The following is a 266,921-nucleotide window of genomic DNA, read 5'->3' on the forward strand; positions in this document are numbered from 1 at the left end:
TCATTTGATACTCTAAGGTCGAAATATCTCTCTTATCTGAAAAATGAAGCACTAAACACTTTCTTATCGCTTTCCAATTTAATGGGGTCCGATAAGACTCCAAAGCCGTGTCGGCCTCACCAACAATTTTATGCCTAACAGTGTGTAGAATTGTGAAGTATTTGGTTGTTCCCCTTTGTGACTCATAAATGTTCATGATCCTATCAACAGCTTTCCTCCACGAACTAAATTCTCCTGGCTTGCCCGAGAATTCCCTTAACGTCTTCACTATGTCTGGTATTCTCTCTCCTTCTGAGATATCCCCAGATCCTTCTATGTCGACATCTTTAGTGGCGGTAACATCCTCCCCCTGTTTGAGAAGGTTTGCCACCGTCTCACTTATTATTCGTTTCACCTCATTAGTCTGACTTTCCGTAAAGGGATTAAACCTTACGGGAGCTGCCCCAGAAGGCGAAGATGTCTGTCCTGAAACACTCATAGCTTCGACCCTTGTTATTAAGTTGTTTAAATCTTCCGGCATTGGCCGCTCGAAAAAAAGGAGAAAAAGAAACACCAAATCCTAGTTCTCGTCACAAATCTATTATCAAAATTTCTTTAAACTTATTTCAGCACGGATATGACTCTTTAAATTTGGATGCCACACTCTATTTTTTTGTTTAACTTAATCTAACATTTCATATTTCTTACATTTGTTAATTTCGCACAAATATGATTTTTTTGTAAATTTAGATGTCACACTTTATTTTTTGTTTTACCTTACTCTAACATTTCTTTCTTCTTACTTTGTTATTTTTGTTAAACGTATTCTAGCACAAATATGATTTTTGTAAATTAGATTTCACACTTTCACTTTCTGTGTTATTCCTTATTTTGTTTAATTTTATTTTAACATTTCTTCTTTTTTACTTTTGTTAAATTTATAATAACTTACTAATAATAATTTGATCATTTTCCTTATATCCCGGTAGTCCGCTAGTTCTTACGTAACATCCTTTTCGTACTCCTACTCAGGAACGGTTCTCGTACCGGCTGTTGGGATGTTTTAATCCTTGTGGTTGTTGGGTTCTAGGATGTGTTGATCCTTGTAGTTGTTGGGCGCCAGTTAATGTTAGAAGTTAAAGTTTATTTCACACTGCTATGGTGTTTCTTTATTTTGTTACTAACATTTATGTTGCGGTGCTATGCACCTCTCTTGTTGGATTTACAATTATGAATTACTTCAACTTAAAACTAATATTATACTGCAGCCTGGTCGTGCTCGTTATTACGCTGAGTCATCACTTGCGGTGCGCTGGTATTAGTGCGCGTGTTTGTGGCGGATGACTGCCCTGGTGTCATATTCCTGTTGATTTGTCGGACTGCTTGCGCAGCATAATGATGGGAATGTTTACTAGTTGGTTTGCATATTTAGTTTGATGTTTATTAGGGTGAGCCGTTAACTTGTATAAGGCGTGGGGACTATCCGTATTGTTGGCAACGTCGAATATCATGACTTTCAAGTCAGGACTCGTCAATTTTTGAAAAACATTTCACAAGGACTTCATAGGCAAGAGTCAGTGTTTTTTAAGGATTTATATGATATCTATTAAGATGATGGATTTTCAAAAACTTTCACTCCGTTTTAAGCACTACGACATATTCGCCCCAAAAGAATATATGGATAATCACCGTCATGGTAAAAACGTGCCTCATCAAATTAACGGTTTTAGACCCTAGATTTTTTTTAACTAAATCCGTTTAACCCTTTCAGTGTTTTTGTCAAATATATTTGACATTTAAAAGTACTCTCTTTCTTTGCCATTTTTTGTTTTTCTTACGAACCGTTATTTTTGATATTTTTTAATAACAGACACGTTCGCTATTTAAAAATATTGCAGTTCTATTCTATTAGTTTCGTTTTCGAATTTCTGAGCACATTTTAGTAAATTAGTACGGAATTTCAGATTTTTATCTCGACAAAAATTTTCATTGACACTGAAAGGGTTAAGGACATTTGGAGTGGATGTAAGGGTGTCCGTCCGTCCGTCCGTCTATCTGTGCAGGGTGAAATGAAAAAACTGCAACCAAATTCAGACTCCTGTCATTTCTAAGCCACTCGTCCGACAGCTATTAAAATTATTCCAGTGACAGCTCATTATATTGTTTACAAGCGAACAAAAGCATTTTGGTGAGAATTTTCCAGAAAAAAAGTTATTCGTGATGGAATTCAAGCGTGATAGTGTAATTTCTTTATATTTGACTGGAAAACCACAAGGGGCTTTCGTTAGAGCACTCCAGCATTTAAATGTGAATAAATCTTTTGTGTCTCATAACATCGCTCGTTACCGGTAGCGTAGCCCGCCCGACGTCAAGGAAGTGGACGGAAGAAAACAGCAACATCAGCAGAAATGGTTTGAAAAGAAAAGAAGCGACTTGATCGAAACTTGCGTCGCAGTGGCCGAAAATGGCTCGTGAGCTGAACATATCGCAATATTCCATTCGGTAAATATTGAAAAATGAGCTTGGGGTAAAGCCATTGAGATTTCAAAAAGTGCAAGAACTTACACCGCATCAGAAAGAAAATAGCCTCAAAAGAGCTAAAGAGTTTCTTCGCTTGGCCGAAAGTGGTGAACTGCCGAATTTGGGTTTCTCCGATGATTAAACATTCGTTGTCCAGTGGTTTGCAAACAAACAAAATGATAGTGTTTACTTGCCAAAGAGGTTGAAAATGTGCACCTTCGGTTGGCCACCAGAACTCAAGCGCCGGCCATGGTGATGGTGTTGACCGCCATTACAATATATGGTTGCTCTCCGCTCGTATTAATCGACATCAGAATAAATGCCGAATATTATCTCGGAAATATTCTGAAGGGTGTATTAAAGATTTGGGCACGCAAACATATTGGCCGCAGACCTTGGACATTCCAACAGGATTCAACACCATCGCACTCAGCACGCGCCACCCAAGAATGTTAACAAAATGAGGATCCTCGCTTCATTTCCAGCGCACAATGACCATCAAAATCTCCGGATACCAATGGTGGCACTAAAAAAATACCAAAGTGTGGATCACCTCAAGCAAGCGCTTCGCCGGGAATGGGTCAAAATTCCGCAGATCAACATTCGGGCAGCGTGTGCTGTTTTTATTGGCCGTTTGAAGGCCATAATTCGTACCAAAGGTGACCAATTCGAACAAATCTAAACTTATTCTAAGATTTGATGCTATTTCCGACATTTTTGCTGTCATTCAATAAAATTTAGAAAAAAATGTAAAAATTATGGTGTTTTTTTGTCTCATCCTGTATATGTTTCATACAATTTGGTGTCTAAATCCCTCAAATTCGTAATATGCAATCTACAAAAATTATATTTGGTACCAGATATTACATAGAGCTCAGAAGTGTCATTGCCAATATTCATAGAGATCGGTTCAGATTTGCCATTGCCAAATTTCATAGAGATCTGTTCAGATTTGAATATATCTGCCAAATACATAGCTATCCGATTTTACGATTACTGTGCACTAAATATGTAATATCTGCCCAAATGGGCAGATTTCAAAATAAGGAATTAGGATCCTGTTTTGTAAGCAGGTGCTGGTGCCACATGTAATAGAGAATCGTTGTTTAGAAATATTTTTAAAGACTGTCTGACCTTGAATGGTGGTTTTTTAATATTTTGTAGGAATCAAGAATTTTTAAAATTATTTTCAATGATTTTCTGGCCGAGAATCGTACATTTTAAAAGTTTCCTAGCTTTTTATATAGTTTCAAGTACTTTCTCGTTGAGAAATTTCAGAGGCTTCCCTTCTTTTATAAATCACTATTTTTGAAATATTTTACAAACACTGCAATGATATACGCAAATTGCGGATTTTTAAAATTATCTTTTCAGGTTTTTGGCAAATTATAATGAATGCTACCTTCAAGCAAATTTACACGTTTTTGATTCCTACACGTTTTCGGTAGTCAAAACTAACATGTAATACGTTCTCCATATAACGATTGTGGGCATACAACTCATATCTTATCTATGGCTTCTTTAAATTTGTGAATTAAAATGAAAAAATGATTATCTATTATTTCTGCGAATTGTTTATTTTTATATTTTTTCCAACAGCAAAAAATTGATGGATAACCTAATAATGTCTGTCTGCTATTTTTGTTTTTAATCTCAAATCATTTAAACTACGCCCACCTATCTGTTCATCTGTGGAATTCACTTTAGCTTCCGAAAGAATTGAAGTGCCTAGAAAAGTCTGAAGTATTGAAAATTCCAGCAAAAATTCTGATTAGCAAATAATGTGCACAAAAGATTCTATTTTTAGAAAATTAGAGTATTTATTATTATTATTTTTACGCATTATTTATAATACTGACGCAGAGATCCATGGTCCAATTTGTGATATAGTTCCCATTGAAGAGTATATCGGTCCACTGTATTTTGACGTTTAAAGCCAAATTTTGTATTGGATTGTTAAAAAAATCATTAATTAGAGATCGAAATGGATACTATCTCCTGTGGCAGAATTTTGTGTAAATATATTTTGCTTTTCCTATAGCCCCCATATCCAATACCTCCGGCTTTTCTATATTTTTAATATATATTTCAACGAAAGTGTTAAAAATTTGACATTTGATGTTCACTGTAGATACTAACCACTTTAGTAGACCGTCTAGCACCCCACATAAGCATACATCCCGATATTCGTCATTTTGATAATTTCTGCCACATTTATCAACGGAATTTATAAAAATTTGGTATTTAGAGTTTATAATCGTTTCTACCTCCCGTGGAATAAGATTATTCATGTTTTCCTGTAGCCTTCAAATAATAGAACATTCGGTATGTTGACCATTTTAAACACATTTTATATCGGATTTATTCAAAATATAAAATGAGATAAAAATACAGCAACAAAGTCAAACGCCATAATTTTTATTTTTTTTTTTTAATTTTATTGAATGAAAGCAAAAAATGTCAGAATTAGCATCAGATTTTAGAATAAGTTTAGATTTGTTCGAATTGGTCACCTTTGGCACAAATTATGGCCAACGAAACCGTCACACGCTACCCGAATGTTGCTCTGCGGTATTTTGGCCCATTCCCGGCCAAGCGCTGCTTGAGGTGATCGACACTTTGATATTTTTATATTTTAGTGCCAACCTTGCTTTCCAAAATACTCCAGACACAATAGTCCAACGGATTGGTAATGGGAGATTTTGGTGGACATTGTGCGCTGGAAATGAAGCGAGGAACCTCACTTTGTAACAATTTTTGGTGGCGCGTGCAGAGTCCTGTTGGAATGTCCAAGGTGTGCGGACAAAATATTTCCATGCCCAAGGGTTTAATACACCCTCCAGAATATTTTCGCCAGGTCTTCGTATAGGCCCCATATATCAGTACCTCCCTATATTCGGTATTTTGACGAGTTTAGGTACAATACTCACCGAAATTGTTTGAGATATCGTATATGACGTTAGTAACGGATGCTATAGCCTGTGATAGAAAATTGTCTATGCTGGTTCAGGTCTTCGCACAGCTCCGATATAACGGTACCTCCCTAAGATATTTTGATGATTTTAGCTACATTATTCACCGTTTATTTCATGTTTCGAATTTGAATATGGTAATGGCTAATGGCAAACCATGCATATGTAGGTCCACGTCGTATAGACCCCAATATAACGGGTATATTCGGTATTTTTAAAATTTGAATAGAATTTTTTAAGGATTTTATTTTTTGAAAATTTCGAAATTCGGCAGTTCACCACTTTCGGCAAAGCGAAGCAACTCTTTAGCTCTTTTGAGTCTATCTTCATTCTGTTGCGGTGTAAATTCTTGCACTTTTTTGGAATTTCAATGACTTTACCCCGAGCTCATTTTTCAATATTTGCCGAATGGAATATTGCGATATGTGCTCTAACGATAGCCACTTGTGGTTTTCCAGCCAAATATAAGGAAATTACACACTATCTTCTCACTGAAATGCTTTTCTACGCTAGTAAACAATATAATGAGCTGTCACTGGAATAATTTTGGAGGCTGTCGGAAGAATGGCTTAGAAATGACAGCAGTCTGAGCAGTCTGGTTGCAGTTTTTTTCATCTCACCCTGTATATTTGTATTGGGTGAAGGGATAATGATAATATTCTCAAATTTGATATTTACATTATTGATGGTATCTGTATTTGAGATATGGCGATGGTTTAGAAGCGTGTCCTATATTTGTAGGAAAAGTACTAAATGGTACTAAATTTGGTATTGGGTGAAAATGATAGGGCTGGAATCCTCAAATTTGATATTCGGGTCTCTGTTTGTATCTGGAATTAAGATATAGAGGTGGGTTTGGAAATGTGTACTATATTTGTACAAAGTACTAAATGGTACTAGTTTTGGAGCACTATTAGTGTCTAGGATGGAGAGATGTGGATTATTTTGGATATGTGTACTACATGTTACTAAATTTGGTATTGGGCAGAGGGCTAGAGCTGAAATTCTGAAATTTTGCTATTGAGGTTGCTTTTGATTTCTAGGGTTTCATAGGGAGACACTGAAATATTTTTGGCTCGACTAGAACATTTTGCCTATTTTTTCTCACCCCCTTTAAAATTCAGGTCACAGAGCCATAAGTAAAATTTTTCAACTTTATATTGAAGTAGTATTGAATCCTTCACTAAGAATGACACCTGTTTTTTCAATTAAGTATTGTTTGATTCCAAAAAGATATGAATCGTTAAAACTTTGTTTTGATTAAATAAATCTGCAATGAAAAATTCCCCACAGAAAATAAAAACAAAAGTTGAAGTGCTTAACATTTTGAATTTCCACCTGCCATCAGACGTCATAAATTTGCTATCCCTCTCTTGGAACACTAACAGTAGTTAAGGCCAAGTTACTTTTGTTGTATAGCCCACAAAAAATAAGTTGGCTTTATTTTGCAATATGGCTATTCCAATTTTAATCATATAAGTGATGAGATTTTCCAATATAATAATAAAATAGATAAAATAGTGAATTTGGTAGGCTTGTCGTGTTGTTGTCTGTTTTGTTTTAATAATAACCAGAAGACGTGTGTCGACTGCCTTTTCTTCACTGATAAGACATTGAAAGAAAAGAGTACTCCGATAAGCCGGTGAGAGTATAAAAGTATGGCCAGCAAAGGGTCATGACAGCAGTTGTATTCGTACAGTAGCAACATGAAATTCTTAATTGTCTTTGCCTTGGCCCTGGCCACCGCCTCCGCTGGCGAAATTTACCAACGCGACCTTGTCGTGCCCGTCATTGAGGGTGAGGGTCGCATTACCAATGGCAACACTGCCTCGGTTGGTCAATTCCCCTATCAAGTTGGTCTTTCCTTGAGAGTTAGTGCCTTGTCCTCGGCCTGGTGTGGTGGTTCCTTGATTGGCAACAACTGGGTTTTGACTGCTGCTCACTGTACCGATGGGTAAGTTATTTAGCCTTAGATAAGTGATTGTATCTACAACCATTTTTCACCCTTGCAGTATCTCCTCCGTCACTGTCTACTTGGGCGCCACCGTCCGTACCTCCGCCGAAGTTACCTACACCGTTTCCAGCAACGACATCATCATCCACTCTGGCTGGAACGCAAACACCTTGAAGAACGACATCTCCTTGATCCGCATCCCTGCCGTTACCTATACCAGCAAGATCCAAGCCGTCAAAATCCCCGCCATTGCCAGCTCTTACTCCACCTATGCCGGTGATTATGCCATCGCTTCCGGTTGGGGCCGTATCTCGGACTCTGCCACCGGTGTTACCAACAACTTGCAATGGGCCCGCATGCAAATCACCACCAACTCTGTGTGTGCCGCCACCTATGGTACCTCCATTGTTACTGCCTCCAATATTTGCGTTACCACCGATGGTGGTGTCTCTACCTGCAACGGTGATTCTGGCGGCCCATTGGTTTTGGAATCCTCCAAGGTCCAAGTTGGTTTGACTTCTTTCGGCGCTGCTGCCGGTTGCGCCTTGGGTTACCCAGCTGCTTTCACCCGTTTGACCAGCTACTTGGATTGGATCAAGGCCAACACTGGCATCGCTTATTAAATAGACACTCGATTCGAAATAAATTAGATCCCTAATATTCTAAAAAAATTATTTTAATATTTGGTGTGGGATAAAGGAAACAAAAAAATATTTATCGAAACTTACCAAATTACAGCCACTACTGTAAAAATTATATTAAGCTTCCAACTTCATCGGAGTCCCAAAAAACCAGGTACAACATGGATACACGCTCTCTCCCTCTCATTGTTCGGAGAATATCAAATCAGTAAAAATAATAGCCGGTAAATAATAATAACAGGATAAAAAATTGCGGGATAAAAAAATTTCGGGCTTCAACAATTAAATATAATTGTATTTATTTTAGCAGATACGCACCTAAAATTTGCTAGGGATAGTTCCATTTAATTATTCTTTACAAACCACTAAGCAAAAACTGTAAACGGAGAGGGAAAAATCTTTAAAGAAATAGGCGAATATAGGACAAGCAATAGAGTGTCAACTTTTGGAATAAAACAAGTAAAAAGGCTGTAAGTTCGGTAGGGCCTAACCTTGAATACCCTCCACCATTTGGAATGAATTTGGTAATTTTCAAAAAAAAAAAATCCGTTAAAAATTCTGTTAAAATCTTAGCCGTTATATTATATGGGGGCTCTAATAAGAAGTGGGCCTGCACAGACAATCCTCTGTTATAGGCTGCAATATCCATTAAGAACTTCAAATACCAAATTTGAAACAATTCCGGTGAATAATGTCGATGAAATCATCAAAGCTCCAAATATAGGGAGGTACCATTATATGTGGGCTATACCAAAACGTTGACATACATGGCCCAATTTTCAATACCAAAAGTCCTGCAGACATACTATACATTTGAGTAAAATTTTATCAACCTACTTCATTTCGTTCGGAAGCTAGAGTGATTTCCACAGACGGACGGACATTGCTAAATCGACACAGAATTTCATGTTGATCAAGAATATATATATATACTCTGTGGGGTCTAAAATGTATATTTCGAGGTGTTACAAACGGAATGACAAACTTAATATACCCTCCGTACTATGGTGGAGGGTATAAAGTCTCAAATCCACTTTTCATAATCGATTTGACAATTATGGGTTTTGGTTAATTTCTCATTTTTTTATCAGCGCCAAAAAGTATGCAACGAATTATGGCTTTCTATATTTCTGCTACACTGTGCGACAAAATTAAATTTTTTTCAATAATCTCAAGAAATCTGTACTAAATTATAAAACTAGAGCTAAATATATAAAACATATGTATCGGCGTTTTGAAAGCTTACATCGCAAAGTAACCAAAATAGAGGGGGTAAGCTCCCTCCATCCTAAACATTTTTTTAAATATTCGAATTAGGATTGCTTCGAATCCTTGCTTTTTAGGAATATAGTGTCTTCAGCAATATTGCTGATAAAATCACGAGCATTATTTTGTGTGGAAATTGTTAACCCTCAAGTGAGCCAACAAAGGGGACTTTTTGGTCCCTTTTCGAAGATATGTTTAAAAACCAGCTTTAAACGGAATCGCAGCAAGTCAAAATATTCTGCAGAATTATTTGTCATAAAATTTTACTATGGGTCCCAGAAGACATCGAAAGTCTAAACTTTATCTAAACACCAGGATATCTAAAAATTCAAAACACATTTTATGGTTAAAGTCTTACGTAATGAGAGTTTAGGGAAAATTCGCATACAAAGCATTAGTTTAGGAGGATGAGGTCAAACACCAAAATATTTTTCATCTAATTTCACGAATTTCAAGTCAAGAAAATAAATCTCTATTTCCATTACATAACTAGAAAATATTTGAATACATATTGCCTAAAAGAAAACATTTTTTTCCTGTCCATTTTTCTTTGACCTTTTTCGAACAGATGCACGAGACAAAATGTGACAAAGGAAGATATATTCTGGATAACATTTCAATATAAATCTCAAAATAAACCATACATCTAGGTGCAATAGTTTTATGGAAGATTATATTCAAAATTTACACAGGGTGAGAAAAAAAACTGCAACAAAGTCAAACGCCATAATTTTTACATTTTTTTTAATTTTATTGAATTAAATCAAAAAATGTCGGAAATACCATAAAGTTTTAGAATTAGTTTAGATTTGTTGGAATTTTTCACTTCTGGCACAAGTTATGGCCAATGAAAACGTCACTCGCTGCCCGAATGTTGCTCTGCGGTATTTTGGCCCATTCCCGGCGAAGCGCTTGCTTGATGTGATCGACACTTTGGTATTTTTAGTGCCAATCTTGCTTTCCAAAATACTCCAGACGCAATAGTCCAACGGATTGATATCCGGAGATTTTGGTGGCGAGGAACCTCATCTGTAACCATTCTTGGGCGGCGCGTGCTGGGTCCTGTTGAAATGTCCAAGATCTGCGGCCAAAATGTTTGCGTGCCCAAGGCTTTAATACACCCTCCAGAATATTTTCGCTATAATATTCAGCATTTATTCTGATGCCACGGTCGATTAATACGAGCAGAGAGCGACAATCGGCTGTTATGGCGGCCCACACCATCACCATGACCTTGATGGAGCTTGAGTTCTGGTGGCCAACCGAAGGTACACATTTTCAGCTGACCTCTTTGGGAAGTAACACGATAATTTTGTTTGTTTACAAACTGCTGGACATGCTGGTGGAATGTTTTTTCATCGGGGGGAAAACCAAATTCGGCGGTTCACTACTTTCGGCCAAGCGAAGCAACTCTTTAGGTCCTTTGAGTCTATTTTCTTTCTGTTGCGGTGTAAGTTGCCGAATGGAATATTGCGATGATATGATGTTCAGCTCACGAGCCATTTTTCGGCCAATGCGTCGCGGTTTTCGATCAAGTCGCTTCTGTACTTTTCGAACCATTTCTGCTGATGTTGCTGTTTTCTTCCGTCCCCTTCTTGACGTCGGGCTACGTTGCCAGTATCATGGAGCGAGACACAAAATATGTATTTAAATGCTGGAGTGCTCTAACGAAAGCCCCTTGTGGTTTTCCAGCCAAATATAAAGAAATTACACTATCACGCTTGGATTCCATCACGAATAACTTTTTTTCTGGAAAATTCTCACTAAAATGCTTTTGTACGCGTGTAAACAATATAATGAGCTGCCACTGGAATAATTTTAACAGCTGTCGGATGAGTGGCTTAGAAATGACAGCAGTCTGAAGTTGGTTGCAGTTTTTTCATCTCATCCTGTATATCAGTCTGAGATCACATACGAATTGGTCAATATTGGCCAACTGCTTCGGAACCTCCCCCATAAAAGTTCAACTGTTGGAATAATCCTAACTCAAGGCTGGGGGTATTCATCAGTCGGCAAAACCGACTGATACTATTTGATTCGTTTATTTAAATTTCCATATCAAATGTGATATGGAATCATGGTACAATAAAAAGGTAAGGTAGAGCTACCAGCTGATTACAATTTTTTCCTGAGTCTGCTCGAATTCTACCAATTCTATTGTTATGAAAAATAAAAACAAAATATTTTCAAAATTAATGATTGGAAGAAACGTGGATTTTGGGGCGCGCTTTGAAGATATTAACCAGTTTAGCCATGGAATTGAAAGATTGGACGCTCTGGATCATATTTTTGAAATAAAATCCAGGCACTTCTTTCGCTTTATTTAAGTCATTTCAAAAATGAGGAAAAGTTTGAAATAAATGAAAACAATTTCTTGCATATAATTTTGAATAACTCTGACAGGAAGCGCCAATAGCCTCAGAGCTGTATTTCTATAGTTTTACGAAGCTGTTCTACCTCTTTATTGTACCATGAAGACTAACGCCCAAATCCATTTCAAATAAAAACATTATTTTCTTATTTTATTTTTTCATTGTTTTTATTTTATTTTTAATCATTTCATACACATTGTCATTCATCAGCATCAGAGGATGATTTTCTTTTCTCTTTTCTTTCATTTTCACATGTTTTTTTTCATTTTATTTTTATATAATAATTGCAGCATTGTGTAAATTGTTCTCGTTCAATTATTTAGTATTATTTAATAATTCTTCTTTTTTCTTTTAAATACAGAATATATTGTTGTTATTTGAATATATAATTATTATTTAATTAATTATTTTTTTATTAATAATATTTATGTAAAAGGATGTGTGGTTATGTGTGTGTGTTTGTCTGTGAATGTGGGCGTTTTTTTTCGGTATCAATTGATGTTGATTATATCTCTGAATTGTAGTTGTTTTTTTTTTTTTTTTTTTTTCAAATTTTGTATATATAAATATTTAGTAATTATTATTTTATTTATTTTTCTCAATTTTTAATGTTTGTGGGTTGTTAGTTCCAGAGAAAGTATATTTTTTTAAATAATTTGAAAATAGAACATAGCAAAATTATTGTTAAAAGAAAAAGTATTACAAATATACAAAATATTTAGTTGTAGATATACATATAGATAATAATAATAAAAGATAGATTTTTTGTTTTATTTATATATAAAGTCATGTGTATATATATAAAAGAATAAAGGCAACATATTTCTGGTTGTTTAATGCTAAGGAAATAAAAATTGCGAAATAATTAAGCTAATTAATAAAACGAAATGCCAGTATCCAGCTAAGCATTGGGAGGGGAATTTTTTTCTCTTCATAATTTTAGTTTTCTTTTTTCTTTCATTTTTTTTGGAAAAGAAATAGTTTTAAAATTAATTTGTTGGCGTTTGTTTTAGATTAAATTTTAAGCATATCAAAATTTAATATATTTTTAGCATTAGCATTAGATATCAAATTATAACTAGAAACTAGTATAAGGTGTTTTGTTGTTATCGATTTTTTTTTCTTATTTTTTTAAAGTCAAACAACAAAGACTAATGGTTTTTTTTGCAAATCAATGACTTAAAACTTAATATATATTTTTGTAATTTTAAACTTAACTACATACATTACACACAAACAAAGGAGGGCTATTTAAAAAAAAAGTTATATCAAAGCAAAGAAAAATATACTTAAAAAACACAACACACGTTTTATACATTTTTGGGAGAAATATATTTGAAATTGTATTAAAGGGGTCTGGTTAAAAATTGAAAATAAAAACATAGAAATCACTACAAAAGCCAATCGTCTTTCAAGAAATAGCAAAGGACTTAGTTTTTGTAATACATGACTTTTTTGAAAATAGCAACTATTGTATTTGGATTTAGTTAAGTGATGGATTTGAACAAATTCTTCACTAGGCATTTGTTCAAAGATCACTTTTTTATCAAACTTCCAAGATATCCTTACTAAATGGAATTGAAATTTGGATGATGAAGTCCATGGCCTTTTTATTAAAAATTTATAAAAATTGTAAGAGTACATTTCCCTTCTTCGGCAAAATATAAAGAACTATATAATAAACAAGTAAAAAAAGCTGTAAGTTCGGCCGGGCCGAACTTTTAACACCCTTCACCATTTGGAACGAATTTGGCAATTCTCAAAAAAAAAAAAAAATAAATAAATAAAAACCGTTAAAAATTCTGTTAAAAACTTAAAAATTCTGAATATATCTATTACATTAGGGTCTAAACGACGACATGGACCTGCATAGGTAACAAATGCGAAACTTAAAAAAAAATCGGTGAATAATGTCGCTTAAATCATCAAAATACCGAATATCAGGAGATACCGTTATATGGCGGCTATACGAAGACCTGGACCTGCATAGACAATTTCTGTCATAGGCTCTAACATCCATTTCGAACATCAAATACCAAATTTGAAAGAACTCCAGTGATTAATGTCGCTAAAATCAACAAAGTACCGAATATCGGGAGGTACCATTATATGGTGGCTATACGAAGGCGTGGACCTACATGGGCCATTTTCTGTCTTAAGCCGTAGCATCTATTACGAACTTTAAGTATTGATTTTGAAACAATTTCGGTAAAAAATGTCGCTAGAAGCATCAAAATACCGCATATCGGGAGGTACCGTTACAAGGGGGCTATATGAAGACGTGGACCTACATGACCCATTTTCAATATCAAAAGTCCTGCAGACATAATATACATTTGAGTAAAATTTACTCAAATCTACTTCAATCTACTTCAATTCGTTCGGAAGCTAGAGTGATTTCCACAGACGGACGGACATCGCTAATTCGACATAGAATTTTATGCTGATCAAGAATATATATATACTGTGTGGGGTCTAAAATGTATATTTCGAGGTGTTACAAACGAAATGACAAACATGATATAACCTCCTTATTATGGTGGAGGGTATAATAATAGATTTTATGGAATTGATTTTTTTAAGGATCAGCTGTTCAGCAATTTACAATATCAAAATGTTTCTAAAAATTTCTGCATGACTGGCAGTGGCTATTGTCAAACTAAAGCCATAAATGTACGCATTTTATATACGCTCTGTTCCAAAACCTGCCGGAATCAAAAAAATTTACTACGATATCCCTTTCTTCCTTCCTTCCTTCCTTATGATATTGAAAAACTTATAAAAACTAGTTGGTTCTTGGAACAGAGCAGGGGTTTAATTTTTGTTCCATGAAAATGTGAAATGAAACCTTTTATTAAGGAAAAAAAAATATCAAATGAAAACTTTGTAATAGCATGTTTCCATTGGAAACCGAACAACGTTGTTCGCTCTCAGAATTATGTACACGAATTAACCCGTTCATACGGCACGATTCGTAATTCATAGTAAAATAATTCCTTTTTTTCAAAATTTTGTTTGTTGATTTTAATGGGAATTTATACTAAAATACATTAAATTCTCACTAATATGGATAGAAGAAATGATTATTTTTCTCCCAAAGATTTATTAAAACATTAATTTTATAATTTTCATTCACGTTTCCAACTTGTTGTGTAAATGTTGACATTTTGAACATATTTTTGTATTTTTCTATTTTTAAATTCTGCTGGAGAGACACTTGTCAAACATTTTTTCTGCCGATACAAATATTTTGAAAATATTACCTCTTTTGTTTCCTGTTTTCTGTGGTAATTTCAACTTGTGGACAAAATGCGTACCTCGGATGAGAGAGAAAACAAAATTTACTTTCGTTTGAATGTACATACGCTATTCTACATTGTAGTTTTCATTCATAAATTTCAGTCTTCCCAAAATTTTTCAAAATTTCATTAAATTTTTCTATTTTCAATTTTTAAATGTCATAATTAATTTTTTCGATAAATGCTCTCATTTGTTAGGGATGGGACATATTTTTTCGTTGTTCTGAGAGTGATTTTATTTGAACAATGTACAAATATGAGTGTTCGCTCAGGAAATTTTGTGTGAAGAATTAAGTAGTTTTTTCATAGTTAAGGGTCAAACAACGAATAGAGTGCGAATCAAGTGCAGTGGAAACGCCACATAAAGGAAATTCACTTCATATTTTCATGGAATCAGAATCCAGTCCCAGTACTGATTTTACAAAATCGATATAAATTTAGGCAAAGAAACAGGAAAAACATAATCTAAAATTTATTACCTTACAGAAGTATGTTTTTGATTCATTTTATATTGTATATTTTAAAAATTTGTGTTACTGTTTATTTTTTTTTTTTTTTCATTATTTCTTTCAATATTATCTTCTTTTAGTTTGATTTGTTTTGGTTAAAGTTCTCTTGTGCACAGTTTTTATTTTGTAAAACGTTTTTTTTTAATTTCTATGTGTGGATTGATTCTATATAGTTTCAGGTCAATATTGATATATGCATTAGTTAGTTAAAGAGAAAGAGAGAGAGAGTGGGTGTAGATTGAAACGTTACATTTTGTTCTTTTCTTTGATGAAAGCTTTTCAGTTTTGCTTTTTATTTCACAAATATTTTCTTCCTGTTTTCTTGTTATTTATGTTTCATAGACAATAGAACTTAGTGTATATGTGAAAAGAAATCAAAAATAAGAAAAGAAAAATAAATAAAAGAGGGAAATAACGAAAAATGAAATATATCGAAAATAAAAATAGAATCCTGTATTAAAGACCAGTGGTTTATGTAAGGGTTTTGAGTAGAAACAAATATGAAATAGAAAGTATTTATATTCAATGAATATATAGACGACGGAATGCTCTTACCGCTTATCCTGGCAAAATTTGGATCGGTAGGAGGGAAAATATTGAAGTCACTCAAATTTAAAAAGTCAAAAATATCAAAAACATTAGGATATTTTTCAGTTGGAACCTAGTCCATAACAAAAAGTAGTCAAATCAATCAAGTCCAATCGCTAAAAAAACGAAAAAATGTGTTTTCGAGGTCGAGTTGGCCCACGGGCTGAATCAGTATATTGACTATGCAAAAACGTGCTGAAAACAAACATTCCTTTCTCTATACATTCTTTAGTCTATGACTGTTGTAGTAACATGCTATCTCATTATCATTAAATTAGGGAATATTCCTCGATACAATTAGGGTTCAAGTCCTTGAAATTGCAACTAAAAGAAAGAGTGATTGAGAAGAGGAAGGGCAAATTAAAAATTCCACATGAATCCGAAGTTCAATTATTTGCATTATTCAGATTTTTTCTCCGCGCTTGGGAGCTCATAACAAGGTGATTCTATAAATGTGGATAAGCTTTCAAACCGGGCAATAATTTTGCCACAATGACAAAATCTGAACCAAATTTAAAAAAAAAACCTAATTCAGGTTCATTTTCTTGAAATTTTAACTAAAAGAATGAATCATTGAGAAGAATCAGTTAAAAGTTCCTCATGAATTCGAAGTTCAATTATTTGCAATAATCTGAGTCTTCTTTTATACGACCTTAGGAGCTTAGAACCATGACGCAATAATAAGGCGATCCTGTAAAATTTTCAAAACAAATTTAATGTCAAAATTTGTTTGCACTTTTTTGACTTTAAATTGAGACAGTTGACCACAAAGACAAAACACGAACCAAAATCAAAAAAAAAAAAAAAAAAACACTTGTTAATCCATCTTCAATTTATCTGCCATTGCAGACTAGAATTTCTACACAAAAAAAAATGGCATAAATCATGGAAAACTAGTCAATTTTATAAATTTTATTAAACCGAAAAATTACTTTAAGAAATTTTTTCTCAAAAATTTTAAAGAATTTACACCTGATCAGCAATGAAAATAAATGAATATCACTAAAGTATTAAATCAAATTAAATGCAATCTTACATATTCTTTTTGAATTAAATCAATTTAAAAAAATGGGAATCGGAATGTTTGCAAAACGGGCAAAAGTTCCAAATAGTGTTCATAATAAAAAATTATGGCTTATAGTTCTTGTGCTTTACAGCATATTCGATGATTCTGGCTTTAAGGTCAAACATTTAAAGATTGCATTTTTGATTTGAAATTTTGTTGAAATGTTGCTTCAAGACAAAGGGTCGTTTCTCTCGATTACACAGGTATTTATCTTTAACTAATATCTTCCATATACTCTCCTATATAGGCATTTTCAAACTTATTTGAGATGACAAATTTATCAGAAATAATTTTCACTTTTTTAAATAGAATCGGCTGCATAAAAATTCGGACTATAAATTATATTTTTCAACGTTTTTTGTTCGAATTTGTCCGAAACGATTATAATTTAGATTAGCATGGAACTTGTCCATGAAAAAAACTTATAAAGCTATGAAATTTTCAGTCATACTTTCTAGACACAAACTTCATACATAAAAACAGGGAAAGTATTTACAAATCCAGGAATCAATTTTTGTATTCGATATCGAAAACATTTCGATTGAAATTAATTTTAGTTCCTTTTTTGTATGAGAATACGAAAGTGAATTCGAAAGAAAAAAAAACAACTCCATGGCCTCAATTCTCGACAAAAAAACAACCTACACAAGGATATATTTTTTTTTTAATTTTAAATTTTATCTAATTAAAAATAATATTCCTGGTGCTGGATTCTTGTTCTATGAAAATGTAAAATATAAAATAATTTTAAATTTTAATTTTATTTAAATTTAAATTTAATTTTAAAAAATTTATAAAGGAAATATTTTTAATTTCATATTTTCATAGAACAAGAATACAGCCCCAGGAATATTACTTTTAATTAAATAAAAATTCAAAATTAAAAAAATACACAAGGAATATATTGTTTTGGCGAGTTCACTTTCGAATCTTCATAAAAAAACAGGAAATTCATATATAAATTCTATTTTAATTAAAAATAAAAAATTCGGCCGAAAGATCTAAATTTCAAATAATGAAGCTAAACATTAGTTGTTTTTTATCAACATTTCAATTTTTGTCAATCTATGATTGGGCATATACAAATTCATTCCGATTAAAATTTTTCTCAATATCACATTCAAGAATTTGGCCCTTGAATTTTCGTTCAATTTTTTTCGATGCAAATCATAGCATTTTTGGGAGCATTATACGCAAATGTTGATGAACGTTTGTTAAGAAGGATATGGGATAATCCCAATATAAAAATTGTCTGGCATTGATCCTAACAGATAAATATATAAAAAAATTCACATCCATTTATGAAAGCGGGAGGATTGATGTTTTTTTATATTTTACTAAAAGGTAGTGAACAATTTTATACTATTCCAGTCCTTTCGAATTGAAAACTGCAAAATATATATTTTGCAAAGGTTTTTAAACTCAACAAAAATACACTTCTGATATTATTTAATAAACCACTGTTTGTTAAATTCATATATGTCGGTTGTTAGGGAGGAGCAAAATTTTAATGCTTTACACAAAAGAAACAATAAATACTGCAAAAATTGCATTTGTTTTAAAGAGAGGAAGAAGATGAACACCGCCAATTTTGGTCATGGAAATTAAGCATATTTTCTTTGCATTTTTTTTTTTTTTTTTTTTTGGAAAACACCAAAAATTAAATTATTTAGAAAAAGAAAAAAAAAAAACAATTTTAAAAATATACAACTTAAGCGCGTAAAAATTATTATTATTTATAGTTCTATTTTTTATGTTTACATCATAGACATGTAAAATAATATTTATATTTATTTATATATTTAAAAAATAAACAAAGTCTATTAATATTGTTTTTTTTTCGTGGTACAAACTATTTCTTTGTAATTAATTAAAATAAAAATAATTATAATAATAATAAAAAAAAAAAAATAACTGCAAAACTAAAAAAAGAATACATTATATGGTTGAATGATAATGATAAAATAAAACGGAAAATTGTTGATTTTTTGTTTCATTTTTTTCTGGCTTTACTCAAATTATAATTTTCATCCGGTTATAGTAAGTTTGTTGTTGAATTTTTTTCTTTTTTTCTTTTATGTTTAATTTGTATATGTATTTATATTTTTTGTCGCATTTAGCAAATTAGTAGTTAATGTTTGTTTTCTTTTGTTTCTTTAGATAGACTGTGTGGTGTGTGGTGGTTGGGGACTTAAGCATATAGTGTACATTCAATATAACTTGTGGGCACGAAACCTTCATCCCAGCCGTTTGTGTTGTTAATGCGACGCACACGCGTCCAACCATCACCCTGATCAATTTCAATCACTTGTAGTTCTTCGCCCTCATTCATGGGTATGCTACCCTCACTTGTGGCTATAGAAGAAATCGCAAATGATTATTTAAGAATTAAAATCAAAAATATAACAAAAGCAACTTTACCTTCGAAGGGATATAAAGCTCGACACGTTCCCAGCGGCTGTAGGGGTTCCATTTCTGTTTCATAATAGGCATCCTCACCAATTGCATTTTCATGGGTACTACCATGACCGGATCCCGGTAACGAGGTGTGTGATGTACCCAATCCACTTTCAGGACTTGCCGAACTGCTAAATTTCATCATGCAAAGAAACAGAATGTGTAGGGAAATCGTTGAAGTATTTTCATGTTTTTTTTTTTATTTGATTAAAGACAAATATGTATTTAAAGAATGTGGAATTAGTATTTATGTGTACTGGTGTTTGAGTAATTTGTTAAAAATTACATGTAAAGTATTTTTGCTAATCTATTCTTCGAATGTAAACAAAAATTTTTAATTCGTACAATTCTATTTGAATTTGGGGGGGAGGGTTCTGAAATTTTCTTCTCTTCATTATTTCCACTGGGAGAAATTGTGGCTTTTTAAAATAATGTTTGAAAATTGTAAGAGGCTTTTAAATCCGAACAAGGACATTGATTTGTAAATTTATAAATTGACAAATTGCAAACGTAGGCTAATGGATCAAAAGACAAGTAAATGCCCTCAAAGAAGACTAAAAGTATGTCGTGAAATTTTGCTTCAATTAGGCCTTAAAATATTTAGCCAAAGAAACCGATTTTTTTTTATTTGGGAATCTGACCTACTGACCGATTACTATCAAATCCCCTTGGAAATTTCCACAACCTAGACTAGTTATTTAAAAGTGAAATTATAAGAAAAAAATGCAGGGAATTTGGAAGAGTGATATTTTTTTATAAATTAAAATAATTGTCATTATTTTACGATTCATTCTAAGTATACAAATTGCTTTTATTCGGATACTCTCAATGAAATTTGATTTAGAATATTTTTTCCTTTGACACTATCCCCCAAAAATGAAGTATTAAGGGAGATATTGACTTAGACTGGAAACGTGTTAAATCGGCAATAAAAAAAAAAAAACTAAAAACATAATTTCTTCTTGTATTCCAAATTCAATTTTCTTAAAAACTATTACACCTAGATATATGATTTATTCTAAGATTCTGAGTGAAATTTTGTGTAGAACACTTCCTTCCTTGACACTTTCCCCACAAAATGAAATATTACGTGAGATTTTGACTCAAAATGGAAACATGTTGAATTTGCAGTAAAAACGTAAATACGTGATTTGTATTGAAAAATTCAAGTTACTAACGAAATTTTCTTAAAAACTATTGTACCTAGATACATGGTTTATTCTGAGATTTATAAAAAAATATGTTTAGAATATTCCGTCTTTTAACTCTTTCTGTCTAAAACGAAATTTTATGATACTTTCATGCATCAACTCGAATAAGGTCCTAAGAAAAAAGTGATCAAAAATTAAGATATATTTTCGCTTTTTTTTGGCAACTTTGGTGCGAATATTTTCTTGTTATATAATGGAAATAGAGATTTCTTTCCTTTAATAATTTATAGTGCAATTTGATGAAGAATATTTTTGTCCTTGACGCGATTCTTCTAAAGTGGTGCTTTGTCGGAGAATTTTGCATAAACTTACATGAAGTACGGCTTTGACCCTAAAAAGTGTTTTTGATATTTATTAGTTCGTAGCATTTAGGTTAGATTTAAACTTTTAATGTTTTGTGGAAGCTGTAATAGAATTTTCTGACATATAAATTTTTAGAATATTTTGACATGCGACGATGCCGTTTAAAGGGAGTTTTTAACGATATTTTTATTTTTACTAGAAATATATGAATACAATGAATTGATGGAATATATTCCCCCAAAATTTAATCCCAATTTGTAAATTAAAAAAAAATATAATCAACTACTACCCGAATTTCAAATAGAATGATAATTCATGAACGATAAACTGATTAAATTCATTTCGATAAGTTCTAAATAATACTCTGTTCCAGGACCTGCAAGAGTTTAAAATTGTTACTACTATAACCAACTTGGCAAAACTTGTACATTCTTGCAGTTTATGGAACAGACTATAAATTTAGCATTTAAAATAAATGGAAAAAATGGCTATATACGAAACAGAAATGATGGAAATGAAATAGTGACAACAAATGAAAAAGGACAACACTACGAAATGTTTAAAATGTGGTTGTTTGTTTTTTTGTTTTGCAATCAAAGAGACTTATGAGTGTACCCGTTATTGTTATTATTATGGCCATTTTGAATTTGCGCCACATTATCCTCAGAATCTGACCTGCTTAAACTACCAGCATCGTCTGGATGGAAATCGCCATCGAAATTGTTGTCCTCGGTGCTACCATTGGAATGCCTGGAAAAAGAAAGGAAAACACATTGGATTATTAAATTTCGTTAATAATAAAAATTTACAGGAATAAACAAGTGGAATAATAAGAGTTGATATTTATATTTTGAAATCTGAAATAATGGAACCTCAGTGAAGGCAATGAAAAGGTAATAAAGAAAAATTTGAAGGAACGGATTAAAATCTGACATACTAATGGGGAGTCCATTGCCTCTGCAGCCATTGGTAGTCGGATTTTAATACAAAAGGTTTTTATCCTTTTAAGACTGAATCGGTTTCAGGATTTATACGAGATTTAAGCCACGGATGATATTGAATTAAAATGTGGATGTATTTTCTTGAGTTGAAAAGCACGAATGTGGCTTCATGGAAGGTTTCATTACAAAGTGGCGATCACCAACAAATGTGGTACGAATGCGTGAACCTACACGGAAAATTCTGTCTGTGGAAATCACTCTAGCTACCGAACGAAAATGTAGTAAGTTGATCAAATTGTACTCAAATGTATATTATGTCTTTGGTATCGAAAATGGGTCATGTAGGTGCACGTTTTGGTATAGCCCCCAATATAATGGTACCATCCTATTTTCGGTATTTTGGCGATTTAAGCGACATTATTCACCGGAATTGTATCAAATTTTGGTATTTGAAGTTCGTAATGGATAACACAGCCTAAGGCGGAAAATTGTTTGTGCAGGTCCACGTCTTCATAGAGCCCCATATAACGGTACCTCCCGATATTCGGTATTGTGGTGATTTAAGCAACATTATTCACGGCAATTGTTCAAAATTTTATATTTGAAGTTCGTAATGGATACTACAGCCTAAGGCGGAAAATTGTTTGTGCAGATCCACGTCTTCGTATAGTCCCCGTATAATGGTACCTTCCGATGTTCGCTATTTTGAGGATTTTAGCGACATTATTCAATGGAATTGTTTCAAATTTGGTATTTCAAGCTCGTAATGGATACTACACCCTAAGACAGAAAATTGTCTGTGCAGGTCCACGTCTTCGTATAGCCCCCATATAATGGCACCTCTCGATAATCGGTATTTTGATGATTTTAGCGACATTATTCAACGGAATTGTTCGAAATTTGGTATTTGGAGTTAGCCTAATAAAGAAAATTTTTTGTGCTGGTCCACGTCTTTGTATAGCCCCCATATAACGGTACCTCCCGCTATTCGGTATTTTGGTGATTTAAGCGACATTATTCACGGCAATTGTTCAAAATTTGGTATTTGAAGTTCGTAATGGATACTACAGCCTATGCCAGAAAATTGTCTGTGCAGGTCCACGTCTTCGTATAGCCTTCACATAACGGTACCTCCCGATATTCGGTATTTTAATGATTTTAGCTACATTATTCACTGATTTTTTTCAAGTTTCGCATTTGAATATTGTAATGGCTTTTGACAAAAGTTGCCTTTGCAGGTTCACGTCGTATAGACCCTAACATAGCGCCTACATTCGGTTTTTTTAAGATCTTATCAGAATTTTTAACGGATTTAATTTTTTTTATTGTCAAATTCGTTTCAAATAGTGGATGGTATTCAAAGGTCGGACCGGCCGAAATTACAGTATTTTGTCTTGTTTATTAAAATTTCACTATTGCTCACATTTTACAACCAAAATACACATTTGGAAAATAATATTGCAATACCTCACAATATTCGGTAATTCGGAGTGTGCTTGAAGGGTTTTATTATACAAAAATTCACCCTTATGAAAAATGTTTAAGTTCGACCCTCGTTATAAGAAAAGCTCCATATAGAAACCTTTACCAATTTAGGGATTCAAAGTTCCTGGTCACATTTTTCAACACTTTTCTAGTATTTGTTGATATATTTTGATTTCAATGAGCAGAGAACGTAGCCAAGATTTTGGAACAGTCCCTTGAAACGGTGGTCTCCACCGTGGCGTGTTTTGGAGATCCTAACCACATTTGTCAACCGAATAAATTGCAATCTATTATTTTCACAGATTTTAAGCCATGATCCCAAATTTTTGAGTATTACAGATCACTGAATTAACATTGGCGAGGGGTTTTAAAGGTTTGTCCGTCTTTTCCTTTTTTATAAAATCGAATTCTATCAATTACTAGAAATATAAATAGCAACTTTAAAAATCCCTTTATCTAGAAGGTAATGGTTAGGGGACGATCTCTATACTTACCTTGACGATCGATGGCCATTGTTCATACTGTGAGTGCGATTGGCTTGCGGGCTATTATTGGCAATGGGTATTTGATTGGCTTTCTCCAAATAACCTTGATATTTTTTCAAATCCATTTTTAGTTTTTCCAATTTATGTTCGGATTCATTGAGCTGGCCCTCAACGGTCATGGGATTGCCCAGCGATGAATTGGCCTCATAGACGACTTTCATTTTCATCAGGCCATCGCGGGCCGCCGTCTCTTGCTGGATCTTCTGTTGCAGTTCGGCAATTTTGGCTTGGAGTTTTTTGCGTCGTTGATTGGGTGGCAGATCACTGAAATCTTCCTTTTGTCCGTCCGCAGTTAGGGAGTTCTAAATGAAATGCGATTGAAGAGAAGATTAGTAATGAAAGGAATTATAAAAAATAATGATAATATGATTTAAAGAGAACACATTTCTTGGTGCATTAGAACAACAAGAATCAGAATTAAAACTGCAAGGCAAAAAAGTAAAGGTTGGGAGGGCCAATGAAGACATTAAATCACCACTTTTAGTAATTTGATAATAGCCATTCATTTTTGACCTCCCATCCTAGGTGGTTACTTGAACAAACAGAAAATCGTCATGCATTGTCATACAATATTGAAAAAGAAAACAAAAAATTGGGATCTGAACTGAAAAAACACAATGATTTGAAATGTTCTTTCAATAATTTGCAAATGATAAACCAATAAACGAACGTGGGGGGTTAAGGTGAAAATTCGAAAACTGTGATCTATCTCTAAAAACTAGTAGTTTTGACAAATGTGACTATGAATATAGCGTGTTAAAAATGGTGTTTTACAGTGTGAATAGTTGAGATACAACAACAAAAAAAAACGATAAACAAAAAATTGGGTTTAGTTTAAGAGCAACAGGCAAACATGGGTATAAAGGAGACAAGTTTTATTAAAAAAAATTATTTAAATTTAATTTAAATTAACGTTAAGACTTTTTATTCCAATTTGATAATTCCCAAAAAAAATCCTTATAACCACGTTTGTCTGCATAAATATATTACTGTTGGATATACTCCTTATCATTCGGTGTTTTTGGTTAAAATATATTTTTCTAAATTAGTTGTTGTTAGTCGTGTCATACCTTCATCGTGATACAGGCTTCAATAATCTTCTGTTGCTGTTACAGAGAGAATTTTTGAATTTGTATCACATTTTTTTTATTTTGATTTTTTTAATTGCAGGTTATAAAATCAAAGCATAAGCAATTTTGGAATTTTGATTTTTTTTTAAGATTGGACATAATTCAAATTTAGTTTGTTAAACAAATCAATTTGTTTGTGTGTTGATTGGTGATGATTGTGTTTTGAAGATGACGTTTAATAGCGTTGATGTTCATGACGGTGATGATGATTTTCGATGAGAGATAGATTTTGGTGTGTATGTTTGTGTAAATGACAAAAAGGGGTGAAAAAAAGCGTTTAAATAACAATTTTTAAGCCAATGAGGGTAGAAAAGCATAACAAACGTTTGTGATTTTGAAAAATAAAAGAAAATAATTTTTAGCAAAAGGAAATTTACATGAAATAATTAAAAAATAAATTGGACAAATAAATAAAATTTAAGCCAAAAAAGATTAAGGTCAAATCAAAGTAAATCCGAAACAAAAAGTGAGATCAGAATAATGAAAGGCACTAAAACAAATTTTTAAAATATTTGCCTATGGAACCATTTAAAGAATTTAAAAAATCCAGATTGAATTTCTTGTAGCCTTTCAAAAATTAAAAAATTCACAATTGAAGTTTAAAAAACACAAAGAAGATTAATAGAAGGTATATACCGAAGGTTTTTAGAAGACATATGGAAGGTATTCTAACTACAGAATATATAATCAGTCTTCTTTCCTTAGAAGGCTTATAGAAGGAATTATGCCTTTAAAAGACCGACTGAAGAAGGTCGCCTAAAGCTGAGGTGTTATGTCACCACGAGCCCATCAGTTTGCAGTCAGGGTACCTATTGTATTTTTACGAAGCTTCGTTGATATTTGATTAATTAGAAAGTTCTTGCCATGGTACGGATGCTAGACATGTTCAACCCTTCAAAATTCGATGACACTTTGAAGATTATTGAATTAATGAATGAATTAATTCCTTGAACATCCCTTGATAGAAGAGGAATGAGTAGGTATTGATACTACGGTTAGCCAGGTCTCGACCTCCAGTCAAGGGTCGATGAAACTGGGTCTGCTGACCTAAAAAAACTCTGTCCCATCTCTACATCAACGGTCAGTACTGATAAGCCCTTGCTCTTTAAGCCAGATACGCCTGAGGCAGAAGGAGAACAGAAAAATTAAGATATCGCTGAATTCTCCGGTGGTCAAAAGTGCCAAAACCAAAGAGACGTAAAATACAGGCGTATGCTGCAGTCATTATGTTGATGGGAATGCGGCAAACTCAATGATAAGGAGAAGCAGAGCTTTAAATGAACCTGAATTTTGTTAGGAAGTTCGAAAAGAACTATCCCGACCCAATTTGGGGGAACCTCCGTTAAGCAGGATCCCAAAAAGGCGACGACTGTGTGGTCAGATCCGGAGATACCACCCGCCAATTCGGAGGAAGGCAAGGCTACGACGAAGTCTTCAGAACCGCAAATCTTGAAAACGTCTGCAAGGCGGAAGACCGAGTCGAAGCCTACCTCTAAATTTTCCAAACAGGTTTTGCGGAGACATGCTGTGATTTCACCATCTCCACATACTACAACGGTGATGAAGGTGAATTCCACAATTTAAGTACGAGTTCGAGTCAAAAACTTAAAAAAATATTTTAAAACAAAAAAGCTGTAAGTTCGACCGGGCCGAACTTTTAATACCCTCCACCAATTGGAACGAATTTAGAAATTTTCAAAAAATAAAATCCTTAAAAAATTCTGTTAAATTTTTTTAAAATACCGAATATAGCCGTTATATTGGGGTTTATACGACGTGGACCTACATTGGCATTATTTGTCATAAGCCATTGCCATATTCAAATTCGAATCTTGAAATAAACGGTGAATAATGTCGCTAAAATCATCAAAATATCGTATATAGGGAGGTACCGTTATATCGGAGTTGTGCAAAGACCTGGACCAGCATAGACATGTTTCTGCCATAGGCTGTAGCATCCATTACGAACTTCAAATACGACATTTCAAACAAATTCGGTGGGTATTGTACCTAAAATCGTCAAAATACCAAATATAGGGAGGTACTGATACATGGGGCCTATACAAAGACCTGGACCTGCACAGACAATTTGCTGTCGTAGGCTGTAGCATCCATTACGAACTTCAAATACCAAATTTGAAACAATTCCGGGAAATAATGTCGCTAAAATCATCAAATTGCCGAATAAAGCGAGGTATCGTTATATGGAGGCTATACGAAGACGTGAGCCTGCACACTAATTTTTTGGCATAGGCTGTAGTAACCATTACAAACTTCGAATGCGAAATTTGAAACAATTCGGGTGAATGATGTCGCTAAAATAATCAAAATATTGAATATCGGGAAATACCGTCATATGAGGGCTATACGAAGAAGTAAACCTGCACAGAAAATGTTCTATCTTAGACTGTAATATCCATTACGAACTTCAAATACCAAATTTGGAAACAATTCCGGTGAATACTGTCGCTAAAATCATCAAAATACCGAATATCGGGAGGTACGTACGTTATATGAGGGCTATACCAAGACGTAAACATGCACGGACAATTTTCTGTCATAGGCTGTAGTACCCACTACGACCTTCAAATACCGAATTTGAAAGAACTCCGCTGAATAATGTCACTAAAATTATCAAAATATCGAAAATAGGGAGGTACCATTATATGGTGCCTATACCAAAACGTGAACCTACATCACCCATTTTTTAATACCAAAAGTCCTGCAGACATAATATACATTTGAGTAAAATTTTATAAACCTAATTAATTTCGTTCGGAAGCTAAAGTGGTTTCCACAGACGGACGGGCATCGCTAAATCGACATAGAATTTTATGCTGATCAAGAATGGGGTTTAAATTTATTTGGGGTCTAAAAAGGAATATTTCGAGGTGTTACAAACGGAATGACAAACTTAACATACCCCCATACTATGGTTGAGGACATAATGACGAAGCTAATATGCTCTCCACAGTTTGATGGAGGGTATAAAATTGCTATTGAAAAGTTATTTAAACCTTCAAAAAATGACAATTCTCAAATTCTAGATTGGAGACCTGTTAAGCCTTTAAGAACTCACGATAGATACCATGTTAAATCTTCAACAATTTTATTTTAAAACCACGATTCGAACCTTAAGTTAGACCCAGAAATAAAAGAAATAGAGCGTCGAAATATGCCAAGTAAGTTAAGTTACTTAGAAAAGGGCAGCTATTGGATTTAAAGTTCACAAAAATATTACAACTCTAGCAAGCCAAGGGAGTCAAGTATAGTTATGGAATAAAACACAAAAAAAGGATCATATGGGACTCCTAAAAATCAAAAATATTTATGCTTTAAATAAGTAGTAGATTTGTATGAATAGATATATATATGAATATGAATGAATGATATATGTTGTTGGATATATATGATTATGTTTTTTATGATATTATATATGATCAAATAATAAATATTAAATTTAAAAGTTAAAACAAAAAAACCATACAATTAAAAATTAATTATTTCATCATGGACTGGATGAGAGGGACAACACATAATTGGTCTTGGGATAAAATAACACACAAAAGAACAAACAACACAGAAACATAGAAAACAAAATTGAAATATTTAATTGACAAATGGAAAATGGCAGCCAATTGCTTGTTATTCGAATTCATGATAAAGGCTCAAAAACCAAAAATTAAATCAAAAATATGGATATGGGTAGTTGGACTCGGATGGAGAGAGAGAGAAAAATGTGAGACAAGTAAGACGAAAAAAAACATAGATATTTTCGTATGAAATTTTACACATTCTTGATAGGTGTTGCAGTTTGTACTTACATTAAATGTAAAGTAAACACAATAAATTCACAATGGATTTACAAAATGAAACGTCGTCCACATTGGCGATTTGATGTAAGAATGCGGAAACGACGACGACGACAGGAAATTGTTGTTATTTTTTTTTTTTTTTGTTTTTGGTATGAGAAGAAAGAAATGCATTTGAGAAGAAATGCAACGATTGATAAATTGGCAAATAAAAACAACGATAAAATAAAAAAACAAAAGCACAACACAAAAAAAAATTACAAATGATATGAAACGAAGACCGAAAAAGAAAGAAATAAATAAAAAAGAAAATAAAGACTTTATAAATATTTGAATTGAACTAAATTATACATTTATCAAAATAACGATATTTTTTCAAAATTTGCACAAACAGTTTGTTTTTAAAAATTAAATTAAAAAGTACATTGAACTAACTACTATGCATTGCAATTATTTATGTATGGTTCCATTGAATTGTATAAATAGTACTTCACACATATTGACTGATGGATCCATGGTCTTTTTATACCCTACACCACAAGGTGGTCAGGGTATTATGTCTTTGTGCATTTGTTTGTAACAGGCAGAAGGAAACGAGATAGACCCATAGTTCCTTTTGATGATCTGCATAGAATCACATTCTGAATCGATTTATGCATGTCCGTCCGTCTGTCCATGTATTTTTGTAAACAAAGTACAGGTCGCATTTATTGCCCGATCCAGTTGAAATTTTACACAGATCTTTTGTTTGACCCAAGGACGAACCCTATTGAAATTGGAGATAATCGGTCAAAATTTAGATATAGCTCCCATATATGTCTTCATCCGATTTGCTTTTTATTGTGCACCAAACTTGTAATATCAGCCCGAATTGTATGGAATTTTGCACATACACCCAAATTAGGCCTGAAAATATGTATGCCAAATTTGATCGAAATCGGTTCAGATATAGCTATAGCTCCCATATATATTGATCATCCGATTTGTTATTTTTGTCCACCGCCGCCGTAATATGCACTCTGCAACAACAATATTTGGGGAAATGTATCAAATACAGCTCAGAAATACATTTGCTAAATTTTATCGAGATCGGTTCAGATTTGGATATAGCTCCCATATATAACTTCGACCGATTTACCTTTTATTGTGCACCAAACGTCTAATATATGTCCAAATGGGATGGAATTTGGCTCTTACGAACGAATTGAGTCTAGAAGCTAGTATGTCAAATTTGGTGAAGATCGGTTCAGATATAGCTATAGCTTTCATATATATTATTCATCCGATTTGTTATATTTGTTACCCACAACCGTAATATGCACTCCGTAACAACGATATTCAGGGAAATATATCAAATACAGCTCAGGAATATCTTTGCCAAATTTTATCGAGATCGGTTCAGATTTGGATATAGCTCCCATATATATCTTTATCCGATTTCAAATTAATTGTGCACCAAATGGGCAATACAATTCCGAATTTAAAAAATACAAATGCTTCGGCATATTTAGTACTTTGAACTTTAAATTATAATTATAATCATAGCGTGTATCAGTAAATTCTCCCATAAAAAATTTTAATTGTTATGTGGAGCTCTACTTAATTAGCAAAGTGGTGTAGGGTATCATAAAGTCGGCCCGCCCGACTTTAAGACTTTCTTTACTGGTTTTAAATATGTAAAAATATATTTATAAGATTACAATTAAAAATATTATATAAAAACTGCAATGGTATTAATGGACGTTAAGCTCGCTAGGTATCTACAATTTTTCCATTTCAAGCTATCCGTTCTTGATAGATGGTAAAATTATGGACCGAAGAGCTGCGGAAATAGAACACGAAGTAGATAAAAATAACTTCATAGAAAAGAACTTCAATGACAAGACTCTTGACCTTGTTGACGAGAGCGTTAAAAGACAGCAACAAACTATCCACCAGATCACTGCGACTGAATCAGGATAGTATCCCTGTAGAATTCTGGAAAACCCCCCAGCCTGGCAAGGAAGAGGACATGGATACCACGGTAGTCCAGGTCTCGACCTCAGTCCCAAAAAAAATCGACCAGAATAGTCCTAGCGGCCCAAATTCGTTGGTAAGTACCGACAAAGCCAAAACTCTTAAGGGAGGAGGCAATCGAGGCAGAAGTAGTACAGAGCGGCGTTTCCATCGATTAAATGGAAGTGTAACTGAGCTCTCCCGACACCAAGAACGCCAAATTCCAGGAGAAAAGGCAAATTTCAGTCGAAATGTCGATGGGGATCCGTCAAAGCTTACTGATGAGGAGTTGCATCAGGATGAACCTGAAGTTTACGAGGAAGTTCAAGGAGATATATCCTAATGCAACACCATAGGAACTCCCGATAAGAATGGTGACATCAGTTGATGCCCCAAAAAACCGAAGACTGCGGGTAGCCTTCAGAAAGAGTCTCTGAGGTGCCAAAGCAAAAGAAGGCAAGGCTGAGGTTAAGTTCACAGACTTTAAAAAGGCAGCAGAGAAGAAAAGGCAATCGAAATTTGCTTAACCTTCGAAACTGGCCCGGCTGTTAATTCATCAAAACAACCCGCTACAATGGCAAATGTGATGTTACAACATGTGGACAGAGCAAAGATGGGAACAACGAAGGCTACAGCGAACGGACATAAGCGGACATCTTGTCTACTAAGTTGCCATTCTCGCTGAAGGAAGCAGCATCGAAGGCGAATAAGTCCCCCTCTCAGCCACTGGCAGATATATGGCAAATTCATGGACCAAGAGTGGGGAAGTAGAATACTATGTACTATCGTCCAACTATGGCGGATGACGCATTAAAAGATTGCATCAAGAAATCCGTCTGATCGTTGCGAATATGGGACTGTTAACGCTAAGTCAGGACAGTATACGACAATAGGCTACTCGGAAAGTCCCCCGTCTGACGAGGAAGCGGACCAGGGTAATCCAGACCTCGACCTCTAGTCAGGCTTTGACTGCCAAGAAAATCTGCATAGTTGCCAATCTCGCTGAAGGAAACAGCACCGAAGGCGATCAGTTCCCTTCTCACCCAAGTGCTGTGAAGTGGATGCGGTCAACTGGGGAGCAGCAACCAGGGCGAAGAAAGTCGCGACGTCGTAGACGGTACAGCAGTCCGTTTCATATGCTTCGGTAGCGGCAAAGAAGGATAGTGGGAAACACACAAATTTGGAAGGTGAAAGCCGGATGGCACCGGATGACCTTAGAGTAGCGAATAATCTGACCTCAAATGGGTACAAGGCTGCTGATTGAAGGGAGATCCGATATATATACCTGTTGGGTGATGTCGAACAGCGGAATGTGCGGATTAGCTGAACTGCAATCTATGGGGAAGCCAGGGTCAGCCAGTGGCTGTAAAGAGGATTGCATCAACTTGGGGAGCATCAACCCAGGGCGAAGAAAGTAGTGACGACTCAGACGGTACAACAGTCCGTTCCATATGCTTCGGTAGCGGCAAAGAAGGATAGTGGGAAGCACACTAATTGGAAGGTGAAAGCCGGATGGCACCGGGTGACTTTAGAGTAGCAAACAATCTGACCTCAAATGGGTACAAGGCTGCTGATTGAAGGGAGATCCGATATATCTACCTGTTGGGTGATGTCGAACAGTGGAATGTGCGCATTAGCTGAGCTGCACTCTATGGGTAAGCCAGGGTCAGCCAGTGGCGGTAAAGAGGATTCCGTCAACTGACAGCAGCAACCCAGGGCGAAGGAAATGGTGACGACGCAGACGGTACAACATTCCGTTCCATATGCTTCGGTAGCGGCAAAGAAGGATAGTGGGAAGCACACTAATTGGAAGGTGAAAGCCGGATGGCACCGGATGACCTTAGAGTAGCGAATAATCTGACCTCAAATGGGTACAAGGCTGCTGATTGAAGGGAGATCCGATATATATACCTGTTGGGTGATGTCGAACAGCGGAATGTGCGGATTAGCTGAGCTGCAGGGTCAGCCAGTGGCGGTAAAGAGGATTGCGTCAACTGACAAGCAGCAACCCAGGGCGAAGGAAATGGTGACGACGCAGACGGTATATCTATTCGTCTCGTATACTTCGGTAGCCGCTAAGATGGATAGCACTCCAATAAGAAGGCAAAAACCGGATGGTACTGTATGACCTTAAAGTTGCGGTTTTTGATGAGGCTAACCCCAAATGGGTACAAGGCTGCTGATCGACGTGAAGATCCGACACTTCTACCTGTCGGATGATGTAGAACAGCAGAATGTACGGATGAGTTGAGCTGAGCACACTATAGGGGAGACGGGGTCATTACCAGCAAAAATAAGGAATTAGGATGATTTCCTAATTTCCGCAGTCAATGGAAGGGAAGACAGCAAAGTCGGCTCGCAGCCTGTCTCGGAGGCCCCATGGCTTCAGTGTCAATCGGTGAGGCCAATTAGCCATCCGTCAGCTAATACTAGCAGTTATCTAAGGTTTGCGTTAAGAAGACTGACAAAGGATTGCAGTTGAAACTTGATTGTTGGGCAGAAGTAAATTCCTCTAAAAGAGAGCCAAGGCAATTTGGCACAATTTGGATATCAGCCCTCACACCGCTAGGACCATTGCTGCGGAGTCAGGCCATTTTTGATCGGGCTTCAACTCCAAATCGATTACGAAAACAATCCTTCCTTTATTTCTTGTTCCTTTTTATTCTTTGAGAATCTGTACTTTTTAGATTTTCCACATATCGATTAGAAGGTATATTTGCTACGTTATCCCTTGTGAATAAGGTTTTCCTTTCAAGACAAAACGAAAACTTTGAGACGGAATAAATTTAATTTACTCCGCTAAGACCATGTCTGCGGAGTCGAGCAATTTTTGATCAGACTACGAAAACAATTTTTCCTTTTATTTTTTCTTTTTTGTTATTGAGAATATGTACCTTTTAGAAATTCCACTTCGCATAAGCGCCGATCATAAGTGGTAGATTTATCTAAAGTAGATTCTCCCTTCAAGACACAAATATTTTTGTATCATCAACAGATTATATGCCTATTTAGATTTTGGTTAGAACTATTAAGAAACAAACATTTGCATCAAAAGTTTCAGTACTTCCAAATATAATCTCGAGTCATTGGAACATTTACTCAATTAAAAAACAATTCAATGGATCTCTAACATAAACAATGCCGTACAAAACAAAACATCAAGAATTCATAAGCAACATAACAAGGACGACGACAAAACAAACTTCAACTTACCTTATTACTGCCAAAGATGTTGAAAATCCCCACACGTTTCTTAATTTTATTAGCACTTATGGTACCCTTAACGGTTAAATGACTGGACTGTACATGATTATAGTGGGACTCTTGGGATGTATCAAGAGTGTCCATTTTGGAAAGATCCTCAAAAGGTATATCGCCTGGTGGTGTGAAACCAGATTGATATCTAAAAAAAAAAAATATATAATGAGGCCAAAAGTAAAAAAAATCAATTAAAATACCTTTCGATAACTTTATATGAATCTTCTTTTTCATTAATTGATTCGCCGGCCTTTACCATGCCCTCAAGACACCGGGCAATGATGGGTGCTACAGAGGACTCTACATCGGCGGCACTAATAATGAATTCTCTAATGCCACGGGTTCTCTTTTCATCCAATTCTTGCAGTCGATTAAATACCTAAGACAATAAATTGGATTAAATGTAATTTATGGTAAATGGAATTCCTCCTACCTCCGGTAATAGTTCATGATAATGCTGTTGCTGCAGATTATTTGATTTCTGTAATTGATTGGCATACTCGTTCTTGGCATCGTCTGACTGTTGTATCTTTGCCGTCATAATATTCTTGTAACGTTCCACCTCGGCTCGACTCAGATTCAAGTCCATATCAGCCTTTTTGTAATTTTCAACGGCCTTTTCCGAATCACGATAAGCTTTCTCATAGTTACGTTTAGCCCGTTCCAATGCCGCCAGTTGTGTGGTGAGGTTTTGATGTAAAATGGTACCGTTGGAAAGACATTTCTAGAAAAAATAGTTGTTAATTAATGACAGTGAAACAAAAAAGGGGGTGTATTTTTTGAGTAAGACTTACTTTTCGTTCTTCCCTTAGGGTTTTGGAGAGCAATGAAATGCCTTGTATGATTTGTAATTGCAGGGATTCAGCCACAACTTCCCGTTGTCCAGCCAAGTCACTGATTTCATTGAGAACTTTGCGGAAAGCTTGCCATGATGTGAATCTAAAGAGGGGAGATAAATTTGATTTCAGTCAAGTAAATGTCGATGTGTGGATAAATTGAAATGTATGTGTAAGTGAGTGTGTTGGTGTGCATATATTAAATTTCAATCGGTTAATGGGTATTTTTTATAACATATGAATAAAATGAAAGTAAGCATGGCCAGGCCCAACTTTTGTAAATCCATGTTAACAAGTGGAATTACAAATCTAGAAGAAGTATGTCATTCTTAGTAAGCCTTTAAAAAATTATCGTTCTTAGTGAGCCTTTAATTTTTGTTGGGGGAAATATCGAGATGTGGACCTATATCAAAGAATGCGACCAATGATGTTGAAGTTTAAAATTCTTTATACCGCGGATCTTTAAGCCATTGCAGGTGGAGATGAAGAACTTCTCCAAAAAAATGGACTAGATGTGGCGCACATCTTCATCTAATCCATTTCTTTTTCTTCTCTAACTATTTCTCGGGATGGGGCCGTTTGACCGCAGGTCTCCAAGTAAATTAGCCATCATTGTTAGTTATAGTAAAGGTTAAGAGCTTGACTTGCCTGGCATGTGATTTCTCACAAGTCGGTGCCACATGTCAAAACAGCTCACGTAACTATGGACTTATTCGGGACCGGTCAATTACCCGCTTAGATTTGACATCTTTGGAATATTTTTTTGGAGCTATGCTGAAGCTCACGTCTATAAAGATGAGACCACTTCAATTGAAGAATAAGAAGACAACATTGAAGCATTTATTCATGCGATTCTGGCCGAAATGTTGGGAAAAGTATGCCAAAATTAGACTATGCGAATAGACCATTTGAGGAGCAGCCACAGGCAAATAAAGATTTCATGAATTTTTCTGAACTTCATGCTTTTTATAACCGATTTTGCAATTATGGATGTTTGGCAAATTTTAATTTTCATAAGCGCCAAAAAATATGCAACGAATTTTGTGCTTTTATACTTCAGTCAATAACACTGTTCCACAAAATTCAATATTTCTCACTAATTACAAGAATACATCGCAAACTAACCTAAATAGAGAGAAAGCTCCCCTCTTCCACACTTTTACAATTTTTCGGATTAATATGCCTTGAAATCCTTACATTTTAGGTATATGGCAATATTGCAGATAAAAACACAAGGATCATTTTCGTTGAAACTTTTTTTTTCAAGGACCAAGAAATGTGGATTTCTTAAAGAATATTTTTCAAGGACTCTCAGACCAATAAATGTGGATTTTTAAAGAATATTTTTAAGGACACCCAGACTAATAAACGTGGATTTTTTAAAGAATATTTTTCAAGGACTCTCGGACCAATCAACGTGGATTTTTTAAAGAATATTTTTCAAGGACTCTCGGACCAATCAACGTGGATTTTTTAAAATATATTTTTCAAGGACTCCCAGACCAACCAACGTGGATTTTTTAAAGAATATTTTTCAAGGACTCTCAGACTAATCAACGTGGATTTTTTAAAAGAATATTTTTCAAGGACTCTCAGACCAATCAACTTGGATTTTTTAAAAAAATATTTTTCAAGGACTCTCAGACCAATCAACGTGGATTTTTTAAAAGAATATTTTTCAAGGACTCTCAGACCAATCAACGTGGATTTTTTAAAAGAATATTTTTCAAGGACTCTCAGACCAATCAACGTGGATTTAATAAATAATATTTTTCAAGGACTCTCTGATTAATAAACGTGGATGTAATAAATAATATTTTTCAAGGACTCTCTGATTAATAAACGTGGATGTAATAAATAATATTTTTCAAGGACTTTCTGATTAATAAACGTGGATTTTTTAAAGAATATCTTTCAAGGACTTTCAGACCAATCAACAAGGATTTTTTCAAGGACTCTAAGACCAATAAACGTGAATTTTTAAAGAATATTTTTCAAGGACTCTCAGACCAATCAACGTGGATTTTTTAAAGAATATTTTTTCAGGGAGATTTTCCAAGAGATTTTTTAAGAATATTTCTTCAAGGAACAACAGAATATTTTTTTAAGAACCAACAGACCAATAATTGTGAATTTTTTAAAGACCAAGATAGGAACGATCGCAAATTTATGTGAATTTCATAAGAATATTTTTTAAAGGACCAAGAGATCAATTATGTCGAATTCGTTAAGAAAAAAAATTTTTTTTCAAGGACCAACAGACCAATAACCGTTGATTTTTGAAGATTTTTATTTCAGGGACCAACAGACCAATAATCATCCTTGTAAAAAAATTGTTCTGAGGAACAATTTTGCAAAAACACACATTAAGTATGATTTTAACCCTAAAATGTGTTTTTTTATGTAAATGAATTCTTGATGTAAGATTTACGCTCTTGACGTCTTCGAGGACCTATAGTAGAATTTTATGACAAATAATTTTTTCTGAATATTTTGACTTGCTACGATCGCCTTTAATGGGACTTCTTAGCCATACTTTAAAAAAGGACCAAAAATACCACTTTTATGAGTCGCTTTAAGGTAAAACATTTCACCAAAAAAATCCTCGTGGTTGTATCTGAAATATTACCAAAGACACTATTTAAGTAATGTTCAGGGATTCAGAAGAATCTTAATCTGAAATTTTCCAAAAATGTGGAAGATGGGTGGGCTTGACCTCTCTATTTTGATTGCTTTTTGCTGTAAACTTTCAAAATGCCGATACACGTGTCTTCTTTTTTTAGCTCCACTTTCATAATCTGCGGTATTTCCCCTGTAACTATTTTTTGTGTTGCACAAGAATATTTCTTCAAGCCCTTTAATAGGGCTATCATTGTTATATTCTCACCTTTTAAAAAAATGTCCAGATCTTCATGGATTATTTAAGAGTATTTTTTTTTGCAGGACTATGACGGCTATATTAGCATTATTTTAATATTTTCAAGGTCTATGGGGACTATAATTTTAACTTTTGTGGATCTTAAACAATGTGTTTTCTAGACCTATGTGGGTAATATTCGTGATATTTTTAGAAATATATTTTCAAAGACTCTCTGAAAAATAATTGTGGTTTAATTTTCTAGAGGATTTTTTTTTTTTTTTTTTTTGAAATTTAGGAATATTTTTTGGGGCTTTTATGTATATTTTTTAAGAATATTTTTCAAGTTCTTCAACAGTATATGCGTGATTTTCTTTTCAGAATACTTTTATTTTTTCATTTTTATTCAATATCTCTTAAGCTTATATTGTCTGATACTACTGCACATCACCCAGGATCAATGGTTCAACGTGGTTCATGGATGGCCTCAAACCCCCATCAATAATGTGGCATCAAAATACTCACTATTTCAACAAGTAAATCCACCGATTGTGGACTTAGTTCTATATATTAAAAATAACAACACACCAACACAGTCACACACACACACATTCTCTCTCTCTTTCAGATTATATTGTTTATTATTTGTAAATGTATATATATTTCAAATCAAACACATGTCTATATATTTTTTATTAATTATATCGTACTTACTCATTATCTTCTTCTTCTTTTTTCTTGGGCTGATAATTTTTCACTAAACGCCTGTAATAGAAATAAAACAACAACAAAGAAAGAGAAATTAATACAAAGTGGAAAAAAAATTGTTTATAACAAAAACTCGCAGCATTTCATGAACGTTTGATAAATTAATTAATAATTTGGGTCATATACAGAAAAAAGAGGCTACAACAACAACAAAAACTTTGCAACATCAAGAAATTTCTTTTCAAAAATTGGCGCCAAGTAAACAACTCCATGGCCGTTTACACGCAACCGTTTAATGCTGTGTGCTTGAGCGTTGAGACTAGAAATCGAAGAAAATTTATGCAAATGTGACTAGCTTCCAAAACATGATTTCGATTTTCCATAACGTAATTGTCGGCTGAAATGCAACGAAATGCCATCGAGAATGAAAGAGACCGTTGGAAAATAACATGCAATGGAGGGAGTAGTTTTGGAAAAACAAATGAAAACATTTCATCAAAATATCCAACTGGAAAAGCTGAAATCAATGATAGGTGTTTGGTGTTCCAATCAAAGGTTTTGATATCGCAATTTTTTGAAAACATTTTTCAAGGACCAACAGATCAATAATCGTGGATTTTTAAGAATATTTTCTTTAAGGACCAAAAGACCGATAATCGGGTTTTTTTTAAAGATTTTTCAAGAACCAAACAGACCAATAATTTTGCATCTTTTAAGGACTTACAGACCAATAATCCTGTTTTGTCCTTTTTTCCTCAAGAACCGAACCAATTAAAGAACATGTCAATAATCGGAAATGTTTAACAGTATTTTCTCAAGTACCAGTGGACCAAAATTTTTTCACAAGGACAATATTTTCTCAAGGACCAATAGACTAATAATTGAAAAAAAGGACTAAGATGTCAATAATCGTGGTTTTTAACGAATATTTTTCCAGAACCAAAAGACCGTTAATCGGGATTTTTTATGAAAATTTTGCAAGGACCAACACAAGGACAAGGATTTTTCAAGGACAAACAGAACAATTGTCGCGGATTTGTTAAGAAAAGTTTTTCAGGATCCAACAGACCGATAACACTGGATTATCCAAGGACTAAAAGAAAAACAATCGTGGATATTTTTAAGAATAATTTTTTCAAGGATCCGCAGACCAATAATCGCGGAATTTTTAAAAATATTTGTTCAAGGACCAAGCGGATTTTAGAAGAACTTTTTAAGGACTAACCGGATTTTTTTAAGAATATTTTTTCAAGGACCAATAATCGTGGATTTTTAAAGAATATTTTTCAAAGACCTAAAGACCAATAATCGCGGATTTTTTAAGAATATTTTTTCATTACAAACGGACCAATTATCAAGGACGTTTTTAAAACATTTTTAAGGACTATCAGACAAATAATCGTGAATTTTTTAAGAATATTTTTTCGAGGACTTACAGAAGAATAATTGTGGATTTTGATTTTTTTTTCAAGGACTAAAAGACCAACAATCGGTTTTTAAGGATATTTGAATATCTACCGATTATTTTTTCGAGCACTACAGACGAATAATCGTGGATTTTTGAAGAATATTTTTTCAAGGACTAACAGAAAAATTATCGTGGATTTTTTAAAAATATTTCTTCAAGGACCAACAGACCAATAATCCTGGATTTCTAAGAATATTTTCTCAAGGACCAAAAGGCTTATAATTGTGGATTTTTTAAGAATATTTTTCCAAGGATTGTTAACAATGTTTTCTCAAGGACCACCAGACAATATTAATCGTGAATTTTTCAAGGACCAAAAGGCTTATAATCTTGGTTTTTTAGAATATTTTTTTCAGGGATTTTTAAGAAAGTTTTTTCAAGGACCAACAGATAAATGATTTTGGATTTTATAAAAATATTTTTTGAAGGACCAACAACTTTTCAAAAATATTTTTTCAAGGACCAACAGAAGAATAATCGTGGTTTCTTGAAGAATATTTTTTTAAGGACCTACAATCTTGGATTTTTAAAAATATTTTTTCAAGGACATCTTGTCAAAGAATATTTTTCAAGAACCAACAGACCAATAATCGTGGATTTTTAAACGGTATTTTTTCAAGGAATACCAGACCAATACTAGTGATTTTTTTTAAGAATAATATTTCAAGGAACAACACACCATTGATCATAGATTTGTTAGGAATATTTTTTCACAGATTTTTAACAAAAAATTTTTTTCAAGGACCAACAGACCAATGATTTTGGATTTTTTAAGAATGTGTTTCCAAGGACCAAGAGACCAATAATGACGGATTTTTGAAGAATGATTTTTCAAGAACCAACCGGATTTTTTAAGAATAATTTTTCAAGGACCATCAGACAAGCAATCGTTGATTTTTTAAGACTTGTTTTCAGGTATGAACTTGTATTTTTTTTTTCATTTTTTCAAGGACTAAAAATCTTGTTTTTTTTTTAAATATTTTTTTAAGAACCAACGAACCAATAATCTTGGATTTTTTCATATTTTTTTATGGACCAACGGACCAATAATCTTGGATTTTTTTTTAAATATTTTTTCAAAGGACCAACAGACCATTAAGCTGTGATTTTTAGGAATATGTTCTTAAGGATCAAAAGACCAACAATCTAGGTTTTTTTTAAGAATATTTTGAATGTTTTATTTTTAGAATGTTTTTTTTTTTTTTCAAGGACCAAGAGGGTTCTTTTTAAGAATATTTTTTCAAGGACCAATAGTCTTGGATTTTCTAACAAAATTTTTCTCAAGGACCAATAGACCCCAAATTTGTTAAAAATCTTTTTTCAAGGACCAACAGAACAATAATCTTGGATTTTTTTAAGAATATTTTTCCAAGAACCAACAGACAAACAATCGTTATTTTTTTTAAGACTAGTTTTTCAGAGACACTTTTGGATTTTTTTTATTTTTTTCAAGGACCAACGGACCAAAAATCGTGAATTTTTTAAAAATATTTTTTTAAGGGCAATTGTATTGATTTTTCTTTTAAATATTTTTTCAAATGACCAACAGACCAATAAGCGGAGATTTTTAAGAATATTTTAAGGATCAATAGACCAATAACTTAAGATTTTTTTAACGAATATTTTGTCAGGGACCAACGGATTAATAATCGTGCATTTTTTAAGAATGTTTTTTTTCAAAGACCAACAGGATTTTTTAATATTTTTTTTTTCAAGGACCAATAGTTTTGGACTTTCTAACAACATTTTTCTCAAGGGCGAACAGACCAATATTCGTGGATTTTTTAAGAATATTTTTAAGGACCAACAGACAGATCGTGGATTTTTAAGAATATCTGTTGAAGGGCCAACAGACCTATTATCGAATAAGAATAATCTTGGATTTTTTAAAAATATTTTTACAAACCGATAACCCTGGATTTTTTAAGAATTTTATTTCGAGGAAAAACAGATCAATATTTTTGATTTTTTTTAAAAATGTGTTTTGAAAGGACCAACGGACCAATAATACCGGATTTTTCAAAAAATATTTTTTTTGTTTATATAATTAAATTCTATAAAATTACCATTTATTAAAATAAAAATAAACTTCTATTCAAACAAAGATAAATTCGTTTTACAAATATCAGCCACTTTTTAATAAGAGATACCAGTGTTGGACTTGATCCAATCCAAGTAGCTGGTGACACGAGTGAAGGCAGCTGGGTAACCCTTGGCGCAACCGGCCGAAGAACCGAAGGAGGTCAAACCAACTTGAACCTTGGAGGATTCCAAAACCAATGGGCCGCCAGAATCACCGTTGCAGGTAGAAACACCACCGGGAGTGGAGACACAAATGTTGGACGAGGTAACAATGGAGGTACCATAGGTGGCAGCACAGACGGTGTTGGTGATGATTTGCATGCGGGCCCATTGCAGGTTGTTGGTAACACCGGTGGCAGAGTCAGAGATACGGCCCCAACCGGAAGCGATGGCATAATCACCGGCATAGGTGGAGTAAGAGTTGGCAATGGCGGGCAATTTAACGGCTTGGATGCGGCTGGTGTAGGACACGGAGGGGATCTTGATCAAGGAGATATCGTTCTTAACAGTCTTGCTATTCCAGCCAGAGTGGATGATGATGTTGCTGCTGGAAACGGTGTGGGTAACTTCAGCGGAGGTGCGTACGGTGGCGCCCAAGTAGACAGTGACGGAGGAGACACTAAAATTTGATTTTTACAAATAAAAATTTAATTCGAATATATTTTGGATTCAAACAAATTGCAGCTTACCCATCGGTACAGTGAGCAGCGGTCAAAACCCATTGGGAACCAATCAAGGAACCACCACACCAGGACGATGAGAGAGCGCTAATTTTCAAGGAAAGACCAACTTGGTAGGGGAATTGACCAACCGAGGCAGTGTTGCCATTGGTAATACGGCCCTCGGTTTCAACGACGGGCATAACGACGCTGCGGGATTCCACATTTTCGGCTCTCAAGTCGAAGGCTGAGGCAGTGGCCAAAGCCAATGCAAAAATAACCAAGAATTTCATGTTGCTGCTGTGATACAACTGATACCGAACCCAAGAACCTTTGCGGTTTTTATACAAATAAAAGAAATGCCGACAATATTTTATTGGTTTTATCAAATGCACTCGATGACAGTTATATAACCCAATTCTCCAATATTATTATCACAGATTACTAGACAGGAGATAAACAAATGAATTTGCAAAAACCTATTTGATTTATATCTGAAATAGTGCAAAAAATTATCAAAGGGCAAACCCAGCCGCAGATAAGATTTAAGAACTGACCAGTATTATTTGCTATTATCACTTTGGGCACACTTCAAACTATCGCCCAGAATTGGCGATAAGAAATTCGGAAATTTCGGCGTATAAAAACCCCAAAACTATGCCAAGGCCTGTATCAGTTGTATCACCGCAGCAACATGAAATTCTTGGTTATTTTTGCCTTGGCTTTGGCCACCGCCTCTGCCTTCGACTTGAGAGCCGAAAATATGGAATCCCGCAGCGTCGTTATGCCCGTCGTTGAAAGCGAGGGTCGCATTACCAACGGCAACACTGCCAGCGTTGGACAATTCCCCTACCAAGTTGGTCTTTCCTTGAAAATTAGCGCTCTCTCATCGTCCTGGTGTGGTGGTTCCTTGATTGGTTCCCAATGGGTTTTGACCGCTGCTCACTGTACCGATGGGTAAGTTTGGATGGACAATTTTAATAATTAAAGGCTCATTTTTAAAAATTGTAAAATTTTAGTATCTCCTCCGTCACCGTCTACTTGGGCGCCACCGTTCGCACCTCCGCTGAAGTCACCCACACCGTCTCCAGCAGCAACATCATCATCCACTCTGGCTGGAACAGCAAGACCTTGAAGAACGATATCTCCTTGATCAAGATCCCCTCTGTCTCCTACACCAGCCGCATCCAAGCCGTTAAATTGCCCGCCATTGCCAGCTCCTACTCCACTTATGCCGGTGATTATGCCATCGCCTCCGGTTGGGGCAAGATTTCCGACTCCGCCACCTCGGTCACCAACAACTTGCAATGGGCCCGTATGCAAATCATCACCAACACCGTCTGTGCTGCCACCTATGGTACCTCCATTGTCACTTCCTCCAACATCTGTGTCTCCACTCCCGGTGGTGTTTCTACCTGCAACGGTGACTCTGGCGGCCCATTGGTTTTGGAATCTTCCAAGGTTCAAGTTGGTTTGACCTCCTTCGGTTCTTCTGCCGGTTGCGCCAAGGGCTACCCAGCTGCCTTCACTCGTGTCACCAGCTACTTGGATTGGATCAAGTCCAACACTGGCATCGCTTATTAGATTACCGGAAAATGTGAACTTGTATTCTTTGGTGCTATAGTACTGTTGATATTATAATAAATTAAGAGGAAAAAAAACAAAAACAAATGTTGTTCTTTTTTTTCAATGTAGATATCCCTGGAATTTTTTGGATTTGGAAGTAGAGGCGAGGAACAATATTTTTGAGAATCCAAATTTGCCTTTCACAATAATAGTAGACATATTATGAGACTGAGAATGACTTTGAGAGCTTTTTTAAAGAAAATACCCCTTATGAGATCCCCTTTTTAAATAAGACGTTTCAACGGAACTTTCTGATATGGAAGATCATTGAATGCTGACCTTTATACGTAGATCTTTATAAGGAAGACTCTTCCCTAGGTTCTGTGTAGACATATGTGGCCTTCTTTAGAATGACAAATGTTCTCCCATGAATGGATGGCATATATAATAAGACGGTAAATTCTGATTTTCGTAATTTTGAAGGCCTTGGCCTATACAAACTTTCAGAATATCATTGATTAGAACCATTCCTTGCAAAAATCTTTCAATATAGGTCTTCTGTTTGGCACATTCTCTATATCTACCTCTATAACGACTCATTCTTGCTTCCGATATTTTATGATTTTACCAACAATTTTTTAAAAGAATTGGTTGTAAATTGAGCCAGCATTGGCCCACAAAAAATGTTCCATTAGTATTTCTGGCACATTTAGGTGTTCCCAAGGTTCTGGCATTATTTTCAGCTGAAGTGGCTAAATATCATATTTTCAAATATCAATAGGTATAACGTATCCTTACGAAGAATATTCAATGTAGGAGACATTTTTGGAATAACTCCATACAATTTTAAGTCCAATTATTAACAGTCCATGGACTACCTCTTAGTATTTTAGACTCGCAGTGGGTAAAGGACTGACTATCTCATAACGGTTGTTTTGTGGTCAATTATTTGATAGATGCCCCATATAGGGACACTTCCTAATTTTTGACAGTGTTGAGGTCTCAGCCGTAGTCTTTAACTGGACTTTTAATCGATTTGGAGTTGTGATTAAATAAAAATAAGGCCTAGAAAAAAATGTTCGATTTGGTTCCAAGTGTTGACATAAATACGGCCTAGAAAAATAATTTAAGTTTGGTCCCGAGTTTTGCCGATTTTAAGTGATTTGAAAATTTTAACTGGATTTTCCAGTCGGAGTTGTTGTAGAAGCTAGAACACATCTCCATCAAAAACGCTTAATGTAGCTCCTAGATACCAGATTTGAGGTCCTAGTCATGTTTTCCTTGGACATGCTTTTCCCATTCACTATGAATTTTTTTTTAAACATTTTTTTTGACACATTTTATATGAAAAATTTCATATTTTGTCTGTTATACAAACATCAGGCCCTGCCTTCCAAATGGTTTTAATTTTTAACTTTTGGACTACATGTCCCTGTCAAGGTAGGACGTGGAGTAAAGGCGTCCTAAAACTTGAAGTTAAGATTGCTTTGATGCCGAGCAAATACTGAGTGAGATGAAAAAACTGCACCTAACTTTAGTTATTCCAGTGACAGCTCATTATATTGTTTACAAGCGTACAAAAGCATTTTCCAGAAAATAAGTTATTAGTGATGGAATTCGAGCGTGATAGTGTGATTTCTTTATATTTGGCTGGAAAACCACAAGTGGCTATCGTAGGAGCACTCCAGAAATTAAATGCGAATAATCTTTTGTGTCTCGTACCATCGCTTGTTACTCTTTACCGTGATACTGGTAGCGTAGCCCACCGTCAAGGACCTGGACGGAAAAAACAACAACATCAGCAGAAATGGTTCGAAAAGTAAAAAAGCGACTTGATCGAAACTCGCGTCGCAGTGGCCGAAAAATGGCTTGTGAGCTGAACATATCGCAAAATTCCATTCGGCAAATATTGAAAAATGAGCTCGGGGTAAAGCCATTGACATTCCAAAAATTGCAATAACTTACAACGCATCAGAAAGAAAATAGACTCAAAAGAGCTAAAGAGTTGCTTCGCTTGACCGAAAGTGGTGAACTGCCGAATTTGGTTTTCTCCGATGAGAAAACATTCGTTGTCCAGCAGTTTGTAAACAAACAAAATGGTCGTGTTTATTTGCCAAAGCGGTCAGCTGAAAATGTGCACCTTCGTTTGACCACCAGAACTCAAGCGCCGGCCATGGTGATGGTGTGGGACGCCATAACAACCCATGACCGCTTTCCGCTCGTATTAATCGACCATGGCATCAGAATAAATGCCGAATATTATCGCGGAAAATATTCGGGAGGGTATATCAAAGCCTTGGGCACGCAAACATTTTGACCCCAGATCTTGGACATTCCAACAGGACCCAGCACCATCGCAATCAGAACGCGCCACCCAAGAATGGTTACAAAATAAGGTTCCTCGCTTCATTTCCAGCGCACAATGGGCACCAAAAAACCAATACCGGATACCTATCCGTTCGACTATTGTGTCTGGAGTATTTTTTAAAGCAAGGTTGGCACTAAAAAATACCAGTGTCGATCAGCTCAAGCAAGCTCTTGTAAATTTGTAAAAATTATGGCGTTTAACTTTGTTGCAGTTTTTTTTTATCTCACCCTGTAAATATTTCAACATTTTCAATACTCTCTTGAAAAACTTGAAAGATACGAAAATGTCAATGAGTAGCCCTTTCAAGGACCAACAGACCAATATCCAACATTTTCAATACTCTCTTGAAAAAATCGATGGATATGGAAATGTCAAAAAGTACCCCTTTCGAGGACAAACAGACCAATAATCATTAGATTTTTTAATGGTCCATAACCTTAAATTTTCTAAAATTGTTTTTACGTAACAAGAGACCAATATTTGAAGATTTTTTAAGGATATTTTTTCAAGGACTAGCAGCCAACAAAATCCAAAATAAGCTGAATAAAGTCCAATAATCAGACCAACAGACCATTATTCGGCAATTTTAAGGATAATTGTTTAAGGATTAGCAGGCAAATCTTGAATTGTTTAGGATATTTTCCAAAGAACAACAGACAAAACGTGGATTTTTTAAGGATATTTTTTCAGACAACATGAAAATAATCGTTGATTTTTAAGGTCTGGGTTGTAGAATATTCAAAGTGGGCTTTATATAATTTTGACTATATACAAAGGAAGATATAGTTCGTAATATTTAGAATAGAGCTTTGCAATTTGATAGAGACCCACAGAATATTTGTCGCATCGGTCCACTTTTAGAAATAGTCCCTTGTAAGAATAATTCAGATCTCAAGCTTTTTCAAAAGTTTGTAGCAAAAATAAACAAGGTTTTGTTAATAAAAAAATTGACGCTACTTTTTATGGTACATATTAAGTTTACAAATTTCTTTTGTTCAGAGACTCACAATGAAATTTAATCTGGAATAATTCTTCCACTGACACTTTCCCCAAAAAAATAAATTACAAAGTGAGATTTTGACTCGGGTTAGATCAGTAAAAAAAAAAAAAAAAAAACAAGCAAATAATTTTAACTTTCATTATATAGATTTTGAATTTTTGTAGAATAGATCTTCTTTTGACATACTTGACCTAAAACGAAATTCTATGTAACATTCAGGCGTCTCTTGCAAGACAAAATTGATATAAAAAAATCATTTTCTTTTTTGAAGATACTGTTGCAATTAAATTTTTGGTATGAAGTGGAAATAGGGATTTCTGTTCTTTGGTGACTCATAGTAAAACTTTATGTTGAATATTTTCACCTTTGACATCATCCTTCTGAAATAGTGCTTGGTAGAAGATTTTTGCACAAACCCACAAAAAGCCTGGTTTTAACCGTAAAATGTGTTTTCAATAAATTTGAATTCCTGGTGTTTAGGTAAAATTTCTACCCTTGACGTCTTTTAGAATCTATAGTAGAATTTCATGTAATTTTGTGGAATATTTTGACTTGCTACGATCCCGCTTGAAGGTAGTTTTTAGTCATATTTTGAAAAAAGAACCAAAAAGACCTATTTGTTGACTTTCTTAAAGGTTGAAAATGTTGACCAAAATATTCTTCATATTTTTATCTATAATATTGCCGAAGACACAATATACCTAGAATGCACGGATTCCGAAGTTTTTTTCCCCCTCATCTCACCGCTAATCATAATCATCATAAAGGAACGCAAATACCAGAACTTTCATAACAACATCATAACCACGAAATTTGTTTACATTCAAATTTTATGTCAAATCATACTTTCATTCTCATTAATTTTATGTCGCGAGTCTCGGCACTTGAAAGTGCCTCACTACATTCATAAATTTTCAAAACGTATTTTACGCTCATTTTCATGTTATCGGTTTTTGAATTTAAGGGAAAATCATAGCCCGTGCTTTTTATTTATTTATTTAGAGCGTTGTATGGTATAATAACACTTTAAAGTTCGAGTGTTCTTCTAATAATAGCCATAAATATGGAAGAGAGAAGTGATTTTTATCACCTAAACGAGGACGTGATTAACCTGTATTGAGTTTCGTTGTTCTTGCGATTCGGAAGAAGGACGGTGACGTTAGAGCAGTACTTAACGATAAATCGATGGATCGATCGAACGATTGATGATTGGGAATTTTTGTTGGGTTCAATAGCAGCAGCAGACAATGATATGGCAATTGTGAAATAAGATAAGATATGACAACCTGCTACCGTTCAAATAAAATTTATAATCTGGGAATTATTGTTATTTGTTGTTTGCCTTTTTGGTTTTTTAATGATGATGGTTCATGTTTTAAAATAAAAATACTAAAAAATACTAAATTTGGTACCATTAAAATTTTGGGTGCACCAGTAGAGGAGTTGGAATCCTGCAATTTGAACATATAGTGCAATAGACCACTATATGATGTAGGTAGTTATGAAAATTTGTATTTGAGTGTATTAAATGGTACTAAATTTGGTAAAATTTGAATTTGGGTGAACCAATAGAGCTGGTATCCTGAAAATTGAAAATAAGATTACTGTCGGAGTATAGGATTGGGATATGTAGGTACTTTTGGAAAATTCTACTTATATGTACTAAATAAAGTACAATTTGTATTTGGGTGAACCAACAGAGCTAGAATCCTAAAATTTGTTATTGAGATCACTCGGGGAGTGTAGGACTGGGGTATGTAGAAAGCTTTGGAAATTCGTATTTATGTGTATTAAATTTGGTACAAATTGGAATCGTAATGAACCGGTGGTGCTGGAATTTAGAAATTTGGAATGATGGTCACGGATGGAGTTCAGGATAGTTGTACACCAAGGGGTTTTTGGAAATTCGAACTTTCAGGCTAGGAAAAGATGGTACTTAACATCTAATTTGGTACCATTTAGTATTATGTGAACGGATAGAGCTAAAAACTTTAAATTTGGATCAAGGTTGGAAAGTAAGTTTGATATACAGGGCGAGATGAAAAAACTGCAACCAACTTCAGACTGCTGTCATTTCTAAGCCACTCGTCCAACAGCTGTTAAAATTATTCCAGTGACAGATCATTATATTGTTTGCAAGCGTACAAAAGCATTTTGGTGAGAATTTTCCAGAAAAAATGTTATTCCTGATGGAATTCAAGCGGAATAGTGTGATTTCTGTTAATATTTGGCTGGAAAATCACAAGTGGCTATCGTTAGGGTAGCCCGACATCAAGGAAGTGGACGGAAGAAAACAGCAACATCAGCAGAAATGGTTCGAAAAGTAAAAAAACGATTTGATCGAAACCCGCGTCGCAATGGCCGAAAAATGGCTCGTGAGCTGAATATATCGCAATATTCCATTCGGCAAATATTGAAAAATGAGCTCGGGGTAAAGCCTTTGAAATTCGAAAAAGTGCAAGAACTTACACCGCAACGGAAAGAAAAAAGACTCAAAAGGCCGAAAGTGGTGAACTGCTGAATTTGATTTTCTCCGTCTCCGATAAGAAAATATTCGTTGTCCAGCAGTTTGTAAACAAACAAAATGATCGCGTTACTCGCCATAGAGGTGAGCTGAAAATGTGCACCTTCGGTTGGCCATCAGAACTCAAGAGCCGGCCATGGTGATGGTGTAGGCCGCCATAAAGACCGATGGTCGCTCTCCGCTCGTATTAATCGACCGTGGCATCAGAATACATGACGAATATTATCGCGAAAATATTCTGGAGGGTATATTAAAGCCTTGGGCACGCAAACATTTTGGCCGTAGACCTTGGACATTCCAACAGGACTCAGCACGTCACGGCCGCTCAAGAATGGTTACAAAATGAGGTTCCTCGCTTCATTTCTAGACTATTCCGTTGGACTATTGTGTCTGGAGTATTTTACTAAACAAGTAAAACAGCTGTAAGTTCGGCCGGGCCGAACTTTGAATTCCCTCCACCATTTGGAACGAATTTGACAAATCACAAAAACAATAAAATCCATTAAAATTCTGTTGAAATCTTAAAAATATCGAATGTAGCAGTTATATTAGGGTCTATACGACGACATGGACCTGCATAGGTAACTTTGGTCATAAGCCATTGCATTGGAAACTTAAAAAAATCGCTAAATAATGGGGCTAAAATCATGAAAATACCGAATATCGGGCGGTACCGTTATATGGGGGCTATACCAAGACGTGGACCTGCACAGACAATTTTTTCTCTTAGGCTGTAACATCCATTACGAATTTCAAATACCAAAATTGAAACAATTCCGGGGAATAATGTCGCTAAAATTATCAAAATACCGAATATCGGGATGTACCGTTATATGGGGGCTATACGAAGGCGTGAACCTGCACAGACAATTTTTTCTCTTAGGCTGTAGTATCCATTTCGAACTTCAAATGCCAAATTTGAAACAATTCTTTGAATATTGTCGCTTAAATCATCAAAGTACCGAATATCGGGAGGTACCGTTATATGGGGGCTATACCAAGACGTGGACCTACAGGGTTGCCCATATTCGACGGACCCGATGACTCCTTGGGCCCATTCCAATCGACGAGGCTTGTCCGCAGGCAACATTCTTTGCGTCAATTGAATTTTGTACGGGAACAAATGCAAATCAATGCGAATAATCCGTTGTAAAGTGGACCGAGCCATGCCGAACTGCTGAGAACGGCGTTTTAGGGATGTTCTTGGGGACCTCTCAATACTGGCTCGTACGGCAGCGATATTCTCGGCCGATCGCCTTGGACGACTTTTATATGGCCTCTTCGGATTAGAAAGAGCCTTACCAGTCGAAAATTTTTCGTATAAACGCTTAATGGTGTTCTTAGAAGGCGCACTTCTCACATTTTTTAATGTTTTAAAAGCACGTTGAGTTTTCACAATTGATTTCTTCTGTTGAATGTAAATTTCAACTATTTCAGAGCGCGTGTATTGGTGCTTGGACTGACGCTTCAAACGCGGTACTGACGCTTCAAACGCGGTATGTCATTAAGCGATGTGACATCTCTGTCAAAAGTTATGGCGTTGCCAGATGGGTCCGTCGAATATGGGCAACCCTGTACATGGCCCATTTTCAATACCAAAAGTCCTGCACACATAATATACTTTCGAGTAAAATTTTATCAAACTACTTCAATTCGTTCGCAAGCTAGAGTGATTTGGAAAACGGACGGACATAGTTAAATCGACTGATCCAAAATATGTATACTTTGTGGGGTCTAAAGGCGTTACAAACGGAATGACAAACTTAATATACCCTCCATACTATGGTGGAGGGTATAAAAATACCAAAGTGTCGATCACCTCAAGCAAGCGCATCGCCGGGAATTGGCAAAAATAACGCAGAGCAACATTCGGGCAGCGTGTGACGGTTTCAAGGCCATAATTCGTGCCAAAGGTGACCAATTCGAACAAATGTAAACTTATTCTAAAATTTTGATGCTATTTCCGAAATTTTTTTTGCTTTCATTCAATAAAATTAAAATAAAAATGTGAAAATTGTGGCGTTTGACTTTTTTGCAGTTTTTTTTATCTCACCCTGTGTGTCCAAAAATTAAGATTTTGATGGTATTTTAATTACCAGCCAAGCAAAACGTGGCCCTGTCTCATTCACTGTCATATGAAAAACTTGAAACCCAACAGAAGATGACACTGAAAAATTTCATGATAATATTTCTGCTGCCCAAAAAAAATTATGTACCCATCACATGAAGCCCCCGCTTATAATGTTTGAGCCGAACACAAACGCAACATAACAATTGCCAACTAAAAAGCCAGCTATATACCAATTGCAGCTATGCCACCACTTTAAACTGTCACTTTAAAGTGTTCATAATAAAAATCTTGACTCGCTCGCTCGTTGGTGGCGTCATTTTGCCGCTGGTGCCACCACTCTACTATGTAGCATGGTGGTATGCTGGCCCCTGCCAAAATCTATTTTAAAACCAAAAATGGATAAAATTATTATTTGGCGGTTAATTGTGTTTGTTGGATGGTTTTCCCTCTCTCTCCCCCTCTCCTCTTGTCAATTCGATTCAGTTTTGAATTGTCTTTTTGTGGAAACTTCAAGGTTACAATAGTTACGATCTCTTTGTGTGCAGTGCACACAAAAATTCACATGCTTGGCTTTATTTTTAGTAATCAACAGCGGACAAATAAAAAGCGAGCGTTAATAGTTCTAATGACAAAATAAGTAACTGCAGCACAGCTGTGATTCAACTGCGTTGACCACAAACACACAACAAATGGTTGCATGCAAAAACAACAACAACAACCACAACGACACTTCGAAGAAACTTGTTTGCTCTCAAGTCCATAAACAATTAGCTGCTACTATTTATCTTTTTCCTTATAGAACTAAAAATGTCGCCTCATAATATTTGAAATGTTCGAAAAGGGGGGTTCACAAAATGCAAGGGAATGAAAAAAAACAAAGGAAAAATGTAAAATAAATTAATGTATTTTTTGTTTGGAGACTGGCAATTATCAGTCTCACTGGTTGCATCACAAGTTAAGCTGAAAAACTCTTTGCCAAATAATGGATTTCCTACAATTTTTTGGTAGCGGTAAAAATGAAATTAATACTCTATTATAACCAAGTAAAAAGCTGTAAGTTCTGCCGGGCCGATCTTTAGATACCCTCCACCATTTGGAACGATTTTGGCACTTTTGAAAAAAAAAATAAAATCCGTTAAAAATTCTTTTAAAACCTAAAAAATACCAAATGCTGCCGTCATATTAGGATCTAAATGATGACGTGGAGAGGTACTATTATAGGGGGCCTATACGAAGACGTGAACCTGCACAAACAATTTTCTGTCTTAGGCTGCAGTATCCATTACGAACCTCAAATACTAAATATGAAACAATTCCCATGAATGTCTCTAAAATCATCAAAATACAGAATATCGGAGGTACCGTTATATGGGGGCTATACGAAGAGGGGAACCTACACAGACAATATTCTGCCTTAGGCTGCAGTATCCATTTCGAACTTCAAATACCAAATTTGAAATAATTCCTGCGAACATTGTCGCTAAAATCATCAAACTACCGAATATCGGGAGGAACCGTTATATGGCGGCTATACGAAGACGTAGACCGGCACAAACAATATTCTGCCTTAGGCTGCAGTATCCATTACGAACCTCAAATACCAAATTTAAACCACGTCCGATGAATAATGTCGCTAAAATCATCAAACTACCGAATATCGGGAGGAACCGTTATATGGCGGCTATACGAAGACGTGAACCTGCACAAACAATTTTCTGCCTTAGGCTGCAGTATCCATTACGAACCTCAAATACAAAATTTGAAACAATTCCGGTGAATAATGTCGCTAAAATCATCAAAATGCCCAATATCAGGAGGTACCGTTATATGGGGGCTATACGAAGGCGTGGACCTGCACATACAATATCCTGTCATAGGTTGCAGTATCCATTTCGAACTTCAAATACCAAATTTGAAATAATTCCGGTGAAGTACCCTTATATGGGGGCTATACGAAGACATGGACCTGTACATACAATTTTCTGCCTTAGGCTGTAGTATTCATTACGAACTTCAAATACGAAATTTGAAACAATTCCGGTGAATAATGTCGCTAAAATCATCAAAATACCGAATATCGGGAGGTACCGGGGGCAATACGAAGACATGGACCTACATGGCCAATTTTTTATACAAAAAGTCCTGCAGACATAATATACAGATTGAGATAAAAAACTGCAACAAAGTCAAACGCCATAATTTTAACTTTTTTTTAATTTTTATTTAATGAAGCAAAAAATTTCGGAAATAGCATCAAATTTTAGAATAAGTTTAGATTTGTTCAAATTGGTCAACTCTGGCACGAATTATGACCTTCAAACTGCCAATGAAACCGTCACACGCTGCCCAAATGTTGCTCTGCGGTATTTTGGCCCATTCCTGGCGAAGCGCTTGCTTGAGGTGATCGACACTTTGGTATTTTTTAGTGCCAACCTTGTTTTCAAAAAATACTCCAGATTTTGGTAACCATTGTGCGCTGAAAATTAACCGAGGGACCTCATTTTGTTAAGCGTGCTGAGAGCGGTGGTGCTGAGTGCTGTTGGCTTTAATACACCCTCCAAAATATTTTCGTGATAATATTCGGCATTTATTCTGTTGCCACGGTAGATTAATACGAGCGGAGAGTGACCATTGGCTGTTATGTCGGTCCACACCATCACCATGGCCGGCGCTTGAGTTCTGGTGGACGGCCAACCGAAGGTGCACATTTTCAGCTAACCTCTTTGGCAAGTAAACACGATCATTTTGTTTGTTTACAAACTGTTGGACAACGAATGTTTTCTCATCGGAGACGGAGAAAACCAAATTCGGCAGTTCACCACTTTCGGCCAAGCATCTCTTTAGCTCTTTTGAGTCTAATTTCTTTCTGTTGCGGTGTAAGTTCTTGAACTTTTTCCAATTTCAATGGCTTTACGTCCGAGCATATTTTTCAATATTTGCCGAATGGAATATTGCGATGATATGTTCAGCTCACGAGCCATTTTTTCGGCCACTGCGACGCGCGATCAAGTCGCTTCTTTACTTTTCGAATAATTTCTGCTGATGTTGCTATCTTCTTCCGTCCACTTCCTTGACGTCGGGCTACGCTACCAGTAACGAGCGATGGTTCAAAACACTGGATGCTGGAGTGCTCTAACGATAGCCACTTGTGGTTTTCCAGCTAAATATAAAGAAATCACACTATCACGCTTGAATTCCATCACGAATAACTTTTTTTCTGGAAAATTCTCACCAAAGTGCTTTTGTACCCTTGTAAACGATATAATGAGCTGTCACTGGAATAATTGTAACAGATGTCGGGCGAGTGGCTTCGAAATGATAGCAGTCTGAAATATTAATATTGAGGTCACTGTTGGCTTCTAGGGTTTACATATTGGGACGTTGAAATAGTTTTGGACACAAAAAATTGGATATGGATTGGACATTCTGCAATGGCTTCACTAATATTTGTATCGTCCGTCTAAGTTCTCAAATTCAAAAAAACCGTAACCCAAAGACATAAGTGATATTTAATCTATGATTATACTCTCTATAGAATATGATTCTTAAACAATACTCAAAATCTGAACTTTTTTCACATTGCGCTCATGAAAAATCTAGGACAGCCTAATGGTAAACAAATACTTAAGTTCGTCTTGATAAGCGTATAAAAGAAGAAGTTAATTATGAATATATGAGCATTTTTTGATAAGCAAGCTATCAAAGAAATCAAACTTAAATCCAAACAAAAACCAATTCTACAAAAAGTACTTAAAACTATTTTTTTTCCAATTTTTTTTAACAAAACAAGTAGTCGCAAAAAGTAGCGATTGAAAAATACCCCAAAATAACAACAAACCCCATTTGTCCAACCACCCAACTAAGAGCATTTGTCTGGTAAACTAACCCTGGACAATTATCTAATTGAATCGAGTGTGTGATATCAACAAGTATGGGGTGATGGGGTCGGGGTGATGGCGTGGTGGGAGGAGGAGAGAAGAGGAGAGGAGAGGTAGCCCCAACTTGTAATGTGACACGCGTATGGACAAGTGGCGCTCATCAATTAACTTAAAATACATGGTGTTGAAATTATTGTCACCCCCTCTCCCCCCCCCCCCCCCCCCCTTTCCTCTTCATAGGTGTGGGTGTAGCTGTGTGAGCATAGATAGGCTAAAAATATATCACATTTCCAAATGGGGGGCTAAATTATTTGAAGGGTATGAAAAATAAAGGAGGGGATTTTGTTTTTATGTCTCAAATTGTCATTTGTTTTGTTGAGGGGGGATAAAGTTTGGAGCGGGCTTCGCCGCAAAGGTGTGTTTCATGCCACTGTTTTAGTTTTAAAAAAATATTCGCTTAGAATTCACTCAACATTTCCATATTTGAATGTGGAAATACACAGAAAAAACAAAAAGGAGTGGTCGAAACGGCAGTCACAACAGTAACCAAGTTGAAGTTTGTAAACCAATTACATGTTGTAATTGTTTTGGGTGGCGATGGTAGTTTGAGAAACACACACCGATATACTGTTGTTGTTGTGCTAGAACAAATGTCGTGGTGTAATGGAATTTTTGAACATTAAATGGGGGGGGGGGGGCTTGTTATAAGCGCCTTTTGAAAGAAAGAAAAAAAAATAAAAACATTAGCAATTATTAAATTGCAAGGTTATTAAGGTGTAGAGAGTCTAATTTATACAGATCAAAACATTAGTACAAAAAAAATAAATTTGAAAACAGGGACATGAAGTCAGATTTGTGGAGGAGACAAATATTTTGGAGAAGTGATAGCAGACCATACAAAAAGAAGTCGCGTCATCACCACTTTCAAAATTTGTATACCCTACACCACAAGGTGGTCAGGGTATTATGCCTTTGTGCATTTTTTTGTAACAGGCAACAGGAAACGAGATTGACCCATAGTTCCTTTTGACGATCTGCATAGAATCACATTCTGAGTCGATTTATGCATGTCCGTCCGTCCGTCTGTCTGTGTATTTTTGTAAACAAAGTACACTTCGCATTTATTGTCCTATACAGATGAAATTTTGCACAAATCATTTGTTTTGTCCAAGGACGAACCCTATTGAAAATGGAGATAATCGGTCAAAATTTAGATATAGCTCCCATATATATCTTCGTCCGATTTGCCTTTTACTGTACACCAAACGTGTAATATCAGTCCAAATAGTATGGAATTTTGCACATACAACCAAATTAGGCCTGAAAATACGTATGCCAAATTTGATCGAAATCGGTTCAGATATAGCTATAGCTCCCATATATATTGTTCATCCGATTTGTTATTTTTGTCCTCCGCAGCCGTAATATGCACTCTGTAACAACAATATTTGGGGAAGTATATCAAATACAGCTCAGAAATACATTTGCTAAATTTTATCGAGATCGGTTCAGATTTGGATATAGCTCCCATATATAACTTCGTCCGATTTACCTTGGATTGTGCACCAAACGTCTAATATTTACCCAAATGGGATGGAATTTGGCACTTACGACCGAATTGAGTCTAGAAGCTAGTATGTCAAATTTGGTGAAGATCGGTTCAGATATAGCTAGCTATAGCTCCCATATATACTGTTCATCCGTTATCTGTTATATTTGTTACCTACAGCCGTAATATGCACTCTGTAACAACAATATTTGGGGAAATATATCAAATACAGCTCAGAAAAACATTTGCTAAATTTTATCGAGATCGGTTCCGATTTGGATATAGCTCCCATATTTCTCCAATATTTCAAATTAATTGTGCACCAAATGGGCAATAAAAATCCGAATTTAAAAGATACAAATGCTTCGGCATATTTTGTCCTTTGAACTTTAAATTATAATTATAATCATGGCGTGTATGATTGAATTCTCCCATTAAAACGTTTAATTGTTATGCGGAGCTCTACTAAATTCGCAAAGTGGTGTAGGGTATCATAAAGTCGGCCCCGCCCGGCTTTAAGACTTTCTTTACTGGTTTATCTATTTACAAAGTGAAATTAAATTCGAACATGTTAAAAAGTATCACTCGGTTTTGCCGGCAGATGTATACCCTCAGCCAAAGTTCGATTATTTAAATATATTTTGGCTTCTGTCCTGATTATTCAAATTGTTGACCCTCTATGGAGTAGGATCCGAACGAGTGTGGCAATATTGTCCATTTCGTATCGGACCTCAATAAATATGAAATATGTGCTAGGCTTGGACCAATAATAATTTTTAGAAAATGTTAAAATTTTCTTTTCTTTCTTTTATCACAAGTTATGACAGATAAAAGTATTGAAAATTATGACCGTTTGTGGGTGAGGTATCAGAAGGAGTTCGCAGATACATATAATCTTCATAACAAACCTCGTATTAAATTTGAAGAGAGTTGGATGCTTATTTCGTTTTCACTGAGTGTTTTGTTTTTAAAAATCTTCAACCCTATGTGGGTGAGGTACCAGAAGAAATTCTGGATTTTATGATCAAGTTTGGTTATTCAAAACTTTGACCCAGAAGTAATGGCCCATAGTAGAAATGCTTATAAGAAATGTTATGTTGATATAAATTCTGAGATGTACCCAGTCTTGAATGGAATCGGATGTTAATTTTGCGTTTTATGAGCTTAATGGATATTCAAAATGTTGACCCTTTGTGGAGGAGGTAGCAGAAGGAGTGGACAGATATATCTCATCTTCACAGAAGATCTTGTGTTAGTAGAAATAACCGGATGCTTATTTTGGATTTTATTATCGTTCTGGTTTTGCCCCGTGTGGGGGAGGTACCAGACGGAATGGTCCGATCTCTACCATCTTAATAACAGATCTTGTGTTTATGGAAATATTGAGATGTGCCAAGTCTGAATGGAAATAAATGTTAATTCCGCTTTTTTATAGTTTAATGGATATTGAAAACCTGAACCTTTTGTGGGGGAGGTACCAGAAGGAGTGGACCGATATATTCCATTTTCACACCAGACCTTGGGCTAATAAAATTATTTGGATGTGAGAAATTTAAAGACAATCGGACTCTTACATGACATTTTATAAGAGTTATAATTATTCAAAATTTTGACCCTTTGTGGCGGAGGTACTTTGATGGAGTGGACCGATATTGCCCATTTTCGAACCTGACCTACTGATGCAAATATTAGGATTTGCAAAGTTGGAGCACAATCGGATAATACTGTCTCTTTCTCTGCAGTAAATGTTGACATTTTGTGTGGTAGGTACCAGAAGGAGTGAACCGATATCGCCCATCTCCGAACTTGATCTAAGTTTGACAAAAATATTACGATGTATCCAGTTTGGATCAAATTGGATACTCCCTTCGAGAGTTATCGTGCGCACCAGCCAGACAGATGGACGGACAAGGTAACGGACGGACATGGCTAGATCGACTTAAAATGCCTGAAACGGATTTGATCCAAAAAGACATAGGGTCTTAAACCGTTATTTCGATTAGGCACGTTTTGAAATCGGGATTAACCCTTAGTACATAGGCCAACTAATTTTCAAAACTCTATAGCCCAAAATATTGAGGTCTCTTTGTGCATGGTAAGACTTTAAAAAGGTTTGAACATGAAAATCTTTTGGGGTTGATCTACAAACGAGAACTATCAAATCCATTTGGAATTTTCCACATCACAGATTGGTTGTTGAACAGGGATATTATATGAGAATTGGCAGCGCATAAAAAAGGTTTTAATGAACCGAACTCTTTGATATTTTTTATGGTACATATTATGTGTTTGTTTCTCTTTCGAGCTCATTAAGTTCGTCTCGAAAGAGATTTCTGAGATTTCTTTTCTTTGGTGACCTACAGTGAAATTTTATGAAGAATAGAAGTTCCATGAAGTACGGCTTTATCCCTCATATGTATTTTAAGTATTAGCAAATTCTTGAGAAGTTAAAGGGAGTTTTTAACCATATTTTGAAAAAAAAGGATCCCCTTGATGACATTTAGGTCCAAAATATTACACCGCAATAGGCATTGTATTTCCCAATGTTTTCTGAATCAATATTATTTCCCCACCCGAATTTCGCATTAACTTCAAATCCACAAACAAAAAATTCTATTATAATATTAAATAGTCAGTTTATTTCTTATCAAATATGTCGTACAACCCACTTAGTAAGCGATACCAGTGTTGGACTTGATCCAATCCAAGTAGCTGGTGACACGAGTGAAGGCAGCTGGGTAACCCTTGGCGCAACCGGCAGCAGCACCGAAGGAAGTCAAACCAACTTGGACCTTGGAGGATTCCAAAACCAATGGGCCGCCAGAGTCACCGTTGCAGGTAGAAACACCACCGGTGGTGGAGACGCAAATGTTCGAGGAGGTAACAATGGAGGTACCATAGGTGGCGGCACAGACAGTGTTGGTGATGATTTGCATGCGGGCCCATTGCAAGTTGTTGGTGACACCGGTGGCAGAGTCGGAGATACGGCCCCAACCGGAGGCGATGGCGTAGTCACCGGCATAGGTAGAGTAAGAGCTGGCAATGGCGGGCAATTTAACAGACTGGATGCGGCTGGTGTAGGAGACAGAGGGGATCTTGATCAAGGAGATGTCGTTCTTCAAGGTATTTGCATTCCAGCCAGAGTGGATGATGATGTCGCTCTTGGCAACGGTGTGGGTGACTTCAGCGGAGGTACGAACGGTGGCACCCAAGTAGACGGTGACGGATTGGATACTACAGAACACAGACATTTAGTTAATGGTTGGATGATATATCCCCAAAAAATCGAATCCTTACCCATCGGTACAGTGAGCAGCAGTCAAAACCCAACGATTACCGATCAAGGAACCACCGCACCAGGCCGAGGACAAAGCATTAACCTTCAAGGAAAGACCAACTTGGTAGGGGAATTGGCCAACAGAGGCAGTGTTGCCATTGGTAATGCGGCCCTCGGTCTCCAGGACAGGCATGATGATGTTGCGGGATTCCACATGTTCGGCTCTCAAGTCGAAGGCAGAGGCGGTGGCCAAAGCCAAAGCGAAAATAACTAAGAATTTCATGGTGCTACTGTACGAATACAACTGCTGGTTTGCCATGGGTCCGGTTCGGGTTTTTATAGGCCAATAGCTGCCCTTATCAAGGCGTCAGCTACTATCTAAAATAATTTTTGCTAAATTCTCAAATGGCCCCAGGTACTACCAATGCAGGCCTTGATAAACAAAATTGCAATGTTCTTTTTTGTCTAGTATTTGTTTTGATTTGTTTTCTTCGTGGAGTTATCACTGGAAATCCCATATTGATAGAAGGAGATTAAGAAGGGTTTATTTTTATTATTTCTGTTCTGATTGCATATTTAACTGAGGCCCAAACGTCTGCCAGAAATGCGTCAATGTTTTTTTTTTTTTTTTTATTTTGGCAAACCACTTTAAGTTTTTAAAATAAAATTATCAAAAAATAATCTGAAGATAATTTTGAAAAGCATCGATTTGGAATTTGTTTTCAAAATTTTTGTGAAAAAATTGTAATCAAAATATGCCATTGATAAGGTTTTTCACCTATAAAAACCCTACTCCGATCTATGCAAAATTAGCAGTTGTATTCGTACAGTAGCACCATGAAATTCTTGATTATTTTCGCTCTGGCCTTGGTCGCCGTCTCCGCCGAGGAGATTTACCAACGTGACATTGTTGTGCCCGTCATTGAGGGTGAGGGTCGCATTACCAATGGCAACACTGCCACCGTTGGTCAATTCCCCTATCAAGTTGGTCTTTCCTTGAAGGTCAGCGCCTTGTCCTCGGCCTGGTGCGGTGGTTCTTTGATTGGAAATCGTTGGGTTTTGACTGCTGCTCACTGTACCGATGGGTAAGGATTCGATTTTTTTGGAATATGCCGTCCAAGTATTGAATTATTTTTCTTTTTGTTTAGTATCCAATCCGTCACCGTCTACTTGGGCGCCACCGTCCGTACCTCCGCTGAAGTCACCCACACCGTTGCCAAGAGCGACATCATCATCCACTCTGGCTGGAACAGCAGGACCTTGAAGAACGACATCTCCTTGATCAAGATCCCCTCCGTGTCCTACACCAGTCGTATCCAAGCCGTTAAATTGCCCGCCATTGCCAGCTCTTATTCCACCTATGCCGGTGATTATGCCATCGCCTCCGGTTGGGGCAAGATCTCCGACTCTGCCTCCGGTGTTACCAACAACTTGCAATGGGCCCGTATGCAAATCATCACCAACACTGTCTGTGCCGCCACCTATGGCACCTCCATTGTTACTTCCTCCAACATCTGTGTCTCCACTCCCGGTGGTGTCTCTACCTGCAACGGTGATTCTGGCGGCCCATTGGTTTTGGAATCTTCCAAGGTCCAAGTTGGTTTGACCTCCTTCGGTTCTTCGGCCGGTTGTGCCAAGGGTTACCCAGCTGCCTTCACTCGTGTCACCAGCTACTTGGATTGGATCAAGTCCAACACTGGTATCGCTTACTAAGTGGGTTGTTATTGGCAAAATTTTGATTAACGAAAAATATAATAAATCTGAATGGTGAATTAAATAAGTTTTAGATTTTTGAGATACCTTTGGACTCCAAATTTGTTTGGGAGCTATCTTAGGTTCTTCGGATTTTATTTCCTGCAACTATTGGATGTTGGGCTCTGGGAAATATATAAAGCCATGAATTTCTACATTGTGCTTTGAACTAAGAATTAATTGATACCAGGCATACTCAATGCGCTTAATATTCGGTTTAGATGATTTCTGATCAAAACTTTTCAAAATGTTGTTGTTAGAAAGAGGGAGGTACTAGAAGGAATAGCCAGACGTAGTCCATCTTCACACTGGACACTAGAGTTGTGTCAATCTAGTATCCATAGCTAAGTACATCAGTTCCTAAACGTATGAGTGATTTCGTAAATTCCATATCACTCATACGCAGAGTTTTCATACAAACGTCCGGAGCCCAGGGAACTAGAGAAAGAACTGGTTCGTTCGGTCGAAGTAGATTGGCACAACTCTAACTGGAGACAATATGAGCAGGAATATTAAAATGTGCGAAGTTGGAGCTCACATTTTATGACAACAATTTTTTTTCAAAAATTTTAGGGAGGTTTGAGAAGGAGTGGACTGATATTGTCCATTTTTGCACCGGATATGAATGTGATACGAATGTAACGATTCATGTAGTTAGCACTTCATCGGATACTAACTTCGCTATTTATGAGGCAATCATTCTGTGGAAATTTTGGAACTTTCGTACCGAAAGAAGTGGATCGATATATTCTATTGCAACATAATGACGATGTACAAATTTTAGGAGAATCAGGTGCTGATATCCAATTTTTTTAGAGATTTTTTTTTAATTTTTTCCTCGGAGTAGGTGAACTTTAAAAAAAATCGGGGACTGAAAAATATTTTTTGAGATATTTTATTGTTGGAACTTTTAGGAATGACCTGATATTGTCCTTTATAAGCGTGATACAAATATAACCTCGCTTTATATTTACAGGGAAGGTGCCAGATGCACTGTATCTATACTGACAGAAATTTCAATTTTTCTAAGAGTTATTAATATTCAAAATGTAAAAGGTTTGTAGAGGAAGCGCACGAAGGAATGTACTAATATATCCCATAGTAGGGACGCACAAAGGATGGGGAGAGGGCGAAACCCTTCTAATGGCTACTTTTTGTTAATTTTTTGAACATTTTCGATTGAAAATTCATTAATTTTTAGCCAGTTAGGCATTCCTGATCGGTTTTCGAAATATATTTCCGGTTCGGGGACGAACATATGGATCTTGTGCGAACTTTGTCGAATGTTTGGCTATTAAAAATGTTTTAATTTGTTTATGGAGATACCAGAGGCATTAAGACGCCACGTTTTCGATTTTTGCTAATACTCCGTTCGGATCCTCCTTTTAATTTCCATGAGATATGAACTTTTTTTATTCCCTCAGCCATATGTTAAATATCATTTGATGCTACCAAAACGTACCTTACCGGTTAGACCCTAGGTCTCTTTGGACCAAATTCGTTTCAGGACATTTGGAGTCGAGTTCGGATCAAACGCGAAATTAATATCTGATTCCATTCAGACAAGGAACTTCTCAATATTTCTATCAACAAAAGATCTGTTATTAAGATTGTAGAAATCGGACCATTACTTCTGGTACCTACCCCGCAAGGGGTCAAAATTTTGAATAACCAAGACTATCATAAAATTTCAAATAAGCATCCGGTTCTCTTCATATTTCACATATCCCAGTATTTCTACTAACACAAGATCTGATGTGAAGATGGGGCGAAATAAACAACCGATTCCATTCAGACTTAGTACATCTCACTATTTCCATCAACACCAGATCTGGAATATAGATGGTAGAGGCCGGACCATTTGTTGTGGTACCTCCCCCATACATAGGGTTCATAGGGAATATCCATGAAGTTCATAAAACGCGAAATGAACACCCGATCCCATTCAGACTTGGTACATTTCACTATTTCCATCAACACAAGATCTGTAATAAAGATGGTAGAGATCGTACCATTTGTCGTGGAACCTCCTCCATACATAGTGTTCAAGTTTTTGAAAAGCAAAACGCTCAAAGAGAGACAAATAAGCATCTAACTATCTTCAAATTTTTGCTAACACATGATCTGTTGTGGAGATGATAGATATCTGCTAACCCCTTCTGGTACCTCATTCACAGAGAGTCACAATTTTGAATATGTTTGAGAGTTCTTGAAATTTGAACAAAAAATATATAACAATATTCCATAGTGGCTATGTAGGCTTTTGAAATATTTGATAATGTTCTTATCGATTGAATTTAGCGGTAATAGATAACCGATTCGAAATTTTCCCAATTAAATTTGTGTTTTATGAAAAAGGCAAAGTCTGCTTTTAGGCGTTTGTTAAATAAAATTTTAAAAGAAAAACATTAAATTTTAGACTGGCCTACATTCCGATTCACTTCCTATGGAAGGCCAATTTTACCTAAATTGAAAATTTGGTACTAGGGTCGCTGTTCATGTGTGGCCTGGCACATGGAGGTTGTTTCGGAAATTAGTACTATAATTGTACGAAATACGCTGATTGGTGCTATATTCGGTATTGGGTGAAGACATAGAAATAAAATTCTGAAATTAGAAATTATTTAGTTTACAGATGGTATCTGAGTGTTACAATTGTACGAAAAGTACTAAATAGTACTATTTTTCGTACAATTTGGTATTGGGTGAAGGGATAGCGCTGAAATCCTCAGATTTGATATTGACGTCTTTTTGGGTGTCTGGAATTGAGATTTGGCGGTGGTTTAAAATTCGTCCTATATTTATATGAACAGTACTGAATGGTACTAAATTGGCTATTAGGTAAAGGCATAGGGCTGGTATACTCAAATTTGATGTTGAGGTCTCTGTTGGAATTGAGATATGGTGGTGGTTTTGGAAATGTGTACTATAATTGTACGAAAAGTACTAAATTGTATTAAATTTGGTATTGGGTGGGATAGAGCTGGAGTCGTTAAATTTGATATAGATGTCACAATTGGTGGCCGTGGTTATTAAATGAAAGTGGTTCTAGAAATGTGTTCCATAATTGTTCGAAGGTTACAAGGAGGTACTAAATTGGGAATTGGGTGAAGGGATAGAGTTGGAATCCGAAATTTGATACTGATGTCTCCTGTTGGTATCTGGGATTGAGATTGTACGAAAAATACTAAATAAAATGGATTTTGTCTTTGGGCGAGGGTATAGAGCTGGAATCCCAAATTTTGTTATGGATGTCACTGAAGGTGTCTGTGGTTGAGGGAAGGAGCTATGAACGTACGAAAAGTGCAAAATTATAACAATGTGCAGTTTGGTGTTGAAACAGAGATGGAATTCAGAAATTTGTTATCGAGTTCACAGTTGGTGTCTGGGGTGGTCGATAGAGGAAAAACTTGAATATAAATAAAATATTATGAAACAGGTTCAGCTAAATAGTTATCTTAATAGTTAGTGGTCTATCCAATCTAAAATTTTAAGGTGATATTTTCGCTGACGAAGTAGCAGGGACTTGCTATGCACATATATTTATAAAATAATTAGAGCGATTGGAGCGTCTGGTATATGGATATAAAAAACAAGTAAAAAAGTTGTATGTTCGGCCGGGCCGATTTTTGAATACCCTCCACCATTTAGGAAGATTTTGGCAATTTTCAAAAAAAAATAAAATAAAATCCGTTAAAAATTCTGTTAGTCTTAAAAATACCGAATGTAACCGTTATATTAGGGTCTATAGGACAACGTGGACCTGCATAGCCACTGTTTGTCATAAACCATTACAATACGCAAATGCGAAACCTGAATAAAAAAATTTGGTGGATAATGTAGCTAAAATCATCAAAATACCGAATATCAGGAGGTACCGTTATATTGGGGATATACGAAGACTTGGATCTGCACAGACAATTTTCTGTCATAGTCTGTAGTACCCATTATGAACTTCAAATAGCAAATTTGAAACATTTCCGGTGAATAATGTCGCTTAAATCACTAAAATGCCGAATATCGGGAGGTGCCGTTATATGGGGGCTATATGAAGACGTGGACCTGCACAGACAATCTCCTGTCATAGGCTGTAGTAACCATTACGAACACCAAATACCAAATTTGAAACAATTCCAGTGAATGATGTCGCCTAAATCACCAAAATACCGAATATCGGGAGGTGCCGTTATATGGGGGCTATATGAAGACGCGGACCTGCACACACAATCTCCTGTCATAGGCTACAGTATTCCTTACGAACTTCAAATACCAAATGTGAAGCAATTCCGGTGAATTATGTCGCTTAAATCACCAAAATACCGAATATCGGGAGGTACCGTTATATGGGGGCTTTATGAAGACGTGGACCTGCACAGAAAATTTTCTGTCATAGGCTGTAGTATCCGTTACGAACTTCAAATACAAATTTTGAAACAATTCCAGTGAATTATGTCGCAAAAATCACCAAAATACCGAATATCCGGAGGTACCGTTATATAAGGGCTATACTAAGACGTGGACCTGCACAGACAATTTTCTGTCATAGGATGCAGTATCCGTTACGAACTTTAAATACCAAATTTTGAAACATTTCCGCTGAATAATGTCGCTTAAATCACCAAAATACCGAAAAAATGGAGGTATCATAATATGAGGGCCCTTTTCAATACCAAAAGTCCAGCAGGTATAATATACATTTGAGTAAAATTTTATCAACCTACTTCATTTCTTTCGGAAGCTAGAGTGATTTCCACAGTCGAACGGACAGATAGACGGACGGACATCGCTTAATCGACATAGAACTTTATGCTGATCAATAACATAGATACTTTGTGGGGTCTAAAATGTATATTTCGAGATGTTACAAACGGTAAGACAAACTCAATATACCCTCCATACTATGGTGGAGGGTATAACAACCTGTTACACAGAATGCCCTATTTTTTAAGCTATTTATAAATTCTATGACAATGTTCTTACTTCTTTAGAGAAATTTTTACTTCTGCAAAATTTTGTCGATTTATGAGAGTTCACCGTTAAAAATTTGAAAGGATATGTAGGTTTTTCAATTTTTTACAAAATTTCTTATTGTTTGAAATTTTGAAAATGTATAGGAAGTGGTCCATTCTTCAAAATTTGATGATGAAGCAAGATTATTCTGAATCGAAAAGTTATCCCCATTGTATAAGAGACTTATAGGTGGGTATGTCTAGATCGAACAAAATGTTCATTATGAAGGACTTTGAGGTACAATATTGCCAAAAATCCATATTCAGAGTTCATAAAAAAGTTTGCGTGTTCCGTAAACACACTCGTTTGAATAAACAATATATGTATATTTTTTAATTTTGTAATTTTTGTTGTTGTTGTAGTTCCTCTTTTGTTGTTACTGAATGACTAATGTAATTCATCGACATTTTTTAATTATTAATAACAATAATAATAAGAAAACACAAAAGTATTGTGTTGAGAGACATGACTTACCTCAATTTGGCGGCATATTCTGTTTCTATCGCTAAACGGTCACGTATAAAATTTGCATATTTGTCCAAGAATTCAATGCCTTTGTTTGTGTGTATGGCTAAATTGTCGTACTGATCCTGTAAATGGAAGACAAAAGAAACCAAGAAAAAAAAAGACAGCGGTGATTAATAAGCAAAAAATAATAATTAAATGGAAAAAAATATAAAATTTTACTTTCAATGTAAATTGAGGGTGTACGTTTAATTGCGCACGATAATGCAAGATATGGCTGAGACCTATTAATAATTGTAGAGATATACCTTTCTGGGATGGAAAAAAAATCCAATAAAAACTAAAAGTAGTTTTATAACAAGTTAAAAAGTATCAGTCGACTGATGTATACCCTCAGCCAATGTTCGAATTTTTAAATATATTTTGACTTGCATTATGATTATTCAAATTGTTGGACCTCTATGGAATAGGTTCCGAAGGAATGTGCCAATATTGTCCATTTCGTATCAGGCCTACATAAATATGATATAAATATTTCGACGTGCCTGTTTTCGACTATATTCGTTACATCCTTCACTTTATTTGAGATATGTGATAATTTTTAGAAAATGTTAAAAAGTGCGCGAGGTACCAAAAATAGTCCGCCGAAGTATTCCATTTTTATACTTCATCTAATTCAGATAAAAATATTGGTGTGGGCAAAATAACAAGATAATCGAACATTTGTATCCAATTTCATGCGAAATCATAAATTCCATATTCATCGCAGGTTTCGGGTTCAGAGAAATATTTAGATGTAGCAAGCTGTAAAGAATCGCCGATTTGTTTTGCAAGTTATGGCAGATGAAAGTATTAAAAATTGTGACCCTTTGTGTGTGAGGTACCAGAAGGGGTTTGTAGATATATATGATCTTCACAACAGATCTCGTAATCAATTTGAAGAGTGTTGGATGCTTATTTCGCTTTCTTTCGGCGTTTTGTTTTTTAAAATCTTGAATCCTATGTGGGTGAGGTACCAGAAGAAATTTCGGATTTTACGATCGGTTTGGTTATTCAAAACTTTGACACTTTGTGGGATAGGTGCCAGAAGAAATGGTCCCATCTCTACCATTTTTGTGTTGATGGAAATACTGAGAATGGAATCAGATTTTAATTTCGCTCTGTATGAGCTTCAGGGATATTCAAAATTTTGACCCTTTGTGGGGGAGGTACCAGAAGGAGTGGACCGATATATCCCATCTTCACAGCAGAGCTTGTTTTAGTAGAAATAATGGGATGTGTGAAATATGATGAGAACCCGATGCTTATTTCGGATTTTATAATCGTTTTGGGGGAGGTACCAGAAGAAATGACCCGATCTCTACCATCTTTATAACAGATCTTGCGTTAATAGAAATATTGAGTTGTGCCAAGTCTGAATGGAATCGGATGTTAATTTCGCATTTTATGAGCTTCATGGATATTCAAAATGTTGACCCTTTGTGAGGGAGGTGCCAGAAGGAGTGTACGGATATATCCCATCTTCGCAGCAGATCTTGTGTTAGTATAAATAATGGGATGTGTGAAATATGAAGAGAACCGGATGTCTATTTCGGATTTTATAGTCGTTATTCGTTATTCAAAACTTTGACCCATTGTGGGGGAGGTACCAGAAGGAATGGTCCGATCTGTACCATCTTTATAACAGGTCTTGTGTTGATGGAAATATTGCGATGTGCCAAGTCTGAATGGAATCAGATATCAATTTCGCGTTTTATGAGCTTCATGGATATTCAAAATGTTGACCCTTTGTGGGGGAGGTACCAAAAGGAATGGTCCGATCTCTGCCATCGTTATAACAGATCTTGTACTGATAGAAATATTGAGATGTGCCAAGTCTGAATGGAATCGGATATCAATTTCGCTCTTTATGGGCTTCAGGGATATTCAAAATGTTGACCCTTTGTGGGGGAGATACCAGAAGGAATGGTTCGATCTTTACCATCTTTATAACCGGTCTTGTGTTGATCGAAATATTGCGATGTGCCAAGTCTGAATGGAATCGGATATCAATTTCGCTCTTTATGAGCTTCAGGGATTTTCAAAATTTTGACCCTTTGTGGGGGAGGTACCAAAAGGAAAGGTCCGATCTCTACCATCGTTATAACAGATCTTGTGTTGATGGAAATATTGCGATGTTCTAAGTCTGAATGAAGTCGGATGTTAATTTCGCTCTTTATGAGCTTCAGGGATATTCAAAACTTTGACCCTTTTTGGGGGAGGTACCAGAAGGTATGGTCCGATCTCTACCATCTTTAGAAACAGGTCTTGTGTTGATGGAAATATTGCGATGTGCCAAGTCTGAATGGAATCGGATATCAATTTCGCTCTTTATGGATATTCAAAATTCAGGGATATTCAAAATGTTGATCCTATTGTGGGGGAGGTACCAGAAGGAATGGTCCGATCTCTGCCATCTTTATAGCAGATCTTGTATTGATAGAAATATTGCGATGTGCCAAGTCTGAATGGAATCGGATGTTAATTTCGCAATTTATGAGCTTCACGGATATACAAAATGTTGACCTTTTGTGAGGGAGGTACCAGAAGGAGTGGACTGATATATTCCATCTTCTCACCAGACCTTGTGATAATAATAATATTGGGATGTGTGAAATTTGAAGACAATCGGGCCCTTACAACACATTTTATAAGAGTTGTAATTATTAAAAATTTTGATCCCGTATGGGGGAGGTACTTGATGAAGTGGACCGATATTCTCCATTTTCGCACCTGACCTAGCACTGATGCAAATATAAGGATTTGAAAAGTTGGAGCAAAATAGGATTATCGTTTCTCTTTCTGTGCACAAAATATATTTTTTGAAAAATTTGACCAGAAGGAGTGGAGCGTTATATTCCATTTTAACACCAGACCGTCGTTTAATAAAAAATATTGGGATGTGTATAATTTGAAGACAATAAGATTCTTATATCACATTTTATAATGGTTGTAATTATTCAAAATTTTGACCCCTTGCGTGGGAGGTACTTGATAGAGTGGGCCGATATTGTCCATTTTCGCATCTGACCTAGCACTGATGCAAATATTAAGATTTGCAAAGTTGGGGCAAAATCGGATAATTCCCTCTGGTTCAGTATTTTTTTTTTAATGAGAATTTGGACCTTTTGTGGGGGAGGTACCAGAAGGAATGGAACGATATTTCCCATCTCCTAACTCGATCTAACTTTGATAATAATATTACGATTTACAAAGTTTGAATCAAATCGGATACTCCCGTCGAGAGTTATGGTCCGCATCGGACAGACAGACAGACGGACGGACATAGCTAAATGGACTCCAAATGTCCTGAAACGAATTTGGTCCAAAAAGACGTTGGGTCTAAAACCTTTATTTCGATTAGATACATTTTGGCCGTATTAAATGATATATACCCACTGTAGCCATATGGCTAAGGGTATAATAAGGGGTAAATAGTCTGGTTCGTAAGTAGTTACTGGTGGCAAAATGTACTAATTAACCCATTATTTGGTAATGAGATTTAAATCTTGACTTGGGACTTTGATCTAATTATTGATAGCGGAATGGTTTAACATTATTTGGCAACGATATTTTTGATTAGTAAAAAAACTAAGTTCCAACACCCTATATACCAAATATTTTCTCTTCCGATTCCAGATTTGAAATCTCTGCAGCCAACTTTTTGTTAAATGACTCATTTGATTTCCATTTATTTTTTAATTTTTCCATAAATTTATAACATTAATTGATCATCATCAGCTCCAATGGCCGGCTGGCAGGTAGTCTGTCTATCTGTTGCTAAATTTGAAAAGAAACACACTTCTTGATTTCAAATGAACACATTTTAAGATAGAAGAGGAAGATTGCGAAAAAACACGAAAGATGGAAATAGAAAAAGCAATTCGCAGATATTGACGTAAAATTTTTTGAAATGCGCTGTTTGGGAAAAATAAATTTGAAATGTTTTTTTTTTCATGAGAGGAAAACACTTGTGATGGTCGGCCAGCCAATCATTCTTCAATCGAATGATAGGGTGGGCGGTTGTATGTTTGTGTTTGGCTGCTGTGATTTATATTATTTATAACTTTGGAAATTTTCTCTGTGAAATTTGCAATTTCTATAAACACAAGAAGTGAAATGAAATGAAAGAATTTTTCTTTTTTAATTAAAACAATTTAATTTGCTCTAAATCCAGAGGCACTTGATCGATAATTGTTCAAGGTCTTTCAGAGAAATGGGAGAGAGAAAACACAAATAAAAAACACTTTTGATGAGTTTCTCTGCAGATTGCGAACGTTTATATCAGATTTTCAAGTTTAGTTTTCCAAATTGTCTACTACGGGGTAAGACAACAAAAAACTGCAACAAAGTCAAACGCCATAATTTTTATTATTATTTATTTTTTTTTTTTTTTTTTTGTAATTTAATTGAATGAAAGCTAAAATTGTCGGATAGCATCAAATTTTATAATAAGTTTAGATTTGTTCGAATTGGTCACCTTTGGCACGAATTATGGCCTTCAAACGGCCAATGAAACCGTCACACGCTGCCCCAATGTTGCTCTGCGGTATTTTGGCCCATTCCCGGCGAAGCGCTTGCTTGAGGTGATCGACACTTTGTTATTTTTTAGTACCCTCCTTGCTTTCCAAAATGCTCCAGACACAATAGTCCAACAGACTGGTATCCGGAGATTTTGGTGGCCATTGTGCGCTGGAAATATAGGGAAGGAATCTCATTTTGTAACCATTCTTGGATGGCGCATGCTGAGTGCGATGGTGCCTGGAGTACTGTTGGAATGTCCAAGGTCTGCGGCCAAAATGTTTACGTGCCCAAGGCTTTAATACACCCTTCAGAATATTTTTGTGATAATATTCGCCATTTATTCTGATGCCACGGTCCATTGATAGAGCGGACAGCGACCATTGGCTGTTATGACGGCCCACACCATCACCATGCCCGGCGCTTGAGTTCTGGTGGCATACTGAAGGTTCACATTTTCAGCTGACCTCTTTGGCAAGTAAACACGATCATTTTGTTTGTTTACAAACTGCTGGACAACGGAAAACCAAATTTCGCAGCTCTTAAGCTCTTTCGGGTCTATTTTCTTTCTGTTGCGGTGTAAATTCTTGCACTTTTTGGAATTTTAATGGCTTCACCCGGAGCTGATTTTTCAATATTTTCCGAATGGAATATTGCGATATTTTTTACTCCCGAGCTATTTTTCGGCCACTGCGACGCGGGTTTCGAACCATTTCTGCTGATGTTGCTGTTTTCTTCCGTCCACTTCCTTGACGTCGGGCTACGCTGGCTGTCACTGGAATGATTTTAAACAGCTGTCGGATGAGTAGCTTAGAAATGACAGCAGTCTGAAGTTGGTTGCAGTTTTTTCATCTTACCCTGTATTGTCTATAGAAGACCAAATGGACTTCTATTTTCTATAGAGGACCAAGTGGTCTTCTATTTTCTATAAAAGACGAAATGGTCTTTTATTTTCTATAGAAGACCTATTTGTCTTCTTTTTTTATAGAAGACCAAATGATCTTCTATTTTCTATAGAAGACCAAATGGTCCTCTATTTTCTATTGAAGACCAAATGGTCTTCAATTTTCTATAGAGGATCAAGTGGTCTTCTATTTTCTATAGAAGACGAAATGGTCTTTTATTTTCTATAGAAGACCTACTTGTCTTCTTTTTTTATAGAATACCAAATGGTCTTCAATTTCCGATAGAAGACCTAATGGTCTTCAATTTCTTATAGAAGACCAAATCTTCTTATATTTTTTATAGAAAACCAAATGGGTCTCTTATTTTCTATAGAAGACCAAATTTCCCTCTATTTCCTATAGAAAACCAAATAGTCTTCTATTTCCAAATAGTCTTCTATTTCCAATAGAAATGGTCCTCTATTTTCTATAGAAGACCAAATGGTTTCAATTTCCTGTAGAAGACCCAATGGTGTTCTATTTTCTACAGAATATCAAATGGTGGTCTGTTTTCTATATAAGACAAAATGGTCCTCTATTTTCTATAGAAGACCAAATGGTCTTCCAATTTCTGTAGAAGACCAAATGGTCTTATTTTTTCTGTAGGAGACCAAATGGTCTACTATTTCCAATAGAAGACAAACGGTCTTCTATTTTCTATAAAAGATCAAACAGTCTCCTATTGTCTATAGAAGACAAAATGGTATTTTATGTTCTATAGAAGATAAAATGGGCTTCTATTTTTCTATAAGACCAAATGGTCCTCTGATTCCTATAGCAGACCAAATGGTCTTCTATTTATTATTTTTATATTTCCTATAGAAGACCAAATTTTCTCCCACTTCCTACAGAAGACCAAATGGTCTTCTATTTACTATAGAAGACCGTATGGTCTCCTATTCCCTATAGAAGACCAAAAGCCCTTCTATTTCCTATCGAAGACCAAATGATCGATTAGGAAAGCAATCGCAAAGAAAAAACACATTATGTTTGAAGAAATTTTCTTTTCTTTTGTTGACACAATTGCCTACTTCTTGGATGAAACAAAAATAGAGATTCAGAGAAAACACACATCTCATAAAAATAAACAAAAAAAAAAAACAAAGGAAGAAAGCAAAAAACGAAGAAAGACATAAAGAAATAAAAAAACACAATTTTATTGTACTTTAATCTTGTAAGAAAGCTAAAGTGTTGGCGTTAATGTGTCAATCAACACCAAATGTAGTGTTTAAATCAAAAAAAAAAAAAAAAAAAAAACTATTAAAAGGGGTAAGGGGAGGGTGAGGACACCACGCCATGACATAAGAGAAAAAAACCCCAGAAAACAAAACAAAGAATGAATAAAAAACTTTGTCATCAATAAAAAAAAATACACAAATGTAAGAAGTGGTCGTCAGACCGTCAGCCAGTGGGCCAGACGTTTGGACAGAAGTGAGCGGAATAAAAGCGCCACCATTAACACCAATGAAACGACCGGCGGCAGAAACGCCCGTATAAATGCGGGTATCGACGACAATTTGTCGTTTTTTTCTTCTGGTTTGTCACACAATTGATGCCGCCGCCGCCACCGTCACCGCCAACACCGCAACAGCTCAAGAATACAATTTGTCATGGAGATGGGGGAGAAGAAAGAAACACTCACACACACACCCTCACTTTCTTCATTTGCTACACTTTTGTTTTCATTTTCAATGACTATCCGATTTTTCGGATGTGGGACAATTGTTATGACCACCGATTAAATGTTTCTCAATTATTTTTTTGATGTTGTTTTATGTTTTGAAATTGTTTCGGTTTTGGGGATTATTGATTAATGAAAGGGAAAAAATATGAGAAAAAATTATTTACATATGTTATCACAATTTCAATTGGTTGGGAACTTAATTACACTGAATTTTGAACTTTGTGCTGAAGAAAAAAAATACAAACTAATGTATATATTTTTTTTAATTTATAAATTTTATAATTTTTTTTAAACATTCATAATTTTTTTTTAAAATATCTATAAATATTTTTTAATTTATATATTTTTTTTAAATGTACAAATAAATACAAATAAATTTATACATTTTTTTTTAAATTTATAAATTTTATAATTTGTAATTTAAAAAAATCATATTTTTTTTTTTTTTTTTAATTTATAATTTTTTAAATAAATTTATGAATTTATAATCGACAGTACAGAGAGGACAAGGCTAGTTTTGATACCTATTTAAAAAAGAAAAAAATATAATTTTTTTAAATAAATTTATAAATTTAAAAAATAAATTATAAATTAAAAAAATATGTGTAAATATTAAAAAATATGATTTTTTTTAAATATAAATTTATAAAATGTATAAATTTAAAAAAATGTATACATTTATTTGTATTTATTTATAAATTAAAAAAAATTATAAATTAAAAATAATTTATAAATATTTAAAAAAAAATTATGAATTTTTTAAAAAAAAAATTATAATTTTTTTACAACGATAGTTTTGATATTTATTTAAAAAAATGTATATATATATTATATAATTTTTTAAATTCATAAATTTATTAAATAAATTATATATATATTTAAAAATCATATTTTTGTAATTTAAAAAAATCATATTTTTGTAATTTAAAAAAATCATATTTTTGTAATTTAAAAAAATCATATTTTTGTAATTTAAAAAAATCATATTTTTGTAATTTAAAAAAAATCATATTTTTGTAATTTAAAAAAATCATATTTTTTTAATATTTTCTTTTAATTTATAATTTTTTAAATAAATTTATGAATTTAAAAATTATAAATTAAAAAAAAAATTAAAAAGTATGTTTTTTTTTTTTTTAAATTACAAAAATATGATTTTTTAAATATATATAATTTTTTAAATAAATTTATGAATTTAAAAAATTATATATGTTTTTTTAAATAGGTATCAAAACTATCGTTGAAAAAAAATATAATTTATTTTTTTAAATTCATATTCTTTTAAATATTTATAAATATATTTTTTAATTTATAATTTTTTTTTAAATTTATAAATAAATACAAATAAATGTATACATTTTTTTTAATTTATACATTTTATAAATTTATATTTAAAAAAAAATCATATTTTTTTAATATTTATACATATGTTTTTAATTTATAATTTATTTATTTAAAAAAATTATATTTTTTTCTTTTTTTTTAAAGGTATCAAATCTAGCCTTGTCCTCTCTGTGTTGCGATCTTGTCTATACAAATTGGGTTACCAATATTTGGTCACATTCAAATTGCCATTAAATCTGACCGTGTAATCTTGTATTCGGTGAGCAATTCCAAACGGCATTTTGTCGCATTAGTATGCCGAGTTGGTAAAATTTAGCATTTAAACGCCAACGCCCTCTACTTATTTCCAAAACAGACAGACAACCAATGCAATTATCGTTTCTTGAATGGCCAGCAAGACAGCCAGCCAGACCACTTGGTATGATGAACATCATCTTCGTTGTGTCCGCATTGTCGCATGGCTGTAAAAAAAAAACCGTTATGATTTCTTCAGCCAGCCAAGAAATTAACCTCAATTATGTAATTCGGTTTGGTGTACCTTAATTGCAATCGTAATTCGTTTTGCCAACGACAAGTGAATAGGTTGCAACAGAGTCGAGGGATTTTGTTGGGAAACTATTCAAGTGTGAAAATAATGATAAAAATGCGGAAAAGAGCCACAGTAAAGAGAAATATATTTATGGTACATTTTCTATAGAAGTCCAAATGGTCTCTAACTCCATGTGGAAGACTAAAAGATCTTCCTTTTTTTCCATAAAAAAAATCCTAATAGTTTTCCATATTCTATAGAAAGCCTAAAGGGTCTTCCATTTTCAATAAAAGACCAAATGTTGTCCTATTTTATATAGAACGCCAAACGGTCTTCTACTTATTATAGAAGAGAGACCAAATGGCGTTCTATAGAAAGCCAAAATGGTCTTCCACTATCTAAAGAAAAATTATTGGTCATCAATTTCCTACCAAATGGTCTTCCATTTTATGTAGAAGACCCAATAGTCTTCAAAATTCAATAAAAACACAAAACGACCTTTAATTTTCTATAGAAGACAAAACAGCTTTCAATATTTTTTAGGCCACAAAATAGTCTTTTATTTCCCATTGATGATCAAATGGTATTCCATTTTCAATAAAAATTGTCTTCATTTCCAATACAAATGGTCTTCAATTTTCTACAGAAGATCAAATTGCGTACTATTTACTATGGAGGAAAAAACGGTCTTCTTTTTCCTATAGAATATCGAATAGTGTTCATTTTTCTGTAGTAGACCAGATGGTCTTCTATTTTCAATTGAAAACAAAATGATGTTCCATTTTCCATAGAAGATCAGATGATTTACTATAGAAGATCAATTGGTCTCTAATAGAACACTAAACGGTCTTCAATTTTTAATAGAAGATCAAATGCTCATCGATCTTCTAAAAAACACCATTTAGTTTTCTACATGAAATAAAAGACTATTTGGTCTTCCATATGGAGTATTTGGTTTTCTACATGAAATAGAAGGCCCAATGGTCCAATAGACGATCATTTGGCCTCCTATTCAGAATAGACGATCATTTGGTCTTCTACTTAGAATAGAAGACCATTTTGTCTTCTATAGAAAATATAGGACCATTTGGCCGTTCTCTATATGAAATAGAAGATAACAGGGTCATCTGTGTCGAATTGAAGGCAATTTGGTATTTTATATAAAATAGAAGACGGTTCGGCCTTCTAAGTAGAATTTTATCATCTCTAAAGAAGAGAAGATTATTTGGTGTTAAACTGAAAATAGAGGACCATTTGCTCTTCCTCTACATGGAATAGAAGGCCAATATCAAATTTCAGAAATTCAGCTCAATTGCTTTACTCAATACCCAATATAGTAGCATTTAGTACATTTCGAACAATTATAGTACATACATATTTCAAAAATATATCTTCATATTTCAACATCAAATAACCAGCAGAGACCTCAATATCAAATTTCGGGATTGCAGCTCTATTCCCTCACCTAATACACAATTTAGTACCACTTTATACTTTTCGAACAATTATAGTGCAAATATCCGCAACCACAGCCAAATCTTAAATCCAAATACCATATTAAACCTGTTAATTAATTAATTCGTGCACATGTAGTACACATTGCTAAAACCACTTCTATATCACAAACCTAGCATCAATACGAATCCAAATACAAACTTTAAAAAATCCAGCTTCATCCGCGTTCAACCTAAACCAAACTGTTTCCTATTTAGTACGCTTCGAACACACACAACAGTACACATTTGCAAAATAACCTTCATATCTCGATTTCAGATACCAACAGATACTTCAATATCAAATTTGAGGATTCCCGCCCTATCCCTTCGTCGATTGTCAAATTTTGGACCATTTAGTACTTTTCGTACAAATATAGGACGCATATCCAAACCACCATTCAATTCTCATATGTCGATGACATCAGTAACCTAAATATCAAATATCAAATTTCAGAATTTTATCTCTATCCCTTTACCCAATAACAAATATAGTACCATTCTGTACTTTTCGAACAATTTCTGATACCACCTCTATATGACCAGGCTACGCGCGAGCTACAACCCTAAGACCAAACTTCAAATTTTTAAGCACTATGCGTTTACCCAATACGAATTTATACCAAATGTAGCACTATTTAGCACTCTTCGTGCACTTGTAGTACACAATTCCAAAACCACCTCTTCACCACAAACCTACCACTAACAGGGATCCGAAAACAAAATATCAAAACTACAGCTTCATATTTTCATCCTAAACCAAACAGTTCCAAATTTAGTACCATTTAGTACAGTTGGCACAATTAGTACAAATTTCCAAAACCATCTTGATATATCATATGTACTTTCTCGCCTTGATTCTCATACCAAAATTCAGGTTTTTAGCTCTATCCGTAAACATAATACAAAAGGGTACCATTTCAGAAGTTTAGAGCCATTTTAGAATATTAGTACCATGTTCGAACTTTTTCTAACCTTAAAGTTAGAATTTCCAAACCCCTTTGGTACATCCATCCTGCATTCTATCAGTGAATCTTATTCCAAAATTCGGAATTCCAGCTCTCTCCCTTTGACCAATACAAAATATTCCATACTTAGTACATTTTACTACATTTCGTACCCTTTTAGTACGAATTTGCAAAAACGCAGCCCTACCGACTCGTGATGACCCTCTTACAAAATTTCAAGATTCTAGCTTTAGCTGTCTAGTATGGGTGTAGATTCTTAGTCAGTCAATTATTTCACTACTCTCTTATATACATAGGTATAGGATAGAAGGTAATTGGGTCTTTACAGAGTGAGATAAAAAAACTGCAACAAAGTCAAACGCCATATTTTTTTTTTTTTTAATTTTATTGAATGAAAGCAAAAAATGTCGGAAATAGCATCAAATATTAGAATAAGTTTAGATTTGTTCGAATTGGTCACCTTTGGCACGAATTATGGCCTTCAAATGGCCAATGAAACCGTCACACGCTGCCCGAATGTTGCTCTGCGGTATTTTAGTACATTCCCGGCGAAGCGCTTGCTTGAGGTGATCGACACTTTGGTATTTTTTAGTGCCAACCTTGCTTCCAAAAGACACAATAGTCCAACGGATTGGTATCCGGAGATTTTGGTAGCCATTGTGCGTTGGAATGGGAAGTCCAAGTTCTGCGGCCAAAATGTTTGCGTGCCCAAGGCTTTAATACACCCTCCAGAATATTTTCGCGATAATATTCGACATTTATTTTGATGCCCCGGTCGATTAATACGACCGAAGTGCTACCATCGGTTGTTATGGTCATCATCATCACACACCATCACCATAGCCGGCGTTTGAGTTCTGGTGGCCAACCGAAGATGCACATTTTCAGCTGACCTCTTTGGCAAGTAAACACGATCATTTTATTTGTTTACAAACTGCTGGATAACGAATGTTTTCTCGTCGGAGACGGAGAAAACCAAATTCGGCAGTTCACCACTTTCGCCCAAGCGAAGCAACTCTTTAGCTCTTTTGAGTCTATTTTCTTTCCGCTGCGGTGTAAATTCTTGCACTTTTTGGAATTTCAATGGCTTTACACCGAGCTATTTTTTTAATATTTGCCGAATCGAATATTGCGATATGTTCAGCTCACGAGCCATTTTCGGCCACTGCGATGCTGGTTTCGACCAAGTCGTTTCTTTACTTTTCGAACCATTTCTGCTGATGTTGCTGTTTGCTTCCGTCCACTTCCTTAACGTCGGGCTACGCTACCAGTATCACTGTAACGAGCGGCGGTACGAGACACAAAAGATTTATTCACATTTAAATGCTCGGATGCTCTAACGATAGCCACTTGTGGTTTTCCAGCCAAATATAAAGAAATCGCACTATCACGCTTGAATTAGATAAGGAATAACTTTTTTTCTATAAAATTCACACCAAAATGCATTTGTACGCTTGTAAACAATATTATGAGCTGTCACTGGAATAATTTTAACAGCTGTCGGACGAGTGGCTTAGAAATGACAGCAGTCTTAAGTTGGCTGCAGTTTTTTTTTTATCTCACCCTGTATATCCACATTTCTATAAATTATATAATTATTTTTGTAATATTCCAATCCCATTCACTTACGGCCTCCTCCATTTTTTTCTAAAATATGTAGTTATTAATTCTAAAAAAAATCCTGCATTAAGTCCTCTTTTTATCTGTTGCAACCGCAACAAATGTTCAGAGGTTTAAAGTATTATTACCAAAATATTTGACACATCACTTCGATAAAAATACGCTATTTTTTATGTCACACAGCAAATTGGCAATGAAACAAAAAAACAACAACAACATAATTATCAATTTGTTGGGAATTAAAATTCATTTGGGACTTAACTATCCTTCATCTACTCCCGCTGTACATAAATAAATTGTCAACAGTGTCGCAAGATAAGATACGGCCATACGGTCGGCTGTCGTATGCAGCTTGCTTGCATATGATTGACATACAGACCGAGCGATCGACACTTCACTTTTCGTTTTGTTTCGATTTAATGCAAATTGACAAATCGTCATTATTATGCGCAGCAGGCGAAGGGGGTGGGCGGAGCGACAGACAGACAGATGGCTTAACAGAGACTTAGTCAACTAGTGATTGGTTATTGGAAAAAACCATGTTAGCAAATAAATGAACGAAAAAAATGCAGTTTACCAATTTTGGTAAAAACCTAACACAATAGTCCTCTTTAAATGTGGACTCTTTGTCCAGCCAAATGGGGAAACAGATGGGAAATGTCGTGTCCGCCATGTGGAAGATGCACTTCAAAATTTATTCAAAACAAATATGGCAAACGGCTGTGAATTTGAAATTATTCTGTGGCAAATTCACTGGAGTCATACATGGGTATGGAAGTTCATTTAAAAGGGATTTGTTTGCTCATTTAGGTTTTGGAAATGAGTACCAAGTGTAAGAATTGTCCAAAGTTCTACCAAACTTGGTACAATTCTGTTTTTGGTGAACGGATGGAGCTGCAAAATTGTAAATGCTAGTATTGGGGTACTAAATGGTACTAAACTTGGCATTGGATGTAGGGATCTGAAATGTGGTATTAGGCTCACTGTTAGTGTGTAGAATTGAGATTTGTACGTAGTTTTGAAAATATGTACTAAAAAGAAGCCAAAAGGTTTTGAAAATGTGTGCTAAGTGTAAGAACTGGAACTAAATGGTACTAAAATTTAGTTGATTTTGGTTTTGGGTAAACTAATGGAGTTGGATACTAGAAATGTTGGTATTGGAGTGAAGTTGATGAGTTGGGTTGAAATACGTACTATAAGTTAACGAAAAGTACTAAAAGATGCTAAATTTGGTTCTGGGTGAAATCTGAAATTTGGGATTAGGGTCACTGTTGATGTGTAGGTTTGAAATTTGGAAGTGCTATTATAATTTGGCATAAGCGCCACTGTTAGGATTGAAATTTGAACGTGGTGTTAAAAACACGTACTAAAAAATTAATTTGAAATCAGATAAAGATATATATGGAAGCTATATCCAAATCTGAACAGATCTCGATAAAATTTGGCAAAAATGTTTCTGAGCTGTATTTAATATATTTCCCTGAATATCGTTATTACGTAGTGCATAATATGGCTGTGGGTAACAAATATGACAAATCGGATGAATAGTATCAATGGGAGCTATAGCTATATCTGAACCGATCTTCACCAAATTTGACATACTAGCTTCTAGACTCAATTCGGTCGTATGTGCCAAATTCCATCCCATTTGGGCAACTATTAGACGTTTAGTGCACAATAAAAGGTAAATCGGACGAAGTTATATATGGGAGCTATATCCAAATCTGAACCGATCTCGATAAAATTTAGCAAAGGTATTTCTGAGCTGTATTTGATATATTTCCCCAAATATTGTTGTTACAGAGTGCTTATTACGGCTGCGGAGGACAAACATAACAAATCGGATGAACAATATATATGGGAGCTATAGCTATATCTGAACCGATTTCGATCAAATTTGGCATACTTATTTTCAGGCCTAATTTGGGTGTATGTGCAAAATTCCATACTATTCGGACTGATATTACACGTTTGGTGCACAATAAAAGGCAAATCGGACGAAGATATATATGGGAGCTATATCTAAATTGTTACCGATTATCTCCAATTTCAATAGGGTTCGTCCTTGGGTCAAAAAAATGATTTGTGCAAAATTTCACCTCGATAGGGCAATAAATGCGAACTTTAATTTATTTACAAAAAATACATGGACAGACGGACGGACAGACATGTATAAATCGACTCAGAATGTGATTCTATGCAGATCATCAAAAGGAACTATGGGTCTATCTCGTTTTCTTTTGCCTGTTACAAACAAATGCACAAAGACATAATACCACCTGACCACCTTGTTGTGTAGGGTATAAAAATGTAGAAATTATGGCGTTTGACCTTGTTGCAGTTTTTTTATCTCACCCTGTATTTTTTTTTAATATAATCCTTCTCCAAATGATATCACGCACTCCATAGCATAACTGCTATAACTGCTTTAAATTCTTTTGTTACGGAAGCTCTCCTTAATATGCATAGTGTTGTGGGGTATCATATGGTCGGCCCCGCCGGACTTTTGACTTTTCCTTACTGGGTTATAGAGCTGAACTGCTTTCAGAATTCTTCTATAAACGAAAGGTCTTCAGTCCATCGTTGGCATATAGAGGTGAGGTGAGGTTGTATTAACAGAAAATCTTAAAATAACTTTTACAGCAACAACAACAACAACACCATCACTGTTACTGTAATTCGTTGCTGTAATGTCAAATGTTACGTCAACTTTCACTCTTCGATAATCAAATCAAGTAGAAAAACATTACCAAAACAAAATAGAAGACAGACAAACGAAATGAATAACAAAAACGAAACCGATTTGTTTATCAAATAATGTTTTCGTTTTGCGTACAAAATTATTGCGCTCTTGGCCTAACAACAAACAATAACAACATCAGCAAAAAAAAAAAATTAACCAAAAATAGAAATTTCTTGTAAACATCAAGTGTTTGATATGGTGTGGCTCCAAGCGTGTGTGTGTGTGTGTGTCGGTATGTCGGTCTGTCTGTCCAGATATCTATCACTCACCCACGATAGGTGAAAATAATGCTGAGGCATCATCACCATTCCCAACTTACACCTTACACATAATCGACGGCACCTGTCGTATTGTTGTTGTTGTTTTTTTTTTTTTTTTTTGGTTGTTGCTTAAATTGCCAAGCTTTGTCGTCGTCGCCTTCGTCGTGCGTGTAAATGAAGTGCAGCAGCGCGCTGTGAATTCGCAATGGAAATGCGTATGAAATGCTCTGTGACGACGGCTAGATAGATAGTCAAAGTCGTTGTGGCTGGCTGGCTGGCTTGAATATTGATGATGATGACGACGACGATAATGTTGTTGTGGTTCGCTTTGTTGTTGTTGTTGCTATTGTTCGTTTACACTTGAATTTCAGTTTAATGTGAATTCCAAACTTTTCAGGGTTTGGTTTCGATTTTTTGTTGTTGTTATTTTTGATTTGGATTTTAATTCAATATTCAGTAGCAGTGGCAGCAGCAGTAGTCTACTCTGATGACATCGGCCACAAACGTTTGCAATGCACATTTCAATCAATTTTATGGAGCTTTCTTGTGAATCTTAATAGATTTGTAAGCTATTGTTGTTGTTGCATCGTTTTTCATGTGACTCAAATATTACAACACATCTATGGGATATTTACATGTGTGGGAGGAGGAGGAGGCAGAGGCATTATGTATGCCCAGCAACCGAGTCTTTTTTTGTTAAACTTGAGTTACCGCAAGAATTTCTAATGAAAAATGCGGTAATACAAAATTGCACATTTTACAAATATGGTCTTGAATTTCTAAATATTGAAAAAATAAGGGAATCGATTGGTAACGTTAAGGAAAAAATTTTATAAATTATAAAAAACGCATAGGCATTTTGTAAAAAAAAAAATGTACCAAAAATGGTCATAGGGATGGAAAGACTTTCACCTCTAAAATACCGAATAAAGGTATTTCATAAGTGATTGGGGAACTCTTCCAGGGCTACGAGAGTTATAGAGGATATTCCATACATGAAGAAAATATACAGAGGGTTTATTATCAATTAAAAACCCATAGATGTCAAGGTATTTTTTACCAGAACCTTAGAGGTTTTATATTTTAAGACTTTCTAACTAAACTAAAGACTATTTGGAAGACCCTTACAGGGTGAGATGCTGCCACTTCTGTTGACTGCTGTAATTTCATTTCGAACTTCAAATACCAAATTTGAAACAATTCCGATGAATAATGCCGCTAAAATCATCAAAATACCGAATATCGGGAGGTACCGTTATATGGGGGCTATAGGAAGACGTGGACCTGCACAGACAATTTTCTGTCTAAGGCTGTAGTATCCATTTCGAACTTCAAATACTAAATTTGAAACTATTCCGGTGAAAAACGTCGCTAAAATCATCAAAATACCGAATATCAGGAGGTACCGTTATATGGAGGCTATATGAAAACGTGGACCTACATGGCCCATTTACGAACTTAACCTGCCTGCTGTAAAAATAAACCTGTATGCAAAATTTTAGCCTTGTATCTCAATTCGTTCGAAAGATAGCGTGATTACAACAGACAAACAGACGGACGGACATCGCAAATTGGCTTAGAATTTTATGCTGATCAAGAATATATATACTTTGTTGGGTCTGACATGAGTATTTCGAGGAGTTACAAACGGAATGACAAAGTTAATATACCCTCCATAGTATGGTGGAGGGTATAAAAAGTAATTCGTGATGGAGTTCAAACGTGATAGTGTGATTTCTTTATATTTGCCGGAAAACCACAAGTGGATATCGTTAGAGCACTCCAGCATTTAAATGTGAATAAATCTTTTGTGTCTCGTTGCCGTGATGCTGGTAGCGTAGCCCGACGTCAAGGAAATGGACGGAAGAAAACAGCAACATCAGTAGAAATGGTTCGAAAAGTAAAGAAGCGACTTGATCGAAACCGGCGTCGCAGTGGCCGAAAAATGGCTCGTGAGCTGGACATATTGCAATATTCCATGCGGCAAATATTGAAAATTGAGCTCGGGGTAAAGCCATTGAAATTCCAAGTTCCTAAAAGAGAGAACAAGAACTTACACCGCAACAGAAAGAATATAGAGTAAAAAGGGCCAAAGAGTTGCTTCGCTCGGCCGAAAGTGGTGAACTTAAGAATTTGGTTTTCTCCGTCCCCGATGAGAAAACATTCGTTGTCCAACAAAATGCCTCGTGAGCTGAACATATTGCAATATTAAATTCGACAAATATTGAAAAATGGCCTCGGGGTAATGCCATTGAAATTCCAAAAAATGCAAGAACTTATACCGCAACACAGAAAGAAAATAGACTCAAAAGAGCTAAAGAGTTGCTTCGAAAGTGGTGAACTGCCAAATTTGGTTTTCTCCGACGAGAAAACATTCATTGTCCAGCAGTTTGTAAACAAACAAAATAATCGTGTTTACTTGCCAACGAGGTCAGCTGAAAATGTGCACCTTCGTTTGGCCACCAGAACTCAAGGGCAGGCCATGGTGATGGTGTGGGCCGCCATAACAGCCGATGGTCGCTCTCCGCTCGTATGAATCGACCGTGGCATCAAAATAAATGCCGAATATTATCGCGAAAATATTCTGGAGGGTGTATTAAAGCCTTGGGCACGCAAACATTTTGGCCGCAGACCATGGACTTTCCAACAGGACTCAGCACCATCGCACTCAGCACGCGCCACCCAAGAATGGTTACAAAATGCGGTTCCTCGCTTCATTCAACCAGCGCACAATGGCCACAAAAATCTCCGGATACCAATCGGTGGACTATTGTGTCTGGAGTATTTTGGAAAGCAAGGTTGGCACTTAATAATACCAATGTGTCGATCGCCTCAAGCAAACGGTTCGCCGGGAATGGGCCAAAATACCGCAGAGCAACATTCGGGCAGCGTGTGACGGTTTCATTGGCCGTTTGAAGGCCAGAATTCATGCCAAAGGTGACCAATTCGAACAAATCGAAACTTGTTCTAAAATTTGATGCTATTTCCGACATTTTTGGCATTCATTCAAAAAAACTTTAAAAAAAAATTAAAAAAAAAATAAAAAAAAATAAAAAACATAAAAAAAAATAAAAAAAAATAAAAAAAAATAAAAAAAAAAATAAAAAAAAAAATAAAAAAAAAAATAAAAAAAAAATAAAAAAAAAATTAAAAAAAGGTTAAAAAATCACCCTGTAAATGTTCGATTTTTAATGAATGTTTCGGCCCGCTATATCTGGTTCCCCAAGCATATTTCCACATTTTTCAAAAATTTGCACATACCTCAAATAAAGTATAGGAAGTAGACGATATAGTCCAAATATGGCACGTTGCAATATTTATATCAGATTCGAATCCCCCAAAAGGGGTCAACAGTTAGAATAATCATAAATCAAGGCTGGGGCTATATATCTGTCGGCAAAACCGACTGCACCTTTTAACTTCTTTTATTAAAATTTGAAACTTTTGTGGGAGAGGTAGCAGAATGAGAAGATCGATATATCCCGTTTTCACACTTACGAGAGTAAGCTGTTGAGCTTCTTTGGGAGGGAGGGTATAGTTCAGTATTGTACATTTTCGCATCTAATCTAAGTCTTATCTAAATATTACAACGTACCAAGTATGGACAATATCGGATGCTTTTTTGCTCAATATAAGATTTGTATTTGTTCTAATTTTCTTTCTGCAAAATTTTGATTTTTTGTTAGGGATAGACCAAAAAGAGTGGAACAATATGGCCCTTATTCACTCTGGATCTATTGCTGATAAAAGTAGTGTGAAAAACCCCATATTTCATTTTTCCCATTTTATAAAAGTTATGATAATTCGAAATGTTGACCCTTAGTGGGGAAGGTACCAACTATCCTGGGCCTGATACAAAAATATTGGCAAATACCAGTTTTTAACATCAGTGGGTACTTATTCCCATTGCTCTCTGTCCGATTTGTTATTTTGACCACATGTAGAGGTTCCAGAATCTGGTGGACCGTGGACCGATTTTGCCAGTCTTCAATCTTGATCTAATTTGGATAAAATTGATGGAATCTACCAAGTTTGGAAATTAGATTTCCCCCGAGAACTATTAGGCGCCCCAGCTAGACAGACAGGTTAACTTTTTTACCCTCTCAAGCCAGGCTCTCATGCATAACACTCAGCAAGGTAAATTATGCCAATAGAAAACCCCCCCAAAATAACGACCAACACGTTCGCCTCATAAAATTAGTTTTGTAATTCGTTTGACTTCGATGATTTGTGTGACATGAACTCTAGGAGTACGTTATTCACAAAACTCATTTGACACTGAAACCAGAAAGTCAACACCGAACCAGCTAAAAAATCCGATATGCATTTGTGCTGGCATCATGGAGGATGACAAATGCGACGCATGCGTGCCATGCATGCGTGCTTGTGTCACCAGCCAATGAGTTTGAAATTTCTTCTTCTTCTTTTTCATTATTGCGCGACATGTGGTGTTGGTTGGGCACATAATTTCTTTTTTGGCTTCTTTTTCGCTATCCTCTTCTCTTTTTCTCTCCAACATTTGCCATAAATGGCCAAGCACGTTTATGTCAAGCATAGGATGCGCACACAATGTTACTTGTGTCGAGAAACTAGCCAAAAAAAAAAATCATGTTGCCAATGACATGCAGCTGCAAAGACTCTGACTCTGAATCGGCTGATGTTGCTGCTGCTTGGCAATAATCGGGAATGCACTCCATGGTCGCTCCGCCACTTGACACAAAAGATCAATTAGGGTCTTTTAGCCTCTTTGTTGTACTGCAAGTTTATGGTGATTTTGTTTGGGAGGAAGGAGGCATAAACGAATGGATCGTTTGTAGCAGCAGCAGCAGGAATGAGGATGAAACATGTTTTGGATCTGCACACACACACACCATGCCACAACATTTACAGCACAAACGACAACACACGCACACATCATCAATGACGTAAATTCAACATAAATTATCCGTTTTTATGAGCATGACAAACAACAAATCTTCTGCGTTTTGGATGAAATGCAAAAAGAGATAACTACCCAAAAAGCCTTGAGGAGATTTATAGGGCGAATAAACCCTTAAAAGATGTATACAAAAATCTAATGGGGCGTCCCGATGAGATAAAAACGAAGAACCTTTTATTACTAGGTAAAAGAGAGATCAATGAGGTAACAAGCATTCTTACGGGGCACCTGGGCCTTCAAGCTCATCTGTACAAGGTAGGATGTGCAGATAACAGCATATGCAGGGGCATGTGGGGAAGATGACGAAACTTTGGAACATTTTCTCTGCCAATGCCCAGCGTTTGCAAATATCAGATCCCAATTCATAGGGAACGACTCCATACCAGACCTTAATCAGATCATGGTAAATTATATATGAGAGTTAAGACTGTAAACTGCCCTTCTTTTTGAAAAAAAAAAAACACAGTAAAGAAAGTCTTAAAGTCGGGCGGGCCGAAAGTTCAAGGGACTAAATATGACGAAGCATCTGCATCTTTTAAATTCGGACTTGTATTGCCCATTTGGTGCAAAATTAATTTGAAATCAGATAAAGATATATATGGGAGCTATATCCAAATCGGAACCGGTCTCGATAAAATTTGGCAAAGATGTTTCTGAGCTGTATTTAATATATTTCCCTGGATATCCTTGTTCCGGAGTGCATATTACGGCTGTGGGTAATAAATACAACAAATCGGATGAACAATATATATGGGAGCTATAGTTATATCTGAACCGATCTTCACCAAATTTGACATACTACTAGCTTCTAGACTCAATTCGGTCGTAAGTGCCAAATTCCATCCCATTTGGGCAACTATTAGACGTTTAGTGCACAATAAAAGGTAAATCGGACGAAGTTATATATGGGAGCTATATCCAAATCTGAACCGATCTCGATAGAATTTAGCAAAGGTATTTCTGAACTGAATTTGATATATTTCCCCAAATATTGTTGTTACAGAGTGCATATTACGGCTGCGGAGGACAAAAATAACAAATCGGATGAACAATATATATGGGAGCTATAGCTATATCTGAACCGATTTCGATCAAATTTGGCGTACTTATTTTCAGGCCTAATTTGGTTGTATGTGCAAAATTCCATACTATTCGGGCTGATATTACACGTTTGGTGCACAATAAAAGGCAAATCCGACGAAGATATATATGGGAGCTATATCTAAATTTTTACCGATTATTTCCAATTTGAATAGGGTTCGTCCTTGGGTCAAACAAATGTTGTTTGGAAAATTTCATCTCAATCGGATAATAAATGCAACCTGAATTTTGTTCACAAGAATACATGGACAGGCGGACGGACTGACATACATAAATCAACTCAGAAAGTGATTCTATGCAGATCATCAAAAGGAACTATGGGTCAATCTCGTTTCCTTTTGCCTGTTACAAACAAATGCACAATGACATAATACCCTGACCACCTTGTGGTGTAGGGTATAAAAAGAGATCAGTGAGGTAACAAGCATCCTTACGGGGCACCTGGGCCTACAAGCTCATCGGTACAAGGTAGGATGCAGATGCAGATAACAGCATATGCAGGGCATATGGGGAAGATGACGAAACTTTGGAACATTTTCTCTGCCATGCCCAGCTTTTGCAAATATCAGATCCCAATTCTTAGGGAACGACTCCATACCAGACTTTAATCAGATCATGGTAAATGATATATGACAGTTAAGACTGTAAACTGCCCTCCTTCTTCTTCAAAAAAACCCCTTAGTCTACAGCGCACAACAGGCCTATACTGGCTTAAGTGTATGCCCAACAGGCAATGCGGCGAATTGCTTCGCCCCTCTTTTCAACCTAAACCTAACCTAACAAGATGTATCCGCAGATTTTGTGGGTAAACTCAATGGCATAAGTACTCACCTCTTCAGAACAATTGCCATCAGACTGGCTCATCTTGCTTGTAATAACTGTAGTTAGCTAACATTGCTTTTCGGCTGCTATTTCAAGCCAGTAATTGCATTCTCCTGCACCCTATGGAGAAGTTTTTTTTAATGATATTACTTTTGAAAACATGTTGCAATTTCGCAATTATAGCCTCTCATCGTTGTCAAGCATGGTGAATCATGTAAAGGTCAAGGTTGCTGAAATTCGTGTTTGTGGCATCGTTTCTTGCTCTAGGTATCGTCGACAGAGAGGATATGAGTTGTGAGTTTGTAACGAGTAAATATAATGATCGTGGATCCAGTTTAAGTCTCGGGAAGCCCTAACTATAGCAATTCATCTGGAGTACAGGTAATCATTGCTAGTTCTCTTTCTTAGTAAAGGATTGTTGGGGTCCTATCGGAGGCCCTACAGAAATGGTGAAAGTTTCTTCAAGGTCCACCACAGATATAGTTCAGATAAAAAACAATATTGTTTAATCGCTTTCGGCACTATCTGTCACTGTAAGAGCTGTTATTCCAAATTTTTAAGACATGTTTCAGGGTTGTCTCTACCAGATCCCTGCTCATAAACTTCTTAAGAATTTTCTTAGAGTTAAAATCGTTGTTTATTTATTTATATATTTATTTATTTATTTTTTTTTTTAAATATATTTCCAAGGACTATGAGATCCATAATCGTGGATTTCTGAGAATATTTTAGATGGGCATATAATCGTGAAATTTCAAATATACTATACTTGTCCTAAGAGCTATTGCTGCGAATTTTAAAATTATTTTTAGGATATTTGATTTTAAGATAATATTATGGAAGGACAGGGACTCTTGGAGCTCGATGGAAGATTGTTAAAACCTACAAACCTATACTTTAATTACTTTCTTTCAAGGACAACTAAAAACTATAGACTTGGATCTTACGAACATAATTTGAAGGGTCAGTAAAAATACAAAAGTGGATTTTTGAAGAACATTTTTCGAAGGCTGCATCTTGGAGGTTCCAAAAGAAGAATTTACAGACAAATTTTCTTTGAAGGATTATCAGTGAGATGAAAAAACTGCAGCCAACTTCAGACTGCTGTCATTTCTAAGCCACTTGTCCGACAGCTGTTAAAATTATTCCAGTGACCGCTCATTATATTGTTTACAAGCGTACAAAAGCTGTTTTGTTGAGAATTTTCCAGAAAAAAAGATATTCGTGATGGAATTCAAGCGTGATAGTGTGATTTCTTTATATTTGGCTGGAGAACCATAAGTGGCAATCGTTGGAGCACTCCAGCATTTAAATTTAAATACAACTTTTGTATCTCGTACCATCGCCGTCAAGGAAGTGGACAGAAGAAAATAACAACATCAGCAGAAATGGTTCGAAAAGTAAAGTAGCGGCTTGATCGAAACCATTGTCGCAGTGGCCGAAAAATGGCTTGTGAGCGGAACATATCGCAATATTCAAATCGGCAAATATTAAAAAATGAACTCGGGATAAAGCCATTGAAATTCCAAAAAGTGCAATAACTTACACGGCAACAGAAAGACAACAGAAAATAGACTCAAAAGAGCCAAAGCGTTGTTCGCTTGGCCGAAAGTGGTGAACTGCCGAATTTGATTTTCTCCGTCTCCGATGAGAAAATATTCGTTGTCCAGCGGTTTGTAAACAAACAAAACTATCGTGTTTACTTGCCAAAGAGGACAGCTGAAAATGAGCACCATCGGTTGGCCACCAGAACTCAAGCCTCGGCTATGGAGATAGTGTAGACCGCCATAACAGCCGATAGTCGCTCTCCGCTCGTATTAATCGACCATGGCATCAGAATAAATGCCGAAAATTATCGGGAAAATATTCTGGAGGCTGTATTAAAGCCTTGGGCACGCAAACATTTTGGCCGCAGACATTGGACATTCCAACAGGACTCAGCACCACCCAAGAATGATTACAAAATGAGGTTTCTCGCATCATTTCCGGCGCACAATGGCCACCCAAATCTCCGTATAGCGATCCGTTGGACTATTGTGTCTGTAGTATTTTGGAAAGCAAGGTTGGCACTAAAAAATACCAAAGTGTCGATTACCTCAAGCAAGTGCTTCGCCGGCTATGGGCCAAAATACCGCAGAGCAATATTCGGGCAACGTGTTACGGTTTCATTGGCCGTTTGAAGGCCATAATTCGTGCCAACGGTGATCAATTTGAACGAATCTAAACTTATTCTAAAATTTGATGCTATTTCCGATATTTTTTGCTTTCATTCATTTCATTTCATTCATTCACCATTCCGGTGAATAATGTCGCTAAAATCATCAAAACACGGAATATCGGGAGGAACCATTATTTGGGAGCTACACGAAGACGTGGACCTGCACGGAGAGTTTTCTGTCTTAGGCTGTAGTATCCATTACAAACTTCAAATAGCAAATTCGAAACAATTCCGGGGAATAATGTCGCTAAAATCATCAAAATACCGAATATCGGGAGGTACCCTCATATGGGGGTTATACGAAGACGTGGACCTGTAGAGACAATTTTCTGTCTTAGGCTGTAGTATCGATTTCATTTTTCTGTTTATTTTAGTTATTTCTGTCAACTGTAGCCTTCTATCTCAATACGTTCGAAAGACAGCGTGATTACAACAGACAGGCAGACGGACATGGTTAAATCGCCTTAGAATTTTACGCTGATCAAGAATATATATACTTTGTTGGATTTGACATGAGTATTTCGAGGAGTTACAAACGGAATGACAAAATTAATATACCCTCCATAGTATGGTGGATGGTATAAAAAAAGAACACCATTAAGCGTTTATACGAACAATTTTCGACTGGTAAGGCTCTTTCTAATCCGAAGAGGCCATATAAAAGTCGACCAAGGCGATCGACCGAGAATATCGCTGCCGTACGAGCCAGTGTTGAGAGGTCCCCAAGAACATCCCAAAAACGCCGTTCTCAGCAGTTGGGCATGGCTCGGTCTACTTTACAACGGATTATTCGCATTGATTTGCATTTGTTCCCGTACAAAATTCAATTGACGCAAAGAATGTTGCCCGCAGACAAGCCTCGTCGATTGGAATGGGCGCAAAATCAGGGTGGTGGTGTTTTTAGGGATAATTTGTACAGCTTTAATTCTTAGTTTTTATTTAATCGATTTTTCAGATTTTTTCAAGGATTATTCAAACTATAAGTGTCATTTTAAAAGACCAAAAATTCAGAATTTTTTATTATTATATATAATATATAGCATGAATTTTAAAAATAATATTTTGGAATATGGAAGAGGTTTAATAAAAAAAAATTTGAAGGACTTTCAGAGCAATAGTCGTGGATTTTGTATCATATTCATACAAAAGTATTGCCCGAGCAATTTTTAAGAATATTTTTCCCAAGAACTCCCAGGGGCATTATTATAATATAGAAATAATAGGGAAATTATTAAACGACTTTCCGAAAAATTATTGTGAAATTATTAAACATATTTCAAATTTTTATAGAAATTCAATTTTTTTCAAAAAAGTTATGGCCCATATTTACAAAAATATTTTATAATTAATTTCCAATTAACGCCACCCAATTTATTTGTTCGCAATTAACGCCATCCCAAAGTAGGCGAAAAATAAGAGGTGGAACTAAAAACAAAAAAAAAAATAAATAAATAAAAATATTTTAACTTATCATTTTATAATGATGAGCAATAACAACACCACCTTCATCACCGGAAGAATGAATAGAATAAACAACGCAACGCAAAAAGAAAGGGAAAAAACCTCAAAACATAGATACACACACACACTCACGAATTATGGATAATGTGTGAAAAATGATAAACAACAGAGGTTCTAGTTGGAAATAACAAAAAAAAAAAAAAAAATATACAACAAAAATACAAAAAAAAAATACAAAAAAAAAATACAAAAAAAAATACAAAAAAAAAAATACAAAAAAAAAAAAACAAAAAAAAGAACAATTTAATAATATCTAACAACACTCATCCAAAAAACGCCAATACAGATGTTTGATAAACCAGAAAAAAAATTTCTTGAGACGATCAATTGCTACTTTTCTCTTCCTTTCATTGATCGACAAAAAAAACGTCTATTATCCAACGGAAAAGCAAGATGAATGAGTGGATGGTTTGAATTTGAAAACTTCCATTAGTTATTTCGTAACATTGATTGTAATTCAGATTGTTTTTTTCTTGCATTCGGCATTTCTTCTAGTATTGGCCAGTAATTAAATAATGTGTGTGAGTGTGTGTTTGATATCTAATTCATTTAGACACAGTCAATTGGATGTGGTAGTGGTGTATGATGAAATATACGGTGGTGCAGATGAAGATACGGCAGCAGATTCAATCGATCTTCCATCTTTATCACGGGTTTTTTCATCTGCTCCATTTTGTGAACTATGTGGCAACAGCGTACGGAATAGTTGTCTAGTGGATTTGATAAATACATTAATTTGAGGAACATCTTAACTAAGACAATTAAAAACAAGTAAAAAAGCTGTAAGTTCGGCCGGGCTGAACTTTGAATAACCTCCACCATTTGGAACGAATTTGGCAGTTTTCAAAAAAATAAAATCCGTTAAAAATTATGATAAAATTTTAAAAATACGAAATGTAGCTGTCATGTTAGGGTCTAAACGACGTTGTGGACCTTCATAGGCAACTTTTGTCATAAGCCATTACAATATTCAAATGGGGAACTTGAAAAACAAAAATCGGTAAATAGTGTAGCTAAAATCATCAATATAGGGAAGTACTATTATATGGAGGCTAAACCAAAATTTGGACCTGCACAGAAAATTTTCTGCCTTAGGCACTAGTATCCATTACGAACTTCAAATACCAAATTTAAAACAATTCCGATGAATTAGTTTCGCTAAAATCATCAAAATACCGAATACCTGGAGGTACCGTTATATGGGACATGACCCATTTTTATACCCTCCACCATAGTTGGAGGGTATATTAAGTTTATCATTCCTTTTGTAAAACCCCGAAATATACATTTTAGACCCCACAAAGTATATATATTTTCGATCAGCATAAAATTCTACATCGATTTAGTTATGTTCATCCGACTGTCCATAAGTTGAAATCACTTTAGCTTCCGAACAATATGAAGTAGATTGATAACATTTTACTCAAATGTATATTATGTCTGCAGGACTTTTGCCATTAAAAATGTGCCATGTATGTCCACTATTTGTTATAGGCCCCATATAAGGGTACCTCCCGATATTCGTATTTTGATGAATTCAGCAAAACTATTCACCGGAAATGTTTTAAATTTGGTATTTGAAGTTGGTAATAGATACTACAGCCTATGACAGAAAATTTTCTGTGCAGGTCCACGACCTCGTATAGACCCCATATAACGGCACCTCCCGACAGTCGGTATTTTGATGATTTCAGCTACATTATTCACCGGATTTTTTTCAAATTTGATATTTGAAGTTCGCCTAAGACAGAAAATTGTCTGTGCAGGTCCACGTCTTCGTATAGCCCCCATAAAACGGTACCTCCCGATATTAGGTATTTTGATGATTTTAGCGACATTATTCACGGCAATTGTTTCAAATTTGGTATTTGAAGTTCAAAATGGATACTACACCCTAAGACAGAAAATTGTCTGTGCAGGTCCACGTCTTCATATAGCCCCCATAAAACGGTACCTCCCTATATTCGGTATTTTGATGATTTTAGCGACATTATTCACCGGAATTGTTTCATTTTTTCATTTCATTTCAAAATTTTAACAGATTTTTTTAAGGATTTTATTTATTGAAATTTATTGAAAAATTCCAAATTCGTTCCCAATGGTGGAGGGTATTCAAAAATTAAAAACACATTGTAGAGTTAACGCCATACTTGCTGTGGATTTGTGTGAAATTATCCTACAATGAATAATTTTGGAAGGAAGGCGTTAATAACAAAAATGCAGGGTGAGATAAAAAAACTGCAACAAAGTCAAACGCCATAATTTGTACATTTTTTTAAAAATTTTACTGAATGAAAGCAAAAATGTCGGAAATAGCATAACATTTTAAAAGAAGTTTAGATTTGTTCGAATTTGACAATTTTGGTACGAATTATGGCCTTCATACGGCCAATGAAACCGTCACACGCTACCCAAATGTTGCTCTGCGATATTTTAGCTCATTCCAGGCGAAAACACCAGGTGATCGACACTTTGGTATTTTTTAGTGCTTTCCAATATATTCCACACACAATAGTCCAACAGATTGGTATCCAGAGATTTTGGTGCCGGCGCTTGAGTTCTGGTGGCAAACCGAAGTTGCACATTTTCAGCTGACCTCTTTGGCAAGTAAACACGATCAATTTGTTTGTTTACAAACTGCTGGACTACGAATGTTTTCTCATCGGAAAAAACCGAATTCGGCAGTTCACCACTTTCGGTCAATCAGAGCAACTCTTTAGCTCTTTTGAGTCCATTTTCTTTCGGTTGCGGTGTAAGTTCTTGCACTTTTTGGAATTTCAATGGCTTTACCCCGTGCTCACGTGTTCAGCTCACGAGCCATTTTTCGGCCACTGCGACGCGGGTTTCGATCAAGAAGCTTCTTCTTTACTTTTCGAACCATTTCTGCTGATGTTAAATGCTGGAGTGTTCTAACGATATCCACTTGTGGTTTTCCAGCCAAATATAAAGAAATCACACTATCACGCCTGAATTCCATCACGAATAACTTTTTTCCTGGAAAATTCTCACCAAAATGCTTTTGTTCGCTTGTAAAAAATATAATGAGCTGTCACTGGAATAATTTTAATAGCTGTCGGACGAGCGGTTTAGAAATAACAGCAGTTTGAAGTTGGTTGCAGTTTTTTTTATCTCGCCCGGTATATTCCTACGTTTTTGTCTGCTTATGTTATACGATATTAAAGTGAGTTAAAATTTCCCATAATGCTCAATTTTTTGGGGAAAGTGTCAAAGGAAGAAATACTCTTGATCGAATTTCATTGTGAGTCTCTGAACAAACTAAATGTGTAAACTTGATATATACCCTTAAAAACATATCATCAATTTTGGGAAAAAAATTATTTTCGACCAAAAATTTTTTTTCTGAATTTATTGATTTTTTGGGATATTTCATTATCCAAATTGGATTATATAAAAATACCAAGCAGATTTGATAGTTCTAAGATATTCCGATTTATTGTGCTGTACTTCCATAGAAATAATTAATCTGTCTACTTACAAAATATGATATGCTTCACAACTACATTGACGCTTACCTGTAAAAAAAGAAACAAAACATATAAATTAAAATATGATTAAAAATTAAATTTAATTGTTTATGGAAAATATTATTGGTTAAAAAAAATAATTGTTGAAAGAAAATATTAATTAACATAACAAATATAACAAATCGGATAAAAAATATATATGGGAGCTATAGCTATATCTGAACCGATTTCAATCAAATTTGGCATGCTTACTTTCAGGCCTAATTTGGTTGTATGTGCAAAATTCCATACTATTCGGGCTGATATTACACGTTTGGTGCACAAAAAAAGGTAAATCGGATGAAGATATATATGGGAGTTATATCTAAATTTTGACCGAATATCTCCAATTTCAATAGGGTTCGTCCTTGAGCCAAACAAATAATTTGTGCAAAATTTCTTCTAGATCGGGTAACAAATTTGAACTGTACTTTGTTCACAAAAATACATGAACAGACGGAGGGACGGACGGACGGACATGCCTAAATCGACTCAGAATGTGATTCTATGCAGATCATCAAAAGGAACTATGGGTCTATCTCGTTTCCTTTTGCCTTTTACAAACAAATGCACAAAGACATAATACCCTGACCCCCTTGTGGTGTAGGGTATGAAAACCATTTTCCTTCAGAGGACAATTTGTAATAAATATATATTACGTCAGTGTGTCACCTAATATAATGACATGACATGACGCCATACTATTTACAAAGCATACAAAAATACATACATATAAAATATATATATCCCAACCTATATGTACCAACCACTTCACTTCCTTTAATACTGCCTTGCTATTTAACTGCATGTCTGAAATACGCTCTAAGGCAAATTATTGCATTTCATTTTTGTTTTTTGTTTCTTTTACTTTCAAATGTCTCCGCCTGTTTGTCTTTCATGACACAATTTCCATATTATTCAAAGCAGCAACACTCCTGTCTGTCTCCAAATCGAAGTTGACGTTTGGTAACAACCAAACGACAGATTAATGGTGTAATCGTTTACAAATCGATTGGCTGGGGGAGGGGAAATACAACACGAAACCAACGAAGTAAACTCTAAACAGATTAGATAAACGGTTTGGAAGAAAACGGTTCAAATGCTTAACTCTGCAGGAGTTCGAAACGGTCTAGAGATAAACTGCAGCGAGCTATTAAACGGTGTGCAAATTTTATTCCAGGAAAAGAAAAAAAACCAAGTTAAAGTGAGACAGTAAGGCAGGGAAGGTAGCAACTAAAACAATACATAATACAATTATGTTAATAAAATGTAACAAAAAATATAAAACTGCTATCAACTCATTACTAAATAATGATTTATTTAACATGTACATTCCATAGGAAGTATAAACTTGGCAAAATTCCACCAAGAGCTAATAAATAAGTTCCAAAAATTCATCAATTTGTTTTTGGAACACTAGAGTTAATTTTTCATTTCTAGCAGAGCTCCAATTTGCACTATTTCATTAGGGAGTGAATATACTCATGAGCGGGAGTGCTCGAAGAGTACGATTTTACCAAAGAGTTTACTCTCTTTTCAATTTTATGTGGGAGCCCTGACCAGTACTCCTGTTTGAAAAAAGAAGTGGCAGTCGAAATATGAGAAAGAGACTAAGAGTTCATTAGAATAGTTAAATTACTGGCATACAAAAATAGATTATACTCGCATTATTTTTAGCTGTAAAAAATAAAAATCGTTTGGACACGAGCGAGAGTTCGCCAGCGATTTAAAAAAAAAATAAAAATCGAATATAACTCGAATCAGAGCGAGTATGCTTTGTTCGATTTCGTGTGGAAGTAATATTCACTAGTAATCGAGCTCTTTGCGCCTGTTACTTATTACAGATAAGAGGGAACTGTGGAGAAACTTAAAGGAAATGGGGTTGAAACTAAATGATCTTAGGGTGTACTTTCAGAAAATATTTAGAAATTAGTGTTGGTGTCTTCGAGGGACAATTGTTAAATGTTTAAGAGATCCTCTGAATAAAGAAAATATTTTCAGCGAAAAGATTCAAGAAGACCTCTGAAGGTAATACACATTTCAGAAGGTGAGCTATAAATAGAAAACCTTTCAGGATGTCCTTTAAAAAGTTAAGATATTTGTCAACGATATAATCGCTTTCAGAATATCTTCGAGATTCAGAAGATCTTCTCTAAATACAAGAGACATTTCTAAAAGTAACAAAAGATATTACCGAAGACCTTTCAAAGGGTCATCTGAACATAAAATATCTTCAAAAAGTCATCTAAACATAAACCTAAGAGGTACCATGAGTACAAAGTTGTCTTAAAGTTAGAAATCTTTTCAATTGGTCTCCAAATTATATAGAACTTTTCCTGAAATCTTCTGAAAACACAAGTTCTTAAGAGATGCTTTGCGGAACCCTTAAAAAGAAAAAAATTCTCTTAATTCTCTTTACGACAGAAAACATCTAACGATATCTTTACTTTTAAGAAATCATATATCTTAAGGCAGAAACTTTTTTCTTAAGTACGTCTATTCATAAAAGTCCCTCCAAGTGAGTATTCATTTGTCAGAGAAGCCTAAATATAACACAAGAATATTCCAGAGGTCTCCAAAGATATACATTTTAAAGTCTTCACAAAAAGTCTTCTAAAGATTGAATGCCTTGTTAGAATACTTATGGAGAGGACTTGCAGAAGCCATTTATAGATCGACGTACTTTCTGTTTTAAGGGGTCCTCAAAATATAGAAGTATATTTTAGAGGTATTCCAAAGAACTTGTGTGTGGATAAAACTTCTTTTAAGCCTTTCTGGAGATCTATTATGGATAGATGGCCTTTCAACGGGTTCTTGGACATAGAGCATATTTTTAAAGGGGTCCGATTGTTATGAGACCCTTGAAAGAGGTCTTCTCTTCTTTCAAGAAGGTTCCTTTTGACAAAAGATATCTAAAGTAGTACTCTGTACAAAAGATCTCTTGATAAAAGATAATGATTCTTTCAATCGGAAATTAAGAAAAAATTAGGGGGTCTTCAACAGAGAGAAAAAAATTTCCATAAAGAGAAGTCGCTTTTAAGTGAATTCCTTCAAAAGTATTTTACGTACTTAGTAGTCAGATTGAGAGTTCTTTTATATTCAGGTCCTCAATTGAATCTTTAATAAAAGGAAATAATTTCTTCGGGAAGTGAGCGTGAAGTGGTTTAATGGGACAAAAATAAATACTAAAGCTTCTTATAAGAGATCTTTCATGGATAGAATACCTTTCAGCATGTCGCTGTATAGAAGATATTTTATGAAAATATTCCATATTCAAATCGAATATATTCCGTTCAGGAAGATGGGGGAGGCAGAAAAAGGTGAGATATAATGTATCAATCTATTGTGCTGACCCTCGGCATATTTCTGTTTTCATACCCTCTACCATTCTATGGAGGTTATATTAGCTTTGTCATTCCGTTTGTAACTCCTCGAAACATTCATGATAGACCCTTAAAAGTATATATATTCTGGATCAGCGCAAAATTCTAAGACGATTTATTAGACGATGTCTGTCCATATGTCTGTCTGTCACGCCATCTTTCGAACGAATTGAGATTGAAGGCTAAAATTTTACATAAAGAGTGATTTGTTAAGAGCTTGATAACTTTTTTTTAAAAAAAACCGCATAAAATTTGCAAAATCTCATCGGTTCTTTATTTGAAACGTTAGATTGGTCCATGACATTTACTTTTTGAAGATAATTTCATTTAAATGTTGACCGCGGCTGCGTCTTAGGTGGTCCATTCGGAAAGTCCAATTTTGGGCAACTTTTTCGAGCATTTCGGCCGGAATAGCCCGAATTTCTTCGGAAATGTTGTCTTCCAAAGCTGGAATAGTTGCTGGCTTATTTCTGTAGACTTTAGACTTGACGTAGCCCCACAAAAAATAGTCTAAAGGCGTCAAATCGCATGATCTTGGTGGCCAACTTACCGGTCCATTTCTTGAGATGAATTGTTCTCCGAAGTTTTCCCTCAAAATGGCCATAGAATCGCGAGCTGTGTGGCATGTAGCGCCATCTTGTTGAAACCACATGTCAACCAAGTTCAGTTCTTCCATTTTTGGCAACAAAAAGTTTGTTAGCATCGAACGATAGCGATCGCCATTCACCGTAACGTTGCGTCCAACAGCATCTTTGAAAAAATACGGTCCAATTATTCCACCAGCGTACAAACCACACCAAACAGTGCATTTTCCGGGATGCATGGGCAGTTCTTGAACGGCTTCTGGTTGCTCTTCACTCCAAATGCGGCAATTTTGCTTATTTACGTAGCCATTCAACCAGAAATGAGCCTCATTGCTGAACAAAATTTGTCGATAAAAAAGCGGATTTTCTGCCAACTTTTCTAGGGCCCATTCACTGAAAATTCGACGTTGTGGCAGATCGTTCGGCTTCAGTTCTTGCACGAGCTGTATTTTATACGGTTTTACACCAAGATCTTTGCGTAAAATCTTCCATGTGGTCGACATTTCACGGTCTTCAGCAACACTCTCAGAAACAGACGCAATATTCTCTTCTGTACGCACTGTACGCATTCGTGTGGTTGGTTTAATGTCCAATAAAGTAAACTGAGTGCGAAACTTGGTCACAATCGCATTAATTGTTTGCTCACTTGGTCGAGTTTGCTCACTTGGTTCGAAATGTGTTTCGCACTTTACGTCCGATTTATGGTCTACATACATAAATCGGACGTAAAGTGCGAAACACATTTCGAACCGAACACTGATTTTGGTAATAAAATTCAATGATTTGCAAGCGTTGCTCGTTAGTAAGTCTATTCATGATGAAATGTCAAAGCATACTGAGCATCTTTCTCTTTGACACCATGTCTGAAATCCCACGTGATCTGTCAAATACTAATGCATGAAAATCCTAACCTCAAAAAAATCACCCTTTACATGTATATTTTCCCAGTAGACAGGTTAAGTTCGTAAATGGGCCACGTCAATTCACGTTTTCGTATAGCCCCCATATAACGGTACCTCCCGATATTCGGTATTTTGATGATTTTAGCGACATTATTCACCGGAATTGTTTCAAATTTGGTATTTGAAGTTCGTAGTGGATACTACAGCCTATGACATAAGATTGTTTGTACAGGTCCACGTTTTGGTATAGCACCCATACGGTATTTTGATGATTTCAGCTACATTGTTCACCGCTTTTTTTTAAGTATCGCATTTGAATATTGAAATGGCTTATGACAAAAGTTGCCTATGCAGATCCACGTCGTCGTATAGACCCCAATATAACAGCTATAATCGGTATTTTCAAAATTTTAACAGAAATTTTAACCAATTTTATTTTTGTGAAAATTGCCAAATTCGTTCCAAATGGTGGAGGATATTTAAGGTTCGGCCCGGACGAACTTACAGCTTTTTTGCTTTTTTTCTCTTGAAAACTGCTTGACTTCTGTGGTGGAGGTACATGAATTATTGAACCAATATTGTGTATTTTCGCACCTGGCCTAAGTGTCATTTAAATATTACCGCGTGCAAAGATCAAATTATATCGGATTATATCCCTTTGCTAAATTTGAGATTTCCGTTTTAATGTGGAGGAGGTATCAAAAATAGTGGGTTCAGACATGTTATGCTCTAATATAGCTAAAAACATTGCAATCATTATGCGACACTTATTTAATTTTTAGGAGGATTATTGTTAGTACTCTTCAAAATGCTGACCCTTTTTGGGAGAAGTACCCAATTTATGGGGTCGATAAGACCGACACTTACACTATGTATGTGAAATTATTGCGAATTTAAAGGAAATGAACATCGGTTAATTATTGGCTATTTCGATGAGGCACACATATTTTGACCTTATCAAAAATATATAGCCTCTGCAGCCGTCCAGCGAGGGTATAAAAATGCGTTTTTAAATTCCGAAAAGTTTCCCATTTCCGAAAACAAAGCCAAACCGTTTTTTCCTAGAACTTTATCGACACGAACTATTATCGTTTTCAAACAAAAAGTTGCCGGTCAATGACTTGTGTGTTTCGTCGTAACGTTTGTTGTTGCTGTTTTTTAGAATCGCTTTTGTTGTTGTATTTTCTGTATTCCCTGGAGAGTTAAGCGACCATAAAATGGTTGCTACTTCTACCATGGGAAGCGAACGAAGTGAGTGAGAGTGAATTGTAATGGGTTGCAGTAGTGCAGCAGCAAAAGCAGCAGTATTACCACACTCAGTACGGGACATTGTTCCGATTTTCAATTTTGAAAATGGCTTTAATTGCAGACAGGAGACAAACCTATTGAGAGAGAACGAGAGAGAGAGAGGGGAAGAAAAGAAGTAAGGCAACCAAGCCAAAAAGGGGTACGAACGCTTTCGTTAATGTTGTTGGCGGTGTTAGAGTTTATGTGGAACAGAAGTTTTTTTTTACCATGCCACGATAACTTCCAACTACTCACTCACGTGGGTAGTTACTGCACACGACAAAGGTAGCCATGGAAGTAAATGCATTTGAAAAGTGGTTACACATGGATTTGTGCCGTCATTATGTTGTTGTAGTACCTTCTGTTGTTCTTTTTTTTTTTTTTTTGTTTTCCGTTCTGTTTTTTTCCTCAACATAGTCACGCTTGTGACTAACTGACAGAGGAGTTGTTTGTTTTTTCGTTGTTCGCTAAACAAATACCGTTTTTTTTTTTTTTAAATAAAATCGAAAATCGATTTTCTAAGGTTGTGTTTTCATGCTTTTTTGTAGGTAGGTCTGATGCATGCATAAAGGTATTTGTGTTTGTATTTATATGTGCTTCGATTATTATAATATCGGAGTTGACCCTAGACTAGACTTTAATTAATGATTTTACACTTCTATGTGTAGAAAATGTAATCATTTTTCATAATGGTTCCATGGGGAATAGTTACACTGCACCAGAAATCCATGGGACATAATGAGGATCCGCAGGGTGGTTCTAAACTATAACCGTATAGTCTTTGTCTGGTGCAAATGTAAATATTGATAGGAACACTGCGCTACAAAAAACGGAAAAACTCAAAATAATGACAGGAAAAACTCAGTTGAATTTAAAGGCAAAGAAAAACAAAGTAAACAAGTTGTAAGATAGGCCGGGCCGAACTTTGAATACCCTTTACCATTTGGAACGAATTTCGCAATTTTCAAGAAAAAAAATTATAAAATCCGTTAAAAATTCTGTAAAAATTATAAAAATACCGAATGTAGACATTATATTTGGGTCTACACGATGATGTGGACCTGCATAGCCATTTTTTTTTCTTAAGCCATTAGAATATTTAAATGGGAAATTTTGAAAAAAAAAAATCGTTGACAAATGTCGCTTAAATCACCAAAACACCGAATATCGGGAGGTACCCACATATGGGGGCCATACGAAGACGTGGATCTCCACAGACAATTTTCTCTCATGGACTGTAGTATCCATTACGAACCTCAAATACTAAATTTGAAACAATTCCAGCGAATAATGTCGCTAAAATCATCAAAATACCGAATATCGGGAGGTACCCTCATATGGGGGCTATACGAAGATATGGATCTGCACAGACAATTTTCTGTCACAGGATGTAATACCCATTAGGAACTTAAACTATCAAATTTGAAACAATTCCGGTGAATAATGTCGCTAAAAGCATTAAAATACCGAATATCGGGAGGTACCCTTATATGGGGGCTATACGAAGACGTGGATCTCCACGAACAATTTTTTTTTTTTTGTCATAGGCTGTAGTATCTATATCGAACTTCAAATACCGAATTTGAAACAATTCCAGTGAATAATGTCGCTAAAATCATCAAAATACCCAATATCGGGAGGTACCCACATATGGGGGCCATACGAAGACGTGGATCTCCACAGACAATTTTCTCTCATGGGCTGTAATATCCATTACGAACTTCAAATACCAAATTTGAAACAATTCCGGTGAACAATGTAGCTAAAACCATCAAAATACCGAAAATAGGCAGGTGCCGCTATATGGGGTCTAAACAAAGATACCAAATACTGAATTTGAAACAGTTCCGGTAAATAATACGCTAAAATCATCAAAATACCGAATATCGGAAGGTGCAGTTATATGGGGGCTATACGAAGACGTGGACCTACACAGACAATTTCTGTCATTGGATTCAGGCGGTGAGATGAAAAAACTACAACCAACTTCACACTGCTGTCATTTCTAAGCCACTCGTCCGACAGCTGTTAATATTATTCCAGTGACAGCTCATTATATTGTTTACCAGCGTAAAAAAGCATTTTGGTGAGAATTTTCCAGAAAAAAAGTTATTCGTAATGAAATTCAAGCGCGGTAATGTGATTTCCTTATACTTGGATGGAAAACCTCAGGTGGCTATCGTTAGAGCACTCCAGCATTTAAATGTGAATAAATTTTTTGTGTCTCGTACCATCGCGCGTTACCGTGATACTGGTAGCGTAGCCCGACGTCAAGGAAGTGGACGAAAGAAAACAGCAACATCAGCAGAAATGGTTCGAAAAGTAAAGAAGCGACTTCATCGAAACACGCGTCGCAGTGGCCAAAAAATGGCTCGTGAGCTGAACGTATCGCAATATTCCATTCGGCAAATTTTAAAAATTGAGCTCGGGTTAAAGCCATTGAAATTCCAAACAGTGCAAGAACTTACACCGCAACAGAAAGAACATAGACTCAAAAGAGCTAAAGAGTTGCTTCGCTTGGCCGAAAGTGATGAACTGCCGAATTTGGGTTTCTCCGTCTCCGATGAGGAAACATTCGTTGTCCAGCAGTTTGTAAACAAACAAAATGATCGTGGTCACCTGAAAAAGAGGTCGGCTGAAAATGTGCACCTTCGGTTGGCCTCCAGAACTCAAGCGCCGGCCATGGTGATGGTGTGGGCCGCCATAACAGCCGATGTTCGCTCTTCGCTCGTATTAATCGACCATGGCATCAGAATAAATGCCGAGTATAATCGCGAAAATATTAAGGAGGGTGTATTAAAGCCTTGGGCACCTAAACATTTTGGCAGCAGACCTTGGACATTACAACAGGACTCAGCACGCCACCGCCACCCAAGAATGGTTTCAAAATGAGGTTACTCGCTTTATTTCCAGAGCACAATGGCCACCAAAATCTCCGGATACCAATCGATTAGACTATTGTGTCTGGAGTATTTTGGAAAGCAAGCTTGGCATTAAAAAATACCAAATGTCGATCGATCACATCAAGCATGCGCTTCGCCGGGAATGGGTCAAAAAACCGTAGAGCAACATTCGGGCGGCGTGTGACGGTTTCATTGGCCGTTTCAAGGCCATAATTCGTGCCAAAAGGTGACAAATTCGAACAAACCTAAACTTAATCTATAATTTAACGTTATTTCCGACATTTTTTTGCTTTCATTCAAAAAAATTTAAAAAAAAAATTTAAAAATTATGGCATATGAATTTGTTGTAGTTTTTTGTCTCACCCTGTATAGACAATACTCTTCCAGGGTGTAAAGTACTCAGAAGGAACTCTCTTTAGACAATTTCATTGAAAACTTTGCCTACAAATATCAAAATACCGAATATCGGGGGAAACGTTATTTGGGGGCTAGATGTATATATTGTGAACCGAACATGAACTTGACTTGCCTTCAGACAAAAGACTGACCTGCCAATTATTGTGTCTAAAATGAAAGGTATGGAAAATTATACACTTTTTGGCTAGACCTGATGTAAGAGTATGTCTCGAATTGCGTCTCTTTATTTAAGTTCCCATCCACAATTTCTAAGAGATTCCGATGCAGTTTTACACCTCCTCTAAGGAAGTTACTATACTGTTCCATCATTTGCTATTATCCTCAAATGATGGCACCTCCCGATGTTCAGTATTTTCTATAAGGTAAAACTTGATGTTTCGGATACTCATTACGTATCGTTTGGTAAAGGTACACTATTTGGTATAGAACCAATATGAGGATTCTACATGCCTCTCTGAATATTTTAACCCCATTTTTTTTCTAATAAGTGAGGATATAATTGAGTATTTTTACGGCATTTGACATATGCCGAGACCCAACATTTTGGGGATTTTTAGACAATTGCTTTCAGAAAATGGTTATAAACAGTTTGATCCGGCATTTTCTCTACGCCCTAGCGCCCATGTATATTTTCTTCTAATTTCAGACCCCATTGAGCTGAATTTTAGCAAAATCGGCCATAACCATAAAATAGTTCTCCAGCTGTAGCCAGACTTATGAAAACATCACTATTCACTATTATTTCGAATAGTTACTCATTTATATCAAGTTTTCAATAATGTAAAAATTTTCCCCTCAACCAGAAGCATGAAATCCCCTTCTCATCCTGCCATTTAAATAATTTAAATAAATACTTTGTTAAAACCAGAAAACCTGACTGACTTCCTTGTGGAAACCAAAGTGTGGAATAATACCATAAAACCACTTAAAATCGATCCCATCCCTCCCCCATTCGAAATGCAATTCAGGCAATGAACTAAGCTAAGTTCAACTAATGTATGGCTTCATTGGCAATAAGTGTGGTAGTGTGAGTGTGTGCATGTGCGAACGAGGAATATCTGAGAAGAAAGTAAATTTTCGATTCTCGGAATGATGGAAATTATAGAATAAATACAAAACAATAAAGGGTAATTATTTAGTCACTATCTTTTTGGCAACGCTGGTTTCGTGTTTTGCTTCACTCTCAAACATCTGCAGTTTGATCTATAATTGAATCCATGAATGGTCTTAGAAACGAAGAACGTTTGCAAATCATTGATTTTCAATATCAAAATGCGTGATCCGTTAAGAAATTTCATCGCGCGCTTCTTCAATTCAGCGACGAAGCTCATTCTTGGCTCAATGGAGTTGTCGCGCATTGCCACAATTTTGCCTAAATGCAAGAGCTTGATGACACGACATGTGGTTTCAACAAGACGGCGTCACATGACCCACAGCACGTTTAACAATGGACTTTTTGGAAGGCGAGTTCAGTAAACAGTCAGGACCGGTCAATTGACCTCGTAAATAGTGCAATTTTCCGCCTTCAGGCTATTTTTTGTTGAGCTGTGTTAAAACTCATTTCAATAAAGAAGAGCCCTCTTTGATTGACTTAAAAAATCACCCTATATATGGCTACCCCCCTTCCCCCCAGAGATCACTTCAATCTGTGAAAATAGAGAAGAAATCACGGTTGGAAGACCAATCATGTGTTCCTCTATATAAAGCCGACCCACCAAGAGGTCTTCTAACGATAGGAAACCCCTCAGGAAGTCAAGATGTCATCTACAGATAGAAGATCTTTCAAGAGATATTTCGTGTATAGGAAGTCCTCTATATATATCAAGAGGTCTTCTACAGAAATAGATCTTCTCAAGAGGACCATAGAAGGCATCGCCAGATTTCTATAGAGAACGATACCTCTCAAGAAGTCTACTAAATATGTGAAAAGAAATAGGGAACCGCAGACAGAAGGCCTATCATGTAGTCTTCTAACGATAAAAAAAACCCTTTAAGACGTCAGGATGTCTTCTACAGATAGAAGGACCCTCGAACGGTATTCCGTATATAGGAAAGCTCTCAGGAAGTCTTCCATAGATCTCTAGAGGTCTTCTACCGTCTCTCAAAAGCTCTTCTATCGATAGAGAATGTGGTTTTTCAAAAAAGGTTTCCCTAGAGGTATTCCATAGATAGATCTGTAAAGACCTCTACATAGAAGGTCTCTCAGATAAAAGGCCTTTTAAAATTTCTTCTATGGATAGAATGGCTCTGAAGAGTTCTCTATAGATAAAAGCCATCTCAAGAGGAATTTCATATAAAGAAGGCTTCATAGGACGACTTCTATGGTGAGAGGGGCTGTCTTCTGTAGATAGAGGACTTCTCAAAGGTGTTTTCGGTAGGTGGAAGGCCTTTCAATAGGTTTCCATGAATGAAAGACCAATCAGTAGGTCTGTGATAGATAGAACGACCCTTAGGAGGGATGCTAAGTGTTAGAAAGCCCCTCTGGAAGTCTTTATTAAATACAGGGCCTTTCAAAAGGTCACCATGTGGATATAAGTTTTTTCAAGAGGTCTTTTAGGCCTTTAAATGTCTTTTTTTATATACGAGCCTCTCATGACACCTTCTAAAACTGATGGCGTCTAAAGAAGGCTTCTTAAGAGAGAACGACCCTTTTTTATAAGCAGAAGTCCTCTCAAGAGGAATTTTTTAGAAAGAGTACTTCCAGAGATCTTCTTAAGGTGGAAGAGCTCATAAAGGGTCCTTTACCTTAAGAAGACCTCTAGATAGAAAGCTTCTCAAGAGGTCTTCCACAGTAAGAAAACTTGAAAGTGTTATTTGAACCAATCAGTAGTTCTTCGAGGGGTTTTCTATAGATAGAAGGCCTGTCAATAGGTTTCCATAGATGAAAGGCCAATCAGTAGTTCTTCGATAAATAGGAGGCCTTTGTGAATAGAAGGACCCTCAAGAGGGATGTTAAGTGTTGTCAAACCTCTTCAAGAGCTCTTCTTTAGATACAGGGTCTCTCAGGAGGTATCCTATGGATAGAAGGCTTTTCAAGAGGTCTCCTAGGCCTCTAAGAAGTCTTCTTTATATAGAAGACCTCTCAAGAGACCTTTAAAAGACTTCTTAAGATAAAGGACCCTTTACGATGTCTTTTATATATCGAAAGCTTCTCAAGAGGTCTTCCACGGCGAGAAAACTTGAAAATCTTCTTTAAAAGATATGGCAGTGAGGTATCTTTCCTCAAAAGAAAACATCTCATTTTTTTTCGTAGAATTCTCATCATCCCTTCGCCACAACACCGTTTGTAGAAAAGGCCTATATTTTGGTTGATATTTGATCCGGTCATTGTTGTGGAACACAAGATGCCACATATTCAATGTGTTGTACACCTGTTACCTTTCAACCGTGGCGGCCAAGCACAAGCCACATGGGCGGAAGAAAAGGAAGAAGCACAACAAAACTTGGTCAAATTATAGCCCATTAAACAAACCGGTACTTATTTACCAACAATGTGATGTGGTAACATATATTTTGGTATTTGTTTCACAAAACAGGCTTCCCCAAAAGTGGTATCCTCTCATATAGCCAGGTGGGGTTAGAAGTTGTGGTTATGGTTGAATGAAACATAATCTCAAATGTTGATGAGGGCAAAAGAGAGGAAGTTAACAAAAGAGAGTTTCTTCGATTTTTCAAACGAATGGAGATTAGGAATATTATTAATTGACGTTTTGTGAAAGACGGAATTTTAGCTCCGCAAGTTTCTCGGGAAATATATTTAAAAACATCGCGATAATAGTTTGCACCTGGACCTGGGGAATTTCTCGATATTTTGCAAAAGTGTAACTCTGAAGGCCCTTTAAAAAATTCTCCTTTTGTCCTTCAAAAATTATTCTTAGAAACTCAAATAACTCAAATGGTTTTTAAAAAATATTCAGATCTCACGATTATAGCTCGGATGGCCCATTTTAATCTAAAATATACAAGAGAAAATCTACGACTATAGCAAGGATGGCCCTTTAACAAATATTTAAAAAAAATAGCTTTTTATGAGCCCTAGTGATATTCAAAATGTTTATCGGATTCAAAATCGGATTATTCTTTCTCTTTCCGTGAAGTTTTTTTTTTTTTTTTGAAAATATCGACTTTTTATGGGGTTGGTACCAGAAGGAGTGGATCGATATAGCCCATCTCCGAACTCGATCTAAGTTTGACAATAATATTACGATGTACTAAGTTTGGATCAAATCGGATACTCCCTTCGAGAGTTATCGTGCACATCAGCCAGCCAGCCAGACAGGCGGACGGACATCGCTAGATCGACTCCAAATGTCCTGAAACGGATTTGGTCTAAAAAGACCTAGGGTCTAAAATCGTTATTTCGATGAGGCACGTTTTGTTCAAATGATATGTACCCTCCATAGCCTCATGGCTGAGAGTAAAAAAATTGAAATTTGCTCTGCTACTCCTCCGAAATGAAAAAGTGATGTTTTTTTTAAATCATTAAAAAACTGTCAATAAAATTTGTATGAATATTGTTCTGCCAGCCCCATAGCTTTTAAAAGCGCTTGCTCGGTCGGGAAAAAAATTCTAATATTATAGCTCCAATGATCCCTCAAAGAAGGAAAAGACAACTGAAAAGGCTGACTATTTAAGCTGTTTTCAAAAAATTCTAAAACTATAATCGATAGCTCAGACAACCCTTTAAAAAAATTCTCTCGAAATATATTTTCAAAAAATACGCATCAACAACTTCCTTCTTCCCAAGGCACATACTCGGCAAATAATTCCAAAATAGTTTTGAATGAAATATTAACACTTTATTTAAGTTTCAACATGAAACGTAAAAAAATTCCCACAATTTCATTACCACGAAGTATCGCACTTAATAGGAGATACCAGTGTGGGTCTTGATCCAGCTCAAGTAGCTGGTGACACGGGTGAAGGCAGCTGGGTAGCCCTTTTCGCAACCGGCAGCCGAACCGAAGGAAGTCAAACCGATTTGAACGCTGTTGGATTTCAAGACCAATGGGCCGCCAGAGTCACCGTTGCAGGTGGAAACACCGTTGGGAGTGGAGACGCAAATGTTCGAGTCGGTGATGGTGGTACCGAAGGTGGCCTTGCAAACGGTGTTGGTGATGACCTTCATGTCGGCGTATTTCAAGTGGCTGGCAACGGCAGAGGAGGAGTCAGAGGTACGGCCCCAACCGGAAGCGACGGCGGTATCACCGGCATAGGTGGAGTAAGAGCTGGCAATGGCGGGCAATTTAACGGCCTTGATCTTGCTGGTGTAGGTGACGGAGGGGATCTTGATCAAGGAGATGTCGTTCTTCAAGGTCTTGCTGTTCCAATTGGCGTGGATGATGACATCGCTCTTGCTAACGGTGTGGGTGACTTCGGGAGAAGTGCGAACAGTGGCGCCCAAGTAGACGGTGATAGAGGAGATACTACAGAAGGAAATCAATTAATACCATTCAAAAGCTTGTCACTTAATAGATTATTTACCCATCGGTACAGTGAGCAGCAGTCAAAACCCAACGGTTGCCAATCAAGGAACCACCGCACCAGGAGGAGGAGGTGGAGCTAACTTTCAAGGAAAGACCAACTTGATAGGGGAATTGGCCAACGGCGGCATCACGACCATTGGTAATACGGCCCTCGGTATCGACCAAGATGTCGCGGGGTTCAATGACGCCAGCGGAGGCGGTGGCCAAGGCCAAAGCGAAAACAATCAAGAATTTCATGTTGCCGAAACGAGGAAACAACTGATGGTTGACCTGGCCTGGCAGGGCTTTATTTATAGTCAACTTCCCGTGGAGGTGTGACAATTTTTTTGATAAGATATACCCATTGACTTTAGATTACCTAGGAGATCCTATCATACTTGTCGTCACATACAATTGGACACAAGTGATTTGATAGTGGCTACAAAAGAGATGATGACCAGCTAAAACATATTTAATGTTTTCCACTGATATCTAAGCGGATGGGGTTTTTTGAAATACCTTGAAGGAGATTAGCGTAATCAGCTCAACCCACGCTTTTTTGACGTAATTTTTTATTAATTATAAAATATCGTACCTTGAAGCAGAACAATATTCCAGGAATTTTTTAAAATCGTCAAGGATTAGTAGATCTGTCAAGGTAAAGTTTTTACCATATTTAGGGAACATATCGCAATATTCCATTCGGCAAAAATTTAAAAATGAGCTCCGGGTAAAGACATTGAAATTCCAAAAAGTGCAAGAACTTACACCGCAACTGAAAGAAAATAGACCCAAAAAACTAAAGAGGGTGAACTGCCGAATTTGGTTTTCTCCGTCTCCGATGAGAAAACATTCGTTGTCCAGCAGTTTGTAAATAAACAAAATGATCGTGTTTACTTGCCAAAGAGGTCAGCTGAAAATGTGCACCTGCGGTTGGCCACCAGATCTCAAACGACATCAAGGCCATGGTGATGGTGTGGGCCGCCATAACAGCCGAAGTCTCGATCACCTCAAGCAAGCGCTTCGCCGGGAATGGGCCAAAATACCGCAGAACAACATTAGGGCAGCGTGTGACGGTTTCATTGGCCGTTTGAAGGACATAATTCGTACCAAAGTTGACCAATTCGAACAAATCTGAACTTAGTCATTCTAAAGTTTGATGCTGTTTCCGACATTTTTTGCTTTCATTTAATAAAATTTAAAAAAAGGGTTTTGACTTTGTTGCAGCACTTCCAGGGCAATACTGGTTGGATTTTTTTATATTTCTTTCGAGGACCAATAGATTAATAGTTGTGGGTGGATTAAAAATATTTTTTTAAGGAGTCCAAGACCAATTATTGTAGATTTTTGGGTCTGGAAAATTCTTTAAAAAATCCACGTTTATTCAGGTCTTTAAAAATTCTTTAAAAAATCCACGTTTATTCAGGTCTTTAAAAATTCTTTAAAAAATCCACGTTTATTCAGGTCTTTAAAAATTCTTTAAAAAATCCACGTTTATTCAGGTCTTTAAAAATTCTTTAAAAAATCCACGTTTATTCAGGTCTTTAAAAATTCTTTAAAAAATCCACGTTTATTCAGGTCTTTAAAAATTCTTTAAAAAATCCACGTTTATTCAGGTCTTTAAAAATTCTTTAAAAAATCCACGTTTATTCAGGTCTTTAAAAATTCTTTAAAAAATCCACGTTTATTCAGGTCTTTAAAAATTCTTTAAAAAATCCACGTTTATTCAGGTCTTCAAAAATTCTTTAAAAAATCCACGTTTATTCAGGTCTTTAAAAATTCTTTAAAAAATCCACGTTTATTCAGGCCTTTAAAAATTCTTTAAAAAATCCACGTTTATTCAGGTCTTTAAAAATTCTTTAAAAAATCCACGTTTATTCAGGTCTTTAAAAATTCTTTAAAAAATCCACGTTTATTCAGGTCTTTAAAAATTCTTTAAAAAATCCACGTTTATTCAGGTCTTTAACAATTCTTTAAAAAATCCACGTTTATTCAGGTCTTTAAAAATTCTTTAAAAAATCCACGTTTATTCAGGTCTTTAAAAATTCTTTAAAAAATCCACGTTTATTCAGGTCTTTAAAAATTCTTTAAAAAATCCACGTTTATTCAGGTCTTTAAAAATTCTTTAAAAAATCCACGTTTATTCAGGTCTTTAAAAATTCTTTAAAAAATCCACGTTTATTCAGGTCTTTAAAAATTCTTTAAAAAATCCACGTTTATTCAGGTCTTTAAAAATTCTTTAAAAAATCCACGTTTATTCAGGTCTTTAAAAATTCTTTAAAAAATCCACGTTTATTCAGGTCTTTAAAAATTCTTTAAAAAATCCACGTTTATTCAGGCCTTTAAAAATTCTTTAAAAAATCCACGTTTATTCAGGTCTTTAAAAATTCTTTAAAAAATCCACGTTTATTCAGGTCTTTAAAAATTCTTTAAAAAATCCACGTTTATTCAGGTCTTTAAAAATTCTTTAAAAAATCCACGTTTATTCAGGCCTTTAAAAATTCTTTAAAAAATCCACGTTTATTCAGGTCTTTAAAAATTCTTTAAAAAATCCACGTTTATTCAGGTCTTTAAAAATTCTTTAAAAAATCCACGTTTATTCAGGTCTTTAAAAATTCTTTAAAAAATCCACGTTTATTCAGGTCTTTAAAAATTCTTTAAAAAATCCACGTGTATTGGCCCATTTCAGGTCTTTAAAAAATCCACGTTTATTCAGGTCTTTAAAAATTCTTTAAAAAATCCACGTTTATTCAGGTCTTTAAAAATTCTTTAAAAAATCCACGTGTATTGGCCCATTTCAGGTCTTTAAAAAATCCACGTTTATTCAGGTCATTAAAAATTCTTTAAAAAATCCACGTTTATTCAGGTCTTTAAAAATTCTTTAGAAAATCCACGTGTATTGGCCCATTTCAGGTCTTTAAAAAATCCACGTGTATTGGCCCATTTCAGGTCTTTAAAAAATCCACGTTTATTGACCCATTTCAGGTCTTTAAAAATTCTTTAAAAAATCCACGTTAATTGACCCATTTCAGGTCTTTAAAAAAGCTTTGAAAAAATCCACGTTAATTGACCCATTCCAGGTCTTTAAAACTTCTTTAAAAAATCCACGTTTATTGACCCATTTCAGGTCTTTAAAAATTCTTTAAAAAATCCATGTTTATTGACCCATTTCAGATCTTTAAAAATTCTTTAAAAAATCCAAGTTTATTGACCCATTTCAGGTCTTTAAAAATTCTTTAAAAAATCCACGTGTATTGGCCCATTTCAGGTCTTTAAAAAATCCACGTTTATTGACCCATTTCAGGTCTTTAAAAATTCTTTAAAAAATCCACGTTTATTGACCCATTTCAGGTCTTTAAAAATTCTTTAAAAAATCCACGTTTATTGGTCCATTTCAGGTCTTTAAAAATTCTTTAAGAAATACACGTTAATTGACCCATTTCAGGTCTTTAAAAAATCCGCGTTTATTCAGGTCTTTAAAAATACTTTAAAAAATCCGCGTTTATTCAGGTCTTTAAAAATTCTTTAAAAAATCCGCGTTTATTCAGGTCTTTAAAAATTCTTTAAAAAATCCGCGTTTATTCAGGTCTTTAAAAATTCTTTAAAAAATCCACGTTTATTGGCCAATTTCAGGTCTTTAAAAATTCTTTAAAAAATCCACGTTTATTGACCCATTTCAGGTCTTTAAAAATTCTTTAAAAAATCCACGTTTATTGACCCATTTCAGGTCTTCAAAAATTCTTTAAAAAATCCACGTTTATTGACCCATTTCAGGTCTTTAAAAATTCTTTAAAAAATCCACGTTTATTGACCCATTTCAGGTCTTTAAAAATTCTTTAAAAAAATCCACGTTTATTGACCCATTTCATGTCATTAAAAATTCTTTAAAAAATTCACGTTTATTGACCCATTTCAGGTCTTTAAAAATTCTTTAAAAAATCCACGTTTATTGACCCATTTCAGGTCTTTAAAAATTCTTTAAAAAATCCACGTTTATTGACCCATTTCAGGTCTTTAAAAATTCTTTAAAAAATCCACGTTTATTGACCCATTTCAGGTCTTTAAAAATTCTTTAAAAAATCCACGTTTATTGACCCATTTCAGGTCTTTAAAAATTCTTTAAAAAATCCACGTTTATTGACCCATTTCAGGTCTTTAAAAATTCTTTAAAAAATCCACGTTTATTGATCCATTTCAGGTCTTTAAAAATTCTTTAAAAAATCCACGTTTATTGACCCATTTCAGGTCTTTACAAATTCTTTAAAAAATCCACGTTTATTGACCCATTTCAGGTCTTTAAAAATTCTTTAAAAAATCCACGTTTATTGACCCATTTCAGGTCTTTAAAAAATCCTTAAAAAAACCACGTTTATTGACCCATTACAGGTCTTTAAAAATTCTTTAAAAAATCCACGTTTATTGACCCATTTCAGGTCTTTAAAAATTCTTTAAAAAATCCACGTTTATTGACCCATTTCAGGTCTTTAAAAATTCTTTAAAAAATCCACGTTTATTGACCCATTTCAGGTCTTTAAAAATTCTTTAAAAAATCCACGTTTATTGACCCATTTCAGGTCTTTAAAAATTCTTTAAAAAATCCACGTTTATTGACCCATTTCAGGTCTTTAAAAATTCTTTAAAAAATCCACGTTTATTGATCCATTTCAGGTCATTAAAAATTCTTTAAAAAATCCACGTTTATTGACCCTTTTCAGGTCTTTCAAAATTCTTCAAAAAATTCAAGTTTATTGACCCATTTCAGGTCTTTAAAAATTCTTTAAAAAATCCACGTTTATTGACCCATTTCAGGTCTTTAAAAATTCTTTAAAAAATCCACGTTTATTGACCCATTTCAGGTCTTTAAAAATTCTTTAAAAAATCCACGTTTATTGACCCATTTCAGGTCTTTAAAAATTCTTTAAAAAATCCACGTTTATTGACCCATTTCAGGTCTTTAAAAATTCTTTAAAAAATCCACGTTTATTGACCCATTTCAGGTCTTTAAAAATTCTTTAAAAAATCCACGTTTATTTTCAGGTCTTTAAAAAATCCACGTTTATTTTCAGGTCTTTAAAAAATCCACGTTTATTTTCAGGTCTTTAAAAATTCTTTAAAAAATCCACGTTTATTTTCAGGTCTTTAAAAATTCTTTAAAAAATCCACGTTTATTTTCAGGTCTTTAAAAAATCCACGTTTATTTTCAGGTCTTTAAAAAATCCACGTTTATTTTCAGGTCTTTAAAAATTCTTTAAAAAATCCAAGTTTATTTTCAGGTCTTTAAAAATTCTTTAAAAAATCCAAGTTTATTTTCAGGTCTTTAAAAATTCTTTAAAAAATCCACGTTTATTTTCAGGTCTTTAAAAATTCTTTAAAAAATCCACGTTTATTTTCAGGTCTTTAAAAATTCTTTAAAAAATCCACGTTTACTTTCAGGTCTTTAAAAATTCTTTAAAAAATCCACGTTTATTTTCAGGTCTTTAAAAATTCTTTAAAAAATCCACGTTTATTTTCAGGTCTTTAAAAATTCTTTAAAAAATCCACGTTTATTTTCAGGTCTTTAAAAATTCTTTAAAAAATCCACGTTTATTTTCAGGTCTTTAAAAATTCTTTAAAAAATCCACGTTTATTTTCAGGTCTTTAAAAATTCTTTAAAAAATCCACGTTTATTTTCAGGTCTTCAAAAATTCTTTAAAAAATCCACGTTCATTGACCAATATTTTAGGTCTTTAAAGATTCTTTAAAAAATCCACGTTTGTTGACCCATTTCAGGTCTTTAACATTTCTTTAAAAAATCCACGTTTGTTGACCCATTTCAGGTCTTTAACATTTCTTTAAAAATCCACGTTTATTGACCCATTTCAGGTCTTTAAAGATTCTTAAAAAATCCACGTTCATTGACCAATATTTTAGGTCTTTAAAAATTCTTAAAAAATCCACGTTTATTGACCCATTTCAGGTCTTTAAAGATTCTTAAAAAATCCACGTTCATTGACCAATATTTTAGGTCTTTAAAAATTCTTAAAAAAATCCACGTTTATCGACCCATTTCAGGTTTTTAAAGATTCTTTAAAAAATCCACGTTTATTGACCCATTTCAGGTCTTTAACATTTCTTTAAAAATCCACGTTTATTGACCCATTTCAGGTCTTTAAAGATTCTTTAAAAAATCCACGTTTATTGACCCATTTCAGGTCTTTAAAGATTCTTTAAAAAATCCACGTTTATTGACCCATTTTAGGTCTTTAAAGATTCTTTAAAAAATCCACGTTTATTGACCCATTTCAGGTCTTTAAAGATTCTTTAAAAAATCCACGTTTATTGACCCATTTCAGGTCTTTGAAGATTCTTTAAAAAATCCACGTTTATTGACCCATTTCAGGTCTTTAAAGATTCTTTAAAAAATCCACGTTAATTGACCCATTTCAGGTCTTTAAAGATTCTTTAAAAAATCCACGTTAATTGACCCATTTCAGGTCTTTAAAAATCTTTGAAAAATCCACATATATTGACCTATTTCAGGTCTTTAACAATTCTTAAAAAAATCCACGTTTATTGCCCAATTTCAGGTCTTTAATAATTCTTTAAAAAATCCACGTTAATTGACCCATTTCAGGTCTTTAAAAATTCTCCATGGATTTAAAAAGAGGTTGAGGAACCACCAAAGTAAAAGATTGTTGGCTATTTTTTGGGCGATGTTTAGGAATATTTTTTCAGAATTTTCTGCTGATATTTCAAATTCCAAGTAGCGGTCTAAATTCTATGTTTTATGACATTGCAAATAATCATAAAATAACACTTGCATAATAAACCGCTACCTTCTACGTTCTATTATTTATAAAAAACAATATTTGCCAATTACAACAGGCCACGCTTTTTTGATGGTTTTGGAAAAGTTAAGACAAGATAATTCTAAAAATTCCAGTTAAAACCAAATCGATTGGAAATTTTTACAACAATGCCCAGTGATAATTAAAGATAGGATCTTCATTGAAAAAAGGAAATGAATAAAAACAAATTGAACTATTACCCACGCCATTCGGCCTAAAATCATATCTTATCATCCAAAAAAAAGTAGCAAGTTTTTTTCAAGTGGCACAATATGTGGTAATTTTTTTAGTATAAAACCCACCCCAGAATATGGGCGAAAATCAGTTCGTATTTCGCTGTTCGAAAAATATGAAATTCTTAATTGTTTTCGCTTTGGCTTTGGCCACCGTCTCTGGGGCCGCCATTGAACCCCGAGACATCTTGGTTGATACCGAGGGCCGTATTACCAATGGTCATGATGCCGCCGTTGGCCAATTCCCCTACCAAGTTGGTCTTTCCTTGAAGGTTAACGCCTTGTCTTCGGCCTGGTGCGGTGGTTCCTTGATTGGTTCCCAATGGGTTTTGACTGCTGCTCACTGTACCGATGGGTAAGTAATTAAAAAAAAACATTTTTTAAAGATTTTTAATTAATTTCTTTCTTTTTTGCCCTATAGTATCTCCTCCATCACCGTCTACTTGGGCGCCACCGTTCGTACCTCCGCCGAAGTCACCCACAAGGTCACCAAGGACGATATCATCATCCACGCCGACTGGAACAGCAAGACTTTGAAGAACGACATCTCTTTGATCAAGATCCCCTCCGTCACCTACACCAGCAAGATCAAGGCCGTTAAATTGCCCGCCATTGCCAGCTCTTACTCCACCTATGCCGGTGATACCGTCATCGCTTCCGGTTGGGGCCGTACCTCCGACTCTGCCTCAGGTGTCGCCACTCACTTGCAATACGCCGAAATGAAGGTCATCACCAACACCGTTTGCAAGGCCACCTTCGGTACCACCGTCACTGCCTCCAACATCTGTGTCTCCACTCCCGATGGTGTCTCGACCTGCAACGGTGACTCTGGCGGCCCATTGGTCTTGAAATCCAACAGTGTCCAAATTGGTTTGACTTCCTTCGGTTCGGCTGCCGGTTGCGAAAAGGGCTACCCAGCTGCCTTCACCCGTGTCACCAGCTACTTGGAATGGATCAAGGAACACACTGGTATCTCTCACTAAGAGGATTAGTTAATAGTTCATAACATAATGAGAATTGTGAGTTTAATATTTAAACTCGAATAAAAAAACAATTTTTTATAAAAATTAATTACTTCTTATGTGGAGATAATTCAATTGTCTTGGGAACTAAGGATGTCTTTTCTTTAAAAAAAAGTGTATCCTTTCACCGAAAAATTTTCCTACAGAAAAAACAACCCATGACCGAGTACTTTTTTAATATTTCTACAAAAGCCAGTAATTATTAAAAAAAAATCCGATCTGCAGGAACTGAGGATTTCTTCTGTAAAAAGGCTTTCGAGCTATAATTATGGAGTTTGAAGGATAGTTTTTTTCACCACCATTAGATGAACAATCGTGTTGTTCTTAAAGAATATTTCTTCAAGGACAAAATAAGATACAAATGTGAATTGAAACGTAATTTTGTTAAAGACGATCAGATTGTTCTCTATGTCAATCAGAACTGCAATTACGGACCTTTCAAGAACAATGATAAATTGTAGGAAATAAGAGCATTTTGTAAAAATATTTGGGGACAATCGCAACTTCAATTGCGGAACTTTAACGAATAATTTTTGAAGCTCCATTGGAGATAGATATGTCACAATTTAAAGAGTAGTCTTTCAAGGCCTCTTCGATCTAAAAACTTGAATTTGGAGACGAGTTTTTTAAAGACCCTCAGAAGTCCTAGTACAGATCTAAAAAAGGAAGACCCTCAAAGTTTTAAATGTGATTTCTTCATGCAAAATTCGAGAAAGAAAAGTAAAGAAGCGACTTGATCGAAACCCTCGATGCTGTGGCCGAAAAATGGCTCGTGAGCTGAACATATCGCAATATTCCATTCAACAAATACGCCCTGTATTTTTAAGGGGCATTCAGATCTATAATTGTGGATTTTAAGCAATATTTATTTCTAGAACCATTTTGCAGATCTATTGGTCCTAAAAAAATATATTTTTTAAAACCTAACTTTTGTTGCTTTGAGTATCGTTAAAAAATAATCTACAAAAAAATTCAAGTTGCATGGCTCCGGTGGTCCTTGAAAAATATATTTATATTTTTAAATACAAGTTTTGTGGCTCTGAAGGTCCTTGGAAGACAAGTTTTAAAAATGCGCGTTATTTATGAATGGTAAGGAATTTATGAAATGTAAGGATATTTTTAAAGGTCCATCTGCGTTATAATCATGGAATTTTAAGTTTATTTGTAAGGGGTCATCGGAGCTATAATTGAGGATTTCTAACAATATACATATATATTTCAAGGACATTTGAAAAAATCCAATTTTTGTGGCTCTGATGGTTCTTGCAAAAAATATTTTTTAAAGGCTCTAATGGTCCTCGAAAGCAAATTTAAAAATCCAAGTTATTTATGAATGGTGGATTTTTTTAAGGATATTTCCTGAATGTCCATCTGGGCAACAATGATGAAATTTTATAAATTTGTTTAAGGGGTCTTTAGGGCTATCTTTGTGGATTTTAAGAAACGTTTATGTCAAGAACCATTTGGAAGGCTCTATTGGGCCTTGAAAAAAAAAATTAATCTAACTTTTGTTGCTTTGAGCAGATTGAAAATGTATTCAAAAAATCTAAGTTTCATGGCCAGACCCAAGTTTTATGGCTATAGATAGAGACCTTCAAAGACTAATTTTAAAAATTCAAGTCATTTATGCATTGTCGATTTTAAAGGATATTTTTTAGAGGTCCATATGCGCTATAATCATGGAAAATATTTGTAAGGGTTCTTCGGAGCTATAATTGAGGATTCCTAAGAAAATATATGTTTCAAGGACCAATTTTTAGCTCTGAAGAATTTTGAGAAATATTTTTTAACTAAGTTTTTAGAGTGGCCCTTATGCAATGGAGGGTATTATTAAAATTACCATCAGCCCTTCAATCATGAAATTTTTTAAAACTATTTTCAAAGGTTATAGCTAAACCTAAAATTGTGGACTTTTAAAGTATTGTTGGACCATTTGGAAAACAATTTCCAAATATTTTTTACGGTACCCAATTATTTCAACAACGGAAAACAAATTATTTTTCTTTGCCTTTCCCAGTAGATGCAGCAGTCCACAACAAAAGTCTTTTGGGAACATCTACCTTACCTAGTGGTGGTACCACCACTGATTCTCTGTTGAGAAGCTTATGGGGCCAACCAATCAATAATTACATCCAAACGCCAACCGAGGCAAAGTTCATTGACACACCGCCCCAGCGCCAGTTGTGGTGGCGAACGATGGTGGCCGTTAAGGGAAAACAAATTAATGCCACTGAACTGCATTCGTCTGCCGGGCAGTCAGCCAGCGGAAGGGGTTCTTGACTTCTTGATTGAAGGCGGCTGACGGGTGATGGCTTCATTGCATTAATGGTCGCTTATTTGGTCAGAATGTGGAAACAAAAAAATAAACAAACATCGGCAGCACGCAAACAAATTATAAATTGACAGTGTTTTTACATTTCTCGTTGGTCGCTCAGGGTCTGGCTGGCTGGCTGACCATGATGTGTAAACACAATTTTTTTTAAATTATTTTTTTTTCTTTAAAAAAATATTGCTAATTTTGTAAAAAAGTTATGACAAACCCCTGCCATGCCATGACGTTATGCAGCACACATTTATGCAACAGCAGATGATGACAAAGGCGCCTGTCAGCGCAACAAGCTAACACCCAATGTTTGTCATCGCCGAACGCAGCTCATTATGGTAGGGCAGAAAAAAAAAAAAAAAAAAAAAAAAAAAAAAAAAAAAAAAACAACAACATTATTATGGGATCCTATTCGGTGTAATTTTTTTTTTTTTTGAAATGTCATAAATATTCAAAGCCTGCAGTGAAGGAGAGGAAAGATCCTAAAATTGTATATCTACGTGTGTGTGTGTGCATGCATGAAATATTTTATGCTTTTGACAGTTTGCGGCAGTGACATTGTTGCAGAGTGTACGTCATGACCTTTGTTTCTTTTTTTTTTTTTTTTGCCTTTTGTTCGATGCCATAATTCGCCTCACGCCATTGTTTCGTATTCTCAACATAATTCAACTCAACACAAAAAACGAACGACAGCATCGCCAATAAATGGCCATACCCTTGCAAATTTTTCACACATGTTCGAAAACCAAATTAACAAACGAAGAAGGGGAGATGTAAAATTGGGTGTGATCGTTATAGCTTAGGAGGCTCATTTATTAGAGTGCATGAGTTGTGAACACTTGTTTTTTGTGGCTACGACTAAAGAGAGAAATTTTTTATGTGGAAAGGAAAGATTTGTTTTAACAAAAATTCGGGGAAATTCCCTATCGAAATTAAATACCTAGGCATTGAGGAGCGATTTTTTTTCTAAAGAAAAAAATCCGATTTTTTCTATAAAAAATTCTTTCGCACTGAGGCCCGCATTTCTATAGAAAAAACCCTCTGAATCTGAGGAGGCACTGAGGATCGAAATTTTTAATTAAGAAAGAATACTTTAAATGTTGAAGGTCGTTTTTTTTTTTCTATAAAACAAAAAAAAATTCCAGGCAAATTTCCTATAGAAATTGAAACCCTAGGCATTGAGGAACGATTATAGAAAAAAATCCGATTTTTCTATAAAAAAAAAAAAACTTACACACTGAAGCCCGCATTTCTATAGAAGAAACCCTTTGTAGCTGAGGAAAGACTGCCTTTTTAGAAACATTCCGAGGCATCGAGGATCGATATTTTTATTTAAGAAAGAATACCCCAAACTTTGAAGGTACGTTTTTTCTATAAAACAGAACTTTATGAAACATTGAGACATTTTTTTCTATAAATAAAAAAATCTCAGACAAAAAGGACCGATTTTTTTCCTAGTCTCTGGGAACCGACTTTTTTTATAGAAAAAAAATCCTCAGAAATCGAAAATTCCGCAGCGTCGATTTTTTCTAAATAACAAAAAAAACTTAAGAAGCTAAGGACCGATTTTATTCTGTAAAACAAAAAAAATCCTCAGAAAAAAATCAAAGGAGAGAATTTTGAAATTTGGGATGAGAGACACTGATGAAGTCTGCATGTACCAAAGGTTTTTTTTTGGAAATTCGAACTTTGAGGTTACGAAAAAATTTAAAATGGTACCATTTGGTACTATGTGAACGGATGGAGAATCAAGGTTGTAAGTTAGATATATGAAGACGGTTTTGGAAATGTGTACTTAGTATGCGAACTGCACTAAATGGTACTAAATTTGGATCAGTTGGGCTTAGGGTGAACGGATGAAGCTGGCATCTTGAAATCTTGCACTGGGGTCCCTGTTGGTGGTAGGTTTGTGATAAAGTGATAGATTTGGAAATTTGTACTACAAGTGCACGAAATGTATTAAATAGTACTATATTTGGTACAATTTGGTATTGGGAGAACAGATAGTGCTTGCAATCTGAAATTTGGTATTAGCGTCGTTGTTCAAGTGTAGCCTGGACATATGGAGGTGGTTTCCGAAATGTTTACTATATTTGTACGAAGAGTACTAAATGATACTATATTTGGAATTAGCTGAAGGAATAGAGATAAAATTCTGAAATTTGATGATTTAGATGACTGATGATATCACTGATTACTGATCCGTGTATTTGATTTTGCTGTGGTTTGGAAATGCGTCCTATAATTGTACGAAAAGTACTTAATGGTACTAAAATTGGTTTTGGATGAGGGAAAAGCCTGCAATTTATGAAATTTGGTATTGAGATCCCCATTGGTTGTAGGTTTGTGATAAAGAGGTAGATTTGAAAATTTGTACTACAAGTGCACGAAAAGTACTAAGTAGTACTATATTTGGTACAATTTGGTATTGGGTGATCATAGAGTATTTGAAATCTTAAATTTGATATTAGCGTCGCTGTTCAAGTGTAGCCTGGACATACTATGTATTTGAGATTGGGCGGTGGGTTGGAAATCCGTCCTATAATTGTACAAAAATTACTAAATGGTACTTATGTTGGCCGCAGACAATGGACATTCCAATAGGACTCAGCACCCAAAAATGGTTACAAAATGAGGTTCCTAGCTTCATATGCAGCGCATAATGGCCACCAAAATCTCCGGATACCAATCCGTTGGACTATTGTGTCAGGAGTATTTTGGAAAGCAAGGTGGCACTAAAAAACACCAATGTGTCGATAACCTCCGGCAAGAGGAAATGGGCCAAAATACCGCAGAGCAATATTCGGGCAGCGTGTGACGGTTTCATTGACCGTTTGAAGGCCATATTTAGTGCAAACGGTGACCAATTCGTGCAAATTTAAACTTATTCTAAAATTTGATGCTATTTCCGACATTGTTTGCTTTCATTCAATAAAATTTAAAAAAAAAATGTAAAAATTATGGCGTTTGACCTTGTTGCAGTTTTTTTATCTCACCCTGTAGTTTAAGTAATCATAACGAAAGTTAAAATATATTTTAATAAACGAACATTGAGTCAGGATATACATGTGTGGCCAAAACCGACAGATTCTTTTTAATCTGTTTTCATAAAAAAAATATTTTTTCAGACCTTGAGGGCCGTGGGTCCGACTGATACTTTTTAATCAATTTTCATAGAAAAATTATTTTTCAGACTTTGAGGACCGTGGGCTTCTAAAGAAAATCCCTCAGAAACTGACTGATTATTTTTATAGAACAAAATTACCGATCTCTCACATTTTATAGAAAATAAAATTGTCAGACAAAAAGGACGGATTTTTCTCCATAGAAAAAATCCTTAGACACTGACGACATATTTTTTCCTATACAAAATTTCTCAGCCATAGGAGATTTTTTTGTAAAAAAAATTCTCAGAGCTCCGTTTTTTGTGGAAAAAAAATATTTAGATACTGATAACTTATTTTTTCCTACAGAAAATAATCTAATGTTACGGGGACAGTTTTGTTTATACTTAGAAATACCTTAAAATTTTCAAATAGATATAAATAAAATCGAAAAAAAGATATGTAAGATATATTTATTTCCATCATACTTACTATTATAAGTTTTCATCTATAAAATGTGTACATACCTGAAAAAAGGAAGAAAAAAAATAAATTAGAGAAAATCTTAACAATTCAAAAAAAGACCACATCACTACAAAAATTCTCCAAATATTAAATCAAAATCTCTCACAGTCTGTCAAAAGAGATGACATCAAAAACCAGAATTGCAAATTATTAAGGAAGGCTTTGTTTTGTTTTTTTTTTTTTTTTTTCAAACTAGAGATGAAAAATGTTCATTCTCCAACCTCTTTTTAGTCTCGACCAGCTGCCAACATCTTTTGATGCTGTTCTCTCTCCAATAAGTCGTGTCAGACCGCATTTTATCTGCATGGTTGTTGTAAAAGAAGTTGTAATTAACAAAAAGCCGTTACTTTATTGGCTTACAAAACGGCCCCACCACAAAGTTATGGTTGGTTGATTGTTTGGTTGGCTAACAAGCTGGGTCTGATCTGGATGCTAGTTTTTTGGCATTTATGCAACAAAACTCATTAGTCTTCCATGAATGACAATCTCAATAAATTTGTATGATGGCAATAAATTTTGGTTGCAATCGATCATGTTAGAAGATGGAGATGATGAAGATGAAGAAGAGAGTGTCATAAAAATCAATTGAAAACTTCTAGTGGGAAAGGAAGGAAGAAATCGAATAACAAAAACTATTTTAGTTCACTTCTAAAACAATTCTTAAATATTAGTTTAAAAATTTCAAGATTGACGCCAAACTCTCTTCAAACTTAAAACAAGTAAAAAAAACATTAAGTTCGGCCGGGCCAAACTTTTAATACCCTCCACCTTAGGGTAAAAGAAACATTAAAAGAAATGTGGCAAAAACCATTAAAATGCCGATTATGGGGAGGTACCGTTATATGGGGGCTATACCAAAACGTGGACCTATAATTACAATGTTTCGCCACCGGAGCTGGAACCCATTATGACCCACAAATACCAATTTTTAGACAAATCAGTGAAAAAATGTGGCAAAAACCATCAAAATACCGAATATCGGGAGGTACTGTTATATGGGGGCTATATCAAATCATGGACCCATGCATGCAATGTTTCGCCACCGAAGCTGGAACCAATTATGACCAACAAATACCAATTTTCGAACAAATCCCTGAAAAAATGTGGCAAAAATCATCAAATTACCGAATATCGGGAGGTACCGTTATATGGGGGCTATACCAAAACGTGGACCTATAATTACAATGTTTCGCCACCGGAGCTGGAACCCATTATGACCAACAAATACCGATTTTCAGACAAATCCGTGAAAAAATGTGGTAAAAAAACTAAAATACTAAATATCGGGAGGTACCTTTATATGAGGGCTATACCACAACGTGGTATAGCAGTTCGTATTAGGTCTTTTTAGTACTCAAAATGTACAATTAGATCAGTTTGACAAAATTTTTCAATCCAAACTCCATACATCGTACTAAATTTCCCGACTGTCAAGGTTTTATATTTCGGAAAGAATGACAGGAAAATATTAGCCTTCCACATCCAAATTTTCTGTCCAAAACTCCAGAATGTAAACACCAGGAACCAACAATGGCCTCAATATAAAATTTAAGAATTTGAAAAGTCGATTCCTTCACCCAATAGCAAATTTAGTAACATTTAGTTTGTATATTAAAAATTAGTACCGTTTAGTACTTTTCGGATAATTTTAGTACTCATTTGCAAAACCTATTTTAATTCTAGACACCCACAGTTCACGGTTTCAGTTCTACCTCTTCATTCAATCCCAAATATAGTTCAATTTAGTACTTTTCGAACTACGCTTTTACAAACCCCTCTCCATAAAAAAATAGGATTCAAGGATTCAATAAAGGTACGAATTTGCAAAACTGCCACCAGATAACTCAATACCAACTTTCGGAATTTCAGCTCTATTTCTTCACCCAATACCCAATTCAATACCATTTAGTACTTTTCGAACAATTATAGTACACATTCCCTAAGTCACCTGCATATCTTAACCACGGACACCAATAGTGACATCTATATCAACTTTCACGATGCCAGATCTATTCCTTCAGCCAATACCAAATTCAGTACTTTTAGTACAATTGTGGTACACATTTCCAACATCATCTACATATCTCAATTACAGGTACCAACAGAGAATCTAATATCAAAGTTGAGGATCCCTATATCAAATTTAGTACCACTTAGTACTTTTCGGACAATTTTAGTGCGTATTTCCAAAATAAATTCCATATCTCAATTCCAGATACCAATAGAGAACCAATTATCAAATTTGAGGTTTCCAGCTATATCCCTTAACCCAATACGCAATATAGTGCCTTTTAGTATTTTTCGTAGAAATATGGGACGCCTTTGCAAACCACCTTCATATATCAACCTTAGTTACCTAAATATAAAATTTCAGAATTGTATCTCTATCCCTTAACCCATTATATAATAAAGTACAACTTTGTACTTTTCATAATATCAATTATGGTACACATTTCTTAAACCACCTCCATTTCTTAACCACAGACACTAACAATGACTTAAATATCAAATTTCGGTATTCTAGCTCTATTCCTTCACCCAATACCCAATTTAGTACCATTTAGTACTTTTCGTACAATTATGTGCACATTTTCGAGATCCCCTCCTTATGTCTAATATCAAATATCCTAATACCAAATTCCATATTTCAAGCTTGAGCTGTTCCCCCAATACCAAATTGTACCATTTATAGTACTATTTAGTAATCTTGAGTAGACATTTTCGCAACCTTCTCTTTATCACAAACCTACCACCAACAGGGACCACAATAAGAAATTTCCAAATTCGAACTTTATCCGTTCACCCTAAATCTGCCCCAAATATAGTACCACTTAGTACAATTCCAAAACCGCCTTCATATATGAAACTTACTTTCCATCCTTGATTCGTGTACCAAATTTCAAGTCTTTAGCTTTATCCCTTCACTAAATGGTACCATTTTAGCAGTTTATTACCATTTTAGAATTTTTCGTAACCTTAAAGTTCAAATTTCCATAAACCTCTTAGTACATCTATCCTGCACGCCATCAGCGACTCTCATTCCAAAATTCAGAATTCTACCTCATTTTCTTTCTCCAATAAAAATAATTCATTTTTTGGAACATTTCGTAACCTTTAAGTACGAATGTCCAAGAAACCAGAATTATTACAAGCCTACGCACCAAGACTGACCCTCGTGCAATTTTCAATTTTTAGTACATTTCAGTACTTTTTGTACCGCTTTAGTATAAATTTCCAAATCCCAGTCATATCCCAGGCCTACGCGAAAATACTGATCCTAGCGCAAATGTCAAAATTCTAGCTTTCTCTATTCTCTATTAAGAAAAAAAAATTAAGAAAATATTCTTAAAAATGTCTTAAGAGAGGGGTATTTCTAATACATTCATGTTTTTGGTTTTAAAAGCCATGAGACACCTTTAACATCCTTAAATATATTTTTGAAAGTCCTTGGATAAACTCTAAAAATAGCAATCCGTAAAAATTCAGGGTGAATTCAGTCTGAAACTTCATACTGCTGTCATTTCTAAGCCAATCGTCCGACTGCTGTTAAAATTATTCTGGTGACAGCTCATTATATTGTTTACAAGCGCACAAAAGCATTTTTGTGAGAATTTTCGAGAAAAAAAATTATTCGTGGTGGAATTTAAGCGTGATAGTGTGATATCTTTATATTTGGCTGGAAAACCACAAGGGGCAATCGTTAGAGCACTCCAGCATTTAAATGTGAATATATCTTTTGTGTTTCGTGCCATCACTTGTTACCGTGACACTGGTAGCGTAGCCCGACGTCAAAGAAGTGAACAGAAGAAAACAGTAAGATCTGCAGAAATGGTTCGAAAAGTAATGAAGCGACTTGATCGAAACCCGCGTCGCAGTGGCCGAAAAATGGCTCGTGAGCTGAACGTATCGCAATATTCCATTAAGCAAATATTAAAAAATGAGCTCGGGGTGAAGCCATTAAAATTCCAAAAAGTGCAGGAACTTACACCGACATAGAAAGAAAATAGACTCAAAAGAGCTAAAGGGTTGCTTCGCTTGGCCGAATTTGGTTTTCTGATGGTCCGTTGAGAAAACATTCGTTGTCCAACAGATTGTAAACAAATAAATTGATCGTGTTTACTTGCCAAAGAGGTTAGCCGCAATGTTCACCTTCGGTTGGCCAACAGAACTCAAGCGCCGGCCATGGTGATGGTGTTGGCCGCCATAACAGCCCATGATCGCTCTCCGCTGGTATTTATCAACCGTAGCATCAGAATAAATAGCCAATATCATCGCGAAAATATTCTGGAGGGTGTATTAAAGTCTTGGGCACGCAAACATTTTGGCCGCAAACCTTGGACATGCCAACAGGACTCAGCACCATCGCACTCAGCACGTGCCACCAAAGAATGATTACAAAATGAGGTTTCTCGCTTCATATCCAGCGCACAATGGCCACCAAAATCTCCGGATACCAATTCGTTGGACTATTGTGTCTGGAGTATTTTGGAAAGCAAGGTTGGCACTAAAAAATACCAAAGTGTCGATCACCTCAAGCAAGCGCTTCGCCGGGAATGGGCCAAAATACCGCAGAGTAACATTCGGGCAGCGTGTGACGGTTCCATTGGCCATAATTCGTGCCAATGGTGACCAATTCGAACAAATCTAAACTTATTGTAAAATTTGATATTATTCCCGATATCTTTTGCTTTCATTTAATAAAATTTTAAAAAAGTGAAAATTATGCCATTTGTCTTTGTTGCAGATTTTTTATCTCACCCTGTATATCTGGTACTCCAGGCTCATATCAAAATTTTCTAAACATTATCACATCTCTCACATAAGGTGAAGGAAGTAGTGGCACGTCGCAATATTTATATCATATTTACTTTGGTCCGATAGGAAATGAACAATTTTGACCCATTCCTTCAGAAGCTTCTCCATAGAGGGCCGACAATTTAAAAAATCATAACAGAAGTAAAAATATATTTAAATAATCGAACATTGGCTGAGGGTATACGGCAAAAACGACTGATACGTATTTACTTGTTATCGTTAAATTTGTGGTAACATTTAATAAATTATAAAAAAAAATTTACTTTTCCAAAATTCGAAGCAGTAAATTCATAATCCAAAAATATGTATTTATTATTTTCAACAAAAAGAGGAAAACACCTGCACAGTTAAGCTACGAAAATTTCCATGGAAAATTACCACTTTCTTTGTGCATTAAAACTGCAATTATTTTAACACTTCAAGCAACAATAACTGGCGGCTAAACATAAAACGAGACCTACAAAAATGGCCATAAAATATAATTTCAAAAAGAAAAAAATAAATCTAAGACTAGTCATAAATGTTATTGCAAGCTACAACAGTTAAGGAGAGGAACGGCTTCCTCCAAAAAAATTATGTGCATTAAACAAAGAGAGCTGACAAAACCATAAATTCTTCTAATTCTATTTATGGTGGTCAGCTTGACTGCGGTAGGCCAATTAATTTTTTTTGTGCACCATAAATTATAAATGTTCTAGGAAATCCAAATAGCTTCAAGCCTGTCACCACGAGATCCAATTTTGGTGTTTTATACGATAATAAAATTTATTTGAATTTTTAAATCGAATTTTTTTGCATTGCCATAATTTCCAGGAGCAATGGATTAATTTATGTGTCATTTTCAGTAACTTCATGCATGCACACCATGTCCATCATAATCGCTTTTATTCGAGAGCGTTAGGTGGTGCTGCTGGTGTTCATTTTATTGACATTCATTCACAAACATGGCATTGGCGGTGTGCCGTGTGCGCGACATTAGGTTAACCTCAAAACGTGCACATCAAATGTTGGCCATTCGTATGCAGCCATGCCAGCCAGCCATAAGTGGCAATGGCCAACTCCTCTACTAGCGATAGTATTTTTATCTGCATACCAAGTAATGAAGGCAACAATGTTGTATGAGGCGCATGGGCAACCGAGTTGGGCCAACAGTGGCGGCCAATACTGGAGCTGAATTCTAATGAAAGGTATTAAATTTCCCTTTCATTTTCAGTTCGTCGTAGTTGGCTCAAAACGTGGAATGGAAGATAGTGTTTGCGGAAATAAATTCTGCATAAACCGTTAGGAATTTAAAAGAGTTATATTCTTTTGAATTAATTAATCATGAGTAAAAGTCTACAAACCCTAATTTAAAAAAAAGTATTTTTGAACTTCTCTTGAATCTACAAAACTAGTAGAAAATCAGTAAAGAAAGTCTTAAAGTCAGGCGGGGCTGACTTTATGATACCCTACACCGCTTTGCATATTTAGTAGAGCTTCACATAACAATTAAAAGTTTTTGTGGGATAACTAAATGAAACAAGCTATGATTGCCGACAAATTTGTATCTTTTCAATTGGGGCTGGTATTGTCCATTTGGCGCACAATTAACTTGAAATCGGATAAAGGGGAGCTATATATAAATCTGAACCGATCTCGATAAAATTATGCAAAAATATTTTTGTGCTGTATTTGATATATTTCCCTGAATATCGCTGTTACGGAGTGCATATTACGGCTGTGGGTAACAAATACAATAAATCGGATGAACAATATATATGGGAGCTATAGCTATATCTGAACCAATTCTTTTTTTTTCGACGAACTAACTTCTAGACTAAATTCGGTTGTAAGTGCCAAATTCCATCCCATTTGGTCTAATATTACACGTTTGGTGCGCAATAAAAGGAAAATCGGACGAAGTTATATATGGGAGCTATATCCAAATCTGAACCGATCTCGATAAAATTTAGCAAATGCATTTCTGACCTGTATTTGATATATTTCCCCAAATATTGTTGTTACAGAGTGCATATTACGGCTGCGGAGGACAAAAATAACAAATCGGATGAAAAATATATATATGAGAGCTATAGCTATATCTGAACCGATTTCGATCAAATTTGGCATACTTATTTTCGAGCCTAATTTGGTTGTATGTGCAAAATTCCATACTATTCGGGCTGATATTACACGTTTGGTGCACAATAAAAGGCAAATCGGACGAAGATATATATGGGAGCTATATTTAAATGTTGACCGATTATCTCCAATTTCAATAGGGTTCGTCCTTGGGCCAAACAAATGACTTGTGCGAAATTTCATCTCAATCGAATAATAAATGCGACCTGCATTTTGTTTACAAAAATACATGGACAGACGGACCGACGGACAGACAGATAGACGGACGGACATGCATAAATCGACTCAAAATGTGATTCTATGCTGATCACCAAAAAAACTATGGGTCTATCTCGTTTCCTTTTGCCTATTACAAACAAGTGCACAAAGACATAATACCCTGACCACCTTGTTGTGTAGGGTATAAATATCAAGTTCGACCGGGTCGAACTTTTAATACCCTTCACCTTTTGGTGAAGAAAACATTTTTATATAAAAGTATCTGAATTCAAACGTGTTCCATTTTAAACTACAAATGCCAGTAAGACCGTTTGGATAATGCTGCTACACTTTTCAAAATACCATAAAGGGGATGAGGCCGTTTTATGGGAGCCATACCAAAACGGGAACCTCTGTAGACAATTTTATACTTCAAGGATTGCCACCTGCCAAATCTTCTTAAATACGAAATTTGAAACAATTTCGTGGGTGAATGTGACATAGATTATCAAAATACCGAGCATCGGGGGCATCGTTATACGTGGTCCTCAATTTTCAATGTTCTACGCCGGAGCGATATTCGATATTTTGATGATTTTTGATTTATGATATGATTTACGTGGAAAAATGTGGCAAAAATAATCAAAATACCGAATATCGGGATGTACCATTATATGGGGGCTATACCAAAACGTGAACCTATATATACAATGTTGCGCTACCTGAGCTAGAACCCATTATGAACTACAAATTCCAATTTTTAGAAAAATCCACGGAAAAACGTGGCAAAAATCATCAAAATACCGAATATCGGGAAGTACTATTATATAAGAGCTATACCGAAACGTGGACCTATATATACAATGTTCCGCCACCGGAACTAGAAACTATTATGACCTACAAATTCCAATTTTTAGAAAAATCTGTGGAAAAACGTGGCAAAAATCATAAAAAATACCGAATATCGGGAGGTACTGTTATGTGGCGGCTATTCCAAAACGTGGACCGATATATCTCATTTTCAATACTAACCTTTCTAGGCACAATAGCAACTACTGTGCCAAATTTTTTAGAACTACGGCACATAATGTGGACTGTATCACAGACAGACGGGCATTGTTAAATCGACTTAAAATTTCAAGCTGATTATGAATATACAGGGTGATATAAAAAAACTGCAGCAAAGTCAAACGCAGATTTTTTTTTTTTTAATTTTATTGAATGAAAGCAAATAATGTCGGAAATACCATCAAATTTTAGAATAAGTTCAGATTTGTTCGAATTGGTCACCTTTGGCACGAATTATGGCCTTCAAACGGCCAATGAAACCGCCACACGCTGCCCGAATGTTGATCGGCGGTATTTTGGCCCAGATTGGTGATCGACACTTTGGTATGTTTTAGTGCCAACCTTGCTTTCCAAAATACTCCATACACAATAGTCCAACGGATTGGTATTCGGAGGACTTGGTGGCCATTGTGCGCTGGAAATAAAGCGAAGAACCTCATTTTGTAACCATTCTTGGGTGGCGCGTACTGAGTGCGATGGTGCTGAGTCCTGTTGGTATTTTCAGGCTTTAATACAACCTCCAGAATATTTTCGCGATAATATTCGGCATTTACCACGGTCGATTAATACGAGCGGAGAGCGACCACACCATCACCATGGCCGACGCATGAGTTCTGGTGGCCAACCGAAGGTGCACATTTTTGGCTGGCCTCTTTGGCAAGTAAACACCATCATTTTGTTTGTTTACAAGCTGCTGGACAAAGAATGTTTTCCCATCTAAGAAAACCAAATTCGGCAGTTCACCACTTTCAGCCAAGCAAAGCTCTTTGGAGTCTATTTTCTTTCCGTTGCGGTGTAGGTTCTTGCACTTTTTGGAATTTCAATGGCTTTAATCCGAGCTCATTTTTCAATACTTGCGGAATTTCCTTAAATTATTATTTGTGTCGCTCACTGTTATTTTTTAATTTTATATTTTTATTATAAATACAATAAACGTATTTTTATGCGTTTTGATATCTTTTTAATTTTGATCGTCTGGTTTTGTTTTGTATTGCATCATTTTTTCTTTACAAATTCTCTTTCAGTACGTTTCTTTTTGTGATAAAAAAGTACGAGTATGACACATTTTTATTATCGTCGACAACTGGTTTTCTTTTTATTTTTTCATTTCCTTTTTTCAATTTTTTTTTGTGGGTTTCCTTTCAGCAGATAATTGTTGAGAGATTTAGCGCAATATTTCGCTTTACTCAGTTTCAAGACTTGACCATAATAAATTCCATGGACATGCTATAGATTCGAGGACGTTGCCAAGATTAGGTAATAGCATTCCTTTATCCTTAGAAAAATATTTTCTTGTTGCAAAATTGTCAGGCTTTATCCCTTTATTGTTGTTTTTATAAAAACAACGTTTGTTTATTAGTGGAGAACGATGGTAATGTTTAACAGGGGGTAAGGCAGGGAATACGTAGGTTTCGGAAAGAGGCACCAATCCTCATCAGTTCCCTTGTTTTTTGTCTGGGATATTCTCCCCAGAAGTTATTTTAAAAATAACTTCTATGACAAAAAACATTTTTTACCCAAGTGACGAGATCGAAAGCTCAATAGAAGAGAAACCAAAGAATTAAATAAAACTAAAATTATTTTGGAAAGTCTTCTAAATCTTACAACCGCACTTCTACCGCAATATTAGGTCTAAGATTTAATGTTGAACATATTATATATATATATATTGTGAAAATAGTTCATAAAATTTCGAATAAATTATTTTAATGTGCTATATGAATAAATTCACATAAAAACCTTAATAATCTGCATTGTCATCTTAAAAGGTATTCAATAACAAAATCGTAATTTCCTGTAAAACTTATCGAAATTAGGATGATGTAAAAAATTGCACCCCTACAATCTAAGAAAAAAGTTCATACAACTGTTGTGTTTTATGAACACATTTCATAATAATTATTTTATTCCATAGAATTCCACACAGATTTAGAAAATCAGTGGCATAATTCTCGAAGGCTCTGTATAAACCTGAAAATAATGAGATTTTGTGAGAAAAGTAGACATAAAGAAAGAATTTTTATATTTTAAGAATATTGTTCATAAAATGTGTTTTTAATGAAAACTCTCCATAAATCAATGATATAGCCCGCTGGGCTGTTTTTCCTTATCAGGCCAGTTTTGGTAGTCGGTCATTGGAATTCATTTAAGTAAAACTGAGATAATGAGAAGAAAATTATATTCCGGCATTTTAGGATTGTGATGAGTGATTTATGAAAAAACAAACAAGTTAAAAAGCAGTCAATTCGGCCGGACCGAACTGTGAGTAGCCTCCACCATTTGGAACGAATTTAAAAATTTTAAAAAAATAAAATTCGTTTAAAAAATTCTGGTAAAATGTTAAAAATACCACATATAGCCGTTATATTGAGCGAGAATATAGGGAGGCAGCGTTATATCGGAGCTGTGCTAAGACCTGGCCCTGCATAGACAATTTTCTGTCACAGGCTGTTGCATCCATTACGAACTTCAAATACCACATTTGAAACAATTTCGGAGAATAATGGTACCGTCCATCTGGCCCATTTACGAACTTAAGCTGCCTACTGGAAAAATAAACATGTGTGCAAAATTTTAGCCTTCTATCTCAATTCGTTCGAAAGATAGCGTGATTTCAACAAACAGACGGACATCGCTAAATCGACAAGTGGCTATTGTTAAGAGCACTCCAGCATTTGAATGTGAAGAAATCCTTTGTGTCTCATATCATCGCTCTTTACCGTGATACTGGTTGCTCAGCCCGACGTCAAGAAAGAAGAAGAAAACATCAACATCAGCAGAAATGGTTCGAATAGTAAAGAAGCGCCTTGATCGAAACCCGCATCGCAGTGGTCGAAAAATGGCTCGTGAGCTGAACGCAATAGTTCCTGGTGGCAATAGTGCACCTTCGGTTGGCAATATTCCATTCGGCAAATATTGAAACATGAGCTGGGGCCAAAGTTATTGAAATTCATAAAAGTGCAAGAACTTACACCGCAACAGAAAGAAAATAGACTCAATAGAGCTAAAGAGTTGCTTCGCTTGGCCGGAAGTGGTGAACTGCCGAAATTTCTCCGATGAGAAAACATTCGTTGTCCAGCAGTTCATAAACAAACAAAATTATCGTGTTTACTTGCCAAAGAGGTCAGCTGAAAATGAGCACCTTCGGTTGGCCACCAGGAACTCAAGCGCCGGTCATGGTGATGGTGTGGGCCACCATAACTGCCGATGGTCGCTCTCCACTCGTATTAATCGACATCAGAATAAATGCCGAATATTATCGCGAAAATATTCTGGAAGGTAGACACGCAAACATTTTGGCCGCAGACTTGGACATTCCAACAGGACTCAGTAGCATCGTACTTAGCACGCGCCACCCAAGAATGGTTACAACATGAGGTTCCTCGCTTCATTTCCAGCGCACAATGGTGTCTGTAGTATTTTGCAAAGCAAAGTTGACACTAAAAAATACCAAAGTGTCGATCACCTCAAGCAAGCGCTTCGCCGGGAATGGGCCAAAATACCGCAGAGCAACATTCGGACAGTGTGTGAAGGTTTCATTGGCGGTTTGAAGGCTCATAGTTCGTGCCAAAGATGACCAGTTCGAAAAAATCTAAACTTGTACTAAAATTTTATGCTATTTCCGACATTTTTTGCTCTCATTCAATGAAATTTAGAAAAAATGTAAAAATTATGGTGTTTAACTTTGTTGCAGTTTTTTTATCTCACCCTGTATGGGAAATATACAAAAACGTTCCTACGACAGGAACTAAAAGAGTGCTGGAAAAAAGTACAATCTGCTCGTTTTTGAACTACTCCCAGGAGTGCTCTGGCTCGACTACAAGCAAGTATCATTCTTTACTCGAACTTGACCGAGTTTTTTGGAGGTCTGCTTCTAAGTTAAGGGCTGGAATGTTTTAGATGGTGAATATGCACTTTTGATTTCATTAAAAACTGCAGAGACATTTTAAGAAAATACTTTTTTTCATTTAAGGTGTACTGTTAAAAAAGGCCTTGCTTTATGAACACTGTTCATAAATTAATATCCATTAACGAGAGAGAAAGAGATAGAGGGAGAGAGAGAGTAGATGGGAAAGAGAAATGCATGAATTTATGTTACTATAGGGTTGCCCATATTCGACGGACCCATCTGGCAACGCCATAACTTTTGACAGAGATGTCACATCGCTTAACGACATACCGCGTTTGAAGCGTCAGTCCAAGCAGATTTTTACCATGAACCAATACACGCCACGCGAGCGCGCTGAAATAGTTGAAATTTACAAGAAGTCAATTGTGAAAACTCAACGTGCTTTTAAAACATTAAAAATGTGAGAAGTGCGCCTTCTAAGAACACCATTAGGCGTTTATACGAAGGTAAGGCTCTTTCTAATCCGAAGAGGCCATATAAAAGTCGACCAAGGCGATCGGCCGAGAATATCGCTGAGGTAAGAGCCAGTGTTGAGAGGACCCCAAGGACATCCCAAAAACGCCGTTCTCAGGAGTTGGGCATGGCTCGGTCCACTTTACAACGGATTATTCGCATTGATTCGCATTTGTTCCCGTACAAAATTCAATTGACGCAAATAATGTTGCCTGCGGACAAGCATCGTCGATTGGAATGGGCCCAAAGGGCCCAAAGGTCCGTCGAATATGGGCAACCCTGTAGATTTAATATTTTATTTATTTCAACGCTCTTGCCTCATGGAAACTTCTTGCATTCTTGAATAAAATAACAAAAAATAACTGCCGACCACTTACCGACAGTATTCACTCACTGCATTATTCTCCTATTCTTTATATCCATTCTCCAAGTAATCACAAAAAAAGTGAAGTGTATATTCATGATTTACTACGACAGCACTTTACAGTTTCAATTGCAATACCAAAAAAAACAACAACAAAAGAAAACCGAGAATAAAAGAAGAAAGTGATAAGAAAATTAAGGAGTCCACTAACTACAAAAAACCACTCAATTGCCGGACAATGAGCAGTGGAAAATAATCAGCCATTATGGTTCTCCCAAAGAAAACGATATCCATGTGGGAGGGGGGTGCCGTGGTAGGGAAACGATAAAAAGTGAAATATTGTCATATCAGACTTTATTGAAATACTGACGACGGCGTGGCCATGATGAAGATGGTGGTTGTTGGCACAAGAAGTGCAACCAACATACAACAACATATTTTGCAGAAAGGGCGACAGACGAACGAACATACAGACGGAGGAGGACAAAAATAGAATTGCCAATGAAGCAACAACAATGGCTGGCAACAACTTGTTGAGAGACACAGCGTTTGTTGTTCATGGCAACAGCCAGAAAAAAAATAGCAGCGAATTCAAGAACCTCATAATTACCAATCTGACCATTCGTTGTTGGCTTCCCGGGGTTGGGTGGAAGGGCGTTTGAATTTACTTTACTGCAACTGCTGGATCATACATGAAAAGGAAATGCAGAAGTAAACCTCACTACAAACCTAAGATGCTGCAGCAAAATTCACAAATGAGATAAAGTCTAATTGAGGGGAGTAGTATGGAAATTGTGGGGACATTGAATATATCAAGGTTCGCGTAAGCTAGAATCGTGGATGGAACAGTGTTGGGTTGTTTGTTCGGGATACCTAGTAGTATTTTGTTGTTGCAAAATGGTCAGGCTTAATCCCTTTATTGTTGTTTTCAAAAAAACAACGTTTGTGTATTGGTGGAGAACCATGGTAATGTTTACCAGGGGGTAAGGCAGGGAATACCTAGGTTTCGGAAAGAGCCACCAATCCTCATCAGTTCCCTCGTTTTTTGTCTGGGATATTCTCCCCAGAAGTTATTTTAAAAATAACTTCTGTGAAAAAAAAAACATTTTTACCCAAGCGACGAGATTGTAAGCTCAATCGAAGGATTTTTAGAAATATTTTTCCAGGAATGACAGAAAATTAATATTTCTTCGAATGGACGATTTTTTTTAAGCGCCATCAGAATACAGGGTTGCCCACATTCGACGGACCCATCTGGCAACGCCATAACTTTTGACAGAGATGTCACATCGATTAATGACATACCGCGTTTGAAGCGTCAGTCCAAGCAGATTTTTACCATGAACCAATACACGCCACGCGAGCTCTCTGAAATTTACATTCAACAGAAGAAGTCAATTGTGAAAACTCAACGTGCTTTTAAAACATTAAAAAATGTGAGAAGCGCGCCTTCTAAGAACACCATTAAGGGTTTATACGAAAAATTTTCGACTGGTAAGGCTCTTTCTAATCCGAAGAGGCCATATAAAAATCGACCAAGACGATCGGCCGAGAATATCGCTGCCGTACGAGCCAGTGTTGAGAGGTCCCCAAGAACATCCCAAAAACACCGTTCTCAGCAGTTGGGCAACACAGCAACATCAACAGAAATGATTCGAAAAGTAAAGAAGCGACTTGATCGAAACCCGCGCCGCAGTGGCAGAAAAATGGCTCGTGAGCTGAACATATCGCAATATTACATTCGCCAAATTTTAAAAAATGAGCCCGGGCTAAAGCCATTGAAATTCCAAAAAGTACAAGAACTTACACCGCAACAGAAAGGAAATAGACTCAAAAGAGCTAAAAAAGTTGCTTCGCTTGGCCGAAAGTTGTGAACTGCCGAATTTGATTTTCTCCGTCTCCGATGAGAAAACATTCGTTGTCCAGCAGTTTTTAAACAAACAAAATGATCGTGTTTACTTGCCAAAGAGGTAAGCTGAAAATATGCACCTTCCGTTGGCTACCAGAACTCAAGCGCCGGCCATGGTGATGTTGTGGGTCGCCATAACAGCCGATGGTCTCTCTCCACTCGTATTTATCGACCGTGGCATAAGAAAAAATGCCGAATCTGGAGGGTGTATTAAAGTATTGGACACGCAAACATTTTGGCCGCAGACCTTCGACATTCCAACGGGACTCAGCACCATCGCACTCAGCACGCGCCATCCAAAAATGGTTATAAAATGAGGTTCATCGCTTCATTTCCAGCGCACAATGGCCACCAAAATCTCCGGATACCAATCCGTTGGACTATTGTGTCTGGTGTATTTTGTAAAGCAAGGTTGGCACTAAAAAAATACCAAAGTATCGATCACCTCAAGCAAGCGCTTCGCCGGGAATGGGTCAAAATACCGCAGAGCAACATTCGGGCAGCGTGTGACGGTTTCATTGGCCGTTAGAAGGCCATAATTCGTGCCAAAGGTGACCAATTCGAGCAAATCTAAACTTATTCTAAAATTTGATGCTATTTCCGACATTTTTTGCTTTCATTCAATAAAATTTAAAAAAAAAAAAACAAATGTAAATTTTTTTTTTTGCGTTTGACTTTGTTGCGGATTTGTTTTAACTCACCCTGAATTTGTGGATTTTTCGAGGACCATCATTAAAATGTAATCGATTTTTAAATATTTTTTTTTTAAAATAGCCATAAAATGTGCTCTTTGTAATGGAAATCTGATTGGAGTTTTTCTGTTAATCTGTCTCTCTCCCTTTTATTTCCGATTTCAGATCGTCTCCATGGTGTTGCTACAAAACTATTTCTTTTATTTATTTTTTTTTTAATATTTTTTTTAACCACCTCAGATGGACGTGAACATAGACTAGCGGACGTACAGCTCGCACCCAAAAACATAAAAATTCAAAGTTACTGTGTTAGTGTGGCCGAACCAGATTGAGGCTGGTCTGGAAAAATGATGATGATGATGATGGTGGTGACGACAAAAAGAAAAATAAAAATAAAAAACACCAACAACATCGACATAGCATTGGAATGACTAAGTAATAACCAAGCCAAGATTGGGGAAAAAATGTTTGCAGCCAGATCTGGTTAATAGACTGGCTAGTCTGGACATTATCGGTTTCTTTTTTTCATTTTGTTGTTGTTTTCAAATCATTTAAAGCTACTCTGAGATATTTAGTTTTTTTTTTTATAAAAATACACCACCATCACCCAACTCCGAGACACAGGAGGGGAAAGGAGCTTTATGCGGTTGGAAACTTTAAGTGTCTGACCCATTGTAAAGTTATTGTTGTTTGTTTTTTTATCGCATCCATGTGGCTCGTTTGCTGTGAGACCAATCCAGAGGCTTTGTGGCAATTGTTGCATACCAGCTTCTGCGTGGCTAGTTGTTCGGCCTGTTTGTCGATACTTAAGAATGCTGTTGCAACAGCAACAACAACTAATTTCATACTCTGCAACATGACTAGAAAAATACCAAGCATACATAGCAACGACTACAATGTGGCAGCAGCAGCTGGGAAATACCTGCCTACTAGCCTGCCTCTATGGCAAATGTTTGTTGCATATTGTTATAAATATTTAAATACTTATTGCAACAGTGTTGCATATTTAGCGTTTTTTTTCTTTTCTTTCTTTGGCCATAAATAACTCGTGCAGTATTTGGTATTTGGATGCTATTGGAAGTAGAATTTATGTGAAGATATTGGAAATGTTGAAAGCTTATATAATTTGTCTTTACATTGAGGAGGATACATCGGCGGAATATCGTGTTATTCTTTTAAGAAAACAATAAATATGGATAATAAACATTTCAAATAACTATTAAATGAAACAACATTGAATTGAAGTTAAAGAGCGCCGTTGCTATTTCCTGAGAGGCTAGATTCCCATGACTTAATAACTGCATTAAAAATTTAAATTAAGGTTGTCATGTCATAAAAAGCAAAGATTTTAGATGCTTGGTCGTTACAAAAAATAGTTTTAAGCATTCACCTTATTTTTTATACCCGCAGCCATATGGCTACAGAGGGTATATAACATTTTACAAAGTTAAAATGGGTCTCATCGAAATAGCGATTTTAGACTGGTCTCTTTGGACCATATCCATTTCAGGACATCTGGAGTCGATGTAGGGGTGTTCGTCCGTCTGTCCCTCTGTATGTCTGTCTATTTGGCTGCTGCTGCGTACGATAACTCTCGAAGGGAGTGTCCGATTCGGTCTAAATTTGGTACATCGTAATATTATTATCAAACTTAGATCGATTTTGGAGATGGACAAAATTGGTCCACTCCTTCTGGTACCACCCCTACAAAAGGTTAACATTTTCAATGAAAAAAATTTAACTCATAGCAAGAAAAAGGATCATTCGATTTTGTGCAAACTTTGCATATCCCAATATTTTTATCAGTGCTAGGTCGTTTGCAAAAATGGACAATATCGCGCCACTCCATCAAGTACCTCCTCCACAAGGGGTCAAAATTTTGAATAATTATTGCGCTCATAAAATGTGAAAAAATTCATATTATCTTCAAATTTCGCACATCCCAATATTTCCAACAGCACAAGAACTGGTATGAAGAATGGATAAAACGGACCAATCCTGCTGGTACATCCGCCACATTTTTTAATAACTAAGATTTTTACATTTTTGAATAATTACAACTCTCATAAAATGCGAAACAAGCTTCCGATTTTCTTCGAACTCCACACATCCCTATATTTCTATCAACACAATATCCGGTGTGAAGATGGAATATATTGGTCCACTTCTTCTGGTACCTCCCTCACAAAGGTTCTAAATCTTGAATAACCAAAAACGATCATAAAATGCGAAATACGTAACCGATTCTCTTCAAATTTTAAACATCTCAATATTTTTTATTAACAAAAGATCTGGTGCGAAAATGGGAAATGTCGGCCTGCTCCTTAGGTGTCTTCCTTACAAGGGGTCAAAATTTTGAATAATTTAGCTCTTTTAAAATGACAAATAAGCCTCCGATTCTCTTTGAATATCACATATTCCAATATTTCCAACAACTTTACATCTGATATGAAAAAAGGATAGAACGGAGCGGGCCACTCCTTTTGGTACCTACCCCACAAAAGGGTCACAATTTTAAATACCAAAATTTGCATAAATTGCGAAACATGCATCTGATTCTTTCTAAACTTCAGACATTCAAATATTTCTACTAACACAACATCTGTTGCGAAGATGGTAAAAATCGGCCCACCCCTTCTGGTATTTACCCCCCCCCCCCCACAACGGGTCAACATTTTAAATAACCATAACACTCAGAAAACACAAAATGAAGATCCGATTACTTTCGAACTCGGCTCATTCCAAAATTTGTTGCAACACAAGATCTGATGTGAAGATGAAATATATCGACCCACTCTTTCTGGTACCCAACCCACAAAGGGGTAGGAATTTTGGATTTCAATATACGCGAAATGAGCATCAGGAGGTTCCTTTCAAACTCGAGACAAAACAACATCTGGTGTGAAGATGATAGATATCGACCCTCTCCTTCTGGGACCACCCAACAAAGGGTCTAAATTTTTCATTCTTTTAAATTTTTCTTAACAAGTTACGATTTTTTTTTTACACTTCAAATATACTTTCTCATTTGCACATCCAAATATATGTATCATTGAAAATGAAAAAAATAGCAAAGACACAAACCAATCTAATATTTTATGCGGTTCAGAAAGGGTTAATAGAGAGAGATATATATACAGAGCTCTCTCTGAGAGATATGAAGATATAGAGAGAGAGAGAGGTCGAGAGATATATAGAGGGAGATAGAGAGAGATATATATAGAGAGATGTGTTTGTAGAGAGATATATAGAGAGATAATTTGAGAAAATTACAGGTCTCGAGGAGTACTCTCCCAATATACCGAACTAATTGGAAAAAGAACTTCAGACTTAGCAATTTTTCGAATTTTCTGAAAAATGATGGCAGAATCGAAGGATGTAGTGATCTTGGTACTCCCTTCAACTACCATCTAACATCTTAACAACCCTTTTGATTTATGTTGCAAAGAGGTGCCCTTATTTCCTCCTAACTGCCAATGACAAATTGAACCCCTGGCCCAGTGAGCTTGCCTCACTTCTGATCATATTCCCCATATTACAGAAAATCAAACGAAAGACAGAGAAGAAAACGAAAAAAAAAAACAAAGATAATGACAAAACTGAACTTATAAACGGATACAATTTCATGGGAAACTTATCGGCTGTGTTTTTTATTTTTTATTCTCTTCTTTAAAGCGGTAACTTCCGCAAAACTTCTGTGGCTTATTGACTTGTTACAGCAGCAGCTACAGTAAACCAGAGTTTAGCGGTTATCTGTTCCACTCAATATGGCTCAGGGCGTTGTTAGTCTGAATAGTTGGAACATCGAAAAAACAACAATACAACCTCACAGTCACAACACACACACACACAAACGGGAGCAAGTAGAGTAAGTTTTTTTATCACACAGCGAACGAAAATTCATTCAGCTTTCGCACTGGGAAACGCAGAAATTACACAAGCCAAGATTAAACCGCAGCGTGGAGATAACAAAAAAAAAAGAAACATGGAGAAATAAGAAACAAAAGCAAAACAAAAAAAATATATTAATTGCATTCAATTGTGTGGGGGAGTAGGGGGAAGTGGAGGTCATTTGAATAGATAACACTGTGAAACACCAAAAAAAGAAAAAAAATTAAGACGGGTTTAAAAATTGAAAAAAATGAATTGGAAAAATGAAAATTTACATCATAAAGTAACCTAAATAGGGAGGAGAGATTCCTTGTACTCCCTGCATTTTAGGTACATAGTGTCTTTGGAAATGGTTCTGAAAATGACACAAGGCTTTTTTAACCTCAAGGAAGTCAGGAAAAAAGACTTTAAGGACATTTTTCAAAAGAGACTTTCTCCTGCTGGTCTATAGAGACTCACTCCAACTAGTCTATAAAAATTCACTCCAGCTCCAACAACCCACCCTGGCCTCTCTACAAGGACTCACTTCGGCTGTGGCATAGACTCCACGCCTTCAACCCGTCTTTCTATGGCATAGACTTCTCTCCTTCAACTCGTCCGACAAAGACTTGCCGCCTTCAACTCGTCCTTCTGTGGCATAGAATTCCCGCCTTCAACTCGTCCGTCTATGACATAGACTTTCCGCCTTCAACTCTTCCTACTAAGCCATAGAATTCCCGCCGTCAACTCGTCCGTCTATGACATAGACTTCCCGCCTTCAACTCGTCCGTCTATGGCATAGACTTTCCGCCTTTAACTCGACCGTCTATGGCATAGACTTTCCGCCTTTAACTCGACTGTCTATGGCATAGAATTCGCGCCTTCAACTCTTCCTTCTATGGCATAGACCCCGGCTTCAGCTTGTCTATGGCATAGACTTCCCGTCTTCTACTCGTCCGCCAATGGCATAGACTCCCCGGTTCCAGCTCGTCTATGAAAAGACTCCCCGGCTCCAGCTCGTCTATGAAAAGACTCCCCGGCTCCAGCTCGTCTATGAAAAGACTCCCTGGCTCCAGCTCGTCTATGAAAAGACTCCCCGGCTCCAGCTCGTCTATGAAAAGACTCCCTGGCTCCAGCTCATCTATGAAAAGACTCCCTGGCTCCAGCTCGTCTACGAAAAGACTCCCTGGCTCCAGCTCGTCTATGAAAAGACTCCCTGGCTCCAGCTCGTCTATGAAAAGACTCCCTGGCTCCAGCTCGTCTATGAAAAGACTCCCTGGCTCCAGCTCGTCTATGAAAAGACTCCCTGGCTCCAGCTCGTCTATGAAAAGACACCCTGGCTCCAGCTCGTCTATGAAAAGACTCCCTGGCTACAGCTCGTCTATGAAAAGACTCCCTGGCTCCAGCTCGTCTATGAAAAGACTCCCTGGCTCCAGCTCGCCTATAAAACCGGACCCTGGTTCCAGCTCGTCAATAGAGACTTACTCCAGAGCTCGTCTTTAGAGACTCCCGCCAGCTCGTCTACAAAAGAGTCCCTGCCGCCAACTCGTCTATAAAAGAGTCACTGCCGCAAGCTCGTCTATAAAAGAGTCTCTGCCGCCAGCTCGTCTATAAAAGAGTCCCTGCCGCCAGTTCGTCTATAAAAGAGTCCCTGCCGCCAGCTCGTCTATAAAAGAGTCCCTGCCGCCAGCTCGTCTATAAAAGACTCCCTGGCTCCAGCTCGTCTATAAAAGACTCCCTGGCTCCAGCTCGTCTATAAAAGACTCCCTGGCTCCAGCTCGTCTATAAAAGACTCCCTGGCTCCTAGCTCTAGCTCGTCTATAAAAAGACTCCCTGGCTCCAGCTCGTCTATAAAAAGACTCCCTGGCTCCAGCTCGTCTATGAAAAGACTCCCTGGCTCCAGCACGTCTATAAAAAGACTCCCTGCCTCCAGCTCGTCTATAAAAAGACTCCCCTGCCTCCAGCTCGTTTATAAAAAGACTCCATGGCTCCAGCTCATCTATTAAAGAATCCTCTATAAAAAGTCTCCCTGGCTCCAGCTCGTCTATAAAAATACTCCCTGGCTCCAGCTCGTCTATAAAAAGACTCCCTGGCTCCAGCTCGTCTATAAAAAGACTCCTATATAAATAACTCCCTGGCTCCAGCTCGACTATAAATAACTCCCTGGCTCCAGCTCGTCTATAAAAAGACTCCCTGGCTCCAGCTCGTCTTTAAAAAAAAACTCCCTGCCTCCAGCTTGTCTATGAAAAGACTCCCTGGCTCCAGCTTGTCTAGAAAAGACTCCTTCTAGAGCTCGTCTATAGAAACTCCCTCCAGATCTCATCTATAGCGACTCCCTCCAGAGCTCGTCGTCTATAAAAGACTGCCTCTCTAGCTCGTCTGTAAAGAATTCCTCCAGAGCTCCTCTATAGAGACCACTCCAGAGCTCGTCAAGAGAGACTCTCTCCAGAGCTCGTTGCTGCTACTCCCTCCAGAGCTCTTCTAGAGGGACTCCCTCCAGAGCTCGTCCATAGAGACTCTCTCCGGTTCATCTATGGATCCTCTTTCTGGCTCCTTCTTAGAGATCCCCTCCAATTCGTCTGTGGAACTTTATTAATTTAATTTTTTTTCTCTTTTTTTTTTCATTACACCCTATGTTGCATGACTCATACATTATCGAAAGACCCAATTGTGGTGAAGTGAAAACTTCCAGCAAACACATTATTATTGAAGTATGTTATTTCTTCTGTTGACTTCCATGAACATAATAAAGTACCAGTTTCAAGGCGTATGCGAGTGTGTTAGCAATCCTCCTCCCCTTCTTCCCTGCTCTACCCACAAAGAATTGGACAACAATAAAAAGGGAACTGTGGAGGACAGACGGACGGATACAGATGTGTGGCAGCAAAATAAAAGTTTGCTTTTGTGTTAATGCAACGAACCGTCAATCAATGCTGTTGCTGCTACTACTGCTGATATCGCTATTGTTGCTCTCCATGGCGATATGAACACAATCGTTTGCAACAACGACAGCAGCAGTGGCAAACACTATCAACGACAACACCCCAAACAACAATGGTGTTGGTACAACTTTATAGAGTTGCCGGATATTTGCCTGTCGTGTTCTTTCTACTCCCTATGTCTGTTACAGTTCAAAAGCCTAGAGAAACACAAAAAAATTACAACTTGAAGCTGACATAGAAAAGTGAACCAGCATGGATGGATGGAGCAATGCACTCTGGACTGGCTGCAGTAGCATCAATGAATTTGCATTTGTTGCAGTTGCGGCCCAAGAAAAACTCATGGAAAACAAGCAAATGTCTTTAGACATAAATTCCCCCGACACCCCACCTCCTCTTACTCCAGAGATGTGTGTGTGTGTGTGTGTGTGTTTTGAAAACCATTTGTTGCCAAAGTGTTTATTAACTTTTCGATTGTCTTCTTCCACCTCCTCGGTAGGAAGAAATTCATAAGATAGATAGAAGAAAAGACAAAACAACCGTTTGACACTTCACAAGTGACAACGTCTAACACCATCGCAAATGTTTGTCCTCTATGTCAACCTAAGGCCTATATCGCTCAAGTTTAATTTTGTTGCATCTTTGTCTCTCGCAACTGGAGCAATGACACTTGCATGTCATTCATGTCTTAGGGGCAAGCAAATGCTGTTTTGTTTTTATTTTTATTTTTCTTATTTTATTGCAACTTGTTTACACTCTGTTGTGTACTCCATCATCATCTTATTATAGCTGACTTCATTTGAAGCGTTTTTAGACATGATTATTTTTAGAAAATAAAGATGGTGTTGATGATTAGAATAAGTTTTGTAAGACATTTTTGTTTTAAGGAGGAAATTAATAAAAAAAAATCCTTCAAGTTTTAAAGGCAAAAAATTTAATAAACCAGTATTTCAAAAAATTTTCCTCAACAACTTGTAAAAGAATTGTTAAGGAGATCGTAGAATGCCACCTCTAGTAGAAGTGATAATGGGTCTAAAATGGACCGACTTCAAACCTGACAAATATCTAGGTCTCCGTCTGTATTTTGGTTGCCTAAATAGCTTCAATCGGTCTATAGAAAAAAATCCCTATCTCAGATCGTCTATGGCAAAAACTCTTCTGTGAATAGACTCCTAGCTTCATCTCTTCAATAGAGCGAGATAAACTCCCAATTTTTGCCCGTCTCTAGTGAGAGAGAGAGAGAGAGCGATAGTGGGAGAGAGAGAGCGATAGTGGGAGAGAGAGAGACCGCCAAGTTCAGCTTTTCTATAGAGAGAGAGCCTGAAGTTCACTTCGACTTTAGCTCGTTTATTGCAAACACTTGCAAATTTACAATAGCAGAGGTCTGTAGGAGCCTTGTGCTTCAGCTCGTTTAGAACAAGCCTCTCTTGTCTTAAACTCACCTGGAGCAGAGACTCTCGGCATCAACTCGTCTCGAGCAAATACTCTCGGTCTCAGCTCGTCTTGAGCAAAGACTCGCCGCATCAGCTTATCTGGAGCCAAATCACTCTGCTTCACGTTTTAGCTCGTCATCAAAAATTCCCAGCTTGAGCTGTTCTAGAAAGAGTACCGGCTTCAACTCCTATAGAAAAAATACAACTTCCAAATACAAAAAGTTTCATTGATTAAAAAACAAGTCTATAGAGACTGAGCGTTTCAGGTCGCCTTTTGGGTTGATTAGCTCTCCTCTGGCTCAGCAGCTTGTCTATAAAGAGTACTTTCCCCTAAATTCTTACTGAGATTCTCACAGCGCCCTCTTGTCTATAGAGACTGCCTCTTGCTAGCCTAAAACATAACTCCATCACGCTCATCTGTAAGGACTTCATCTGGCTCATCTATAGATAACCTCTCATGCTCGTCTATAAAGATTATCTCCTGCTCGTCTAGAAATACACCCTCCGGATCGTCTTTAAATACTTTATTCAACTCGTCTATAGAAAGTCCTAGCCCCTCGTCTATAGAGAATCTTACGGCTCGTCTAGAAGACTTCATTCCGCTTATATAAAATACTCATTTCAGCTCGTTTGTGGAGACTCACTTCAGAACTTGTCTATAGACAACACACTCCTGAGCTCGTCTATAGGGGACTCCCTCCAGAGCTCGTCTATAGGAGGCTCACTCCAGAGCACGTCTATAGGAAACTTCCTCCAGACCTCGTCTAGAGCTTGTCTATAGGAAACTCACTCCAGAGCTGGTCTATAGGAGACTCACTCCATAGCTGGTCTATAGATGCTCCCTCCAGAGCTCGTAAATAGAGAATCCTTCCAGAGCTCGTCTATAGAGACTCCCTCTAGAGCTCGTCTATAGAAAGTCCCTCCAGAGCTTGCCTATAGGAGACTCACTTCAGAGCCCGTCTATAGAAACTCAGTTCAGAGCACGTCTATACAAACTCAGTTCAGAGCACGTCTATAGACTCAGCTCAGAGCTCGTCTATAGAGACTCACTCCTGAGCTCGTCTATAGAGACTCTCTCCAGAGCTCGTCTATAGGAGACTCACCCCAGAGCTCGTCTATAGGAGATTAACTCCAGAGCTCGTCTCTGGGAGATTCACTCCAGAGTTCGTCTCTAGGAGACTTCCTCTAGAGCTTGTCTATAGGAGACTTCCCCCAGAGTTGGTCTATAGGAGACTTCCCCAGAGCTGGTCTATAGGAGTCTCCATTCAGAACTCGTCTAAAGGAGACTCACTCTAGAGCTCGTCTATGGGAGACTCATTCCTGTTCGTCTATAGGAGACTAATTCTAGTTCGTCTATAGGATATGGGAGATTCACTCCAGAGCTTGTCTATAGAAGACTCACTCCAGAGCTGGTCTATAGGAAACTCACTCCAGAGCTCTTCTATAGAAGACTCACTCCAGAGCTCGTCTATAGGAGACTCACTCCTGAGCTGGTCTATAGAGACTCCCTCCAGAGCTCGTCTAAAGAGACTCCATCCAAAGATGGTCTATAGAAGAGACTGGTCTATAGAGACATCCTCCAGAGCTCGTCTATAGAGACTCCCACCGGAACTCGACCAAAGAGACTACGTACGGATCGCCTAACGGAACCACGTCTTGAGAGGCTCCTTCCAGCTAGTCTTTAGAGACTCCTTTTCGGCTCGTTTATAGAGAATCTCGTCCGGCTGGTCTATTGAGACTCTCTCCGGCTCGCCTTTAGAGAATATTTTTGCCTCGTCTATAGACACTCTCTTCCCGTCTTCTATAGAGATTCGCTCCCACTCATCTATAGAGATTTACGCCGAATCGTCTTCAGATACTCTCTCCCTCTCGTCTCTCACTAGACAAACGATCCGGCTCGTAAATAGAAACTCCCTTGGACTCGTCTGTAGGTACTCCCTTCCGTTCCTTTTTAGAGACTATCTACAACTCTGTCTCCGTCCCGTACAGACACTCATTCCGTTTCGGCCTAACGTGAAGTAATTCCTTTCTAATCATCTTTAGGATCAATCTGAGAATCGTATTCACAGAATCTCTTTAGCTCGTTCTGGCCGTTCATCAGCTGCCTTAGGGAGAGGTTAATCTGAACAAATTTAAAAATTTAACATTTACAAAAACAACAAGAACAACAACATTCAAAATGAAATACAAAACAATGTTTGCAAAAAAAGCAAACAATAGATTTGGTGTATTATTTTCTTGTTGTTTTTTTTATTATTATTTCTGTTTGTTTATTTGCCATCTAAGCTGCTCCGTGCGATACAATGGAAAGCAGATCATTTAAATGACTAGACAATGGAAGACTCTGTGGCAGACGGACAGGCAGGGAGATAAGCAGCATGAGCTATAATATCATGCGAATAACAACAACAACAAAAAATGGCGAGTCTGTCCACCACGAGAATCTATGTCTATGTGTGACCAGCCCTGCGGGCCTCAACCACAACTGACAGCTAAAGCGTCCATCGTGTACGAGGAAATGAATACCAAGCGCTCCCTATTGCTGTGATGTGGCTGCTGCCGCTGCTGGTCATGATGATAGTGTTGGGTGGTGGTGGCAGCATGGCGGCTGGTAGAAATTGAACTGAATTTAGATTTTGTAACACGACCAGCAGCAGCGGCAGCATCGTCGAAAACAAAACAAAATCCAGTGCAATAAAATAGCACGTGCCGGCTAGAGACTTAGAGATTGGCTGGTCGGTCGGTCGATCTCATTGGGTGTTGTTGTTGTTTTTTTTACCACCACCTAGATGTCTGCCAACTTTGAAACGCTCACCCACCACCATCTGGTAAATGCATCAAATGCATGCAGTGAGCAATGCAAAATTCAAGCGGCAAAACAACAATTTCAGGGCTTGCATACGTAAATAGGTGGTATGTATGTTGTCTGTTGCTCCGATAGATAGATGGCTTATGGATTGTCGATTTCTATCGACGGATGTTGCACAACAATACAAGCATACATATGCATATCGGTATGTAGTGATTTTGTGATAACAAAAGGGGGGTAAGGGGAAGGGCAGGGTATGGATGGACATATTTATCTTTTGTTAATATCTCATCTCGAATATAGGAGAATTCAGCACAAAAGGGATTAAATAGTATTACACACATGCTCATCAGTTAAATACCTTTGTAATACCGGAATATTATGAGAGATTATGGATTTTAATTATTTCCTAGGGATGGACATTTCTGGGTATGAATTTGAAAATATATTCCACCGAAATCTTGTGACAAAAAAAAATTTGAGTATAACACGGAATCTGTTAAAAAATCGGTATGTCGATAGATTTATCCCTCATTTTTGAATCATATATAAATAAATGTGGATTTTTTGCCAAGAAAGCCTCAAAAAAAAAATAAAAAAAATATAAAAAGTCGAAAATATAAAAAAATAAAAAATTTAAAAAACATAAAAAATAAAAAAATATAAATAATAAAAAAATATAAAAAATAAAAAAATTATCTTTGACGACTTTTTACAAATTTATGCCTTCAAAAACATTTAAATAAAAATTCCAGGGAATTATATGATGCCATCAAAATTTCAATTTTTGCGAAGAAGTCCTTTAAGGTGTTTGGAAAAAAATCTTAAAAAATAGATCCATAATTTTCTCTAATAGAATCCAATATTTATTCAAGGAAAGTCCATGTAGAAATAAACGATTTTCGGTAGGCGATTTTCAAAAAAAAAAAAAGTTCTTGTCAAGAAAGTGAAGTTCTTCTTTTTTTGGGAGCGTATGTTTTTAATATCTCCCAGCTTTGTCCAAAAAGGCATTGTAAAAAATATTCTTCAAATTCACGCTTTTAGATCCAGAGGTCCTTGAGCAAATTTTCTTATCAAAAACGGTTTTTATAAAAAACACATATTTTTTAATATGTTTTTTTTTTTCTCTATTTTTGGTCTATAGATCCTTTGATATATTTTTTAAAAGGTCTAAGATTTTTGTCCAAAATACAGTTGGAAAGCGTTTTAAAAAAGTCACTATTTTTGTCAGGAGGTTCTTCAACAAATGTTCATAAAATCTGAAAAAAAAACCTCCACCATTTGAAACGAAATTGTATAATAATAGGGAGGTACCGATATTTAGGGGTTATACGAAGACCTGGACCTGCATAGAAAACTTCCTGCCATAGGCTGTAGTACCCATTAGGAACTTCAAATACGAAATATGAAACGATTCCGATGAATAATGTCACTGAAATTAGCAAAATTCCGAATACAGAGATACCGGCATTACAGACTTTAAATACCAAATTTAAAAGAATTCCGATGAATAATGTCGCTGAAAATACCGAATATAAAGAAGTACCGGTACCGACCTGCACCGAAAATTTCCAGTCATAGGCTGTAGTATCCATTACGAAGTTCAAATACCAAATTTGAAACGATTACAGTGAATAATGTCGCTAAAATCCTCAAAAATACCGAACATCATCGGGAGGTACCGTTATATGGGGGCTTATACAAAGACGTGGACCTGCACAGATAATTTTCTGTCATAGGCTATAATATCCATTACGAACATCAAATACCAAATTTGAAACAATTCCGGTGAATAACGTCGCTAAAATCATCGAAATACCGAACATCTTCGGGAGGTACCGTTATATGGGGGCTATACGTAAACGTGGACATTTATATCCCATTTTCGACACCAAACGTCTTGCAGAGCAAATACATATTTGAGAAAAATCTTATCAACCTACTTCAATTCGTTCGGACTAACTTCCGAATGATTTACACAGACGGACGGTCATCGTTAAATCGACATAGACTTTTATATTGATCAAGAATATATATAATTGTGTGGGGGGTGTTATAAACGGAATGACAAACTTAATATACCCTATATACTATGGTGGAGGGTATAAAAAAATATGGACTACTTCCGAAGTATCTAAACTGATATTTCCAAATTTGAAAACATATGTTCCGCATGTTATGAGAGATATACGTATTGAAAATTGTGACCCCTTGTTGGGAAGGTATCAGCAGGAGTGGGCCAATATCTATCATCTACACATAGAATCTTATGTTGGAAGAAACATTGGGATGAGTGAATGAAATTCGAAGAGAATCGAATGCTTATTTCGTCATTTTTTTATCGTTTGGGTTATTCAAAATGTTGATCCTCTGTAGGGGATGTATCAGAAGAAGTGGGTCGATATATTTCATCTTCATACCAGATCTTGGTTTAGTGGAAATATTGGATTGTGTGAAGTTTAGAAAGAATCGGAAGCTTATTTCGCATTTTATGACCGTTTTTGGTTATTCATAATGTTGACCCTCTGTAGGGTAGGTATCAGAAGGAGTGGGCCGATATATTTTATCTACACACCAGATCTTGGATTAGTGGAAATATTGGATTGTGCGAAGTTTTGAAAGAATCGGAAGCTTATTTCGCATTTTATGACCATTTTGGTTATTCAAAAATTTGACCCGTTGTGGGGATGGTACCGGAAGGAGAGGACTGATAAACCCCATCTTCACAGTAGATTATGTGTTAATAGAAATAATGGGATGTGTGAAATATGAGGAGAACTGAATGCTTATTTCGGATTTTATGATCGTTTTGCTTATTCAAAACTTTGAACGTTTTTGGGGAGCTACCAGAAGAAATGATCGGATCTTTACCATCTTTATAGCAAATCTTGTGTTTATGGAAATATTGAGATGTACCAAGTCTAATTGGAATCGGATACTCATTTCGCGTTTTGTAAGCTTCATGGTTATTCAAAATTTTAACCTTTGTGGGTGAGGTACCACAAGGAGTGGACCGATATATTTTATCTTCACACTAGATCTTGGTTTAGTGGAAATAATCGATTATGCGAAGTTTAGAAAGAATCGGAAGCGTATTTCGCATTTTATGAGAGTTCTGGTTATTCAAAAACTTGACCGGTTGTGGGGTTGGTACCGGAAGGAGTGGATCGATATATCCCATCTTCACTGATCAGATTTTGTGTTGACGGAAATATTGAGATTTCTTATGAGCTTCATGGACATTCAAAATGAATGAATGAAGATCATATTCAGGGATATTCAAAATGTTTACGATTTCTGGGGAAGGTACCACAAGGAGTGGACCGACATATTCCATCTTCACACCAAATCTTGGGTTAATAAAAACATTGTGATTTGTGCAATTTGAAGACAATCGGCTCTTACATCACATTTAAAAAAAGTTATAATTGTTCAACATTTTGACCCTTTCTGGACGAGGTACTTGATGGTGGTCCGATATTGTCCGTTTTCATCCATTTGCAAAGTTGGAGCAAAATCGGATTATCCTTTCTCTTTCTGTGCAGTAAAATATTTTTTGGGAAATTTCGAATTTTTGTGGAGGAGGTACCTAAAGGAGTGGACCGAACTTGACCTATGTTTGATAATAATATTACGATGTACGCACGGATATCGCTAGATCGACTCCAAATGTCCTGAAACGTATTTGGTACAAAAAGACTTAGGGTATAAACCGTAAATTCGATGAGCACGTTTTGGCCGTATCGAATGATATATACCCTCTCTAGCCATATGGCTGAGGGTATAAAGAGTATTTTTTTCTATTTGACACCGCCATGATTAATAGACCGTTTCTTCATGTTAACAAAATTCATTTCTATTTCTATTTTTTTTTTTAATAATTATTACAGAGTACCACCTCGTTAGCTTCACATGTAGCTAGAACTCCATGAAAATACTTCATAAATTCTTAATAGACCCCCATAAGAGAATACAACAAGAAAACAGATCAACGAGAGTAGGTCATATATAATTATCAATTTAAAATGTTTTTTTTTTTTTTTTGAAATACTTAACCCCAATTCTTTGGGGTAATGGTCCACACTTAGTAAAAGAAACCCATATTTAATAATTAGTTTGTTTTTTATTTTTTGTTTAGATATTTTAAAGATCATTTATGTTCTACAGAAACGTGCGAAAAGAACAAAACGTTTTGAACTCCTTACAAAATATGCAAACAAGATTGTTCGATAATGAAAGTTTAAAAAATATCAACAGAAGAAAATGAAAAGTTTGGGAGCTAAATAAAGTAGGAAAAAGTGGTATTATTGAGTGATAGAAGAATGGGTCATAATGGCCCAAATACTTTAAATAAATTATTTTATCCTGTTGACATTGTCATTTTAAAAATACGGGTAAATGGTCTGATTTGTAGGCAGTTACAAGTGATGGTAATGACAATTTTCGCTAACAACTTTAGTGGAACAAAGCTTCATAAAACTCGAATTTAAAAATAAACAATTTAAAAAGTATCAGTCGGTTTTGCCGATAGATGTATACCCTTAGCCAATATTCGATTATTTAAATATCTTTTGACATCCGTTAGGATTATTCAAATTATTGGTCCTCTATGAAGTACTTCCGAAAGAAATGGCCCAATATTGTCCATATAAATATATATGATATAAATATTGCGATGTGCCAGGTGAGACGAAAAAACTGCAACCAAACTCAGATTGCTGTCATTTCTAAGCCGATCGTCCCGCAGCTGCTAAAATTATTCCAGTGACAGCTCATTATATTGTTTACGAGCGTGCAAAAGCATTTTGGTGAGAATTTTCCAGAAAAAAAGTTATTCGTGATGGAATTCAAGCGTGTTGGTGTGATTTCTTTATATTTGACTGGAAAACCCCTAGTGGCTATCGTTAGAGCACTCCAGCACTTAAATGTGAATAAATCTTCTTGCTCGTTACCGTGACAATGGTAGTGTAGCCCGACGTCGAGAAATTGGACGGAAGTATACAGCAACATCAGCAGAAATGATTCGAAAAGTAAAGAAGCGACTTGATCGAAACCCGTGTCGCAGTGGCCGAAAAATGGCTCGTGAGCTGAACATATCGCAATATTCCATTCGGCAAATATTGAAAAATGAGCTCGGGGTAAAGTCATTGAAATTCCAAAAAGTGCAAAAATTTACACTGCAACAGAAGGAAAATAGACTCAAAAGAGCTAATGAGTTGCTTCGCTTGGACGAAAGTGGTGAATTGCCGAATTTGCTTTTCTCCGATGAGAAAACATTCGTTGGCCAGCAGTTTGTAAACAAACAAAATGATCCTGTTTACTTGCCAAAGAGGTCAGCTGAAAATGTGCACCTTCGGTTGGCCACCAGAACTCAAGCGCCGGCCATGGTGATGGTGTGGGCCGCCATAACAGCAAATGGTCGCTCTCGGCTCATATTAATCGACCGTGGCATCAGAATAAATGCCGAATATTATCGCGAAAATATTCTGTAGGGTGTATTAAAGCCTTGGGCACGCAAAACATTTTGGCCGCAGACCCTGGACATTCCAACAGGACTCCAGGCACCTCAAACGAGAGCCTCCATAACAGCCGATGTTCTCTCTCTCCGCTCGTATTAATCGACCGTGACATCAGAATAAATGCCGAATATTATTGCGTAAATATTCTGGAGGGTGTATTAAAGCCTTGTGCACGCAAAAATTTTGGCCGCGGACCTTGGACATTCCTTGGCGCCACCCAAGAATGGTTACAAATGAGGTTTCTCGCTTCATTTCCAGCACACAATGGCCACCAAAATCTCCGGATACCAATCCGTTGGACTATTGTGTCTGGAGTATTTTGGAAAGCAAGGTTGACACTAAAAAATACCAAAGTTTCGATCACCTCAAGCAAGCGCTTGGCCGGGAATGGGCCAAAATACCGCAAACCAAAATTCGGGCAGCGTGTGACGGTTTCATTGGCCTTTTGAAGGCCATAATTCGTGCCAAAGAAGACCAATTCGAACAAATCTAAAACTTTTTCTAAAGTTTGATATTATTTCCGACATTTAATAAAATTTAAACAAAAAAAATGTAAAAATTATGGCGCTGACTTTGTTGCAGATTTTTTATCTCATGCTGTATATCAACTTTTATGCGAAATCATAAATTCCGATGAATTCCATATTCATATCAGATTTCTGGTTAATATAAATATTTAGATATAGCAAGTTGTAAAGAATAGCCGACTCGTTGGAAATAATGTAATCGGATGTTAATTTCGCGTTGAATGAAGATCATATTCAGGGATATTCAAAATGTTGATCCTTTGTGGGGGTGGTACCAGAAGGAGTGGACCGATATATTCCATCTTCACAACAGATCTTGTGTTAGTAGAAATAATGGGATGTGTAAAATATAAAAAGAACCTAATGCTTATTTCGGATTTTATTAATGTTTTGTTATTCTAAACGTTCACCCTTTGCGGTGGAGGAACTAGAAGGAACGGTCCGATCTCTATAACAGATCCTGTGTTGATAAAAATATTGAGAATTTCCAAATCTGAATGAAGTCGGCTGTTAATTTCGCGTCTTAGGAGCTTCATGGATATTCAAAATGGGGGAGGTGCCAGAAGGAATGGTCCGATCTCTACCATCTTTACAACAGATCCTGTGTTGATAGAAATATTCAGATGTAAAAAGTCTAAATGGAATCGGTCTCAGGATATTCAAATTTTCTACTTTTTGTGGGGGAAGTAGGTACTTGATGGAGTCGACTACTTTTGCACCTGACCTAGCACTAATGCAAATATTAAGATTTGCAAAGTTGGAAAAAAATCGGATCATCCAATCTCTTTCTGTGCAGTAAATTATTTTTTTTTTGCAAATGTTGACATTTTGTGGGGTAGGTACCAGAAGGAGTGGACTGACGTTTTCCACCTTAACACCAGACCTTGGGTTAATAAAGTTATTGGAATTTGTAAAATTTGAAAACAATCGGAGTCTTACATCAAATTTTAAGGAGTTATCATTATTCAAAATTTGGACTCTTTGGATTTGGAGGTACTTGATGGAGTGGACCGACATATTGCCCATTTTCGCATTTGACCTAGTACTAATGCAAATAAAAGGATTTGCAAATTTGGAACAAAAAAAACGTCTTTTGGAAAATATCGATCTTTTGTGGGGGAGGTACCAGAAGGGGTGCACCGATATTGCCTATTTTCGAACTCGATCTAAATTTGATAAAAAATATTACGATGTACCAAGTTTGGACCAAATCGGGTACTTCCTTCGAATGTTATCGTGTGCACCAACCAGTCAAACTGACAGACAGACGGACGGACATGCCTAGACTCCAAATGTCCTGAAAAGGATTTGCTCCTAAGAGACCTAGGTTCTAAAACCTTTATGTCGATGAGGCACTTTTAGGCCGTATCAGCTGATAGCCTTATAGCCATATGGCTGAGGGTATAATTTTAATTTTTCTCTGATTTACTACCTCACCCCCTTTCTCTCTCTTTCTTTCCTCTCTCACTCTCTCTCTCTCTCTCTCTCTCTCTTAATCTTTCTGAACCGAAAAAAAAATTATATCGGTTCGTGTCTTTGCTAATTACATTTAAATTAATTTGACGGACATTAAATTTTGTGTAACACAATCAGTATTACATGAACTAAAGTACTTCGGTCCGAATATCTGGTAAGGCTCGCACATTTCAACATTTTTCAAAAAGTAGCACATATCTCATAAAAAGTGAATAAAGTTGTCGATATATTCCAAATTTGACGCCTTTTAATATTTTTGTACCAGACTTGTGTCGGATTTATTTTACTTTTTTATTTTACTTACAAAAAGGGTAAATTATTACAATGGTTTACATACCTGAAACGAAGAAAGGGAAAAGGTCATTAAATAAATTAATAAAAGTAGAAAAATATAATAAACACAATTCGGAATTAGTTTTAAACCAGTAAAGAATGTCTTAAAGTCGGGCGGGCCGACTTTATGATACCCTACACCACTTTGCTAATTAAGTAGAGCTCCACATAACAATTAAAAGTTTTTATGGGAGAATTCAATCATACACGCTATGATTATAATTATAATTTAAAGTTCAAAGGAATAAATATGCCGAAGCATTTGTGAATTTCGGAATCGTATTTAAATTCGGAATCGTATTGCCCATTTGGTGCACAATTAATTTGAAATCGGATAAAGATATATATGGGAGCTATATCCAAATCTGAACCGATCTCGATAAAATTTGGCAAAGATAATTCTGATCTGTATTTGATATATTTCCCTGAATATCGTTGTTACGGAGTGCATATTACGGGTGTGTGTAACAAATATGATAAATCGGATGAACAGTATATATGGAAGCTATAGCTATATCTGAACCGATCTTCACCACATTTGACATACTAGCTTCTAGACTCAATTCGGTCGTAAGTGCCAAATTCCATCCCATTTGGACACATATTAGACGTTTGGTGCACAATAAAAGGTAAATCGGACGAAGTTATATATGGGAGCTATATCCAAATCTGAACCGATTTCGATAAAATTTAGCAAATGTATTTCTGAGTTGTATTTGATATATTTCCCCAAATATTGTTGTTGCATAGTGCATATTACGGCGGCGGTGAACAAAAATAACAAATCGGATGAACAATATATATGGGAGCTATAGCAATATCTGAACCGATTTCGATCAAATTTGGCATACATATTTTCAGGCCTAATATGGGTGTGTATGCAAAATTCCATACAATTCGGGCTGATATTACACGTTTGGTGCACAAAAAAAGGCAAATCGGACGAAGATACATATGAGAGCTATATCTAAATTTTGACCGATTATCTCTAATTTCAATAGGGTTCGTCCTTGGGCCAAACAAAAGATCTTTGCAAAATTTCATCTGGATCGGGCAATAAATGCGACCTGTACTTTGTTTACAAAAATACATGGACAGACGGACAGACGGACGGACGGACATGCATAAATTGACTCAGAATGTGATTCTTTGCAGATCATCAAAAGGAACTATGGGCGTATCTCGTTTCCTTCTGGGCGTATCTCGTTTCCTTCTGCCCTGTGGTGTAGGGTATAAAAATTAGCGATTTTGCTTTAATTATTATTTAAGGAGGCAATTATTTTAAGGAGGCAATTTCTCGCTAAGTAAGTTGTTTTTTTTTTTATCTTTTTTTTGGAGGATCGACCGACACTTTTTTGTTGCTGGCGTTTGAGTGGAGTTTTTGCTGGATTTGCAGTAAAAATGTCATTACCAAAGAATGGTTTAATAAAGTGCACTGACAAGCCCATAACTACATACTAGCCCCTGAATTTAAAATGAACGTGTTATGGATTACCAGTTTGTTTATCACTTTCACCTGCGATTTTCAAAATACATATTTTGGGACTAGTGAAGTATTTGTATACTTTATGAAAGAAAATGTTTATTAACTTAAAATTGCAATGAGTCAGCCATCTTCTCTTTTTGTTCCGCCAATTGTTTAAATAGGAAATGGATTTGTTTCCGTAATAAACACAAGGTTCTGTTCAACATCACCTGATATTTTCACATGAATCGCAATTCATTGATAAACAATCGGAAATAATTTTCGATATTTGCTTTATTTCTCATGGCAAACAAAGACCATCTTTATAGGATCTAATGAGTTCCAAGAAAAAGTCGATTTAATACGAAATAAATTTGAATGAAATTTTATTCACTTTTTTGCGGAGCATTTTTTTTTTGTGGGGTGGTCAGTACTACAGGTTGAGATAAACAAAAACTGCAACAAAGTCAAACGTCATCTAAATTTTCTTTTAATTTTTTTTTTTTTTAATGGAAGCAAAATATGTCGGAAATAGCATCAAATTTTTGAATAAGTTTAGATTTGTTCGAATTGCTCAAATTTGGCACGAATTATGGCCTTTAAACGGCCAATGAAACCGTCACTCGCTGCCCGAATTTTGCTCTGCGGTATTTTGGCCCATTCCCGGCGAAGCGTTTGCTTGAGGTGATCGACACTTTGGTATTTTTTAATGCCAATCTTGCATTCCAAAATACTCCAGACAAAATAGCCCAACGGATTGGAATCCGGAGATTTTGGTGGCTATTGTGCGCTGGAAATGAAGCGAGGAACCTCATTTTGTAACTATTTTTGGGTGGCGCGTGCTGAGTGCAATTGTGCCTGGAGTCCTGTTGGAATGTCCAAGGTCTGCGGTCAAAATGTTTTGCGCGCCCAAGGCTTTAATGCACCCTCAAGAATATTTACGCAATAATATTCGCCATTTATTCTGATGCCATGTCGATTAATACGAGCGGAAGGGCGACCGTCGGCTGTTATGGTGGCCCACACCATCACCATGGCCGGCGCTTGGGTTCTGGTGGCAAACCGAAGGTGCACATTTTCAGCTGACCTCTTTGGCAAGTAAACACCATCATTATGTTTGTTTACAAACTGCTGGACAACGAATGTTTTCTCTTTGAAGAAAGCCAAATACGGCAGTTCACCACTTTCAGCCAAGTGAAGCAACTCTTTAGCTCTTTTGAGTCTATTTTCTTTCTGTTGTGGTGTAAGTTCTTGCACTTTTTGGAATTTACACCGCACTCATTTTTCGATACTTGCCGAATGGAATATTGCGATAAGCCCAGCTCACGAGCCATTTTTCGGCCACTGCGACGTGGGTTCCGATCAAATCGCTTCTTTATTTTTCGAACCATTTCTGCTAATGTTGCTGTTTTTTTTTTTCATCCACTTCCTTGACATATTTCGAGCTACGGTACCAGTATCACGGTAACGAGCGATGGCACGAGACACAAAATATTTATTCACATTTGAATGCTGGAGTGCTCTAACGATAACCACACTATCACGCTTGAATTCCATCACGAATAACTTTTCTTTTTCTGGAAAATTCTCACCAAAATGCTTTTGTACGCTTATAAATAATGTAATGAGCTGTAACTGGAATAATGTTAAAAGCTGTCGGACGAGTGGCTTAGAAATGACAACAGTCTGAAGTTGGTTGCAGTTTTTTCATCTCACCCTGTACATTTGAGTAGAATTCTATCAAACTACTTCATTTCGTTCGGAAGCTAGAGTGTTTCCACAGACAGACGGACCTCGCCAGATCGACATAGATTTTCCTAATTCTAAAATTTCGAGGTGTTACAAACGGAATGACAAACTTAATATACCCTCCATATAATGGTTATTTTTCGCTTTTGAATTTAAGCATGAAAGTAACTTTAGGCCGAATGCGTCAAAAGGGGAAATATTCTAAACCAAATTTTTGCTATGAGTCAGCAAGGCAACGAAAACTCTATTTCCATTATATATCAGAAAAATGTTTCCATATATATTGATAAAATACGCAAAAATATGTCCTATATTTGTTTTCATAGAATTGTCTTCGGTCTTTCGAGTTGAGGTATGAAAATAACAAAAAAAAAATAGTTTTAGACAGAAAGTGTCAAAAGGGGAAATAGTCAACACCAATTCACTAAAGAAAAGAAACATCTATTTCCATTATATATCAAAACACGCAAAAATATAAAAAAACGCAAAAATATAAAAAACACAAAAATATAAAAAATACGCGAAAGTGTAAAAACGCGAAATTATAAAATACTCGAATATATTTCCAATTTTTTCTTGTGACTTCTTCGAGTTGGTACATAAGGTTAACATACAATTTAATTTTAGGCCCAACACTAGTCAAGGAAATCGAACAGATTACACTCCTGAGGATATAGTACGACAATACTGAGCTGAATTATTTCCATTATATATATTTAAAAAACGCGAAAATATAAAAAACGTGAAAATATAAAAAAAGCGAAAATATAAAAAACGCGAAAAAAATTAAAATCGTGAAAATATAAAAAAACGCGAAATTTAAAAAAAAAAACGAAAATACTTCCAATTTTTCTTGTGACTTTTTCCGAGTTGGTACATGAGGTTAACATAAAATTTAATTTTAGGCCCAACATTATTAAAGGAAATATGAAAAACGCGAAAATATAAAAAACGTGAAAATATAAAAAAACGCGAAAATATTTCCAATTTTTTCTGACGACATTTTCCGAGTTGGTACATGATTTAAACATACACATTCATTTTATACCCCAACACTAATCAGGAAATTCGAACAGATTACACTCCTGAGGATATAGTACGACAATCCTGCGCTGAATTCTGAAATTCTCAACCATGAGAGGATTTTCTATTTCCATTATATATCAAAAAACTCGAAAATATAAAAAAACGTGAAAATATAAAAATACGCGAAAATATAAAAATACGCGAAAATATAAAATACGCAAAAATATAAAAAAACGCAAAAATACAAAAAAAAAACGTGAAAATATAAAAAACGCGAAAATATAAACAACGTGAAAATATAAAAAACGCGAAAATATTTTCAATTGTTTCTTACGACTTTTTCCGAGTCGGTACATGAGTTAAACATACACATTAATTTTATACCCAACACTAATCAGGAAATTCGAACAGATTACACTCCTGAGGATATAGTACGGCAATCCTGCGCTGAATTCTGAAATTCTCAACCATGAGAGGATTTTCTATTTCCATTATATATGAAAAACCGTGAAAATATAAAAAAACGCTATAATATAAAAAAACGCGAAAATATAAAATACGCAAAAATATAAAAAACGCAAAAATACAAAAAAAACGTGAAAATATAAAAAACGCGAAAATATAAAAAAACGCGAAAATATAAAAAAAAACGTGAATTTATAAAAAAAAAACAAGAAAATATAAAAAAACCCGAAATTACAAAAAAAAGCGAAATTATTTCAAATTTTTTCTTATGACTTTTTCCGGGTTGGTACATGAGTTGAACATACAAATTCATTTTATACCCAATACTAGTTAAAGCAATCAAACATATTACACTCCTGAGGATATAGTACGACAATCCTGCGCTGAATTCTGAAATTCTCAACCATGAGAGAATTCAGCCTTCATTAAAAAGGGAACTTTTTGATCGCTTTTGTTAAAAAGACCTATTTATGCTCCCATGGCTATAAATACCAGCATTCTATTATTTATTAATTAATAATATTGAACACTTGAATATTTTTTTTCTCCAAAACTTTCATTTTATTTATGGAAATTATTGGGCCATCTTCTAATCTTTTGAAAATCAAAAATTTGAAAAACAAATACCGTTCTTTGGGAATTGTTTGTTTTTTTTTTTGTAATGAAATTGAAAACGAATGCAATCTGTTGATGAATGAGAGTAAATATTCAAATTTTGGAACAACAACAATAACTACCAAAGAACTTTGTTTTTCTTCAATGCTTTTCACACACTCGATACACAAGAAAATTTGCATTACAATTCCAGGTGATTTATCTTCTCCATCATCATCATCGAAAAAACAATAACAACAACGATATTCAATGCAGCTGACGTTGACTGAGAATGGCTTGACTGGCAGGTGAAAACCTGTTGCTACTGCTCCACAATAGAAAATACAAAAACAAAAGCAGTCTAAAAAAAAGATAATTGTCGCTATGATACGGACAAATGGCTGGGACGGACGGACGGATGGATGGATGAAAATCATTTTTTTGTTTTTGTCAGCCATTCAGTTTAGAGAATACTAAAAAACTGACTGCGCGCCGCGATGATTTCTAGAGTTTCTTTTAATAGATTCTCATAAATCTGTGATGAGGAAATGTTGGTCATAAAAAGAGGCAAAACAAAAGACAGCGACGGCGACGACGAACAGCCAACCAGCCAGCCAAGTTAAGTAAATAACAAAAAAAGAACATTAAAAATATAGAAGAAAAAAGAAAGAAAACATCTGAAAACAAATTAATTTCCATACAAAATGTGTTTGAATGCCATCATGGTATTTTGACAGTTTGGGAAGTAGTTTTGAGTGAAAAGTGAAATTTGTTTCGTTTCAATTTCATTATGATTTAGTATCCACCAAAATATGAATAGCAAATTAGAATATCATTCAGATGCAAATTTGGGCTTTAAATTTATTTAAATAAATGGAGAAGTAATGGCATCCAAAGATCAGATGAACAGTGGGAAATAGGTCAAGACCCTCGCAATAACTATAATAACTATATTTTTATACCCTCCACCATATATTATGTTTACCATTCCGTTTGCAACACCTCGAAATATACATTTAAGACTCCACAAAATATATATATTTTTGATCAGCATAAAATTCTATGTCGATTTAGCGATGTCCGCCCGTCTGTGGAAATCACTCTATCTTCCGAACGAAATAAAGTAGGTTGATAAAATTTTACTCAAATGTGTTTAATGTCTGCAGGACTTTTGCCATTTAAAATGGCCCATGTAGGTCCACGTGTTGGTATAGCCCCCATATAATGGTACCTCCCGATGTTCGGTATTTTGGTGATGTAATCCATATTATTCTCCGGAATCGTTTCAAATTTGGTATTTAAAGTTCATAACTTATGATACAGCCTATGACAGAAAATTGTCTGTGCAGGTCAACGTCTTCGTATATCCCCCACATAAGTGTACCTCTCGATATTCGGTACTTTGATGACTTTAGCTACATTATTCAGCGGAATTGTTTCAAATTTGGTATTTGAAGTTCGTAATGGTTACTACAGCCTAAGACTGAAAATAAGGCATGTAGGTCCAGGTCTTCCTATAGCCCCCATATAACGGGTATTTTCATGATTTTAAAGACATTATATACCGGAACTATTTCAAATTTGGTATTTGAAGATCGTAATGGGTACTACAGCCTATGACAGAAAATTGTCTGTGCAGGTTCATGTCTTCGTATAGCCCCCATGCATATAGGTACCTCCCGATATTCGGTATTTTGATGATTTTAGCGACATTATTTACCGGAATTGTTTCAAATTTGGTATTTGAAGTTCGTAATGGGTACTACAGCCTATGACAGAAAATTATCTGTGCAGGTCCACGTCTTCGTACAGCCCCCATATAAAGGTACCTCCCGATATTCGGTATTTTGATGATTTTAGCGACATTATTCATCGGAATTGTTTCAAATTTGGTATTTGAGTTCGTAATGGGTACTACAGCCTATGACAGAAAATTGTCTGTGCAGGTCCACGTCTTCGTACAGCCCCCATATAAGGGTACCCCCCCGTTATTCGGTATTTTGATGATTTGAGCTACATTATTCACCGGAATTGTTTCAAATTTGTTATTTGAAGTTCGCAATGGATACTACAGCCTAAGACTGAAAATGAGGCATGTAGGTCCAGGTTTTCGTATAGCCACCATATAATGATAAATCCCTTTTTTTCGGTATTTTTATGATTTTGGTCACATTATTTACCGGAATTGTTTCAAATTTGTTATTTGAAGCTCGTAATGAATACTACAGCCTACGACAGAAAATTGTCTGAGCAGGTCCACGTCTTCGTACAGCCCCCATATAAGGGTACCCCCGTTATTCGGTATTTTGATGATTTTAGCGACATTATTCATCGGAATTGTTTCAAATTTGGTGTTTGAAGTTCGTAATGGACACTACAGCCGCTCATTACCGTGATACTGGTAGCCCGACGTCAAGGAAGTGGACGGAAGAAATCAGCAACATCAGCAGAAATGGTTCGAAAAGTAAAGAAGCGACTTGATCGAAACCCGTGTCGCAGTGGCCGAAAAATGTGTTCAGCTCACGAACCATTTTTTATAGCAATATTCCTTCCATTCGGCAAATATTTAAAAATTAGCTCAGGGTAAAGCCATAGAAATTCCAAAAAGTGCACGAACTTACACCGCAATAGAAAGACAACAGAAAATATGCTCCAAAGACCCAAAGAGTTGCTTCGCTTGGCCGAAAGTGGTGAACTGCCGAATTTGGTTTTCTCCGATGAGAAAACATCCCTTGTCCAGCAGTTTGTAAAGAAACGAAATGATCGTGTTTACTTGCCAAAGAGAGAGAAAGAGAACTGAAAATGTCCACCTTTGTCTGGCCACCAGAACTCAAGGGCCGACCTTGGTGATGGTGTGGGCCGCCCCATAACAGCCGATGATCCCTCTCCACTCGTATTAATCGACCGTGGCATCAGAATAAATGCCGAATATTATCGCAGAAATATTCTGGAGGGTGTACAGGGTTGCCCATATTCGACGGACCCATCTGGCAACGCCATAACTTTTGACAGAGATGTCACATCGCATAATGACATACCGCGTTTGAAGCGTCAGTCCAAGCAGATTTTTACCATGAACCAATACACGCCACGCGAACGCTCTGAAATAGTTGAAATTTACAAGAAGTCAATTGTGAAAACTCAACGTGATTTTAAAACATTAAAAAATGTGAGAAGTGCGCCTTCTAAGAACACCATTAAGCGTTTATACGAAAAATTTTCGACTGGTAAGGCTCTTTCTAATCCGAGGAGGCCATATAAAAGTCGACCAAGGCGATCGGCCGAGAATATCGCTGCCGTAAGAGCCAATGTTGAGAGGTCCCCAAGAACATCCCAAAAACGCCGTTCTCAGCAGTTGGGCATGGCTCGGTCCACTTTACAACGGATTATTCGCATAGATTTGCATTTGTTCCCGTACAAAATTCAATTGACGCAAAGAATGTTGCCTGCGGACAAGTCTCGTCGATTGGAATTTAAAAAAAAAACCATGGGTCCGTCGAATATAAAATGTTATTTTTTTATCAACTCGAAAAAGAACGAGAAAAAAAATTTATAAAAAATGGGAATATTTTTAGAGTTTATTTGGCAACACTAATTCCAATATTTTTTCGACATATATAATGGAAATAGAGATATCCTTTGTTTGGAGTTTTATAAGGAAATTTGATGGGGAATATTTTTGTCCTTGAAGTCATCCTTCTAAAGTGAAGCTGTGTAGGAGAATTCTGCTTAAGCTTACATGAAGTACGAATTAAACCAAAAATCTTTTTTTTTTTAATGTGTATAAATTCATGGCCCAAAAGACCCATTTATTGGCACGCTTGAGATTTTAAAACGTTGACCAAAATATTAATCGTATTTTTATTTGCAATATTGGCGAAGACACTATATGCCTAAATTATACGGATTCCAAGAAATCTTAATACGAAAATATCTAAAAATGTGGAATAGGGGGAAACTTGCCGCTCTACTTTGATTACTTTCCGATGTAAACTTTCAAAACACCTATACACGAGTCTCCTTTTTTAGTTTTAATTTCACAATCTGCTAGATTTTTCCCGTGTTGTGTTGCACAGTGTATTTTACGATTTTCTCCGTTTTTTTCCCCAATTTTTCTTGAACAAAGAAATTCCCAATTGCAGGGTATATTTTTTAATACCCTATTGTGGGAGCATAAAATAAACTTAACTTAAAGATTTTTGCACTTTGTCGTTTCCATTTAATTTTATTTTCGTTGAAACTCTCCTCAAGTGCTCAATGACAAATCACCACAACTTCCTGCCGCAAAAAAGTCATAAATTTTATGCGCGGCAATTGTTCCATGTAGTTTTGACTTTAGTCATGGTCTAACCAAGTCTTGGTTATTCTTTTGAGGATTTATGTCGTTTTCGCTTTTTTTCTTCGCTTTTTTGCAACCCATCCCAAAGCAAAATTAATATGTGACTCTTGCATACGGATTTTTGCCATCGACAGATTATTGTCAAGCGTGGGTCGTCGTTCGTTTGGGGAAGGAAGCGTAGAGAGAGAGAGAGAGATAAACTCCCTTTGTATACGAAATGAAAATGAAATAAATATGCCTTGAGTTATAATTTATTGAAATATAATGGCGACAAATATGCCTGCCTTCCCACTCACTTTCATTGCCAAAAGGCCAAATCTGAAATTTTCAACAATGATAAATGTGTTCAAGAGAAATTAGAAGAAGGAAAGAGGAATGGAACGGAATGAAAGAGGTTAGTGAAAAAAATAATGTCATCCATAACAAAATGTTTTGGGCCCCAGGTAGTGGGAGGAGGAGGCTCACCCTTCAGATTTAATAAACTACGACCTGAGAAGAGAATTTTGGATGGTTCTCCAAAAAGTAAATCCATTCCATTATATTTGCATGTGTGGAAATCAAATTGAGAAAATGGGCATTACATTCGTGATAGGATGGAGCAAAGAATTCTCAATGGAGAGCTCTATACCACCGCCATCTATACTACAATATTAATTTTAATATTGTTTTTCTGTTGCATACTTTTGGGTGCATACTATAAAAACGGCTTACTTAAGTAATTTTCATACAAAGGCACGAAAAAAGAATAATATTCCATATTTCAAACCACAAATGTGAAGAAGATGACATTGTATGTCTGAAATTTGACTATTACTGGGAGATTTCTAAAGGCTGAATGGCTTTATCCATAGGCGTCAACGTACTAAATCGCTGAGGTTATTCGATAAAAAAAGCATAATTTTAAAGCATTTTCAAGAAATACATACTATCGCCATCTATACTTCAAAATTAATAGAAATGACGCCATGTGACACCTTAATGTCAGGTGCTGCCTAAAGTAATATATGCTACAAAGATATGAAATATTCTGAAATTTGATCTTTCAAATCCAGAACTGAAAAGAAGATGGCGTTGCCTCAAAATTTGAGTAAGAGTGGGAAATCTGTAATAAAATCTCTACTTATATTGCACAATTTTGACATGGTACTTACACAATGTGAAATACCTATGCTAGCGCCATCTATAGCTCAATATTAACCGGGTTATGTATGTTCGCTTTTAAACTTTTGAGAGCAGAAACAATTATGACGGGTAGCTTTTTAAACTCAGTTGCCGGCTAAAGTAATATGTATGCAAATACATAACATATAATAAGATTAAGTTTTTCAATTCAATAACTGAGAAGAAGATGGCGTTGTCTATCATGATAGCACAACAAATTGATATTTAAAATTTTAAGGAAAAATATCCTAAATAGGGAAGAATAGAGAGCGGAGATGGAGAACACTTAAGTAGCGGAAAGTCTGAAGGAATCTATATCTATATCTATCAACTACAATAGTCTTTAAATTCAGATCTGAGGAGAAGATATCATGTTTTGATACTGGGATTTTTGTAAAGAAATATATATTTTTTTAAGATTAAAACTTTTATTTCTCGAGTATAACTGATTATTTAAGCAAAGCTGTTACAAATATTTGTCTGGCGAAGGGTATGATTTGAAAGAATAAATCTGACGACAGATAATTCGATATTCGTAATAGAGTAACGAGTGGGCTCGAAGACATTAGAATACGTCTCTTCATAAACAAAATCAAAATCGATACCAATTTTTATAGCCTCCACCATAAATAGTATGGAGGGTATATTAAGTTCGTCATTCCGTTTTTAACTAATCGAAATAATAATTTTAGACCCAACAAATTTATTCTTGACCAGCGTAAAATTCTAAGACGATTTAGCCCTGTCCGTCCGTCTGTTTTAATCACGCTAGAGTCAAAACGAATAAAGATAAGAAGCTAAAATTTGGAACAGATCAGTCTTTTGTCTGCAGGCAGGTCAAGTTCGAAAATGGGCTACATCGGTACACGATATCGTATAGCCCCCATATAACAGTACCCCCGTTATTCGGCATTTAGATGAATTTAGCCAACGGAATTGTCTGAAAATTCACACAAAGAGTTCCTTGTGAGTACTCTATCCCCTGGAAGAGAATTTGTAGGTCATAATGGGTTCTAGCTCGTGTGGCGAAACATTGTATGTATAGGTCCATATAACAGCAACCCACGAAATTCGGTGTTTTGATGATTTTAGTACTTTACAACCTGAAATAGAATTTTCTACATAGGTCCACAATATCGTATATCCCCCATATATCGGCACCTTCCGATACACGGTATTTTTAAGATTTTAACAGAATTTGTAATGGATATTATTTTTTATTATTATTATTATTATTTTTTTTGAAAATTTCCCAAATCGTCCCAAATGGTGGATGGTATTAAACGGTATTCGCTCCAGCCGAACTTACTGCTTTTTATACCCTCAGCCATATGGCTACAGAGGGTATATATCATTTGATACGGCCCAAAACGTGCCTCATCGAAATAACGGTTATAGATCCTAGGTCTCTTTGGACCAAATCCGTTTCAGGACATTTGGAGTCGATATAGCGTCTGTCTGGTTGGTGCGCACGATAACTCTCGAAGGGAGTAACCGATTTGATCCCAAGTTGGTACATCGTAATATAATTATCAAACTTAGATCGAGTTCAGAGATGGGCAATATCGGCCAAATCCTTCTGGTACCTCCCACACAAAATGTAAATATTTTCAAAGAAAATAATTTATTGCACAGAAAGAGAAAGGATAATAAGATTTTGCTCCAACTTTGCGAATCCTAATATTTTTACAGTGCCATACCATTATTTTTGGTCAGGTGTGAAAATAGACAATATCGGTCCACTTCCCCAGGCACCATCCCCACAAAGGGTCAAAATTTTGAATAATTACAACTCTTATAAAATGTAAGAGTCCGATTGTCACACACATCCCAATATTTTTATTAACTCAAGTTCTGGTGTTAGGATGGAATACAACGGTCCACTCCTTTTGGTACCTCTCCCACAAAAAGTCAAAATTTTCAAATTAAAAAAAATTGCACAGAAAAAAGCAATAATCCTATTTTGCTCCAACTTTGTAAATCCTAATGTTTGCCTTAGTTCTCGGTCAGGTGCAAAACTGGATAATATCGGTTTACACCATCAAGTGCTTCCTCCACAAATTGTCAAAATTTTGAATAATTATAACTCTTATAAAATGTGATGTAAGAATCCGATTGTCTTAAAATTACACTCATCCCAATATTTTTCTAAACTCAAGATCTGGTGTTAAGATGGAATATATCGGTCCACTCCTTCTGGTTTAATATCCAGTAACCCTTTAAAACGCGAAATTTGCATCCGATTTCATTTAGACTTGGCACATCTAAATATTTCTATCAAAACAGGATCTGTTATAAAAACGGTAGAGATCAGACCATTCCCTTTTGGTACCTCCTCCACAAAGGGTCAAAATTTTGAATATCCGTGAAGCTCATTAAAAGCGAAATTAACATCCGATTCCATTCCAAACTTGGTACATCACCATTTCTTTTGCTACCTGACCCACGTAGGGTTCAAGATTTAAAAAACAAAAGAATTAGAGATTTTTTACAAATTGTTATATCTAAATATTTCTCTTAATCAGATATCTGATATGAATATGATTTTTCGAAATTTATGATATCGCATAAAATTTGATTTAAATGTTCGATTTCCTTCAAATTTTTCACACATATTTCCACATTTTCCAAAAATTTTCACATATCTCATATAAAGTATAGGAAGTAGTCGATATAGCCCAAATCTGGAACGTTGTAATATTTATATCAATTTTAGCTCAGATCAGGTGTATTGGTCAATATTGATCACCTGCTTCGGAACCTCCTCCATAAAGGGCAACAGGCTGATACTATTTAACTTCTTTATAATACACTTTATAATAAACTGTCTCAAATTTATGAAATCGTATAGAAAATTTAGATTTAGGGTAGACAAACATTCCCAAATATTCCACTGTCTATTTTGAAGTGAAGATGGCGTTTGTTTAATTTTAAATGTGGAGCAATAACAGGGCTTTCTGGAAATCTTTCGAAATCAAAATATTTTATTTAATACTTAACTCAATTCTAACTTTACAACTGCAACAATGTGCATCTATCGCGAAAAGTCTTATATTAAAGTGAAATCTAAGAATCCCTTTTCAAAACATTACAGGCACACTAATATCCCCTTTGAAGGACATAATCGCAAACAAAATCCCTCTTTTGTTCATCTCCCAAGGATATTGACACTGAAATGTTTACAATGACTCAGAATCTTTTCATAATATTTATGTCACTTCTTGTTAGAAGGATATTTTAATTTAAAGAAGAAGAAGAACAAAAATAATAAACACACCAGGATGCTCTCAAGCAGATAAAGAGAAAGAAAGAGAGAGAAGAGAGAGAGCAGAAAAAACAAAACAAATACAAAACCAACCACGTGATTCCACATACAATGGAAGATAGGATGGAAGGAAGAATGGCATGAAAGGAATAGAAAAAAACTGGAATGGCATAAAAATAGAATTCAAACAAAGGATTTAAGGAAAATAACCACCACCCACTTTGTATCGCATCCCTCACCCACCCATCCCCAGTGCGGCTGACAAATCGTGACTCATGCACAGGGTCACAAAGACAAAGTCGTTTCAAATGATGTTAACGACGATGACTAAACACACAAGTGCAACAGTGGTGGGGATAATTGTGGGTGGTAGTGGTGGTGGTCTGGATCTTGATGACGATGGCGGCAGCGGTGTTTGGTTTTCGATTTGCAACAACCCCTATGCAAACAAAAACATAAAATCACAGGCCTCCCTCACGCGTTTGTTTTTTTCGTATGTGTAAATATGACATAAATTTCTTTACAATGATTACTCATCACTGGAGTCATCATCATCAAGGAAATCGCTTTTTGATATAAATGAGAAAAAAATTGAACACAATAACTATGAGAAAATAGCTTTTTTTAATAATTACAGGAAAAATTTAGTGGATTTTGAAAGTAGATCTAAAATAGAAGACATTTGTATCGGCATTTTGAAAGTTTCCTTCGAACAATAACATAAATAGGGGGACAAGTTCCCCCTTTTTCAATTTTTTTTTGTAATTTTCAATTTGCGATATCTTAAAATCCATATATTGTAGGCGTATAGAATCTTAAAAACATTGCTGATACCAGTGCGAGAATTGTTTTGATTGAAAATTTTAGTCTTCAACCGAGTAACATATTAAAAAAAAAAACAGTAAAGAAAGACCTAAAGTCGGGCGGGGCCGATTTTATGATACCCTACACCACTTTGCTAATTTAGTTGAGCTCCACATAACAATTAAAAGTTTTTATGGGAGAATTCAATCATACAACCTATGATTATAATTTAAATAAAAAAATAAATCAAAGGACTAAATATGCCGAAGCATTTGTATCCTTTAAATTCGGACTTGTATTGCCCATTTGGTGTAAAATTAATTTGATATCAGATAAAGATATATATGGGAGCTATATCCAAATCTGAACCGATCTCGATAAAATTTGGCAAATATATTTCTGAGCTGTATTTAATATATTTCCCTGAATATCGTTGTTACGGAGTGCATATTACGGCTGTGGGTAACAAATACAACAAACCGGATGAACAATATACATGGGAGCTATAGCTATATCTGAACCGATATTCACCAAATTTGGCATACTAGTTTCTTAACTCAAGTCGTATGTGCCAAATTCCATCCCATTTGGACAAATATTAGACGTTTGGGGGACAATAAAAGTTAAATCGGACGAAGTTATATATGGGAGCTATATCCAAATCTGAGCCGATCTCGATAAAATTTGGCAAATGTATTTCTGAGCTGTTTTTAATATATTTCCCTGAATATCGTTGTTACGGAGTGCATATTACGGCTGGGGGTAACAAATATAACAAATCGGATGAACAGTATATATGGGAGCTATAGCTATATCTGTACCGATCTTCACCTAAATTGGCATACTACCTTCTAGGCTCAATTCGTTCGTTTGTGCCAAATTCCATCCCATTAGGACAATTATTAGACGTTTGGTGGACAATAAAAGGTAAATCGGACAAAGTTATGTACGGCAGCTATATCCAAATCTGAACCGATCTCGATAAAATTTAGCAAAGGTATTTCTGAGCTGTATTTGATATATTTCCCCAAATATTTTTGTTACAGAATGCATATTACGGCTGCGGAGGACAAAAATAACAAATCGGATGAATAATATATATGGGCGCTATATCCAAATCTGAACCGATTTCGATCAAATTTGGCATACTTGTCCTTGTCAGGCCTAATATGGTTGTATGTGCAAAATTCCATATTATTCGGGCTGATATTACACGTTTGATGCACAATAAAAGGCAAATCGGACGAAGATATATATGGGAGCTATATCTAATTCTTGACCGATTATCTCCAATTTCAATAGGGTTCGTCCTTGGGCCAAACAAATGTTGTTTGTTCACAAGAATACATGGACAGACGGACGGACGGACAGACGGACTGACATGCATAAATCAACTCTAAAAATTGGTATTTGTTGGTCATAATGGGTTCTAGCTGCGGTGGCGAAACATTGCATGTATAGGTTCACTGTTGAAATGTCCAAGGTCTGCGGCCAAAATGTTTGCGTGGCCAAGGCTTTAATACAACCTCCAGAATATTTAGGCGATAATATTCGGCATATTCGTCACGGTCGAGCGGAGAGCGACAATCGATTGTTATGGCGGCCCACACCATCACCATGGCCGGCGCTTGAGTTCTAGTGGCCAACCGAAGGTGCACATTTTTAGCTGACCTCTTTGACAAGTAAACACAATCATTTTGTTTGTTTACAAACGGCTGAGCAATGAATGTTTTCTCATCGGACAAGGAGAAAACCAAATTCGACAGTTCACCACTTTCGGCCAAGCAAAGCAACTCTTTAGCTCTTTTGGGTCTATTTTTTCTTTCTGTTGCGGTGTTAGTTCTTGCCCTTTTTGGAATTTCAATGGCTTTATCCCGAGCTCAATTTTCAATATTTGCCGAATGGAATATTGCGATATGTTCAGAAAACGAGCCATTTTTCGGCCTCTGCGCCGCGGGTTTCGATCAAGTGGCTTGTTTACTTTTCGAACCATTTCTGCTGATGTTGCTATTATCTTCCGTCCACTTTCTTGACGTCTGTGATGCTATTAGCCATCACGGTAACGAGCGATGGTACGAGACACAAAAGATTTATTCACATTTAAATGCTGGAGTGCTCTAACGATAGCCACTTGTGGTTTTCCAGCCAAATAAAAAGAAATCACACTATCACGCTTGAATTCCATCACGAATAACTTTTTTTTTTTCTGGAAAATTCTCACCAAAATGCTTTTGTGCGCTTGTAAACAATATAATGAGCTGTCACTGGAATAATTGTAACAGCTGTCGGACGAGTGGCTTATAAATGACAGCAGTCTGAAGTTGGTTGTAGTTTTTTCATCTCGCCCTGTATGTCATTAACATTTATAGCTGGTAGATTTTTAATAACCGTTTTTAGGACCCATAGTTGTGATTTTTTTCCCAAAATTTTTTGGATCGTCAGACCCATTGGCGGACTTAGGTGCTGCACTTATTTAAGGAATATTTTGAAGGATTTTGGGATAAAAACGTATTTTTAAGGAATATTTTGTCAAGTACTTAGGGACAAAAACTTATTTTTTTAGACATGTTCTTTCAACAACTTCGAGACGGAAACAGGGAATTTTAAGCATGTTCTTTCAACAACTTCGAGGCGGAAACCGGGAATTTTAGAACTTATAGGCAAAAAAGTGGATATGGTATAATCGACATAAAATGTCATGCTGATCTATACACCTATACTTAAAATCTATAACGAATATTTCAAGGAGAACGAGAAATTTAATATACCCACCATTTTATGGTGGAGGATATTGAAATGTAATCCAAACTACAAATAAGAATCTATATCTGCCTTGTTGGCATAATGCACTTATCACTTCTCCGCTGTATATGCGTGTGTGTGGGTGAATATTCCAAAATTGTCATATACTCCCACGTTGGAACAACAACACGTGTGTTCGTGCGTCATTGAGTGGATTTAATGTAATCTGCAAGGATACTCTGCTCTTAAACAGCATAGAAATGGGGTAGTACAAAAATAACTGAATTTGCATCAAAAGAAGGATAAGGGGCTGAGTAGGAGGGGTGGGGGAAACATTTCATCCTTTTGCAAATGGCATGTAAAGTTTGATGCTGCTATTTTTGGCGAGACACCATCACATTTCGAAAGGATTTAAATTTTCTGGCTCAACTAAAAATGCAACAATTTTGAAAAGCTCTCCCCTCCCACCAACACCAATGGCATAACGAACAAGTGAATGATTTGTGTGGCAGGCAGGCAGCCAGGCAAGCAACCATCCTTGTGAATACCCACCCCTTTTTTTGGGAAGTCGCATACCCAAACACCCATGCATGAGCTGCTTATTCTCGCAAATAATAGGAAATTAAAAACTTTGAACATCGTCTGTCAGTTTCACACGAAAATGAGGGCTGATGCTGACGACAATGATGCGTTGCTGATCAGCCACACATGTCATACGTTTTCTGCCATACGTCATACGTTTTTGTTGCGGCATGAGTAGGGTATGGAGAACACTAGGGGGAAAGGGAAGAACGAGCAGTAGGCATAACTTAAATGTAGCATAACTTTTCATACTTGATTTTATTTTTTTATTATTATGTTTTGTATGGCATTGTTTACACTAAAGAATTATGTCAACGATTGTTTATTTTGGAATAATTCAAAATTTCAGTTCAATTGAAGTCTTAGGCGCTGTTTCTGTAAAACGATTCGAAAGTTAGCTCGAAGGAAAAACACTCATTCCATGAGTACTGTTCATATGAGTACGGGGTATAGTAACCGGCCATAAGAATATGACTTAAAAATTCCGAAAACAAGAAAAATAAAGTATCAGTCGGTTTTGCCGACAGATGTATACCCTCAGCCAATGCTCGATTATTTAAATATATTTTGATTTTTCTTATGATTAATTAAATTGTTGATCCTCTATGGAGTAGGTTCTGAAGGAATGGGCCAATATTGTCCATTTTGTATCGGACCTAAATAAATTTGATATAAATACTGCGACGTGCCAAATTTGGAATATATCGAGTACTTCCTTCATCTTACATGACATATAGAGAATTTTGAAATATGGCCGGGGTACCAGATGTATGTCCTGTTCCAGAACTGCAAGAATGTCAAAGTTTTTACTACAATAACCGATTTTTCCTTTATGATATCGGAAAATGAATGCAAAACTATTAGATTCTTGCAGGTACTGGAACAGGGTAATAGTCGACTAAAGTATTACATTTTCATGCTTCATCTAATACAGATAAAAATATTGATACGTGCAAAATTACAAGAACATCGAACATTTATATCCAATATTATGCGAAATAATAAGTTCCGATAGATTCCATATTCATATCAGGGTCCTGGTTGAGAGAAATATTTAGATATAGCAATTTGTAAAGAATCGCTGACTTGTTTCGCAAGTTATGACTGATAAATGAATTGAAAATTGCCACCCTTTGTGGGTGAGGTACCAGAGGGGGTACGCAGATATATATCAACTTCACAGCAGATCTTGTGTTGGCAAAAATGTTTGAGTGTGTGACATTTGAAGAAAGTTGGATACTTATTTCGTCATCTTTGAGCGTTTTGTTTTTCAAAATCTTGAACCCAATGTGGGGGAGGTTCTAGAAGGAATGGTCCGATCTCCACCATATTTTCAACAGATCTTGCATTGATAAAAATATTGAGATATACCAAATCTTAATGGGATCGGTTGCTAATTTCGGATTTAAATTACGCGTTAAATGAGCTTCATGGACAATCAAAATTTTGACCCTTTGTAGGGGAGGTACCAGAAGGAGTGGTCCGACATATACAATTTTCACAGCATATTTTGTGTTAGTAGAAATAATGTGAAGTACGAAGAGAACCGGATGCTTATTTCGGATTTTATAATCGTTCCGGTTTTTCAAAACGTTGACCCTTTGAAGGGAATCGGATGGTTATTTCACGTTTTATGACCTACATGGATATTCAAAATTTTGACCCTTTGTGGGGGATGTATCAGAAGGAGTGCGCCGATATATTCGATCTTCATAGTAGATCTTTTGCTCGTAGAAATAATGGGATGTGTGAAATATGAAGAGAACCCGATGCTTATTTCGTATTTTATAATCGTTTTGTTTAATCAAAACTTTAACCCTTTGTGGGGGAGGTACCAGAAGGAATGGTGCGATCTCCACCATCCTTATAACATATCTTGAGTTGATGGAAATTTTGAGATGTACCAAATCTGAATGGAATCGGATGTTATTTTCGCCTTTTATCAATTTGACCCTTTTGGGCGAAGTACCAGAAGGATTGGACCGATACATCCCATTCCAACATCAGATCTTGTTTTAGTAGAAATAATGGAATGTGTGAAATATGAAAAGAACCGGAAACTTATTACGGATTTTATAATCGTTTCGGTTATTCTCAAATGTTGATCCTTTGTGGGGGAGGTACCAGAAGAAATAGTTCGATCTCTACCATTTTTATAACAGATCTTGTGTTAATGGATATATATAGATGTACCAAGTCTGAAGGGTATCGGATGATTATTTCATTTTTTATGAGCTACATGGATATTCAAAATTTTGACCCTTTGTGGGGGAGGTACCAGAAGAAATAGGCAGATTTTTCTCATCTTTATAACATATCTTGTGTTGATGGAAATGTTGAGATGTACCAAGCTTGAATGGAATCGGATGTTAATTTCTCGTTTTATGAGCTTCATGGACATTCAAAATTTTGACCCTTTGTAGGGGAGGTACCAGAAGGAGTCGACCGATATTTTCCATCTTTACACCAGACATTGGGTTAATAAAAATATTGTGATATGTGTAATTTTAAGACAATCGGACTCTAACATCAAATTTTATAGAAATTATAATTATTTAAAATTTAGACCCTCTGTCGGGGGAGATACCCATATAGCACTGATGTAAATATTTGGATTTAGAAAGTTAAAGCTAAACCGGATTATCCTTTCTCTTCCCGTGCAGTAATTTTTTTTTGAAAATTGGTGAGGGTATTTGCCAGGAGTGGACCGATATTGCCGTGCGCTCGTGCGCTCCAGCCAACCAGACAGACAAGCATACAGTCGGATGAACATCGCTAGATCGACTCAAAATGCCCTAAAACGGATTTGGTCCACAGAGACATATAAACGGTTATTTCGAAGAAGCATGTTTTGGTCGTATCCCAATACCATCAGTACCTAATTCTTTCCATTTACTTTATCTGTTAACCCCTCACTCACATTGCCCCACATTTTTCCTCGAGTGTACACCTCTTAAATGCGAGTATAGAATTTATACTTTCATTAAATTCTCTCTACCCAGAATCCATATGTGTGCAGATATAATGTATAAAAATAGCAATTTATGAACAGATTCTTAATTGTAAAATATTTGAATTAAAAAAAAAAACTAGCTGGCGAAAAACAAACGACAAGAAATAAACAATGAAATGCAACTACAACATTATTCATTGTTATTTGTAATTTTTATAAATTAAACTTGATTGCAGCTGTACCCCTTGTTTGGCAGTGGAAGTCAGGCAGGCGAGCCATCACCACTGCCAGCCAATATGAATACAAAAAATCCGTCCATCTATCCATTCATACATCCATCCAATCATGCATCAGTTTGAGTTTTAAAATAACTGCATTGAGACAAAAGTGTAGAAAACATATCCGCATTTATTAATTAATTTGATTTGAATGCTTTGTATGTGTGTGTGTGTGGTATGGCACACGGGGTATGTAAATCAATATCAAGTTCTGACAACAACAACAACAATAAAGAGAAATTATGCAAATGCCTTTGATTTTTCAGAATGACAAGAGAATGAGAGGCTGACTGACTGGCTGGCCTGGCCATGGCTTAGAAAAGGTCAAAAAAATTATGGAATGACTGCATATTAAGGTTAATGGAGTGTATGGTGACTTTGCAAACCATTGCATTTCTTAATAAAGTAATAATACATTACTTTTATTATTACTTTTTGGATGATAAATGTTTATTAAGATTCGTCGGATCGATCGATTAAACAGTAGATTTTTAAGTCATAGTCATAGATTACAATTTTATTTATGGGTCATCGGAAAGGTTTTCAGGAATATTTTTAAAGGACAAAGATGTGATATTAAGGCATATTTTTAAAGAATTTTTTAAGGACATAGGATTTGATACAAGCTTAGATTATATTTTTGAGGTTTATTTATAGTGGTCATATAGGCATAACAGTGGATCTGTAAGAATTTTCTTTTCCCAGTTTATTTTAGGAAAAATTGTGATTTTTTCAAAATATTTTTAAGGATCTGATTTTTTTAGGAATACTTTTAAAAAACATGGGTGGACAAAGGCGTTGGATTTTTTAAGGGTCCAAGACGTGATTTTAAACTATATTTTTAAGGAATCAAAAACATAGAATTCTTAAGGAACATTTTTTAAGGATTAGAAGGCAAAAAACAGAGCATTTGAAAAAAAATTGTTTAGATTATTTTTTATGGATCATTGTAGTGATATAAGATCATTTATGAAGGATTTATTTAGAGGAAAATATTTCTAAAAACTTGATTTAATTTTTAAGGATAACATTAAGAAAAAAGAGGATTTTTAGGATTTTTTTCAGGGACTTACAGGCAATTCCTCTTTTTTAATACAGGTTGAGATAAAAAAAAAACAAAGTCAAACGCCATAACTTTTACTTTTTTTTTTAAATTTTATTGAATGTAAGCAAAAAATGTCGGACATCCACTTTTAGAATAAGTTTAGATTTGTTCGAATTGGTAACCTTTGGCACGAATTATGGCCTTCAAACGGCTAATGAAACCGTTACACGCAGCCCGAATATTGCTCTACGGTATTTTGGCCCATTCCCGGCGAAGTGCTTGCTTGAGGCGATCGACACTTTGGTATTTTATAGTGCCAACCCTTCTTTTCAAAATACTCCAGACACAATGTCAGCGGATTGGTATCCGGAGATTTTGGTGGCCATTGTGCGCTGGAAATAAAGCGAGCAATCTCATTTTGTAACCATTCTTGGGTGGCGCGTGCTGAGTGCGATGCTGCTGAGTCCTGTTGGAATGTCCAAGGTCTGCAAGGTAATACACCGTCGCGATAATATTCGCCATTTATTCTGATGCCACGGTCGATTAATACAAGCGGAGAGGGACAATCGGCTGTTATGGCGGCCCACATCATCATCATGGCCGGCGCATGAGTTCTGGTGGCCAACCGAAGGTGCACATTTTCAGCTGACCTCTTTGGCAAGTAACCACCATAATTTTGTTTGTTTACAAACTGCTGGACAACGAAAGTTTTCTCATCGGAGACGGAGAAAACCAAATTCGGCAGTTCACCACTTTCCGCCAAGCGAAGCAACTCTCTAGCTCTTTTGAATCTATTTTCTTTCTAATGCGGTGTAAGTTCTTGCACCTTTTGGTATTTCAATGGCTTTACCCTGAGCTCATTTTTCAATATTTGCCGAATGGAATATGGCGATATGTTCAGCTTACGAGCCATTTTTCGGCCACTGCGATGAGGGTTGCGATCAAGTCGCATCTTTACTTTTCGAACCATTTCTGCTGATGTTGCTGTTTTCTTCCGTCCACTTCCTTGAAGTCGGGCTACGTCACGGTAACGAGCGATGGTGCGAGACACAGAAGATTTTTTCACATTTAAATGCTGGAGTGCTCTAACGATAGCCACTTGTGGTTTTCCAGCCAAATATTAACAGAAATCACACTATCACGCTTCAATTCCATCACGAATTATTTTTTTTTTTTCTGGAAAATTCTCACCAAAATGCTTCTGTACGCTTGTAAACAATATAATGAGCTGTCTCTGGAATAATTTTAAGAGCTGTCGGACAAGTGAGAGATTAGAAATGACAGCAATTTTAAGATTTTTCATATCACCCTGTATGTTCTAAAATGCCAACTCCACATCACGCACAGCTTTGATGACCCGAAAAATGTACTGCGGAAGTTGAATTGAACATAATTTGTAATTTTTCAAATAATTTTGATTCAAATAATTTTTCCACAAATTTTACACATGAAATAATTCCGGACTTTATTTGTTGATTGATGGATTTTTGATAACGGCATTATGACATGTCTTCGAAGACCTTGACAATTATAGTCAAAAGCTAATATCACTATATCAGCTAGAGGTCGTTGCTAAAAACTGTTATCAATAAAAGTCTATTTTCTGCGTAAGAATTTCTGTTTAACATACAAATGTCGACACCTGTAACTTCTTAAAAGTAACCAAACCTAATAATAATGTTTACTTATAACAAATCTATAAATTCATAGAAAACTCAATGAATCACAATTTATGGCCATAACGAAAATACACCTTTGAATAATCGTTAGTCAAATAATGTTGAGTTAAGTAAACAAAAAAAAAAGAAATAAAACAAATGATTCACCAAAAGAGCCAGAAATGTCAATGGAAATGTGAGAATTACGATAAGAGTGAGAGTATGAAACATAATTAAAAAAAAAACAAAGTAATCACAGAGAGCACAACAGTTATTATTGATAAGAGAGGAAAAGATGAGGTAAGAGAATTACTTTTAATTGAATCCAATGTTTACCTATTTTCAAAGCAGAGTTGAGCAATCTAAAGAGATTTTTCAAAGAGAAAATTGAAATTGCTCTCTTCATTATATTTTATAATTTATTTCAACATATTTAACATGAATATTGTCTAAATTTATTATTAAAGCAAATTTTTAAATGATCAAATAAATAATACATAGACATTGATTGGTTGGTTGATTGTTTAAAAAGAAAACTAAGAGAAATTGGTGGCTTGGTCTAGAACACATTTTGGCTCAGTGTTGTTTTACTTATTTGTGAATATTTGCAAATTTTTTGGTATAGAACCTCTTTGGGAAATTTCTATCAAAGACGTGTGTAAAATGCCTGTACAAAATGGATTGATAGTTCTGTATTAAAGAAATTTTGAACATCGTCTAGAGGATGTTTTAAGGGGGTCTGCAAAAGACATTTTGAAATGTCTCTTTTTTTGTGGATCTGCTGTTTTTGGTTTTATTCCATTTCAATTCTTATTCGACTCCTTTGTTTACTTGTATAACATCATTAGAAAATGTAGTTTATTTGAACAAATGAATTGTGTCTTGTGACTAATACAAGGTTTTAAATTAGCAATACCAGATCATAAATACTTCCCCCTCATTAGCTGAGGTATCTAAATTTACTTACTTATTAATTAAGAAATATATGAATTTTTCGATGCTTACCTGAAAAGAGAAAAAATAAGGAATTAGAAAAAAATACAATCAAAAAGTAAAGGGAGGTATTTTTCTTATATTTTGTACCAATTAGTACCAAAATACAACCACTTCCAAAATAATTACTGTCTTTTGTATGAAACACTCTCTTATTTTAATAAAATTTCAAATCTCTACCTTATTTTAGTCCAGCAACAAAAAACATAAATTATCAAAATTGTAACTCTTTATGTTTACATGACAACAAAAGTACCCATTTTAGAGCTATTTAGTGCTTCTCGTATAACCTCAGACACAGTACGACTTACTTAAAACTCAGATGCTATTCTTTTGCCGTCACTGATTACGTGGTATGATAAAATAAGGTTAGTTTGCCTTGCCGAAGGCACAGCGAAGGCAGTTGTCATTATTTTTTGAAATTTTGGTAATCCAGAGGGTATGTGCTTTTCATTACTAGTAACGAGGAAAGTGGCATATATCCCTACCCAATTTTTTCTAAATACACACGCGCCTATAGGAAAAAGGAACAACATTGTAGGTTTTAAAGCTGAATCGCTTTGAACAGATTTGCTCATTTTTACTCGCAAAAAACAGATACTCACGATCGAAGGTGCTGGTAGATTACAAATTTACATGAATTTTTCTCTCCATTTTTATACCCTCAGCAATAAGGCCTTAACGAAATAACGGTTTTAAGATCCTAGGTCTCTTTCGACCAAATACGTTTCAGGACATTTGGAGTCGATTTAAGAAAGTCTGTCTGTCTGTCTGTCTGGCTGGCTGTAAATCGTAATATTATTATCAAACTGAAATCGATATCGATCTACTCCTTCTGGTACTTCCCCCACAAACAGTCGAAATTTTCAACAAGTAAGTTCGGCCGGTCCAAACTTTGAATACCCTCCAACATTTGGAACGAATTTGGAAATTTAAAAAAAAAATAAAAGCCCTCTGTTAAATTTTAAAAATACCGAATATTGTCGTTATATTGGGGTCTATACGACGTGGACCTACATAGGCATTGTTTGCCATTAGCCATTACCATATTCAAATTCGAAACTTGAAATAAACGGTGAATAATGTAGCTAAAATCATCAAAATATATAGGGAGGTACCATTATATCGGAGCTGTACGAAGACCTGGACCAGCATAGACAATTTTCTGTCAGAGGCTATAGCATCCATTACTAACGTCAAATACGATATCTCAAACAATTTCGGTGGGTATTGTACCTAAACTCGTCAAAATACCGAATATAGGGAGGTACTGGTATATGGGTCTATACGAAGACCTAGACCTGCATAGACATTTTTCTGTCACAGACTGTAGTTCCCATTACGAAATCTAAATACGTAATTTGAAACAATTCCGGTGAATAATGGCGCTAAAATCATTAAAATACCTAATATAGGGAGGTACAGTTATATGGGGGCTTTACGAAGAGGTGGACCTACACAGACAATTTTCTGTCTTAGGCTGTAGTATCCATTACGAACTTTAAATACCAAATTTGAAACAATTCCAGCGAATAAATTCGCTAAAAAAAAATAAAAAATACCGAATATCGGGAGGTACCGTTATATGGGGGCTATACGAAGACGTGGACCTGCACAGACAATTTTCTGTCTTAGGCTGTCCATTTCGAACTTTAAATAATCCGGTGAATAATGTCGCTAAAATCATCAAAATACCGAATATCGGAAGGTATAGTTATATGGGGGCTATACCAAAACGTGGACCTACATGGCCCATTTTCAATACCAAAAGTCCTGCAGACATAACATACATTAGAGCAAAGTTTTATCAATCTACTTCAATTCGAGTGATTTCCACAGACGGGCAGTCGGATCCTCGGAAGGATCGTTAAATTTTGTTCAAACTTTAAAAAAAAACAATATTCGTATCAGGGCAAGGTCAGATGTGAAAATTGACAATATCGGCAAACCGCATGAACTATCTCCCCCGCAAAGGGTCAACATTTTGATTAATTATAACTCTTATAATATGTGAAATAAGTGTCTGATTGTCTTCAAATTTCACACAATCCGATATTTTTACCAACACAAAATCTGATGTGAAGATTGATCGCTCCTTCTGGTACCTCCCAAATAACAAATTTTGGATAACCATGAAGCTCATAAAACGCGAAATTAACATCCGATTGCATAGAGGCCTGCCACATTTTAATATTTCTATGAACACAAGATCTGTTATAGAGATGGTAGACATCGGACCATTCCTTCTGGACCAAATTCGGGCAATTACTGACAATTTCTCTGCTGCACTCTCCAAGCTTAAATCTGGTATCATTACTAGTAACGACAACCACATAACCTCTGCATTAGCGATATCCATAAAAAATGAGAGCTACATAACATCTTTATTTTCAGTAGCTAAAAAATGACTTACTCCCACAAAATTTGCATGGTAAAATAACACACTTGTATCTAAGCAAGTAATGAGTGACAGAATGAGCAAGTCCGACTAGAAAACCTATGGTCGCTGGTTCAAATCTACGCATCACAAAACAAACAAAAAATAAAAAAGATATTATATGAAGAATTTGTCCACGTATTTATCGTTCATCAACAATTAATGTTCGTAAAAATGTCTGAGTGTATGGTAAGCCAGACTACAATCAGAAGAGCACAAGTTCAATCCCTCCTTCGGCCATCAAAATGATAAAACAATAAAAAATGAGGCGTGGTGAAATTAAACCCCATTCAAAATTTAAATTAAGACTAAAAATAGTCCGACTCCTTCGTGTAACTTATTTATTGAATCTGAGTGGCAGTTTGGTAAGCACTTACCTGCCATCCCGCCTCTGGGTGAATTTTGCTTGAAAATCTCAAAAATTCCAATCTTCGAATTTGTCAAGGCCTATCCTGATTGAAAAATTTTCATGGCAAAAGTAGTGCATATATCGCAAGGTAACGAGCCTGATTGTAATTCTTTAAATCATACAAATAAATTAAAAATTAAAAAAAAAACAACAACAACAAACATTTGTTATAAAAATGGAAATGTATATTTATCACTGGTGCGCTGCAGTTATCAATAAATTCTTTAAATGGCAATATGACCATGATTCTGGCTGGAATTGCAATGGGTATTGCAGCAAGTGACAAAGATATTGCAGTCGTACTCTTTTTTACAAAAAAAAAGTGGCAAATAAGCCATACAAAGTAAAGGCTGAGTAATAAACAATTTCATGGTGAAAAAAAAAAAAACAAAAAATTAAATTGAAGGTAAATGGTTTTCATTCTGATAAGGAAAATGCCGCAATTTTTGCTAACCATTAATATGGAAACAATATTCAATTTGCAAGGCGCAATATTGGTGTGGGATTGGGGGCTAATTAATTAATAAAAATATGAATGAACACACCACGCTCATGTAGAATTTATCTGAAGGATCACAGGTTAAATGGTTCATATGAAAATATTGATACCCTATAGGGTGTGATGAAAAAAACTGCAACCAATTTCAGACTGCTGTCATTTCTAGCGACTCGTCCGACAGCTGTTAAAATTATTCCAGTGACAGCTCCATATATTGTTTATAAGCGTAAAAAAGCATTTTGGTGAGAATTTTCCAGAAAAAAAGTTATTCGTGATGGAATTCAAGCGCGATAGTGTGATTTCTTTTTATTTGGCTGGAAAACCACAAGTGGCTATCGTTAGAGCACTCCAGAATTTAAATGTGAATGAATCTTTTGTGTCTCGTACCATCGCTCGTTACCGTGATACTGGTAGCTTAGCCCGACGTCAAGGAAGTGGACGGAAGAAAACAACAACATCAGCAGAAATGGTTCAAAAAGTAAAAAAAGCGACTTGAACGAAACCCGCATCACAGTGCCCGAAAAGTGGCTCGTGAGCTGAACATATCGCAATATTCCTTCCATTCGGCAAATATTAAAAAATGAGCTCGGGGTAAAGCCATTGAAATTCCAAAAAGTGCAAGAACTTACACCGTAACAGAAAGGAAATAGACTCAAAGAGCTAAAGAGTTGCTTCGCTTGGCGGAAAGTGGAGAACTGCCGAATTTGATTTTCCCCGTCTTCGATGAGAAAACCTTCGTGGTCCAGCAGTTAGTAAACAAACAAAATGATCGTGTTTACTTGTCAAAGAGGTCAGCTGAAAATGTGTACCTTCGGTTGGCCACCAGAACTCAAGTGCCGGCCATGGTGATGGTGTGGGCCGCCATAACAGCCGATGGTCGCTCAGAATATATGTCGAATATTATCGCGAAAATATTCTGCAGGGTGTATTAAGCCTTGGGCACACAAACATTTTGGCCGCAAACCTTGGAGAATTCCAAAAGGGCTCAGCACCATTGCATTGCAGCACGCGCCACCCAAAAATGGTTAAAAAATGAGGTTCCTCGCTTCATTTCCAGCGCACAATGGCCACCAAAATCTCCGGCCATGGTGATGGTGTGGGCAGCCATAACAGCCGATGATCGATCTCCGCTCGTATTAATCGACCATGGCATCAGAATAAATGTCGAATATTATCGCAAAAATATTCGGGAGGGTGTATAAAAGCCTTGGGCACGCAAACATTTTGGCCGCAGACCTTGAACATTCCAACAGGACTCCGCAATATCGCACTCAGCAAGCGCCACCCAAGAATGGCTACAAAATGAGGTTACTTGCTTCATTTCCATCCCACAATGGCCACCAAAATCTACGGATACCAATCCTTTGGACTATTGTGTCTGGAGTATTTTGAAAAGCAAGGTTGGCACTAAAAAATACCAAAGTATCGATCACCTCACGAAAGCGCTTCACCGGGAATGAGCCAAAATACCGAAGAGCAACATTCAGGCAGTGTGTGACGGTTTCATTGGCCGTTTAAAGGCCATAATTCGTGCCAAAGGTGACCAATTCGAGCAAATCTAAAATTATTCTAAAATTTGATGTCCGACATTTTTTGCTTTCATTCAATAAAATTTAAGAAAAAAAAAAAAAGTAAAAATTATGGCGTTTGACTTTGTTGCAGATTTTTTTTATCTCACCATGTATAGAGTAAGTACTTGAATATATAATATCTTAAAGGCACCAAAAGCTCCGGATTCCAATCCGTTGGACTATTGCGTCTGGAGTATTTTGGAAAGCAAGGTTGGCACTAAAAAATACCAAAGTGTCGATAACCTCAAGCAAGCGCTTCGCTGGGAATGGGCCAAAATACAGCAGAGCAACATTCGGGCAGCGTGTGACGGTTTCATTGGCCGTTTGAAGGCCATAATTCGTGGCAAAGGTGACCTATTCGAACAAACCTAAACTTATTATAAAATTTGATGCTATTTCCGACATTTTATGCTTCAATAAAATTTGAAAAAAAAAAGAACGTAAACATTATGGCATTTGACTTTGTTGCAGATTTTTTTATCTCACCCTGTATAGAGAAAGTACTCGAATATATTATATCTTAAGGATCACAGGTTAAATTTTCCTTTCAGCAATTATAACACCCCCACCCCTCAACATCCAATGCTAGCCTTTTATACACATTCACTTGGGTCATTGCACTCTCCCTCAACAACAATTGACTCGTTTAGTCACCCTTATTTTAATTCCACTCAGTAACGAAAGTTTATTACAATATTTTATTCACTTGTAAGTAATTTTCATAAATTGCATTATTGACATCCCAACACAGGATATGCCATATTTCTAGACACCAATAGCCGCCAGCCAAGGTAACAACCCTGTAGTGCAGAGTCTTATACATATTGCGCCGGTGATTATATGTTTAAGATATTACCATGGTAGACGACCACAGGGAAAGGGAAGGGGACCAACTAAATGTTATGGCTGGCTTGGCTGGCTGTCGCGACGACATTGCTGCCATAAAAACGAGTACAAGGTTTTTTTTCCATTCGATTCCATTCCTGCCATGCATTGTCGTTTTTATTTAGCTCAAGGAAATGCTCAAGCATGGAAATTCTTGTCAAAGTAAACGAAACAAAATCAATGGGATTTTGGGTGTGGTCCAGCCAGAATAGTGAACAAAAGGAGAATTTTTTACAAACATCATCAGGAGGTGCAAAGTGAAAGTGGAGAACAATGTTGCACAAGAAGAAATGTCAGGATGGAAAAATGAAAAACAAGCTAAGTTTGTCCGGGCCGAATTTTTAATACCCTCCACCATTTGGAAGGAACCTAAAATTTAAAAAAAAATGCATCTATAAATGCCGCTTGAATGAAAATCGTTATATGGAGGCTATACGAAGCAATGGTCCTGCATAATTATTCTTTTCTCGTAGACTGTAGTGACGATTCCGAACTTTAAATACGAAATTTGAAACAATTCCGATGAATAATGTCGCTAAAATCAACAAAATACGGAATATTGGGAGGTATTGTTCTATTTACCGTCATAGGTTGTAGTACCCATTACGAACTTCAAATTCGAAATTTTAAACAATTTTGGTAAAAAATTTAGCTAATTTAGCTACAGATGACTATCCTCAACATGTTCAATTATTTAAATATATTTTGAATTATGTTATGATTATTCACATTGTTGACCTTCTGTGGAGGAGGTTCCAGAGGAATGGGTCAATATTTCGCGTTTTATAAGCATCATGGATACTTAAAATGTTGCCCCTTTCTGGGGAGGTACCAGAAGAAGTGGACCGATATATCCCATCTTCACAGCAGATCTTGTGTTAGTAGAAATAATGGGAAGTGTGCAATATAAAGAGAACCGGATGCTTATTTTGGGTTTAGTGCATCGTTTTGGTAATTCAAAACTTTGAACCTTTGTGGGGGAGGTACCAGAAGGAATGGTCCGATGTCTACCATCTTTAAAACAGATCTTGTCTCGATGGAAATATTGAGATGTACCAAGGCGGAATGGAATGTTAATTTCGCATTTTATGAGCTTCATGGATATTTACAATTTTGACCCTTTGTGGGGGAGGTACCAAAAGGAGTAGACCAATATATCCCATCTTCACAGAAGATCTTGTGTTAGTAGAAATAATGGGATGTGTGAAATATGAAGAGAAACGGATGCTCATTTCGGATTTTATGATCATTTTGTTTATTCAAAATTTTTACCTTTTGTGGGGGGAGTTACCAGAAGGAATGGTCCGATGTGTACCATCTTTATAACAGACCTTGTGTTGGTGGAAATATTGAAATGCACCTAGTTTGAATGGAATCGGATGTTAATTTCGTGTTTTATGAACTTCATGGTTATTCAAAATGTTGACCCTTTGTGGGGGAATCGGAACGTATATCGCATTTTATAAGAGTTATAATTATTCAAAATTTTGACCGTTTGTGGGGAATGTACTTGATGAAGTGAATGGACCGGTCAAACCGTCACACACTGTGCGAATATTGATCTGCGGCATTTTGGCCCATTTCCGGCGAAGCGCTTGCTTGAGGTGATCGACACTTTGGTATTTTTTAGTGCCAACCTTGCTTTCCAAAATACTCCAGACACAATAGTCCAATCATTTGATTTGTTTACAAACTGCTGGCCATGCTGCTGGAATGTTTTCTCATCGGAGAAAACCAAATTCGGCAGTTCACCACTTTCGGCCAAGCGAAGCAACTCTTTAGCTCTTTTGAGTATATTTTCAATGGCTTTGCCCCGAGCTCATTTTTCAATATTTGCCGAATGGAATATAGCGATATGTGCAGCTCACGAGCCATTTTTCGGCCACTGCGACGGGGGTTTCGATCAAGTCGCTTCTTTATTTTCAGCTGATGTTGTTTTTTTTCTCAGTATCACGGTAACGAGCGATGGTACGAGACACAAAAATAGATTTATTCACATTTAAACTCTGGAGTGCTCCACGATAGCCACTTGTGGTTTTCCAGCCAAATATAAAGAAATCACACTATCACGCTTGAATTCCATCACGAATAACTTTTTTCTCACCAAAATGCTTTTGTACGTTTGTAAACAATATAATAAGCTGTCACTGCAATAATTTTAACAACTGTCGAACGAGTGGCTTAAAAATGACAGCAGTCTGAAGTTGGTTGTAGTTTTTTCATCTCATCCTGTATACTCGATTTTTTTTCCACTCGCACGAATACCTCCGCTCAAATTAGAGCCAGTTTCACTCTCTATTCTAATTCTCTCCCTCTCATTTCTGAGCTCTAACTGAAATTCATTTGTGACTCACCTAAAACAATGTCATGATTTAAACTCATAATTTGTTATCGGGTATCGGACATTACCAAGTAGCATAATTGGTGGATCCATATTGTTACTTTGGTAGGAAGCTTTTTTTAAATGTTTTCAAATACGTTAATATATATTTTGGCAAATCGTTTCCCAAGAAGATTTCCGGTAAGTAAATAAAATATCTCCCATTGGGGACCTTATAATAATAATCCTATAATCATCTAATTTCCCACCAAAGGCTTTAAAAATAAAATGAAAATTGTTATTAATAAATAATAGCATTTTTCATTAATTTAAATTTCAATATTTTTCAGACTTGCTAGTTGTAGTGAAACATTCCTATAAAATTAGTAATACAACATGCTAATATCCTTGTGTTCATCTAATTATTTTTCCATTACTTGTGACATTAAAAGAGACCACCCTGTTGCAACATAAACTTGATTTAAATAAAGAGCATAACTTTTTTACAATTTATTCTCGACAAATTGAATTATTACTTAGTCTCCCCTTTAGAAAAAAATGAACAGTTAAGTGCTTTTGAAATATGATGTTGGCTGCATTAAGAGAGCAGGGTTGAATTCTTGTTGGAAAGGATGTCTGGACTAATTGGCCTTGGAGGCATGCAGTAAAAAAAGCGAAAGAGCAGCATTTCTCAACTACTGTATAGGTGTGTAGGGGTAGTTTTTAAAGCCTTTAAGCACATTTTCATGTTTAATTGGAAAGGATAAAGTAAGAAAAGGTCAAAAAAATAAGGGAAGAAAGTTGCACTTAGCTCCTCAAGTGCTGAAAGTTGCAGTCCGCGTTGGGTTAAAATTACAACATTTGACACTTCAACATAAGAAAGGATATGTTGTACAAACTTAACTTAAATGACATTTTTTGAATTGAAAGTTGAGAAAACCGAGAGAGAAGTCACTGGCGATTATCAGGTGAAAAAGTATAAAGGTAGGAAGGCATAAAAGAATTTATTTCTTTCAATATAAAATTTGATTGTGTTGACGGAATTTTTGTAGATTAAATGGCATTTCCGACAGTCTTTTATTAAAAGTAGAAAAATTGAGACCAATAGTGGAATTCTCTAATTTTTTTGAGCTACGGACAAAAATCGGTGATTTTAAACCAAAAATTTTTATATAAAAAAAAAGTTATGGTTAACAACTTTGGTATCTGTCGGTATGTCTTAGCAAATACTTATTTTTTTGGCACTAACTTAACGACAAATTTTGTTAATTAATTAACAAATTAATTATAAGCATTTTAATTTCACCGACTTTTGTCGGGAAGTCAAAAAATGAGTTAGAGAATTCCACAACAGAGTTGGAATTATTGAAGATAGCCTTGGGGGCACTTGCAAAAAATATTTGATTTCAGGCCCCGGGTACTCTAATACTCTAGCACAGTAGGAAAATTTTGAACACAGCTTTTAGAGATTATTTATTAAGTGTCCATTAAATGTCGGGGCTGTGAAAATTTGATTTTTTTTAATTTAAACAACTGTCAGTGGGCTCCGATAGTTCTCCCCTGAAAGTGCTCAGAAAGAGTTAGATGTGGAAGGGCGATAATAACATATATCATTTGATACGGCTAAAACGTGCCTCATCGAAATAATGGTTTTAGATCCTAGGTCTCTTTGGACCAAATCCGTTTCAGGACATTTGGAGACGATCTCGTGATGTCCGTCCGTCCGCCCGTTTGTCTGTCTGGCTGGCTGGTGCGCACGATAACTCTCGAATGGAGTATCCGATTTGATTCAAACTTAGTACATCGTAATATTATTATCGAACTTAGATCGAGTTCGGAGATGGGAAATATCGGTCCACTCCTTCTGGTACCTCGCCCACAAAATGTCAACATTTTAAAAAAAATATTTTCTGCACTGAAGGAGAAAGGATCCGATTTTTGTACAACTTTGCAAATCCTAATATTTTCATCAGTGCTAGATCAGGTGCGAAAATGGAAAATATCGGTCCACTCCATAAAGTACCTCCCCCGCAAAGGGTCAAAATTTTGAATAATTATAACTCTTATAAAATGTGAAGTAAGTGTCGGATTGTCTTCAAATTACGCACATCACAATATTTTTATTAACCCAAGGTCTGGCGTGAAGATGGAATATATCGGTCCACTCCTTCTGGTACTTCCCCCACAAAGGGTCAAAGTTTTGAATAATCAAAATTATCATAAAATCCGAAATAAGCATCCGGTTCTCTTCATATTTCACACATCTCATTATTTCTACTAACACAAGATCTGTTAAAAAGATGGTAGAGATCGGACCATTCCTTCTGGTACCTCAATGTTTTGAATAACCAAAACAATTATAAGATCCGAAATAATCATCCTGTTCTTCTTAAATTACACACATTTCACAATATTTTTATAAACCCAAGGTCTGGTGTGAAGATGGAATATATCCGCCCACTCCTTGTGGTACTTCCTCCACAAAGGGTCAAAATTTTGAATATCCATGAAGCTCATAAAACTCGAAATCAACATCCGACTCCATTCAGACTTGGCACATCTCAATATTTCCATCAACACAAGATCTGTTATAAAGATAGTAGAGATCGGACCATTTCTTCTGGCACCTCGCCCACATAGGGTCAAAGTTTTCAATAACCAAAACGTTCATAAAATCCGAAATAAGCTTCCGGTTCTTTTAAAATTACACACATCACAATATTTTTATTAACCCAAGGTCTGGTATGAAGATGGAATATATTGGTCCACTCCTTCTGGTACCTCCCCCCTAAAAGGTCAAAATTTTGAATAATCATAAAGCATATAAATCACGAAATAAATATCCGATTCCATTCAGACTTTGCACATTTCAATATTTCCATCAACACAAGATCTGTTTTAAAGATGGTAGAGATCGGACCATACCTCCTGGTACCTCCCCCACAAAGGGTCAAAGTTTTGAATAACCAAAACGGTTATAAATTCCAAAATGTGAATCCTGTTCTCTTCATATTTAACACTTCCCATTATTACTACTATCACAAGATATGCTGTGAAGATGGGATATATCGGTTCACTCCTTCTAGTACTTCCCCCACAGTGTATCAAAATTTTGAATATTAATGAAGCTCCTAAAACGCGAAATCAACATCAGATTCCATTCAGGCTCTGTACATCTCAATATGGTAGAGATCGGACCATTTCTTCTGATATCTCCTTTTTTCTGATACCCTATGTGGGGGTTCAAGGTTTTGAAAAAAAAAAAACGCTCAAAGAAAGTGAAAGAAGCACCCAACTCTCTTCAAATTTCACACACACAAATATTTTTGTTAACACAAGATCTGTTGAAAATATTATATACATCTGCAAACCCCTTCTGGTACATCACGCACAAAGGTTCACAATTTTCAATACTTGAATCTGTCATAACTTGTGAAATTAGACAGTGATTCTTTCCAACTTGTCATATCTAAATGCCCGTGAAGATAAATTGTAAAATATAAATGCAATGTGTTGGTGCGCAAGGGGTTAATTGAAAAATAGTTTTTTTTTAATATTAATGATTTTTACCATTTTTTTGGATAAATCAACGTATTTTTAAATTAATTTAAATTAAATTAACTAATTAAATTAATTTAAAAGGAAAATGACACAATTTCCCGACGAGGACGAATAACCAGAGTGGTGTTGGCGGTAGGGAAACTGCATGGAAAATGCTGAATTGCACAAAAACTATGCTAGCTGCGTCATTGAGGCGGGTCTTAAATGAAAGGTCTCGAGGAGTACTTTCTGGCTATATATGCCTTATATTCCCAACTGATTTCAGATAATCGAATTTTTTCGATTTTCTAACCAAAGTGGCGGTTTCGGTAGGGAAACTGCATGGAAAATGCTGAATTGCACAAAAACTATGCTAGCTGCGTCATTGAGGCGGGTCTTAAATGAAAGGTCTCGAGGAGTACTTTCTGGCTATATATGCCTTATATTCCCAACTGATTTCAGATAATCGAATTTTTTCGATTTTCTAACCAAAGTGGCGGTTTCGGTAGGGAAACTGCATGGAAAATGCTGAATTGCACAAAAACTATGCTAGCTGCGTCATTGAGGCGGGTCTTAAATGAAAGGACTCGAGGAGTACTTTCTGGCTATATATGCCTTATATTCCCAACTGATTTCAGATAATCGAATTTTTTCGATTTTCTAACCAAAGTGGCGGTTTCGGTAGGGAAACTGCATGGAAAATGCTGAATTGCACAAAAACTATGCTAGCTGCGTCATTGAGGCGGGTCTTAAATGAAAGGTCTCGAGGAGTACTTTCTGGCTATATATGCCTTATATTCCCAACTGATTTCAGATAATCGAATTTTTTCGATTTTCTAACCAAAGTGGCGGTTTCGGTAGGGAAACTGCATGGAAAATGCTGAATTGCACAAAAACTATGCTAGCTGCGTCATTGAGGCGGGTCTTAAATGAAAGGTCTCGAGGAGTACTTTCTGGCTATATATGCCTTATATTCCCAACTGATTTCAGATAATCGAATTTTTTCGATTTTCTAACCAAAGTGGCGGTTTCGGTAGGGAAACTGCATGGAAAATGCTGAATTGCACAAAAACTATGCTAGCTGCGTCATTGAGGTGGGTCTTAAATGAAAGGTCTCGAGGAGTACTTTCTGGCTATATATGCCTTATATTCCCAACTGATTTCAGATAATCGAATTTTTTCGATTTTCTAACCAAAGTGGCGGTTTCGGTAGGGAAACTGCATGGAAAATGCTGAATTGCACAAAAACTATGCTAGCTGCGTCATTGAGGCGGGTCTTAAATGAAAGGTCTCGAGGAGTACTTTCTGGCTATATATGCCTTATATTCCCAACTGATTTCAGATAATCGAATTTTTTCGATTTTCTAACCAAAGTGGCGGTTTCGGTAGGGAAACTGCATGGAAAATGCTGAATTGCACAAAAACTATGCTAGCTGCGTCATTGAGGCGGGTCTTAAATGAAAGGTCTCGAGGAGTACTTTCTGGCTATATATGCCTTATATTCCCAACTGATTTCAGATAATCGAATTTTTTCGATTTTCTAACCAAAGTGGCGGTTTCGGTAGGGAAACTCCATGGAAACATGCACAAAAACTAGTCCCCTGTTATGATCTAAATAATTACACTCGTATCCATGATCCAAAATGCATCAATAATCATAACAGTGGCGAAGTCCAAAACTGCCTCACTTACCTAGGCAAGCGGCTGGCAACACTGAATACATTACGGACACAATTTCGAACAAGTTTGAACGTTCAGATGGAACTTGTTTGATGATTGCCTACTATAGTAGGCAATGAACAGAAGACGTTCTGGATAAACAATATGTATGAGTGTGTGTGCGAATAACGTTTCATTGTTTTTTTTTTTTGTTTTTTTTTTTTTTTTTTTTTTGCAGAGAAGCACGTCACTCAAATTTTAGTTTGTGAAGTTGCACATAGACCGTTGAAGGAGTTAATTTGGTGAAATTGATTGGTTAAAAAAATGAAGAAACAAATTTGGCTATTTTCAATTTTTGCAAAAATATAAATATATAAATTTTTTAATTTTATTTTAATTTTTACAGCAAATTCATCTTCGAAATATAACATACGAAAAAAGCTAAAAAATTAATCAGTCCTGGAATTTTATTTTACATGCATATTTTAGAAGAAATTCATATTGTTAACATAAAATATATGATAAAAACATATAACAAAACAAAAGCATATAATACGTATTACCAAAAATATGATCACCATTACATACAAGACTTAAATCTAAAAACAAAAGCAATGTTCATGAAAAGTGCAAAGTAGGAAACTTGTAAAAACAATGTTGTCCATTATTTATAATAAAAAGTGGGTAAAGAAAAAATAAGGAAAATTAACTTTGTTTTCGTATTGGCTTATATTTGGTTCGATAGAGAAGATTACATATTTCTACCTGTATGGGAAGGAAAATGTTGAGACATTATGTTCTATTCAAACTTACGAAACCCCACATTCCGATGGTAAATTGGTATCAAAGTAATCAGTCGCATAATTTGCATTTAAGCAGAGTAAGATTGCTTTTGCTGTATGTATGTTTAAAACACCCTTCACATACGGGTCTCTTACAAGTGTTACAAAAAATATTTAAATTGCGACTAAAGCCGCAATGGAGACAGAAATCTCTACTGTCATCAGAGTATGTTGTTAGTAAGCCCTTAATTGTTTCCCTGAATCGATTAGGATTACAAAGCCCTGTCAATTTATTCTTAGTAATAATCGCTTGCACGAACTGACAAACAAAAACGCCACAGTTGAATAAGTCCTGCTGAAAATCATGTTCAAAAAGCTTTATTTCCCAATCCTTCTCATTGGTTTTTCTCTCAAAAATGTTTAACAACTTTTTGCAGTAAGATTCATTTTCTCCTAGTGGATCAATGTAGCAGAAATACTGTCTGGTGACATCCAAATATACCAATGTATAGTGGCTCCTATATATTATGGGAATAAAAACTTGATCATATTTTTTAACATCTAAGGCTATGTCATTTTGGCTGTAGAAAAGCCCTTGTCCAACTTCACATGTTGTACTGTATATCTTTGTTTGTGACTGATGCGTACAAATTAATATGGCTATTGTTGTGTCTACGATTACATTATATAACCGTTTAGTACCTTCCAAAGATGTAAACTCTTCAAAACTGATCACATCGCAAACATTTTTGTATGATAATTTATTGTAAATTGAACTAAATTTGAACATTGTATGATTTCCTTCTGCTTTTTTATTCCGTGGCAGTTTTTGGTACTTACTAAGCAGGATTTCATAAACCTGCATTTTACTTTTTTTATTTTCTTCCCTTTTTGGAGTTCTAAGCCAAATATTTTCATCTAATTTGACCTTTTTTCCCTTGGTGGGTTTGCTCACTTCCGGAAAAAAGTTTTCGATTTCATTGCATTTCGCTTCTTTGTATACATATGATTTTCTTACATAATCTGATGTTCTAACGACCTTTCCATGTAAGATTTTAGTTTTCAATGAACTAAAATAACTTTCAACGGGGCTATTCGATACTCTTGTGTTCTCCGTTTCTACAAAATGCCCCATTATATTCGTCCATAATGGGGCATATGGCATGTACTTTTTGATGAGCAACAATGCAAACTCTTCGGAGTGATATTTATTTACATCCCCATCATAACTAATGCTTTTTTTTATTGAACAATATATTTTATTGGCCTTTATATAAAATGGACTTTTTTTATAAGCAGGGGTCAGATGTCCAAAAACATCCTCTTCCTCGTCGTTGTGTTTGTCGATTAATAATGTATCCAAATCATCATCTGATCTCGACTGTCGCAGGTTTTCAAAAGCTTGCGATAGTTCGCTTCCTTTAGCTGGTGAACAAAGTATTATTAATACATTTTTCAACCATAGAAAAAGTTCATTTATATCGCTAATATTAATAGCAACAAATATTTGCCATTTTAAAAAATTAGAAATGTTTTCTTCTCTCTTTAATTCTTTTATATCCTTTACTGCATTTCGCATTAAATGGGCGCAGCAAAGTTGAATAATAACAAATTTAGGTTTTTTCTTGGTATCGCAGATTTTGTAACATTCTTGCACGTAATCTACTATTGATGCTATGCCAAAATCTGAGTTAAATGCTTGTATAATAGCAATTATTTGTGTTGCGCTCCAATCGGAGCAAATCCTTTTAGCTAAGGGCCAAACTATGCTATGTTCTTTGCAATAGATTTGTAGAGAATTGAGAAAAGAAAGAATGTCCGTAGCGTAATGACTACACAATACTCCTTCCGCTACGGGTAGCAATATACCATCTTTTTTCGGGCCAAGGGAAATATGAGGCACAACCGAATAGAGTTGCAAACGTTTTGATGCAACATCAAATTTATCTATAACTCCTCCCGTCGAATCCATAAATAAAGTGTTTCGACTAATTTTTAAAATTTTTTTGCCTGCTGCATGTAATATTTTCAAATGCCTTTCAGCGAATAAATATATTTTTTGTGGTACAGCTATCTCTTGTATGTAGTCTTTCCATTGCTTGTCAAGTCTCATTTTATAAATATCCACAAAATGGTCCGAATCCCTACAAATATCCAACATGGCCTCGGACTTCAACTTTCTACAGGCTACCTTTGTTAATATTCCTTGGTCATTCCCAACATCTCTTAATTCTTTACTTTGCTTAAATAAATTCATATCCCTATATACTGAGGGGTTCACATGCAAAATGTCTTTTTTTGCCACTTTCCTTCTTGTTCCTCTCAATTGATGTTTAATAATAAAATTTGGATGACACGGGGTTTCTCTTGTAGAAAATACATTAACCACAATTTCTTCCGTAAACATATTCACCGAAAATTTGTATTTTGCGCAGCCATAGTTAAAATAAAGACATCTTGTGTAGAAATAAATTTTTTTTTCTTCTCAATTGCTTTTTTAGGATAAAAAGTGTAAAAATTAATCGGACAAACATTGTTTTTACCCTGAAATTTTAGCCGTAGCAAATCTTCAATAAATTTTATTATAATTCCTTGATCTGTATTATTATTTAATGTGTTTTCGAAAAATACACGTTCTGCAGGTGTTAATTCCATTTGCCCATATTCTATAAAATTAAGTTTTTCCTTTTTTAGAGAACCCGATGAGTATTTTTTTTTTTAATTCTATTTTCGTATTTGATTTTTTTTCAATCTTATATTTTTTTCTAAGCGGAACATAGTCTTCAAGAGTGGTTTCTTCGAAATTTGTTATTTCATGAGGTTCTTTTTTAGAAGATTGATTATTTACAAAATTTGAATTTGGATTTTCGGCCGATTTGACTGATATATAATTGCATTCTGAATGTGGATTTTCCGATATTTTAATTGATTGATTGATTTGATATTGTTGAGTGTTTTTGATAGATATGTCATTAGTTACACGGTCTAAAGATTGGGTTTCAGATATATTGTATGATGAGGTTATTCTTTCAGTTTTTGACGTATCATTCATTGAACTGTTACAGAGATTAATTTCAGGTAATTTCGTAGATGACATTGATATATTATTGAAAAATGATATAGTGGAACATAATACATAAGTATCTACTTGAGAGATAACATCATTTGACAAAATACAATAGTCGACCTGTTCCGATTTTGACTCATTAATAGTTTCATCTATGATTATATTCTCAGGATTTATATCTTGTCCAGATGATGATTTTACTTCATCTAAAGTCTCTTCAAAAGTTATATCCTTATTTGCCAAAACACAATAGTCGACGTGTTCCGATTTAGTCTCATTAGCAGGATTCATATCTTGCACAAATGATGATTTTGTTTCAAATACAGCCCCTTCAAGGTCATGTGTAGGAGATGTATGTTGATACTCAGCGCGTATATTTAAAACCCTAACCATCAAATTTAAAAGATTTGGAATGTTGATATCTTTTGAACGTATTTCCACTTCTTCCAACAATAAGGTCAATTGTAGTTTCAATTTTTCCTATTAAACATGAAAGAAATGTAGTATTTAGTATGTATTAACTACTCTTATACGATAATAACGTACGTCATTCTAGCGTTGACTAGCCGTATTTTCTGTAATTTGTCATGGGTGTACAACATTTCTTCTACATATTTAGTACTACTACAGTAAGACTACTATTAGTATTTAAAATGTTAAATTCAATTGAAAATATAAATGAAACAATTAGAATAGGAATTTGCTAGTAAATTCACACAAGATATTTACAACAGGATGAATAACTAAGGAGACGACTAAATTCAGTTTTATTTCGTCTATAAACGTGTGTGTGTCGCCAAAAGAATGTTGCGTTCGAAAATAAACAGTACACAAACATAGTGTACTATACAGGAACACTACGATGATCGTAGTGTACCGCAGTCGGAACACTAAAAAATCGTAGTGTAACGGAGTCGGAGGACTGTAGCGGTACAGTATCACTAAAAAATATTTTAGTGATACTGTACCGGAACACTACGATGATCGTAGAGTACCACATGCACCACATTAAAAAAAATCTAAATCATAAAACTGATTTTAAAAGCCATACTTTGTAAAATATTTAGTTTTTTACGCCTACATTTATTGATTTTTTGGTAAAATAACAGGTAAATTATTTGCATAATAACTCATTACAATGCAAGCACTAAAATAACTTTTTTCGCGGAAAATTTCAATTTTCAATGGTTAAATACAAATTATTTTAACTTCAGATTTGGTAATTTTTTATTCTTTCTACCTATTCCCATATTTTTCTACTTTCTTCAATTTCCCAACCAATCCAAACATACATGACAAATAAAACAAGTAAAATAGTATCAGTCGGTTTTGCCGACAGATGTATACCCTCAGCCTTGAGTTACGAACGTGACAGATTTGGACTATATCGACTACTTCTTGTACTTTATATGAGGTATATGCACCTTTTCGGAAAATGGAAATAAGCATCAGGTAACAGATACAGCGGACCGAAGTATTCCATTTTCACACTTCATCTAATACAGATAAAATACATCATCCTAGTCTGAATAGAATCGGATGATAATTTTGCGTTTTATGAGCTTCATGGATACTCATAATTTTGACCTTTTGTGGGGGAGGTACCAGAAGGAGTGGACTGATATATCCCATCTTCACACCAGATCTTGAGTTAGTAGAAATAATGGGACGTGTGTACTATGAAGAGAACTGGATGTTTATTTCGGATTCTTTGGAATGGAATCGTGTTCAAGTGTTTTAAGAGCGTGATGAATATTCAAAATTTCGACCTTTTGTGGGGGAGGTACTTGATGGAGTGGGCCTATATTATCCATTTTTGCACCTGACCTAGAACTGACGTAAAACTCAGGATTTGCAAAGTTGGAACAAAATCGGATTATCGATTCTCTTTCTGTGCAGAAAATATTTTTTTATATATTTTTAAATAATTTTTTTTTTTTGAAAATCTTGATCATTTGTGTGGGAGGTACCAGAAGGAGTGGACCGATATATTCCATCTTAACACCAGACCTTGGGTTAATATAAATATTGGCATGTGTAAAATTTGAAGACAATCGGACTCTTATATCACATTTTATGAGAGTTGTAATTATTTAAAATTTCGACCCTTTGTGGGGGAGGTACCAGAAGGAGTGGACCGATATTGTCCATTTTTACACTTGACCTAGCACTTACGCAAATATTGAGATTTGCAAAGTTTGAGCAAAATCGGATTATCGTTTCTCTTTCTGTGCAAAAAATATATATTTGTTAAAATTTCGACCAATTGTGGGGGAGGTACCAGAAGGAATGGACCGATATATTCCATCTTAACACCAGACCTTGGGTTAATATAAATATTGGCATGTGTGAAATTTGAAGACAATCGGACTCTTATATCACATATTATGAGAGTTGTAATTATTCAAAATTTTGACCATTTGTGGGGGAGGTACTAGATGGAGTGGACCGATATTGTCCATTTTCACACTTGACCTAACACTGACGCAAATATTAAGATTTGCAAGGTTGGGACAAAATCGGTTTATCGCTTCTCTTTCTGTGCAAAAAATAAATTTTTTGAAAATTTCGACCTTTTGTGGGGGAGGTACCAGAAGGAGTGGACCGATATTGCCCATATCCGAACTCATCTAAGTTTGACAAAAATATTATGATGTATCAAGTACCATACTGTTTATTTTCGAACGCTGTAAACTACTACAACTTACCGCTGTTTGAAAATGAGCATAAACTCGTTTTCGTCGTTTAAGGTTGTCTGCAGTTTTAGCCATACCAATGGCAGCTTGAATTTCATTAATTTTTTTAAAAAAGTCAATAAATTTTGTATTTGATTTTCCTTTTGCAAATCCTTCTAATTTAAACCCGTCACTTTTTTTTACGATGTAATATATTTTTGCAAAAATTGAAAATAGCCAAATTTGTTTCTTCATTTTTTTAACCAATCAATTTCACCAAATTAACTCCTTCAACGGTCTATGTGCAACTTCACAAACTAAAATTTGAGTGATGTGCTTCTCTTCAAAAAAAAAAAAAAAAAACAAAAAAAAAAAAAACAATGAAACGTTATTCGCACACACACTCATACATATTGTTTATCCAGAACGTCTTCTGTCCATTGCCTACTATAGTAGGCAATCATCAAACAAGTTCCATCTGAACGTTCAAACTTGTTCGAAATTGTGTCCGTAATGTATTCAGTGTTGCCAGCCGCTTGCCTAGGTAAGTGAGGCAGTTTTGGACTTCGCCACTGTTATGATTATTGATGCATTTTGGATCATGGATACGAGTGTAATTATTTAGATCATAACAGGGGACTAGTTTTTGTGCATGTTTCCATGGAGTTTCCCTACCGAAACCGCCACTTTGGTTAGAAAATCGAAAAAATTCGATTATCTGAAATCAGTTGGGAATATAAGGCATATATAGCCAGAAAGTACTCCTCGAGTCCTTTCATTTAAGACCCGCCTCAATGACGCAGCTAGCATAGTTTTTGTGCAATTCAGCATTTTCCATGCAGTTTCCCTACCGAAACCGCCACTTTGGTTAGAAAATCGAAAAAATTCGATTATCTGAAATCAGTTGGGAATATAAGGCATATATAGCCAGAAAGTACTCCTCGAGACCTTTCATTTAAGACCCGCCTCAATGACGCAGCTAGCATAGTTTTTGTGCAATTCAGCATTTTCCATGCAGTTTCCCTACCGAAACCGCCACTTTGGTTAGAAAATCGAAAAAATTCGATTATCTGAAATCAGTTGGGAATATAAGGCATATATAGCCAGAAAGTACTCCTCGAGACCTTTCATTTAAGACCCGCCTCAATGACGCAGCTAGCATAGTTTTTGTGCAATTCAGCATTTTCCATGCAGTTTCCCTACCGAAACCGCCACTTTGGTTAGAAAATCGAAAAAATTCGATTATCTGAAATCAGTTGGGAATATAAGGCATATATAGCCAGAAAATACTCCTCGAGACCTTTCATTTAAGACCCACCTCAATGACGCAGCTAGCATAGTTTTTGTGCAATTCAGCATTTTCCATGCAGTTTCCCTACCGAAACCGCCACTTTGGTTAGAAAATCGAAAAAATTCGATTATCTGAAATCAGTTGGGAATATAAGGCATATATAGCCAGAAAGTACTCCTCGAGACCTTTCATTTAAGACCCGCCTCAATGACGCAGCTAGCATAGTTTTTGTGCAATTCAGCATTTTCCATGCAGTTTCCCTACCGAAACCGCCACTTTGGTTAGAAAATCGAAAAAATTCGATTATCTGAAATCAGTTGGGAATATAAGGCATATATAGCCAGAAAGTACTCCTCGAGACCTTTCATTTAAGACCCACCTCAATGACGCAGCTAGCATAGTTTTTGTGCAATTCAGCATTTTCCATGCAGTTTCCCTACCGAAACCGCCACTTTGGTTAGAAAATCGAAAAAATTCGATTATCTGAAATCAGTTGGGAATATAAGGCATATATAGCCAGAAAGTACTCCTCGATACCTTTCATTTAAGACCCGCCTCAATGACGCAGCTAGCATAGTTTTTGTGCAATTCAGCATTTTCCATGCAGTTTCCCTACCGAAACCGCCACTTTGGTTAGAAAATCGAAAAAATTCGATTATCTGAAATCAGTTGGGAATATAAGGCATATATAGCCAGAAAGTACTCCTCGAGACCTTTCATTTAAGACCCGCCTCAATGACGCAGCTAGCATAGTTTTTGTGCAATTCAGCATTTTCCATGCAGTTTCCCTACCGAAACCGCCACTTTGGTTAGAAAATCGAAAAAATTCGATTATCTGAAATCAGTTGGGAATATAAGGCATATATAGCCAGAAAGTACTCCTCGAGACCTTTCATTTAAGACCCACCTCAATGACGCAGCTAGCATAGTTCTTGTGCAATTCAGCATTTTCCATGCAGTTTCCCTACCGAAACCGCCACTTTGGTTAGAAAATCGAAAAAATTCGATTATCTGAAATCAGTTGGGAATATAAGGCATATATAGCCAGAAAGTACTCCTCGAGTCCTTTCATTTAAGACCCGCCTCAATGACGCAGCTAGCATAGTTTTTGTGCAATTCAGCATTTTCCATGCAGTTTCCCTACCGAAACCGCCACTTTGGTTAGAAAATCGAAAAAATTCGATTATCTGAAATCAGTTGGGAATATAAGGCATATATAGCCAGAAAGTACTCCTCGAGACCTTTCATTTAAGACCCGCCTCAATGACGCAGCTAGCATAGTTTTTGTGCAATTCAGCATTTTCCATGCAGTTTCCCTACCGAAACCGCCACTTTGGTTAGAAAATCGAAAAAATTCGATTATCTGAAATCAGTTGGGAATATAAGGCATATATAGCCAGAAAGTACTCCTCGAGACCTTTCATTTAAGACCCGCCTCAATGACGCAGCTAGCATAGTTTTTGTGCAATTCAGCATTTTCCATGCAGTTTCCCTACCGAAACCGCCACTTTGGTTAGAAAATCGAAAAAAATCGATTATCTGAAATCAGTTGGGAATATAAGGCATATATAGCCAGAAAGTACTCCTCGAGACCTTTCATTTAAGACCCGCCTCAATGACGCAGCTAGCATAGTTTTTGTGCAATTCAGCATTTTCCATGCAGTTTCCCTACCGAAACCGCCACTTTGGTTAGAAAATCGAAAAAATTCGATTATCTGAAATCAGTTGGGAATATAAGGCATATATAGCCAGAAAGTACTCCTCGAGACCTTTCATTTAAGACCCACCTCAATGACGCAGCTAGCATAGTTTTTGTGCAATTCAGCATTTTCCATGCAGTTTCCCTACCGAAACCGCCACTTTGGTTAGAAAATCGAAAAAATTCGATTATCTGAAATCAGTTGGGAATATAAGGCATATATAGCCAGAAAGTACTCCTCGAGTCCTTTCATTTAAGACCCGCCTCAATGACGCAGCTAGCATAGTTTTTGTGCAATTCAGCATTTTCCATGCAGTTTCCCTACCGAAACCGCCACTTTGGTTAGAAAATCGAAAAAATTCGATTATCTGAAATCAGTTGGGAATATAAGGCATATATAGCCTGAAAGTACTCCTCGAGACCTTTCATTTAAGACCCGCCTCAATGACGCAGCTAGCATAGTTTTTGTGCAATTCAGCATTTTCCATGCAGTTTCCCTACCGAAACCGCCACTTTGGTTAGAAAATCGAAAAAATTCGATTATCTGAAATCAGTTGGGAATATAAGGCATATATAGCCAGAAAGTACTCCTCGAGACCTTTCATTTAAGACCCACCTCAATGACGCAGCTAGCATAGTTTTTGTGCAATTCAGCATTTTCCATGCAGTTTCCCTACCGAAACCGCCACTTTGGTTAGAAAATCGAAAAAATTCGATTATCTGAAATCAGTTGGGAATATAAGGCATATATAGCCAGAAAGTACTCCTCGAGACCTTTCATTTAAGACCCGCCTCAATGACGCAGCTAGCATAGTTTTTGTGCAATTCAGCATTTTCCATGCAGTTTCCCTACCGCCAACACCACTCTGGTGATTCGTCCTCGTCGGGAAATTGTGTCATTTTCCTGTTAAATTAATTTAATTAGTTAATTTAATTTAAATTAATTTAAAAATACGTTGATTTATCCAAAAAAAATGGTAAAAATCATTAATATTAAAAAAAACTATTTTTCAATTAACCCCTTGCGCACCAACACATTGCATTTATATTTTACAATTTATCTTCACGGGCATCATATCTAAATATTTCTCTCAACCTAAAATAGATATGGAATTTATGATTTTACAAAAAACTCGATATAAATGTCTGATTTTCTAGTAATTTCGCCAACACCAATATTTTAATCGGTATTACATCAAGTATAAAAATAGAATACTTTGGTCGAACCCCACGCACATTTTACCATTTTCTAAAAATTATCACATATTACATAAAAAGTGAAGAAAGTAATCGATAGAGTCCAAACCTGGTACGTCGTAATATTTATATCATATTTATTTAGGTCCGATACAAAATAAACAATATTGGTCCATTTCTCGGAATCTACTCCACAATTTGAATAATCAGAACAGAAGTCAAAATACATTTACATAATCGAACATTGGCTGAGGGTATACATGTGTCAGCAAAGCCGACTAATACTTTTTAACTTGTTTTATTTTTTAAAAAAAGGGAAAACTCTCTGTACGTTATTGCTTTTAACAATAATTTCACATTTCACCATAACAACAAGGCCTAAAAGTTAATTATAGTTATTGTTATTATTGAACAAATGATCCATCAGGTGTTTTCTATACCCACCGAAAAATTTGTACTCCAACCAAATGCCGTTATATTTCAAAACGAGGCTAGTAGTTTCTTGAAGAGAAGGGCCATGTGACTCGTTGGTTTAATTAGCATTTTTCATATGCAAATTAATAATGACAAATAAAAATAATTTTCTGTGGTATGTTAAAAATGCTATTGTTGTGTTTTTTTTCTCATTTTGTTGTTGTTTTTATTTTAATTTTTTTTTTCGTAGAAAAATGCTATTTTGTTATAAAAATACAGTAATTTGTTGGCTTTGTATGAGAAAGTCTCTCTCCCCACCAGCCATCTCTTTAACAAAAGAGTCTCTAGTAAGTAAATGTGAAATGAGTAATTTTACTTTTGGTTAAACTTCTACCCTGGCTCTTTCTCCCTCCCAAGTGAAATGGCTACTCTGAGAGACAAACGGTGGGGTAGGTGCAAATGAGTGTGTGTGTTTGTTTTCATTTGATACGTTGTAAACCAGGTTGATGGTTTTTCTTGTTGTGTTTTGTTTTTCATGGAAAAGATACTCTCACTCAGGTAAAGTGGGAGCAAAACGCAAAAAAAAAAACGAATAAAGAAATTAAAAAAACAAAAACCCCCCAAAAAGAAATAAAGAAAAAAACATTGCTAAAACATTTATACGCTCGACTCGCTCTCTGACGTCGAGACGGGCATATGGGCCAGCCAGAACGTTTGCAGGTGGTGGTGGTTAGATGTAGATGTTTTGCTTTTGCTGTTGTTGTTTTTCTTTTTGGCCTGAAACCATGTTTTTGTTTTAATTATAACTGACATACTTTTCTTTGTTGCCTTTGCGCTTGTTGGTTTTGTTGTATTACATAGCACGACAACAACAACACCAAGTTAAGAATGTAGCTTATTAAAACAACAACAGCAAAAAAAAAACTAATGGAATTTTTTTTTTGTTGCTTCTCATCATCTCTTCAAAGATTTAAATGATGATATTCAAAAGTGATGAAAAACAATGTTTGTTTTAAATGCATCATTTGAAAAACTCTGTCCAAACAGCAGTGCAAAAATGCTGGGAAAAGAGAAGATGAAGAAGAAGGGGGCAGTTGGGGTTGCAGTTGTGGTTGCTAGCACAGTGTTGTGTCTCGAATTAAGAAAATCAAATAAAGTTGTAAAGGCTGTTAGAGTCGAGCATAATTTACCTACACCGTACAAGCAAACATTTTTTAAGTACATTCATCCGGAACTTTTAACACTACTGGGGCTCAATTCTAGTTCTGTGAAAATTATGGAGGGTATATAAGCTTTGTCATTCCGTATATAACTCCTCCAAATATTCATGATAGACCCTACAAGTATATATATACTGTATCAGCGTAAGATTCTAAGACGATTTATCGATATCCGTCTGTCTATGTGTCTGTCTGTCCATCTGTCGGTCTGTTGTAATCACGCTATCTTTCAAACTAATTGTGATAGAAGGCTAAAATTTTGCACACACGTGTATTTTACCAGAAGTCTCGTAAATTGGCTATGTCGGTACTCGTTTTCGTATAGCCCCCATATAACGGTACCTCCAGATATTCGGTATTTTGATGATTTTAGCGACATTATTCACCCGAATTGTTTTAAGTTTCGTATTCGAAGTTTGTTTTGGGTACTACCGCCTATGTCTAAAAATTTCATATAGCCCCCATATAACGGAACCTCTCAAAAATTATGTTTTATATGAGAGCGCTAGGTGAGATTAGAATCTGCTAAATTGTGAGCGAATTTTAATCTCAATCCAGCTAAGCTAAATCTTATTTGAGTGAATGCTCCCGCCAAGTGAACTGATCTCATTTTTGTGGTCCATTCAATCACTGCACTTTTGAAGACCTTTTAAAGGTCTCTAAGGGACTTTCGGAGAGAATATCCTTTCAATATCTTCTATGGACAAGCGAAATTCTCTGGATGAAAGTAGATCAAAATTTTTTAAACGGTCTCCCAAACCCCAATGGTCTTCCGTGGAAGACCTTCTAAAGGTATTCTGCGAAAAAACCTTCTGAAAGCCTTCAAGCGAACATTTCGGAGCGCGGGTTATGGGATAGAAGAAAATCTTCTAATGACCTGCGTACTGATCTCAAATTTGTCGACAATTTTATCGCTTCTCTTTCGGAGACCTTTGAAAGGTATCTAAAGCTCCTAAACTCCTAAAGTTTTCGACAGAGCATATTTTCAATATATTTTATAGACAGGCAACATTCTATGGATTGTAGCATGATTTTCATCGGTCTCCTTAACACAAAGGGTTTTCTGTGGAAGACCTTCTAAAGGTCTTCAGTGAATAAACCTTCTAAAAGCCTTCAAGCGAACATTTCGGAGCACTGGTTATGGGATAGAAAATTTTCTAATGGCCCGCGAACTGGTCTCAATTTTGTAGACCCTTCATTGACACCTCTTGAAAGAGGTCTTTGGAAGGTCTCTAAGCAATTTTTTGTGGTACTTGGACTGGACGTATTTTCAGTGTATTTTATGTGCAGGCGACATTCTTTGGATGGAAGATCTTCTTCTAAAGGTCAGCAGGATTTTTACCGGTCTTCTAAGGACAAATTGTCTTCAGTGGAAGACGTTCTAAAGGTATTCTACGAATAGAAATCCTTCTGAGGGCCTAGTATGAGCAAAAATACTTTGAAAGGTTTTCGATTAACAGAATAGCTGCCGAAGGTTTTCCCTGGACAAAATATTCTAGGCGTTTTTTTTTTGTGAAAATAATATCGTCCATATGTCTGTAATGGAAAAAAACCTTCTTCCGTGTACAGACTACATTTGAAGGTATTTCCTTTGGTGAACAGATGGCTTTCTAAAGGTGTTCTTTGTACTTCCTCAAGTAGAAGACCTTCTGAAGGCATTCTCTGGATAGAAGACATTTAAAAGTCATTTTAAAGACATTTTGAAGGTATTTTATGAACAAAATAACATCTGATGTTTTTCTGTGAACGATATTACCCCTCGATTACTTCTAATTCAGAAGACATTTTAAATGTTTCCTTTAGAAAAAAAAAAAGAAAACTCATGAAGACCTTATACGAAGAGAATCTCTCTTAAATATTTTCCATGGATAGAAAACTTCTACTTTTACTTCTAAATACCTCCTATTGACAAAAATGTTTTAAAGCTTGGAAAAAGACGGAAAACCTTAAAAAAATCTGAGATGGGCAGAAGTTTACTTCTAATTCAGAAGACTTTTTAAAGGTTTTCTTTAGAAAAACAAATAACTCCTGAAGACCTTCTACTAAGAGAATTCTTTTTTAAATATTTTCCATGGATAGAAGAGCTTCCAGTTTTACCTTTAAATACCTCCTATTGACAAAAATGTCTTATCGCTTGAAAAAAGACAGAAATCCTTAAACAATTCTGCGATGGGCAGAAGTTTACTTCTAATTCAGAAGACATTTTAAAGGTTTTCTTTAGAAAAAAAAATAACTCCTGAAGATCTTCTACCAAGAGAATTCTTTTTAAATATTTTCCATGGATTGAAGGGCTTGGAAAACGACAGAAATCCTTAAAAAATTCTGCGATGGACAGAAGAACGTGTATATGTCCTCAACGAACCATCTATGGGTCCTTTTACGCAAAATAAGACCTTCTATAAATCCTTAGAAATTGGGACTTTTATATGTCTGATCACAATATTTTCCATTATTTTTTGTGAAAAAACAGTCCTTTAATGGTTTCCTCTGTGGACAAAAATTTCTAAAGTTCCTCCATAGAGTGGAATCAGTCCAGAGGTAGTGTTCGTTTGCCAAAAAACAAAGTTGTTAGCAATATATCGGTTTCGTTCGATTTTAGGTTCAAATCGTATTTGCCAGGCAATAAGGCTGGAATTAAATATTTTAGATATAGTTCTAGTTTTCGGAATAGTATTGAAGTTTTCCTCAAGGCGAAGCGGGACTTAACGGTTGATAAAATTTATTAAGAATTCAGTGTCGATGAGCAAACACTGTGTGAACACTGGTGGTTTTTCAAAAGTGGTTTTCCTTTGGTTTGAAGACAACTTTTGTGATTATCTGGAGGCAAAGAAATGACTTGTCTTGATTGTTGTATAGTCAAGGTTGAATGGCTTGGACGAAGCATAGTATTTTTATACATTGAACTAAATAAATGTTTTTTTTTTTTGGGATGGTGATAGTTGACCCCGTTGTAGATGTTGGGTAAATAAAGAAAAACAAAAATGTGTAAAAAATAAAAATAAAATTGGTTATATTTTAAATACTACAGCATAAACAAAACGTCCATCTTTAATTAAAATTGAGTTAAGATTTAAATATTTTTTTAATGCAAATTTCAAACTGCCCTCAACTTTCTTCCATTGCAATTTTATAAATTAAAGATATATCCAATGAAAAATATATTTGTAACGTTAAAAAAAAGAAACGTTAAATCCCCAATAGGTGTGAACAAAACATTACAGTCGGAGGTCAGAGATCTCCCTCAAATCTGTAGCTGTAAAACAAGGCGGTGATATTCTTGCCATGATAATGGAATGAAATATCCATGATTTTAATTTTCCATTGTGCATTTCTGCCTGTATCTATTGTTTGAATTAGTCGTCGGAACAATAACCAGAGCCTATATAGTTTACATTACATGCCCCAACGACAAAGTTGTGAGCGTCAACGACGACGTACTAATAGCGAAACAAATGAACTACCAACAAACGCTGCAGCTAATGACTATTTGCCACTGTTTATCTTTGAATTTTTCAAGTGATTGGATGGTCATGGAGAATGTGGTGGGGAGTTTACATGGAGGAAGAAAGGAGGAGTATGTTCGTTGTTGCACTTTCTGTTGATAATTGACGGAAACATACACACATACGTGCATGAATGCATACATTTGTTGGGAGGCCATATTGTTGACTGTGGGTTCAAATGGGGAAAATTTTATTTTTTAACTAGGCGGGCATTCTCGGTTTATAGAAGACCTATTTAAGGCCTTCCATACACAGAACGTTATTGCCCAGCAAAATTGGTTTACCAAGCATTATTTTAACAATTTTTTGGCCACTGCAATTCAATGAAATAAGTATTTATTTATCGACTATTGTATCTAAATATATAAGAACTTATTTTTCGACTTTAAGTGTTTCTGGCCACTATATACTATATAAATATACATATACTTCTTTCGCACAACAATCCTTTGTTAAAATAATGCAAAATTTTCTTCTATGTTTGCTGGGTGAAAGGGGTTCGACCTATTAGAGACCTATTGAAGATCTTCGATATGTTAAAGTTAATTTTCTTTCACAATAGAACTTCAGAAAGTCTTTTGTCTGCAGAATGCCGGTAGACAATCTTCTTCAGTCTTGAGTGTGTCTTTAGGAAGGTTTTATATGCTTAAAAGTCTTTAATTAGGTCTTCTGTCTATAGGGCATTGGAGAAGACCGGAGGTCTTATACCTCATAAAGTTCATGACAAGATTTTATATATGCCAAAGGTTTTTGCTACGTCACCTATCACCGAAAGTCCTTTGAAAGATTTTCAGAGGCCATCAAGAGATCGTCTATTCTAAGATCGTCTATTAGAAAGATTCCCATCCATAGAATTTCCGAGAATATATTCTTCTGGAGGAAATCGAAGCCCTTCGATTCATTGAGAATATATCAGATGAAAGCCATTTCGAGATGGATAATTCTTTGAAAGGTTGCCTACAACCAGAAGACCATCAAGAGATCGTCTAGCCTTAGGAGGTCATTATTATAGAAGAACCTCAGAATGGTTCGCATCCATTTGGTCCCCGAGAAGATATACCTTCAGAAGGATATGGAAGGTCTTCAATTCATTGCAGGCACTGAGAGACCTTTCAACAGTAGAAAACATTTTTTTTCGGTTCTTATATATTGTTCTATATATTTCTTCTTTCTGAAGGACATGTGAGATATTCAATTCGTTGAAGACATAAGGAAATAATTTAGCCACCGAATTCGACTTTTGCTATATTCATCATTGCAAAGTCTTCTATAACTGAAGGCCTCTATCAGAGCTTCATATATACAGCCCAGAGATTTTTTTCAAGATCCTCAAAAGTGTCCTAGAATGTCCTCAATTCAAAAAAGGCTTAAAGACGAACTCATAACTACGGAAGACCTTATACAGGGTTGCCCATATTCGACGGACCCATGACTTTTTGGGCCCATTCCAATCGACGAGGCTTGTCCGCAGGCAACATTCTTTGCGTCAATTGAATTTTGTACGGGAACAAATGCAAATCAATGCGAATAATCCGTTGTAAAGTGGACCGAGCCATGCCCAACTGCTGAGAACGGCGTTTTTGGGATGTTCTTAGGGACCTCTCAACACTGGCTCGTACGGCAGCGATATTCTCGGCCGATCGCCTTAGTCGACTTTTATATGACCTTTTCGGATTAGAAAGAGCCTTACCAGTCGAAAATTGTTCGTATAAACGCTTAAAGGTGTTCTTAGAAGGCGCACTTCTCACATTTTTTAATGTTTTAAAAGCACGTTGAGTTTTCACAATTGACTTCTTCTGTTGAATGTAAATGTCAACTATTTCAGAGCGCGTGTATTGGTTCATGGTAAAAATCTGCTTGGACTGACGCTTCAAACGCGGTATGTCATTAAGCGATGTGACATCTCTGTCAAAAGTTATGGCGTTGCCAGATGGGTCCGTTGAATATGGGCAACCCTGTATTTATAATATAATTTCCAGGACATTCTACTTATATAGTAGCTTCTATAGAAGACCTTCAAAAGAACTTTCATTTTGGGAAGCCATCTGATGACCTTCAATTTATAAAAGGTAATTGAAAGGTATTTTAAGTAAAGAAGACATTTAAATGTCGTCTGTATATAGTAAGCCTTTTGAAGGCCTTCTATGTCTAGTAGGTCTCTCCTATAAATTGAGTCTTTCATCGATGATCTTCATTTGGAGTCGTCCTTCAGATGAAATGCATAGTAGTCTTTTAGAAGGCCTCATATTCAAAGAACAATATAAGACGTTGAGAAGGTATTTTATTTAATGAGGCCCTGAATAACTATAGAGTTCGTAATTGGAACCACAGTCTATGACAGAAAATTGTATATGCAGGTCCAGGTTTTCGCATAGGCCCCATATATCAGTATCTCCCTATATTTGGTATTTTGACGATTTTGGGTACAACATTCATAGCAATTGTTTGAAATTTTTATTTGAAGTTTCTAATAGGTACTACAGCCTATGCAGGTCCAGGTCTTCGTATATCGCCGATATAACGATACCTCCCTATATATTTGGTATTTTGATGATTTTAGCTACATTATTCATCAGATTTTTTTTCAAGTTTCGTATTTGAATATTGTAATATATTATGTCAAAATTTGTCTATGCAGGTCCACGTCTTTGTATAGACCCCAATATAACGGCAATATTTGGTATTTTTAAGATATTGTTATTTTTGAAAATTTCCTAATTCGTTCCAAATGGTGGAGGATATTCAATGTTCGGCCCGACCAAACTTAACCACTTTTTTCCTTTTTTATTTTTCTTTGTTGTCTGTGCAATTTTTTAATCTGTAAATACTGATTTTTCCCCTAGCACATTCTAATTTTTTTGTTCCTTTTTCTTCGAACACTATTTAAAAACATTCTCAAGTTCAATTAATTGTAGGTGTAAAAATACAGAGCGAGGCCCCCATCTCTCTCTCTCTCCCATCCAATCTCTTTCAATATATTCGAAATGATATTGGAAAGGTCGTGAGGAAGTCCATACGGAACGTCAATAATAGGGAAAAAACACAAAAACAACAAAAAGAAATTTCAATGCTGATAATTTGAAGAGCTGATGATGACGAGGCTGTAAAAACAATGTTTGACGTTTGGCTGGCTGGCAGACAGGCACACATGTTGTGTGTCAATTTGTTTGTGGTTGGTTATTGGGGGTAAAGAAGAAATAACATCGTCGGCTAAGAATATCTATTTTTATTTTAATTTTTCTAGTCGCTACATTTGTGTACATTTATTTCCGTTTAGTAGTTTGAAATATCAATCGGAACTAAGTCAGACCCTTTCCTCGGGCAATATGAGATAATTGAGCATCATTACCACAGCCCTCCAAACATTGTGTTGAAAGACTTTGCCCATGCGCAGTAGATCTTTTGTTTACAAAACTCACATTTTGAAGAACATCATCTCAATTCATTCACGTTGGAGTAGAGATTTCCAGAGGCTGCCACCGAATGTAATTATCCATGGCGAAGAAATTCACTTTTCCATGCTATGCGAATTAACAGATTATTAAAAATTTTACTACTTAACGCCAAACGTTAGGAAAAGAGAGTCTTTTTTTTTTTGTTTTTTTTTTTTTTTTTCACGAATTATTATGGCCATAATCCAACATACAAATAATTTCGTATTAAAGTGAAATTTGTTTACAAAAGTCTAGAAGAAAGTTTGCCATCTCCGTCTGACTGAATTTTGTCATAACTCATCATCATCATCAACATGTTTGTGTCGACTAATCCCCGTGTCTTGAAATCCATCTCTTGTCATATTTTTAATTCATCATTTTTTTTTTGTTTTTGAATTGTTATTAATGAGCCGGAGTGACGAAAAACAAACTAGGCGGATAGTCAAACAGTTAAACAGAGCTAGTCAGTCAAAAGCGACGTCATAATTGACCCTCTTATCTAGTTTCTAACTATCCGCCGACAATTTTGATTTTAGCGTTGTTGGTGTTTTTTCTTATTGTTTTTGTAAAATTATGCACAAAACCTTAACCGTGAACAAGCAAAAGAACGGAACCTGCTTATATTCGTCACGCAAATTTGGCTTTTGTTTTTTTTTTTTTTTTTTTGTATTGTCGAGACATGCATATACACTGTGCCTCTATGCCTACATCATCATCATCATGGTGTTGGTGTGACTAGGGGATTTTCACAAACGATTACTCGAATGCGTGATAAGAAAGAAAACAACAGCAAAATAGATAAAATTCTTATTGTATGAATACAACTTGTTATGTTTTGTTCAATAAATAACCAATAAAGTTATATTTACAATCATATTTTACGGGAATTTTTAATAACATTTAGCAGAGAGTCCATGATGGAAGGACATATCCCCGACAACAAGTTTTTGAGTATAACGGATTTTACATCCTTAGCCATATGGCTAGAGAGGGTATATATCATTTGATACGGCCAGAACGTGACGTAGATCCTTTGGACCAAATCCGTTTCGGGACATTTGGAGTCGATGTAGCGATGTCCATCCGTTCACCTGTCTGGCTTATACACACGATAACTCTCGAAGGGTGTATCCGATTTCATCCAAACTTGGTACATCGTAATATTATTGTCAAACATAGATCGAGTTCGGAGATCGGCAAAATCGGTCCACTCCTTCTGGTACCTCCCCCACAAAGCGTCAAAATTTTAAATAATTACAACTCTCATAAAATGTGATGTAAGAGTCCGATTATCTTTAAATTTCACACATCCCAATATTTGTATTAACCCAAGGTCTGGTGTTAAGATGGAATATATCGGTCCACTCCTTCTGGTACCCCCCCATAAAAGGTCGAAATTTGCCAAAAAGATATTTTTTGCACATAAAGAGAAAGGATAATCGGATTTTGCTCTATCTTCGCAAATCCTAATATTTCAATCAGTGCAAGGTCAGGTGCGAAAATAGACAATATCGGTCCACTCCTTCTGGTACCTGCCCCACAAAACGTCAAAATTTGGAATAATTATAACTCTTATAACATGTGATATAAGAGTCCGATTATCTTCAAATTTCACACATCCCAATATTTATATAAACCCAAGGTGTGGTGTTAAGATGGAATATATCGGTCCACTCCTTCTGGCACCACTCCCACAAAAGGTCAAAATTTTCAAAAAATTTATTTTTTGCACAGAAATAGAGAAAGGATAACCCAATTTTGCTCCAACTTTGCAAATCCTAACATTTTCATCAGTGCTTGGTCTGGTGCGAAAATAGGCAATATCGGTCCACTCCTTCTGGTACCTCCCCCACAAAGCGTCAACATTTTAAATAATAACAACTCTCATAAAGTGTGATGTAAGAGCCCGATTATCTTTAAATTTTACACATCCCAATATTTTTTTTAACCCAAGGTGTGATGTTATGATGGAATATATCGGTTCACTCCTTCTGGTACCTCCCCCACAAAGTGTCAAAATTTTGAATAACCAAAATGATCATAAAATCCGAAATAAGCATCTGGTTCTCTTCAAATTACACACATCCCAATATTTATATTAATTAATATGGAATATATCGATCCACCAATTCTGATACCTCCCCCACAAAGAGTCAAACTTTTAAATATTCACGAGGCTCATAAAACACTTAATTAACATCCGATTCAATTCAGACTTGATATATCTCAATATTTCCATTAACTCAAGATCTGTTATAAAGATGGTAGAGATTGGACCATCCCTTCCGGTACCTTCCCCACAAAGCGTCAAAATTTTGATTAAACAAAACGATCATAAAACCCAAAATAAGCATCCGGTTCTCTTTAAATAACACACATCACAATATTTTTATTGATTCTGGGTCTGGTGTGAAGATGGGATATATCGGTCCACTACTTCAAGCACCTCCCCCACAAAGGGTCAAAATATTGAATATCCATGAAGCTCTAAAACTCGAAAATTACATCCGATTCCATTCTGACTTGATACATCTCAATATTTCCATGAACGCAAGTTCTGTTCAAGATCGTACCATTTCTTCTAGTAATTCCCCCACATAGGGTTTTAGATTTTGAAAAACAAAACTCTTAAAGAAAGCGAAATAGCATCCAATTCTCTTCAAATTTCACACATCCAAATATTTTTGCTAACACAAGATCTGTTGTGAAGATGATATACATCTGCCAACCCCTTCTGGGGTTGGGGTACCAAAATACATATCCCATCCTCATCTTCCAATTTTTATTATTGCACTTTCTTTCCCAAAAATATCTCTTTTTAGTTTTCTTATTTTTTCTCCCACTCACTCGTATTTATAATCACCGTTCCATTTGTTGTTTACATGCATTCGTTTATGTGGTTTGATGATTGGGCGTGGTTACCATTCCAATACAGGATTTTCTAAAACCTGCTTTGAGATTCTCGAAACTTCAGTGTAAAGTTAAGGACTCATTAATACGAGTGAGAATCCAAATCCAGACAAATAATTGTAAAACAGGTCACAGGTCTAAAACCGCGAATAAGTTAAAATGAAGCTTAGAGAATGTGTATGTGGAATCTGTGTAAAGAAAAGTCCTGTGTGAATTATTCAATAAAGTATTGTTGGAATCATAAAAATCTCACAGAGAAATTAACCAGCTTCTAGATTTAAGCGGTTAGAATGAACCCTAATTTCGTAACAATATCAAGTTATTACTGCTTTTAAATATAAGAAATTGGATGGGAAACGCTGGCTACATCCCTCCAGCCCGGGACAGACTTTATAATTTCTAAACGAACTAAGTGCGGATAGGGTAAAATTTATCTTCGAAAAAATAAAATCCGTACATTCCTAAACTGACTTGATCATTCCAAAGCGAAAAGAGTTGATGAATTGCATACAATCCCGAAAATATAGAGGGGGAGAGGAGCCGGTGTTTCCTTTAATATTCAACGTTTTGGAGGAGTTGAAGGAACGACCGATTTTACAATGTTGAAGAATTTTCTTCCTTATGCTTGATTCACCATTTTCCCACCAAACACGCAACTTCAATGCATTGGAACTTCCAACCATACATTCTAATGCACTGTAGTTTTTCTGCCATAAATCTAAACACAATTAGCAAAACTCATATTTTTTGAATTCAAACAATTCAATTTACCTTCATATCAAATCCATTTAATTTAAAATTTTATGGCCACAAAAAAACAAGCTAAACACTTTACTACCCATCATAAAAAAGAATAAAACACAAGTCGAAATAAAGAACAATTAATTTCGACAGATTAGAAAAAATGTAGAATTCCTGTTCATGCACACAATTTAAAAATATCTAATCCAGAGATCTCTGCCTATGCCAAATTGTCAGAATACTGTTTTTATTCATTTGAAATGAATTCAGATTGAATAAAATGTTAGAATGGCTTAAAAGCCAAGAAAAGAAATAAAAGTTATTTGTATGTCCGTGAACATTAACATTACAATTTAGTATGATTAACTGTTATAAACAATTATAAACTGACTGGCATACGAAAGAAGAAGCAGAAGTACCAGAACAAAAATAATAATTTCGACAGGGCCGAACTTTGAATATCCTCCGCCATTTGGAACGAATTTTGTAAATTGTCAAAAATATAAAATCCGTTAAAATATTAAAAATACCGAATATAGCCCTTGTATTAGAGTCAATGCGACGACGTGGACCTGCATAAGCAACTTTTGCATAAGCCATTACAATATTCAAATGCGAAACTTGAAAAAACTTAAAATCATCAAAATACCGAATGTAGGGAGGTACCTGTGGTGACTTAAGTGAGATCCGTAACCACTTGTCATTGTTACACTCCATGTAATTGTATTGTGATACTTTCTGCTCGTGACGATGTGGCAACATATGGCACTTGTCACTACAGCATCTTTGTTTTGTATTCATTCGTACATTTCAATCAAAGCAACCGGTCACCATTTTCAATTCGATCCTTTTTGCATTATCGTAGATTAAGTTTTTTTATAATAAAGTATCATTATCATTATAACGTAAAGATCGTGCATTATTTATTCATCAGTCTCAACAAGACACAACAGTTTGGCGACGAGCGTAAAAAGTGGAATATTATTTTGGAAAACTAATATTCTGCATATTTTTTTTCTATTAAAGCAAGTGCAAGCTTTTAACAACAACACAAATATAACAAAATGGATGCATCTCAATTTGCCGCGTTTATGGATATGCAAAAGGCGTTGTTTAGCCAAATATCGAAGATGACTGTGGGTGCTCCTACTTCAAGTGCAGCGCAAGGCAGCAGCAACACCAGCATCAACACGACATTGGTACCAAACTTCGATCATTTTGATCCGGCAAAGGAAATGTATACCAATTATATAGAGAGGTTTAACAACTACATTGCAATGAAGGGCGTCAGTGCTAATAAGGAGTACTGTACAAAGTTGCTTCTTAACTCTATTGGTGCGAAGTACTTTAACATGGTGACGGCGTTGGCAGCGCCCAGAGCAGCGGCAGATCTGCAATACGATGAATTGCTAACCATTTTGCAAAATCATTTAGCACCGAAAAAGAATGTGTTGGTGGCACAACACAAATTTTTATCAAAATATCAGATGCAAGGGCAATCAGTGGCAGATTTTGTGGCTGCACTCCGTACTGATATTAATTCGTGCGAATTTGTTTCACCGTGCAAATGTGGAGCGTCCATAGCCGATGTGTTTTTGAGGGCACAATTTATTCGAGGCCTTTGTGACAATACTGTACGCGAACAACTTCTTCAATCCAGTACGGCGAAAATTGATGAAATTGTTGGGAAGGCATTGGCTCTAGAGGCTGCGAAGATGGACGCCAGAGAATTGTCCCAAGCAACGGCAAATTCTTCAAATTCGACGGATATAAATAAAATTTTTAATAAAAGCCCATCGAAAAATTTCAAATCTCGTCAGGGGCAACAGAAGCGTAAAGTCAATTACGAGCAATTAGGTATTGCCGGTCTATGTTTACGCTGCGGCAAAAACAATCATTTTGCGAAGGAGTGTCGCTCTAACAAAAATCTTAAATGTAACTTGTGTGCCAAGCAAGGGCATGTAGCAAAAGTCTGCATTGCTTCACTTTTGGCGGATGGTCCTAATGCCGGACGACGGGGTAAACCCAGTACGAGGGAGGCGTCCACGAATCAAGTACGTGATGATTCGTACGGTATTTATAAAATCGTGGATGTGTACCGTAACGATTACGCAAATGCCAATGCTGAGCGTTACTATGCGAATATCTTCATAGAAGGTAGAGTGGTATCTTTTGAAGTAGATTCTGGCTCTGGATACTCATTTTTGCCTAGGAGTGAATTTGGGAAATTAAAATTGTCTAACCAATTAACCGCCACAAACATCGTTTTCCGATCATACACCCAAGATAAATTCGTACCAGATGGGAAAGTCCGAGTAAATATAAAATACAAAAACGTTTCATTCATCGATGATCTCTACGTTGTCCCAGACGGGTGTTCGGCGTTAATTGGTCGTACATGGATACGTCGTCTAGGAATTAATCTAAACGAGCTAGACGAACATAAGTCGAACAACATGGTTACCAATTCTATCGGTGAGTCGAGCGACATTCAAGAATACATTTCCGAATTTTCAGCTGTATTTCAACAAAAGATTGGCTGCATCCCTAGCCATAAAGTTTCACTTCAATTGCGTGAAGATGCCACACCAACCTATACAAAAGAGCGTCAAATTCCATACGCCTTAACCGAGCGTGTTAACAAGGAGCTGGAAGAGTTGGAGAAGGCTGGCATAATCACCAAGGTTGCCAATAGTGACTGGGGGTCACCACTGGTGGTCATCCCTAAAGCTGACGGTGGAGTGCGCCTTTGCGTTGACTACAAGGTGGGAGTCAACCAGCGACTTGTGAATGCTCATTACCCCATTCGGAAAATAGATGCAATTTTCAATAGTCTCAGGGACTCTAAACATTTTTGTCGGCTTGATTTATACAAAGCCTATTTACATGTGCAAGTGGACCAAAAGTCAAGCGAAATTCAAACCATTTCGACCCACAAAGGGACTTTTCGAATGAATCGTCTGTCCTTCGGCATTAAAACTGCCCCGGCGGAATTTAATAGGATTATAGATCAAATTTTACGGGAAGTGCCCAAAACAGAATCCTATTTTGACTACATCGTGGTACATGGCGAGACTTTGAGTGAGTGCAAAGCAAACTTAAAATTATGTTTAGCCCAGTTGCAGAAGTACGATCTGCACCTTAATATGGCAAAATGCAAATTTTTTGACAATCAAATGGAGTTTTTGGGTCACGTAATACGGCACAACAAGGTCCAAAAGTCACCTTCAAAAGTACAAGCCATATTACAAATGCCCCAACCAGAAAGTGTAGAAGATGTTCGCCGTTTTTTGGGTATGGTAACATATTACGCAAGATTCATACCGAATTCGTCTACAATTACCACCCCGTTGCGCAATTTACTGCTCAAAAACGCTATTTTTAAATGGACATCGGAATGCCAAAAGTCTTTCGATGCTTTGAAAAGAGAAATTTCCAGCGATCGCGTATTGATGCCGTATAATCCCGATTTGCCGGTACAGCTTGCGTGCGACGCTAGTCCCACCGGGATAGCTGGTGTTTTGTCGCACATTATTGACGGCCAAGAAAGACCGATAGCGTTTGCCTCAAGGTCTCTTACTCCAGCAGAGCAAAATTATTCGCAATTAGATAGGGAAGCCCTAGCAATTGTGTATGCGGTTCAACATTTTCACGAGTACATATTTGGCCGAATTTTTAAGCTTATAACGGATAATAAGCCGTTATCAAGAATTTTTCACCAAAATTCGAAATTGCCCCTAATGACGTCATCTCGACTTCAACGATACGCCGCTTTCCTCACTGGATATAATTACGAAGTCAGTACGAAAAAGGGCGAGGAAAATGTCAATGCCGATTGTCTCTCCAGGGCCCCAATTAAATCAGGGATTGGCACTACAAATTTAATTGATCAAGAAGTACATTCAATTTGCGGGTCAACAATACATCAAATTACTTCAATAAAATTAAATTTCAAATCACTTCGAGACGCAACAAAGAATGACGCAATGCTTTCCAAAATTTTGTTCGATTTACGTAACTCAAATGTGGTCGATTCGGAGTACACCATCGATGCCGGCATATTGTTCAAAGGGAAAAGGGTCATTGTACCAACTTCACTTCAAGAGGCAGTCTTAGAAGAGTTACACTATACTCATATAGGTATAACCAAGATGAAGCAATTGGCGAGACGTTATGTGTTTTGGTCATCAATTGATAAAGATATTGAACAATTTGTACGTTCCTGTTCTGCGTGTGCCTTGGTAAAGAAAAATCCTCCGAAAGCAGTTCTCCATCCTTGGGAGGAGCCGGATGGAAATTGGCAACGTATTCATATTGATTACGCGGGGCCATATCAGGGATATCAATTTCTTGTTGTCGTCGACGCAAAATCAAAGTGGGCAGAAGTGGGGGTGTGCTCCTCTGCGCCAACATCAACGTCAACAATCGAAATGTTAAACAACATTTTTGCACGCAATGGATACCCTGATGTTCTTGTCTCTGACAATGCAACGATTTTTAAAAGTGAAGAGTTTCTAAATTTCTGCACTAATTCCGGTATCTTCCAGAAATACATTGCACCTGGCCATCCTGCCACAAATGGTCTAGCTGAACGAAATGTTCAAACACTCAAGCAGCGTCTAGCAGCCATGGCAGAGGATCCTTCTCCGATATCTAAAAAAGTAAGAGAAATTTTATTTAAATATCGAGCTACACCTCTTCGAAATGGTAAATCCCCATCAGAAATGTACCTGGGTAGACAAATCCGAATCCGATTGGATGCCTTGAAGCCATCAAAATTAACTCAGTCATCTACGCCACAATGTCCAGTTAGGAAACTGAGTGAGGGAGACCGAGTTCAAGTCCGATACTATACGCCAAACAAACCTGTATGGAAATTCGGAATTATTTCTAAAAAGCTTGGTAACCTTCATTATCTGGTAAAACTCGACAATGGTTATGTCTTCAAGCGCCACATAGACCAACTCCGTTTCACAAATGTAAAACTGCCTTATTCTCCAGATACTGAGCAGACTGAGTCGGTCCCAGATTTTAGTTCAGGGAATGGCGAACAGTCTCATCAGCCTCTAATTATGGCACCCTACATTCCACTGAGTACACATGCTAATGATCCAGAAGTTCCCGGTATTTCCACAACACCAACTGCAGCCGGAACCGAAGCACCAGTTGGAACGCCATCAGCCTCTACCCAAAACGCTGATGCTGAGTCCACACCAAGTCGTCGTACCTCTGCAAGGCAACGGAGACAACCCCAGTATTTAAGCGATTATGTTCGCCATTAGCATTAATCGTAGTAATCATATATGTCCTTGTTTTAGTGGGGGAGAATTGTGGTGACTTAAGTGAGATCCGTAACCACTTGTCATTGTTACACTCCATGTAATTGTATTGTGATACTTTCTGCTCGTGACGATGTGGCAACATATGGCACTTGTCACTACAGCATCTTTGTTTTGTATTCATTCGTACATTTCAATCAAAGCAACCGGTCACCATTTTCAATTCGATCCTTTTTGCATTATCGTAGATTAAGTTTTTTTATAATAAAGTATCATTATCATTATAACGTAAAGATCGTGCATTATTTATTCATCAGTCTCAACAAGACACAACAGTACCATTATATGGGGGCTATACCACAACGTAGACCTGCACTGCCAATTTTCTGTCATAGGCTGTAATATCCATTATGAACTTTAAATACCAAATTTGAAACAATTTGGGTGAATAATGTCGCTAAAATCATCAAAATACCGAATATCGGGAGGTACGGTTATATGGGGGCTATATGAAGACGTGGACCTGAACAGACAATTTACTGTCATAGGCTGTAGTATCCATTACGAATTTCATACACTAAATTTAAAAAAAAAACGGTGAATAATGTCGCTAAAATCATCAAAATACCGGATATCGGGAGGTATCGTTATATGAGGGCTATACGAAGACATGGACCTGCACAGTCAATTTTCTGTCATAGGCTGTAGTATCCATGAGGAACTTTAAATACTAAATTTGAAACAATTCGGGTAAATAATGTCGCTAAAATCATCAAAATACCAAATAACGGGAGATACCATTAAATGAGGGCTATACGAAGGCGTTGACCTGCGCAGACAATTTTCTGCTATAGGCTCCAGTATCCATTACGAACTTCAAATATCAAATTTGAAACACTTCTGGTGACTAATGTCGCTAAAATCACCAAAATACGGAGTATAGGGAGGTACCTTTAATTAGGGGATATGCCAAAACGTGGACCTGCACAGACAATTTTCTGTCATAGGCTGCACTATCCATAACGAACTTCAAATACCAAATTTTTAAACTATTCCGGTGAATAATGTCGCTAAATCATCAAAATACCGAATATCGGGAGGTACCGTGGACCTGCACAGACAATTTTCTGTCATAGGCTGCAGTATCCATTACAAACTTCAAATACAAAATTTGAAATAATTCCGGAGAATAATGTCGCAAAAATCATCAAAATATCGAATATCGGGAGGTACCGTGGACCTGCACAGACAATTTTCTGTAATAGGCTGTAGTATCCATCACGAACTTGAAATACCAAGTTTGAAACATTTCCGGTGAATAATGTCGCCTAAATCACCAAAATACCGAAAATAGGGAGGTACCATCATATTGAGGCTTACGAAGAGGTGGACCTCCACAGACAATTTTCTGTCTTAGGCTGTAGTACCCATTACGAACTTCAAATACCAAATTTGAAACAATTCCGGAGAATAATCTCGCTAAAATCATCAAAATATCGAATATCGGGAGGTACCGTAGACGTGGACCTGCACAGCAATTTTCTGTCATAGGCTGCATTATCCGTTACAAAACTTATCAAAAATACTGAACACCAGGAGGTATCATTATATGGGGGCTATACCAAAACGTGGACCTCCACAGACAATTTTCTGTCTTAGGCTGTAGTATCCAAATATTAAATTTGAAAAATTTCCGGTGAATAATGTAGCCTAAATAACCAAAATCCCAAAAATAGGAAGGTACCATTACATGAGGGCTATACGAAGACGTGGACCTTCACAGACAATTTTCTGTCATAGGCTGTAGCATCCATTTCGAACTTAAAATATCAAATTTGAAACATTTCCGGTGAATAATGTCGCCTAATAGGGAGGCACCGTCATATGGGGGCTATACCAAAACGTGGACCTACCTGGCCCATTTTCAATACCAAAACTCCTAAAATTTTATCAACCTACTTCATTTCGTTCGGAAGCTAGACTTATTTCCACAGACGTACGGGCGGAGAGTCGGACTGACATCGCTAAATCGACATAGAATTTTATGCTGATCAAGAATATATATATATACTTCGTGGGGTCTAAATTTCTATATTTCGAGGTGTTGCAAACGGAATGACAAACTTAATATACCCTCCATACTATGGTGGAGGGTATAAAAAACCTGATCAATGTAACAAATTTATTTGCAAAGGAAAAAGATACAAATTTCCATTTGAGAACATCTTCAAGTTTTGATGTCTGTGAAAGACATACACACACTCTCACACACACACAAAATGCAAACGAGATAGACGCCAAGCCAAGAGTCTGTTGTGTCTCTTGACCAAAGAAAAAAGCTAGTGTTGTCGTTTGTTGGTTACTACTGGCTTGCTTGATTCTTCATGGCAACATGGAAAACGTGGTCAATACCCCGCCAAACAACAATCGCACCGCGGCGGTTGGGTATTTAACCAAACAACGACGATTCACTCAGTCAGCCAGCTAAGGCACGACATAAATGTAGAGTTGTAGTTATCGTCGTTGTTGTTATTGTTCCGCGTTCTTCCCAAACACAAAACGAAAAATTTACTTTTTAACGTATATTTTTTTTAGTGTTTATTTCTTAAGTTGTTTTTTTTTTTTTTGTTTCTTCTGTTGTTCTCTTTGCCACAATTCTTGCTTCTCTGCCGCCAGTGCTAAATTCAATTTGTCGTTGAACTGGTTTTACGAGTTTTATGTAAATTTGTTTCCATACCGGCCAATATCTGCGCATACATATGCTGATTTACATATGTCCAAGCATATATACTCATATGTTATATTGTATATGATTTTTTTTTATTTTATTAGGACAGTTTGCGTTGTTAGTTCTTTGTGTGCGACGAATATCTTTTTGTGATTTATAAGCCAAGAATTTTTTTAGTCCAAAAAAAATGTTGGTATTTTTCTCTTTGTTTATTGCCATTTTTTGCCATTTAGCAGCACCAAGAAAGAAGTATGGCGTAATATTTATTTATTATTTTCAATACTCAACGCACAATATAATAATTCGAAGAAGAAGCAGGAAAAGAAAACACCCACATGTTTTAAACACCTAGCCATGTAGGCTTCCAAGTGTCAGAGTAACATCCCCTCCCCATCCCTCATGTTCGATGTTATCATTTTCCAATTGGTATTTTATTCGTTGATCTGAACCCTTAAATTTATGTCATACTGTGTTCTATTTCCGAATCAAACTAACCATTTTGGACAGTTATTTATACGTATTGTTACCCTTAGACCGTATTGAGTGAGAGTAGTTCATGGTTATTTGTGTAAAACCCTATATTTTGGGGGTTGTTTTTGAATTTCCTAGATGTAAAGTTAACAACATGGTCGTTGCGTGGTGTATGTTAAAATTTTATTAGTTCATTCACCTGCAAGGAGAGTAATGCGCCAGAAAAGATATGTGTAGTAGAATGACTTAGTTGAAACTTTCAGATTCAAATATTAAAATTATTTTAAAATAAATTTTAATAAATAAATATTTCAAATGTTGTTATTCGTTCCTTCGAGAAAGATTTTAATTTTGCAAATACGGTTGTATGAAACGACAGCGATTCGCAGACACATGTTTACTTCAACGGTTTTGAAAAGCAAGGTTTTTGTATTAGTCGGTTTTGCCGACAGATGTATACCCCCAGCTTTGAGTAATAATTATTCAAACTGTTGACCCTTCCGATGCAGTTGGACAATATTGACCAAGTCGTATCTGACCTAAGACTGATATAAATATTACAACGTGCCAGGTTTGGACTAAATCGTCTACTTCCAATACTTTATACGAAATATGTGCAAATTCTTGGAAAATGTGGAAATATCCGTTAGGTACCAGATATAGCGGGCAGAGTTATTCCATTTTCACACTTCATTTAATACAGATAAAAATATTGGTATGTGCAAAATTTGAAGGAAATCGAACATTTATATCCAATTTTTATGCGAATTCATAAATGCTATATTCATCTCAGATTTTTGGTTGAGAGAAATAGACTTGTTTCGAAAGTTATGACATATAAAAGTATTGAAAATTGTGACCCTTTGTGGGTTAGATACCAGAAGGTGTTCGCAGATATATATCATCTTCATCCTGCTTTAACAAAAATATTTGGATGTGTGATATATTTTGCAAAGTTGGAGCAAAATCCGACTATTATTCCTCTTTATAAGCAGTAAAATATTTTCTTTGAAAATGTTGACTTGTGTGAGAGGTTCCAGAAGGAATGGACCGATACTGCCCATCTTCGAACTCTAAGTTTGATAATAACATTACGATGTACCAAGTTTGGATCAAATCCGATACTCCCTTCGAGAGTTATCGTGGGCACCAGCAAACCAGACGGACGGACGGAAATCGATAGATCGACTCCAAATATACTGAAACCGATTTTATTCATGGAGACCTGGTGTCTAAAAACGTTGTTTCGATGAGGCACTAAATATCTTGGAGTAAACCAACGTATAGACTTTCCCCTTGGCCCTTGTATAGACTTTCATTTGCCAGAGAAGGTGGTATCTATTGACAGCTCCAAATACCAAAAATCGAACGATTCTATTGAATTTTGGGCAAAAAATCGTTCAAATCCCGAATATTCGGATGCAACATTTTATGGGGTCTATACGGAAACTTGCACTGGAATACGAACGAGCTCCAAATACTAAATTAAACAATTCCGGTGAAAATGTACCAAAAGTCAAAGTCAACCCCCAAATATCGTGGGGTTACCGTAATATGGGGGCTATACGCGTGGGCCCGTAAAGGTAATTATCTGCCACAGAAGGTGGGACCCATTGCAAACGCCAAATACCAGCTTGGGGAAAATTCCGTTTAATAGTGTGCCAAAAATCATCCAAATTCCGAATATCGATGGGGTACCCTTATGTAGGAGCTATAGGAAAACTTAGTCTTAGATAGACAAGTATTTGCTACAGAATTTGGAACCCATTACGATCTCCAAAAACTTAGCGAAAATTCCCTCGAAAATGTGTCTAAAATCGTCTATATACGGAATATGGGGAGGTAAAATGGGATCTATTCCACTTGGAAAGTTCTTTGCAAAAAAACTTTTCCGTCCACCGGGAACACAATCTGCAGATTTACAGCGAATTTCGTTCTAATTGAATGTTCTAATTTTAGATTTTTTCTAAAAACGACATTTTAAACTGAAACGTGGGAGAACATTCAGGATGACCTATAAAGTGCAGGAAGACCTTTCTTATTGGCCATTTAAGTGGTTTGCCATGAAAGAAGACCCTGAAAATGTGTTCTTTTTTGAAAAGGACTCCAGATAAACCTTCAGATTATAATTTCTTCGGTAATAGAGACTTCGAAGATTCAGCCGTAATCTGAATTAATTACTTCTATAATAGTTTGTCCTCCGGTGAGATGAAGCAAAACACGACGCTAAGAGTGTAGAGATGTTATTGGGATCTGGGAGCTGTCATTAGTTTCACAATACTGCTCGGTATGCATGCGTATACGGTGGGATACAAGGTTGTTGAAGGCCGTTAAAAACTGGAAAACCCAAATGTTTCCTAGCGCTTGTGGCGTTTTGCAAATTGAGATATTCCCTATAATGAAGAACTGTTTTAAACAATGAAAGAGCAGATCGCATGGACTTACAATGTGTATTTAATGTTCCAAGATAAAATCTGACATCGTCTCGAAACATCATGCCCTATCCGCCTGTGTTAGGCAATGCACCATTGCTATTTTAACTGATGTACTGTGTATAAACTGCCTACACATTGGCTCAATTAGTTCTCCTAATGGAATAAACAGAGCAGGATCACTGAACACAACAAAAGAGACAGTCTTAGCACCCGAGTAATACTTGGGTTTTCGTTTACATGTCTTACGTCTTTACCAGATATCCTAGCCAATTAATTCATTATTTGATTCAATACTGCTTTCCAATACCTTTGCTACACAACAATACCTCAAATGTCCTATATTAGTGATCCTTTCCTTCTGCCTTTAATTATTTTTCTTATTCTTCTCTAGTGAGCCTGAAATACTGCACATAATTCTACTCTCATTCACCATGTGCACATATACTCCTTTCCAACTTCTCTTTTGAAAACCTACGGTTCCAATTAGATTGGTAGATCGAAGATAACTGGACGTATACGCCAATATACGACCCCACGATTGTCCAATATATAGTGTAAGCCATTGGAGTTGAATTCTGATAAGGACAGGATTGTGTAACATCAATGTTTTTTAAGTTAGTTTTTTTTGCTCCATACCCTATCCATTAATTTTTTAACTGATATAAATTTGTTGCACCAAATTGGATTTTGGTAAGTTAATTGAATAATGCTGTTTCTTAGCTCAATAGTTTGCCTTCAATATTGACATGTTTCTTCCCAATGCATATCTACACAATAAAATTGAAACAATCAATCATCAAAACACAAATCAATTTCCAAACTTACCCATAATTCAATACCCCAACTCATGTTGGAATTTTCTGCCGTCTCCTCCGCCAGTTTTACAAATTGTTAATGTAATCCACCAAAAAAGAAATGTATTCGGGAGAGCTGCTGTCGTAATCCCCAAAATTTGGTAGGCTACAGCAGACACTTTTTTCAATGTTTTGTTTTGATTTAGTTTGGTTTTTTGTTGCAAGCTGACGTTTGTATTTTTTCTCTCTCTCTCCCTCTCTTTCTATATTATTTGAGGAAGCACAAACAAGTTGGCAACACTGTTATGTATTTGTCAGAATAGCAGCAGCCGCAGCAACAACAAATATTACTGAGCGGCTATTTTATGCACTTAAAAATGAATGACTCGATTATGATCGTTTGTTTGCGGTATTGTCGAGAGCAGGGTGTCAGTCAGCCAGTCAGCTAGACGTTCATAAGGCAAAGAAGAAGGAATACAATGAAAAAACGAAATTCAATTAAATCAACAATTTGTTTGAAGAAAAGTTTAATGTAGTAGCACACAAATACATAAGAACACAAAAACACACACACACTCGGGGTCGTCGATTAAACGCGCACTCATACACAGAGACGGAAGATAAAAAACGTAAGAAATGATTAATAATAAAAACCGAATACTCAAATGCAAACAACAAAAACACAAAAGAGATAGGGCATAAAGAATAATTTGAAAGGGGCAGACAGGTAAAATGTATGACTTGTGTGTGGCATTAATGATGGCTTCTAGGTAGGAACATGAAATGGAATGGGACAGGTAAAAGAACGATCTCTCGAATGCAATGAGAAATCAAAGAGACTTCAATATAACTCTTTTCTTTTGTACCACAAAAGTGTTCTCTTTCAGCAGAACTTTATAATGGATTTTTAATGAAAAGAATTTAGCTCTAATATTAGTAAAATGCTACTTGATAAATTTTTCAAAGTCCGAAGATCTGTTGCCCCAAACTTTTTGAATATCCTAAACGTTAGTGCATCACTCTCAATATTCTTCTTCCGTCTCTGTTGACGACAAAAGTAATCAAAAGACGCGACGTTAAAATCCGAAGCTATTTTTTTATTACATCGGGCACCAGAATTGCACAATTCCACTACACTCTTTATTTCTCTATATTTTTCATCAATAAATCACACAATGCATTTGTTTTTCTCCTTTGCATTTTCCGTGCCCTTTCTTATTATTCATCTATCATCAAATGCAAAACAACCAAGATTGTTTACTCTTTCTTCGTCTGCTTAGCAGCTTCTTTTCGTTGAAAAATGGGTGTTGTATGTATAACTCTATTTGTTTAATTAACACTATTCATTGTTGTCGTGTTGTTATTGTAGCTTTCACGTTTTGTTTTGGTTTAATAAACAACGTTTCACTTTTTTGTTATTTACACTCCAACACTTTTTTGCACTAATCAATAGCGATTTTCAGCAAAAAAAAGTTTTTGCAATATGTGTAGACACAAAACTTCAAGCAGCAGACTATATTGCAAGGGGCCTCCCGAGCAAAGAAGACAAGAAAAAAACTACTTGCAGACGACACCGTTTTCCAGTACCATTATTTTTTGTGGTGGATTTTATGTATTGGCCATATTCAATTCCTCATTTTTCACAGGCCCATTCGGCGCACATTGATGTTTCTACTTAATAAACAATTGCTCTGCTTACTTTAATCAATTTCGCACATAACACTGCAGATTCACAAATAAATATTTATGCTGTGGAAATTTTTTAACAACAATCACACACAAGTGGGAAAATTGATGATTAATCGGTTATCGGGTTTCGTTTTTCGGGCTGTGCAGCCGTCGGAGGATCTCGTTCTTGCACACTTCGCGACGTTCGACGTTCACGTACAAATAAAAAATTGGATAAAAGTAGGGATATATAGATCGACTATCACCTATCGTTACTTTACGATTACCGATATTGACACAATATCGAATCATTACTTTTTTACAATCGAATAGACTTAAACACCGTTTACATACGAGTTTTCTTATGAAAATAAAATTTCATGAAACTAACAGTACGTTTATATACATGAGGGTTAACCCACTGGATTTGCATTTAAATTGTCATATCCATTACTTTTACTTCAAATAAATCCTCTCAAAGTAGGTTAACCCTACAAAAAGTTCTAACGTAAACATGGCATAAGCCAAAAACTATTAATGATGAGATAACACATTATCATTCATTGAAAATAGCTTGAAAACATGAACTCAGATTAAAGGAGAAGAAGGAAAAAGAGCTATATTATTCAACACAGAGAAAACAGGAGTTTTTCATAATTGACATGTGAATTGTTAGCGATTTATTGAAATGAACAGATATTTCTTTACAATGACTGACATGGCAGAAGAATACAGGTAGATGCATCAACGCTTTGGAGCATTGATATGTCAAAAAATTTAAATGTTTTTTTTTTTCAAATATAAGTAGATTTTTATATGTTTTCTTATACTACGTCATTCAGAGGCTATTATAATTCGCGTTTTTCAACAATTTTTACGAATTTAAATAATTTTTCATTCAACATTTTCATTTCCAAAATTGGTTTGACAGTTCATTGTCCCAGCAGCTGTGTCGACGCGTCTACCTATATTCTTCTACCATGATGACTGATGAATGAAATGTCACACTGGCAAGCAAAAATATGAAAAAGTTTTTGGAGAAATTTCGATTTCAGAATGTTTTCTTATACAATGTCATTTAGAGGTGATTATGATATGTGTTTGTCAACAGTTTTAACTAATCTAAATAATTTTTCATTCGTAATTTGGAGTTCAAATGGTAGAAGAATACAGGTTGCTGGGACAATGATGGGACAATGAAGTATCAAACCGATTTTGGAATTGAAAATGTTGAATGAAAAATTATGAAAGTTTGTAAAAATTGTTAAAAAATTCAATCTCTGATTTGCGTCATATAAAAAAACATTTAAAAATCCACTTATTTTTCATAAAACATCTTAAAAATTTTGACATATCAATCTTCCCAAGCGTTGATGCATCTACCAATATTATTATACCATGATAATAGCATATGTTCTATTTCAAAACCAGTAAGAATGCACTAGTTTTGCAATTTTTTCGATTTCATAAAGGTTATATCATATCGGTTTTCGTAGTAAAAATTTTTACATTCTTGCAGTTCTGGAACAGACCAATAACTTCTGGAGCAGAGCACTTGTTATTGCGCCATGTTACCTCCTGAGTGAATTTTCCGTATGCTTATTTTAGATGGAAATTTCAATCGATCGAAATATTTTCGAAATTTCTTCTGCCTCTGTTTATGTCCATTTCAAAAAAAGAGATTTATATTTTATTTATTTATATTAACTATATTAACACAAGTTTTAATTTCCGCAGATTATGACATTTCTGCACACGTCCTTTATTCAATTGGATTACACAAATATAAAAAAATCTAAAGCTAGTACTAGTTTATTGTCAAACGTTAGGTTTTCGGTATTTAGTTTGTATCCAAACTCTATACATCTTTAACATACGTCCTCGATTGACTTGCAGCCTTCGATCTATAACATTTTGTTCTTCCTTAAATCCAACGCCGGTAAATAAATTCCTTACTTCTTCTTGAGTGAAGAAGTACACCATGGTACCATCTCCGCGAACATAGAAATTATCCTCTAAACATTTTCCACTCTTGAAACGTAGTTGTGCCAAATCATAACGGCCATAGTCACGGAAAAGCACTAAACCACCTGGCTTAAGATATTTATAGCAATTTTCCGCCACATGTTTCATTTTGCCAGGCTCAATGGCAGACAAAACAAATATCAAAACTATTATGTCTTGTGACTCTGGTTCAAACGGCACTTCCCAATTTTCCAATGTCGCATCCATGACAAATATTTCACAACGTTTTTCATCAAACTCTGGGTGATTTCTGAAAATGTCTATCGCCTTTGCAGAAAAATCGCAACCATATACCTTTAAATTTGGCTCTTTACTATACTTAAGTATGGGTAATATAGTGTTGCCTACGCCACAGCCAAGTTCAAAAATACTTCTACTTTCTTGTATATCTTTGTTGGGAGCCAATTCAGCAAACTCTGTAAACAACCAATGACGATCCTTGAAAAATCTATTCTGATGAACACCATAGAAGCAATCCCAAAATTTGTCTGCATCGCCTTTAAATTTGGCTTTGTCTTCGTCAGACATTTTCACGGTGGAGTTCTTTTGTACGGCTTGCAATGCATGTTGTTCTTGCTCTTCGTCCCATTCCACATTATCCCTAAAGAGAAACATAAATAGAATTCATTTCTATAGTTAGATGTTGTTATGTCAATACCAGGCATTAAATTCATTAAACATTGACTTATTTGTTAATATTCTTCCTCCTCCAGCTGGTTTCTTGCGATGGCGAGTGAGCTCCAAGTCAGAGGGGAGTTTAGATAATGGCCTCTTTGCTACGCTGTATAACAAAAAGTTGCCTAAACTTCTTAAATATTTACCATGCGTTATGGGAAAAAACATCATCCTGATTGGTCAAAAATCTATTTCCAAAAGCTGGACGCTTTTCAGCTTCCAAATTGTCCGGTGAACCTGTGACTCCTTCTTCCTTCGGATTTTCGTCGCACATGTTTATTGTTGTTTGTTTAGATCCATCATCGATAGCAATGTCGATAGCATCGATACTTTAATTTAAGAGGGTATCGATTGATAGCTTTTCCAATCGATATTATCGGATGCAGTGCCTTTATTAAACAACACAATTGCTTTGTTCAAGACCTTGTAAAAAGGAGTTTTAGGTTGACTTAGATGTCGTAAGCCTAGTAAAATAGCCTTCTATGTATATGCACCTTAAGACGATTCAAGGCTTTATAAGTCGTTGTGGTGGGGTATAGAATTAAAGAAATAAATCGTTTTCGATGACTCTTGGTAATAAACATATATGTCAAAATTTTTAAAAATGTTTTTTTTTTCAATAATTAAAAGATGTTTATAAGTTTTCTTATACGAGACCAACCGGAGGTTATTATAATATGTATTTTTCAACAATTTTTCCAATTTTAATCATTTTTCATTCATAATTTTTAATTTCAAAATTGGTTTAACAGTTTATTGTCCCAGCAGCTGTTTCAATGCGACTACCTGTATTCTTCTGCCATGGTTTAAAACAAAAGCTTCCCCTTCATTCCGCTTTAGGTTCTTGTATGTTCTGGAAAAATGTACATATAATTCATATTTAAAATATCTGTTCTCTTCTACAATCTCCTGCTTGTTTTTTTTACTATTTTTGCTCTTTTATCGATACTAAAAAGTTAATCATAGCTACAAACTTCCGGGTCCAAGACTCAATATGGACAATATATAACAGAGCAATAAATGAATTATATTCCGATTTTGAGCCGATAGTTAAAATCCCATTAAAAATCCCACAAAATTTTCCCCATGGTACAACAAGAAGATAGAACAGCTTCGTAAAATTATAGAAATACTGAGGCTATGCCCGCTTCCTATCAGAATTATTCAAAATTATATGTAACAAGCTGTTTTTATTTCACATTTTTCTTCATTTTTTAAATGACTTAAATAAAGCGAAAGATGAATTAAGTGACTGGATTTTATTTCAAAAATATATATATCTTCCAATCATTTACTTTGAAAATATTTTGCTTTTATTTTTCAAAACAATAAATACATACACAAAATTGGCAGAAGTCGGGCACACTCAGAAAAAAATGTAATCAGCTGGTAGCTCTACCTTACCTTTTTAGTGTTCTGGTTCTTGCCCATCGATGACACCCTGTGCAATTGAACAATGGGTACGCTTTTAATTTTTTTGCCAACATATGTTAGAACGCTTTTATTTAGGCACTCCCCTTTTACACCGGCTTATTTTTGGAAGAAAATTATATCAGTCCGCAGGAATATTATATATTAATCGTTAGGAGGATTTTGTAAAAAAGGATGCACTCTTCTGCCAAAAAATTGCAAAGGGTATTATCCTCGCGAGAAATACGAAAAACATTTGTTGATTTTTTCATTAATAATCATGGTCATAAATTTGTGCGATCCAGTCCTGTTGTGCCTTTCTGCGATCCAACTGTATCATTTGTGAATGCCGGAATGAATCAGGTGCGACGAAAGGATGAACCAAAATTATTGTGGTTTTATGTTTTATTTTCCCTATTACATGTCTATTAGTTCAAATCAGTGTTTCTGGGCAAGACACAGCCACCACACAAAAGGGTTACAAATTCCCAGAAATGTGTACGAGTTGGTGGTAAACATAATGATCTGTCAGTTGTTGGGGAGGATGGATATCATCACACCTTTTTTGAGATGTTGGGGAATTGGTCTTTTGGTGACTACTTCAAGGTTGGTCAATTCTTTGATTATAACAAAAAAAGTTATTTGAGTTCTTTTGTTCGATTTAAGCGTGAAGCTTGTGCAATGGCTTTGGAATTGTTACAAGGTCCCTATAAAATAGATCCATCAAGGCTATATGTTACATATTTTGCCGGCGATAAAGTTTTAGGCTTACCGGCAGATTTAGAATGTGTTGATATATGGCGAAGTCTGGGGTGTGTAGAAAAACAATATTCGGTTGTGGAGAAATTTATCTAATTCCTTTACAGTTTTCCTAATTCTCGAATACTACCTTTCGGTAGCAAGGACAACTTTTGGGAAATGGGTCTCACAGGTCCTTGTGGACCTTGTACCGAAATTCACATAGATCATAGACCTGATTTAGCTAGTCCGGAAGAAAGGGCTAAATTGGTAAATGCTGGCCGTTCTGATTTGACCGAGCTATGGAATTTGGTATTTATACAATATAATAGGTATGACACACCAACAAATATCTGCATATATTATATAGATAAGGTAAAGCGTGGAAATTTATTTTATCTTATATTTTTATAGAAATGAAGATGGTTCTATTACGCAATTACCCTCCCATCATGTCGACACTGGAATGGGCTTTGAAAGACTCACAGCAATTTTACAGAATAAATCGTCAAATTACGATACCGATTTATTCATGCCAATATTTAATACAATACAAAAGGCAAGTAAATCAATGTCTTTAAATTAAATTTACAAAAAAAAGTTATGCTACCCCACAATAACAGATATCGAAAGCACCTCAGTACTCGGGTTCATTTCCCACTAGCAGCAACAGTGCAACTTTAGATACAGGCTATAGAATTCTAGCAGATCATGCCAGAATGATAGCAGTATGTTTGGCAGATGGAATGCTGCCGGACCAGAAGTGAGTATGGGAAATATTTATTGTTTAGATATTATTATAAAACATTTTTTTTAATATGTAGCCAAAAATTAAGACGTGTTCTGCGCAAAGCCATAACCGTTTCGGAAAATATTTTTGTTCATGAAAATCTTTTGCACCATTTAATACCAATTGTGGCAGAAACTTTGGGTTCCGCCTATCCCGAAATACAGAGTAAACAAAGCGATATATTGGAGTTAATAAAACACGAGCAAGAAGTTTTCAAAAGCTTAAGAGAGAACTCTACAAAGGCTTTCAGTGAAGTTCTAAGTGAATATCCGGATTTAGAAGATGTTGATTTGATGGAATGCCCTGGTTTTGTGCCTGCATATCGTGAATTCAAATCTGTAAAACATACATTTAAGAATAATTCAATTCCGGGCGATTTTCTGTACAAACTCTCGGATACATATGGTCTAACCGAAGAAAATTTCATAAAACTAGCCCAATTGGAAGACATGACATATGATACGGTTGGCTATAAAGAGGCAGTGGCAAATGCCAAACAAAGATCTAAGAATTCAATGATGTTGAACGATCATTCGAGTATCTACTACAAAAGTATAGAAAATTCGTTGACAGAATTGACAAAATCCTTGCCAGCTACAGATAATAATCACAAATATTCGTATACTTACAACCACGAGGATAACAAATATATTATACCCGAATTAAAATCAAAAGTGTTGGGAATTTTGTACAATGATGTCAGTGTTAATGAAGTCGTGTGTAATGGAGGAGTCTCTGATACCAATGACATTGTTTCCATTATAACAGATTCAAGTAACTTTTACTACGAATCGGGTGGTCAGCAATCTGATCGGGGTCATATTGTTGTAAAGTCGATAAATAATAACAATTTAGAACTTAACGTTGTGAATGTAGTTTGCATAAATGATTGTGTCGTTCACATGTGTGAACTGCCTAAAGAACGTTCTCAATTTACATTGGCGACCGGTGATAGTGTGCTACTTCAAATTGATGAAAATCATCGGAAGCGAAATATTTGCCATCACACAGGTAACTATGGAGGGGGTTATCTCAAAACATTTTAAAAACTAAAACTGATTCTATTTTAGCTACACATTTATTAAATGGTGCCATTAGAGCTCTATTCAACAAAGTAACATATCAGCTATCAAGTTCGGTAACCAGTGACTGCTGTAAGCTAGAAGTCGGTATAATAGGAAAACGCATAACCAAGGATGATGTGGCGAAAATTGAGGAGCTAATAAGGTAGGGTAAAGAAGTTGTAGTGTCAGAATTCTTAGTTTCATGAAAAGTATTTTGTATATATATTTAGTCGTATCATTTCTTCGGCCTCCCCAGTGAATATTGAACTTTGCAATGCTTCAGATATTTTACAACAAAATGATGTTACAATGATTCCTGGAGAGGTATATCCCGAGACTGGCCTTCGTTTGGTAACTATTAATTGTGATAATTTCGATTTAAAATCAAAAGAGCTGTGCTGTGGAACACATGTTACAAACACCAAGGAATTGGGTAAATTTTCCGTGACAAACCTCAAGCAAACAAATCGTGCCAGATATGCCTTTACAGCGGTCGCAGGGGAGGCGGCAGATAAGGTATTTATGGATATTGATTTAAAAAATGTAGATTTTTTTTATATATTTCATTATTTTTTGCAGGTCCACAAAGTGAGTGAATTGCTGAAACATCGTATTGATATGTTGGAGAAAGAGTTCAAGACTGATAAAATGTCCAATGCCACAGAAGTTGAGTTGCAAAAGATCCGACATAATTTACTCCACACAGATATTCAATTACCTTACGTGTTTAAAATGGATTTTCTGGAACGCATAAACGACATTCTGAAATGTCTTAAGGAATCTGCACGAACTAATATTAAGTATGAATAGAATAGAAAGCACATCCACAAGATTTAAGTTTTTTTTAATTTCAGAGACTTTTTGGATGTTGAAATGCGAAATCTGCTTCAAGAGAAACCTGCTGCTAAACATCCTTATTTAGTACATTACATTTCAAGTTCAGTTTTAATGGAAGAGGTACCACTGCAAAAAGCCACCAAACATTGTACAGACCGTCCAATTTTGGTCATAGCCAAGGCCGATGGCATAGTCAAGGCCAGATGTTGTGTACCTAAGGTAACGAATTTATGGAATATTCCTTATGATTTTTCTTATGTTTTAATAATTTACAGGAATTCCAAACGGAAGACTTTAATGCCCAAAAATGGTTGAAGGAATTTGCTTCGATTTTTAAAGCTCAGGTATCCGCACCAAAAGGTCAAAATCCCCATGACGTTTGCAATATGAAAGGCAAGAAAACCTCAACACAATTTGAAGAACAATTAGAAATGGCCATGTTAAAAGCCAACAAATATGCCGAACAATATTGGCCAAAATAGTTTGTGAAATGTTATTTAGTCTATAGGAGTTTTAATTTGTGAAAACATTTTTTTATGTTTTGTTAAATAATTTGAAGTTTCATTAATATATTTTCTCATGATACAATGTAAAATAGAACTTTATTTATTCATTTTTAATAAACTTAATAACAATAACTTATCAGGTTTATGGAAACTAAAGTTAATGGAGTCGAGAAAAATGAATGTTTTTTTATTACATAATTGGTGAACTACACGCTTAGCTTAAAATTACAACACTACGTGTCCTACTACGACTTTTGAATATACCAAAGGCATGGGGATATTTATCCTCGGAAATCTGGATCGTTGTGCTCATCTTCGTAATCGTCCTCATCCTCTTCATCGTCTAAAAAAATCAAATGAATTTGATAATTTCTCATAAAGTATACACTATTTTCTAACTCACCATGATCACCACGCCGCTTGCGGGCGTAAGCTCGCTTTGAACTGACTGGAGCTTGATCAGTTTCTCCATGCACCAGAGAATTACGATACAAAAACAATGGCTGATATTCCTCTTGTTTACTTGAAGGCAGGGCTGGTGAAATTCGACGATCCAGGAAATTCAAAATCACTTTCTTATCCTGTTTTAACAACTTGTGATTAAACTCATTTAGAACTTCTAAGAAAAGCAAGCGTTTAGGGGCTGCCACTGGATCCTCGGGTACTTCACCGACTGCAAATAAAATTCCAGCACGATGTAGAGCAATAATTGGTTCACGATTTTTTATGGCATCAAAACCAAATGTCAGCGCAAATCGTTTGGCCAACTCTTTAAGTTCACTAAATTCATGAGAATTCTTTGAGACCAATTCATTTTCGGACTGGCTTTGTAAATCCTTAAAGACCGCAATAAGACTCAAAAGCAGTGTTAATGCAAAATTAATTTTGTTGATTTCTCTAGCTTTCCCAAGGGTGGCCTTTATGATGTCTCCATATTCATTATACCACTGCAAAGATAAAGAAACCAGAATCATTTTTATGAACAAATTGCAGCATTATGTGATATAACCTACCTTGACATAGTTTTTAAACATTCCGGCAGCACTCTTTGTTGGTATTATATTGTAAACCACCAATTTGCAGTAGGACGCTAAGTAGTTACGTTTCTTATGCAATTCCATTATACGAGTCTCGTCCTGAAGATCTGTGGAAATAGAATCTGCATTGAGTTACAAACTATAATTATAGTAACTATCGTAAATGTAGTACCTTCTTGTCTTATCGTGAAGACATAGTGCTGTACGAAATTGTTCAATACCAATTGTTCATCCAACGTGGATTTGTACTCCAATGTGCGGACATTAGGATTTTCATTACGGGCTAATTGATCCGAAAATATTATTAACAGATCACAAATTGATTGGTAGGCCTATAATTAAAAACAATAGAATATAAGAAATTGCTAAATGATTTTTATATTTGAGCCATCATCTACTTACCGCTTCTTGCACATCATCTGTAGGTCCATCTCGTGTCAATTCGAAACAGGCAAACATATATTTATCAAGGTTTGTTCGTAGCTCCTTAACCGCCGATTCAACCTGTGATGTCTCACAATTATTTTCAACGTAATACAGTCCCCAACTTATAGAAAAATAACAGGCCTCTATACAATACACCAATGCCTCATTAGGAATGTTGCGACCGGGATTTTCTTTTGCTTGGCACTCATCCACGTCTTGAAATAGGGAATCAAATAGATTCCAAGGATTCATGTTATGAGAAGAGTACAGGATGGAGACAACCTTCAGAGAACTTATAATATTGTAGATGTCATCTTCATTGGGTAATTCTTCGCCTGCAATTAAATTACGCCAATCTTCGATAGCATCTTTATATTTATTAACAGCATTGTCGATGATATTCGAACGGGCAACATCACACCGTGTATACGTGGCACTGCCTTCTGTACACAAATATTCCAATGTTTTGGCACAGGTTTCCAACACATCGCGATCTGTATGCACCGACATTATGTGGGTCATTTTATCCAACAAAGATTGCAAATTAGCCTCTTGGCGATTTGTAGTGTAAATATCCAATTCAAAATACTGTGGTATTGACAATAGATTTGCCAGTTTTTCACTGTCAGCTTGGTATTTTTCCAGCAATGGCGGCAATGTTACAATGAAGTGCTCCGTTAGTCTTATTTTTTCATCTTGTATGGCTTTTAGTTCTTTGGAGTTGAGATATATTTTGCGATTGCTAGCTCTGCCAACTGGCGCCTCGCCAGTTGCTGCTTGCTTAACACTGCTAACCATAATTTCAATTAACGTCGATTCTTGTTTGTTATCCAGAACTTCTTCATTATATCCTGGTTCCTCTAGCAACAAATCCGTCATACATTCCCAATCTTTTACCATGGGATTATTATCCATAAATGAATCTACTAAGTAAGCACCATGTTCATGTAATTCAGATTCAATCATAAATTGCACCAAGTCTCGTATCAAAGGGGTGTTGGGAAGCCTTAGTTTGCCCCTTTTGGATTTGGTCTCTTCCATGTCAGCAGTTAAATGAAACAACCGTACATTAAGAAATTCTGCAGCTGCCTGGGCCACTCCTCTATGCGAGGAATACACCAATTCATAAACGATTTCACAATCTTTGTCAGCCAAGATGTCAGGATGAATCCTACAAAATTAAGAATATGATAAAAAGAGAACGCAATACATTTATAAAATAATTACTTTAGAATACTTATGACCAATTTTACAGCATGTACGGCAACTTCGAACTCTTTGTCCAGAGTCATTGCAACAATGCGATCTTTAAATTTTGATGTGAACAATTCCAATTTACTCTTAAGTTCCTCTTTGTCATAAAGAGGCAAAAGTGCTTGTAGGCAGCGTAGACGTACTTCTCCGACTTTATCATGTAACGTCCAACCAATATACTTTAGATAAGAATCATCCAAAAAGTTTTGGGGATAATTTTCCATCCAAACTCCAATTTCGGCCATACAAATGGCTCTAATGTCGGGCAACGTATCGCTAAAAAATTCAATTATATATATTATTTACCAAATTGTAATTTGTACATTTGTTGACTCCTACCGATAACGATGTACGAATACAGATTTAAACATGTATGTTAACATATTTTTAATTTCATCCATATTCTCTTCCAGCTCTGCTCTTTTAGCCATTAACGACTCTAAACGATCTGAGGCACGTCGATCACGAGACTACATTAACGAAAATAATATAATTTATTATCAATCGGAAATTAATCATATTTCTATACAATACCTTAAGGCGTTCAGCCTCATATTGTTTGGCTGCATTTTCGAAATTATTCGATACCAATAAGGCAACATCAACCAAAGCGGTCATAAGCTTCATGGCTGCCAAAGTAGCCGTATGTCTGAAAGCTCTTACTTGAGAATCTGACAAGCCAGTAAGCAAGGAAATTACATTGTCCATCAAGAACTGATCGTATATAATCGAATATTGACATTGTTTGACCAAAGTTTGAACAAAGTCACAAAAATTCATTTTGAATTTTTTCCACTGTTGACCAGGAATTATGAGGGGATATTCACCACTTTCCTTAAATAGTAATTAGGAACAAATTACTTTAAAACGGCAATTTCTTTAAACAACCAATCTCCTTACCTCATCAAATTCTTCTGTCATTTTTCTGATGACCGCTGTATGATCCATGGGATGTTCTGTATCTTCGGGTATTTTACCTTTGCAGCCGCTGGCGTTAATGAAAAATTGCAATAGGGCTATAAGAGCAGTATCCCTATTAACTTTATATTGTTCAATCCAATCATCGACGATATTCATAATGGGAGATTTGGAATGGCGAACAATAAAGTACAAACTATTCTCGTCGGTTGTTACATCCCTCTCCATATCGATACGTTCTTGCTCTTTGTCCATGTGTTCTTTGCGTTGGCGTTCCGGCTTTTCACGACGTTCACCTGGTGGTTTCTTTGGCTTTTCCTGTTTTTTCTTACGCACAACCGGAGCCCAGAAGTCATCCTCGTCTTCGTCGATAATTGGGGGTTTATCGCGGACACCACCCCGGGCACGCAATCTTGTCATTCTTTTTGTAGGACTATCGCCGTCCGAAATTGAATCATTTACGTTTTCCCTGAAAAATATATTCTAATATTTTTATCTTTCTAAAATGTATAAAATGCAACATACCCCTGCTCTTCGTACTCGGGCGGGATATCATCCATCCTAATACGCTTGCCACCGCGTCTGGCCATCATGATGACGCTATTTTTTCTTGTCGATCAATAATCAGTATTTTTTCAGATTGTTGTGAAGCTTTTATTCAGTTGGATGTAAAGTGGAACAAATATTTAAATTTTACATTCCTTCTGCCGATTTCTATTAAATTTGTTTTAAAATCTTTTCCTTCCTCCACATATGAAAATAAAAAATTGTGTATTTAGCTTCAGTAGTGGTGACAAACACTCGATGCCAAAATCGATAGTATCGATACTTTATGTTAAGGGGAACAATGATTGATAGTTCTTTCAATCGATATTATCGTACGAAATGCCTCTACTAAACAACAATAGATAATAATAGCATGTTTCCATTGAAAACCGAACAACGTTGTTCGCTCTCAGAATTAGGTACACGAATTAACCCGTTCATACGGCACGATTCGTAATTCTTAGTAAAATAATTCATTTTTTCAAAAATTTTGTTTGTTGATTTAAATGGGAATTTATACAAAAATACATGAAATTCTAACTGATATGAATAGAAGAAATTATTGTTTTTCTTCCAAAGAATAATTATATCATTAATTTTACAGTTTTCATTCATGTTTTCAACTTTTTGTATTAATTTTGACATTTTGAACATATTTTTGAATTTTTCTATTTTTAAATTTTGCTGGAGAGACACTTGTCAACATTTTTTTCTGCAGATACAAACATTTTGAAAATATTGCCTCTTTTGTTTGCAGTTTTCTATGGAAATTTCAACTCGTGGACAAAATGCGTACCTCTAATGAAAGAGAAAACAAAATGTACTTTCGTTTGAATGTACATACGCCATTCAACATTGTAGTTTTCATTCATAATTTTCAGTCTTCCCAAAAATTTTTAAAATTTCATTAAAGTTTTTTAGTTTTAATTTTTAAATGTCATAATTTATTTTTTCGATAAATGCTCTCATTTTTTAGGGATGGGACATACATTTTCGTTGTTCTGAGAGTGATTTGATTTGAACTTAGTACAAATATGAGTGTTCGCTCAGGAAATTTTGTGTGAAGAATTAAGTAGTTTTTTCATAGTTAAGGGTCAAACAACGAATAGAGAGCGAATCAAGTGCAGTGGAAACGCCACATAACATGTTTCCATTGGAAACCGAACAACGTTGTTCGCTCTCAGAATTAGGTACACGAATTAACCCGTTCATACGGCACGATTCGTAATTCATAGTAAAATAATTCCTTTTTTCAAAAATTTTGTTTGTTGATTTTAATGGGAATTTTAATAAATTACATTAAATTCTCACTAATATGAATAGAATAAATGATTGTTTTTCTCCCCAAGATTTATTATATCAATAATTTTATAATTTTCATTCACGTTTTCAACTGTTTGTGTAAATGTTGACATTTTGAATATATTTTTGTATTTTTCTATTTTTAAATTCTGCTGGAGAGACACTTGTCAAACATTTTTTCTGTCAATACAAACATTTTGAAAATATTGCCTCTTTTGTTTGCAGTTTTCTGTGAAAATTTCTACTCGTGGACAAAATGCGTACCTCGGATGAAAGAGAAAACAAAATGTACTTTCGTTTGAATGTACATACGCCATTCAACATTGTAGTTTTCATTCATAATTTTCAGTCTTCCCAAAAATTTTTAAAATTTCATTAAATTTTCCTATTTTTAATTTTTAAATGTCATAATTTATTTTTTCGATAAATGCTCTCATTTGTTAGGGATGGGACATATTTTTTCGTTGTTCTGAGAGTGATTTGATTTGAACAACGTACAAATATGAGTGTTCGCTCAGGAAATTTTGTGTGAAGAATTAAGTAGTTTTTTCATAGTTAAGGGTCAAACAACGAATAGAGAGCGAATCAAGTGCAGTGGAAACGCCACATAATCTGTTCCAGACCCAGCAAAAAATAGGCAAGTTTTAAAAAAAGTTATATTCTTGCAGGGACTGAGGCATTACTACAGTTACTATACTATTGAGCTGTTCCAGAACCTGAAAAATTGATGATGAGAATACACAATAGAGAAAAAGAGAGAGAGAAACTTATACTATATGAAGCATAATATAAGAATGAGATTACTTTCCTGGATCAAAAGATATGAGTCTTTGAACCAAAATCATGGTAGAAGAATACAGGTAGTCGCATTGATACAGCTGCTGGAACAATGAAATTTCAAAACGATTTAAGAAATGCAAATGTAAAATGAAAAGTTATTGAAATTTGTAAAAATTTTTGAAAAATACATATCATCACATCCTCCGATTTGCATCGTATAGGTAAACATATAAAAATCTACATATTTAAAACAAAGCATTTCAAAAATTTTTGACATTTAATTTTCCTAAGCGTTGAAGCATTTACCTGCATTTTTCTACCATGGCCTTTGCCAGAGCTTGAGACTTTCTCCTCTAAGTTTTCTAAATTTGAAATTGTTTTAGGTAGTCTAACAGCGGATACGCGAAGTAATCTTTTTATACTTAAAATTTATAAAATTTTATTATAACTCCCGAACCGTTTTGAATAATGTAATTTGTAGGATAGGCATTTTCATTAGCTTTTGAATGGTACCTATATTGTCCATATCGGTTTAGTTATTCCGGGTCCGCCGCCCAGGAAAAAACTTTCCGGGAATCAGGGTACAAATACCTACGTCTGGAAAAAGAATTCGCTACGGAAAATTTCATGGAACAAAAATAGCTTGGTTTTTGGTCATTTCTAAATAAATACAGACACATGATTTGATATATGAAGAAGAGTATTATTTCAAGGTAAGGCTAGTGATCGAAGATATACTTCCAAGTAAATCATAATATTAGGATTTTGAAAACATTTTTTATTGTAAAATTAAGCTAAATTATCTATAGATTATTTATGTAATTTAATTAGGAATACAAATTAAAAACGAAATATACAAACAATTTAATCGCTTAACAGAACAAATTCTCCCTCATCCAAACTGTCCTGATCGCCCACATCACATTTGGCCAAACTAGTTTCCATAAGCTTTTCAAATACATCTTCATTGTCTGTTTGAAAACTACTGTTGAAAAAGTAGCTAACGCCATTGGAATCCCCAATGTCATTCTCAATGATACTACTATTATTTGTATTAAAATTCAAGCTTATTCTTTGTTTTTGTTTGAAGCGATCCACTACATTCAGAGGTTTAGTAGGAAGGTCTAAGAGACTTTCAGTAGATATTTTCAAATCTTTAATTTTCTCAACTCTGTTGGATCCAATTTTAACTAGTATATCGAAGCTATCGTCCAACGACCTGCGTTTAGCTTCAGCATTTGTGGAGTTTTGGAAAGATGTGGATAGGACACGTTTTTCACACAACACATCCAAATCATCAATGGATAATTTTGTTTGAACACGGCTTGAGTTTAATTGGAATGAAGAGTTGTCGAAATCATTTAGCAAAAGGCTAATATCTTGGGGCATAGTTTCGTATTGTAATTGACGTCCCTCATGGTGTGTTAAAGCAAATGGATCATGGCCTTTGGCCACAATACCATTCACAATATCGGAAAGGTTAAATGCATTTTGATCAATATCTTCATCACTTTCTAAATCAGAAGGAACATCTTTGGTGAGTGGAGTAGAGCTCTGATTGTTTTGCATTAATAATTTTTCTTTCTTCAGGGGTGTTTGGTTCTTGTCGTTAGCTTGTTTGAAATACTTATCAATTGGTTGTAATCCTAGTTTGGTGGCAGATTTTGCTTTCGCTTGACGTTTGGGTTTTATTGTTTTTGCAACTTCATCAGTAGCCTTCATTAAGTCATCTAAATTATCCAAGGAATCTAAGTGTTTTGCCTTGTTTCTTGGCTTCTTTGCGGCTTTCTTGGGTTTTTCCTTCGACTTGAGGAAAGCATCTACCACTTCGGGAAATGCTGTTTCCATCAAACTCGTTGGTTCCACAGTTGTCCAAAGATCAGAAATTCCTTTTGGATTTTCCGACTCAACCTCTTGCAATTGTGATTCAGGCACCAGGCCATTGAATATTCCTTTTTCATCTTGCCATATAATTTCTAAGCTTGGAATACCTTTTACCACTCTCTTTTTAACAATTTCTTTGGGTGCAACGTAAACAACGGCCGTTGGCATCTCCTTTAATCGGGTGGCATTCATAACCTGCCATCTTGTTAAAATCGGAAAGAATTTTTGAAAACAATAAACTTCTTTCCATTGCAAAAGATGTCCGACTTGTTTTATAAATTTAACCATATTTGGTTGTCGCCAACGGAGGTCTAATTTTGGAATCTCTTTTGGTTGCCTTAGGAATTCTTCTATTATGGCTTCAGAGGGAAAAGAAGGATCGGACAAAGCCTTTTTTCGTAGGATCAATTCCGCCTTTATAGACAAACGTTCTTCTCTGAAAGAAACAACAAATATCATCCCATATTTCATCTCCAATAAAGAATTTGTCTCTTACTTCCAAAGACTTTCATTACATCCTCGGTTGGTACGACAAATACCGCAACCACTCTTTGAATGGCTTTGTGTTCGTCCCATGTGACCACAGTTTGCACATATACTCTTATCGTCTACCTTCATTTCCAGTGCTGAGTATTTTGAATCTTCGTAACGCCAACAACGTATCTTGTTTAATATCTCATCATTTTTGTATTTATTGAAAAGTTTAACCACGCTATCACGCCCAATGCCACCAATTCCATCGGGACAATAATCGCAGCCACATAATAGTGCCATGACGATTACTTTGTTTTGTCCAAAATCTACATGATATACATTATTCATAATACATTTTATACATTTAAATTGTACTTCAAATCTCACCCATTTTGCTGCAAATTTGACGCATATCGTATATGTCTACGGCCCCACCTTGTGCTGCTAAAGCGCCTTGAGATGATACCGAAAAGTTGCGATACACACGCACAGCACCGTAGGCAAAGCAATCGGAGTCTTGGCTTATAACACCATCTACCAACTATCAGGAAGATATGATTAAAAGGCCTAATTTCAATCTAAAACTCACCAACCCCCTTTTGATTTAAAAATGCACAGTACGCCTCGGCCTCGCCGGGTCCCTGGACACACTGTATGCCCATGGAGGTGAGAAGATTTTCGCACTGCTTTAAAACCATGTTAAAACGTGATCTTCCCTTTTCGCCACCTTTATTTGATGTTTGCGAATTGACCGGCTGTTGGCTTGGCGGCGGTTTGTCCTTTGGCCGTACACCTCGAAATTGTATTTCATTGCGTTTTTCCATTACTTGACTTTTCAATTTTGGTGCTGTGCCTTCTAGCACAAAAACTGGAGTCACTTCTTCCCATATTAAATAACAGGTACGAAAAAATAAGTTCCTGAAAAAAATAGAATTAAAACATATGGAACCATTAAAAAAACCCGCAACTTACTTTAGATGATGTCTGGGATGTACAAAATAATCTACTACATTGAGACTCTCACAAACCCATCCAGCCAAGTCTATGGCAACGATTTTTCCTCTCAACTCGCTTATGGGCTTGCGTTCGGCGTGAGGAGTAAGTACTGTCCACAAATCTTTGACACCCATTTGGGGGAGTTGTTCCTTTGAACTTCAGAGCGGGCGCCAATCTTACTAATTTGACATGAGTTTTTGACAGCTGTTGCTTTAGACATCCAGGGATTGATTGATCCTGGGCATCCAGGATTGATGGCAACGCTGTACAACATGTACAGTAGAACACGCATATAAGCCCCTTTTCAAAAATTGTCAATTTTTTCTTATATATATGTTTTTCTTATATGAATGTATTTTAGGCTTAACTCTAGTTTAGTAAAAACTCTTAAATTTTTTCGAAAATTTTTTCAGTGGTAGGTATTTTAACCATGATCCCGGGAAACTATTTTTTTCTTGGGGGACGGACCTGGGACCCCAGATTTTCGACCCGAAAGTCCGGGTTCAAGACCCCGACTAGACCCGGATCCACAATATGGGTATCGTTGGAAAGCTTATGAAAATACCTATCCAACAAGTGGTCATATGATTGTGGATGTAAAGTGGAACAAATATTTAAATTTTACATTCCTTCTGCCGATTTCTATTAAATTTGTTTTAAAATCTTTTCCTTCCTCCACATATGAAAATAAAAAATTGTGTATTTAGCTTCAGTAGTGGTGACAAACACTCGATGCCAAAATCGATAGTATCGATACTTTATGTTAAGGGGAACAATGATTGATAGTTCTTTCAATCGATATTATCGTACGAAATGCCTCTACAGTCGTCTCTCAACTCTCGTTGACTTTAGACTACGTGCGCGCCGTTTCGCTTTCTTTTTTATGCGTTTTGTTTGTTTTGCTTTGAACACCAATACACACACAAATACACACATTCCTTCCATCTAACCAATAACACAAACATTATTTTATTTGGTGATTTTGCTGAAATTTAATATTCCTAATTTCAACAAAATATACAATTTTCTGCGAAAATGGGTGATGAGGAGCCGCCTCCTCGTTTAGACCCGAGGAAAAGAATTGAGCTTTTTAGCAACCCTGGAAGCAAGAAGTTTAAAAATAATCAGCCTTCTATGCAAAATAAAATGCCGCAGTGCTCTGCAAAAACAACACCAGCAAAAGAAAACACCACTCTCACACCATATGAAAATCAATATTTTAATGATACAAAGTCCATCTCCACCAACACAACTAACAACTGTCACTCCAACAATAACAATCCCTCCAATCCATCCAATATACCCAAAAACACAAACAAAACAGATATTTACAGCTATGATAACTATGAAAACCAAACAATTCTTTACAGCCCAGCCCATCCAGGTCCATATTATGTACTTCTTACTTCTGATGAGCCCATTTGCCCTAGAAGAAAGAACTCAGAATTACATTTGTATGCCAAATTAGCCAGTGCCAACATAAATGCTCATTTTGTATCAAAGAATATTGCATATAAAACCTTCCGCCTGAGCTTCAACAATTATAACTCGGCAAATAATTTTGTTTTGGATCCAAATGTAAAATCTATTGGTTTGAATGCTTTTATCCCAGATAGATTTGTACAAAAATTTTATGTTATTAAATCCGTACCAGTAGAATTCACTGGCAAAATGATATATGATCAAATCAACAGCAGCGACAATGATTTCAAAGCTGTATCAGTATATCGTTTCAAATACAAAAATGAAAATGGTCAGTATGTGCCGTCGCAAACCATTAAAGTAGGTATTGTAGCGGACTACGTTGTAAAAGAACTTAAAATGTTCAACTCTATAGTGGAGACGGATTTATATATTCCACTTGTACGCTTATGTAAAAATTGCGGTCGTTTAGGTCATATAGCCGTAAAATGTAGAGCCAAAAAAAGATGCCTTCTTTGCGGGATAAACATTGAATGTCCCACAAACTGCACAGAGCCAAAATGTGATACATGTTTGTCGACAATTAAATGCAAAACATACTGTATTCTACCCAGATGTATACTATGCAACATGGAAGATCACAATGCCATGGATGTCAAAAAATGCAAAAGATACAGCAATGAAAAAAATATTCTGGAGGCTATGGCAATCACCAACCTTTCAAGGAAAGAATGTATCCCTAAAGTTTCAAACAATTACTTTGAAATTTTAGATGAACCAAATTATGAAAATCAATTTCCCCAAATTTCTAAAACAAGCAGAAGACCAGTTACTTCCTTCAATGATGAACTCAACAGAAGGAGAACTAAAGTCAATTACAATAAAGTAGCAGCATCAATACCTCGTAGAACACATATTACAGCTGAACAGGAAACGATTGTACCCTCTAAACCATCCTTTGAATTCTCAAATTTTTTCAAAGTTTCTGAGTATGAAAAAATATTATCCACTTTCACTCAACAAATGGCTGCCGCATTAACCAATGCCAAGTGTACAGAAGGATTACAGATCTTAGACAGTTTTTCAAATGCCTTAAAAGCACCAGCAATAGATGGACCTTCCAGTTCTAACCAAACCGAACATGATAATCTTACAGCACAACATACAAAGTTTGAATAAAAATAAAATTATTTAGAACTTTACTTAAACAAATTTTCTGTCGATATATGCATCTTAAGCGAAATTTTTAATGTAGATGAAAATGCATCATCATCTTACGTAAACAATTATGGATTATTCTGTAAAAAAAGAATCGACAATTATGGTGGCGTTGCCATCCTGCACAAAAAAACTATTAAAATGAAAAAATTACCTTTTGCATCGGATTTAGACATCTTAATATGTCAAACTACAAACCTGTCTCAAAATTTAACGATTGTCTCAGTATACTTTCCGCATTCTGTAAAATCCAATGTTTTAAAAACTGAAGTATCAAAACTTTTAATCTTTCTAAATGGAAAATCAAATGTCATTATTGGCGGGGATTTTAATGCAAGATGTAAAGCATATGGTGACGTTTTTGACACAGTTCGAGGATCCACTGTGCAAACCTTGATGGACAGTTCGGCATTTCGTTGTGTTAATGATGGCTCAGCAACCTTTAAAAAGAATCTATTTGACAGTTCTTTCGGTTCTGTGTTAGATCTTACCTTCACAAATATGTCTTCAAACTTTAATTGGAATGTAAAAAATACAAGCATAGGAGGAAGCCACCACAGACCAATCCTTATTAACATAGATAATTTCACATCAAAGCAACAGTACTTCCTAGCAAAAAAACATCTCTTCAAAAACTTATCAAATCTAAAAATTGATTCCAATATGAATGATATTCAATCGAAGCTAAAATCAACAATAAAAAATTCAACTTTTCTCATTACTGCTGAAACAAAATTTCAAACATGGTGGAATAATGACATTACCATACTCTTACGTCAAAAAGAGGCCGCAGAACAGAAATTTGATAGATACAAAACCACTGAAAATGCCCTGAGTGCAATCAACGCTATATCTAAATTCAAAAAAGCCGTAAAATGTGCCAAAAATCGCGACAAACGTCGTAAACTGTCAGATTTAAGCCAATTATCTAATTCAAAATCGCTTTTCCGTTATGTAAAGAGCTGTAAATCGGTTTTCGAACCCCAATCTGCTTCTAAATGGAACACTGACAACAACGAAGCCTTCTTACGTCATTTGAGTGAACAGGTTCCCAACAACAGACAAACTATATCCATTTCAATTTATAACAATCAATCTGCAAATTTCTCCATGGAAGAACTAGACAATGTTCTACAGCAAAAAACTAAACCATCTGCAGCTGGTCTGGATGGAATCACTTATGAAATGGTTAATAAACTATCCCAAGATAGTAAGCAGCACCTTTTGAATTCCTTTAATAATCAATGGAAAAACTGTGAGTTTTTTGAAGAATGGAGGAGAATAAAAATTGTTCCCATACCGAAAAAAGGAAAAAATTTAGACATCTGCACAAATTTTCGGCCAATTGCTTTAATATCTGTACTGGCAAAGATTTTAAACCTCATGGTCAAACAAAGGCTCAATGATTTTCTAGATGAACATAAAACTCTTCCACCTAGATCTTATGCATACCGCAAACATGTGTCAACTTCAACATGCATTAATGACATACTACACACAATAAACACCTCCAAAGAAAAAAATGACAAGGTGATTGTTCTCTCGATGGATGTATCGAAAGCCTATGAGTGTGTCGATATAAATTACCTGAAGAGGATTTTAATAGAAATAAACATTCCACTCCAAATAAGATTATGGATAATCAATTTTCTCTGCAAAAGGACTCTTTGTATGGGAAACTCCACCCTAAATATATACAATGGGATCCCTCAAGGCAGTTGTTTAAGCCCAACACTATTCAACCTATACACAATAGGCCTCCATGGTTTAGCTGATGAAAACACAAACATTTTCCAATATGCGGATGATTTTATTTTGCTTGTGGCAAGCCATGACTTTGATAGTGCCAACAATATTTTACAAATCAAAACCAATAACATGGTATCCTTATTAAAAAAACTAAACCTTGACGTCAATGTTGAGAAAACTTCAGTAATGTACGTGGCTAAAGGAGGTCGGAGAAATCCCAACATTTTACTAAATGGAGTCCAAGTAAATGTTGTTAAGTCCATCAAATTTTTAGGGAGACATATTAAAAACAGTCTATCACTCAAGGAGCACTACGAAGAGGTGATGATATCCTGCAGAAATACTGTTAATGCTTTAAAAATGGTCACGGGTCCAAAAAGTGGAATTCATCCCGCAAAAGCTATAAACCTGTCAAAATCACTTATCTTTTCAAAGACCGAATATGCAATCTCATCGATGGCTCACAGACCAATGTATATAAACAAGAAGCTAACAAGCTTTCAAAATCAGTTGTTAAGAAAAAATTTGGGACTGGTGCCTTCCACTCCAAATCATGTGGTATACGCTCTTGCTGGTATGCTACCAACAGATTTAAGAGCTCAACACTTGGCGGCTAAAGAATTGATAAGACTTAAAATATACAACTCTTCTCTGTATGAATACTTCACCTCAAATACCTCAAGAAAAACTAGTCTTGGATATGTCTATACAAAGTTTCGCACAATTTTTGAAAATCTCAAAATTGGTTACAATCAACATCCGACCAACAAGGTAGATTTCATGCTGGATATATTTAATACTACCAAAAACAATACACCAACAGAATATTTCAAAGCACACTACTACGAATTAATTAACGACTTCAGATCCGAAGGCGTTTCTATTTGGGCGACGGATGCTGCTGTTTTTAACAACAACACAGGCTGCGCTGTCTGCAATATATCTGCTAATCAAAATTTTGTTTTCAAAATTAATGAAAAACTTTCTTCTCTTACTGGTGAACTATGTGCAATTGAAAAGGCAATTGATTTGATGATCGAAGACGGTGTCAGCACAGCTGCTTTATTTACAGACAGCAAAAATGCTTGTCTTCTGCTTAAAAACAACACATCTCACAATTTCACTGTGTACAATATTCTAAACAAAATAGTTAATTCGCATTTAATTAAAATCTCGTTTGTTTGGACACCTTCCCATGTCGGTATACCAATCAATGAAACAGCCGATTATTTTGCGAAGCATGCAGCAAATGTTGGTTCACCAATCAACTTCTGTCTGTCGGTCACAGATGCGTCGAAACGCATTGAGTCACTCCTGTGGAATGAGTTTATAGAAAATTACAAGGACATCTCACGGACTAAAGGAACTTACTTCTACCAATTCTTCCCGGCGCCTGCTAAACAGCCCTGGTTCTTTTCATCAAACATGAAACCTGAAAACATAAAGATTGTTAATCGATTGCTCACTGGTCATACTTACACCAAAAAATATTTCCACAGGATTGGAATTGCTGACTCAAATCTTTGTGAAACCTGCAACGAAATTGAAGATGAAAAACACATAATTTTTTCTGCAAAAAGCATCAAAATCATAGGAATGATTTTGATTTGTTCAAGAAATTTAATAACTTACCGGAAATCCTGATGTCCAAAAACCAACAAAATATAGATGAATTAATCAACTTTATTGCACTTTGCAAAATTGAAGTTTGACTTTTATTTGTAAATAATCATCATATTTGCTGACAGTTCTTTATTTTTTCCTTTAGTTTTGATTTTTTTTTTGTTTTGATTTCTTATGTATTTCATTCATATCACTACATTCTGTAAACACACATATACTGTAAACAAAAAGAAAACGAAAATAAAAGAGTACTGATACTTTTCAAGTAACCAATAACCGGTCATGGTGAATGGGCACGAAAGTGTTCTAACCACCAACATACTTGACGACGTAGAAGTACAAAAAAAAAAAAAAAAAAAAAAAAAGAAATGCCTCTACTAAACAACAATAGATAATCTGTTCCAGACCCAGCAAAAAATAGGCAAGTTTTAAAAAAAGTTATATTCTTGCAGGGACTGAGGCATTACTACAGTTACTATACTATTGAGCTGTTCCAGAACCTGAAAAATTGATGATGAGAATACACAATAGAGAAAAAGAGAGAGAGAAACTTATACTATATGAAGCATAATATAAGAATGAGATTACTTTCCTGGATCAAAAGATATGAGTCTTTGAACCAAAATCATGGTAGAAGAATACAGGTAGTCGCATTGATACAGCTGCTGGAACAATGAAATTTCAAAACGATTTAAGAAATGCAAATGTAAAATGAAAAGTTATTGAAATTTGTAAAAATTTTTGAAAAATACATATCATCACATCCTCCGATTTGCATCGTATAGGTAAACATATAAAAATCTACATATTTAAAACAAAGCATTTCAAAAATTTTTGACATTTAATTTTCCTAAGCGTTGAAGCATTTACCTGCATTTTTCTACCATGGCCTTTGCCAGAGCTTGAGACTTTCTCCTCTAAGTTTTCTAAATTTGAAATTGTTTTAGGTAGTCTAACAGCGGATACGCGAAGTAATCTTTTTATACTTAAAATTTATAAAATTTTATTATAACTCCCGAACCGTTTTGAATAATGTAATTTGTAGGATAGGCATTTTCATTAGCTTTTGAATGGTACCTATATTGTCCATATCGGTTTAGTTATTCCGGGTCCGCCGCCCAGGAAAAAACTTTCCGGGAATCAGGGTACAAATACCTACGTCTGGAAAAAGAATTCGCTACGGAAAATTTCATGGAACAAAAATAGCTTGGTTTTTGGTCATTTCTAAATAAATACAGACACATGATTTGATATATGAAGAAGAGTATTATTTCAAGGTAAGGCTAGTGATCGAAGATATACTTCCAAGTAAATCATAATATTAGGATTTTGAAAACATTTTTTATTGTAAAATTAAGCTAAATTATCTATAGATTATTTATGTAATTTAATTAGGAATACAAATTAAAAACGAAATATACAAACAATTTAATCGCTTAACAGAACAAATTCTCCCTCATCCAAACTGTCCTGATCGCCCACATCACATTTGGCCAAACTAGTTTCCATAAGCTTTTCAAATACATCTTCATTGTCTGTTTGAAAACTACTGTTGAAAAAGTAGCTAACGCCATTGGAATCCCCAATGTCATTCTCAATGATACTACTATTATTTGTATTAAAATTCAAGCTTATTCTTTGTTTTTGTTTGAAGCGATCCACTACATTCAGAGGTTTAGTAGGAAGGTCTAAGAGACTTTCAGTAGATATTTTCAAATCTTTAATTTTCTCAACTCTGTTGGATCCAATTTTAACTAGTATATCGAAGCTATCGTCCAACGACCTGCGTTTAGCTTCAGCATTTGTGGAGTTTTGGAAAGATGTGGATAGGACACGTTTTTCACACAACACATCCAAATCATCAATGGATAATTTTGTTTGAACACGGCTTGAGTTTAATTGGAATGAAGAGTTGTCGAAATCATTTAGCAAAAGGCTAATATCTTGGGGCATAGTTTCGTATTGTAATTGACGTCCCTCATGGTGTGTTAAAGCAAATGGATCATGGCCTTTGGCCACAATACCATTCACAATATCGGAAAGGTTAAATGCATTTTGATCAATATCTTCATCACTTTCTAAATCAGAAGGAACATCTTTGGTGAGTGGAGTAGAGCTCTGATTGTTTTGCATTAATAATTTTTCTTTCTTCAGGGGTGTTTGGTTCTTGTCGTTAGCTTGTTTGAAATACTTATCAATTGGTTGTAATCCTAGTTTGGTGGCAGATTTTGCTTTCGCTTGACGTTTGGGTTTTATTGTTTTTGCAACTTCATCAGTAGCCTTCATTAAGTCATCTAAATTATCCAAGGAATCTAAGTGTTTTGCCTTGTTTCTTGGCTTCTTTGCGGCTTTCTTGGGTTTTTCCTTCGACTTGAGGAAAGCATCTACCACTTCGGGAAATGCTGTTTCCATCAAACTCGTTGGTTCCACAGTTGTCCAAAGATCAGAAATTCCTTTTGGATTTTCCGACTCAACCTCTTGCAATTGTGATTCAGGCACCAGGCCATTGAATATTCCTTTTTCATCTTGCCATATAATTTCTAAGCTTGGAATACCTTTTACCACTCTCTTTTTAACAATTTCTTTGGGTGCAACGTAAACAACGGCCGTTGGCATCTCCTTTAATCGGGTGGCATTCTTAACCTGCCATCTTGTTAAAATCGGAAAGAATTTTTGAAAACAATAAACTTCTTTCCATTGCAAAAGATGTCCGACTTGTTTTATAAATTTAACCATATTTGGTTGTCGCCAACGGAGGTCTAATTTTGGAATCTCTTTTGGTTGCCTTAGGAATTCTTCTATTATGGCTTCAGAGGGAAAAGAAGGATCGGACAAAGCCTTTTTTCGTAGGATCAATTCCGCCTTTATAGACAAACGTTCTTCTCTGAAAGAAACAACAAATATCATCCCATATTTCATCTCCAATAAAGAATTTGTCTCTTACTTCCAAAGACTTTCATTACATCCTCGGTTGGTACGACAAATACCGCAACCACTCTTTGAATGGCTTTGTGTTCGTCCCATGTGACCACAGTTTGCACATATACTCTTATCGTCTACCTTCATTTCCAGTGCTGAGTATTTTGAATCTTCGTAACGCCAACAACGTATCTTGTTTAATATCTCATCATTTTAGTATTTATTGAAAAGTTTAACCACGCTATCACGCCCAATGCCACCAATTCCATCGGGACAATAATCGCAGCCACATAATAGTGCCATGACGATTACTTTGTTTTGTCCAAAATCTACATGATATACATTATTCATAATACATTTTATACATTTAAATTGTACTTCAAATCTCACCCATTTTGCTGCAAATTTGACGCATATCGTATATGTCTACGGCCCCACCTTGTGCTGCTAAAGCGCCTTGAGATGATACCGAAAAGTTGCGATACACACGCACAGCACCGTAGGCAAAGCAATCGGAGTCTTGGCTTATAACACCATCTACCAACTATCAGGAAGATATGATTAAAAGGCCTAATTTCAATCTAAAACTCACCAACCCCCTTTTGATTTAAAAATGCACAGTACGCCTCGGCCTCGCCGGGTCCCTGGACACACTGTATGCCCATGGAGGTGAGAAGATTTTCGCACTGCTTTAAAACCATGTTAAAACGTGATCTTCCCTTTTCGCCACCTTTATTTGATGTTTGCGAATTGACCGGCTGTTGGCTTGGCGGCGGTTTGTCCTTTGGCCGTACACCTCGAAATTGTATTTCATTGCGTTTTTCCATTACTTGACTTTTCAATTTTGGTGCTGGTGCACAAAAACTGGAGTCACTTCTTCCCATATTAAATAACAGGTACGAAAAAATAAGTTCCTGAAAAAAATAGAATTAAAACATATGGAACCATTAAAAAAACCCGCAACTTACTTTAGATGATGTCTGGGATGTACAAAATAATCTACTACATTGAGACTCTCACAAACCCATCCAGCCAAGTCTATGGCAACGATTTTTCCTCTCAACTCGCTTATGGGCTTGCGTTCGGCGTGAGGAGTAAGTACTGTCCACAAATCTTTGACACCCATTTGGGGGAGTTGTTCCTTTGAACTTCAGAGCGGGCGCCAATCTTACTAATTTGACATGAGTTTTTGACAGCTGTTGCTTTAGACATCCAGGGATTGATTGATCCTGGGCATCCAGGATTGATGGCAACGCTGTACAACATGTACAGTAGAACACGCATATAAGCCCCTTTTCAAAAATTGTCAATTTTTTCTTATATATATGTTTTTCTTATATGAATGTATTTTAGGCTTAACTCTAGTTTAGTAAAAACTCTTAAATTTTTTCGAAAATTTTTTCAGTGGTAGGTATTTTAACCATGATCCCGGGAAACTATTTTTTTCTTGGGGGACGGACCTGGGACCCCAGATTTTCGACCCGAAAGTCCGGGTTCAAGACCCCGACTAGACCCGGATCCACAATATGGGTATCGTTGGAAAGCTTATGAAAATACCTATCCAACAAGTGGTCATATGATGGGGTAAGATGTTACGGTTCGGAAGTTATAGTCAAATTATCGATTTTTTGGACCCGGATTTTTTATAAAACCCCCAAAAAGTCAAAAAAGGGTCCATTATGGGGGACAACAAAATTGATGCCAAATTATAGCTGACATTTCTACCTTTCCAAAATGCTACAATTTGTGCTAATACCTTCACTGAGTCCAGAGATATGGGTCTTGGAGCAAGTTGAGTTTAGGGGCTATGCTCGGATCATTTTGAAATTTTTACCGCAGGTAGGTATTTGTAACCTGATTACGGCAATGTAATTTTTTTGTGGGGGAAATACCCGGTTACCCGGTTATTCGACCCAAAAGTTCGAATACAACATCCGGTTTGTATCCGGTTCTACGTAACCGATACCAATAAAATGGGCATCATTTGAAAGCTTATGAAAATACCTATCCAACAAGTGGTCATATGACGGGGTTGCTGGAACCGGTTTCGGAGAAATTTAGGAAAATTTGCATTTTTGTATGAGTACTTTTTGAAAAACCTATAAAAACTCGAAAATGGACCCATTATAGGATCTTAAAATCTATACACTATATTATAGCTAACACTATTGCCTTTCCAAAATGGTGTCATATGTGTTGATATCTTTTGTGGTTCCGTGGATATAAGAGATAGAATTCATTAAATTATATTTTTCTCCAGTCTAGATGCATTTGACTTTGACCTTTATAGCTTTTTTAAGCAACCGGCCTTCGGCCGGGGCTTAAGATTTTCTCCTCAGGGGTATGTCCAACACCGGTTACGCGATCCATAGTTTTTCTAAAAATTGTACATTTTTTAAGTAACCGGCCTTTGGCCGGGGCTTAAGATTTTCTCCTCTAGGGTATGTCCAACACCGGCTACGCGATCCATAGTTTTTCTAAAAATTGTAATTTTTGTAAGTAGTCGGCCTTCGGCCGGGGCTTAAGATTTTCTCCTCTAGGGTATGTCCAACACCAGCTACGCGATCCATAGTTTTTCTAAAAATTGTAATTTTTGTAAGTAGCCGGCCTTCGGCCGGGGCTTAAGATTTTCTCCTCTGGGGTATGTCCAACACCGGCTACGCGATCAATAGTTTCCTAAAAACTGTAGTTTTCGAAAGTAGCCGGCCTTCGGTCTGGGCTTAAGATTTTCTCCTCTGGGGTATGTCCAACACCGGCTACGCGATCCATAGTTTTTCTAAAAATTTTAATTTTTGTAAGCAGCCGGCCTTCGGCCGGGGCTTAAGATTTTCTCCTCTGGGATATGTCCAACACCGACTACGCGATCCATAATATTCTAACAACATCAAATTAAAAACAAAGCAGATTAACAAGAACGTTAAACCCGACACAAAACTTGGGTTCACTCAAACTGCTTTCATAAGTAACGACTTTAAAAGTCAATATCTTCGGAACTACAAAAGATATCAACACATATGACACCATTTTGGAAAGGCAATAGTGTTAGCTATAATATTGTGTATAGATTTTAAGACCCTATAATGGGTCCATTTTCGAGTTTTTATGGGTTTTTCAAAAATTACTCATACAAAAATGCATATTTTCCTAAATTTCTCCGAAACAGGTTCCAGTTACCCCGTCATATGACCACTTGTTGGATAGGTATTTCCATAAGCTTTCAAATGATACCCATATTATTGATATCGGTTACGTAGAACCGGATATAAACCGGATGTTGTATCCGAACTTTTGGGTCGAATAACCGGGTAACCGGGTATTTCCCCCACAAAAAAATTATATTGCCGTAATCAGGTTACAAATACCTACCTGCGGTAAAAATTTCAGGTCAATCCAAGCATAGCCCCTAAACTCAACTTATGCCGTATTTTCATAAGCTTTCCAACGATACCCATATTGTCTATATCGGGTAAGTGGATCCGGGTCTAGTCGGGGTCTTGAACCCGGACTTTCGGGTCAAAAATCTGGGG

General features: G+C 35.8%; 12 protein-coding genes and 1 pseudogene across 21 annotated transcripts; 5 read left to right on the forward strand and 8 right to left on the reverse strand.

The window, feature by feature from the left end:
• The first annotated feature begins 7,140 nt into the window (after positions 1-7,140).
• LOC101897981 (serine protease 1) lies at positions 7,141-8,094 on the forward strand. Its single transcript, XM_005187698.4, has 2 exons — positions 7,141-7,425; positions 7,484-8,094. The coding sequence occupies exons 1-2, from the start codon at positions 7,178-7,180 to the stop codon at positions 8,046-8,048; spliced, it is 813 nt and encodes a 270-aa protein (XP_005187755.1). The 5' UTR covers positions 7,141-7,177; the 3' UTR covers positions 8,049-8,094.
• Positions 8,095-12,005: 3,911 nt separating this feature from the next.
• Positions 12,006-237,025, reverse strand: LOC101890398 (formin-binding protein 1-like). 9 transcript variants are annotated; one of them, XM_059125969.1, is made up of 12 exons: positions 236,833-237,025; positions 235,165-235,578; positions 68,383-68,498; positions 38,711-38,761; positions 35,098-35,242; positions 34,737-35,027; positions 34,504-34,682; positions 34,259-34,448; positions 24,058-24,383; positions 21,813-21,887; positions 19,588-19,751; positions 12,006-19,521 (listed from the first exon to the last, which is right to left on the reverse strand). In XM_059125969.1, exons 2-12 carry the CDS (start codon positions 235,186-235,188, stop codon positions 19,358-19,360), a joined length of 1,725 nt encoding a protein of 574 aa, XP_058981952.1. In that variant the 5' UTR covers positions 235,189-235,578; positions 236,833-237,025; the 3' UTR covers positions 12,006-19,357. The 9 variants fall into 9 exon arrangements, with proteins under 9 accessions (XP_058981952.1, XP_058981949.1, XP_058981951.1 ...); XM_059125966.1 differs by having other exon boundaries at positions 19,588-19,754; positions 21,753-21,887; XM_059125968.1 differs by having other exon boundaries at positions 24,058-24,410.
• Positions 42,220-43,237, reverse strand: LOC101890157 (serine protease 1-like). Its single transcript, XM_011295454.3, has 2 exons — positions 42,944-43,237; positions 42,220-42,873 (listed from the first exon to the last, which is right to left on the reverse strand). The coding sequence occupies exons 1-2, from the start codon at positions 43,204-43,206 to the stop codon at positions 42,309-42,311; spliced, it is 828 nt and encodes a 275-aa protein (XP_011293756.1). The 5' UTR covers positions 43,207-43,237; the 3' UTR covers positions 42,220-42,308.
• Positions 43,576-44,549, forward strand: LOC101890501 (serine protease 1-like). Its single transcript, XM_020037833.2, has 2 exons — positions 43,576-43,870; positions 43,933-44,549. The coding sequence occupies exons 1-2, from the start codon at positions 43,608-43,610 to the stop codon at positions 44,495-44,497; spliced, it is 828 nt and encodes a 275-aa protein (XP_019893392.1). The 5' UTR covers positions 43,576-43,607; the 3' UTR covers positions 44,498-44,549.
• LOC131803956 (serine protease 1-like) lies at positions 60,481-61,480 on the reverse strand. The gene is made up of 2 exons (XM_059125970.1): positions 61,167-61,480; positions 60,481-61,103 (listed from the first exon to the last, which is right to left on the reverse strand). Exons 1-2 carry the CDS (start codon positions 61,463-61,465, stop codon positions 60,539-60,541), a joined length of 864 nt encoding a protein of 287 aa, XP_058981953.1. The 5' UTR covers positions 61,466-61,480; the 3' UTR covers positions 60,481-60,538.
• Positions 61,941-62,926, forward strand: LOC109613223 (serine protease 1). Its single transcript, XM_020037834.2, has 2 exons — positions 61,941-62,231; positions 62,295-62,926. The coding sequence occupies exons 1-2, from the start codon at positions 61,984-61,986 to the stop codon at positions 62,857-62,859; spliced, it is 813 nt and encodes a 270-aa protein (XP_019893393.2). The 5' UTR covers positions 61,941-61,983; the 3' UTR covers positions 62,860-62,926.
• Positions 112,855-113,892, reverse strand: LOC101890670 (serine protease 1). The gene is made up of 2 exons (XM_020037829.2): positions 113,604-113,892; positions 112,855-113,545 (listed from the first exon to the last, which is right to left on the reverse strand). Exons 1-2 carry the CDS (start codon positions 113,840-113,842, stop codon positions 112,984-112,986), a joined length of 801 nt encoding a protein of 266 aa, XP_019893388.1. The 5' UTR covers positions 113,843-113,892; the 3' UTR covers positions 112,855-112,983.
• Positions 120,518-121,654, forward strand: LOC131803957 (serine protease 1-like). The gene is made up of 2 exons (XM_059125972.1): positions 120,518-120,999; positions 121,066-121,654. Exons 1-2 carry the CDS (start codon positions 120,722-120,724, stop codon positions 121,625-121,627), a joined length of 840 nt encoding a protein of 279 aa, XP_058981955.1. The 5' UTR covers positions 120,518-120,721; the 3' UTR covers positions 121,628-121,654.
• A 1,507-nt stretch (positions 237,026-238,532) lies between the features above and the next one.
• Positions 238,533-239,812, reverse strand: LOC131803953 (tRNA N(3)-methylcytidine methyltransferase Mettl2-like). Its single transcript, XM_059125945.1, has 2 exons — positions 239,648-239,812; positions 238,533-239,427 (listed from the first exon to the last, which is right to left on the reverse strand). Exons 1-2 carry the CDS (start codon positions 239,773-239,775, stop codon positions 238,620-238,622), a joined length of 936 nt encoding a protein of 311 aa, XP_058981928.1. The 5' UTR covers positions 239,776-239,812; the 3' UTR covers positions 238,533-238,619.
• A 1,177-nt stretch (positions 239,813-240,989) lies between these two features.
• Positions 240,990-245,092, forward strand: LOC131803944 (alanine--tRNA ligase, mitochondrial-like). Its single transcript, XM_059125922.1, has 12 exons — positions 240,990-241,274; positions 241,344-241,517; positions 241,578-241,723; positions 241,778-241,981; positions 242,064-242,208; positions 242,273-242,412; positions 242,474-243,450; positions 243,510-243,666; positions 243,734-244,019; positions 244,083-244,303; positions 244,358-244,559; positions 244,616-245,092. The coding sequence occupies exons 1-12, from the start codon at positions 241,107-241,109 to the stop codon at positions 244,820-244,822; spliced, it is 3,027 nt and encodes a 1,008-aa protein (XP_058981905.1). The 5' UTR covers positions 240,990-241,106; the 3' UTR covers positions 244,823-245,092.
• LOC101899952 (cohesin subunit SA-1) lies at positions 244,911-249,279 on the reverse strand. 2 transcript variants are annotated; one of them, XM_005175687.4, is made up of 10 exons: positions 249,007-249,279; positions 248,464-248,950; positions 248,098-248,397; positions 247,903-248,033; positions 247,537-247,839; positions 246,286-247,480; positions 246,056-246,215; positions 245,860-245,990; positions 245,250-245,793; positions 244,911-245,189 (listed from the first exon to the last, which is right to left on the reverse strand). In XM_005175687.4, exons 1-10 carry the CDS (start codon positions 249,072-249,074, stop codon positions 245,128-245,130), a joined length of 3,381 nt encoding a protein of 1,126 aa, XP_005175744.1. In that variant the 5' UTR covers positions 249,075-249,279; the 3' UTR covers positions 244,911-245,127. The 2 variants fall into 2 exon arrangements, with proteins under 2 accessions (XP_005175744.1, XP_011293348.1); XM_011295046.3 differs by having other exon boundaries at positions 245,860-246,005.
• Positions 249,280-251,892: 2,613 nt separating this feature from the next.
• Positions 251,893-255,191, reverse strand: LOC101889156 (flap endonuclease GEN). The gene is made up of 5 exons (XM_059125985.1): positions 254,440-255,191; positions 254,061-254,385; positions 253,855-254,008; positions 253,490-253,793; positions 251,893-253,429 (listed from the first exon to the last, which is right to left on the reverse strand). Exons 1-5 carry the CDS (start codon positions 254,595-254,597, stop codon positions 251,974-251,976), a joined length of 2,397 nt encoding a protein of 798 aa, XP_058981968.1. The 5' UTR covers positions 254,598-255,191; the 3' UTR covers positions 251,893-251,973.
• A 6,619-nt stretch (positions 255,192-261,810) lies between these two features.
• On the reverse strand, positions 261,811-264,990 carry LOC131803977 (flap endonuclease GEN-like; annotated as a pseudogene).
• Positions 264,991-266,921: the final 1,931 nt, after the last annotated feature.

Source organism: Musca domestica, unplaced genomic scaffold (assembly GCF_030504385.1).
Source record: "Musca domestica strain aabys unplaced genomic scaffold, Musca_domestica.polishedcontigs.V.1.1 36, whole genome shotgun sequence".
In the NCBI taxonomy this organism is placed as follows: domain Eukaryota; kingdom Metazoa; phylum Arthropoda; class Insecta; order Diptera; family Muscidae; genus Musca; species Musca domestica.

Bases quoted from the DNA above. Each gene is read 5' to 3' on its own strand.
- LOC101889156 (XM_059125985.1), bottom strand. From the start codon at position 254,597: ATGGGTGTCAAAGATTTGTGGACAGTACTTACTCCTCACGCCGAACGC. The intron at 254,386-254,439 runs GTAAGTTGCGGG...TATTTTTTTCAG, and splicing joins CATCCCAGACATCATCTAAA to GAACTTATTTTTTCGTACCT. The intron at 254,009-254,060 runs GTTGGTGAGTTT...TCTTCCTGATAG, and splicing joins CATTTTTAAATCAAAAGGGG to TTGGTAGATGGTGTTATAAG.
- LOC101890501 (XM_020037833.2), top strand. From the start codon at position 43,608: ATGAAATTCTTGGTTATTTTTGCCTTGGCTTTGGCCACCGCCTCTGCC. The intron at 43,871-43,932 runs GTAAGTTTGGAT...GTAAAATTTTAG, and splicing joins GCTGCTCACTGTACCGATGG to TATCTCCTCCGTCACCGTCT.
- LOC101897981 (XM_005187698.4), top strand. From the start codon at position 7,178: ATGAAATTCTTAATTGTCTTTGCCTTGGCCCTGGCCACCGCCTCCGCT. The intron at 7,426-7,483 runs GTAAGTTATTTA...TCACCCTTGCAG, and splicing joins GCTGCTCACTGTACCGATGG to TATCTCCTCCGTCACTGTCT.
- LOC131803953 (XM_059125945.1), bottom strand. From the start codon at position 239,775: ATGTGCGACGAAAATCCGAAGGAAGAAGGAGTCACAGGTTCACCGGAC. The intron at 239,428-239,647 runs GTAAATATTTAA...GTTTCTCTTTAG, and splicing joins GTTTTTTCCCATAACGCATG to GGATAATGTGGAATGGGACG.
- LOC101899952 (XM_011295046.3), bottom strand. From the start codon at position 249,074: ATGATGGCCAGACGCGGTGGCAAGCGTATTAGGATGGATGATATCCCG. The intron at 248,951-249,006 runs GTATGTTGCATT...TATATTTTTCAG, and splicing joins CCCGAGTACGAAGAGCAGGG to GGAAAACGTAAATGATTCAA. The intron at 247,840-247,902 runs GTAGGAGTCAAC...TGAATTTTTTAG, and splicing joins GTATTCGTACATCGTTATCG to CGATACGTTGCCCGACATTA.
- LOC131803957 (XM_059125972.1), top strand. From the start codon at position 120,722: ATGGGCGAAAATCAGTTCGTATTTCGCTGTTCGAAAAATATGAAATTC. The intron at 121,000-121,065 runs GTAAGTAATTAA...TTTGCCCTATAG, and splicing joins GCTGCTCACTGTACCGATGG to TATCTCCTCCATCACCGTCT.
- LOC131803956 (XM_059125970.1), bottom strand. From the start codon at position 61,465: ATGGCAAACCAGCAGTTGTATTCGTACAGTAGCACCATGAAATTCTTA. The intron at 61,104-61,166 runs GTAAGGATTCGA...TGTGTTCTGTAG, and splicing joins GCTGCTCACTGTACCGATGG to TATCCAATCCGTCACCGTCT.
- LOC131803944 (XM_059125922.1), top strand. From the start codon at position 241,107: ATGCACTCTTCTGCCAAAAAATTGCAAAGGGTATTATCCTCGCGAGAA. The intron at 241,724-241,777 runs GTGTGTAGAAAA...ATTCCTTTACAG, and splicing joins GATATATGGCGAAGTCTGGG to TTTTCCTAATTCTCGAATAC. The intron at 243,667-243,733 runs GTAGGGTAAAGA...ATATATATTTAG, and splicing joins AAAATTGAGGAGCTAATAAG to TCGTATCATTTCTTCGGCCT.
- LOC101890398 (XM_059125961.1), bottom strand. From the start codon at position 235,188: ATGAGTTGGGGTATTGAATTATGG. The intron at 38,762-68,382 runs GTAAGTCATGTC...TTTCTATTACAG, and splicing joins GAATATGCCGCCAAATTGAG to GCGTTTAGTGAAAAATTATC. The intron at 34,449-34,503 runs GTATTTTAATTG...TTTTTTTTTTAG, and splicing joins TCATATAAAGTTATCGAAAG to ATATCAATCTGGTTTCACAC.
- LOC109613223 (XM_020037834.2), top strand. From the start codon at position 61,984: ATGAAATTCTTGATTATTTTCGCTCTGGCCTTGGTCGCCGTCTCCGCC. The intron at 62,232-62,294 runs GTAAGGATTCGA...CTTTTTGTTTAG, and splicing joins GCTGCTCACTGTACCGATGG to TATCCAATCCGTCACCGTCT.
- LOC101890670 (XM_020037829.2), bottom strand. From the start codon at position 113,842: ATGAAATTCTTGATTGTTTTCGCTTTGGCCTTGGCCACCGCCTCCGCT. The intron at 113,546-113,603 runs GTAAATAATCTA...TTCCTTCTGTAG, and splicing joins GCTGCTCACTGTACCGATGG to TATCTCCTCTATCACCGTCT.
- LOC101890157 (XM_011295454.3), bottom strand. From the start codon at position 43,206: ATGAAATTCTTGGTTATTTTTGCATTGGCTTTGGCCACTGCCTCAGCC. The intron at 42,874-42,943 runs GTAAGCTGCAAT...ATCAAATTTTAG, and splicing joins GCTGCTCACTGTACCGATGG to TGTCTCCTCCGTCACTGTCT.